At 50.0% G+C, this 267,020-nt stretch overlaps 10 protein-coding genes and 4 long non-coding RNA genes across 34 annotated transcripts; 6 read left to right on the top strand and 8 right to left on the bottom strand.

Annotated features, from left to right (window-relative positions):
* Window positions 1-4,186: 4,186 nt before the first annotated feature.
* SPINK8 (serine peptidase inhibitor Kazal type 8 (putative)) lies at window positions 4,187-7,963 on the bottom strand. Its single transcript, XM_070456148.1, has 3 exons — window positions 7,897-7,963; window positions 5,080-5,126; window positions 4,187-4,322 (listed from the first exon to the last, which is right to left on the bottom strand). The coding sequence occupies exons 1-3, from the start codon at window positions 7,961-7,963 to the stop codon at window positions 4,197-4,199; spliced, it is 240 nt and encodes a 79-aa protein (XP_070312249.1). The 3' UTR covers window positions 4,187-4,196.
* Window positions 7,964-32,945: 24,982 nt separating this feature from the next.
* LOC110152368 (uncharacterized) lies at window positions 32,946-36,652 on the top strand. Its single transcript, XR_002318372.2, has 2 exons — window positions 32,946-33,096; window positions 35,294-36,652. It is a non-coding gene; the product is annotated as an uncharacterized lncRNA (long non-coding RNA).
* A 47,810-nt stretch (window positions 36,653-84,462) lies between these two features.
* PLXNB1 (plexin B1) lies at window positions 84,463-114,364 on the bottom strand. Of its 6 annotated transcripts, none has more exons than XM_020915947.2 (38): window positions 114,318-114,364; window positions 109,843-109,899; window positions 108,079-109,191; window positions 106,932-107,114; window positions 106,482-106,610; window positions 106,255-106,355; window positions 105,846-105,978; window positions 105,522-105,678; window positions 105,142-105,250; window positions 104,945-105,053; window positions 103,841-104,527; window positions 103,526-103,648; window positions 102,563-102,685; window positions 102,172-102,265; window positions 101,913-102,085; window positions 101,614-101,765; window positions 99,603-99,708; window positions 99,286-99,422; window positions 98,802-98,978; window positions 98,240-98,411; window positions 97,829-98,071; window positions 94,670-94,846; window positions 94,443-94,591; window positions 93,830-93,930; window positions 93,507-93,724; window positions 93,184-93,362; window positions 92,960-93,026; window positions 92,640-92,786; window positions 91,669-91,837; window positions 91,279-91,382; window positions 91,114-91,198; window positions 90,719-90,903; window positions 90,413-90,573; window positions 90,150-90,297; window positions 87,952-88,016; window positions 87,737-87,812; window positions 86,666-86,740; window positions 84,463-85,210 (listed from the first exon to the last, which is right to left on the bottom strand). In XM_020915947.2, the coding sequence occupies exons 3-38, from the start codon at window positions 109,183-109,185 to the stop codon at window positions 85,106-85,108; spliced, it is 6,426 nt and encodes a 2,141-aa protein (XP_020771606.2). In that variant the 5' UTR covers window positions 109,186-109,191; window positions 109,843-109,899; window positions 114,318-114,364; the 3' UTR covers window positions 84,463-85,105. The 6 variants fall into 6 exon arrangements, with proteins under 6 accessions (XP_020771606.2, XP_070312231.1, XP_070312229.1 ...); XM_070456130.1 differs by lacking the exon at window positions 114,318-114,364 and adding an exon at window positions 113,607-113,663; XM_070456128.1 differs by lacking the exon at window positions 114,318-114,364 and adding an exon at window positions 113,445-113,550.
* Window positions 88,014-90,835, top strand: LOC139031282 (uncharacterized). The gene is made up of 2 exons (XR_011483766.1): window positions 88,014-89,612; window positions 89,686-90,835. It is a non-coding gene; the product is annotated as an uncharacterized lncRNA (long non-coding RNA).
* Window positions 114,365-116,505: 2,141 nt separating the features above from the next.
* On the bottom strand, window positions 116,506-125,672 carry CCDC51 (coiled-coil domain containing 51). Of its 10 annotated transcripts, none has more exons than XM_020915999.2 (5): window positions 125,588-125,610; window positions 122,089-122,209; window positions 119,188-119,492; window positions 118,013-118,177; window positions 116,506-117,483 (listed from the first exon to the last, which is right to left on the bottom strand). In XM_020915999.2, exons 3-5 carry the CDS (start codon window positions 119,482-119,484, stop codon window positions 116,728-116,730), a joined length of 1,218 nt encoding a protein of 405 aa, XP_020771658.2. In that variant the 5' UTR covers window positions 119,485-119,492; window positions 122,089-122,209; window positions 125,588-125,610; the 3' UTR covers window positions 116,506-116,727. The 10 variants fall into 10 exon arrangements, with proteins under 10 accessions (XP_020771658.2, XP_070312226.1, XP_020771654.2 ...); XM_070456125.1 differs by lacking the exon at window positions 122,089-122,209 and adding an exon at window positions 122,719-123,225 and having other exon boundaries at window positions 125,588-125,606; XM_020915995.2 differs by lacking the exons at window positions 122,089-122,209; window positions 125,588-125,610 and adding exons at window positions 122,719-123,225; window positions 125,392-125,573.
* Window positions 125,673-125,716: 44 nt separating this feature from the next.
* Window positions 125,717-127,790, top strand: LOC139031281 (uncharacterized). Its single transcript, XR_011483765.1, has 4 exons — window positions 125,717-125,818; window positions 125,908-125,963; window positions 126,047-126,134; window positions 127,590-127,790. It is a non-coding gene; the product is annotated as an uncharacterized lncRNA (long non-coding RNA).
* Window positions 127,791-130,380: 2,590 nt separating this feature from the next.
* Window positions 130,381-148,718, top strand: ATRIP (ATR interacting protein). 3 transcript variants are annotated; one of them, XM_020915985.2, is made up of 13 exons: window positions 130,381-130,709; window positions 132,624-132,754; window positions 133,371-133,541; window positions 135,420-135,538; window positions 137,914-138,071; window positions 139,487-139,588; window positions 139,883-140,012; window positions 140,201-140,893; window positions 146,415-146,551; window positions 146,721-146,809; window positions 147,596-147,676; window positions 147,900-148,152; window positions 148,563-148,718. In XM_020915985.2, the coding sequence occupies exons 1-13, from the start codon at window positions 130,469-130,471 to the stop codon at window positions 148,628-148,630; spliced, it is 2,373 nt and encodes a 790-aa protein (XP_020771644.2). In that variant the 5' UTR covers window positions 130,381-130,468; the 3' UTR covers window positions 148,631-148,718. The 3 variants fall into 3 exon arrangements, with proteins under 3 accessions (XP_020771644.2, XP_020771642.2, XP_070312224.1); XM_020915983.2 differs by having other exon boundaries at window positions 146,718-146,809; XM_070456123.1 differs by lacking the exons at window positions 146,721-146,809; window positions 148,563-148,718 and having other exon boundaries at window positions 147,900-148,063.
* Window positions 148,719-148,824: 106 nt separating this feature from the next.
* TREX1 (three prime repair exonuclease 1) lies at window positions 148,825-150,642 on the top strand. The gene is made up of 2 exons (XM_070456124.1): window positions 148,825-149,342; window positions 149,633-150,642. Exons 1-2 carry the CDS (start codon window positions 149,223-149,225, stop codon window positions 150,599-150,601), a joined length of 1,089 nt encoding a protein of 362 aa, XP_070312225.1. The 5' UTR covers window positions 148,825-149,222; the 3' UTR covers window positions 150,602-150,642.
* A 241-nt stretch (window positions 150,643-150,883) lies between these two features.
* On the bottom strand, window positions 150,884-175,286 carry SHISA5 (shisa family member 5). 2 transcript variants are annotated; one of them, XM_020916009.2, is made up of 6 exons: window positions 175,125-175,286; window positions 171,646-171,802; window positions 158,549-158,599; window positions 152,468-152,583; window positions 152,143-152,319; window positions 150,884-152,061 (listed from the first exon to the last, which is right to left on the bottom strand). In XM_020916009.2, exons 1-6 carry the CDS (start codon window positions 175,192-175,194, stop codon window positions 151,982-151,984), a joined length of 651 nt encoding a protein of 216 aa, XP_020771668.1. In that variant the 5' UTR covers window positions 175,195-175,286; the 3' UTR covers window positions 150,884-151,981. The 2 variants fall into 2 exon arrangements, with proteins under 2 accessions (XP_020771668.1, XP_020771669.1); XM_020916010.2 differs by lacking the exon at window positions 158,549-158,599.
* A 7,115-nt stretch (window positions 175,287-182,401) lies between these two features.
* Window positions 182,402-222,152, bottom strand: PFKFB4 (6-phosphofructo-2-kinase/fructose-2,6-biphosphatase 4). Of its 4 annotated transcripts, none has more exons than XM_020915881.2 (14): window positions 222,078-222,152; window positions 212,758-212,874; window positions 212,507-212,603; window positions 206,462-206,528; window positions 203,903-203,977; window positions 203,479-203,535; window positions 202,692-202,813; window positions 200,702-200,909; window positions 200,013-200,159; window positions 188,354-188,458; window positions 186,730-186,859; window positions 186,564-186,626; window positions 185,385-185,449; window positions 182,402-184,742 (listed from the first exon to the last, which is right to left on the bottom strand). In XM_020915881.2, exons 1-14 carry the CDS (start codon window positions 222,085-222,087, stop codon window positions 184,683-184,685), a joined length of 1,323 nt encoding a protein of 440 aa, XP_020771540.1. In that variant the 5' UTR covers window positions 222,088-222,152; the 3' UTR covers window positions 182,402-184,682. The 4 variants fall into 4 exon arrangements, with proteins under 4 accessions (XP_020771540.1, XP_020771539.1, XP_020771538.1 ...); XM_020915880.2 differs by having other exon boundaries at window positions 222,024-222,103; XM_020915879.2 differs by lacking the exon at window positions 222,078-222,152 and adding an exon at window positions 218,267-218,434.
* Window positions 222,153-223,514: 1,362 nt separating this feature from the next.
* On the bottom strand, window positions 223,515-224,338 carry UCN2 (urocortin 2). Its single transcript, XM_020916116.2, has one exon. The coding sequence runs from the start codon at window positions 224,223-224,225 to the stop codon at window positions 223,515-223,517; it is 711 nt and encodes a 236-aa protein (XP_020771775.2). The 5' UTR covers window positions 224,226-224,338.
* Window positions 224,339-224,738: 400 nt separating this feature from the next.
* COL7A1 (collagen type VII alpha 1 chain) lies at window positions 224,739-254,894 on the bottom strand. Its single transcript, XM_020916119.2, has 118 exons — window positions 254,810-254,894; window positions 254,156-254,336; window positions 253,337-253,496; window positions 253,157-253,250; window positions 252,904-253,065; window positions 252,568-252,731; window positions 252,356-252,485; window positions 252,137-252,253; window positions 251,885-252,031; window positions 251,682-251,798; window positions 251,457-251,606; window positions 251,240-251,362; window positions 250,454-250,597; window positions 250,235-250,360; window positions 249,984-250,127; window positions 249,276-249,395; window positions 248,970-249,113; window positions 248,491-248,616; window positions 248,244-248,390; window positions 247,901-248,023; window positions 247,393-247,539; window positions 247,039-247,173; window positions 246,807-246,953; window positions 246,589-246,725; window positions 246,213-246,339; window positions 245,981-246,127; window positions 245,727-245,899; window positions 245,593-245,628; window positions 245,482-245,508; window positions 245,344-245,388; window positions 245,208-245,270; window positions 244,695-244,766; window positions 244,564-244,599; window positions 244,384-244,419; window positions 244,130-244,201; window positions 243,955-244,032; window positions 243,679-243,705; window positions 243,544-243,597; window positions 243,338-243,400; window positions 243,183-243,242; window positions 243,030-243,065; window positions 242,597-242,641; window positions 242,482-242,517; window positions 242,096-242,140; window positions 241,978-242,013; window positions 241,825-241,857; window positions 241,482-241,514; window positions 241,263-241,316; window positions 241,129-241,188; window positions 240,997-241,032; window positions 240,821-240,901; window positions 240,686-240,721; window positions 240,452-240,496; window positions 240,200-240,271; window positions 239,961-240,005; window positions 239,686-239,712; window positions 239,481-239,510; window positions 239,270-239,350; window positions 239,159-239,194; window positions 239,040-239,075; window positions 238,865-238,945; window positions 238,574-238,609; window positions 238,106-238,168; window positions 237,976-238,020; window positions 237,334-237,369; window positions 237,225-237,260; window positions 237,018-237,113; window positions 236,876-236,911; window positions 236,751-236,786; window positions 236,595-236,642; window positions 236,238-236,273; window positions 235,987-236,109; window positions 235,702-235,902; window positions 235,569-235,604; window positions 235,431-235,484; window positions 235,195-235,263; window positions 235,076-235,120; window positions 234,898-234,960; window positions 234,705-234,749; window positions 234,339-234,374; window positions 234,176-234,211; window positions 234,005-234,049; window positions 233,762-233,794; window positions 233,622-233,684; window positions 233,495-233,530; window positions 233,335-233,415; window positions 233,133-233,201; window positions 232,955-232,990; window positions 232,836-232,877; window positions 232,640-232,684; window positions 232,501-232,545; window positions 231,928-231,963; window positions 231,782-231,841; window positions 231,532-231,639; window positions 231,281-231,352; window positions 231,146-231,181; window positions 230,934-230,993; window positions 230,779-230,823; window positions 230,516-230,551; window positions 230,369-230,404; window positions 230,238-230,294; window positions 230,040-230,111; window positions 229,466-229,537; window positions 229,201-229,236; window positions 228,856-228,936; window positions 228,535-228,588; window positions 228,396-228,449; window positions 228,259-228,321; window positions 227,748-227,810; window positions 227,545-227,661; window positions 227,298-227,375; window positions 227,157-227,210; window positions 226,945-226,993; window positions 226,216-226,248; window positions 225,981-226,067; window positions 225,686-225,775; window positions 225,396-225,593; window positions 224,739-225,073 (listed from the first exon to the last, which is right to left on the bottom strand). Exons 1-118 carry the CDS (start codon window positions 254,892-254,894, stop codon window positions 225,057-225,059), a joined length of 8,805 nt encoding a protein of 2,934 aa, XP_020771778.2. The 3' UTR covers window positions 224,739-225,056.
* Window positions 248,309-258,356, top strand: LOC139031279 (uncharacterized). The gene is made up of 4 exons (XR_011483764.1): window positions 248,309-248,398; window positions 250,252-250,609; window positions 252,911-256,493; window positions 258,176-258,356. It is a non-coding gene; the product is annotated as an uncharacterized lncRNA (long non-coding RNA).
* A 44-nt stretch (window positions 258,357-258,400) lies between these two features.
* Window positions 258,401-266,730, bottom strand: UQCRC1 (ubiquinol-cytochrome c reductase core protein 1). The gene is made up of 13 exons (XM_020916115.2): window positions 266,614-266,730; window positions 266,222-266,362; window positions 264,658-264,744; window positions 263,432-263,561; window positions 263,053-263,251; window positions 262,439-262,518; window positions 260,639-260,754; window positions 260,282-260,425; window positions 259,990-260,150; window positions 259,810-259,895; window positions 259,419-259,507; window positions 259,040-259,115; window positions 258,401-258,596 (listed from the first exon to the last, which is right to left on the bottom strand). Exons 1-13 carry the CDS (start codon window positions 266,680-266,682, stop codon window positions 258,532-258,534), a joined length of 1,443 nt encoding a protein of 480 aa, XP_020771774.1. The 5' UTR covers window positions 266,683-266,730; the 3' UTR covers window positions 258,401-258,531.
* Between the last annotated feature and the right edge of the window lie 290 nt (window positions 266,731-267,020).

Here is a 267,020-nt window from a genome sequence, read left to right as displayed (position 1 = left end):
CTCTGCATACTGGACCGTCTGAGTCAGTGTTCTAACTAATCCCTGGTGGTCTCTGAGCTACTGTTATACCAGACTCAGTAGTTATGTGCTTCAGGAATTTTTCAGTAGAATTTGTCCTATTAGGAGACTCTTGGTGTCACCTTTGTTATCTTAAAAGCTGGTCCCTTCACTGAGGCTCTTAATTTTTTGAAAACTTGATGCTATTTCAGCTGAAAAAAATTTGCAAGGCTATTTAAAAAATTGAGGGAAGCCATTTAAGAAACTGAAAAGTAATCGCAAACAACATTAGGTAGTTGTGACTTTCAGTTCTGTATCAGTTGAATTTTTGTGCTATTTTCTCTGTGTACATGGTGGTTCTATTTTTCTCCAATAAAACTTTTTATTTAAAAAAATTTAAAAAAATGAAGAAAGCTGAGTACTAAAGAATTGATGCTTTTGAGTTATGGTGTTGGAAAAGACTCTTGAGAGTCCCTTGGACTGCAAGGAGATCCAACCAGTCCATCCTAAAGGAAATCAGTCCTGAATATTCGTTGGAAGAACTGAAGCTGAAACTCCAACAATCTGGCCACCTGATGTGAGGGACTGACTCATTAGAAAAGACCCTGATGCTGGGAAATATTGAAGGCAAGAGGAGAAGGGGACGACAGAGGATGAAATGGTTGGGTGGCATCACCGACTTGATGGACATGAGTTTCAGTAAGCTCCGGGAGTTGGTGATGGAGAGGGAAGCCTGGCGTGCTGCAGTCCTTGGGGTCACAGAGTCGGACATGACTGAGCAACTGAACTGAAATACTGGCAAACTGAATATAATAGCATATTAAAAGGTCTATACATCATGACCAAGTTGGGTTTATCCCACAAATGCAGAGTGGTTCAACCTAAAAATAGAAGCCAGTGTACTAAACATCATATTAAAAGAATGAAGCCAAAGAGTCACATGCTCATCACATTCATGTTAAAAACACACACACACACACACACACACATCATTTCAGCATCAGCAATTAACATAGATATGCAGTTCAAAACCACGCTAAGATATCACCTGACATCTGTCAGAATGGCTATCATCAAAAAGAATCCAAATAACAGATAGTGACAGGATGGGGAGAAAAAGGAACCCTTGGGCACTGTTGGTGGGAATGTAGATTGGTGCAGCCACTGTTTAAAATAGTATCAGTTCAGTTCAGTCACTCAGTTGTGTCCGACTCTTTGTGACCCCATGAATCGCAGCACGCCAAGCCTCCCTGTCCATCACCAACTCCCAGAGTCCACCCAAACTCATGTCCATCGAGTCAGTGATGCCATCCAGCCATCTCATCCTCTGTCGTCCCCTTCTCCTCTTGCCCCCAATCCCTCCCAGCATCAGGGTCTTTTCCAATGAGTCAACACTTCGCATGAGGTGGCCAAAGTATTGGAGTTCCAGCTTCAACATCAGTCCTTCCAATGAACACCTAGGACTGATCTCCTTTAGGATGGACTTGTTGGATCTCCTTGCAGTCCAAGGGACTCTCAAGAGTCTCCTCCATCTAAAATAGTATGGGGGTCTCTTAAAAAAATTTTAAAATAGAACCATATGACCCAGCATTTCCACTCCTCAGTGTAATTAAAAGAAAACCAAAACGATAATTTGAAAGGATACATGTACCCCAGTGTTCATAGCAGGATTATCTACAATTGCTGAGACATGGAAGCAACCTAAGAGTTCTATCAACAGATGAATGGGTAAAGAAGCTGTGATATACATATACAATGAAATGCTAATCAGCTACACACACAAAAAAAAAGAATGAAATTTTGTCATTTGCAACAACATAGATGGACTTGGAGGGCATTATGCCAAGTGAAATAGGTCAGAGAGAGAAAGACAAATACTGTATGATATCACTTATATGTGGAATCTAAAAAATTGCAACAAACTAGTGAATGAAACAACAAAAAAACCTGTCACCGATACAAAGAATAAACTAGTGGTTATCAGTGGGGAGAGGGATGGGGTGAAGGACAATGTAGCGGTAAGGGGAATAAAAAGAACTATTATGGGAGGATATGAAATCATATGTGTGAAACTTAAAACCTGTTATGCACTATAGAATTTGAAGACTCATTCAATGAAAATTATGTTTAATTAAAAAACCAAAAATCTGAAAAAACCCACGACCTCCGACAAAATCCAACACCCTTTCATAATAAAATTACTCAGAAAACTAGAAATTGAAGAGAAACTCCTCAATATAACAACATTTATGAAAATCCCACATCTGACATTGTACTCAATAGTGAAAGTTTGAACCAGAGCATTAGAAAAGAAAAAAAATGAGAAATCCAAAATTTTATATTATTTTCAATTATATTTCAATAAAGCTGGGGGGAAAAGCCATCCAAACTCTAAAGGAAGAAGTAAAATTTTATATTTGAAGATGACATTGTTCTCTGTATAGAAAATCTCAAAGAATTCTTATAAAAATTATTAAAGGTAATAAATTGAGCAGTATTTCAGAATATAAGAACACAGGAAAATCAACTGTGTTTCTATAAATCAACAAAGAACAATCTGAAAATAAAATTAATTTAAATGTTGCTTTTAAAATATCATTCAAAAAATTAGAGACCTGAAAATAAATTTAACCCAGAAGGTTAAAGACTGTACACTGGAAGCTACAAAACATGGCTGAAAGAAATGAAAGAAGGCCTAAATAAATGGAAAGCTCTCCCATTCTCATAGATTAGAAAACTTAATATTGTTAAAATGTTTATACTACCCAAAGCAAATGACAGATTCAATGTAATCCTTATCAAAATCCCAGTGGCATCTTTTTTTTTTTCAGAAGTGGAAAAGACTACCTTAAATTTGTATGGAATTGCAAAAAACCTGAGTAACCAGAACCATTTTGAGGGGGAAAAAAAGTTGGGAGGACCCCACATTCCTGATCTCAAAACTGACTACAAAGATAATCAGTGTTGTGGTACCAGCATTAGGTTAGACATAGAATAATGGAATAGAAATGAGAATCCAGAAATAAACCCAACATCTATGGCCAACTGATTTTTAGCAAGAGTGCCAAGACTATTCAATGGGAAAAGAATAGTCTCTTCAAAAAATGGTGCTGGGGCAAACTAGGTAATTGTATACAAAACAATGAAGTGAACCCCTATCTCACACATAAAGTTTTTGCTGGCAGAGACTGGAAGAAGGCTTCCCTGGTGGCTCAGTGTCAGAGAATCCGCCTGTCAATGTAGGAGACACAGGTTTGATCCCTGGTCGGGGAAGATCTTATATGTCACAGAGTAACTAAGCCTGTGTGCCACAACTAATAATCCTGTGCTCTAGAGCCCAGGAATTGCAACTGTTGAAGCTTTTGCACACTAGAACCTGTGCTCTGCATCTAGAGAAGCCACCAAAATGAAAAGCCTGCACACCACCACTAGAGACAAGCCTGCACGGCAATGAAGACCCAGCACAGCCAAAAAGAAATAAAAAATAATTTTTAGAAAGAAAAAAGACCAGTAGATTTATCGGTTTTAGCCATTTAAGACAATTTCTGTTCAATCTTTAGGAGACCCCTAAGACAATTAAATGGGACCTGTGCAGTGACTATACATGACCAAAACATGCAAGCTTCACAGAATTACTCCAGAAGTCATTAAACTAACAAAGAGCAGCAGTAACAAACCTTGGAGAGCAGAGAGAATCTGATTTCCAGTGTTTCCTCCAGTTTTCAACAACAACAAAAAATTATGACACAAAGAACCAAGGAAGCACAGCACATACACAGTACTAAAAAGCAGTCAAGGACTCAGGAAGGTCATATGTTGGACTTAGAAGACAGGTACTTTGCCCAGCTACCTCCTCTTCTTCATCAGGCTTTTATTCTTTGGCCTGAGGAAGCTTAAAGATAACCTTCGTCTGTGGTCACAAGACCTGAATGCTGTGGCTACTTGCGCTGCTGAGTTTGTTCCACTTGATCTTTGTCCAGGCCAGACACAGCACAGCCACTTCAGTGGGATTTTGTTTCTGTCAGAATGGGATCACACTGGGGAGCTTAGGGAGGGAGAGAAGAAATGGAGGAGCAATAGTGCAGCAGTCTCTGGAAGGAAGATCTGATCAGTTGGAAGTGTTCCAAGGAGGCCATTCTGGTCCTGGCCACTTTTAGCCTCTTGACTTGAGAGAAAGGAGAGTAAAAAAAAATGAAGACTTACAGAATTCTATAGCAGAGATGGCATTCCCCACTGTAGGTAATGTGGTCACTGCCACATATGGAGTCTGTTGGCCTGAGGTAGGCTAAAATCCAGCACTTATTTATATTCTTAGTGCATTCAGCCTGAAGGTGAGACACAGACATTGCATCAGAGCCCTTTCTCTGGCTCCTCTAGCCTTGGTTGCTGGGAGCAGGGGAGAAGGATGGAATAAGGAGCAATAGACCAGGAGTTGGGAGAGCAGGCTTCAAAAATCTCAGTATTTGACCCCTGGTGCTCACCACCAACAGTATGTATATAACATAACATAACACATGTAATCTGTAGACTCCCCAGTCTGGGCTGTAAATTCCTTTTAAGGATGAAATTTCTTGCCTCACTAATTACAAAATGTGATTGTTAGGTTTCAGAGATTAGAATATGCTTATGAACATTTCTGGTTGACTTGTATATGGTGCTTCAGATAGCAGTAGGCTCAGACTTATTACCGGAGAGTTATGATTTTGAAAGAAGGGGATGGAGAGAATGAGAACCTCACTTGATCTGTGGGAGGCAAGATGTATGTCTTAGCATATCTCAGTTGAAAGAATGTCCACCTCAGCATAGGACAGACCTGAATTTGAGCCATAATTTCCTCATTTATTAAATGGTGCAAAATACTTGCCTTCTATCCCACAAGAGAGTAGTATGAACTGATTGGGGTTTATGCCCAGGAACATATAAAAGGCACTACATATAGTTAGTGACTCAGCTGTTGTTGTGGGGTTATCCCCACACGCGTTTTCTCTGGCCGCTGCCTCCCAGAGAAAAGAGCCAAGACCATCAGGGAAGCTGTTTTTCCTCTCCATTCCTGAGCTCGGGAAGCAAGGAAGCAGAGCTTACCGTTGTCTTTTCTAGGTTAGTCTCTCTGCCCATAGGAAGAGGAAAGTCTGGAAGACAAAAGCATATTCAAAAGAGTTGCTGCTCTGTCTTCTGCCCTTAAGGGTAAAAGTGAGGATGAAGGAGACCTGGTTGACACCCAGGAAGCACCAGATCCCATCAGGAGAGGCAGAGGTTCCTTTTTGATGCATGCTGCCCTCCAAAGGGGGCTTCAGAGGAGCGAAGAATCAGGAAACTTCTGTCCCCTCCACTTTGTAAAGAAGAGATCTTAACTCTGACCCTTCCCCTTCACAGGTAAATAACAACCTCTACAATCATTCTCTGTTCTTTTTAGAAAACATACTCTAAGTTATATGAAGTAGTTATATTGAGATACCTTAAAAGATGCTGGGTTACATATTCTTGATCCAAAACAGTCTTTGCAATCACACACACACACACACACACACACACACACACACACAATACTTATATAGTTTCATATAACTATATTAATTTTATGTAGTTATATAATTATAATGATCTTATAATATAAAATATGTATAACATATTGTCAACTCTCTCTATAATATATGTATCTTTATTAGATATCATTCATATACCATAGAATTCACCTATTTAAAGTGTATAGTTGGGGACTTCCCTGCTGGTCCAGTGGTTAACAATCTGCCTGCCAAAGAAGGGGACATGGGTTCCATCCCAGGTCTGTGAAGATTCCACATGCCACAGAGGAACAAAACCCATGTGCCCCAACTACTGAGCCCATGAGTTGCAACTACTGAAGGTGGTGTACCTGGAGGCTGTGCTCTGTAACAAGAGAAGCCACCACGTTGAGAAGCCTGCACACTGGCTCTCTGCAACTAGAGAAAGCTTGCATGCAGCAACAAAGACCTAGCACAATAAAAAATAAATAAAAATTTAAAGTATACAATTCAGTGGTTTTTAGTATATTCACAGAGGTGTGCAACCATCAATACAGTCACTTTTAGAACATTTTCTTTTTTTTTTCATTTATTTTTATTAGTTTGAGGTGAATTACTTTACAATATTGTAGTGGTTTTTGTCATACATTGACATGAATCAGCCCCCTCAAAAGAAACCCTGTACCCATCAGCAGGCTCTTCGCATTCCTCCCTTCCCCCAACCCAGACAACTCTAATCTACTTTCTGTGTGTTCTGGACACTTCATACAAATAGAATCATACAGTATGTAGTCTTTCCTGTCTATCTCTTTCACTTAGTGTTTTAAAGGTGTATCCATGTTATTACATATATCAATACTTCATTCCTTTTTATAATTAAATAATATTATGTTGTATGTATATACCATATTTTGTTTATCCATTAGTCGATTAATGGACATTTGAATTGTCTTCACTCTTTGGCGATTATGAATAAGGCTGCAGTGAGGCGAATGTGATAATCACAACAGTATGGAAACTTGATACGCTGCTGTGAATATTCTTTTTTTTCCCCCTGTACCACATGAGATCTTAGTTCCCTGACTAGGAATCAAACCCAAGCCCCTGGCAGTGGAAGCTCAGAGTCCTCACCTAACTGGACTGCCAGGGAATTCCTATGTGCCTGTTTTTGTGTGGTCATGTGTTTTTATTTCCCTTAGATGTATGCCTAAGAGTGGAGTTACTGGGTTATATGGCGACCTTTGGAGGAACTTCTGGATTATTTTCCAAGGTAGCCACACCATTTTACATTCCCTCCAGCATTATATGAGAGTTCCATTTTCTTCACATCTTTGTTAATGTTTGTTATTATCTCTCTTTTTGATATATGCTTTACAAATAACTTCTCCCATTCTCTAGACAGTCTTTCATTTTGTTGACATCTTTTTTGGTATCCTTTACATCACTAAAATGTTTAATTTGATGAAATCCAACTGATTTTATTTTTTGCCACCCTGTGCAGCATTCAGGGTCTTAGTTCCCTGACCAGGGATTGAACCTGTGCCCCCTGCATTGGGAATGTGGAGTCTTAACTGCTGGACCACCAGAGAAACCCCTGATCTATTCTTTTGTTCCTTGTTTATTTATAATGCAGTCTTTTTAAAAAATTAACAAATGTTTACTTATTTTTGGCTGTACCAGGTCTTACTTGTGGCATGGAGGATCTTCAATCTTTGTTGCAGCATGTACAATCTTTAGTTGTGTAGCGATATATGGGATCTAGTTCCCTGACCAAAGATTAAAACCAGTTTCCCTACATTGGGACTGTGGAGACTTAGCCACTGGACTACCAAGGAAATCCCTGAGTTTTCTTTTTTTAGTAGTTACACTGTGGCTTACTGTATTTATCGTAGATTATTGGAATATACTTCAGATTTATACTATTTTAATTCAAGTGATATATAGAAATGTTATTCCTATATAGCTCTGTCCTTCCTTTTATTACATTGTTGTTATACACATTACATTTATATTAGTCAGAAACCCAACAGTAAATTGCTATAATTATTATACAATTTCATGTCTTTTAAAGAAGCTTAGAGAAGAAAGAACAGTGGTTATATATTTAGTGAATTTGTAATATTAATGTTTTATTCACCATTTCTGGTTCTCTTCCTTTGTTTCTGTGGATTTACTGTCTAGTGCCATTTCCTTATACCAATACAGCTTTGTTTTCAACCATCAGTTTTGATACCAATAGCACTGTGTGAATCCTTTCTTTCTGGGGGTTCGGTGTCTGCGTGACTCTGAAGAGTTAGACTTAAATAAAACAGGACAGCATTTCTACTTTACTTCTAACTTTTCCATGATCTTGAATATACAGCAGAAAATGTGGGCAAAGTAAGGACATGGAACTCACCAATTGCGAAGGCAGCCCACCTGGAAATAACCAGAACAAGAATGGCGCTAGAGAAGACCCCTTTCATGATGGCAGAAGAACTGTGGAAATATGAAGAGTTTGACAGTAAGACAGAAAAAATTCCACACAATGTACAAATTCTCAGAGATCCATCATTAACCAGGAAATGAAGTCTAAATATTTAATGTTTTTTTCTTTCCTTGGGTTATTTGGAATGAATTGTGCCTGATGAAATTACATTGCCTAGTTCATTTCCCTAGAGTAATTGGTCATGAGAAAAAAAAAAAGATATCAAAAATAGAATTTTAGAAGGGAATATATATATGTATGGGTCTATTCCTGGACTCTCTTTTCTGTTCCATTTACCTATTTGTCTATACAAGAGCTCAAGCCATAGTATTTTAATTATTATGGCTCTAGGATAATGTCAACTGAAATGAAAACACACAACATAAAAGCTGTGAGTTTCAGTTTTATTTGCTGGCTTACTGAGGACTATAATCTGGGAGAGAGCCTCTCTGATAACTCTGAAGAACTGCTCTGAAGTGGTGGGGGGTAAATCAGCATATATGTGATTTTGGCAAATGAGTATGTGCAATCCAGCACACATCTTGGTAGAAGTTGGTGCTAGCCATGAGGAGATGTCTCAGTTAATGATTTTAGTGCTTTTCTAAGTATGGGAAGGTGCAAGACATCGGGTTCATAAAATTTTCTCCTGAAAATATCTACCTATTCTGTTCTGCCAGTTTCCCCAGAACACAGAGTGCCTTGTTTCTGATCTTCACCCTAAACTCCTTTCAGGGTGTGTGAACATCAGTGACTGCAGTGGCTAATGAGTCAATCCTTGTAGATCAAGCAGATGGCAGACAACATTCTTTTGTGTATAAGTCCTCCAACTTTGTACTTCTTTATTTTTACCTTTTCACCTAAAACAATAATGTATTCGATTTATCTGTACAACGGTTTGGATTTGAAGATTCAGGAAATGTGTCACCTGGCTACCTTAAAAAATAGAATTTTAGAATATGTCAGGACTTTCTTGGTGGCACAGTGCATGAGAGTCCACCTTGCAATGCTAGGGACACTGGTTAGATCCCTGGTCTGGGAAGATTACACCTGCCACAGAGCAACTAAAGCCCATGCGCCACAACTACCGAGTCCGAGATCTAGAGCCTGTGAGCTGCAACTGCTGAAGCCTGTGCATCTAGATAGAGCCTGTGCTTCACAACAAGAGAGGCCACCACAATGAGAAGCCTGTGCACTGCAATGAAGAGGAGCCCCCGCTGTCCACAACTAGAGAAAGCCCATGCACAGCAACAAAGATCCTGTGCAACCAAAAACAAACAAACAAACCTGGGAAAAAATCTTAAAAAAAAAGAAGATGCCAGAAAAATAGGTAGTAAAGAATATCTGCAGGGGATCCTTTGGTAAAGCACAAGCACTAAGACTTTTTCAATGATCTGTTCTAAAGCTGAGATTTATTTCTGAGGGAAGAACGGCAGTCACTAGAAAGTGCAGTGACACGTGTGAGTCAACAGACAATAAGAAATGGGAAGGTTCAAAACACTGAATGCTCACTCCCATATCCTTAATCTTCTGTTATATGATGACTTTTGTGTTAATACTTAGTAACCTATAACATTATTGAAGTGAAAACCATAGCATATTTATCAGCAGCTTACTGGAATTATTGAAAATACTACAGTACAAGTCAATTGGCTTTATCTATAGGTTTTTATACATTTTCCAGGGAAATTATATATCTAGGTAGCTTCTGCCTAAGACCTTCCCTGAATAAAAGCAAATAATAAATATTGTAACTCTTTTCCTACTCAAAAGTTTGCAAATTATTAAGACCACCTTACCTGCTGTACTTCCACAGTTGCTCAAAGAAACTTACTGGACAAAATGTTCATTTCCAGCCTGTTGATAATGAAATAAGGATGAGTGTGTGTGTGTGTGTGTGTGTGTGTGTGTGTGGTGGCTGGAGGGGTATAACTGTCTTTTTAAGGTTGCAGTGCCTGGCAGCAGAACAGAGTGAACTGTGAAACAATGAATGTTGTTCACCATCCAGTTCTACAAGTATGAAGTTAGCCACTGCTGTTGCTGACCAATGGTGCACTCGGATGAATTCAGGATGAAAAAGGATGAGGAACTCTGTGCTTTGGACAAACAGACCCCTTAGATAGTTAGATATAGATCTTAAGAAGAATTTTAATGAACCCACAGTCTTACATCTTTCCATACACTAAAAGCACTAAAAAAAGAATTAGCTTGAGTTATTTATTCTTTGTGAATAGAAGTAATCTATAACCAAGATGTATGCTGGACTGCATATATTTTCTAGCCAAAATTCATATGTAGGGACTTCCCTGGTGGTTCAGTGGTAAAGAATCCACCTGCCAATGCAGGGGACATGGGTTCAATCCCTGTTCCGGGAAGGTCCCACATGCTGTGGTGCAACTAAATCCGTGCACCAGTTATTGAGCCTGTGCTCTAGAGTCTGGGAGCCACAACTACTGAGCCCACCTGCCTAAACTGCTAAAGCCCACATGCCCTAGAGCCTGTGCTCTGCAACAAGAGAAGTCATCACAAAGAGAAGCCTGTGCACCACAACTAGAAAGTAGCAGCAGCTCTCCACAAGTAGAGAAAGCCCATGCAACAATAAAGACCCAGCAAAGCCACAAAAAAATACATAAATAAATAATTGCTTAAAAATCATATATAAGTTAACTTCTTTCTCTATTTCTTCAGAGCAGTCCCCTCAGAGCTACTGAGAGGCTGTCTCCCAGGCTCTAGTCCTCAGTAAGGTCCATGAATAAAACGTAAACTCATAGCTCTTATGTTGTGCATTTTTCCTTAGGTTGACAAAACTTTAAAGTTAGGAAGTGAGACACAATTCAAATCTATTTCTTCCAGCTCCAAATTCTATATGCCTAAATCTCTTGAGTTGCTGTCTCAGTTTCCTGAGGGTGGTGTGTACTATCCACTGCACTCTAAAATATAACTGTTTTTGCCAAACTGTTTTAGAGGTATGTCAAATCCAATTTTTGAATTCTTACATTTTTATCTGTATTGCAGTTATATTCAGGACAGCTTCAGATATTTGCACAATACTATAAATTGCTACATCTGCAGATGCTGTTAATTATTTTATCAATAGTCAAATCCATGTATTCACTTTATCAAAACATTTAGTTTAGAATGTTTTAGTTTTATGCTGGAATCTTACTGAGGACTAAGCCTGGGAGACAGTCTCTCAGATAGCTCAGAAGAACTCGCCTGAATTGACAGAAGAGGGGCCAGTTGTATGTATGAATTTCGGGTCTGAAAAATGCATGCGGTCAGTCATAAAAAGTTTACTGCTTATCACATAATATATCTCAAGTTAATGATTTCAGTACTTTTCTAGAATCTAAGGTCATTGAAATTCTTCCTTAGATATGCATCTTAACTATTTCAGTTCAGTTCAGCCGCTCAGTCATGTCCAACTCTGTGACCCCAGGGGCTGCAGCCCACCAGGCTTCCTTCTCCATCACCAACTCCTGGAACTTGCTCAAACTCATGTCCATTGAGGCAGTGATGCCATCCAAGCATCTCATCCTCTGTCATCCCCTTTTCCTCCTGACTTCAATCTTTCCCATCATCAGGGTTTTTCCAATGAATCATTTCTTTGCATCAGGTGGCCAAAGTATTGGAGTTTCAGCTTCAGCATCAGTCCTTCCAATGAATATTCAGGACTGATTTCCTTTAGGATGGACTTGTTGGATCTCCTTGCAGTCCAAGGGACTCTCAAGAGTCTTCTCCAACATCGCAGTTCAAAAGCATCAATTATTCGATGCTCACCTTTCTTTATGGTCCAAACCTCACATCCATACATGACTACTGGAAAAACCATAGCTTTGACTAGATGGACCTTTGTTGGCAAAGTAGTGTCTCTGCTTTTTAATATGCTTAACTATTTCAGTTCAGTTCAGTTCAGTCGCTCAGTCATGTCTGACTATTTGCGACCCCATGAATCGCAGCACACCAGGCCTCCCTGTCCATCACCAGCTCCCAGAGTTTATTCAAACTCATGCCCATCGAGTCGGTGATGCCATCCAGCCATCTCATCCTTTGTTGTCCCCTTCCCCTCCTGCCCCCAATCCCTCCCAGCATCAGGGTCTTTTCCAATGAGTCAACTCTTTGCATGAGGTGGCCAAAGTATTGGAGTTTCAGCTTCAACATCAGTCCTTCCAATGAACACCCAGGACTGATCTCCTTTAGGATGGACTGACTGGATCTCCTTGCAGTCCAAGGGACTCTCAAGAGTCTTCTGCAACACCACAGCTCAAAAGCATCAATTCTTCTGTGCTCAGCTTTCTTCACAGTCCAACTCTCACATCCATACATGATCACTGGAAAAACCATAGCCTTGACCAGACGGACCTTTGTTGGCAAAGTAATGTCTCTACGTTTTAACATGCTATCTAGGTTGGTCATAACTTTCCTTCCAAGGAGTAAGCGTCTTTTAATTTCATGGCTGCAGTCACCATCTGCAGTGATTATGGAGCCCAAAAATATAAAGTCTGACACTGTTTTCATTGTCTCCCCATCTATTTCCCATGAGGTGATGGGACCAGATGCCATGATCTTAGTTTTCTGAATGTTAAGCTTTAAGCCAACTTTTTCACTCTCCTCTTTCACTTTCATCAAGAGGCTTTTCAGTTCCTCTTCACTCTCCGCCATAAGGGTGGTGTCATCTGTATATCTAAAATTATTGATATTTCTCTCAGCAATCTTGATTCCAGCTTGTGCTTCCTCCAGCCCAGCATTTCTCATGATGTACTCTGCATATAAGTTAAATAAGCAGGGTGACAATATACAGCCTTGATGTACTCCTTTTCCTATTTGGAACCAGTCTGTTGTTTCATGTCTAGTTCTAACTGTTGCTTCCTGACCTGCATACAGGTTTCTCAAGAGGCGGGTCAGGTGGTCTGGTATTCCCATCTCTAAACTATTTAGGGGCCCATATATCTAAAACACAGAATGCTTCATCCTGAATTCCTTTCAGGATATACTGTAGGTTAGCAACTGCCCTGGCTAATGACTTAATCCTTGTAAAACTACAATAGTGGGCAGCATTTTGTTTTGTTTTGTTTTACAGTTCCCTCTGAGTCTGAGATAAGTGAATGAAGGATGGCAGTCAGATATTGCTAGAAATCTGGATTCAAAGTCCACTTCCCAATAGGTTAGAAGAAGTGGAGGGAAGAGAAAAGATTGCTTCTTCAAGTCTAGGAGGTGCACAGTGAGGAAATCAGCCTTGACAGCCAGAAGGGTCCTCACAAAAGCTCTCTGCTCCTATATCTACACTATCACCTTAGGAAATAAGAAGTCCTTTCTGCTGAGATAACCTCTTTGGTGCAACACTTCCTGCCTTATAACATGATATCTTCCATTATTTCAGTCCCTTGTCTTGCTTTATTTATCTTTATTTCAATGGCATCCACTGAAAATTTGATTGGAACTGCATTCATTGGTTTGTTTAGTGTTTATTCCCACCACTGGATCAGATGGTAAGCTCCTTAAAGGAGTTCATACTATTTCGTTACTACCATTCTAGGCATCTTTTCTGAGGTTTGAAATTGGAACACCAGAATTTTAGTGACCTATAGGCAAATCATGATAATACTGGATGAGATATGTCTTAGTTCTTATCCTTCTGGAACATGTTTAAATTTTCCTCAAGACTTACCCTAATCTCCACATATTTTACTTATGCTAATTGAATACTTGTGTATTCTTTAAAACCAAGCTTTTAAAATGGGTTCTAATCACAGATTCCCTGTATTTCCCACCCAATTAAGCAAGCAAGTAGGTAGAAGCCAATAAAGATGGACAGTACTTGCCTGGGGCTCAGTTTTCAGACAGTTTAGTCAGTGCTGCATGGCTGGTTTTTCATATGAATGGTGAGTCAATAACTACTTAGCTTATTAAATTGCAAAAAAAAAAATAAGGTAAAAAGGATAGAGTAAAGAGAGCTGAAGGAAACTTTTTTTTAAATTATTTATTTTTAATTGAAGGATAATTGCTTTACAATATTGTGTGGGTTTCTGCCATACATCAACATGTATCGGGCATATATATATATATATATATATATATGCCCTCCCTCCTGAGCCTCCCTCCCACCTCCCACACATTTTATTCTTGAATGCTTACTGTAGTATGAGCATGTTATAAAAAATGCTTGTATGTATATAAATACAAAATATTGTTTTAAATAAAATTTCACATGACACATGAAATTATTACCAAAATTTAATGTTTTAATTAAACAACCACATGAAATTCCCTAATATTGATCACTGTGAATCAAGAATGTCAGACCCTTAAGAAGTGCTGAAATGTTACCTAATCCAAGCCATTCATTTGACACACGAGAAAACTGAGACTCCAATGAGAAAAACACAGGTCATGAGATATGAAAACTCATTTTCCCTCCCAGGTGTCCAGGTTTCAGTGAATCATAGTAAACATTCCTTTTGTTATTGTTGTTTCTAATCAATGAATATAGTAAAGTTGCAAGATATAACATCAACACACAGAAATCCCTTGCATTCCTATATACTAACAATGAGAAAACAGAGAAATTAAGGAAACAATTCCATTCAACATTGCAATGAAAAGAATAAAATACTTAGGAATAAATCTACCTAAAGAAACAAAAGAGCTATATATAGAAAACTATAAAACACTGATGAAAGAAGTCAAAGATGACACAAATAAATGGAGAAATATACCATGTTCATGGGTTGGAAGAAGCAATATAGTGAAAATGAGTATACTACCCAAAGCAATCTATAGATTCAATGCAATACCTATCAGCTACCAAGGGTATTCTTCACAGAACTAGAACAAATAATTTCAAAACTTGTATGGAAATACAAAAAACCTCGAATAGCCAAAGCAATCTTGAGAAAGAAAAATGGAACTGGAGGAATCAACCTGCCTGACTTCAGGCTATACTACGAAGCTATAGTCATCAAGATAGTATGGTACTGGCACAAAGACAGAAATATAGATCAATGGAACAAAATAGAAAGCCCAGAGATAAATCCACACACCTATGTACACCTTATCTTTGACAAAGGAGGCAAGAATATACAGTGAAGAAAAGACAATCTCATTAACAAGTGGTGCTGGGAAAACTGGTCAACCACTTGTAAAAGAATGAAACTATAACACTTTTGAACACCATACACAAAAATAAACTCAAAATGGATTAAAGATCTGAATGTAAGACCAGAAACTATAAAACTCCTAGAGGAAAACATAGGCAAATATTCTCTGATGTAAATCACTGAAGGATCCTCTATGACCCACCTACCAGAGTAATGGAAATAAAAGCAAAAATTAACAAATGGGACCTAATGAAACTTAAAAGCTTTTGCACAACAAAGGAAACTATAAGCAAGGTGAAAAGACAGCCTTCAGAATGGGAAAAAATAATAGCAAATGAGGCAACGGACAAAGGATTAATCTCAAAAATATACAAGCAGCTCCTGTAGCTCAATTTCAGAAAAATAAAGCACCCAATCAAAAAATGGGCCAAAGAACTAAACAGACATTTCTCCAAAGAAGACATACAGATGGCTAACAAACACATGAAAAGATGCTCAATATCACTCATTATCAGAAAGATGCAAATCAATAAATTAATTTATTTTTTACTGAAGGATAATTGCTTTATAGAATTTTGTTTTTTTCTGTCAAACCTTAACATGAATCAGCCATAGGTATACATATATCCCCTCTCTTTTGAACCTCCCTCCCATCTCCTTCCCCATCCCACCCCTCTAGGTTGATACAGAGCCCCTGTTTGAGTTTCTTGAGCTATACGACAAATTCCCGTTGGCTATCTATTTTACATATGGTGATATAAGTTTCCATGTTACTCTTTCTGTACATCTCACCCTCTCCTCCCATTTCCCCATGTCCATAAGTCTATTCTCTATGTCTGTTTCTCCACCACTGCCCTGTAAATAAATTCTTCAGTACCATTTTTCTAGATTCTGTATATGTGCATTAGAATATGATATTTATCTTTCTTTTTCTGACTCACTTCACTCTGTATAATAGGTTCTAGGTTCATCCCACCTCATCAGAACTGACTCAGATGTGTTCCTTTATATGGCTGAGTAATATTCCATTGTGTATATGTACCACAACTTCTTTATCCATTCATCTGTCAATAGACATCTAGGTTGCTTCCATGTTCTAGCTACTGTAAATAGTGCTGCAATGGACAATGGGATACATGTGTCTTTTTCAGTTTTGGTTTCCTCAGGGTATATGCCTAGGAGTGGGATTGCTGGGTCATATGGTGGTTTTATTCCTATCTTTTAAAGGTATCTCCATACCATTTGCATAGTAGTTGTGTCAATCTACATTTCCACCAACAGTTCAAGACCATTCCCTTTTATCCATAGCTTCTCCAGCATTTAATGTTTGTAGACTTTTTGTTTTTGTTTTTGTTTTTTCTTTTTTTGTTCTTTTTTTCTTTTTTTTCTCCTGAAACATCCCACCCTCGCCTTCTCCCAGAGTCCACAAGTCTGTTCCATACATCTGAGTCTCTTTTTCTGTTTTGCATATAGGGTTTTCGTTACCATCTTTCTAAAGTCCATATATATGTGTTAGTATACTGTAATGGTCTTTATCTTTCTGGCTTCGCTCTGTATAATGGGCTCCAGTTTCATCCATCTCATTAGAACTGATTCAAATGAATTCTTTTTAATGGCTGAGTAATATTCCATGGTGTATATGTACCACAGCTTCCTCATCCATTCGTCTGCTGATGGGCATCTGGGTTGCTTCCATGTCCTGGCTATTATAAACATTGCTGCGATGAACATTGGGGTGCATGTGTCTCTTTCAGATCTGGTTTCCTTGGTGTGTATGCCCAGAAGTGGGATTGCTGGGTCATACGGCAGTTCTATTTCCAGCTTTTTAAGAAATCTCCACACTGTTTTCCATAGTGGCTGTACTAATTTGCATTCCCACCAACAGTGTAAGAGGGTTCCCTTTTCTCCACACCCTCTCCAGCATTTATTGCTTGTAGACTTTTGGATAGCAGCCATCCTGACTGGCGTGTAATGGTACCTCATTGTGGTTTTGATTTGCATTTCTCTGATAATGAGTGATGTTGAGCATCTTTTCATGTGTTTGTTAGCCATCTGTATGTCTTCCTTGGAGAAATGTCTGTTGAGTTCTTTGGCCCATTTTTTGATTGGGTCATTTATTTTTCTGGAGTTGAGCTGGAGGAGTTGCTTGTATATTTTTGAGATTAATCCTTTGTCTGTTGCTTCGTTTGCTATTATTTTCTCCCAATCTGAGGGCTGTCTTTTCACCTTGCTTATAGTTTCCTTTGTTGTGCAAAAGCTTTTAAGTTTCATTAGGTCCCATTTGTTTATTTTTGCTTTTATTTCTGAAATTCTGGGATGTGGGTCATAGAGGATCCTGCTGTGATTTATGTCAGAGAGTGTTTTGCCTATGTTCTCCTCTAGGAGTTTGATAGTTTCTGGTCTTACATTTAGATCTTTAATCCATTTTGAGTTTATTTTTGTGTATGGTGTTAGAAAGTGTTCTAGTTTCATTCTTTTACAGGTGGTTGACCAGTTTTCCCAGCACCACTTGTTAAAGAGGTTATCTTTTTTCCATTGTATATCCTTGCCTCCTTTGTCGAAGATAAGGTGACCATAGGTTCGTGGACTTATCTCTGGGCTTTCTATTCTGTTCCATTGATCTATATTTCTGTCTTTGTGCCAGTACCATACTGTCTTGATGACTGTGGCTTTGTAGTAGAGTCTGAAGTCAGGCAGATTGATTCCTCCAGTTCCATTCTTCTTTCTCAGGATTACTTTGGCTATTCGAGGTTTTTTGTATTTCCATACAAATTGTGAAATTATTTGTTCTAGTTCTGTGAAAAATACTGTTGGTAGTTTGATAGGGATTGCATTGAATCTATAGATTACTTTGGGTAGTATAGCCATTTTGACAATATTGATTCTTCCAATCCATGAACACGGTATATTTCTCCATCTGCTTGTGTCCTCTTTGATTTCTTTCATCAGTGTTTTATAGTTTTCTATGTATAGGTCTTTTGTTTCTTTAGGTAGATATACTCCTAAGTATTTTATTCTTTTTGTTGCAATGGTGAATGGTATTGTTTCCTTAATTTCTCTTTCTGTTTTCTCATTGTTAGTGTATAGGAATGCAAGAGATTTCTGTGTGTTAATTTTATATCCTGCAACTTGACTGTATTCGTTGATTAGCTCTAGTAATTTTCTGGTAGAGTCTTTAGGGTTTTCTATGTAGAGGATCATGTCATCTGCAAACAGCGAGAGTTTCACTTCTTCTTTTCCTATCTGGATTCCTTTTACTTCTTTTTCTGCCCTGATTGCTGTGGCCAAAACTTCCAAAACTATGTTGAATAGTAGTGGTGAGAGTGGGCACCCTTGTCTTGTTCCTGATTTCAGGGGAAATGCTTTCAATTTTTCACCATTGAGGGTGATGCTTGCTGTGGGTTTGTCATATATAGCTTTTATTATGTTGAGGTATGTTCCTTCTATTCCTGCTTTCTGGAGAGTTTTAATCATAAATGGATGTTGAATTTTGTCAAAGGCTTTTTCTGCATCTATTGAGATAATCATATGGTTTTTATCTTTCAATTTGTTAATGTGGTGTATTACATTGATTGATTTGCGGATATTAAAGAATCCTTGCATTCCTGGGATAAAGCCCACTTGGTCATGATGAATGATTTTTTTAATATGTTGTTGGATTCTGTTTGCTAGAATTTTGTTAAGGATTTTTGCATCTATGTTCATCAGTGATATTGGCCTGTAGTTTTCTTTTTTTGTGGCATCTTTGTCTGGTTTTGGAATTAGGGTGATGGTGGCCTCATAGAATGAGTTTGGAAGTTTACCTTCTTCTGCAATTTTCTGGAAGAGTTTGAGTAAGATAGGTGTTAGCTCTTCTCTAAATTTTTGGTAGAATTCAGCTGTGAAGCCATCTGGTCCTGGGCTTTTGTTTGCTGGAAGATTTCTGATTACAGTTTCGATTTCCTTGCTTGTGATCGTTTTGTTAAGATCTTCTATTGTAGACTTTTTGTTGATGACCATTCTGACTGGTGTGAGGTGATATCTCATTGTGGATTTTGATTTGCATTTCTCTAATGAGTGATGTCAAGGCTATGGTTTTCCAGTGGTAATGTATGGATGTGAGAATTGGACTGTGAAGAAAGCTGAGCACAGAAGAATTGATGCTTTTGAACTGTGGTGTTGGAGAAGACTCTTGAGAGTCCCTTGGACTGCAAGGAGATCCAACCAGTCCATCCTAAAGGAGATCAGTCCTGGGTGTTCATTGGAAGGACTGATGCTGAAGCTGAAACTCCAATACTTTGGCCACCTCATGCAAAGAGTTGACTCACTGGAAAAGACCCTGATGCTGGGAGGGATTGGGGGCAGGAGGAGAAGGGGACGACAGAGGATGAGATGGCTGGATGGCATCACTGACTCGATGGACATGAGTTTGAGTAAACTCTGGGAGCTGGTGATGGACAGGGAGGCCTGGCGTGCTGTGATTCATGGGGTTGCAACGAGTCAGACACGACTGAGCAACTGAACTGAACTGAATGAGTGATGTTGAGCATCTTTTCATGTGTTTGTCAGCCATATGTATGTCTTCTTTGGAGAAATGTCTGTTTAGGTCTTTTCCCCACTTTTTGATTGGATTGTTTTTCTGGCATTGAGTTGTATGAGCTACTTGTATATTTTGTAATTAATCCTTTGTCAGTTGTTTCATTTGCTATTATTTTCTCCCCTTCTGAAGGTTGCCTTTTCAGCTTGCTTATAGTTTCCTTTACTGTGCAAAAGCTTCTAAGTTCAATCAGGTACCACTTGTTTATTTTTGTTTTTATTTCTGTTACTCTCAGAGGTGGGTCATAGAGGATCTTGCTTTGATTTACATCATCGAGTGTTCTGCCTATGTTTTCCTCTAAAAGTTTTATAGTTTCTGGTCTTACATTTAAGTCTTTTTTTTCCATTTATTTTTATTAGTTGGAGGCTAATTACTTTACAATATTGTAGTGGTTTTTGTCATACATTGACGTGAATCAGCCATGGATTGACATGTGTTCCCCATCCCGATCCACCCTCCCGCCTCCCTCTCCATCCCATCCCTCTGGGTCTTCCCAGTGCACCAGCCCTGAGCACTTGTCTCATGCATCCAACCTGGGCTGGTGATCTTTTTCACCCTTGATAGTATACTTGTTTCAGTGCTGTTCTCTCAGAACATCCCACCCTCGCCTTCTCCCACAGAGTCCAAAAGTCTGTTCTGTACATCTGTGTCTCTTTTTCTGTTTTGCATATATGGTTATCATTACCATCTTTTTAAATTCCATATATATGCGTTAGTATACTGTATTGGTCTTTATCTTTCTGGCTTACTTCACTCTGTATTATGGGCTCCAGTTTCATCCATCTCATTAGAACTGATTCAAATGAATTCTTTTTAATGGCTGAGTAATATTCCACGGTGTATATGTACCACAGCTTCCTTATCCATTCGTCTGCTGATGGGCATCTAGGTTGCTTCCATATCCTGGCTATTATAAACAGTGCTGTGATGAACATTGGGGTACACGTGTCTCTCAGATCTGGTTTCCTTGGTGTGTATGCCCAGGAGTGGGATTGCTGGGTCATATGGCAGTTCTATTTCCAGTTTTTAAAGAAATCTCCACACTGTTCTCCATAGTGGCTGTACTACTGTGCATTCCCACCAACAGAGTAAGAGGGTTCCCTTTTCTCCACACCCTCTCCAGTATTTATTGCTTGTAGACTTTTGGATAGTAGACTTTTGGATAGTACCATTACACTGGTGTGTAATGGTACCTCATTGAGGTTTTGATTTGCATTTCTCTGATAAAGAGTGATATACCATGTTCATGGATTGGAAGAATCAATATTTTGAAAATGAGTATACTACCCCAAAGCAATCTATAGATTCAATGCAATCCCTATCAAGCTACCAAGGATATTCTTCACAGAACTAGAACAAATAATTTCACAATTTGTATGGAAATACAAAAAACCTCAAATAACCAAAGCAATCTTGAGAAAGAAAAATGGAACTGGAGGAATCAACCTGCCTGACTTCAGGCTATACTACGAAGCTATAGTCATCAAGATAGTATGGTACTGGCACAAAGACAGAAATATAGATCAGTGGAACAAAATAGAAAGCCCAGAGATAAATCCACACACCTATGTACACCTTATCTTTGACAAAGGAGGCAAGAATATACAATGGAAAAAAGACAACCTCTTTAACAAGTGGTGCTTGGAAAACTGGTCAACCAATTGTAAAAGAATGAAACTAGAACACTTTCTAACACCATACACAAAAATAAACTCAAAATGGATTAAAGATCTGAATGTAAGACCAGAAACTATAAAACTCCTAGAAGAGATCATAGGCAAAACACTCTCCAACATAAACCAGAGCAAGATCCTCTATGAGCCACCTCCCAGAATATTGGAAATAAAAGCAAAAATGAACAAATGGGACCTAATTAAACTTAAAAGCTTTTGCACACAAAGGAAACTATAAGCAATGTGAAAAGACAGCCTTCAGAATGGGAGAACATAATAGCAAATGAAGAAACAGACAAAGGATTAATCTCAAAAATATACAAGCAACTCCTGCCACTCAATTCCAGAAAAAGAAATGACCCAATCAAAAAATGGGCCAAAGATCTAAACAGACACTTCTCCAAAGAAGACATACAGATGGCTAACAAACACATGAAAAGGTGCTCAACATTTAAGTCTTTAATCCACTTTGAGTTTATCTTTGTGTATGGTGTTAGGAAGTGTTCTAACTTCATTCTTTTACATGTAGCTGTCCAATTTTCCCAGCACCATTTATTGAAGAGGCTGTCTTTGCCCCATTGTATATGCTTGCCTCCTTTGTCAAAAATAAGTTACCCTTAGGTGCATGGGTTTATTTCTGGGCTTTCTGTCTTGTTCCATTGGTCTATATTTCTGGTTTTGTGCCAGTACTATACTGTCTTGATAACTGTAGCTTTGTAGTATAATTTGAAGTTAGGAAGGTTGATTCCTCCAGCTCCATTCTTCTTTCTCAAGATTGCTTTGGCTACTTGGGGCCTTTTGTGTGTCCATATGAATTGTGAAATTTTTTGCTCTAGTTCTGTGAAAAATGCCATTGGTAATTTGATAGGGATAGCATTGAATCTGTAGACTGCATTTGGTAGTATAGTCATTTTTACAATATTGATTCTTCCTACCCAGGAACATGGCATATCTCTCCATCTGTTTATGTCATCTTTGATTTCTTTAATTTGTGTCTTATAATTTTCTGTGTACAGTTCTTTTGTCTCCTTAGGTAGGTTTATTCCTAGATATTTAATTCTTTTTGTTTCAATGGTGAATAGGATTGATTCCTTAATTTCTCTAATTTTTCATTGTTAGTATATAGAAATGCAAGTGATTTCTGTGTATTTGATTTTGTATCCTGCAACTGTGCTTAATTCATTGATTAGCTCTAGTAACTTTATGATACTATCTTTAGGGTTTTCTATGTACAGTATCATGTCATCTGCAAACAGTGAGAGCTTAATTTTTCTTGTCCGACCTGGATTCCTTTTATTTCTTTTTCTTCTCTGATTGCTGTAGCTTGGACTCCCAGAAATATGTTGAATAATAGTGGTGAAAGTGGACACCCTTGTCTTGTTCCTGATCTTAGGGGGAATGCTTTCAGTTTTTCACCATTGAGAATAATGTTTGCTGTTGGCTTATCATATATGGCCTTTGCTGTGTTGAACTAGGTTCCTTCTGTATGCATTTTTTTATCATTTTGAATCATAAATGGGTGCTGAATTTTGTCAAAAGCTTTTTCTGCATCTATTGAGATTATCATATGGTTTTTACCTTTCAATTTGTTAATATGGTGTATCACATTGATTGATTTGCATATATTGAAGAATCCTTGCATCCCTGGAATAAACCCAACTTGATCAGGGTGTATGAGCTTTTTGATATGTTGCTGAATTCTGTTTGCTAAATTTTTGTTGAGGATTTTTGCATCAATGTTCATCAGTGATATTGGCCTGTAGTTTTCTTTTGTGTTGTCTTTGTCTGGTTTTGGTATCAGGGTCATAGTGGCCTTGTAGAATGAGTTTGGAAGTGTTTCTTCCTCTGCAATGTTTTGAAAGAATTTTAGAAGGATAGGCATTAGCTCTTCTCTAAAAGTTTGGTAGAATATTTCTGTGAAGCCATTTGGTTTTGGGCTTTTGTTTTTTTGGGAGATTTTTTTTTTTATCACAGCTTCAATTCTAGTGCTTGTAGTTGGGTTGTTCATAATTTCTATTTCTTCCTGGTTCAGTCTTGGAAGATTGAACTTTTCTAAGACTCTTTCCATTTCTTCCATGTTGTTTATTTTATTGCCATATAGTTGTTCATAGTCGTCTTATAATCCTTTGTATTTCTGCATTGTCTGTTGTAACCTCTCCTTTTTCATCTCTAATTTTGTTGGTTTGATTCTTCTCTCTTTTTTTCTTGATGAGTCTGGCCAAAGGTTTGTCAATTTTGCTTATCTTCTCAAAGAACCAGCTTTCAGTTTAATTAATCTTACTATTGTTTCTTTCATTTCTTTTTCATTTATTTCTGCTCAGATCTTTATCATTTCTTTCCTTCAATTAATTTTGGGGTGTTTTTTTGTTCTTTTTCCCATTGTTTTAGGTGTAAAGTTAGGTTGTGTATTTTATGTTTTCCCTGTTTCTTAGGGTAGGATTGTATTGGTATAAAGTTAAGTGAAGTAAAGTGAAGTGAAGTTGCTCAGTCGTGTCTGACTCTTTGTGACCCCACGCACTGTAGTCACAAAGCTCCTCTGTCCATGGAATTTTCCAGGCAAGAGTACTGGAGTGGTTTGCCATTTCCTTCTCCAGGGGATCTTCCCAGTCCAGGGATTGAACCTGGGTCTCCCACATTGCAGGCAGATGCTTTACTGTCTGAGCCACGAGGACTTCCCTCTTAGAACTGCTTTTGCTGCATCCCATAGGTTTTGAGTTGTCGTGTTTTCATTGTCATTTGTTTCTCGAAATTTTTTGATTTCCCTTTTGATTTCTTTGGTAACCTGTTGGTTGTTTAGAAACATGTTGTATAATCTCCATGTGTTTGTGTCTCTTACAGTTTTTTTCTTATAATTGATTATCTAGTCTCATAGCGTTGTGGTTGGAGAAGATGACTGATATTGGTTTCAATTTTCTTAAATTTACTGAGGTTTGATTTGTGACCCAAAATGTGGTCTATCCTGGAGAATGTTCCATGTGCACTTGAGAAGAAGGTGTATTCTTCTGCATTTGGATGGAATGTCTTGAAGATATCAATGAGATCCATCTCATCTAATGTATCATTTAAGACTTGTGTTTCTTTGTTAATTTTCTGTTTTGATGATCTGTCCATTTGTGTGAGTGGGGAGTTAAAGTCTCCTACTATTATTGTGTTACTGTCAGTTTCTCCTTTTATGTCTGTTAGTGTTTGTTTTATGTATTGAGGTGCTCCTATGTTGAGTGCATAGATATTTCCAGTTATTATGTCTTCCTCTTGGATTGATCCCTTGATCATTTTGTAGTGTCCTTATCTCTAGTAATTTTTATTTTAAGGTCTATTTTGTTTGATATGAGAATTGCTACTCCAGCTTTCTTTTGCATCCCATTTGCATGGAATATGTTTTTCCATCCTCTCACTTTCAGTCTATTATGTGTCTTTAGGTCTGAAGTGGGTTTCTTGCAGACAGCATATATATGGGTCTTGTTTTTGTATCCATTCAGTCAGTCTGTGTCTTTTGGTTGGAGCATTTAATCCATTTACATTTAAAGTAATTATTGACATATTTGTTCCTATTGATATTTTCTTAATTGTTTGGGGTTGATTTTGTAGATCTTTTTTCTTCTGCTGTATTTCTTGACTATATAAGTGCCTTTAACATTTGTTGTAAAGCTGGTTTAGTGGTACTGAATTCTCTTAACTTTTGCTTGTCTGAAAAACTTTTTATTTCTCCATCAATTTTGAATGAGATCCTTGCCGGGTACAGTAATCTTGGCTGTAGAGTTTTACCTTTCAGTATTTTAAACATATCCTGCCATTCCCTTCTGGCCTGCAGAGTTTCTGCTTAAAGATCAGCTGTTAAGCAAATGGGGTTTCCCTTGTATGTTAGTTGTTGCTTCTCCCTTGCTGCCTTTAATATTCTTTCTTTGTGTTTAGTCTTTGTTAGTTTGATTAGTATATTTCTTGGTGTATTTCTCCTTGGGTTTATCCTGTATGGGACTCTTTGTGACTCTTGGACTTGATTGACTGTTTCCTCTTCCATGTTGGGGAAATTTTCAACTATAATCTCTTCAAAAATTTTCTGACACATTTTCTTTTTCTCTTCTTCTTCTGTGACCCCTATAATTCGAATGTTGGTGCATTTGATATTGTCCCAGAGGTCTCTGAGACTGTCCTCAGTTCTTTTCATTCTTTTTACTTTATTCTGCTCTTCAGAAGTTATTTCTACCATTTTATAATCCAGCTCACTGATTCGTTCTTCTGCTTCAGATATTCTGCTATTGATTCCTTCTAGAGTATTTTTAATTTCAGTAATTCTGTTGTTTGTCTCTGCATGTTTATTCTTTAATTCTTCTAGGTCTTTGTTAATTGATTCTTGCATTTTCTCCATTTTGTTTTCAAGGTTTTTGATCATCTTTACTGTAACTATTCTGAATTCTTTTTCAGGTAGTTTGCCTATTTCCTCTTCATGTGTTTGGGCTTCTGTGTTTCTAGTTTGTTCCTTCATTTATGTAGTATTTCTCTGCCTTTTCATTATTCTTTTTAACTTATTGTGTTTGAGGTCTCCTTTTCTCAGGCTTCAAGGAAAGTTTAATTCTTTACTTGAAAAAAGTTGAATTCTTTCTTCCTTTTGGTTTCTGCCCTCCCAAAGTTGATCCAGTGGTTTGTGTAAGTTTTGTATAGGGTGAGATTTGTGCGGAGTTTTTGATTGTTTGTTTGTTTTTCCTCTGATGGGCAAGGCTGAGTGAGGTGTTAACCCTGTCTGCTGATGATTCGGTCTGTACTTTTGTTTTGTTTGTTGTTTAGATGAGGCGTCCTGCACAGGGTGCTACTGGTGGTTGGGTGATGCCGGGTCTTGTATTCAGGTGGTTTCCTTTGTGTGAGTTCTCACTGTTTGATACTCCCTAGGGTTAGTTCTCTGGTAGTCTAGGGTCTTGGAGTCAGTGCTCCCACCCCAAAGGCTCAGGGCTTGATCTTGAGTTTTGCGTGGTTGTATATATTCCTTCCCACCGGCCAGGCACTCCTGTCTGCTCTCAGCTGGTGTTCTGCATGCACGTCTGTGTCTGAAGCTGTATTCTTGCCATATCCGTGGAGAGAGGGGTACTCCACCTCCACCTACTCCTCCGCCATCTGTTTCTCCCCATATAAATATTCTTATTTACTTCTTTTCCTGTGGTGTGGTCTTCCAGGTAAGGACTCAGGGCCGTGGTGGCCACACTTCAGAGTCTCACATACATAAGCAATTAAGAAGTATCTATTCTTGTACATCCATGTACTAATGCTTAGAATCCATAGGAAAAACTCTAAATTGATCCCTTAGAAGCAAGACGTTGTCTACCAATGCCACTGTGTACTACGTAGCTGGATATTCAAACTGCACCTCAATATTTGATGTTCTCATGCATGCTAAGTTGCTTCAGTCCTGTCTGACTCTGTGCAACCCTATGGACTATAATCTGCCAGGCTCCTCTGTCCAGATTTTCCAGGCAAGAGTTCGGGAGTAGGTTATTATGCCCTCCTCCAGGGGATCTTCCCGACCCAGGGATCGAACCCACATCTCTTATGTCACCTGCATTGGCAGGTGGATTCTTTTTCAGTAGTGCCACCTGAGAACTGCTCCTCAATATTTGATGTTCTCAGTCACATTCATTTTAGCCATTTTTGTAGGTGAATAGTGATATCTCATTGTGATTATTTACTATTTTTAATTCCAATTTTAGAGCAATTTGAGTACTGTAGAACACTCAGAACTGTGAGGCTCTGTTAGGTGCAAACACATTAGGGGTTGTTATGTCTTCCTGGTGAATTGACCCTTTTTATCATCATATTCCTCTTTATCCCTGATAACTTGCTCTGAAGTCTGCTCTGTCTGAAATTAATATAGTGCCTCTTGCTGTCTTTCGATTACTGTTAATATGGCACATCTTTCTCTATCCATTTATTTTTAACCTATATGTGTCTTTATATTTAAAGTGATTTCTTATAAACAACATCTAGTTAACCTTGTTTTTGACCCACTCTGACAATCTCTGTCTTTAATTAGTACATTTAGATTGATTTTTAAAAACTTTATTTTATATTGGAGTATAGTTAATTAACAATGTTTGTTAGTTTTACATATACAGCAAAGAGACTCAGTTATACATATACATGTATCCATTCTTTTTAAAATTCTTTTCCTATTTACATTGTTACATAATATTGACCAGAGTTCCCTGTGCTATATATATCCATTTATTTATTTTTCAAACTTTAAACTTTTTATTTTGTGTTGTGGTATAGCAGGTTAACAATGTTGTGGTAGTTTCAGGTGAACAGCAAAGGGACTCAGTTCTAAACAGACACGTATCCATTCTCTCCCAAACCCCTCTCCCATCCAGGCTGGCACATAACATTGAGTAGAGTTCCATGTGCTATACAATAGGTCCTTGCTGTTTATCCGTTTTAAACATAGCAGTGTTTGGGATTGACATAGCATGTCAGCCCCAAACTCCCTAACTATCCTTCCCCCCACATTTTGCCCTGGTAACCATAAATTCATTCCCTAAGTCTGTAAGTCTGTTTCTACTTTGTAAATAAGTTCATTTGTATCATTTTTTAGATTCTACATATAAGTGATATCACACAATATTTGTCCTTGTCTCACTGACTTCACTCAGTGTGACAATCTCTAGGTCCATCCATGTTGCTGCAAATGGAAGTATTTCATTCTTTTTAATGACTGAATAAAATCCCATGGTATATATGTACCACATCTTCTTTATTCATTCCTCTGTCAATGGACACTTAGGTTGCTTCCATGCCATGGCTACTGTAAACAGATCTGCTGTAAACATTGGCGGGCATATATCCTTCTGGACCATGTTTTTCTCTGGATATATGCCCCAGAGTGGGATTGTAAGATCGTATAATAGCTCTATTTTTAGTTTAAGAAACATCCATACTGTTCTCCACAGTGGCTGTACCAATTTACATTCCCACCAATAGGGTAGGAAGGTCTGCTTCTCCCCACACCCTCTCCACCATTTATTGTCTGTGGATTTTTTGATGATGGCTATTCTGACTGGAGTGAGGTGTTATCTCACTGTAGTTTGATTTGTATTTCTCTAATAATTAGTGATATCAGACATCTTTTCATGTGCCTTTTGGCCATTTGTATGTCTTTTTTTAAAAAAATAAATGTCTATTTAGGTCTTCTGCCCATTTTTTTATTGGGTTTTTTGTTTTGATGGTATTAGTTCACATGAGCTGGTTGTAAATTTGGAGACTAATCCCTTGTTGGTCTCATCATTTGCAAATATTTTCTCTGATTCTTCAGGTTGTCTTTTTGTTTTGTTTGTGGTTTCCTTTTTTGTGCAAAAGCTTTTGAGTTTAATTAGGTCCAATTTATTTACCTTTGTTTTTATTTCCATTACTCTGAGAGATGAATTGAAAAAGATCTTGCTGTGATTTATGTCAGAGAGGGTTCTGCCTATGTTTTCCTCTAAACGTAAGAATTTTATAATATCAAGTTTTACTTTTACCTCTTTAATCTATTTTGAGTTTATTTTGGGTATGGTGTTAAAGATGCCCTAATATAATTTCTTAACACATAGCTGTCCATTTTTGCCAACACTTTTTACTGAAGAGGTTGTCTTTCTTCCATTGTATAGTCTTGCCTCCTTCATCATAGATTAATTGACCATAGGTTTATGGGGTTTATTTATGGGCTTTCTAGCCTGTTCCATTTATCTATACTTCTGTTTTTGTGCCAGTACCATACTGTTTTGATGATCATACCTTTGTAGTATAGTTTGAAGTCAGGGAGTCTGATTCTTCTAACTCCTTTTTTCTTTCTCAAGACTGCTTTGGCTATATGGGGTCTTTTGTGTCTCCACACAAATTTTAAGATTTTTCATTCTAGTTCTGTGAAAAATGCCATTGAGAATTTGATAGGAATTGCATTGAATCTGTTGATTGCCTTGGGTATCATAGTCATTTTGATGATACTGATTCTTCCAATCCAAGAACATGGTATAGCTTTCCATCTGTTGGTGTCATCTTTTATTTCTCTTAGCAATGTCTTATACTTTTTTTCTGAAGTACAGTAGTTGGTTGATGTTTAAAGTGATTGTTGAATAGTTAGATTAATATCTCCCGTATTTTTTACTTAGTGTTTGTTGCTCTTGTTTATTCTTATTTTTGTCTCTTACTCTTTTTCTGCCTTTTGTGGTTTTAAGTGGGCACTTTATATAATTCTGTTTTCTTTCTTACCTTCAGTTCAGTTCAGTTCAGTGGCTCAGTCGTGTTCGATTTTTGCAACTCCGTGGACTGCAGCACACCAGGCTTCCCTCTCTATCACCAACTCCCGGAGTTTACTCAAACTCATGTCCATCGAATGGGTAATGCCATCCAACCATCTCATCCTCTGTCGTCCCCATCTCCTCCTGCCTTCAATCTTTCCCAACATCAGGGTCTTTGCAAATGAGTCAGTTCCTCGCATCAGGTGGCCAAAGTATTGGAGTTTCAGCTTCAGCATCAGTCCTTCCAATGAATATTCAGGACTGATTTTCTTTAGGATGGACAGGTTGGATCTCCTTTCAGTCCAAGGGACTGTCAAGAGTCTTCAACACCACAGTTCAAAAGCATCAATTCTTCAGTGCTCATCTTTCTTTATGGTCTAACTCTTACATCCATACATGACTACTGGAAAAACCATAGCTTTGACTTGATGGACCTTTGTTGGCAAAGTAATGTCTCTGCTTTTTAATATGCTGTCTAGGTTGGTCATAGCTTTTCTTCCAAGGTGCAAGCGTCTTTTAATTTCATGGCTGCAGTCACCATCTGCAGTGATTTTGGAGCCCCCCAAAAATAAAGTCTCTCACTGTTTCCATTGTTTCCCCATCTATTTGCAATGAAGTGATGGGACCAGGTGCTATGATCTTAATTTTCTGAATGTTGAGTTTTAAGCCAACTTTTTCACTCTCCTCTTTCACTTTCATCAAGAGGTTCTTTAGTTCTTCTTTGCTTTCTGCCATAAGGGCAGTGTCATCTGCATATCTGAGGTTATTGATATTTCTCCCAGCAATCTTGATCCAGCTTGTGCTTCATCCAGCCCAGCATTTTGCATAATGTAATCTGCATATAAGTTAAGTGAGCAGGGTGACAATATACAGTCTTGATGTACTCCTTTCCTGATTTGGAACTAATCTGTTGTTTCATGTCCAGTTCTGTTTCTTCTTGACCTGCATACAGATTTATCAGGAAGCAGGTAAGGTGGTCTGGTATTCCCATCTCTTTAAGAATTTTCCACAGTTTGTTGTGATCCACACAGTCAAAGGCTTGGTATTGTCAATAAAGCAGAAGTAAATGTTTTTCTGGAACTATCTTGCTTTTCAATGATCCAACAGATGTTGGCAATTTGATCTCTGGTTCCTCGGCCTTTCCTAAATCCAGTTTAAACATCTGGAAGTTCACAGTTCATTTACTGTTGAAGCCTTGTTTGGAGAATTTTGAGCATTACTTTGGAAGTGTGTGAGATGAATGCAATTGTGTGGTAGTTTGAACATTATTTGGCATTGCCTTTCTTTGGGATTGGAATGAAAACTGACCTTTTCCAGTCCTATGGCCACTGCTGAGTTTTCCAAATGTGCTGGTATATTGAGTGCAGCACTTTCATAACATCATCTTTTAGAATTTGAAATAGCTCAACTGGAATTCCATTAGCTCCAATAGCTTTGTTCGTAGTGATGCTTCCTAAGGCCCACTTGACTTCACATTCTAAGATGTCTGGCTCTAAGTGGGTGATCACACCATCCTGGTTATCTGGGTCATAAAGATCTTTTTTATATAGTACTTCTGTGTATTCTTGCCACCTCTTCTTAAATCTTCTGCTTCTGTTAGGTCCATACCATTTCTGTCCTTTATTGTACCTGTCTTTGCATGAAATGTTCCCTTTGTATCTCTAATTTTCTTGAACAGATCTCTAGTCTTTCCCATTCTATTATTTCCCTCTATTTCTTTCCATTGATCACTGAGGAAGGCTTTCTTATCTCTCCTTGCTATTCTTTGGAACTCTGCTTTCAGATGGGTATATCTTTCCTTTTCTTCCTTGCCTTTAGCTTCTCTTCTTTTCTCAGCTATTTGTAGGGCCTCCTCAGGCAACCATTTTGCCTTTTTGTATTTCTTTTTCTTGGGGATGGTCTTGATCACTGCCTCCTATACAATGTCACAAACCTCCATCCATAGTTCTTCAGGCACTCTGTCTCTCAGATCTAATGCTTTGAATGTATTTGTCACTTCCACTGTATAATCGTAAGGGATTTGATTTAGGTCATACCTGTATGGTCTAGTAGTTTTCCCTACTTTCTTCAATTTAAGTTTGAATTTGGCAATAAGGAGTTCATGATCTGAGTCACAGTCAGTTCCCTGTCTTGTTTTTGCTGACTGTATAAGAACTTCTCCATCTTTGGATGCAAAGAATATAATCAACCTGATTTTGGTGTTGACCATATGGTGATGTCCATGTGTAGAGTCTTCTCTTGTGTTGTTGGAAGAGGGTGTTTGCTATGACCAGTGCATTCTCTTAGCAAAACTCTGTTGGCCTTTGCCCTGCTTTCTTTTGTACTCCAAGGCCAAACTGGCCTGTTACTCCAGGTATCTCTTGACTTCCTACTTTTGCATTCCAGTCCCCTATAATGAAAAGGGCATCTTTTTTGGGTGTTAGTTCTAGAAGTTCTTGTATGTCTTCATAGAACCGTTCAATTTCAGCATCTTCAGCATTACTGGTTGGGGCATAGACTTGGATTACTGTGATATTGAATGGTTTAACTTGGAAACGACCAGAGATCATTCTGTCGTTTTTGAGAATGCATCCAAGTACTGCATTTTGTACTCTTTTGTTGACTATGAGGGCTAATCCATTTCTTCTAAGGGATTCTTGCCCACAGTAGTAGATATAATTGTCATCTGAGTTAAATTCATGCATTCCAGTCCATTTTATTTAGCTGATTCCTAAAAAGTTGATGTTCACTCTTGCCATCTCCTGTTTGACCACTTCCAATTTGCCTTGATTCATGGACCTAACATTCCAGGTTCCTATGCAATATTGCTCTTTACAGCATCGGACCTTGCTTCTATCACCAGTCCCATCCACAACTGGGTGTTGTTTTTGCTTTGGCTCTGTCTCTTCATTCTTTCTGGAGTTATTTCTCCACTGATCTCCAGTAGCATATTGGGCACCTACCAACCTGGGGAGTTCATCTTTCAGTGTCCTATCTTTTTGCCTTTTCATACTGTTCATGGTGTTCTCAAGACGAGAATACTGAAGTGGTTTGCCATTCCCTTCTCCACTGGGCCACATTTTGTCAGAGCTCTCCACCATTATATTTTTCTTTTACTCATCATCCTAGTGTTTGCAATATAAATTTACAACTACTTTCAAATAACAGTATACTACTTCATGGGTACTACAAGTACATGTAGTAACCTAATGTTCCTAATTCCTCCCTCTTCCTAGTATCATTGCTGTCATTCATTTCACTTATACATAAGTTATAATAATTAGATGCATTATTGCTATTATGAGTTTGGACAGGCTGTTATCTGTTACATGAATTAAGAATAAGGAAAATAAAATTTCACTTATTCCTTCTCTGATTTCTTCCTTTATGTAGATTCTGACTTGTATCATTTTCCTTCTCCCTGAAGAACTTATTTTGACATTTCTGGCAAGACAAGTCTGCTGGCAACAAATTCCCCTCATTTTTGCCTAAAAAAATGTGTATTTCTCCTTCATTTTTGAAGAACAATTTTGGAGGATGCAAAATTCCAGGTTAGTGGGTTTTTTTTTTTTTCTCTCTCAACATTTAAAATGTTTCACTCCGTTTTCTTTTTATTTGTGTTGTTTCTGAGAAACTGGATATAATTCTTATCATTGCTCTGCAGTAGGTAGGCTTTTTTTCCTTGCTTCTTCAGGATATTTTTTAATCTTTGATTTTTCTGTAGCTTAAAATGATATGCATACATTTAGTTTTTTTTCTGCTTCTTCTTTTTTGTCATTCATCCTGGTTGGTGTTCTCTGAGTTTCCTGGATCTGTGATTTGGTGTCTGGTATTAACTTGGAAGAAATTCTCAATCATTATTGCTTCAAATATTTCTTCTGTTTCTTTCTTTTTCTCCTTCTGTTATTCACGTTGCACATATAACACACCCTTTGTAGTTGTCCCACAGTTCTTAGATATTCTATTCTTTTTCTTTTCTCCCCTAATCTCTTTTCTGACTGCTTTTCAGTCTTGGAGGTTTCTACTGAGATATCTTCAAGCTCAGAGAGTCTTTCCTCAGCCTGGTCAAATATACTGAGGTAGTCCTCATTTATGTTACAGTATTTTTGATCTCTAACATTTATCTTCATTTCTTTCTTGGAGTATCCACCTCTTTGCTTACATTGCCTATGTGTTCTTGCATGTAATCTACTTTGCCTGTTGGTGCCATTAGCATATCAATCATAGTTGTATAGAATTCCTGGTCTGATAATTCCAACATCCCTGCCATATCTGACAGTGGTTCTGATGCCTTCTCTCTCTCTTCAAATTGTGGAGGTTTGCATTTTGCTATGTCTTGTAATTTTTTCCTTAATAGCTGGACATGATCTACTGGGTAAAGGGACTGCTATAAATAGGCCTTTAGTAAATGGAATTGTTTTATTTCCTTTTCAAATTGTTCATTATTCATGCAAAAAATACAACTGATTTTTGTTTATTGGTCTTATACCCAACACCTTGATTTAAGATGTCGAGCCTCCAGAACTCTGAGGCAAATTTCTGTTGTTTAAGCTATGCAACTTGTGGTAATTTGTTACAACAGCCCAAGAAACTAATACAAGGGCCCATCTGCATGATCCAGTATACTACACTTATCTCAAAATTCTTAATTAATCACATGTACAAAGATCCTTTTTTCCAAATAAGGCAAGACTAGAGGTTCTAGGGATTAGGACACGGCTGTCTTCGTGGGGGGTGGGGGAGTATCAGCCTACCACAGATATATTCATTTTCATTCGGTTTTTAAAAAATATTTATTTTTGGCTGTGCTGGATCTTAGTTGCTGCGCAGCTCTTCTCTAGTTGCAGTCAGCGGGGGCTACTCTTCATTGCAGTGTGTGGACTTCTCATTGTGGTGGCTTCTCTTGTTGCAGAGCACAGCTCTAGGCATTGGGGCTTCAGTAGTTGTAGCTCAATAGTTGTGGTGCATGGGCTTAGTTGCTCTGTGGCATGTGCGGTCCTCCTGGATCAAGGATCAAAACTGTGTCTCCTGCATGGGCAGTCAGCTTCTTAACAACTGAGCCACCAGGGAAGCCCCATTCAGTTTAATTTAACTTCTAATTTCCTTTTTAATCTCTTCTTCAACTCATCAGTTTTCAAATTCTTCTTTAATCCATGTTCTTTTGGCTTGCAAATATATTTCTCTTATTGATTTCTGGTTTAAATCTAGTGTGGTCAGAAAACATGCTTTGTATGACTTTCATACTTTTGAGTTTCTTGGAAATTGTTTTATATACCAGTGGATGGCCCATATTGCTAAATGTTTTATGTTTCCTTGAAAATAATGTATATACTCTATTTCTGATGGGTGGAGTGTTTTATAAATGTCAGTTAGCTCAAGTATGTTGATAGTATTGTAACAATTGCCTAAACTCAGCTGATGCCTGAGACTCAGCAGAGCAGGTAAACCATGCAAGCAACAGGTAACTTCCATTCCCATTGCTTCCAAAACGTGTCCTTTCCCCTCTGCCTCCAGAATCACCTCCCGAAAGCCCAGGTCTAAAGTTCTGTAATGGTGAGTGCTTTTTATTTGTGCACTAGTGCTCGCAGCATGAGTATTTGCATTTAATAGTGGTCAAAATATTTATTTGTGAATATATATAGATATCCATGCATCTTTATATAAAGAATAAATAAATTCATATTACATGTAAGTCAAGAGATTCATATTATTATGTGAAATTTATGGAATATTTAATTTCTCTCACAGAAGACAAAGCAAAGTTTGGAAATATGGATATGACCACTAACGAACATAAAAGGGCAAAATGTTGGGAAACATGCATCTAGAAATATGTTTGCATTCATCAGCCACCAACTTGGAATGTCAAACAGAGTCAAATAGATCGAGGAGATAGAAGTAAGTGTGAAAAACAAGACAAAGGTGCACACAAGAATCAGAATATTCTGGGTAGCCTTTTTCTCTGGAGAGAGCCTGGAGATGTACCTAGAGCTGTGAATATATTTGACTTGCTGTCTGTGGGTATAGAGATAAAGCATCATGGAACTACTGGTCCAGACCAAGAGCCCCACACACATCATGTCAATGAAGGCATGAATGAGAGCATAGAGTGAGGAGTTGATGGGATGACGAGGAGAACTAGAACAGTATCCAAAATAGCTCAGAGTGATGTTTCTTATCCTCTTTGGGCCAGTCACTTTCAGAGGAACCAGACTGTTTCCCAGAAAAAGCACCACCCAGCAAAGGAAACACAAAGACCCAATATACTGTGGGACTCTGGCTTTGACTTTAGCCCACCTGGATTTACTGGGGATGATTGTGATGGCCTGGAAGATACTCAGGAGGCAAGTGGAAGAGAGACAAACTTCCCGGGCCACTCTGTGAATATAAAACAAAAATTTACATCCATCATCTTCCAGAAAATTGTTCCACCCAAAAGATACCATTGTCTGGGGGATCCCCCTAGAGAGAAGGACTAAAGTGTTGGCTAAGAATATATGTTTGAGTATGTGGTCTGAAGGTCTCACCCTGTCTCCAGCATGAGAAGTGAAAATAGAAAGAAAAAAGAATAAAAAATTCCCCAAAAGTCCAATGCCAGTCTGAGACAAGAAGAAAATCCCCAATATCAAGTCAATATAACCCATTCCGTCAGTGACTGGGAATGGCAATTCTATGCATACTCAGAGTTATCTTTAGAGAAAACAAAAGATTGCCGCCAGTTACATTGCAAATGAAATCCAATGCTTATCCCAACTCCAAAATCTTTAAGAATAATACACTATTTAATATCTGCATATTCTACCCATGCCAACTCTTCCCGATAGAGGAATATATCATAAATCATATTTACAACGCAGTGCCTGCATGCTAAGTTGCTTCACTCGTGTCTGACTCTTTGTGACCCTTGGACTGTAGTCCACCAGGCTCCTCTGTCCATGGAATTCTCCAGGCAAGAATACTGCCATGCCTTCCTTCAGAGGATCTTCCTGACCCAGAGATCGAACTCGCGTCTCTTATGTCTCCTGCATTGGCAGGAGGGTTCTTTACTACCAGCGCCACCTGGTAAGGCCTTACAGCACAGTACATACACAGAAAAATTGCAAATTATTTTCTTGTCTATTTGTATATTTTATATACATGCATACATATAATCACACACATATGTATTCATATCCCTAAGTATAAAAATACATATATACTAGGAATTTTTACAGTGTTTTAAAATAAAATGGTCATTTATGTATATTTTAGGGTCACATTTACTATGAAAATCCTACTAACTCATCTGGTATAGTTCTAAGTCATTTTTTAGTGGCTACATATTTCATGGCACACATATTCCCCTTTTGATGTTTACTCACAAAGTTTCCAATCATTCTGTCAATGCAGAAAATGATGACAATAATGGACACATATTTTGATTGCTATTTCCTAGGTACTATTTTTTTTTTTTTTTTTGCCACACCATGCAGTTTGCAGGATCTTAGTTTCCAGACCATGGAAGGGACCTGTGCTTCCTGCGATTGGAAGCATAAAGTCTTAACCTCTGGACCACCAGTGAAGTCCCAGCTAAGTACTGTTTTAAATGCTTTATGCATATAATCTGATTTAATTATAAAAACAGATCTATGAATTAGGTATCATGTTATCCTGTTTCACTGATAAGGCAAATGAAATAGTATCAGATTAAATAATTGCCAGTATTCACATATCTGATGAGGAGCAGAGCTGAGATTTTTATTGGCTCTTGGTCTTTCACTTTTACACCCACAGCCTCTAATATAATCAGCTTCATTATATTTTTACTGAACATATAAGAACCTAGATGTTGCAGCTGTGTGGTAAACTCCTTTTATTCTTACAGCATAAATCGACCAGAGTGAATGCTGCTCTAGAGGAGGGAAAGAGGGAGAGAATGAAGAGGGAGAAAAAGGAAAGGGGTGATGATACTGATTTTCCAAGTAGATGGAAACAAGTTAGAATTCCATCAGCAAGGTAGGAGCATACCAGTCTCCTTAATTTCCACCAATATTAGTAATTTCATTTCCCCCTGTTTGATGAGTAGAAAGTAATACTGCATCGTTGTTTTAATTTGAATTTCTTTGCTCAAGTGAATTTGAATATTTTTCTTTAAGCTTGTGTCTTTGGGGATATTTTTTGTGCACTGACTATTCACATCCATTCCTCATTTTCCTGTTAGCCTTTTCTCAAAATTTCTTAAGTTATTCTAACTATCTACCTAATCAAATTTTGTAATCTGCAGAGTACATTCTTACTAAATTGATTATTTATGTATTAATTGTGTTTATAGAATGTATTATCATACATGCATTTACTTTTATTAAATCAAATAATTCCATTTATTATTACATAGTTTCTGCTTTCCTGTCTTGTTTGATGTAGTTATCCCGCCCCTAAATTTTAGATGTAGTTGTGTAGATATTTTTTTCCAAATTATATTGCTTTATTTTTTTAATTTAAATATTTAAGCTATCTGGATATTTCTACTTCACATACCTTTTATTTAAATATTTAAGCTCAGTTTTAAGTATGGTGTAAGAAGAGTATTTTTTAGTATTTACATACACAGAAAGTTATGATCAAGCTATCAAATTAACATATTTTATTCTAAATGAAATACCTCATTTTTTATATGTCAGTTTTTTATAAATATAAGGAAATACTTTTTTTTTAAGGAAATACTTCTTAATTCTTTATTTTGTTAACTATTCTATTTCTTCTATTACCATTGTTTTTTATTTATCTTGTATATTCAAGGTTTATAATATAACCCATTTCAGTATTAAATGAGTGAATTTACTTTAAATTTCACTATTAAATAATCATAAGAGATCAAAACAGATGTTAGGAAATTATATTCAATTGAATATTAAAAGCATAATAGCCCAGAGATAAACAGCATTTATTCACAAACTACATGGATCTTGTGATAATAGAAATAATAATAGAAATATTATCTTGTGATATAGATAATAGAAATGATAATTTACCTTTTAGGCAGAAACAAATCTTAAATGGCAATTATCACTGCACTTTTAAAAATTATTTTTCTGATCTAGCCTATGTGAGGAAAGAAAAAATGAGGAATGAACAATAAAAGAAACCAAGTAAAGCATTTACTTATGAGTGATAAGGAAATGTCATTGTCTTTTAAAACAAAATTATATAAAAATGCTTAGAATTAATAGAGTCTAATCAGAGTATGCATACAAAGTAAATATAAAGAAATGAGTAGATTTTTATAAACCAACACTCCAAGAATTTTGAAAATGAATTATAAGTTTCTAGCCATCAGGGCAGCATGTTTTTGTTTCAGGAATAAGAAAACAAACGAATAAAGCAAAGGTGAAAGTCCAATAATGGGTGTTTTCTAAGAAAATAAAGAGAGCAGATGGCTTTGGGCGGGAGCCGACTTGTTTGGTATCCCACAGGGGATGGTGTGTCAGACAGAAACCAGTGGTACAAGATGCACAGGGGGCTGTTTGGACCAGACAGCAGCTGAGGAAGCTCTGGACCACAGCCAAGAGGACCGGAAAACTGAGTCACAGCAGAGTTCAAACACTTCCATGAAGTTGGGAGACGTGGGTGATGCCCAAGCAAAGCACAGAAAACACACTTTACATATCCGGAAGTATACAGATATGTATCTATGGGATATTTGAATAAACCAAGCATTAGAAATAGACCAGTTCTCAGGTCAGTCACAAAACAGCCTCTGCTAGGAGTTCCCTGGCAGTCCAATTGTTAGGACTTCGTGCTCTCACTGCCAAGGGCTGGGGTTCAATCCCTAATTGGGGAACTTTACAAGATCCCAAGGTGATGGCATGGTCCAGAGGGGAAAAAAAGCCTTCTTTCAGGTTTCATTCCATGATAAGTGGTTGTCATTCTAACTTGGTAGCTGGTGGGTGGGTGATTCAGGGAAATAATCAACAATCAACCTGTGAAAACCATCTGTAGCCTGAAGGAATTGATGAAGAATAGAAATGTAAGGATAACAAAAATAAAAAGGGTAGAAAAATATATGTATAGGAAGAAATAACAATAAAAAACTATTAAAAGGGATCATTTAAATCTCTGAAGTTTCCAGACTTACATGGTTAAATGTTTTCAATATGTACTAAAGAAAGAAAAATGGGCAGCTTCTATAGCTCAGTTGGTAAAGAATCCACCTACAATGGAGGAGACACCAGTTTGATTTCTGAGTCAGGAAGATCCTCTGGAGAAGGGATAGGCTACCCTCTCCAGTATTCTTCGGCTTCTCTGTGGCTCAGCTAATAAAGAATCTGCCTGCAATGCACAAGACCTGGGTTCGATCCCTGGGTTGGGGAGATCCCCTGAAGAAGGGAACAGCTACCCACTCCAGTATTGTGGCTGGAGAATTCCATGGTCTGTATAGTCCATGGGGTTGCAAAGAGTCGGACACAACTGAGTGACTTTCACTCTAACTATATCAGGCTGTGAAACATAGAGAAACAAGCAAAATTCTCCCAGCAAGTGCCATAAGAATATGGGAACTCAAAGATTTTATTCCTTTCAATGAAAACAGAAAAATTATAATATTGCTCATAATATTTGTGTGTAAAAAGAAACATTTTATAGAAGATAGCACAGGAAAATTTAGAGCTCTAAAATATTTTAAAATTCAACTTTAATTAGAGTTAGTGTTGAAGAGCAAACACACATCCTTAGAAGATTAGCTTAACAAAATCCAAGTAGTTAAGGACAAAAGTGCGAAGTCTAACCTATCCTGCAGAATAGTCTGTTCTTTCTAAGTTCTCATCAAGAGTTCAGATACAGAAAGCCCAAATGTGTGTGCTTGTTGAAATACATGATCTCATTCCCAAAACATTAATGAAATATTTAACATGATGAGAAAATCTGAATTAGAAAAATCACTGAAGTTTGGGAGGTAGAGTGCAGAGGCATGGAAGTCTAGATTTTGCCATATGATAGAAAGGTAGTATATTTCACTATATTTGAAGACAAGTAGATGAGAGGGTTGGAGAAGAGAGAAAGGGAAAAGTAAGCAAATGGATAGTTGGAGCTGCTTGAGAGGCTCATGATAGAGCTAGAATCAGAGTATTAAGAAGTCTCGTTTTTTTTTTTTTAAGAGGTTTTCAATATATGTTTATATTGAAGAATTTTTCTCCCTTGTGGAATCAATGCTTGAGTAACACTAGATGAAAGACTAGTGAATAATGACAAATGAAAATAATAATATCTAAAAAGTGCAAGAGGGATCTATAGAAGGATCTGTATTGGAAAGAGAAACCAGGGTAGCAGTCCTTGAATGAGAGAAAAGGAGTTGAAGAAAAATATACAAGCAGTAAAGGTGTAGACCAGAATCTGAAACAGAAAAATTGAAAGTTTAACAAAATCAAGGAGTGATCATTAAATGAGAGATAATGACTCACCGTATAAACTGTCTAAAACAGAAAGTCACTGAGCACAGATGTTGAGAGCTGAGTTGTTAGTAGGTTAAGAGAGGAAGCATGGAGCAGTATAAATACCAGCCCAGATGAGGCCGGGATGAGTTTATTGCTTTCCATGCAGCCTCTAAATTTGATTACAAATCTAGAAGACCGTCTCCCCAAAATCTGCCTATGTTATTTATCAGTCTCTAAAACTTGACAAATTTCTTGTGCAATCAGCGCACGCTGGTCACTTTGCTATGGCACTTTTTATGTTGCAATATCTTAGAAAGTTCCCTTAGGACTCAGAGAGGATGACAAGATCACATTTTGGGGGTGTAAAGGGATAGTTAAGTTTAATGTTTATTCTCTCAGTCACATCCGCTTCTTTGCCACCCCATGGACTGCAGCCCGCCAGGCTCCTCTGTCCTTGGGATTCTCTGGGCAAGAATATTGGAGTAGGTAGCCATTTCCTTCTCCAGGGGATCTTCCAGACCCAGGGATTGAACCTGCATTTCCTGCATTGGCAGGTGGATTCTTTACCACTGTGCCACTGGGGAAGCTCATGATGGCATAAGGAGTCACAAAAAAGGCCAGTTATGAGTGGGAAACCCCTCAGCTTTATACACTTTATGAAAACAATGTCAACAGCTCTGACACTATCAGCAAGTGTTCAGTTTGCTTTCTTCTCTAAGCAGTACCCTCGCAGCATTTCGTGGTGTTCAACATGCTCTCACTTAACAGCGACTGATCCTTTCTCAAGCCAACAAATACTTAATGGAAGAGGACACAAATAGTGTTGTAAGCCTATTACAACAGGGACCCAAACGAATCCTGTTCTCGTTTTTAAAAACACATTGCAGCTCATCCAGCCAGAGCCCAGAGGGAAGGTAGGTACAAACATACATGAAAAACATAAAAAGTAAATAAAATAAGAGACTTCTTCCCTGGTGGTCCACTGGTTAAATCTCTGCACTTCCACTGCAGGGGGTGTGGATTTGACCCCTGGTCAGGATGCATGCCCTGTGGCTTGGCCAAAAAATATTTATATATATATATATGAAATATAATCCTTGTGATAATCATTTTGATTGTCTCATCTGAACTATTTAAATATCTTGAGATGTGTGTGTTACAATTTTTACTTTGCAGATGGAAGTAAATACTTTCATCAGACAGAAGACAGAAGAGGTAGATAAATTCAGCCCACACTCTTGCTAGAAGACAAAATAAGTGGTGTCTTAGGCTGACTGAGGAGAAGAGGGTAGACCAGGTCTTTGAAAGTCTCAGAAAACAACTGTTACCCACCCCCTGCCCATTGGATAGGCTGGTTTGCAGCTCTTTTCTAAGAGTCCCTTTCAGCTGAGATATGTGAATACTCACCTAAGGCACGGCTGATGCTAGAACAGTGGCTCAGGATGACAGTCTCTATGTATGTGGCAAGGAGCACCACGCTCGGGGTTATAACTCTGGGAACCTCTGATCTCATCTCCTTCCATTTCCTGTGACTATCATGTCATCTGCAGTAGGAATGACAGTGGCGGCAAGGGGATAGCATGTTAATTGACAGAAAAAAATATTTGTTCATCGTCTTAATTATTATAAACAATTACTGGTGGTTAATGAAAATGCCCAAAGAGACTGTCACAATTAATTAGAAGAGAAACACTCTGGAGATTTCTAGTGATGGGAAGCAGATATTCTCAGATGTAATAAATAAGTATGGAGAATGTAATTCCACTTTCCAGATAGATTAATGGTTCTCTTGAGAGATTAATTTCCCTGAATGGTAGTTCCATATACTTCATCACAAATCTCAGATACCTAGGCAAATATGATATTAAGGGTGAAATAGAAACACACACACAGTGTATATGGGGGCTACCAAGGATATAGAAGTAAACAAGGACCATTTTTTTCACCAATTTCATTCTAACAAAGAGGTAATGTCAGAGGATGAGATGGTTGGATGGCATCACCAACTCAATGGACATGAGTTTGAGTAAACTCCAGGAGGTGATGAAAGACAGGGAAGCCTGGCATGCTGTAGTCCACAGGGTTGCAAATAGTTAGACATGACTTAGTGACTGAACAATGATGTTTGTGTCCAAATTTTTTGCAAGAAAATTAACATAATTACATAGAAGTAGCTCTTGAATTAAGCGTGAAGGAAGTTTTGGGGAGCAGATGGCTACAGCAGCCTCAGTGCAACTGTGGTTTTGAAGAATCTAAGCATAGAGGCATACAATTCTGTGTTGGCAACCCTGTTAAATATTTCAGAAGTGAAAAAAGGGAGGACTTAAGTGTTTATCCTACCCTCTGGTATACATGTATCTTACCAGATCTTCCAGAGAACTTCCTAAAGGCTATTCATGAGATCCAGTTAGCATGATGTCATCAGTGTATTGGGACGTCAAAATGATCAAAATCCCTTCAGATTATATTGTGACATACATAAGAAAAGTTGTCTTCGCCCTGCGGAAAGAGAGCGAATGTGAACCGCTTTCTATTCCAGGTAATTGAAGGTTGTTTTTGGCCTTTTTTCCTGATAGAAATTCAATATACAAATGTTTATCAATTGTCTATAATTAATCATTTTCCTAATTTGTGTTTCTCCCCCCAAAACAGCAAAAGTCTATTTAATTTGTAAAGTTGTTTGGTATCTGTCAGTGGTCCCTTGAGAAGGTCCCATGGAGACCTCATCTTGAACTCCATGGGCTCATCAATATTTATCTGAAAAATGTAGATTTGTTCTGAAGAAGGCAAGGAAAAGAGAATACATGAACAAAATTATAATGCCTTGCTTACTTTCAATGTTGATTTAATTCATGTTTGTTGTGTAAACATAAGAACCCATAGGCTGGAGACTGAGAGAGTGAAAAACCTTAAGAAATTCAGCAATGCTAGTCAGAGAGAGAGAGAGGAACCATGAGAGGGATTCCAAAGCACAGTTGGTTTGAAATCATCATTCCTACATTATAGAGGGTAAGAACATGAAGCAACCTGAAAATCAGTTCTAACATTCAATGTCCTGGACCATTAGAGCTGGAGGGAAGCTTATCATCAGGTTTCCCTCCCATCGGTTATTTGTCCATATGTGAATATACTGGAAGACAAGTTCAGGATATCTATGAGACTAACAAATTCTAACATGAACTTTTTGTTCATATGAAAGGTAGCAATTAGTCAAGTTCTTGTTCATTCACTTGAATTAGATAAACCAAAAACCAGAGATTTTCATTTTATAATTAGTAAAATGGCATAATTCAGGGAAACCGAAAGACTTACAAGAGACTATTATTGATACAAAAGACACCATGAGACTCTTTTTATCTCACTTTAAGCCAGAATTCCCCCCCCCCCCCCATGATAGTTTCTTTTTAAACCACATTCTCTTCAAACCAGTTTCCTATGAACCTAATTCAGCGGGATGAAAAATGAGGTCTTCCTGTAGGTGTCAGGTTTGTATTTTTTTATTTTTAAGATTTTTCTGATGTGGACCATTTTTAAAGTCTTTGTTGAATTTGCTACAATTTTACTTCTGTGGTTTAAGATGTTTTTTTTTTCCCCCCTGTGAGGCATGTGGCATGTGGGACCTTAGCTCTTGGACCACCTCCTGCAATGGAAGGCGAGTCTTAACCACTGGACCGCCAGGGAGTTCCTGGGTTTGTATTTCACGAGCCTGTCAATATGAAAAGTTTTTCACTCCAAACTCTAAAGAAGAGACACCTAATTATCCCTGAAATGTTCTATATTGTTTTGGAGGATGGAGGCGATAACGTAGAAAAAAAATACTACTTCTGAGAACCACTACTGTGGGTCAAGCTCAGTTTAGGGAAAGGATCATCCCCATTGAGTCTCACAGAGGGACTCTGGTAGGAAATACTGGAATCAGGTGTCAAGTTCTTGGGAGACAGTGTCTGGTCAGGGAAAGACACTCACTATGAGAGCCTTCTTAGATGAGGCCTTCACACTTTGCATGGGCCTCCTCTATGGTGGAGTATGTTTGGCCTGTACTTTCTCTTTCTGCCAAAAAAGTTAATGCACAAAGATGAAAACCAGGGGCTGCACTGGTGCTGGGGGATAGTCCCTGTTGGCCAGAGTCAGTGTCAGTGTCCCAAAGTAGATATCTAAATGTGGCAAGCAGATTCCCTGCCCTGGTGATTTGGATTTTAAAGAGTGTCACATGAAGACTGGGCTTCCCAGGTGGTTCAGTGATAAAGAATCTTCCTGCCAATGCAGGAGACTCAAGTGACTCGGGTTCAGTCCCTGGGTTGGGAAGATCTCTTGGAGGAGGAAATGGCAATCCACTCCAGTATCCTTGCCTGGGAGATCCCATGGACAGAGGAGCCTGGTGGGCTACAGTCCAGGGGTCCCAAAGAGTTGGTTACCATTGAGGGAAAGAGCATGCATGCGTGCATGAACATAGAGACTGAATTTGATGAATGTAAGTGTGTTAGCTGAAATTTCCAAGAGAGTCCTGACAAGTTCATCACCACTTACAGCAGCCCCAGGTCCTGCACTTTCAGCTCATGGTGTAAAAAAAAAAGATTTGTTGAACACACTGAATCAATGGACACTAACAGGTCAGTGTAGGAAGGAAGGTCCTCACATTTGTGGATCAGGCCCCAGGAGAGATGCTGAAGCAGAGGGCAGGCTCTGAATTTACACCCCTGCAGCCTGTTTTTTTATCAGAGTCAGGTGGGCTGCAGACTTGGGCCAAGCCTTTAAATTCAAAGCAAGCTGGAGGGGGTGGGTTGGAGGCTTGGCGTGGCCTCAGGCTGTGTAAGAGCCGGCCTGTTGCCAGCCATGCAGAGGTTGAGAGTTGTCTCATTCCTGGACACGATCAGCTTGCTACAGGTCTCTGAAGTGATCAAGGTAAATGCTCGTCTGAATTGATCGGCCCCTCCTGACACCTTTCCACCTTGGCAGTCTTATGCAAGACCCCTTTCACCTCTCTCTCAGCCTTGAATCTTGTCTACTCCAGCATGACACAGCCTTTCTTGGTTCCTTAAATTTACCTTATTCGGACCTGACCATTCAAGTCTGATATGCCTGTGCCCCTTAGAGCACCCATTTGTAGAGTAACAGAGTGAGGTATTGAGTGCTTTGGGTTTAGCGTCCTTCACTCTGAGGACCTCAATGTTGCTAAATGAAAATGACAAATGGATCCCGGGGAGTTGTGCTGTCTAAAGTGTCCTGGAGGTTCCCATTTCAAGCTCCAGGAAACCCACATGTCTCCCTCTGAACTCTGGTGGGAATCCCAAGGGCGCATATTAGCAGTGGTGGCCCCTGCTGCTATCCTGTCCCCTTTCCCCAGACTAGGGGGGCTTTGAGAGCTGGGGTTAACCACGTGGGCCTTGCTTCCGGAACAAACGAGAGCAGAGGAGGAGCCAGTGTTCAGGTACTGACTGCCTGCTTCTCTCTTGCCTTCTCTCCCTTCGTGCTGGAACGAGGTTGCTGAGCGTGGTCAGCTGCGGAGCTGAGCGCAGGGTGGGGGGAGGCGGGAAGGCAGGTGTGTCTCCAGGGTGAGGAGAATGTCAGGTTGCAGCTTAGGCAGCCTTAGGTGGGCAACTTGCCTTTGCAATCCAAGCGAGAGTTGGAAGAGTATTCCAGACAGAGCATTTCAGATGGGAGTGTGTTCATTAAGAACAGAGAGCAGAGACAGTGTGGGCACCGTGAGCACAGCGGGTCGACCTCCTGTCAGACCAGGGAAAGCCGATGCTTTTGGTGGGTTAGTAGCCAGTGTTTATAGCCTCAAGATGAAGCAAATTCCTGCTGGAATGTTGGCATTAGGCGATCGGTTAGGGCACTATAGCGTGACTACCAGGGTAGACATCTTTGCCTATTATGGGGTCAGGAAGCCTACTGCTGGTATTGGGGGGCTTCTGGCCCCAGTTACAAAGGGGCTTAGTCAGCTTCAGAGGTCACCTTGGTTCTGGGCTCTGCTTCAGCGGCCTTGGTGCAAGGCCTCCCACTCTGTGACCTTGGGAAGGACTCCACAGGGGCTGTTACGAGAGGCACGGGTGAAGGTTACAGTATATAAAAGGGTTCAAGGGTCCCGGTGGTGACCCTGCTTCCAGAGGCCTGTGTCTGAGGAAATGCAGCTCCTGCATCTTCTCACAGGGGCACACAGGCACGGAAGCCATACTCACCTGAACAAACGAAGCGGAAGCATCGGATGGCGTTGGCACAGCCTGGGAACTTTTCCTACAAAGAAGCAACTGGGAACCTCGGTGTGGCAGAGGGTACCCTAGAGGAGCTCGATGTGAGAAATCCACTCTCTATATTTTCTGTGTTCTCATGCAGTAAAGACAAAAGGAATTAAAAGTTAATGGGATGGGTTGCTCTCCGGGTATCACAGGTCTCCCTGCTTCCTCCCTGTCCTCTGTGATCCAAGCTGCCTGGAGGAACTTGTGGTTTTTCACAACATAAATTCAGGCCCTGTTATCCCCCTTTTTAAAAGCCTCTCAGACCTCCTAGAATAAAAATTCTGAGTAAAAAGGGAACATTTAAATAACAGAGGTTCTACAGCTTGCTTTATTCCTGGTACCTCTTTTAAAACTCAGAATAGTTCCCTGATGGAAAGATTTTTTATCACTGGTTTATATCTGTATGCACTGAGGTTTAAAAAAAAATTTTTTTTTTTTTAAAAAAGCAAGTTGACCAGTATCTCCCAAACAGCCCATCTGCCATGGAAACCCATGTTTGCATGATTCTGAAGCCCAGTTTCTATCGTCTTCTCTGTTGAGTATTAATAGTAACCAAACCCTCCAAAGACAATGGAGGAAAACTTAACATCTTACTGGAATTATCTTTATTCAACTGGATAATCATCCCTCAACCATCTGGTGACCAAGTATTGCCTGCGGCTGTTTTTTTCAAGGAATCTTAGGACCTGTGGCCTATCTTTCAGGAAGTGACCACACTGGTGGAGAGAAGGTTGTCATTTGTACAGTGTCCTCAGAACACAAGCTTTATGCCTGGGATGTGCACAAGGTGAATCTGGCCAATGAGCTGCACAGTTAATGCTAGTCTGCATGCGTCCTGTTAAATCACAAGTAACAAGTGCTGGGAGGAAAATGATACTTAGAATTGGTAACAGAAACAAGGTTTCAAGTCAGGTGTTCTAACTGGTAGCCTGTGACTTTTTCATTTAGACTCTAGAAGCTGGATTCAATTTGTAAAACCTTTTTGTTTTATGTTAGATTATAACCGATTAACAATGTTGTGTTCAAGTAGACAGCAAAGGGACTCAGCCATCCATATGCATGTATCGATTCTCCCCCACACTGCCCTCCCATCCAGGCTGCCAGGTAATATGGAACAGAGTTCCCTGTGCTATACAGTAGGTCCTTCCTGGTTGTCTATTTTATTTATTTTTTAAAAATAATTTTATTTATTTATTTGTTTTTGGCTCTGCTGGGTCTCTGTGTGGATTTTTCTCGAGCTGCGGCGAGTGGGTCCAGCTGAACCGGGCTTATCCTTGCGTGGGTTCTCTTGCTGCATAGCACAGGCTCCAAGGTGCAGGCTTCAGAAACTGCAGCACCCACCATGGGCTCAGTAGTTGGGCCTCGCAGGCTATAGCGCAGAGACTCAATAGTTGTGGTGCATGGGCTTTGTTGCTCCACAGCATGTGGGATCTTCCTGGATCAGGGATTGAACCCATGTCTCCTGCATTGGCAGGTGGATTCTTTACCACTGAGCCACCAGGGAAGCCCAGTTATCTACTTTAAATATAGCAGTATGCACATGTCGATCTCAAACTCACTAACTTTCACTTCCCCTCATCCTTTCCCCAGCAACCCGAAGTTCATCTCTAAGTCTGTGAGCCTGTTTTTCTTTTGTGAATAAGTTCCTTTGTATCATTTCTTTTTACATTCTGCATATAAGGGATGTCATAGGATATTTCTTCTTCTCTGTCTGACTTACTTCACTCAGTGTGGCAGTCTCTAGTTCCATCCATGTTGCTGTGAATGGCATTATTTCATTCTTTTTTAATGGCTGAGTAATATTCCATTGTATATATGCACCACATCCTCCTTTTTCATTCCTCTATTGATGAACATTTAGGTTGCTTCTATGTCTTGGGCTATTATAAACAGTGCTGCAATGAACACTGGGGTGCATGTATCCTTTTGGACCATGTTTTTCTCTGGATATATGCCCAGGAGTGGGATTACATGGTCATATGGTAGTTCTATTTTTAGTTTTTTAAGAAACCTCCATACTGTTCCCCATAGTGCCTGTACCAATTTACACTCCCATCAACAGTGTAGGAGAGTTCTTATCTCACCACGTAAGAATTCACTTTTTAATGTATATTTCTATATATAAGCTTATACATGCTATTGGTAGCATGAAATGATTTTGTAAAATAAACACTCTTTAGTCATCGAGCATCTGTGTTATCTATTCTACTGCTTCTCTGTCAGCATGGCATTGTTATATTGGCTTTTTCAGAAAGTTGTCTCTAATTCAGCTTACTTCCAAGGACCACAAAGGTCTTAGATCTGGAGGAGCAAACGTGGTGCAAGAAGCACTGAATATGCGGCTGGAAGAATGCAAAGTAGTTCCCGAACTGTTCTATTTTATTTGCTTTCCCTGTTTGTATTTCTCTCTTCCCCTTAAAAACTTAAGACAATGATCTTCAAATACAGGGTCTTCTGAACTACGACAAATAGTCTTTTATGAAAATAAGCGTCAGCAGGGAAATGATTAAATTAAAGTGTATTAGAATTCTCATACACTGTTGTATGTCAATTACATCTCAATAAAGCTGGGGAAAGAAGAAACTAGAAGGGTACTCTCTTAAATAACTTTTTCTAAAGGAAGTTAGTCACCACATCCAATGGATGTTGGCAATTTGATCTCTGGTTCCTCTGCCTTTTCTAAAACCAGCTTGAACATCTGGAAGTTCACGGTTCACATGCTGTTGAAGCCTGGCTTGGAGAATTTTGAGGATTACTTTACTAGCGTGTGAGATGAGTGCAGTTGTGCGGTAGTTTGAACATTCTTTGGCACTGCCTTTCTTTGGGATTGGAATGAAATTGACCTTTCCAGTTCTGTGACCACTGCTGAGTTTTCCAAATTTGCTGGTATGTTGAGTGAAGCACTTTACCAGCATCATCTTTTAAGATTTGAAATAGCTGAGCTGGAATTCCACCACTTCCGTTAGCTTTGTTTGCAGTAATGCTTCCTAAGGCCCACTTGACTTCACACTCCAGAATGTCTGGCTCTAGGTGGGAGATCACACTATCATGGTTATCTGGGTCATTAAGATCTTTTTTGTATAGTTCTTCTGTGTATTGTTGCCATCTCATCTTAATTTCTTAGCTTCTGGTATGTACTTGCTCTTTCTGTCCTTTATTGTGCCCATCTTTTAATGAAGTGTTCATTTGATACCTCTTATTTTCTTGAAGAGATCTCTCGTCTTTCCCATTCTAATGTTTTCCTCTATTTCTTTGCATTGTTCACCAAAGAAGGCTTTCTTATCTCTCCTTGCTGTTCTCTGGAACTCTGCATTCATTCGGGTATATCTTTCCCTTTCTCCTTTGCCTTCACTTCTCTCCTTTCTCAGCTATTTTAAAGCCTCCTCAGACAACCACTTTGCCTTCTTGTGTTTCTTTTTCTTGGGATGGTTTTGGTCACCAACTCCTGTACAATGTTATGAACCTCTGTCTAGTTCTTCAGACACTCTCTCTACCAAACTTAATCCCTTGAATCTATTCATCATCTCCACTGTATAATGATATGGGATTCGATTTAGGTCACACCTGAATAGCCTAGGAGTTTTCCCTACTTTTTTCAATTTCAGTATGAATTTTGCAATAAGTAGGTCATGATCTGAGCCACAGTCAGCTTTGGGTCTTGTTTTTGCTGACCGTATAGAGCTTCTCCACCTTTGGCAGTAGACAATATAATCAATCTGATTTCAGTATTGACCATCTGGGGATGTCCATGTGTATAATCACCTCTGTGTTGTTGGAAGAGGGTGTTTTCTATGACCAGTGCATTCTCTTGGCAAAACTCTGTTAGCCTTTGCCCTACCTCATTTTGTACTCCAAGCCCAAGCGTGCCTGTTACTCCAGGTATCTCTTGACTTCCTACCTCCATTCCAATCCCCTGTCTTCTTGAGGTCATTCCTATCACATATGCTGAGAGTCACAACATAACAGTAAATGTTGGCCACACAAACCTCTATACCATCTTGGACTTTGACCTACTTCAGGTACATTGCCCCAGGCATTCCTTTTTATGTAAGATGTTTATTTATTTGTTCTTTTTGGCTGTGCTGGGTGTTCTTGCTTCACAGGCTATCCTCTAGTTGTGGGAGGTAGGGGCTGCTGACTAGTTGCGATGTGGTGGTTTCTCTTATTGCTGAGCAGACTCTAGGGGGCACATGGGCTTCAGTAGTTGTGGCACATGGGCTTAGTTGCTCTGCAGCATGTGGGATCTTCCCAGACCAGGGATCGAACCCATGTTTCCTGCATTGGCAAGCAGAGTCTTTACCACTGATCCACCAGGGAAGCCGCCAGCCATTCTTCTAAAAAATATTTTTCTGAATTATTTCATACCTATGTCTCTTCTTTCAAGTGTGCAGTATTTTATAGTACATGGGCTTGGACAAGGACTATGTGGGGACAAGGAGATATGGTTTTAGGGAGACATTGAGATAATAGAATAGAGTTGATGTACTAGTGAGTAATTATCTTTGAGAAAGGACTTCGGTGCTTACAAAGTGTTACTTCTTGGGATTATCCCCCAAACTTTGCGAGGTAGACTAAGCAGAGGTTTTACTTTCCCTTTTGCTTTCTAAATATTTTATTTATTCATTTGTTTTGGCTATGCTGCATCTTCACTGCTGCATGCAAGCTTCTCTAGTTGCAGTGCTCAGGCTTCGCATTGCAGTGGCTTCTCTTACGGCAGAGCATGTGCTCCAGGCATGCAGGCACCTTAGTTTCAATGCATGGACTTAGTTGCACTGCATGTGGAATCTTCCTGGACCAGGGATTGAACCTGTGCCCCTGCATTGGCAGGCGGATTCTTAACCACTGGACCACCAGGGGAGTCCTGGTCAGAAGTGTTAACCTCCATTATGTGATTAAAGAAATGGTGGCATATCTTGCAGCCGACAGTACTGTTTCCTGTACTTGAGGATTTCGTGTTTCTTTCCATGGTCGTGATAGTGATGCTTTGGTTTCATCTTTGCTTTGGCAGTTGTGAAGGTGACATCTACACGTTGACAGGGCCTGAGTTAAGGAACGTTTCTGAAGTGAATGCATTTCAATGCAGTGTTGGTTTGCTACGCAGCTCTCCTGGCAAGAAATGGATCTCTGCATCTGAGACACATGAACATATCTTGCCAAAGACAGGTGCTACTCTGCTAACTTCAGGAGGAGAGGGACAAGCTTTAGGAAGGTGAGGTTAAGCAGTATTAGAAAAACTTGGTGAAACTTCCACAGAACTTAGTAAGGATCAGACATACTGCTCTCCAAGACTGTATCACATTTTGAATCCATTCCTATAGCCAAGAAACAACGTTTTCCAAATCAATAATATCCAATTGCAAAGACAAACATTTCTTAATAAAAATTTGCTCATTAAGCCTTAATCAGCCAGAGAGATGGAGGAGGGTAAAAGATATCAAGACATAAGGATCTTCAGGAATCTTATTCACTTTTGCTTTCCTTTTTATTTTTTAGTTACTTTGGCTGGGAATTACAGAGGTAGTGAAAGTCGCTTAGTCGTGTCTGACTCTTTGTGACTTCATGGATTATAGCCCACCAGGCTCCTCTGTCCTTGGAATTCTCCAGGCAAAAATGCTAGAGAAGGTTGCCACTTCCTTCTCCAGGGGATCTCCCTGGCCCAGGGCCTGAACCCTGGTCTCCTGCATTGCAAGCAAATTCTTTACCATCTGAGCCACGAGGGAAGCCCACAAAGAAGTGCAGAAGTGAACAAAAAAGTATCAGCTCTGAATGTCACTCTGAGAAGATCTCTAGCCTGTAAGCAGGCCGTTTTTAGCATGGCTCATGTGGATGGGGTGCCAAAGAATAAGGAGCTAAGAGAGAAGACAGCAAAAGCAAAATAGAACTTGACTAGTTCTCCAAGATCTTCCCTTCTGTTCAACCAACCTTGTGATCAGGGGTTCACCTTGACAAGAAGAGAAACTTCAGGAACACTGCTCTATATTTGTCTATGACAGGCAGGGTTGGCAAACAGTTACCAAGTGACAAGCAGGGTGCTTCCACTCAGCTCTTCCTGAGATTCAGAATAAAGCTTTGCTACAAACGAGCCTTTTGAAGGAGGCTGTTCTGGAGTCACTCCTGTCCTGAGATGCTACAACTTCCCCCTTCATCTGATGACATGGGCAGTCACCTCTCCATAGCTATTTTTCACGGAGTGCTTACTGAGAAGTCAGAAGATAAAGCTCCCCTGTCTCCCTCCCATTTTCATCATGCGGCAGAGCCTGCTGGATCCCAAGGAGGACACACAGGGTAACACTGATATTCCAGAAAGACGGAATTTGCTACTTTTGATCTAACACCTGAGAGGACTAGGGGCTGGATGGTCGTCCGAGGTAGGCTACGCCACACGAGAAGTGCTGACTTTCTCCCCCGATGCACACGTGCCTTCTTCTTTTTTTTTTGTCTATAAATTTATGTCAATAGGTCTATCTGTGTTAAGGGTGCCAAAGATTTCTTCATCTGGTGGCTGACCCCTGCCAACTTGACCCTAACGCCCATGCTTCTGACCTCTATGTAGAGTCCTATCCCAATGGATGCAGAGCCCCACACCAGGGTCATCTCTGGAACTGACTGAGCCCCATAGCATCCTTTGCCATGAGCCCCCCAGATCTAAACTGGCCAACTCCCTGACCCCATATTTTAGGTAAAATACCCACCCTACTACTCACCACATAGTAACCCTAGCCAATCACCAAATGCCACCCTTCCAGCAGGAAGGTCTTATTATATCTGTTGCAAATTTGTCAGCAAGGAAAGTAACTCAATGTGAAGAAACTTTTAAGAAAAAAATGCAAGTAAGAGCTTTGGGTGATTAACACTTACCAGTCTACAGAGGGCTGATATAAAGGACACTTCATGGTTGCTTAAGAAATGTAGGATGCATAGTTCAAGTTTTCTGAAGACATTGAACTGCCTTTGAAATTTTTTATTGTGACTGTAGCTAAGTGAAAAACTATTGTTTCACAGTGACTACAAGCTGGTACCAGACTGGAATTTGGTTTTCTCTCTCTGTTAAGAGAACAAAGTTTTCTATGAATGTTAACTTTTGATAGCAAAATATATGAATTTATTTGCTTTTAAGTGATTTATATTTGTTTTTAAAATCTTGTTACTTTGGTAAAGTTCGGTTCAGTTCAGTCGCTCAGTCGTGTCCGACTCTTTGCAACCCCATGGACTGCAGTGCGCCAGACTTCCCTGTCCATCACCAACCCCCAGAGCTTACTCAAACTCATGTCCATTGAGTCGGTGATGCCATCCAACCATCTCATCCTCTGTCATCCCCTTCTCCTCCTGAGAAATCTGTATGCAGGTCAAGAAGCAACAGTTAGAACTGGACATGGAACAACAGATTAGTTTCAAATCGGGAAAGGAGTGCATCAAGGCTGTATATGGTCACCCTGATTATTTAACTTATGTGCAGAGTACATCATGAGAAATGCTAGGCTGGATGAAGCACAAGTTAGAATCAAGATTGTTGGGAGAAAGATCAATAACCTCAGATATGCAGATGACACCACACTTATGGCAGAAAGTGAAGAAGAACTAAAGAGCCTCTTGATGAAAGTGAAAAAGGAGAGTGAAAAAGTTAAAACTCAACATTTAGAAAACTAAGATCATGGAATCTGGTCCCATCACTTCATTGAAAATAGATGGGGGAACAGTGGAAACAGTGACAGACTTTATTTTGGGGGGCTTCAAAATCACTGCAGATGGTGACTGCAGCCATGAAATTAAAAGACGCTGGCTCCTTGGAAGAAAAGTTATGATCAACCTAGACAGCATATTAAAAAGCAGAGACAATACTTTGCCAACAAAGGTCCATCTAGTCAAAGCTATGGTTTTTCCAGTAGTCATGTATGGATGTGAGAGTTGGACTATAAAGAAAGCTGAGCGCTGTAGAATTGATGCTTTTGAAGATTGATGCTAAAGAAAGCATGATGCCAAAGATCATGCTTTCACAAAGATCTATGAAGATTATGGCACAGGCAGATAAAGCTCATTCTACTTCTACAAGAATTAACCCCTCATTGTCAGATTTCTGCTATCCTAATGTCCTTAAAACATGTCAACAGCCTACTCCTAAATTAGGGAATTTGAAATGGATGAACAATAACTGTAAATCAAATGGTCAGAAGTTATGGGAATTCCAAGATGGGTGCTTGGCTTTTCCTGGGTCCTTGGTAAATCTCGTTTTTTATTTGATGGGTTACACCTTGGCCTGGCTGTAGGGTTAATGCCCTTACAATGGAAAAAATAAGTTTCGCTAAATATTAAATTCTAGTTTTGTTCATTAAGGTCTGTGTTCACCTAGACTCACTTCTGAGATAGTTCCTTGATATTATGTTATATTGTTTGTTACTAAATTTAATTAAGTTATTAAAAGGGACATTCTAAGCTTGTTTCTGAATCCTAACTTCACAATCAATCTTTGGATAAAGATCAGATGCTCCATGATCTACAGCCAGGAGATTAACACTAGGTTATAATAATTCAACAGACTAAGTCGGATAACCTAGGTATATTCTGGAGTACATCTCATGGAAGTTCTTGATTTTAATTATTATTACTTGCTAACACTGTTAGCTATTATTTACTTTATCTGTTTTACAAAATTGTCTCCTAATGTGTGACTGAGTCTTTGATAAAATGATGATATATACTTCCATATGAGATCAATGATTATAACAGTGTAACTCTAGATATGGGAAGAAGGATCAAGAGGGAATATTTTCCTGAACCATAAGAGACTACTAGTAAGGCAATATGGTGTAGAACTTCTGCTACTCACAGGTATAGTTCAGTAATGGCACATTGAGTAGCCAATTAGAAAAATCTTTGAATATCTGGGAATGCTAGGAGCATTCCTAGCATGATGGGAATCCAAACCTGTCTGCTCAGAGAGCTGGGTGGAATGTAGTGTCAAGGTCTGAGTGTGGGTGGGAAATGAATGTCCAGAGTATTTCAGAAAGGAGTGAGTTTATTAAGAACAAAGAGCAGACATAGCGAGGGTGCTGTAAGCACCCCTGACAGACTAAGGAGAGCCAAACTCTTTCATGGATCAGTAGCCAATTTTGGGGGTCTTGAGACAAAGTAAAGTCCTGTTGGAAGGGTGGCATTAGGTAATTGGTTAGCTTGCTACAGGATGAGTACTAGGGTGCGTATTTTTACCTAGTATAGGGTCAGGGGTCCCCTGGAGAAGGGATGGCCTGCCCAGTCCAGTATTCTAGCCTGGAGAATTCCATGGACTGTATAGTCCATGAGTCTCAAAGAACTGGACACAACTGAGTAACTTTCACTTTCACGGGGTCAGGGATTTGGGGGTTTAGATCGGGGGGTTCACGGCAATAGTTGCTAGGGGGCTTAGTTCCAAAGATGACCTCAGTGTGGGGCTCTGCATCTGTGGCCTTGGTATAGGGCTCCACATTCTCCCCTCTTTTTATCTATGGGCCAAATCTTTGATCCCTTAACACCCTGCACATGATCAACTGATTACCTATCCTTGTCTTGGGTCATGGGGACCCAGGTCATTGGGGAACGGGGTGAAGACTGCTCCTGGATTCCTCATGCTGGACAGGGAGAGCATGTCCTAGCTCCCAGTGTCTACTCTCTGTTGGGGTGCATTTACGGTCATCGGCAATGTATGCGAGGTACGTGCGATCCTTCTTCCACTTCTCGTTGCTCTGCCTTTGACTCTGGCCCGCTCACCCCCTGGTATCCTTTGAAGGGTTCTCTCCATGTCCTTACTGCATCCATGGATGTGTTCACTCTGCACGTGTTCACGCGGGGAGAGGGAAACTGTTATCCATACCTCAAGAACTGCTGTCACCTGGAATGCACAAAGATTGATCAGACAGCAAGCTGGTAAGCCCTGCTTTGTGACTTTAAGATTTCCCTAAAGATTTAAAATTTCTACATAGGAAATTAACGAAGGGATAAAAGCTGTTTTCAAAGCATTATTTGAGGAGATATATACATATTAATATATATTGTTGTTGTTTAGCTTTTAAATTGTGTCCAACTCTTTGTGACCCCATGGACCATAGCCCACCAGGTTTCCCCTGTCCTTGGGAGTTCCCCAGGCAAGAATACTAGAATGTGGTTTTTTTTCCTTCTCCAGGGCATCCTCCAAACCCAGGGATCAAACCCACATCTCCTGCATTGGCAGGCAGATTCTTTACCACTGAGCCACCGGGAAGCATAAATATATAGAAGAATTGCTAGATTTGGGAGTATGTCCATAGTCCTTATAGTAGATTCCAAATGTCTTTCCAAAACAGCTCTCAATTTGTATTCCCAGAAGCAGTATATGGAAGATGTACATCCTCAATATTCTCTTTGCTTGCAAAGTTTATACCTTTTTGGAGTTCATTAGTCATTTGGGTTGCATCTTCAGGGAGCTGCCTTTTATTTTTGCAAATTGCTTGCCCTAATCTAAACTGCTTTTCTTGAGATTTTTACATACTGTGTATACTGGTCTTATTTTTTACATACTTTAAAAATATTTTCTTCCAGATTTTTGCCTGCCCTTCTCAAGTTTGGGCTTCCCTTGTGACTCAGCTGGTAAAGAATCCGCCTGCAATGCGGGAGACCTGGGTTCGATCCTTGGGTTGGGAAGACCCCCTGGAGAAAGGGAAAGGCTACCTACTCCAGTATTCTGGCCTGGAGAATTCCATGGACTGTATAGTCCTTGGGGTCACAAAGAGTCGGACACGACTGAGCGGCTTTCACTTGTCTCATGTTTATCTTTGGCAATATCTAACAAATTGTATATACTTAGGTCCTCTGAGCTACCAGTGCCACAAGGGAATTTATTGACAGTGCAGCTTCAATGATTAAAAATAAACTGGTTGTTTTTGCAGCTTTGTAAAAACAGGTTGTAATTGCCACATATTAGGAACCACCTCACTGCCCTGATCTAAGAGACTGTTTAAGTTACTATGGTAGAGCCACGTAATAGACTACTGTGCAACCTTAATTTTTCTTAACATGGGAGCATTCTGTTTAGATAAGAAGTTATTTCCAGTGTTTTTGAGGTAAACTATAGTTTGAAATAGAAAGAGCTAATATATAAGTAAGCTTAGCAGATTTCCTTTCAAATCTTTTTTATCATTTCATAATTAATTGATTTGTTTTAGACCTATTTTATTTTAACGAATTGATTTGTTTTTGACCGCACTGGGTCTCCGCTGCTGGGCCACAGGCTTTCTCTCATCGCGGCGAGCAGGGGCTACAGTTCCTTGTGCGGAGCAGCCTCTCATCGCAGTGATTTCTCTTGTAGAGCACAGGCTCCCGGCGCACAGGTTTTAATGGTTGCAGTTCGGGTGCTCTCGAGCACAGGCTCAGTAGTTGTGGCTCCCAAGCTTCGTTGCCCTGCGACACGTGGACTCTTCCCAGATCAGGGATCGAACCCCTGTCCCCTGCATTGGCAGGCAGATTCTCAGCCACTGGATCACCAGGGAAGTCTACTTTTCAAATCTTTTGCTCTCTGTATCATACATAAGAAATCTCAGCCTACTCTAAATCATAGATTTATTTCCTTGCAATAATTTTATTTCATATTTTTCAATTCATAGAAAATCTTTTAATCAATTTTTAAATTGAAGTACAGTTGATTTACAATGGTGTGTTAAAAACAACAAAGTGATTCAGTTGCAAATATATATATAATTTTTTTTTAAAATAATCTTTTAAAATTACTCTTCCCCATTATAGTTTTTCATAGTATACTGATACAGTTCCCTGTGCCATGTAGTGGGAACTTTTTGTTTATCCATTCTACATATAATTGCTTTAATGTCCTAAACCCAGTATCCCAATCTATCCCTCCCCCAATCTCCTCCTGCTTGCAACCACCAGTCTCTTCTCTATGAACTTGATCCTGTATCTATTTCAAATATAAGTTCATTTAGCTCATATTTAATATTCCACACATAAGTGATAACTTATGGTGTTTGTCTTTCTGACAATTCATTTAGTATGATAATCTCTACTTACACCCACATTGCTGAAAATGGCATTATTTCCTTCTTTTTAATGGGAAGAGTAGTATTCCATTGTGTATATGTACCACATCTTCAGCATTTTGCTCTGTTGATGGGCATTTACACAGTTTCCACGTCTTGGCTATTGTGAACACTACTGCTATGAACACAAGGGATGCATATAACTATTGGAATTAGAGTTTTGTCTGAACATATGCCAAGGGCTTGCTAAGTCACTTGGCATTTCTGTTTTTGGTTTTGTGACAAATATTCATCAGGTTTCCATACTAATTTCCAACATAGTGGCTGCACCAGCTTACATTCCCAATAATATTGTAGGAGTGTCCCATTTTCTCCATACCCTCTAGAGCAGTTGTTAGCTATAGACCGTTTAATGATGGCCCTTCTGACCAGTATGGACTAGTACCTCGTGGCAGCTGTGATTTGCATTTCTTGGCTGGGCTGGGTCTTCCTTGCTGGGTGGGCTTTTCTCTGGTTTCAGTGAGTGAGGGCTACTCTCTAGTTGCAGTGCGCGGGCTCCTCCTTGCAGCGGCCTCGCGTGTTATGAAGCACAGGCTCTAGGGCTCATGGGCTTCAGTATTTGTGGCCAGGGGCTCAGTTGTTGTCTTCCCCGGGCTCTAGAGCTCTGCCGAAAGGATGGGGCACACAACTCAGTCGCTCTGCAGATGTGGGATGCTCCTGGAGCAGGAATCGAACCCAAGTCTCCTGCACTGGCAGGTGGACCCCTTAACTTGAGTCACAAGGGAAGCCCTGATTTGCATTTCTATACAAATCTCAGGTATGGGCTAATCAGGGTCATAAACCAGCTCTCCTTTTAATGCTTTTAAAGGAACCCGCCTTATTGTCCTCCATACTGTCTGGTACCAATTTCCATTGCCAGCAACATAGGAGGAGTGTTCCCTTTATCTACGCTCTCTCCTGCGTTTATTGATTATCGCCTTTTTAATGGTGGCTATTCTGGCTGAAGGGAGATGATTCTTTGCTATTGTTTTCATCTGAGTTTCTCTGCTTATTAACATGTGCAGCTGCTGTTCGTAGGCTTTTGTTTGAAACAGTGACCACTAAAATTTACCTGTTGAAATTGGCATCTAAAAGGTTGGTATTGTTTTGAATTCATTTCTGATACCTACCCCAGGACATTTCTTCAGGGCAAGTATCATCGACAGCCCCACAGTCTGGTGAGTAGTGAGTCCTGGCGAGTGCCCAGAAGCACCATTTTTCGTTTTGTTTTTACAAAAAACCACCACAAGGTGGCAGCAATTCTAAATTGGCAACTATGGTTACCATGGCAACCGGAGCCATAGGGAGAGTCCTCTTTCTGGGTTGTCCGAGTGGAATGGATGTGCCAGTAGAAACACCCAAGGACTTGCGTCTTTTGACTTATTCCCACTTACCCTTCAACCTCCAGTCAGTCCTAACCTCTGATATACAGGTGCCCTGAGGGTGCTAACATCCATAGCTGTGGTCCCTCTAAGACAAATGGCTGGAGGTAGGAAACCCAGCACCAGGAGACCAGAAGGCTGTTTCCCAAACCCTGAAAATCCATGACATTTTGAGTGCACCTGCCTTCATTTGGCTGTTGGAGGGCCCACATGGGTCTGGAGATTGTGGTCCCACCCGGAGAAGGCAGGCACTCCAGGTCTGGGGGGGTGAGGTTCATTTACTCTCATATTTTTTAAATTCTACCATCCCCCTGGCTGTCTTTCCATGGAACCCAAGGCTGCACAGGCTCCATGCTCATGACTCCACTCCAGGTCACTGAGGCCTGAAAGGAATATAGTAAGCATTTATTTTCCCCCCCTTTTAAAAAAGTATATTTTAATCTTTTGTTTGCATTGAGGGGATTCTCTATATTCTGTGTCTTTTCATTGTGCAGAAGCTTGATTCACTTATGCCTGTGACTTTATCTAGTTTGTGTGTGTGTGTGTTTTGAGATGGGGTTTCCTAGAAGTAAATTCAGAGTGCTGGATACGTTGTCCTGTACTAATGACAGGTCCATCTTACTTACCTATTTTAGGTATTTTAATGTGTCTCCATGAACGGTCCATAGGCTCGCAAAGACTCAGACATGACTGAAGCGACTTAGAATGCACACACACGCGCATGTGAAAATCAGCCTTGTGGTTGCTCTCTCCACCCCAGCCCCCCACTCTTTCCATCTGGGAACCCTGAGTTTGTTTTCTAGGTCTGTGAGGTCTCTTTCTGTTTTGTAAATGAATTCAATTCTGTCCAGTTGAAAATGCCTCCTCTTAAGAGTGTGACAAATCAGTACCTATTGTGTTAGAATTCTAAAGATCCCAAACTTGTTCTGCTGTGTATCTCCACAGCTGTTATGATGGAACATTAATTACCTTCCCTTTTGTCCTATAGAATAATGATTACATTTGTGTCCTTGGGTCAAGATTACTTTGGGGAAGTAACTTTCCCACAGTTATTGTTTTCGGGCACCTAACACTTAAAATTCTGGGTTTCCTTTGCATATCATTTTGTACCATCCTGCATTAGCAAAATTGGATGTTTGCCAATTAACTCACTTGCCTTTTTGAATCAATGTTGTTTTAATGCACTAATCTGAATACTACAAAGAAGATCATCTTTATAGTTTGTATTTTATAATGTTCTTACATAGCGATTTGATAGTGAAGGCAATGTTTTACATGGCAACCTATGAGACTTCAGTTGGGAACAAATAAAATATTAAGTAACTAAGTAAATTGTATCTTCGCAAGCAAAATAAAGATGATTTTAAAAGTGAAAAAAAAAAAAAAAGAAAATGCCTCCTCTTGTGGGTATCATGTGAAACATGTCTTTCCGCATCTGTAGAACTTGAGTTAGTGTGATTGTGTCTCGGTCCATCCATGTTGCCGCTAATGTCCTGATTTCATTCTTTTATATGAAAACTTCATACTCTATTGTATACACAGACCAGATAGTCTTCATTTCCCCACCCATCCCTGGATATTTTGGTTGCTCCCCAATCTTGGCTACTGACAGTAGTGATTCAGTGATTGATGGGGTGCATGGGTGCTCTCAAGCGATGGTGTTGTCCAGATATCCTCCCCGGTGTTGACTGGTGAGCCAAGCACTACATCTCTTTATAGTGCTTTCAGGAATGTACTTTCTGTTCTCCATGGTGCTTTGTACTAATTTCCATTCCAAGCAACACCGGAGGATTGTCCCTTTTATCTACACCCTCTCTCACATTTATTGCTTGTAGCCTTTCTAATGATGTCTACTCTGACCTGGGTGAATGATACCTCCTTGTTTTTATCTGCATTGCTCTGCCTGGTAGAATGTCCACGATTTGTTCCTAGGCTTTTGTGTCAAACAGTTCCGGTAAAAGTTACTCATGGAAAGTTTCTTGGAAGGTCGGCCCCGCTGTAAATTCGTTTTCGATTACCTGCCACAGGACATTTCATAATAACTTCTGCCATTTACAGCCCGGCACCTGGTGAATGAATACTGAGTGCCCAGAACAGATTTTCATGTTGTTGTTACAAGAAATGGCCGCAAGGGGGCAGCATTTCCTCGCTCCAAACTCGGTTTATGAGGGCAACAGGAGCCACAGGGACAGTCCTGTGCCTGGGTTGTGAATTAGAGTGGGATGTGCCAGAAAAAACACCCGAGGACTTGTGTCTCTTGACTTCCTCCAGCTAAACCTTCACCCTTCAGACCAATCTGAAACTCGGGAATACTGGAGCCCTGAGGTAGCTCATGTCTGGAGCTGTGGTCTAGCAAATAAAAAGGCTGGACGTGGGAGACAGCCATCTGGAGACCGGAAGAGCAGAAGGCACTTTTCCAAACCCAGAGGATCCACAACACTTTGGGTGCAACTGCCTTCATTTAGCTGTTGGAGAGCCCGTCAGGATCTGGAGGTTGTGGTCCCATCTAGAGGAGACAGAGATTCCAGGTCAAAAAGGACCCATTTACTCTCATATCTTTTTGAAATTCTGCCATCCCCTGCTGTCTTTCCTTGGAACCCAAGCCTGGGCGGGATCCATGCTTATGACACCACTCCAGGTCACCGAGTCCTGAGGGGAATATAGTAGGCATTTCTCTTTTGTTTTTTAATTATATTTTGATCTGATACTCAAATAGAGAGTATTCACTGTATTGTATTTTATATTCGCATAGAGGGGATTTACTATAATGTGTTTCATTTCATTGTGCAGAAGCTGAATTCACATATGCCCATAATTGTGTTGTGTGTGTGTGGTGTTGGTCTTTTTTCCTAGAAATAATTAAGTGCTGAATATGTACCGTTTGCTATAAACTAGCTCCTTCCTTATGTATTTTATCTATTTGGCTGTGTCTATGTTAAAATTAACATCACCATTGTTCTCTCCACCCTGCCCACTATTCCTTCCACTGGGAATTATCAGTCTGTTTTCTAGGTCTGTGAGTCTTTCTGTTTGGTAAATGAAGTCATTTATATCAAATTATGAGTTCAGTCTCTTGTGGATATCATGTGACATATGTCTTTCTCTGCCTGCGTAAGTTCAGATGGTACGATTATATCTGGTCCATCCAAGTTGCTGCTAATATCCTGATTTCATTCTTTCATGTGAAAAACTAATATTCTATTGAACATTTGTACCAGATACTCTTTATCCCCTCACCCGTCCCCGGACACTTTGGTTGCTCCCCAGTCTTGGCTATTGTCAGTAGAGGTGTGGTGGCCAGTGGGGTGCAAGGATGTTTTCAAGGGATGGTGTTCTCCAGATATACTCCCAGGTGTGTGATGGCCGGGCCAGACACTAGGTCTCTTTGTAGTTCTTTCAGGAACCTACTTACTGTTCTCCATAGTGCCTGCTACCAATTTCCATTCCCAGCAACATCGGAGGTGTGTCTCCTTTTATCTAAGTCCTCTCCTGCATTTATTGCTTGTAGTCTTTCTGATGATGGCTATTCTGACTGGGAAAAGGTAATAATTCCTTGTTGTTGTTTTGTCTGAGTGTTTCTGCATAGTAGCATGTCAAGCATCTGTTCCTAGAATTTAGATGCAAACAGTGCCAGTAAAATTTACTCATGGAAAAAGGCTTCTGGAAGGTCAGCTGCGTTTTGAATTCTCTTTCAATTACCCAGCCCCAGACAGCTCTTGAGGGCAGGTGTCACGTACAGCCCCGCAGGCCTTGTGACTTAATACCAAGTACCCGGAAGCACTCGTTTTCATATGTTGTTCTCAGAAGCAGCCACAAGGGGAAGCGTTTCTTCGTTACAAACTCAGTTTGCTCGGGCAGCTAGGGCCATAGGGACAGTCCTGTTTCTGGGTGGTTAAGTAGAGTGGGATGTGCCAGAAGAAACACCCAAGAACTTGTTCTCTTGACTTCCTACCGCTTACCCTTCACCTTCCAGACTGATCCTAACCTCAGCAATACTGGTGCCCTTAGGGTGATCTGGCCGGAGCTGTGGTCACTCTTGGCAAAAAGGCTGGAGGTGGGAGACAACAGCGGCACAGCTGAAGAATGGAAGACGCTTTTCCAAACCCAGAAGATCCAACACATTTTGGGTGCACTTGGCTTCATGTTGGAGTGCCAGCCTGGGTCTGGAGATTAAGGTTCCATCCACAGGAGCCACGCCTTCCAGAGGGTCATACCTGTATGGTCTAGTGGTTTTTCCCCACTCTCTTCAATTTAAGTCTGAATTTGGCAATAAGGTTTCCTATTAAGCACATGTTAAATTTTAAGAAATAAAAGTCATTTTAAACCCTTTTTAAAAAGCCAGTTTTAAGAGGAAAATTTGGCACATTCTTAAGAAGTCAAAAAGTGCACATGACAAGACCTTCACCATTCCTAATTCTTAGAAAATGCAAATCGAACCAACAACCAGGTATCACCTGACAGTAGTCAGCCCAAGGTTTACAAACAATAAATCCTGGAGAAACCGTGCAGAAAAGAGAACCGTCCTACACTCCTACTCAGAATGTAAGTTTCTAACAGCCTATATACAGAATGCTACAGAGGTGGCTTGAAGAACTAAAACAAGAGTCACGGTACCATCCTGCAATCCCACTCCTAGGTGTACTTATGGAGGAACCCATCGTTCCAAGGACACATGCACCCCAATGTCCCCCTGGCACTATCTACAGCAGTCAAGGCATGCAAGCATCCAAAATGTCCATCCACTCATCAGCAGATCCTGCAAATCTGCTACATACATACAGTGGATGGTTACGTGGCCATAAAAGAGAATGAAACCATGCCCTCGGCAGCGACCTGAATGGGTGTGGGGATGATCACACTAAGTCAGATGGAGAAAGACAAACGATCCCATGGTATCACCTATAGGTGAAGTGGGGTAATGGACACAAATGAACTAATTTACCGAAGAGAAACAGACTCCCCAACTTTAGATGTTTTATAGACTCACCAAAGGGCAAGTTTATTTTTTAGGCTCCAAAATCACTGCAGATGGTGACTGCAGCCATAAAATGAGAAGACACTTGCTCCTTGGAAGAAAAGCTATGACCAACCTAGACAGCATATTAAAAAGCAGAGACATTACTCTGCCAACAAAGGTCCATCTAGTCAAAGCTATCATTTTTCCAGTGGTCATATATGGATGTGAGAGTTGGAGTATAAAGAAAGCTGAGTGTCAAAGAATTGATGCTTTTGAACTGTGGTGTTGGAGAAGACTCTTGAGAGTCCCTTAGACTGCAAAGAGATCCAACCAGTCCATCCTAAAGGAAATGAGTCCTAAATATTCATTGGAAGGACTGATGTTGAAGCTGAAACTCCAATACTTTGACCACCTCATGCGAACAGCTGACTCATTGGAAAGACCCTGATGCTGGGAAAAATTGAGGGCAGGAGGAGAAGGGGACGACAGAGGATGAGATGGTTGGTTGGCATCACTGACTCAATGGACATGAGTTTGAGTGGGCTCTGGGAGTTGGTGATGGACAGGGAGGCCTGGCATGCTGCAATCCATGGGGTCACAAAGAGTCGGACACGACTGAGTGACTGAACTGAACTGAACTGACAAGGCAAGTTTGGGCAGGGGGAGATATAAATGAAAAGGCTGGGATTAAAACATACACTGTAATATATCATATATACATATATATCCACATATTTTATCTATATAAACATTCTATATGTATAAATATGTATAATATCTATGCATAAAAGATAAGCGACAGAGACTGACTGGATAACTCAACATGCTTTAACAAGCTATATGAAAACAGCATCCGAAAAATAATAGATACGTGTTTATATATACCTGGATCATGTTGCTGTATATCTCAAACACACACAACATTGTAAAGTACTCTATTATAATGGAAAATAGAATTTTGTTTAAAAGAAAGAAATGGAAACAAATGCCTACTTTATTCCCCTCAGGCCTCGGTGACGTGGGCTGCTGTCACATCCTCACAGCCTGAGCAGGCTTGGGTCCCAAGGCTGGACTGTCCCGGGGCTAAGGGAGCTGGGGAGTCGGGGCAGCCAATGAGCCTTCCTTGGATCTGCAGCTCCTGGTCCCCCCTCCACGGGACCCCAAACTCCAGATCCAGGCCGGCCCTCCCATAGCTACTGCAAGCCTACAGCACCCCAAAACTGATGGATGCCCTGGGCTTGAAGAGCTATGAAAAGTCACTCTTGTTTGATGTCTCCTGGTGGTGGAGTTTCCACTTCCAGCCTCCCTCCTTGGAGTCCTTCCACCAAGCTATGGCATCACCCCCAGCAAAGCACTGTCCTGGGGTTAAGATTTGACTGGAAAGTGAAGGGGAAGGAAGACGAAGTAGTGAGCCCTTGGCTGTTTCTCAGGCACTTTTCACTCCCATTTACAATCCAGGAACCCATCTTTCTTTCACCAAGGCTCTGATTACCCAGAGCTGGGTTTGAAGAAAGTGTCCCTCTTGTGGCCATTGCTAGTAACAACGACCTGAAAAGCAACCAGTCAATCCTAGGAGATCAACCCTGAATGTTCATTGAAAGAACTGATGCTGAAGCTGAAACTCTGATATTCTGGCCACCTGACGCGAAGAACTGACTAATTGTAAAAGACTCTAATGCTGGGAAAGATTGAAGGCAGGAGGAGAAGGGGGCGACTGAGGACAAGATGGCTGGATGACATCACTGACTCTATGGACATGAGTTTCAACAAACTCCGGAAATGGTGAAAGATGGAAAATCCTAGAGTGAGTCCATGGGCTCACAAAGAGTTGGACACAAGGGAGCAACTGAAGAGCAACAACGAAAGATATTTAATGTTCACAAGGCCTGGGGGGTTCCAAACGACCCCTGTGCTGGAGAAATAGCTTGTGGTAGGTAATAGTAAAATTATTCAAATCAGCGATGACTTTCAAAAGTCAGTTTCAAAAGGTAAATTTTATACATCCAAACTGAAGACACAAATTTCTGATTCTTAATTTCCCATTCCTAAATCTTAGAGAAATGCAAATCAAAGCAACGACAGGGTATTATCTGACAGTAGTCAGTACAAAGTCCACGAAGAATAAATGCTGGAGAAGCCTAGGCGAGAAGGGAAGCATCCTACACAACTGCTAAGAGCTGCTATAAAGAGGGCAACAGAGGAGGCTTCAAAAACTAAAACAAGAGCGACCATACCATCCAGCAATCCCACTCCTCGGTGTACATGTGGAAAAACCATCTTTCAAAAACACACAGGCACCCCAATTTTTACTGCAAAACTATTGATAACAGCCAAGGCACGCAAGCATCCAAATTGTCCATCCACACACCAATGAATACAGAAGGTACGCTACATTCCTACAAGGGACTATTACTCAGCCATTAAAAAAAAAATAATGAGGCTCTCTGACCCCGTACCACTGCGTTGGACGCGCGGCGGGAGCCCTGACTCGAGTCAGCAATAAACTTCCTTTTTTTGCGAGTTGCATTGTCTTGGAAGCCTTCTCTCTTCCCGCTCGGGGATTCGGACATCAGGCATAACATTTGGGGGCTGGTCCGGGATCCCTTGACCGGGGAAAGAGAACACTTCCAGGACAGAGGGGAAGGATAGATATAGCACCGGTGCTCAGACAGGACAGGAAAATCCAGTGTAAATCCGAGGCCCTGCTGAGAAGCAGGAAGGTATCTGGCACAGGAGAAAGCTTTCTATAAAGGGGGAACGGATTGGACGTTCCAGCCGGCGCAAGACTGAGGCCAGCGAGCGCGCTGGAAGGCTGCCGGCTCTGCGGGAAGGGGAGTTCCTCTCCTGATCCCGAGTCTGGTGAACAGTGGATGCCATTCGGTAAGATAAACCTGCTACCGGAAGGCAAGAGAATTCAGGGGGCCCGAAAACCCAGCACTGTGTTATCGGCCGACGTTTGTCTGTCTGTGTGTTTGCCTTCGGCTCTCCGTGTTTGTGTATGCTGGCATTGTCTCTGGTCCTCCTCCTTTTGAAGTCTTTGAAGACATCTGAAGTTTTGTGTCTCTACAGAAGGTTTTCTGAGAGACTGTATTCTTGTATTTAAGGGAGTGTCTGATGAGGACTGCCAGGTTTATATGTGTGTTTTAACTCTGTTCTGTGTTGTGATTTGTGACGGCCATTTTGCTTTGTCTGGCCACCATTTAGACCTGCCGCCATTTTGTTAGAACTTGATTTCCTTTTCCTGTGCCGTGAGACCACGGCTCTCAGGAACACTTATCTAGACCATCTCTAACTCCTGAGACTGAGAGAAGAAGGAAAAAAGCCTTTAAAAATGTTAGTTATTTCAACTTTTTAATAAACTAGTAAATTTTATATTGTAATATCTAATTCATGACCAAACTTAGAAAATGAAGCTAGATCTTGCACTGTGTCTGTCTAAATATGTTTTGGTATGTCTTTGTCTCTGGAAAATATTTTTTAGGTTAATTTGTAAATGAGCTCTATTTAATTGGCTTAAAAAAAGGGGTAAGTGCTTACAAATCAAATAATTCTAAATTAAACAATAAATTCCAGGTTTAGGTGAACTGGGAAATATTCAGTATTAAATACCTGATATTAATGTTTGTTTGTTGACCTATCTAATATAGACATGTCTTAGAGTAATTAACATCAAGTGAAATGTTTTCATTGTGCCTAGGTTTAATATAAGTTAAATATTATGCCTGTTACAGGTTTGTCGACAAGTAAATTACCTCGAGTAAAAAAAAAAACTTCTAAAAAATGTAAATGAGGTATAAGTTTGTATATAAACTCTATTAAGAATAATTATTCTTTAAGAATATCTGTTTAAAATAGTCTCTCCAGATTGGTGTAACCTGAATTCCTAAGGGTTGTGCTAAACTAAGTATTGGAAGTCTATTAAATAATTAGGTCATTTCCAAATGAAATAAGATTTTGAAACATTTACTACTAAACACTGATTTCCTTTTACAGAAAAACTAAAGAGATTTGGGACTATATATGAATAATGTTTGATGCCAGTAAGGGTTTTAGAAATTATCACTGGTATTTATGCTCACCAATCTATAAAATGCTAATATAAAAGTTAGCTCTTGGTTGCTAGAGGAAAGCAAGAAGTGTGCTTTCAGTAAAAAAAAAAATGTGTAAAAAAAATACTAAAAAGAGTTATGCATGATCAGGATTTTCTAAAATTGGATTACAATTAGTTAGATAAATGGATTTTGTTAGGAATGACACGTCATAAGAAAACTGGTTAGAGCCAGTTAGGTCTGAGATGGCGGAGCTGACTTTCACTCGACCTTGAGCCTTGGTGTTTGCGCCCATTGTGATATATCAACAAGCTAAATGATACACCCACCAACATTGACTGAATCTGACCAAATGTTCTAAAGCTTTTAATTGATCTTTTTGATAAAACTTCCTAAATCGAATTCTTTTGAAGTTCCTTTGACATCTAGCTAACTTTGGGATGTTTCAGAGGGCCCCTGAAACATCCCAAAGAGAGATATTAAACTATTTGGTTGGTTAAATTACATAAAAAAGATTATCAAATGAGTAATAAATCCGCTCATGTTATAATGTATGAAAAATTACTAATACAGATATCCTAGAAATTATATGGAGTTCTTAACATTTTGATATGTCTTGGTATTCTAATGAAAAACCTGATGACTTCACAAAAGTTAACAAAGGACTGAATGAACCAGCGAATATGCTTATAACTTTTATGGTTTCTATCTGAGAAATTACAGGTTTAAATCGTGTGTTTTCCGGGAATAGAGAAAACCTTCCTCTTAAACTAATTATAAAATAAGTTGGTAAAATTACACGTTATAAACAAAACAATTATATTTTCTCTCTATCTGACTCCTCCAGAAATTTGAAACTCTTAAGTTTCCAGTAAGTTTATCAAATGAGCTAAGAAGTTTATCTCACTAACAGGTACAAAAATCTCAAGGAATTTTTGAGACCTTAAAAAGAAAAGAGTTCACCTAGATTTGTTAGGCAAAATCTGTGATAAGCCTTTGGTGTGAGTTTCCCAGCCCTGTTTTATATTAAAAGTTCAGTCTGAGATCCAATAAGTGTTTCAGCAAAATAAAAAGTCTATGATCAATTATGGTTATATAAATCATCAGACCAAAATTAGTGAAAACAGACCTATTTTGCAAGCAAACTAGCCTTAATTTGGTTGTATTTGATAAAAATGAGGGTAACTTTAGGGAGAAAAAGATATTTCAAAAAAATGTTAAATCCCAGTTTGTTAATGGAGCTCTGCATGTAGTAAGACTCATTTCTCAGATAGTTCTTTGCTGTTATGTGATATTAATGTGAAAGTTTGTTTCTGAAGCTTATCTCAGTAATCTATCTTTGGATGAAGATTAGATGCCTCATGACCTGCAACCAGGACTGGAAAAAGACATAATTTAAGGGACTGTCTCCAACCTGGATGGAAAGACTTTGTATCAGGAGAAACTACACTACACCAGGAAGAGAGGACAGCGACATCAGAGGCAGACAGCTTGTCTAAGATGCTAGACCTGATTCGTATGATCATTTATAATGTTTTCTTGACTTCTTAGACCTTTGCATATAAATCAAATGCTTTTCTATCATAGGCCTGATTCTATGTTAGTTTTAAAAATCAATCCAATTGTTGGGTTTGTGGCCAATTACCTGTATCTAGTTCTGGGTTACCTTGGTAAATTTCTCTACTACAAGATTCTAACTGGTTGGCTCTGAGGAAATTTACTTAAAAAAATATGTATAGTCATATTCAGGTCACTGTGATACTACCAGATGGGATCCCCTCACTGGGCCAATTAATAATGCCTACTCTGACTCTGGCTATAAATTTGAGCCTTTTTCTATTCCTCAAGCTCAATCAGAGCAACAAGAAAAGTTTTAGCAAAAGAAAAAGAAATCTCCCACAATTATGAGATAGATTTATATAGATAACACCAGGCTATGGTAATTTAGGTTTAAAGTCTCCTCTGTGTTGAAAACAATTGTATCACGCTAAGGATGATCAGTCTAGTAACACTAGAAAACTGGGCTACGTGCCTTATAGATGGTGGTGCCAATGTATACTTTCCCTGAAAGATAAAGATTCGTACAGAGTAGACTAAGTCAGATGACCTGGAATATACTGGGCTACATCTAATGGAAGCTCTTAAGTCTTACTTGTGACTTTACTAGTACTGCTGGCTATGTTATTTGTATTTCACCTGTTTTACAAAATTGCTATTTCTTACAGTGCCAAATATGTGACTGAGGCCTCTGATAAAATAGTATGTAGTTCTCTATGAGATCGATGATGATGGCAGTGTAACTCTAGATATGAGAAAAAGCAAGAAGAGGGAATGTTTTCCTGGACCAAGAGGCTAGTAAGACAGGTGGTCCAGAGAATTCTGGATACTGTTTTATGGCCTAGTCTGGTAACAGCACATTGAGTGGCCTGTCAACAAAATTTTTGCCAAACCTGAGAATGGACATTCTCAGCACCGTGGGATAAAATGGTCCTGAAATGCCCCCCTCAAAGTCGTGGTCAAGTTTGTGAGCAGAAAGGGGCTCTGCCAACTGAAGATTGACACTTGCCACCTACATATACGGAGATTATATCATGGCCACTGCAGCTGCTGACTTTCAACGGCCCTGAAAGGCGTTCAGGGTGAAGATCAAGAATGAGGCGTTCCGTGCTCTGGGAAAAACTGGCAAAACAGGCCTTCAAATAGTTAGATCTTTTCAAGAGATTTTATGATCCCAATTCTTGCATCTTCTCATACCTAGAGAAACACTGACATCATTAATGGTGCCATCTGCTTTGGCTATTAAAAAAATTTTACAGTTAAAAGTCAAAATAGAGTACTCAGCTATGGTTCAGACATCCTGAAAAATAAACAGATGTTACTATGGGTGTAATTTCAGATTAGACATTGTATTGCTAAACACTTGAGTTTTCTGAGTCGTGTCAGGCTTAGATGCCACCATTCTCAAAACAATGTCTGCTGAAAGCTAGTAACTTATACCTTGCTTTTTATAAACCTAGGTAACTGGCCACCTGGCTAAAAGTCTCCCCGAAGTGCCAGTTCCAGACTGGGTTTCAGGCCTATTCTTCTAAAAAGAAAGAGATTTATTTTGTCTATTAAAATTCCAGTTATCCCTCCTCCAGCTACTACTAACTGGGTATGTTACAACAAAATGGCCGACCAAGGGGTTGAGATTTTAATCATACAAGGCTCAGATCTGGGACTTGGGACTCAGGGAAGGTCAAAGAGGCTGAATAAAGCCTATATATGTAGATCTCTACTCCAGAGTCGCCACCCCACAGAGTCCTGCTCAGTTTTAATTTAGAGAATAGGGCAACTATGACTGTGATAACTTTCTGTCAAAATGGGGCATAGGACTGCCTCAGCTTGGAGAAGAGACACTGAATTGGAAGTATTCCTGAGTTCCAAGGGGTGGATTCAAACAATTGCTAATCAGAGAAGGGAAGAAATACAAAAACAGAGGGGAAACAATCAAATGGTGGTGCAGCCTTGAGATGGGTCCTGGTTCCTACTCAAAGAAATATGCATAACAATGTCTTTTGAGTTCTTCTACAGAACTGGAGCCCCCACCCAGTGGAAGATGGTAACTTCAGACTAAACACAAGATTCCTAGAACACAGCTCTGTTGCTTGACCACCAGCCAATCACCCCAAATGTTGCCTCCTGTTTCTGGGGACCAGTGATGACCATCCTGTTAGGTCTCCTGTTTGGCCCCTGTCTATTTTATCTCTGAGAGGCGCCAACAGTTTCAAACTAACTTGCTGTAATTACAAGAGTAAATGCTGGTTTCAGATATAAAACACCCCAACTTAGGTCAGGTATACAGACACCTCTGCTCTGCTAGGCAGGCCTACGCCCAGGCACAGCAGGAAGAAGTTACAGAAGAAAGAGACCTCCGCCCCAAATCCCAAAAAGCATCTTGAGTATGAAGTCTCTCAAGGGGGAGTTGTTAGGAAAAACACACTGCCTGTCCGTCCACCTAATGTTACTCAGATCTCAATATTCGACTGTCCCCACAGATGATATAAAAGACCCATGATTGGGCCTTCCATAGAAACAAAGACAGGGGGGAATGTGGGGCTGCTGGGGCTGGCAGGCGGCCCGGACCTGGGTTTCGGTTTCCCCTGAAATGGTGGGATTCCCCGCCCCCATCAGGTAACCTGGAGCCAGCCAATCAACATGCACCTAGCAAGAAAAAAGGAACCTATCAGGGGAAAGCTGAAAAGCCCGCGAACCCCCAAGTTTGAAAAAAGCCCATGAAGGTTTGGGCCAATAAGATTACTTTGCAAACATGTAACCAATCGGCTTAAGCCAGCTACCAACTGCTTATGCACACCTTATAAATTGGGTAACAGCTTGAGCTCAGGGCTCTCTGACCCCGTACCACTGCGTTGGACGCGTGGCGGGAGCCCTGACTCGAGTCAGCAATAAACTTCCCTTTTTTTGCGGGAAAAAAAAAATAATAATGAAATCATATCACCTGCAGTAACCTGGATGGATGATCACACTAAGTAAGTCAGACAGAGAGAGACAAATATCCTATGATATCACATAGGCAATATAAAAAAATGGATACAACTGAAATAATATAACAAACAGAAACAGACTCCCTTACACTAGAAGCAAATTTGTGCTTAATCGCTCAGTTATGCCCCTCTCTTTGAGACCCCATGGACTGTTGCACGCCAGATTCCTCTGTCCCTGGGGATTCTCCAGGCAAGAATACTGGAGTGGGTTGCCATGCCCTCCTCCAGGGGATCTTCCCCACCCAGGGATTGAACCCAGGTCTCTGACATTGCAGGTGGATTCTTTACCGTCTGAGCTACCAGGGAAGCCCATACACTCACCAAATGGAAAGCTTGGGCAGGAGGAGATATAAATTATAAGGTTGGGATTAAAACACACAATAAAATATCATATATACATATATATATACACATAATGTATCTATATAATGTACACATATATATAATATATATGTATAGATATACACAATGTATATATTATATACCTATATAATGTATATATATCATATATATAAAGAACATAACATATTCTTTATATATATGATATATATATAATATCTACATATAAAAGATATCTGAATGGATATCACATGGAAATCACAGCACTCGGTAAAGTCCTACATGGAAATAGAATTGGAAAAAGAATAGGAATATGTATATCCTGGATCATGTTGCTGTATACATCTGAAACTCATACAATATCATAAACCCACTCTGCATGCATGTGCATGCTAAGTTGTGTCTGGCTCTTTGTTACCCCATGGACGGTAGCCTGCCAGGCTCCGCAAATCTAAGGAAAATAGAAATTCCATTAAAAGAAACTAAATGGAAACACATGCCAGCTCCATTTCCCTCAGGCCACGTGGCTCTCACATCACATCCACCTGAGTAGGCTTGGGTCTTAAGGCTTGAGTGTCACGGGGCTGAGGGAGCTGGGGTGTATGTGGCAACCAATAAGCCCCTCATGATATTCAAGTGCCTGGTCTGGTCCCCAGGGACCTCAAACTCCAGAACCAGGCCAGCCTTCCCACAGCTACTGCAAGTCTGTGTGTGTGTGTGGTCTGCAAGTCTACAGCACCCCAAAACTGCGGGACGTTCTGGGCTTGAAGAGCTGTGAGAAGTCACCCTTATTTTGATATGTCCGGGTGGTGGTGTTCCTGCTTTCAGCTTCCTTTCTTGAAGTCCCTCCACCAACCTATGGCAGCACCCCCAGCAAAGCACCTTTCTGGAGTTAAGGTCTGGCTGGCGGGTGAAGGATAAGGAAGAAGCAGTAGTTAGACATAGGGCCTTGGATGTTTCTTCGGGCAGTTTACTTCTAATTTACAGCCCAGGAACCCAACTTTCTTTCACCAAGGCGCTGATTGCCCCAGGGACCAGAGCTGGACCTGAAGAAATACTGCCATCTTGTGGTCATGTCTGGTAATGACAACTTGAAATCAGTGCTTAAAAATACTTAATACTCTCAAGGCCTGTGGGGCTTAAAATGACCCCTAAGCTTGAGAAATAGCCTGTGGTAGGTAATAATGACAGAATTTCAACCAGTGATGACTTTCAAAAGGCCATTTCAAGAATTAAATTCTAGAATTCTTAAAAAGTAAAAAAACGAACATGAGAAGTCGTCACCATACCTAATATGTAAAGAAATGCAAATCAAAATGATGATGAGGTATCACCCGACAGCAGTCACCACAAAGTACAAGCGGAATGCTGCAGAGTCCGTGGAGAAAACCTCCTATGGTGTTTCTGGGAATATAAACTACTAACATTCACTCTACAGAAGGCAACGAGGTGGCATCAAGAACTAAAACAAGAGTCGCCATACGATCTGGCAATCCCACTCTCGGGCAACCTCCAGAGAAAACTATCCATCAAAGGCATGTGCACCCCAGCGTCCCCTGCAGCACTGTTTACAAGAGTCCAGGCATGCAAGCACCCAAAGTGCCCAGGCACTTAGCAACAGATACAGAAGGTATGATGCATACACACAATGGACCATTACTCAGCCATAAAAACAATAAAATCATGCCATCTGTGGCAAACTGGGTGGATCTGAAGATCACATTAAGTTAGACAAAGGAAGATTGAAAAATGGGTACAAATGAACTAGTTCCCAAATAGAGATAGACTCACCGACTCAGGAAACAAATTTAGACTCACCAAAGGGAAGGAGGGCAAAGGGTGATACAAATGAAAAAGTTTTGATTAAAACATACTCAGAAATACATCTTGTGTGTGTGTGTGTGTGTGTGTGTGTGTGTGTACACATAGTCTATATAAGATATATAGACATAGTATAAAAGATATAGTATAAAAGATAAGTGACAACCAGATCAATACCACATGGAAATCTCTTCAACACTCTGTAATAACCTATATGAAAGCGTAATATGAAAAACAATGGATGTATGTGTAGTTTTAACTATCACATTGCTGTAGATCTCACATACATATAACATTGTAAACCAACTCTAATAGAAAACAGAAATTCCTTTAAAGAAAATAAATCGAATCACGTGCCCACTCTATTCCCCCAGGCCTCGGTGACCTGGGCTGCTCTCACATCCCTGCAGCCTGAGCAGCCTTGGGAACCAGGGCTGGACTGTCCTGGGGCTGAGGGAGCCGGGGTGTATGTGGCAGCCAGTGAGCCCCCCATGATACTCAAGTGCCTGGTCCTGTCTTCATGGGACCCCAAACTCCAGATCCAATCTGGCACTCCACAGCTACTGCACCAAACTGGGTGAACAAAGTGGGCTTGAAGAGCTGTGAAAAGTCACCCTTTTATCCGTCCCTGGACGGGGGGTTCCCAGTCTCAGTCTCCTTCCTTGTAGCCCCTTCACCCAGCTATGGCAGCACCCCCAGCAAAGCACCTTTCTGGGGTTAAGATTTGCCTGGTGGATCAAGGGTAAGGACAGGAAATAGTGAGACACAAATCCATGGTTGTTTCTTTGAGCAATCTGCACTCTGATTTACAACCCAGGAACCCAATTTCTTTCACTAAGGCTCTGATTGCCCCAGGGACTTTTGCAGGGTCTGGAGAAATGCTGCCATCTTGTGGCCATTTCTGGTAACGACATCTTGATAACTGGTCCTTAAAAAACAATGCTCTCAAGGCCTGAGGAGCTCAAAATGACCTGCACGCTTGAGAAATACCTGCGATGGTAATAGTGAGAGAATTCCAGAACAGTGATGACTTTCAAAGCCAATTTCAAGAAGTACATTTTAGCATCCTTAAAAAATAAAAACGAACACAAGAATTCTTCTTCACCATTTCTAATATTTAAAGAATTGCAAATCAATGAGGGGGTATCATCTGACAGCAGTCAGCATAAAGTCTGCAATCAATAAATGCTGGGGAGTCCCTGGAGGAAAGGGAACCTTACCACATTGCTGCTGGGAAAGTAAAGTGCTAACAGCCACTATAAAAAGGCAACAACGACAACAAAAAGGCAACAGATGTGGCTTCAAGGACTAAAACAAGAGTGACGATATGATCTGGCAATCCGAATCCTAGGCGACCATCCAGGGAAAATCATCCTTCAGAAGACAGGTGCACCCCACTTTTCACCGGGGCATTGTTTACATCAGCCAAGGCATGCAAATATCCAAAATGTCCATCCACACACCAACGGATACAGAAGGTGTGCTATGTACATACAATGTATGTAGCAATACATACATAGAAAAGAATGAATCTGTGACAACCTATTTGCGTCGGGAGATGATCACACTGAGTAAGTCAGACTGAGAAATGCAAATATCCTGTGATAGTGCATAGAGGTGAAACGGAATAATGGATACAAATGAACTAATTTACCAAACAGAAACTGAATCCCTGACTTAGGAAACAAATTTAGACCCACCAACGGGAAAGTTGAGGCAGGAGGAGATATAAATGTGCAGGTTGAGATTAAAACATACACAGTAACATATCGTGTATCTGTATATATGTACATATTATATCTATATAAACATAATTTTATATATAAGATATGCATACTGAGGGCTTCCCAGGTGGCACTAGTGGTAAAGAACCTGCCTGCCAATGCAGGAGACATAAGAGGTGCAGGTTTGATCTTGGGTTGGGAAGATCACCTGGAGGAGGGCATAGCAGCCCACTCCAGCATTCTTGCCTGGAGAATCCCATGGACAGAGGAGTCTAGCAGGCTACCGTCCATAGGGTGGCGGAGTTGGACACAACTGAAGGGACTTAGCATGCACACATATGTGTACTACCTATGTATAAAAGATAAGCCACAAGGACCGACTGGTGAGCACATGGAAATCTCAACACTGTGTAATGACCTATGTGAAAACAGGTGAAAAAGAATCTATATATGTATATGTGAATAGCTGGATCATGTTGCTGTAAATCTCAAACACACACAACTTTGTTAAGCATTTTTACTCTAACAGAAAATGGAAATTCCTTTAAAAGAAAATAAGTAGAAACACGTGCCTACTCTATTCCCCTCAGGCCTCAGTGACCTGGGCTGCTCTCACATCCTTGCAGCCTGAGTAGGTTTGGGTCCTAGGGCTGGAGGGTCGTGGGGCTGAGGGAGCTGGGGTGTATGTGGCAGCCAGTGAGCCCCCCATGATACTGCAGTGCCTGGGCCTGTTCCCATGGCACCCCAGACTGCAGATGCAATCCAACCCTCCCACAGCCACTGCAAGCCCACAGCACCCCAAAACTGATGGACACTCTGGGCATGAAGAGCTGTGAAAAGTCACCTCTTTTGGACATCTCCTGGTGGTGGGATTCCAGCCTTCAGCCTCCTTTTTGGAGTCCCTCCACCAAGTTATGGCAGTACCCCTAGCAAAGCACCTTCCTGGAGTTAAGGTTTGGCTGGTGGGTGAAGCTTAAAAGAGAAGTAGGAAAAAAAAAAAGAGAGAGAAGTAGTGAGACACAAGCCTTTGGGTGTTTCTTCCAGCAATTTGCACCCTAAATTACAACCCAGGAACCCGCCTTTCATTCACTAAGGCTCTGATTGCCCCAAGGACCAGAGGTGGGCCTGAAGAAATGCTGCCGTCTTGTGGCCATTTCTGGTAATGACAACTTGAAAATCAGCACTTCCAGAAATTAACACAACATTGTAAAGCAACTATATTCTGATAAAAATTCATAATAAAATAATAAAGCAAAAAAAAACTAAAAAAAATTTTAAAATTCATAATAAAATAATAAAGCAAAAAAAATATGTATGGCTGATCCTATTTTCTGCAAAGCAGAAATTAACATTGTAAAGCAACTATATTCTGATAAAAACTCATAATAAAATAATAAAGCAAAAAAAAAAAAAAAAAGAAAATCAGCGCTTCGGGTGTTATGTCCCTCAGTCTATACTCTGTGACCCCGTGGACTGTAACTCACCAGGCTCCTCTGTCCATGGAACCTCCCCGTCAAGAATACTGGAGTAGGTAGCCATTCCCTCCTCCCAGGGATCTTCCCTACCCAGGGATCGAACCCGGCTCTCTTGCATTGCAGGCAGATTCTTTACCATTTGAGCCAAAGACAACTTGAAAACCAGTGCTGAAGGACAGTTAGTATTCACATGGCCTTGGGAGCGCTCAGTGAGCCCCATGCTTGAGAAATAGTCTGATGGAGGTAAGAGTCAGAGAATTCCAGTCAGAAATGACTTTCAAAAGCCAATTTCAAGTTAATTTTAGCATAAGTAATAACACACATGAGAAGGTCTTCACCATTCCTAATCCTTAAATAAACACAAAGCAAAATGACAATCAGGTTATCATCTGACAGCAGTCAGCACAAAGCCTACAAATAATAAATGCTGGTGAGGCCATGGGGGAAAGGGAAGCCTTCCTATGCTGCCGATGGAATGTAGATTGCTAACAGCCACTATAAAAAATGCTACAGAGGTGGCATCAAGAACTAAAACATCAACGACCATACCATCCAGTAATCCCACTCTTAAGCATACATTCAGAGAAACCCATCTTTCAAAAAGATATGTGCACCCTAACATCCACTGTGACACTATTTACAACAGTCAAGGCATGCAAGCATCCAAAATGTTCATCCATTCACCATTGGATAAAGAAGGTGGACTACATACATACAGATGGACGATTACTCAGCGACAAAGAAGAACGATACCATGCCACCTGTGGCAACCTGGATGGATCTGGAGATGATCACTCTAAGTAAGTCAGACTGAAAAAGGCAAATATCCCATGATATCATGTCAAAGTGAAATGGAATAAGGGATACAAATGGACTAGTTTACCAAATAGAAACAGACACTCTACTTAAGAGACTTAAGGTTACCAAAGGGGAAAGCTTGGGTGGAGGGATAAAATAGCCTGGGGTTAACATACACACACTACTATATACAAAGCAGATAACAATAACCTTCTGTATATTACAGGAACCTCTACTCAATATTCTGTGATAAGCTATAAGTGAAAAAAATCTGAAATAGAATGCATCTACCTATATATGTAATCAATCCTTTACCATATACCTGAAACTAGCAGAAAATTGTATATCAACTATACTGCAATAAAAATTTAACATTAGTATGTAAGTAAGCTTACTCCTTGGAAGGAAAGTTATGACCAACCTAGACAGCATACTGAAAAGCATAGACATTACTTTGTCAACAAAGGTCTGTCTAGTCAAGGCTATGGTTTTTCCAGTAGTCATGTATGGATGTGAGAGTTGGACTATAAAGAAAGCTGAGCGCTGAAGAATTGATGCTTTTGAACTGTGGTGTTGGAGAAGACTCTTGAGAGTCCCTTGGACTGCAAGGAGATCCAACCAGTCCATCCTAAAGGAGATCAGTCCTGGGTGTTCATTGGAAGGACTGATGCTGAAGCTGAAACTCCAATACTCTGGCCACCTGATGCAAAGAGCTGACTCATTTGAAAAGACCCTGATGCTGGGAAAGATTGAAGGTGGGAGAAGGGGACGACAGAGGATAAGATGGTTGGATGGCATCACCGACTCAATGGACATGGGTTTGGGTGAACTCTGGGGGTTGGTGATGGACAGGGAGGCCTGGCGTGCTGCGGTTTGTGGGGTCACAAAGAGTCGGAAATGACTGAGCGACTGAACTGAACTGATGTAAGTAAATAAATAAGTCAGCTTGCAAACAAACTTCTTTGCACAGCAAAGGAATCCATAAATACACTATAGACAATCTATGAGGAAAGTATTTGCAAAAGCTGTAACCTACAAAGCATTAATTTCCAAATTATACACAGATCTCATACAGCTCAACATCAGAAAAAGAATGCAATCAAAAAGTGGGCAGAAGACCTAAATAGATATTTCACCAAGGAAGACGTCCAGATTACCAACAGGCACATGAAAAGATGACCAATATTGCTAATTATTAGAGATATGCAAATCAAAACAACTGACGTTATCACTTCACATTGGTCAGAATGACCAACATCAAAAAGTCTATCAACAATAAAGACACATATATCCCATTGTTCATTGCAGCACTATTTACAATGGCTAGAACATGGAAGCAACCTAGATGTCCATCGACAGATGAATGGATAAAGAAGTTGTGGTACATATACACAATGGAATATTACTCAGCCATTAAAAGGAATAGATTTGAGTCAGTTCTGATGAGGTAGATGAACCTAGAACCTATTGTACAGAGTGAAGTGAGTCAGAAAGAGAAGAGATAAATATTGTATTCTAACACATATATATGGAATCTAGAAAAATGGTACTGAAGAATTTATTTACAGGACAGCAGTGGAGAAACAGACATAGAGAATAGACTTATGGACATGGGGAGAGGGGAGGAGAGGGTGAGATGTATGGGAAGAGTAACATGAAACTTACATTACCATATGTAAAATAGAGAACCAACGGGAATTTGCTGTGTGGCTCAGGAAACTCAAACAGGAGCTCTGTATCAACCTAGAGGGGTGGGATGGGGAGGGAAGTGGGAGGGCGGTTCAAAGGGGGATATATGAATACCTATGGCTGATTCATGTTCAGGTTTGACAGAAAACAGCAAAATTCTGTAAAGCAATTATGCTTCAATTAAAAATAAATAATATTTTAAAAGTCTATCAACCAAAAAAAAAAAAAAAGTCTATCAACAATAAATGCTGGAGAGGTAATGAGGAAATGGGAACATACCCATATCATGGGTGGAAACAGAAACTGGCACAGTCACTACAGAGAATGTTATGGAAGTCGATCAAAAAATGAAAAACAGAGTTATCATATGGTCCATCAATCACACTCCTGGGCACTGATCCAGAAAAAATGAAAAATCTAATTCTAAAAGATACACTCACCCCAATGTTCATATGTTCATAACAGCACAATTTACAATAACCAGCAATGTAAATGTTCCCGAATGTATGGATGAATGTATACAGAAAATGGGGTGTGTGCACGTGTGTGTGTATATACATATACACATGTATATATACACATACATACGTACACACAGGCTTCCCTGATAGTGCAGTTGGTAAAGAATCCTGCCTGCAATGCAGAAGACCCCGGTTCAATTCCTGGGTCAGGAAGATCCGCTGGAGAAGGAATAGGCTACCCACTCTAGTATTCTTGGGCTTCCCTTGTGGCTCAGCTGGTAAAGAATCTGCCTGCAATGAGGGAGACCTGGATTTGAATCCTGGGTTGAGAAGATCCCCTGGAGAAGGAAAAGGCTACCCACTCCAGTGTTCTGGCCTGGAGAATTCCATGGACTGTATAGTCCATGGAGTGGCAAAGAGTTTGACATGACTGAGTGACTTTCACTTTCATATATGCACACACACACTGGAGTATTACTCAGCCATGAAGAATAAAATAATGCCATTTCTAGCAACATGGATGGACCTTGAGATTATCATCCTGAGAGGAGTCAAAGACAAATATCATATGATATCACTTATATGAGAAATTTTTAAGTCATGGAAATGATCCTACTTATAAAATCAAAACAGACTTATAGACATAGAAAACAAAGTTATGGTCACCCAAAGCGAAAGGAGGAAGGGATAAATTAAGACTTGGGGATTAAAAGATACATATTCCTATATATAAAATAAAAAAGACTTACTATATAGCATGGGGAACTATATTCTGTATCTCATGAAAACCTATAATGAAAAGAATCTGAATATATATATACATATATATGTATCACCTTGCTGTACATATGAAACATTACAAATCAACTATACTTCAACAAAAGAAATACAGTGCTCCTGGGCCTTCTAACTGAACAATTACTCCAATATTTAAGTTGGGGCAAGTTCTTTTAATAAAGTCAGTCACTCCCTAGACTGGTTAAGGTGTCCCCAGTGATGAGAAACGAAGGTCTCTTGCATGCTAACATGTTTGTGGGAAATGTAATATGTGAGGGTAAATGTGTTATCATCCTGTCGTAATTTACAAAATAAAAAATACTTAAATGTAATATGTGAGCGCACTTTTGTGATCTTGATCAGAAAACAATTAGGGAAAGACTGATCAACCTGAATGACAAGTGTCTTACACTGACACGGTGGCCAAGACTCAAGTGGAAATCCTTAAGCTGTGTCAGGTTTAGACTGTCCACTTGCAGCCGTGGTGTTTGAATGAAGACTTAGAAGTTCCTGTCCTACTGCATAGGTTTTGTGTCCTCTGGATCCTTTACTAGAACATTCCGTGAGGGCTGAGACATCGAAGCATTCCGTGTGCAGGACGTGTTCCTACTTACGGGCTTCCGGGTGTGCAGTTAATGGTTTTCTCCTCCCCACAGCCTTCACCTACCTCGTTGCAGGCCTCCTGGAACCTGCAGAGGTCGGAGCCCCTGACAGAGACACGAGTCTATCGAGGCACCCAAGACGCCTTGACTCAGAAGACAATCCAGTGACCAGGAGCCCCAGAGAATATCGTAGGCTACAGGGGTTCAGGGAGTCTAGAAACTACCAAGGAAAGGAACCCTAAGACCCACTCCACCTGGAGTTCATGACACTGATGCCATCCTCTCCCAGTTCCTTTCAAAACAAACCAACAGGCAAGGAGAAGTGTGAACACGCAGACTGCAGACGAGGCAGGTCTGCGTCAAGAGCCCACAGACCCCTCCACCTGGGGCTTCAGGCCCCCCCAGGCCCATCCTGGGTGGGATCTCACTTCTTTCACAGCAGCTTTGACCCCAGCCAGCCCAACCCAGGAGTCAAGGAAAGCCCAGCCCGCCCTGCAGTCCAGAGCCTTCCACGGGGCCGGAGGCTGCAGACCCCACCTCCCCCTGGCTCCTGCCAGGCACGGGCGCCACCGTCCAACAAAGGGAGGCTGGACCGAGCCCACATCTCAGACACCAGACAGTGTGTTATCCTTTAATGAAGAACCGGGTGAGTGGGGCCCCCATTCTCCTGCAGGCCCCCCCTGCAGCAGACAACGCTCACTCCTGGCGGCCTCGGTGGCAGGGTGGCCCTGAGGCAGCCAGCCCTGCTGAGGGGTGAGTCGGCGTGGGCTCGAAAGGCTTTCGTCTCTCGGACCCAGGAACGTGGCAGCAGCAAGGCCAGAGGCGGCTGACGAGGTCAGGGCTGATGGAGCGGGAGGGCGGGACGGGAAGTGGGGCCTCTCCTCCTCTCTCTCTGGATCTCCCTGGGACGGAGGCCAGCGCTCTCAACAGTCCAGTCTCTCCAGGGGCTGGAGGCCCTTCCGGCCCGGCCCTGGAAGCCCTGAGTCCCCGACTCCCTGCAGACTGACGTCACACAGGCCACAGCCCACAGGGTCGCCGGGCGCGGGCGGCCGAGCGGGCACCACGCTGCCAGCCTCAAGGCCCCCAGCCTGCGAGGTGAGTCCAGCGGGGCCCGGGCCAGAGCCACCAGGAGCCCGGGAGGCACCTTCCACTAACTCTGCTGCTCAGGCACTACGGGATCTAAGAAGGCGGTCTCTCCCGCGCGGTCCCGGGGCTGTCCAGGCGGGGCTGGGGCGCTGCTGGTCCGCGCTCTCGCAGAGCCTACAGATCCGTGACCTTGTTTTCCACGGCCGCCGCGATCTGCTGGAGCCGATAGCCCAGCTGCATCTTCTGGGCCGTGCCGTCCTCCTCCAGGGCAGTGATGATCTGAAATGCAGAGACCAGCTCGACAGGGGGAGGCGGCCTCCTCAGCTGCTGCTGCAGTTGAGGGCAGGGACCTGAGAAACCCTGGGCGCTGCCTCACTCACTTCCTCGGGGCCCGACTGGAGGGAGGGAAGGGAAAATGACAGAAGCATGGCTGCAGGGTTTTAAGGATTCCCGAGGTGGGCAATGCAGTGCCTGACTCAGGGCTGAGCACTCAGGGCTGAGGCGCATCACCTCCCCTGGTAAAATCGTGCTCAGTGGAGGCCAGCCTCGCCCACCATGCTGGTCTTCTCCCCAACAAGGCCCCTGGAAGCCCAGCTCCACCCATCCTGGCTCCCCATCCACCAGCCAACAAGCAAATCTGAGTTCCCACGTGCCAGGTGTAGGGCAAGGAGCAGAGACGCGGTGGTGACAACAGATACGATCCCTGGTGTCGTGGGGCTCGTTGGAGGGGAGACAGCTACTGACCAAACACAGATGGGGTGGGGTGGGGGGTGCAGGGACAGGAGGGCTTGCTGGCCACGCCTCCATGGAGGGGGAGTTGTGACACAGGCCCGTCTCCCCCCACAAGGCCGCAGCCCTGGAAGTCACACTTGCACACCACACCTTTGCTCACTGCCTGTCTCCACTCCAGGCCTGGGCCAGAAGGCAGGATCCTCATCTCTCAATAGCAGCGAGGCCTAGCCCAGAATCCCCCCTAAAGCCCCCTCACTGGCTCCATCGTGCCCTCACCTGCCCCAGACCCTACGTCTGGACCCTCTTCTCTGCCTGCACCTGCAGCCCAGCCAGGCCCACGCCCACAGAGGTGGCCTACACAGCACATGTCCACGTGAGGCCTCACGTAGGGGTCTGAGTGGGTACAAGTCAATCAGTTTTAGTCTCTCTGTTGTGTCCCACACTTTCCGACCCCATGGACTGTAGCCCGCCATGCTCCTCTGTCCGTGGGATTCTGCAGGCAAGAATGCTGGAGCAGATAGCCATCCCCTTCTCCAAGTGATCTTCCCCACCCAGGGATCAAACCCAGGTCTCCTGCATTGCAGGCAGATTCTTTACTGTCTGAGTCAGCAGGGAATCGTGAACTGAGTGAGTGGTCCATCAGTTGGATTTTTCAATCCTGCAGGGTATGTGAATTCCCTTTATATTCATGGGGGAGTCGGGGAGAGGGACTGAGCCAGTGCAGGGTTGGGGCTGACGTGGCTGCAGTGTGTCCCACCCCAGCACGTCCTGCACACCATCTCCAGGCCCTGGTAGACCCCCAGCCACCCCCGCCACCAGGCCCAGGAGCCCTGCCAAGGGGCCTGGATGCGGAGGGTGGTAGCAGGTAAGAGTCAGGCCAATACCAGGAAGCACATGGGAAGAACAAACACTGCCCGAGCCCACTGCTCTGTGCCTGGGGGAGACACGGAGGCCCCACACGTGAGCCACAGAGCCAGTCACCCACGCCCAGGTTCTGCTCACCTGGTCATAGTATTTGTTGATATACTTGTACAGCTCATGCAGGGCCACTCGAGCCCCCAGGTCTCCGGAGTAGTTCTAGGAGGAGGAGAGACAAGAGGTTTTAGGGCTCAGCAGTGCTGCCGGCCCCTGGAGGAGGCGCAGAACCTCAGGGACAGGGAGTGGGGAAAAGGGGGTCAGGAGGTAGAGGAAGGAACAGAGCCTGGTATCGGGGAAGCAGAGCCCCTCTCTTGATGAGGGGATGCCAGGGTCAGCTGGGCACAGGATAGAACCAAAAAAGGCCTCCTTGGTGGAAAGACCCCGGCTCTGCAGTTCCACCAGGCCCAGGGGTCTCCACTGGGGCCCTGCGTCTCTTTCCCTCCAGGCTCCAGCTGGGACCCTCTGCACCCAGGGGACCGCAGAGCCCAGCAGGATGGACGCTGCTCACAGCTGTGACCCAGCCCCGCTCTGCTCCGACCCCACTCGAGTCTGTCCTGAGGTCACACCCGGGGCCCTCCCTGGGGACCTCGCAGAGCCTCAGCCTCCTCTTCAGGACGATGGAGTCGATGTCTCCTAACTTGCAGAGCTCTTCTATGAGTACAGTGAGAGGGAATCGAAGCACCCCACCCACAGCAACACCCCCAACTGTAGTTACTGTGGTTGTGATCTTCATCATCTTGGTTTCAGATTTCACATCCTTTATAAATTCCCCAGAGTACATGTTTGGGGGCTCTTTTAGGAGTAGGTGGGGGCACATCTACGCTGCCCAGGAAGCAGAGCAGTAGGATGTGGACAGGCTGGGCCAGACGGTCCTGAGGTTCGATCCCCGCCTCCTCACTGCCTGGGAACCGTGGTCCACAGACCCTGAGGGCTGCAGACATCTTAACACCCAGCTGGGTCCAGTCAGGTGGTAGCTGCTGGGACAAGACCCTGCCGCTCTCTGATGAGATGCTGGGAGCCCTGGTATTTTACAGAGGCAGCGGGAACACTCTTTGGAGGCCCCAGGACTTCCCTGCAAGGGAGCAGTGTGAAGCAGGCAGGCCCCTTGGGGTAGAAGGCCTGTACTCAACCCAAGAAGCAGAAGGAGGGCCGTACCCGAGACAGCTCAGCCAGGATGGAGTTCATTTCTTGATCACTGGCGGGGATGGTCTGTCTGATGTCTGCGTAGTACCTACCAGAGATTACCGGTCCAGAAGTCACTAGGGAAACAAACCCTTCCTCACCCGACCAGGCCCACCCAGGGGGCCTCCGCTGTAAACACCCACCCATCCACTCACTGGTTATCTTCCAGACCCAACTCTCCCCTGTACCTTTCCACCATCCGTTTGTACCGGGGAATATCGCGAGCATACAGAAGTTTGTTGATGGGGGAGTCCTGGGTGCCAGCAGGCGAGCAGCGAAAGCAAAGGATGAGAGCCCTGTTAGGGTGACCAGCTGTCCCACTGTTCCCAGCACTGCTTCAGTTTTAAAATTAAGTTCCCCGCCTTAATTAAGGGAACTTAATTAAGTTCAGTGGTAAGGACTCTGCCTGCTAATGCAGGAGACACGGGTTCCATCCCTGACCTGGGAAGATCCCACGTGCCTCCGAGCAACTAAGCCCGTGCTCCACAACAAGAGAAGCCATGGCAACGAAGACCCAGCACAGCCGAAAATAAATAAATAAAATGAACACAAATTAAACGAAAACTAAGTCCTGAATCACAGGAAACCTCCTCCAGCCCAGGCAAGCTGGACAGTTGGTCACCCCAGCTCCTTCCTTCCGTCACCCCTCCCCTGATGTCCCACCTCTGCCATCATCACCTTGAGCTTCTCCCCCTCTCTCTCCAAGGTCATCTCAGCTCCACGTGCCCCCACCCAGACCCGGCGGAACCGGCAAGTCGCGTGGAGCCCTAACACTGCTTCTCCATGTGCTGTCCATTCTCCACGGACTCATTTTAAAACTCAGGAAACTAACCCGGAAATTTAATTATATTGCCCCAGACCATCTCACTCATGCATGGCTGAGCTGGGATTTGAAGCAGGTCTCTCTCTGACCAGGGCTCACAATCTAACAAGACCAGACACATCCTCTACCACTGCACTGGGCTCCAGTCCCAGTTCTGTCCCGGGGGCTGCGGACAGCACACTTCCGTTCTCGGGACCTGCTGCCTCATCCTACAGCTGCAGGGAGGGCGGGTCAAGACTGCACTGCCCGCTGAGAGCCAGGGCCTGAGACCAGACGCCTGCATCTCAGCCGCTCTCCGCGGGGGGCCACTTGGCATACTGGTTTGCACTATTCCTGACTCACCCAGGAAGCGCCTGCAGTACTGCCAGGAAGCGGGGGCTGTGTGAAGATCAGACATCAGAACCCGGACACCAGAGAGGACACCTCCTGGAGGGGACCCCTGGGTCCCGGTGTGGCCCTGTAGGTCTCAGCTCATCGTGGTCAGAGTGATGAGAGCTCACAGACCAAAAAATGGCTCCCAACAGCCAGCTCTACGGATTGGAGCCTTCCATCTCATTTCTTCATTCAGGGCTAGAGACAGATCTCTCAAGAGGTCCCAGGCCAACTGCGGCCCAGGGGACCAGGCTAAGCAGAGTCCAATCACAGGCTGAGGAGCCACGAGGGTCCTCCCCGCTGGGTACCTGTGCAGTCCCAGTGGGGACCCTGTATCAGTCATGGACTCTTTGGGTTCTGACAACTGTGACAACTTGCCTGCACCCTTTGTGGCCCCAGGCAGCCGTGGTCACCTCCCACTCCGTGCTTCCCGGCTCCCCTATCCGCACACCCCTGCTCGCCTGGCCCTCCCCGGACTCTCCCCCTTGTACTGCCCTGGCTGGTGGAAACCTCCTCCGCTGCCCTTGGAATCCAGCACCCCAGGCAGCCTGGAGATGCTCGCGATTACACAATCCACGTCTCCGCCTAGAAACCGCCTGGTGGCCCCTCCTCCAAGTCTGAGCTCACGACAGCCAGAGGCCCAGGGGTCAGAAGGTACCCCTCCTTCTTCCTCATCCCCCACATTCAACCCACAGCTCCTGCCCACCCCGTAACCCTCTCGTTCCAGTTTGAACGCAGCCACTGCTCGTCCCAGGGACAGCACAGCTTCTGCTGGACGCCAGCTCCAGTCCGTCCACTGGCGACTACCAGGAGGCTCCGCCTAACTCTCAGGTCTGACCCCCCACCCCTGTCCCCAGGCCCTCAGTGGCTCCCCCTCACCCTCAGGGTGACCCTCGCCAAGTGGCCCCGGCTTCCTGCCACACTCACCAGCACCTGCTGCCTTGTCTTGACCTTGTGAATCGGCACACGTGGCCCCGGCCCTCACTACATCACAAGGCTGAGGAATGGCCACCTCCCAGGGAGCCCAGGGACAAAGCCTGGCCTGGAGCCGGGGTCAAAGGCCTCCCATATCCTCCTCCCTGACATCCTCCAGAAAGCCCAGAATCTGCGAGCGCGTACAGCATGGTCCATCCCCGGCCAGGCCGCCCCACCCCACCCCCACGCCCTCCCAGTCCACCCCGACCGGCTCACCCGGCCCAGCTTGTGGTCAGCCAGGGTGCAGGCGTCCATGAAGGTCTGGGCGATGACCAGGAGCACTGCGTCCATGTTGTCGGATGTCTGCACGTCGAAGACAAACTGCGGGTTTTTGATTATGTTGATCCAGAACCTCAGGGGCAAGCTGCAAGGGGTGGGGCGGGGGGGAATGGGAGGGTGGCCGATGAGCAGCATGCCGGGAGGCAGGGGGGGACCCCACCCTGAGCAGGCCCACCCGGCCCGGCCCGCCCCGCCCCCACCTGTTGGTCTTCCAGATGTGGACGGTGTCCTGGTCCAAGATGCCGTGCTGCTGGGCCTGCTCGTCCAGCAGGTCAAAGAAGTACTTTATGGCGAGCGGTACCGGGCGGCTGGTGCTGAGAATCACCTGGAACAGGTCATCCACGAACTTCTGCAGGGTCCCCTATGGGGCGGGTGGGGGGACCACAGGAGGTGCAGTCAGCAGGGACCTCGGCCCGGCCCGGCCTCAGCCGCCCGGTGACACCACGTGAGCCCCGCACAGTCCACCCCCATCCCACTGCCGGTCCCGTCCGCGCCCTGAGTGCCACCTTCATGGACAGCAGGCGTGTCAGGTAGATCTCCGGGATGGCCTTGGCCCGCTCCCGCTCCCCGCCCCGGAGGCTGCCCCTCCGAGGCCTGGGCGGCTCCGGCTCCTCGCTGGGCTTCACCAGGTGCCAGGGCCGGATGCCCCCCTCGTCCACATCCTCCAGCATTGGGGTCCCTGTGCCAAGACCTTACAGCTTGTCACCCCTTGTCTGTGCCCCCTGCCCTAGGCCCCCGGGGTCCTGCCAACACCCAGCAGTCTGGGGGCACCAGCCCCCCATCGGGTGGAAGGGAAGCCCACCCTGAGACCCAGAGGACCTCCTCCCATTACTGGACACCGGACAAACCAAGGGCAGAGGACTGTGATGCGGGGAGGCGGGGCAGGGGGATGGGTACTCACTCTCTCCTGGCACGTAATCCTGGCTTTCCCGGAGGACGTGCTTGGTGAGACAGGGTACCAGGGCCACAGTTGCTCCGTCAGGGACCTGCTGACCACAGTTGGTGACCCCGCCGCCAGCCCGCCCCTCTGCGCCCCCCACCCCCACTCAGCTCCCGCCCCTCCCACCTTGTAATGCTGCAAAGTGTTCAGGCGCCTCCACAGACCCTGGATCTCAGAGGTCACGTCCTCGTCGGAAAGAATGAGATGCCCGGCCACCCCAGACCGCCACTCTGCAGGGACAAGGCAGGCTCGGTCCAGGGCTTTCACAACACCCTCCCTGTAGCAGACGCTGTCCCCTCTTCTGAGAGGCACTGGCCCCTCTGTGAGGAGCAACCTCACCCAGCTTCTCGGCAGAGCAGAAACAGGGGCCCCTCACCAGGCAATAGGTCATCCCTGCAGAGATGCTGCAGAGCCACCCTCCCACCCCTGCCCCGGCAATAAAATGACCCTGCAGAGCAGACCTAGGGCCAGCCCTAGCCGGGGGGTACCCAGACCACCCTTCCCCTCCACCCTCACCGACATCCAGGGTGCGGGGATCTGGCCGCTGGGCAAGGGGCACTCCTTTATAAAGCTGATCCAGCATTTTCTCCTTGGCCTGGGAGATGGTGTCACAGTCCAGGACCTTCACGGGCACGCCCTGGGCTTCTCCTGCTCCATGCCCCACAGCCAACAGCGCATTCAAGGTCTGTGCATGACATGTGGGAGCAGTCAGGGCTCACGGCACACAGGACGACCAAGATGTCAAGGCCAAGGACGGGGACAATCCGTGAGGAAGCCACTGCCTCTGACCGCCAGGCACCACACAGTCACCCACTCGTGTCTCTTCACCTGCCTGCCTCCCCACAGACAGCAGCACCCTCCACCCTGCACCCAGTACATTAGTGTCTGTTGCGTGAATGGCAGAAAAAAAATGGGACAGCACCAGTCCCTCTGCACTCGGATCCCCAGGCTCCTCGGCTCAGCCGGTCAGGCCGAGGAACCTAAGAAAACCTAGGAAAACCTGCGTAAGAAGTGGAGTCCCTGCCAGCTGGCCAGAGGAGCAGGTAGGAGGTGGAGTCTGAACGGGATTTTCCCCAAAGCAACTCCACACAGGGCACGGAGGGGAAAGCAAACCCAGAGGGAAAGGATGGGCAGGGCTGCCAGGGTGACTCCCAGCCTGATGGGCTCAACCGCACCCCTGCCTGAGACATGGGCCGGGCAGACACTCAGGCCCCGACACAGCAAGGACCTGGGCTGGCGGCTCCCGAGACCCTGGCTGTGGGTACCCTGACTCCGTTCCAACCCTGGGGAACCTCTGAGCCCCGAATCTTCAAGGTCTGGCCCTCAAGCCTCTATCCTGTAGCCAGCCGGAAGTTAGGCTGGCTCCAATCAGATGCAGACAATCACATGTGGTCGCCCTGCTCACCCTCACGGGAGACTGACTCACCAGCAGGCACGCATGCGTACGCGCGTGCATGTACACACACACCCCCCCCACACTCTCTCACCAGGGGCCGGTACTCCACATCCTCTCGGAGCAGGCGGTTGTCATTTAGGGTGTATTTGGCTTTGCCGGTCACACTGTCTACTGGCCCTTTGTCCACTTGATGCTTAATTCCACGGAAAAGCATGTACAAAGGCTCCCCTACTGCGTCCTGGGGAAGCAGCAGGCAGTTAGGGCTCCCGGGGCGGATGACAAGCACTGGGGAGGGACAGGATGCAGGCCACAGAAGGCTAAAGGTGACTTGGGATGGGCTGGGCAGGGGCATGAGGGTCAGAGTCCTGACCCTCCCTGGAGGGGACTCCCGTCCGCCTCTGCCTTGCTCACCCTCACGAAAGTATAGAGGCAGATGGACATCCAATTGGTGAGCAGCTTCTCCACTACAGTCTCTGTCCTGGGATGACAAGGAGGAGGGGAAGGCAGTCAGCAGGTGGGAGAGGAGGCCCAGGGTTGTCTATTGGGCAGACCCCAGACCCAGAGGGCCTGACTCAGGTCGTGGCTCCCGCTGTCCCCAGCCACCCGGCCCCTTGGCTGCTGGTGGACACACGGACCTGCGCAGCATCAGCTTGGGGTTCTTGGCCACATACTGGGCCACCAGGTCACTGAGCAGGGTGCGCAGGATGTCGGTGAAATACTCCAGCTTTCCATGCAGCGCCACAGTGAGCAGAGACGCCACGTAGGCGCGGTCCCGGGCCGAGAAAGTGCGCTGGCTCTCCAGGGTATGGATGAACTGGCACCAGGGAGAGGGGACAATGGGTGGGCAGGGAGGGCAGATTCAGAAACGGAGGGACTGAGAAGGGGCGGGACCGGAGGGCTTGGGGGCTCCCTCCCCACCCCTGGAGGGTCAGGACGGAGGGGCCAGAGGGGCTGGCACCTTGGTCAAGAAGAGCTTGCTGTTGAGCAGGTTGGACAGCTGCCCCAGCCCCTGCTCCACGGTGGGGCGCCTGCTCTCAGGCACGCCCAGGTCCCGATGCAAGGGCGACTCCTGGTGCCCAGGGAAGAAGACCCTCTCGGCATACACCTTGTAGTCGAGGAAGGGGATGCCGCTGCCCAGAAGGTCACTGGTGAGGTCGGTCATCTCGGTCATCAGGTCTGTGGAGCAGAAGAGGCAGGTGTGGGCGCAGATCCCAGGAGACGGGAGGAGACGGGAGCAGGCGGGGCGCGGAGCCCTGGGGCGCGGGGCCCCGGCAGCCTCACCTGTGAACTCCTTCTTGCAGCGGTCCCGCACGCTGCTCTCCAGGTTCTCCAGTTGGATCTGCACTTTCTTATAGTCCCTTAGGGCCTGCTTGCTCTTCCTCCTGCTCGGCGCCAAGGTCAAGGCAGGGAAGGCCAGCGGCGGCCCGAGCCCTTGCAGGGCCCCACCAGGCCCGGGCCCACCCCAGTCTAACCCAGCCATGCCCAGCAAGCCAGGGTCTAGTTGGAATGATTCAGCCTGTCCCATCCCAGGCAAGTCACTCCCACCCATGACCCAGCCGAACCCAGGGACCAGTAAACTGTAACAGGGCCAAATCTGGCCCCCTGGCCGGCTTTTGTAAATAAAGATGTGTTGGAACACAGCCACGCTCGTGTGTTTGTAGACTGTCTGTAGCTGCTGCCAGGCTGGAATGGCAGAGCTGAGCCACTGCTGCTGAGACCGCCTGGCCCACAAAGCCCAGAATAGTCTCCTGCCCTTTCTAGGAGGCGTTTGCCACCTCCTAGACCCCTAGGAGGGGTCTAGAAAGGGGTTTGCCTAGAAAGGGGTCTAGTGTGCCCCTTCCCAATCCAACCACCCTGCTACCTGCCCAGCCCAGCCACACCTGGCTATACTCACCTGTACATAAGGACAATGATGATGACACCCAGAGCCAGGAGAGAGGTGCCCACCCCCAAGCCCACCTGGGCTGCCATGGGAAAAGCCACGGGGCTCTCGCCATCATACTGCACGTGGCCCAGGGAGAAACGAAGGTTCCCCATCTGCACCTGCAAGGGGAGCGCCCTGTGAGCACGAGTTCAGCGCATGCCCAGGGCCCGCCCCAGCCCAGCGCTTTGCCCACTGACCGTGAACTCGGGCAAGGCGTCAGGCGCCTCCCAGAGGGCATGGTGCCGGGGGAGGGGCTGCTCCATGGGGGGTTCGCAGTACAGGTGGTGCCGGGTCAGCGTCTTCACCACGCACAGGCCGTCCCCAATCATGGCCACCACCTCCTCCTTGGACATCGCGAGGTCCAGATTCTCCCCCTGGAACAAGGGGTCACCGATCGATCACTCAGAACTCTTCCCTAAAGGGAGGAGCTGATGGTCACTCAGATCCTATCTCCCCGAACGCGGGAAGGACGGTCCCGAGACCCACCCGTAGGAGCAGGGTTCACGGTGTCTTGGCGCTTCTTGCCCTGCACATGGGGTGATAACCCCATGATGTTTTCTAAGCTGCCTCCTGACCTTTTCTGCCCCTCCCTAGCCTTCCTCTTCCTGGAAAAGTCTTAAACTTTTCCAGAGCTAAAATCTGGAGAATAGGACTTCCCTGGTGATCCAGAGGATGGGAACCTGCCTGCTAATGCAGAAGACATGGATTTAATTCCTGGTCCAGGAAGATTCCACATGCAGCAGAGCAACTAAAGCCCATGGACCACAACTACCGAAACCCTGGGGCCCACGTGCCATCAACAGGGACCCATGTGCTATGCAACAGGCATGGGGGGAGCTTGTGATGAGAGGCCTGAGCCCCGCAACCACAAAGAGTGGCCCCCACTATCTGCAACTGGGGGGAGCCTGCGCAAAATAAAGACCCAGCACAGAAAACTGGTAAACCACTTGTAAAAGAATGAAACTAGAACACTTTCTAACACCATACACAAAAATAAACTCAAAATGGATTAAAGATCTAAATGTAAGACCAGAAACTATAAAACTCCTAGAGGAAAACATAGGCAAAACACTCTCTAACATAAATCACAGCAAGATTTTCTATGACCCACCTCCCAGAATATTGGAAATAAAAGCAAAAATAAAACAAATGGGACCTAATGAAACTTAAAAGCTTTTGCACAACAAAGGAAACTATAAGCAAGGTGAAAAGATAGCCCTCAGATTGGGAGAAAATAATAGCAAACGAAGCAACAGACAAAGGATTAATCTCAAAAATATACAAGCAACTCCTGCAGCTCAATTCCAGAAAAATAAACGACCCAATCAAAAAATGGGCCAAAGAACTAAACAGACATTTCTCCAAAGACATACAGATGGCTAACAAACACATGAAAAGATGCTCAACATCACTCATTATTAGAGAAATGCAAATCAAAACCACAATGAGGTACCATTACACGCCAGTCAGGATGGCTGCTATCCAAAAGTCTACAAGCAATAAATGCTGGAGAGGGTGTGGAGAAAAGGGAACCCTCTTACACTGCTGGTGGGAATGCAAACTAGTACAGCCGCTATGGAGAACAGTGTGGAGATTCCTTTAAAAACTGGAAATAGAACTGCCATATGACCCAGCAACCCCACTCCTGGGCATACACACCAGGAAACCAGAACTGAAAGAGACACGTGCACCCCAATATTCATTGCAGCACTGTTTACAATGGCCAGGACATGGAAGCAACCTAGATGCCCATCAGCAGATGAACAGACAAAAAAGCTATGGTACATATACACAATAGAATATTACTCAGCCATTAAAAAGAATACATTTGAATCAGTTCTAATGAGGTGGATGAAACTGGAGCCCATAATACAGAGTGAAGTAAGCCAGAAAGAAAACACCAATACAGTATACTAATGCATATATATGGAATTTAGAAAGATGGTAACGATAACCCTATATGCAAGACAGAAAAAGAGACACAGATGTATAGAACAGACTTTTGGACTCTGTGGGAGAAGGCAAGGGTGGGATGATCTGAGAGAACAGCATTGGAACATGTATATTATCAACTGTGAAACAGATCACCAGTCCAGTTTGATGCATGAGACAAGTGCTCAGGGTTGGTGCACTGGGAAGACCCAGAGGGATGGGATGGGGAGGGAGGTGGGAGGGGGGTTCAGGATGGGGAACACATGTAAATCCATGACTGATTCACATCAGTGTATGGCAAAAACCACTACAATATTGTAAAGTAATTAGCCTCCTCTAATATAAATAAATTAAAATAAAATATCATTCATGGGATGCCTTAAAAAAAAAAAAGAAGACCCAGCACAATCAAAAATAAATATAGGGACTTCCTTGATGGTCCAGTGACTGAGATTTCGTGCTCCCAATGCCAGGGGCCCGGGTTTTATCCCTGATCAGGGAACTAGATCCCACATGCCACAACTAAGATTCACATGTCACAACTAAAGAATCTGAATGCTACAACAAAGACTGAAGATCCTGCCATGCTGCAACTAAGACCAGGTGCAGTCAAATAAATTCATAAATATTTTTGAAAAATAAATAAATATAAATAATGTTTTTAAAAAGGATGCAATGATCTGTGGGGGGAAAAAAAAAAGAGGAATCCACCTGTCAATGCAGGGGACATGAGTTCAATCCCTGGTCTGGAAAGATTCCACATGCCGTGGAGCAACTAAGCCCATGTGCCACAACTTCTGAGCCCATGAGACCCAGAGTCCGTGCTCTGCAACAAGAGAAGCTACCTCAATGAGAAGCCCACGCACTCCAACTAGAGTTGCTGCAACTAGAGAAATCCCAGGAAGCAACGAAGACCCAGCACAACCGAAAAAAAAAAAACACACACATTTAAACAGTCTGGAGAACATAAAGTTGGGCCCAAATCTTGCCCAGGGACCTAAAGAAGCAGAGCCCCTGCTGGCTCACTGGGTGGGCAGTGATGGGCTGTCGACCTATGGCCTTTCAGGGTCCCCACCTACTGCATGTGTCAGAGCACGCACCAAGTATCTGTCCGCTCGAGACAGGCTGCCAAATGGCAATCAGCCCAGGCACCTGCTATGTACCTGGCCGCCACAGCGTGTGCCAAGCCATTTACATACTGTCATTCAGACACCTGCCACCGAGCATGTCGGGACCCAGGCCACGGGACCCAAGCCCCGGCCAGGTGTGTCAATCCAGGCACCCCACCTCCAGCCCCCTCAGCGGCCGCCGGGTCCGCGCCCCGGCCCCTGCTCTGCGGTTGTGCCGTCTCGGCCACACACAGCAGTACCGCCCAGCAAAATGAAGGGTCTCGGGGCCCCACCCAGTCCCATCTGAAGCAGTACCTCCACAGACAGCACACTCCCAGGCTTGTGCCGGAACGGTGCGCTGGGGTCCTCGGGGTTGAGGGGCTGCAGGGTGGGGTCGGCCTCATAGGAGAAGGGCGTGGGGTTCAGGGTCGCAAAGTCAAAGACCAGGTTGTCAAGGATAAATTCCACACGGACCCAGGGCTCGTCGGGCAGGCCTGGGAGGGCCGGCGTGCGGCATGTGATGAGCTGGGAGGAGTTCACGTGGCAAGGCTCCTCAAACTAGGGCAGAGGGAGGAAGGATGGGGAGAGATGGCTGAGGGCACACGCGAGGGGGGCCAGCAAAGGGGGACCACAGCCTCCACTGGTGCCCGCCCCCCACGGCCATCCAGGACTGAGCTGGGTGATGGCGAGTCCGGTGCAGGTGGGAGACGCCCATGGGGGTCTTACATGAAGGCCGCCACAGGAGACGCTGGGGGAGCACGCTGTCTCTGGGACCACTCGGCGCCTCCGCTCAAGCCCCGGGCCCAGCCCTGATGCTCTTGTGGCCACGGTCACGCGGATTCTTGGTGTCTGTACCACATCTAAATTCTGGCCACAGACCCGGATCTCACGGCCTCCGCTGAAAACACAGCCCAGGAACCACTCGTGGCTCATGTGAACCTCGGGAGCAGCCCAGGCCCCAATGTTAGGTCAGCCCCAACCCAAACCCAAAGAAGGGGCTGACCAAGGACCAGATGGTTGGATGGCACCACCAACTCAGGGGACATGAGTTCGAGCAAGCTCTGAGAGATGGCGAAGGACAGGGAAGCCTGGTGTGCTGCAGTCCATAGGGTCACAGAGAGTCCGACACAGCTGAGCGACTGAAGAACACACCCAAAGCCCCATGACCCCTCTCCCCACCAGCACCAGGGGAGATGAAGCCCCTACTAGAGCCCTGCAAAGCCCCGAGGACGGGAGCTGCAACGACCTCGCTGCCACAGGCTACGCAGCTGTGCCCTTGGCCCAGCACCTGAGGAAGCTCTTGGTGGGACTGGCAGACGTGACATTGGGGTCCGACGTGTATTCGAACTGGCTGTGCTGCAGCCTCCGCTCGGCGGCCCCAAACCACACAGCCACGGGGAGCGTGGCAGGCATGGGGTGTGGGCTGGTCTCGCATCGCAGCTGCTCGGGCTGCTGCTCCAGCAGCCTGGGGAAGGGAGGGAGCAGGGGTAAGCAGGCTGGGCCAAAGCGGGCACCGGAGTGGGGCGGGGGATTGCAGGACAGACCCGCTTGGGCCTCAGCTCACTCCCCTTCGGAGCTGACTGCCGTCTCCATGGGTGACTCTGGAGACGGCACACCACCACCCCCTGCCCCCCCAGCAAGCCCGCATCAGGAGGGGCTGGCTGCCTCCTGACTCAGCCCCCGTCCCCCTTTCTCCTCTCCCCAGCAGGCCACCCCCTCCATCTTCTCCCCGGGGCACAAGGACGGCTGCAGGATGAGGAACCGGCCCTCACAGGTGACAAGGCTGGTCGCCCACCACCACTCGGATGTCCTCCAGCCGCCCGGTCAGAAGCTTGGAGCCGTGCAGGGTGAGGCTGGTGCCCCCAGCTCTGGGCCCTCGGGCCGGGAAGACGGATTGCACCTTGGGGTCCTGTGGGAAGGGGAAAGGGAGAGACAGTCAGGCTGAGACCAGAAACAGGGAGGCAGAGGGAGCCGGACCAGAAGGCCCTGGGGTGGGGCGCCCCAGGAAGGTGAACCAGGCGGCAGGGAGGAGCCACATGAGGGGGTGGCCTGTCAGCAGCGAGTGGGTGGGGACTGGGCAGCCGGGCACCTGGTAGGCAAAGTCGTGCTCTGAGACGCCGCGTCCTCTTCCTGATACCTCCACCGTCACGGCGCCTGCCACCTCCTCCCTGCTGGCCCCGGTGATACACACGAGGCTGTGGGCACAGGGCAAGCTGAGGTGCTGGGCCACACTGAGGACCCCTCAAACCGACCCGGCCGCCCTCTCCCTGCACCACTACATCAGGTGGTCCCCCTGCTCCCGATACTGACAGATTCTTCTCCTGCTTTGGAACAAATTCCTGAACAGCTTGCCAGGAGAATCTGCCATCTGAGAATTAATATTCGTGGTTTGATCCTTCAAGTCCAACCCCAGGCCCCCCTGAGGAGAATTTCTCTCTCCGTGGGGCACAGATTTACCAAGGGACCCTGTAATGCTGGGGGCAGGGGTGAGCTGAGAGTTGAGCGGGCCTGACTGGCGACCTTCACCGTGGGGCACAGCATCAGTTACAAGGTGGTGATACCTTGGGACTTTGCTGGTGGTCGAGTGGTAAAGAATCTGCCTTGCAACAGAGGGGATGCCGGTTCACTTCCTGGTTGGGGAAATGAGATCTCACAGGTCTCAGAGCAACTAAACTCGGGCAATGCAACTTCTGAGCCTGCACACCACAACTAGAGAGTCCACGAGTCCATGAACCACAATGGAAGATTCCCAACACAGCTAAATAAGTGTGTGTGTGTGGGAGTGTTAGCCACTCAGTCATGTCCAACTCTTTGCAACCCCATGGACGGTAGCCCACCAGGCTCCTCTGACCATGGAATTCTCTAGGCAAGAACACTGGAGTGGGTTGCCATGATCCTCCTCCAGGGGATCGTCCCAACCCAGGGATCGAACCCACAGTTCCAGCATTGCAGGCAGATTCTTTACCATTTGAGCCACTAGGGAAGTCTGTAATATGTGTGTATATATATATATACATATATTAAAAAAAAAAAAAAAAAACACCAAGGTGATATAAACTTGACTCTCCCCTAAAAAACTTCCGAATGCCTCTAGTCAGGTCTGGGGTTGGACATGAAGGGAAAGTGAACAATCTAAGAAATGTAAGTTCTCAGCCAGGAAACAGAAGTAATTGGGCCCAATTACTCTCCAGAATGTGAAGCCTGCAGTGGCTGGACTCTGACATCATCACGGTCACTGCAAACACCCCCAGGGAACAGAACAACTGAAGTGTGAACTCCCCAGGAGAGGCTGGAATGCATTTTGATCACTTTGTACAACAGTTCAGAAACGACTTTAGTCTCGTGGTTCTAGGATCATTAACAGTCACCCCAAGCTGTTAGTCATGGTACATTTAGTACGTTCCGGTGGCAAGGACAGGCTTTAGGAAAGTCTTGTTGAAAATTAGACCACGGGGCCTACAGATGCAGACCTCTGCAGGAAGTGGGGGAGGTGGTCTGAGGATGCGCCCTGGGGGTTTTGGACCCACTCGCTAGGAAACCCTGACATCCGGCGGGTTGGGGACCTGCGGCTTAGAGAGGTCTCCTTGGCCTTGTTCTGGGTACCTCTGGGACCCTGTAACTACCAGCCTGTAAGCCACAAGCTCCGGGAAGGTGGCAGGAGTCCTGGAGCCTGGCACTCAGCAGATGTGTCACAAGTCAACCTTCCCACTGAGGAGCCCGCCCGGGGCAGTGCTTGGGGAAGAAGAGCCAGAGGGCGGGACGGTCAGCCCCGGAGCACAGCTGTCTGGGATCTGAGGTGCCTGCTGCCACAGCTATGTCCATAGTCACTTGGAAAGCCAGCTAAGAACACCGAGGCTGAGCCGGGAAGCAGAGCCGCCTGTCAGCTCTGGGCAGGGACTGGGCTGCAGGCCAGGAGGCTGCAGGTTTGTGCGCCAAGCCAAGGCCTCCACAGCAACCCCAGCCCCGAGACGCTGTGAGCACAGCCAAGGGAAGTGGGGAGCGGGGAGGGCAGACGCGCTGCAGGCAGACGGCGCTCAGCCAGAAAGCCAGCCGTGGCGCCCATGGGGTGCCCCCTGCACCTCTTGGTGCAGCCCGCTCACCTGCTCGACACCTCGTACTCCTGGGCGTCCACAGCACAGGGCACTCCAGCCACTCTGACCGTGTCCTGCACGTCCAGCACGTGCTGGCCCAGGTTGGAGCCCCTGATGGTGACCCGGGTGCCGCCGTCTACAGGCCCAGTCAGTGGCTCCACCTGTTCCAGGACAGGGACTGGTCACCTCCACGCACCTGGTGACCCCTGGCAGCCTGGAGAGATAGTCCCAGCCTCTCCCACCTTTCTGCCCCCTGGACCCACTGCAGCCCCACCCCCTCAAAGGGATGCGCCGGCATTTCAACTCACCGAGTGGATGACGGGTGCTGGGCACTGGGTGACCACAGCCTCGGCCTTGCCACAGGCCTCCCGGGCCATGCACTGGGGACGCTCCCCCTTGCACCACACACAGCCGTACTGGGGCAGGGCGGTTTGGCAGCGGCTGCAGTCCTCGTGGCCCACGGCACAGTCATAAAGCACCACTGCAGGGTGGAGAGACGAGAGTGACAGGCTGGCCGGGAACAGCCCTGCTGCCTCCAGCCGGTCCCCGCAGCCCCAGGTGCCTCACCGTGCAGCCCGTCCAAGCTGTCCACGCGCAGACGGCCGGCCCGGCGCAGGAACAGCCCCACGCGGAGCTCTGGCTGCAAAGCCTCGTAGCTGAACTGCAGAAATGGGAGTGGGGTCAGAGCCCGGGGTTAGGGGAGCCGCCGGGCCGGAGGGGAGGGTGGCCAGAGAAAGGACCAAAGTGTGTGTTCCTTTTGTGGGAACACGAAGGCGGACGTCAGAGGCGGGGTACAGGATCCCCTGGGGCACAGGGTCAGAGGGCAGAGCTGGGGTACCAGGACTCCCTTGGGGTCACGTGGTCAGAGTGGGCTGGGGTGAGCGCGGCGCAGCCAGTGAGCTCAGCGGCCGGCCTCTGGCCGGCGTGCCCTTGCCCACCCAGGACTCGGGGTGTGCACCTGGCGCGGCTGGCACGTGACGTGGCAGCGGGTGTCTGGAGGCGGCTCACACTCAACCCGGGCCTCCACCACCACCTCCCGGCCCTCCAGCTCCATCACACACTCGTGGTCTCCTGGGCTGTCCTGGGGGCAGAGGACACGGTGGCGGGGGCAGCCTCAGGAGCTGGGCCTGGTGAGCCCCGCAGGGCCCCCAGCACAGTCCCTGGGCTGGGATCGAGACTTGAGGTCACGCCTCCCCCTCCTCCCTGGGACTGGTGTTCAGCTCGCCGACAGCCAAGGCGGCCACTGCTTCCTTCTCTGGCGGCTCAGACGGTAAAGAATCTGCCTGCACTCCCGCCACGGCAGCCAATGAAGGACAACAGCCATGGCTCTGCGCTACCCCGTGGTCGTGGGCCTCAGCAAGGGCCACAGGCGGCCAAGGACATGAGCAAGCCAAGGCACGCTGCTGCCGCCGCACGCGCCTCAACAAACACACCCAGTTCACGCAGGACACAGCCCGGGAGGTGTGCGGCTTCGCCCCCTATGAGCGGCGGGCCAGGGAGCTGCTCACAGTCTCCAAGGACAAGCGGGCCCTCAAGTTGATCAAGAAAAGGGTGGGGACATGCATCCGTGCTTCGATGAAGAGAGGGGCTGAGCAATGTCCAGCCACCATGAGGAAAGCGGCAGCCAGGAAGGACTGAGCCCTGCCTCTCTGCGCAGTAAACCGTTCCAAAATAAAAAAGGGATCTGAATGCAACAGCGTAGGCCTGGGTTCGATCCCTGGGTGGGGAAGATCCCCTGGAGGATGAAATGACAACCCACTCCCGTATTCTTGCCTGGGAAATTCCACGGACAGAGGGTGGAGGGATGTAGTCCACAGGGTTGCAAAGAGTCGGACACGACGGAGCAACACACACACACACACACACACACACACACACACAGAGGAGGCCAGGGCGACACCCGCACACGGGCCACACGCACCTGGAAGAGGCGGAGGTTCCGGCCCAGCAGTCGCACTTCTCGCTGCACGTGGACCGGCAGCAGGCTGGAGCCCTGCACGCTCTCCACACAAGGGCAGGAGGCTGCCCCCCAGGTCGCTTCCTCCTGCGGCCCCAGGAGCAAGGCGGTCTATGGCGCCCACCCGCCGTCACAGCGCCCCCTCCCCAGGCAGAACCCCGGGGAGCCCGGGCCAGCGCGAGGCGGCGGACCCCACCCTCCGCCCCATCCCTTGCGGGCAGAATCACAAGGTGGGCCCCATGCTCTCCCCTGAGGCCTCCTTCCCGGGCCAGGTCTCACCAGCTCCCAGAGCCCAGGGGAGTCGTACTGGTAGTCAAGGCTGGACGGGAGGATGAGGGGGGCGGGAGGGCCCTCGTGCTCAGCAGAGTCTCCATCACCTGAGAGGAGGCTGGAAGTGGAGAAGGCGGGCGTATCACCCCCCATCCACTCGTCCGCCTCGGGCACCTCGCCGCCTTCTCTCATGAGCCAGTCCAGAGCGGGCTTCGTGGAGCCAGCGGCCCCTGGGAAAGTGGTGGCGGGGGCAGAGCCGGGGAGGTGGTCCCGGGGGCCCGTCGACGGGAGGGCCTTGGGGCCAGGCTCCGCGAGGGCGGGGGGCAGGGCCGCTGCCTCGGAGGGTGGTGGGTGCGAGGCCGGTAGGTCCTCGGGGGTGGCCAGGGGTCCTAAGGCTGAGGGAGCGGGCACGGTGGGTCCAGGCGTGCTCTGGGGGCTTGGGGGGGCAGGAGGAGGGTCCCCGGGGAGAGGCGACTCCGTGGGAGCCGAGGCAGGGGTGGGGCCGGTTCCTGCCCATGGCCCCCAGGGGCTGAGTGGGAAAGGCCTGGCCCCGGGGAGGACATCGGAGGCTACAGAAGGAGTGTCCACAGGCAAGGTGTCAGGGGCAGGGGTGACCATGGCCTGGGGGGCTGTGGGTGGGAAGGAGAAGGAGGTGGGTGCATCTCGGGCAGGAGGGGCCGGGGAGAGAAGTGGGCTCTGGAGGGGGAGGCAGAGTGGGACAGGAAGGGACAGGAAGGGCCACTCAGCAGGCAGGCATGGAAGCAGGCGGCAGGCAGGCAAAGGGTGTGTTAAGAGGAAAGGAGACCAAGGAGAAGAGAGACAAAAACAGCCCATTAATTCTCCAGAGGGGATGGGAGGGGGCGGGGGCAGGCTCTGGGGGTGTCTGTGCCGAGGTGGGGCGCAAGGCCCAGACCTCTCCTGCCTCTCAGCCGCTAACGGCCTCTCCCGAAACGGGTGGGATGCTGACAGCCATCCTCTGGGGAGCACCACACAGCCGCTCAGGTGCTCGTAACGGAGCACCTGGGGCAGGCAGACACACAGAAACCCTCACGACGGGGACCCCCATGCCCCGCCCCACCCCCACCCCCGCACCCAGCAAGGCGATGGGCTCACCTGTCTGCCGACCACCATGGGCCCGGCATCACATGAGGCCTTGTGCGTGCAGAGGTGCTGCCAGACACACCAGTTACACCCCCAGTGGCTGCTCACGCAGGCCTGGCACCTGAACAGAGCACAGCCATGGGGGTGCGGGGGCGCCACAGGGCGGCCTGGGGTTGGGGGGAGGCTGGGGGTCGGGGTGAGGGACTCACGGTGCCGACGGGCGGAGCAAGGTGATGGCCACGCAGTCGTAGAAGGAGAGGGCAGCCTCGGCGATCACGACGGCGCCAAACCTGAGCTCCATGCTCACAGACACGTGGTCTGCGGAGAGGGGAACGGCTGGGCTGAGGGCGGGCGAGGGGTACCCAGACCCCGAGACCACACCAGGTTTGGGATCAGCACTCCAAAGGGGCACCCAGGATCGGGAACACAGTCCACAGGGTAGGAAAGAGGGACTTGAGGGGACCCAGGAGCAGACGGAGGACGCAGAGAAAGGCATCGCCTCAGGGTGTTTTGCCTGCATTCACACCTCATCCCCATCACACCCCTTGGAGCAAGATGGGAAGACAGCGGGGCTCCTTCTCTCACCCACCGGCTCCTCTTGGCAGCTCTGGGGCCTCGCTCGGGTCCGGGGAGGGGCACATCACCCCAGAATTGGTCAGCAGGGCAGGACTCTGGGATTCCCCGAAGTGGCAGGAATAAGACTCCCCCGGCCACAGAGGGGGCAGGTCAGGTACCGACAAGAAAACCTGCCAAGAGAGGCCGGGACACCGTTGGAGCCCCCAGGCAGCAGATCAGGCTCCATGTACAGGCGCCCGGTGTGGGCAGGCACCTGCGGCCACCAGCCCCCAGGGGTCACAAGCACCCATCCCCCAGCCCGGGTTAGTAACAGGGCCCCGCCTGCTCTGGTCTTCACCTCCCTCCTCTCCTCACGGCTGATGTTGGCAGGACTCAAGGCTACCACGCGCAGACATCCCAGCTCAGGCTGGAAACTCCACAGCCACCGCTCTGACCCCCGGCCCCGAGAGCACTCGGAACGGCGACTGCACCTGGATGAGAAGGACCAGTGTCCACCTGTGACCCTCATGGGGCCACTGGCAGTTCACGGGGCAGGGACACCTACAATCCTAGGGACATGGGCAAGACCCTAAAAGGGGCCATGACATGCCTGGCAAGTCAGGGTGGAAGATGGGATTGGCACATCCAAGGGTCAAAGGTGGAGAGTCAAGGGCCAAGGACAGGGAACCCTGGAGACAGGGCAAGAGACTAGGAGCATTGCGGGCGGGAGGCTGGGGGTGGGGTGGGGATGGTGGGGGGGCACTGACCTCCCAAGGAGCACACACCATCCACAGTATGGGTCCCTGTGAGCTAGGCAGGATGCACAGTCCAGGTGCTGAGCACAGGAGGCCACAGGAACCTTGAGAAGCTACAGCAGCAAAGAAGACTTGAGGCCAGCAATCCAAGTGCCGGCGGCTCCCCCACATCAGGGCCCCGGTTCCCTGAAGGGCCCTCCCAGCAGCCACACCCCCCCTGGCTGGCTCCAGGCACTCACCGTGCTCTGGGTCATGACATACAGGTGCTCGAAGGCCCCATCAAAGATGAGGTCTCTGCTCACCGCAGACCCCTGCTGGACGATCTGTGTGGAGTACGGTTGGCCATCGCTCCCTGGGCCCAAGTAGACCTGAGATCAGAGACCACAGGGTCTGAGGCCCAAGACCCGCCCTGCTCTCCCCAGTAAAGTAATTTACAGGTAGAATTTCCTCCTAGGCAGTACAGGTCATTACCACCCAAACCCGGGTGGGAGTTGGGGTATCTCGGGTAAATGCCATCCGGCCCCAGAAAGAGGAACACAGGTCATCTCCCCCCGCCTGGGGCCAGAGGTACACAACAGATCTCACGTTGTAGCCCCAGGGGTCCCAGGCATAGCTCTGCCCAGGCTGGGTCCCCAGCAGCCCATCCCTTCCAGATCTGAGGCGGGGCCCGGTACCTCCTGCGGACTCACCCTGTGTAGCTGCCCTTGACTGTCACCCAGGAAAGCAATGGTGTGTCCATCTTCTACGGTGATCGCCACGGCTGTTAGCTGGACCCCCGGCCACTCCAGAACCGGCGTGGCTTCCAGGGGGACACGACTGGCCATGGGGCTGGGCGTGTGGTCTGAGCCACAGGGATATGCATCCAGAGTGTCCTGCAGGCAGCCAGAAGCCCAAGTGAGGCCCTCCCCAGACCCCCTCCATCATCCCTAAACAACCCCATCCCCTCTCCCAGAATCTCTGCCAGTTCTGGGCTCTCCCACAGCTGCCTCCTTGGTCCTGCCTCAGGGGCTTCCCTCCACAGTCTGCAGCAGCTCCATCACCTCTTGTGATCCCCACATGTCTGGGGGCCCCACTTTCTCCCATCCCTGGCCTGGGAGCTGCTTCCTCCAGTTCATTCACAAGCCTTCCCCTGGACCATTCTTCCAAAACTTCTTCCAGCCTGCATCCTTCTCTCCACGTCCACTAACCTGGGTCCCCTCCCACCTCTCACTGAGTCAGTCTCCCTATATGCAGTTTCTACCCTTTCCATCCAACCTGCATGCGTGCTAAGTCGTTTCGGTCAGGTCTGTCTCTTTGCGACCCCATGGACTGTAGTCCACCAGACGCCTCTGCCCATGGGACTTCCCGGGCAAGAACACTGGAGTGGGCTGCCATATCTCCTCTAGGACATCTTCCCCACCCAAGGATTGGACCTGCATCACTTATGTCTCCTGCATTGGCAGACAGATTCTTTACCACTAACACCACCGGGGAAGTGTTCACCCATCCTGAGACGAGAGTCAAACAAGTCTCAACAAGTCTGAACCTCACTTGCCTCTCTCTCTCAAGCAACTTTAAACAATAGAGTCCAACCTCGCCACATTCTGGGTCCCTGCCCCATACCCTAGACCCTCAAACACCTTTTAGTCCACCTACACAAATGCCATCCCTTCGGTGCCAGGTCCAAGCACAGCCCTGCTCAGCTGGTCTCTGTCCCCCCTGAATGCCACTCTTACTGTAAGGTACCCCTCCATCACCCAGACACAAAGGAATCACTTAACACCCACTGACCTGACCAGAACATGCCTGACCAGTGGCCTCAGAGACAGGGAAGGGCTGGCCAGCGCCAGGACTTACCACGGGCAGCTGAGCACAGTCGGAGTTGACGTCATACTCGATGTAGGCCACCTCAGCCCCATCCTCCGCACGGCCCTCCCGGGTGTAGCAGGCGTCACGGGTGCGATTAGCAAGGTGATCCACATCATCCAGGGGGAAGGCGCAGAGTGCCGATGCGCCAGTCGTCCCAGCAGCTGCCGACGGGGGTCGGCCCACGGTCGGGGGAGCGGCCGAGGAGAAGGCCACGAAGAGCACCTCGCCCTGGGCCACCTCCGCGGACGCGGCCACGGCCGCAGCCTGGATGAGCCCGTAGCGGCCCCCCTGACAGGCCAGGGGCAGCTCCACATAGGAGTAGTAGTGCTGATCCCGGAGGCACACGCGGGACACGTAGGCGCGGAAGGCTCGCGACTGAGCCTGCAGGTCCCGCCGAAGGAACAGGAAGTAGGCGCTGGCCCCGCGCGCGAAGGCGCTCACGAAGTGATGGCTGTACTCCGAGAGGCGGCCCACAGCGAGCTTGGCCGTCTCCTCATAAGAGAAGGCGGCCTGGGGGTCCGGGGGCTGTAAGGCCCGGGTGGTGATGGGCGGGATGCCGCCCCCCACGCCTCGGCTGGTGTAGCCTCGCCCCACAAACAGGAGGGGCTCCCCAGACGGGCCCTGGGCTACCAGTCCCACCGTGCTGACGGTGGGGTCGTTGGCGGCCACATACTGGGTGTCCCCTGGCCGCTCTGGCCGCAGCAGCAGCTGCCCGAGCTGCCCCAGGCGCCGCTGCTCACACACCCCCTGGTGCACGCTGCCGCACACCACCAGGGCGCCCGGGCTCACCAGGAGCAGCTGGTTCAGGTTGCTGGTGGGCTGCGCCTGGGGGCACTCATCCGGCATCACAGGGGGCAGACAGTCCCTACTGTCCAGCACCGGGCCAGTGGACACGTTGGCCTCCAGCTGCAGTTCGGGGCTCAGCTGGAACAAGAAGTTGGTGGCTCCGAGGTAGAGGGTGCCTGAGGTGGGGTCTCGAGCCAGGTGCTGCAGACGCGTACCGTTGGGGGTGAAAGCCGTCGGTGGTGGGGGCTGGAGGGCAAGGACCCACCCGGCCCAGAGCGCCTGGAGGAGAGCTAGGCCGAGGGCAGGCATGGTCACCTGGCAGAGAGACAGAGAGCTTGAGCAGGGCTCGGGCCGCCGCCTGAGCGCCGTGGGACCACTGGTGAGAAAGACGGCTGTGCCACTGCCAAAATGCCCCTCCCAACCCAGCGAGGACCAGGCTGAGACGGCACCGCGGTTACGAGGACCGCAGGACCACACGCTAGCAAAGGCTCAGCAGACGCTGTCCTGGAAACGTCAACATTGCCCGTTCTCTGTATCACTCTCTCAGGAGACCGGCAACCCCCACCCCTCACCTAGCCTGCCCATTGTCAACACAGGGTCCAAGGATGAGGAGCTAGAGAGGCAGAGATGCGGGAAACATCCTGCTCCCGGGGACCGGGGCCTGGAAGGGGCAGGAGAGCCAGGGAATGGGAAGAAGGGACCCAGAAAGCCCCTCTGCATGGATGTCAGTTTCCTGGGAAGGAAACAAGAGGGCGAGATCCCATGGGCCACCTGCATGATAGAGCAGGGCAAGAATTGGGTGAAGGGCCTTTCAGGAATCCAGAAGGGTGATAAGCAGAGAACCTACAGACCAGAGAGATGAGGGGGTCAAGGCTGTCATGGACAGGGCCTAAACGGCTGGACCCCAGCTTGGAGAGCCCCCAGTAGAGGTGGGAGTCCCACACCTGGGTGAGAGGCCAGGCTCACCTGGCAGGGCCGGCTGGATCAGGAGACAACGGCATGCCCCAAGCGCGAGTCACTTAGCTGGGGAGAGAGCAGAGCATGGAGCTGGGTGGCAGGCACGTGGGCCCCCCACCACGGAGGCAGCACAAAGGTACCCCTCCCCGCTGCCCAGTCTGCAAGTGGAGCTGGGCCCAGTCTGGCCCTCGGCCACCAAACACATTCCACAGGGGACGCCTCCTCGGAGCCCATGGGAGGGGGAGGGCAGCTGAACCAGGCATCCTCGGGGCCTGGGAAAGGGCAGCTAAGGAGAAGCTGCGTGGCTGGCAGGGCCCAGTCCGGCCCCCACTTTTGTCCTGTCCCCCCCTACAGCCCGCCCTCAGCATCTCCCATCCTTGCCCTCTGCCCAAACTCTGCCCTCTCAGGGCGCCCAGGTACATGCCCTGACCACAGGCCCGGGCCGAGCCTCGCCCCAGGCTGCCACCTGGGCACATAAGCACACTCATGCTCCCATACACCAAGAAGCATACACACCACCCACCCTGCATGCCCTCACCGACACCCAAAGACATGGGCGCAAGCACACACCTAGATGCATGCACAAAGTGCCTGTACATACGAGCCAGAGACACATACCCGGAAGCACACCCCACAAAGACACACTTACCCACCCACCCAAGACATACACACCACCACCCACATCCAGACCCCACACAGACAGATTCACACACACTTCCCTGGTTCGAGCCCTAAGTCCTCAAGGGCTCTGGAAGCCAGGCCATCATCTCTTGCTATTTCCTCTCCTGCAGGTCACAGCAGAGTGGGAGGTGGAGGGGGCAGGGGGGTGGTCCTAGAGGAAGTCACCAGACATGTACCCCACATCCCCTGAACCTTCCCAGGCCTTAATGGCCTGCTCTCCTCACAATCCCCCTCCCTGCAGGCTCCACCTGAAGCCTGGGGAGACCAGGAAACCATGACACCACCTTGCTAAAACCTGGCTGGTCTCCAGCCTGGAGCACCAGGGTGGGTAAAGCGCTGGGGACCAGCAAGCTGTCTGAGACTCTATTCCTGCTTGTTTGTGTCCAGGCCACATGGCCCGGCCCCTCCTGCCACCCGGCTGCCAGTCTGCTGGTGCTCCTCTGAGAGCTTCCCAGGGTCCAGGTTGGCTCCTCCCAGCCGAGGCCCCCCCCAGCGGGGTGCTCCTGAAGCTGGCCCAGAGGGAGCAGGGCTGGGCGAAAGGCTTGGAGGAAGGTCCAGCGAGGAGCTGTGGCCACAGCCCGGCTGGGCACTGCTCCCAAAATAGCTTGGGGGTTTCCATTTTTAGTGTGCAGAGAACAGGGCAGCTCTATGGGACCGGGAACAAGGCAGCCACTGTTTGCCACCGAGGGGGCAGGCGGAGGGGGGCGGCAGGGAGAGTCGTGAACCCGGTGAGAAGCCCAGGACTATGGCAAGGCCAGGCTTCCCAGGCGCCCCCCACCTTGTTTCCAAGGCATGGAGGGGAAAGTTTCTTCCCCCGGGAAGATGGGGTCTGCCTGAGGATGGGCAAAGGCCGGCCGCTACACTCAGCTACTGCTCAGTTCCTCCCATCGCCTCCCGCCCAGGGACGCGCCTTGGGCAGAGGGTCTGCCCCACCATTCGCTTACAAACATTTGCTCAGCGCCGACTTCGTGCCAGAGCTCTCCAGCCCTCAAGGGGCAGCCACCAAGGCACTCCCTACATGTAAAATCACAACTGGGTCGAGTGGCCCACAGGAAGCCGATGGGCAGGACCCAAACAGCTTCTGACAAAGTCACAACGCAGGCTGGAGGCTGACCCTCACTGGGAAACGTGTCAGCCTTCTTCAATCACTGCCACGGGGCCGAGCCACCCTCGCCCTTCCCCACATACCACGGGTGGGAAGAAAAGAAGGGCGGTGACATTTTTCTCCTTATCGGCCACATATTTCACTTCACCTCAGCCACAGAGCAGCCTCCGGCCCCTCGGGTGCACCTCTCCCCATCTCAGGGGGACTTCAAGCAGAATCTGAGGCTGTCCCTCTCTCCAGTGTCTTTGGAGGCACCCCCCAGGGCCCAGAGGATAAAGGTCAAGCCCTCCCGTCCACACGCTCTCCTGTGCGATCCTTGCCAGGGCTCCCCCACACATGCTCTTCGTTCCTGCCAGGCAGAACTGCTCATCACACTCCTCCACGCTCACTCCCTATTACATGAGGTGCCCAACCATCACCTCCCAGAGAAGCCCACCACGTGTGGTCGGCGGGCATCCCCAGCCACCACCCTGGTGTACATTGCAGCTCTGCCTTGGGCTCTCTGAGCCTCAGATTTCCCATCTGGAGAATGGGAGGCAGGACTGCTCTGATCATTCAACATGATACGGTGTGTGCCTGGCACACAAGGCACCAACCAAGGCCACTCTTCTCCCTGTTTCACTCTCCTACTCCTGCAATTCCTTAAAGGCAGAGAATGTGACTTCTAATTCAGAGGCCCCAGTAAGCAGGACAGACAGCCCTGAGTAGGTGCTCCTTGAATGTTGAAAAGAACCGTCATTTTACAGCCAAGAAAACTCAGCCAGCAGGGGAGATGCGGAGCCCACAACCCACTCCAAGCCACCCGGCTTCTCGAAGGACACAGTTGTCAGCCCCACTTTTATTAATGACTAGGCCAGAGCAGACTGAAAAGGCTGCTTTGGAGCTCGGCCTCCAGTCCCCAACTTATACAACTAAGATCTCCCCCCCCCCCCCCCCCCCCCCCACATCTCAAGCTCCAGCTAGAGTCAAAGCCTAGCTCTTCTGGGCCCCCATCTCTGGACCGATTCAGCAGGGCCCAAGGCTGCCTAACTTCTGCCTGCAAAGAACAAGCACAGCCTCCTGGACCTGGGGCTGTCCTCGCCAACCAAAAGGGCATATAAACTCTGCCCTTGAAACTGGGAGAGTGTTCACATCCCAGCCTTTTTCACCGGCGTCGCCGGGATTGGTGCAAAACCGGCCTTTCCTTTCGGCCCTCTCACTGGGCTCCCAGGGTGCTCCCAGAAGTTACTCATTGACAGCATCAGAGTGCAGAGTGCCTGCCGTGTTGTCCGTGTTGAGCCGGGGTAGGGGCGCGGTGGGGGGCACCATTTACCAGTGAGGACTCAGCGAGCGCTCATCAATCACCCACCGCCTGGGTGCGGAGTGGGGGGCTCCCCCTCAGGGGGTGCGTGGCAGGGGGAATCCCAGTCTGCCTTTTGTCAGTCGCGCCGAGTACCGCCTGGAAGGGTTGTTACTGCGGAGGGGAAGCCTGGACCTCCCCGTTGCTCTTCCCCGACCCTCCTCCCTCCTCCCTGACCAGGGCAAGGACCCCCCCAGTGGTCCTGGGAGGGCGGGGAAGAGGCCGGCCGGTCCCCAGCTGAGGCGGCGGCGGCGAGGAGGGGGCGCGGAGGAGCGGCTCCACCTCCTCTGTCTCCCAATCGCGTTACAGGCGGAGCCGCCAGAGTTTCCCTTCGCGCGGAGAAGTGTGGTCCCAACTCTCCGGATCGAAGCCGCCCACCACTCACCCCAGGCCTCGTCGGCCCGGCGGCATCGCGGCTCCAGGCCCGTCCACCCCGGGAACGCGTCGCCCCGGCCCCACCGCCCCGGCCCCGGGCCCCGCACTCACCACCCGGCCGGGCCCCGCGGGACGAGCGCGCCGAGGCGGGCGCCGGCCGCTCCGGGTTCGGGATCTGCGCGCGCGGCGGCCTCCCCGCGTCCCCGGCTGCACCCCCCGCCCCCCCGCCCCGCCACCCCCCGGAGGTGGGTCTGGCGGAGCCGCAGCTGTTACCCGGAGACCGAGGGGCGGAAAACTGCGCCCGCCGCCCGCCCCGCCCGCCGCGGCGCTGCCACCGCCGGGAACAAAGGAGACAAAGCTGCGTCGGCCGGGCCCGGCTCCGCTCCTTCCCCACCCCCCCCGCGCCCGCCGGGCCGCCCTCCCCCCGCCCGCCGCCCAGGCCAGGCCGGAAGCAGCCGGGAGAGCCGGGCGCGCGGCCCCGAGCCGCCCGGGACCCCGCATTCCAGCCCTCCCGGCTCTGCACTTGTCGAGGGCGGGGGACTCGACCCCTCGCTCGCTAGGGGGGCGGACGGTGGGGGGAGGGGAGGGAGAAGGCGGGCTGCACCCCGGCGGTTGCCAAGGCAACGCGGATGGCGGCGGGAGGAGCGCGCAAAGCCGAGCCGCGGGACCGGCTGCCCCACCCCGCCCAGTCCCCGCCGGGCCTCACCTGCGCGCCGCGCTGGAGCCGAATTGGGAGCCCTCCGGCACGGGAGGGGCCTGACGGCGGGGGCTGGGGGGTGGGGGTCGCGCTCTGCACCCCGACGTGTGGCGGTGCTTCGCCCGGACCTCCGCCTGCCTGCATGCCAGCGCCCAGTGGTCCCCACGCCCGTCACCTGCCCCACCAACCACCGCCAACCACCACCCCCGCTCTCCGGGGCCCCCGAGCTCCCTCTTAACCTGTCCAGTACCTGGCTCCTGTGGTCATCCTCCTCCAACTTTCTTTACCTGAACTCCGGGGCGCCTGGTTTCTGCCCACCGGTCCTACTCCCGGGACTCAAACGGCCAAGCTCTCCTTCCGGCCCCCACCTCTGGCTGTGCGGGAAGAGCGCCGGCTATGGGGTTGGGCCTGGGTTTGAGCCATCACTGAGCCAAGAAACCTGACCCCTGACCCTCAAACACACATGCTTGTTTGCTCACCGCCAAGTGGAGGTGATGCCACACCTAGCCGGGCTGGGAGAGGAGGGCCCACCGCTGCAAACGTGCACAAGCTAGGGCGCATTTCCTCCCTTTCCTCCCAAACCTGTACCTGGACCCGCCCCAAGCTGAGAAGCCCTGGGCAAGTCTAGACTCCCTCACCTGTAAATACGTCACCCTTCCAAAGGCACACCTGGGTTCTCTCCTGAGGCCCAGGTGTGCCCTCTGCAGGGCCCTTCAGGCTTGGCTTCCTGCAAACTCAGGAGCCAGCACTTAGTCCATCCTATTAGGACTTCCGGGGAGGGGGGGGGGGGTTGGCTCTCAGCCACTGGGACAGCCGCCTGGGAGGCAAAATTTGTCACACACCCTGAAAGCTCCCAGGGCCTCTTGCAGGCTTGGCGGGAGCCTCAATCAGGTTTACATCATCCACACTGGCTGCTGTGGAAAGAGCTAAACGTCAGGTACCCTCTCCCCACCTGCCGCCCATGAGCATGCCTTCACTCTCACATACCTGGCTCTGCCTTCCGAGTTGTCCCTCCCCAGCTCCTCGGCTTGCTCCCCGGACCTCCAACCTCTCTTCCAACATCTGGGTCCAGGATTCAGCACCCTGTCTGCACCAGGATGACACCCTTTCCCCAGTTCCCTCGTCTCTAGACATCACAGACCCCAGGTGCTATCTGGCCTTTTGGGTCGCCCACTCCATTCTCTAACGTTATGCTACACACCCATGACCACCTCAGTCAAACTGGTGTGCCCCAAGGCCCTCAGCCACCTTGCCTCGCCTTCCTGTGCAGCTTGTGCGGGTATTGGGTGGCCCTTCCATGTGCCTGGAATCCTCCCCTCCCCAGACCCATTCACTCAAGTGCACACCCCTCAGGACCCACCTCACCTACCTAGGTTTAGGACCTAGGATTTCCAAACCCCACAACACCCCTCATCTATAGACAGATAGGGTGTCTCCTACCCCACGAGGAGGATGAACATCACAAGTGCAGAGGTCATTTTATCCCACGCCCTCCGAAGGAATCATTACAAAAAGAAAACAAGGCCGCGGATGGAGTGACCAGACGATCAGAGGTTCACTGCACCCAGGGGGCCACTGGCCAGGGCTGAGCACAGGCTCCCAAGAAGGGCAGGATCTCATGGAAGCACTTCTGCTTCCACAGGCCTCTGCCGTGCGTCAGCTCTGCTCAACCTGCTGACCCACCTCGTTGCGTCCTGAAAGGAGGGCGGGTTCTTCAGACCCACCGTGCAAGCAGAGCGCCTCCTCACTGCTCCTGTTTACTCAAGGACACACAAGGCCATCCATGGCCATTCGACCCAGGAGGTCAAAGGCTGCTGTTCCCCACTGAGAAGGAAGAGGTCAAGGGTTCTGGGTTCAGTAAGCCTCTGTGCCCCCCGAGCCGCACCTCCCACCTCTGGGAGGTCCCTCCCCATCACTGCCTCGCCGCTCACACTGCCGATGGGCTGAGCTCTGCCCAGGGGCGGAGAGGCCATCCCTAGGCTATGTGTGAGATGACACCCTGCCCAAGTGGCGCTCTAGCAGGGAACCAGATTGGTCACCAAATCCCTGTAACTCTGTCCCCAGCAGTATTTACCAACCATTCCCCCAATCCCTGTTCCCTGCTCTCCTCTGATCAATCCTCCAGTGTTAGAACCAGGAAGTACTCTCCAACATGGCAGAGAAAGTGATTCAAAAGACAGGCCGTGACCATGGTCACCAGTGAGTGGCAGCAAGCCAAGTTTTATTCACTGGAAATCATGGGCCATCTGACACAGGTGGGCTGGACAAGTGGAGGACAGGCCAGGAAATGCGAAATGAAAATCAAGGCCTGGGGGGTGGGGAGGCAATGTATCCAAAATGGTTTCAAACCAAGGGCCAGATCAAGAGATGAGAGAGGAACTATAAGGGGGGTGATTATTATCTTACTTTCAGGCCCAACCCTCGAGTTCCAAATCTGAATGTTCAATGGACAAAACTCAGTCTCACATACATTACTTTAAATAAGACAAAATGAAAGACTTTTAATAAGACAAAATTGAAAGACATGAGCACAAATATTTGCTAGTTAACGTCAATTAGTGTTGCCTAAAAATCAAAGGATGTCTGCCGGTGAGGTCAGACTCAGGCTGAGTACACCCCCGGAAGTTCACTTCATTGCTTCATTCTCTAACTAAATCCACATCCATACCCCCTCCCTCTGGAGGAGGGTCCAGGAGGCTAGCTGGCCCTGAACAGCATATAAAGTACAGGCAGGATGGCCACAAACGTCGCGCAGGTGACCAGTGTGCCACAGACGGTGTTCCTATTGACCTGGGCTTCCAGCCTCTGCTCCGTGTCCGACAGCGCCATGATCACACTCCCCTGTTCCAGCAGGGAAGCAGGCAGAGCCCCGTCTGCAGACTCCACCAGGCCCGGGTGTGCTGCAGCCTTTGCGAGCTGAACCACCCCAGCCACTTGGCTCATGGTCTTTTCCAGGCCATCAAGCTGCTCTCGTAAACCCTCTAGACGTGAACGGACCTGCCTAGAATGGCTGAGCTGCTCTCTCATGGCAGCTGAAAGGACATCTGTGTCTCTGTCTCGGGTTGGGGAAGAACCTGCCTGGGAAAAAGAGCTCTGCGAGGTCCCAGCTTGCACCAGGCCCTTCAGGTCTGCCACGAGGTCACGGAGGTCCCTCTGCTGGAGCGAGTAGCTGGATGCCTGTTCACGGATGGCTTCCTGGAGGCTCACAGGCCCCTTCTGGGCCTCCAGGAGCAAAGCCTTCAACTCCTGGAGCCGCACACGGTTCACATAGGTGGATCCAGCCACACCGATCAAGGCCCCCAGGACTGACCCAATGAGTGACCAGTTCTTGGTCCTCTCCGCCCGAGTGCGCTCCTTCTCATGGCTTTCCCGCACAGCTGCAGAGAAGAGGGAGAACTTCTCTCGCTCAGAGTCTTCCGCGCGCAGGTAGGTTATACGAAGCCGCTTCTCCTCCTGCGGAAGCAAAGCTGTCATGTAGCAGCGACCTGGCCCAGCAGCCTCCAGCGGAAGTCCCACAACCACGTCCCTGGAGCTTAGCTTCAGGCCTGGCATGGATTACATGCTCCATAAACACGCTGGGTGAGTGAGGATAGCGTTAAGTCGGACGGGTGGGGGGAGCCAAGGAACCGGGGATGGTCCAGGTGAGCGGTGCTATCCTCCCCGGGCAGTCGTGGGTCTGACCGGACATGCACGGGGGTCTCCAGACTGTCGATCAGAAGGGAAGTGTCTGGCGCTGTCCGGGAGGCCCTCTCCATGGTGCTCCCTCCCAATAATCCGGGGCCCAGAGTATACTAGACCGCTGGTCCCAGTTCTCTAGGAGTGGAGAGGGTGGAAGGCACTGAAGCCCTGGAGCCCAGTCTCTCCCCAAGGTCTTCTGGTTTACCTCCTCACCAGGTCTCTGACCCCCAGACCCATCAGAGCGCCCACCTCGCCCCTCCACACCCTGCAGCCCAGGGTCCCCGTCCAGGCGAGGAAGGACTACCTGCAGCATCCTGTGCTCCAGAGTGGCCAGCTCCAGGTACTGGTTATCGTCTCTGGAGATGCGGTCCAGGCGGTCCCTCACCTCCTTCAGCTTGGTCTGCTGACCTTCCAAGTCCTCGCGAGCCTCCCGGACAAGCCCTCGAGCCACCATGAACACTTTTTCTGCCTGCAGTGAGAACAACAGAAGTCACCCACCCCTTTCTCCACGCCCACAACAGGGTCCTCTCCACTCCCAACCAGACGCGGCTGAGAAGAGGTCAGGAGGGGATGTCAGTGCAAAGGCCGGAAAGAGAGTCTCTCGGACACACAATCCTGGCTCACCCAGTGGCCCTCGGGGTGCAGCCCCGGGCCTTTAATTGGCTTCCTGGGTGTTACCTTAGCTACACCTCCCAACATCACTGAACGCCGTGACAGGCATCGCCAGGCCTCCAGTCAACAGGCTGAGAAACCCTGGCTCAGCCAAAGTCACGGCCTCCGAGGGGAGAGACAGCACTGCACCTCAATACCTCTGGGTGAACCCCGGGTTCTTCCCACCCCACTACAGTGGTCTGTGCCAGGGTAGGAAACAAGATTGTTGTTCAGTCGCTCAGTCATGTCTGACTTCTTGCGACCCCATGGACTGCAGCACGCCAGGCTTCCCTGTCCTTCACTATCTTCTAGAGTTTGCTCAAACTCATGGCCATTGAGTCGATGATGACAGAGGTGGCGGAACGCGTTTCCCCTGCCACAGAGGACTGGACAACCAGAGGCGGTTCTCCCCACCTCACAGTCTTGATTAATTCCCAGGGCCTCCACCTTCACGAGGGATGCTTTAATCACAGTCGGGACTCTGAGGACCTTGTAACCCTCCAGGCAACTCTCACCACCAACCCCCAAAACAGTCAATGAAGGAAGTGTTTGCTGGCCCAAGATGTTAATGGCCCAAAAACCCCTGGTACACAGCATACACGGCAATTTGTTTCAATGGGGAACAGGGGGCCCTTCACCCTGGTAGTATCAAACCCGGCCGTCATGTGAGAAACAACTCAGCTCCCCCTCCTAGTGGTATGTGTTCAAAGACAGACCAATCTGGACGTGGCTTCCCAGCACCTGTGGCTGGTCATTTATTTGGCAGGAGCCTCCAGACCACACTGCCCAGGTCAGAGGGCAGGGCCAAACCCCAGCTCCCATCCTCACCTCGGTGACATTTCCCTGGGCCTCTCGAACCTCATTGAGTCCCACAAACTCTTCATATCTGTCCCACCAAGTCTTGGCCGTGGAGGACGCCCGCTGCCGAATGCTGTGGCCCAGGGCTGCTCCTAGTGCGGTGAGACGGTGGTACAGCCCCAGGGCTACCTCCTCGGGCCTCTTCTCTCTGGGCTGGCTGGGGCCGTGGCTGCAGAGAGTCCTGGTCAGAAAGAGGTCCCTCTGCACCAGTATGGGAGACACACCCCCGATGTGCCGCATGGCCAACACACGGCTGCGCCCTGTCATCCGGAGATCTGTGGGGAGAGGCCAGACAAAGGCAGGGCTCAAGTCAGGTCTGATGCCCGAGGGACAGTTCTGAACTGAAGACTCTCCATTAAAAAGTCCAAACTGGGGACTTCCTGGGTGGTGGCGCGGTGGCTAAGAATCCAACTGCCAATGCAGAAGACATGGGTTTGATCCCTGATTCGGGAAGATTCCACGTGCCATGGAGCAACTAAGCCCGTGTGCCACACAAGTACATGTGACGTGTGCAGCAAATACTGAAGCCCGTGAGCCTAGAGCCTGTGCTCTGCAACAAGAGGAGCCACTGCAATGAGAAGCCCCCAAACTGCAGCAAAGAGTAGCCCTGGTTCTCTGCAACTAGAAAAAGCCTGCGCAAAGCAACAGAGACCCAGGGTGGCCAAAATAAATAAATATATATATATATATTTTTAAAGTCCAAACTGTTGGGCCCGGAGAGGGCAGCCACTAGGGTCAGGCTTTGCCAGGTGCTCTCCTGGACAATGGAGCACGTCAGGGAAGAACATAGTTAGGAACCCAAGCCTCCCATCTCCTTCCAGGATGCCAGGAGCCAGACTCTCCAATCCACCCACCTGCCTGCATCCCCAGGTCTGCAGGAGAAGACTGGTGGCCAGTTTTCGGATAACCTCAAAGATTCTTTTTTTTTTTTTCCTGATGTGGGCCATTTTAAAGTCTTTATTGAATTTGTTACAATATTCCTTATGCTTTGGTTTTTTGGCCTACTGAATTTGTTACAATATTGCTTCTGTTTTCTGTTTTGCTTTTTTGGCCATGAGGTATGTGGCATCTCAGCTCTGGACCAGGGATCCAACCTGCACCCTGTGCATTGGAAAGCGAGGTCTCAGCCACTGGACCACCAGGGAAGTCCCTCACAGAAAATTCTGAAACTTGTGTTGTGTCCATGCTGACAGAGCCCCAAAGGATTCACAAAGACTGCCAGGGAAACTGTGAAATCAACTGAGGGGATTTGGGGAAAGATTTCTGTAAATGACTATCAAAACCAGCTTCCCGAACTCCCTGAGGGCTGTCTCCAAACAGGGAAGCAGTTTCATTTCTGTTCTAGGGCACAGGTCATTCATGTCCCAGGGCAGAAAACTCCCCCCTCAAGAGACAATTCCAGGGTAAAAACAAAGCAAAACCAAACCGCTTGGATTGCTTCATAGAGGACCGCTCTTCTGAGGTTCCCAGCAAACCCTCCTTCTCCCTCCAAACCCAGACATTCCAGGTGACCAACTCCCAGTCTCACATGTCTCACTTTTCATAAGCTTTCTTCCTCCTCCCCAACCCCGGGAACTGCCTAACAGGTTAGTTTCTTTAATCTTTCCCTTTTCAGCCTTGCTCTGATGTTTGGTCCCCCACAACGCCTACTCGTCTGGTACCTGAACGGCACAAGGAGTCTCCCATCAGCCAGGCAGGCCTGGCCTGGGCCCTAGTGCAGGAATGATGCTAAGGACCCAGAAGAGAGAGCCAGGGACCCTTGCCTTCAGCAATCCCTGCCCCCAGAGCACCCTGCCCCCAAGTACTGACTGTGGCTGTCCGAGTGACACCTGGGAGCCAAAGGACAGGACCAGAGAGAGGAGAGCAGAGGGAGCAGGGGACAGGAAGACAGACTAGGAGAGCTCCGATTACAGAGAAAAGTGCTTCTGGATGTAAGGTGATCTCAGCCTCCCACCCCGGGGCCCCCTCCCCACGGTGCCACAGAGAAGCTCAGAGCCTCTCGGAAACACAGTTGGTTGGGTCGGGGCCCGAGCTGAGAGCCACAGAAAGGGAACATCCCAAGACAGTGGCTCCAAGCTGGTGCTGCACCCGAACCCCAAATGCCCAAGGGAGCACAGGCCATCCATGCCCCAGGGGTCAGGCAAGCCTCCAGGGCCTCAAGGCCAGTGCTCACTGCTCACAAACTGTGGCCCACAACATTCCTGCAGATGCGCCCCCGTCAAAACAAAGCGTGCAGCCTTGTGGACCTGCCCACTGCCGCACTGGCTGTTGCTACTTCCTAGCCCTCTTCTCTCTTGATCCCGCCTGACCAACAAGCCTGCTCCCCTGAAAGCCTGCAGAACCTCCCCCTTGCTGCATCCAGCAGCTGCTGCTCGGATTTCTCCTCCAGCACCTCTGCGGCTTTCAGCACCTTCTCAATCTGAAATCACCACCCCACCTCCTCAGATCCCTCCAATCTCAACCTCCCCTCCTGGCTCCTCTTCTATCAGCAGCGCATTCCTGGATCCCAGGAAGGTCACTCATCCCGGGCAGAGAAGACCGCTCCAGCCTCCTACGCGGTCTTGGCTTCCTCCCCTGCCCCTCACAGCTGACTTCACAGGAGAGGCTCTGTTAACTTGTAAGTCAGATCACACCCCTCGGGTGAAAACTCTGAGAGTTCCCCAGCCAGCTGGCGTGAATGCCAGTCTTGCCAATGGCCAACAAGGCCCGGTCCTCTCAGCCCGATCCCCTTTCTTCTCTCCACCACTGTAAGAACCCCACCACACTGAACGTGATCCCGCCCCAGGGTCTGTTCTCCGCTGCTTCCTCTGCCTGGACCACTTCTCCTCCACTAGCCCAGCCCCTTCACGCCTACATCTGCTCAAACATCACCTCTTGATAAGGCCTTTCCTGACAACTCCCTCCTTCGCCACCATCAGACTCCTTCGTTTTCTCCATCAGACACACACGTTGCCTTCTTCCTGTGTGCCTCGCCCCTCACCAGAACAGAACCCTGGAGAGAGCAGGGACGCGGCTTCAGGAGGGGACGCACCAATGACTCCCAAGTGGCTCCCCGACGCCAGGCCTCCTCTCAGCCTCCCACCACCACCCCCACCCCTGTCTCCCAGCTCCTCCCCACTGAGATGTGTCATAGGCCCCCCAACCAACAAAGGGAAGACATTCCTGGCAGAGAGAAAAAGTGGAACAGGGCTTGACATCGTCTAAAATCTGCAGGGCTATCTGTGCAGCCGGAAAGCAGTAGAGAAGAGGAGAGTGGGGAAAGCTGGACAGGCAGACAGAGGCCAAAGCAAGCAGGGTCTGGGGCAGGTTCAGAACCTTGCCTCTCCAAATCCATTCTCCTGCTCCATCCAGACGAGTGTCTCCTACCAACTGCCCTCTCCTCAAACCTCCATCACCAGCACCTCATGCTCACCTGCAGCTGATGATTGGTTTCATTTCTCACCCAGAAAATGTTTTAAAATTGGAAGAGAACGCCCATAAACTCCTACCGCATCTTCGCACCTGCCCGTGTCTGTCTCATCCCCACCTTCTCTTACTCTTCAGGATGAAAACGTCCGGCTTAGGGAAGGCCATGCCGTGCTCCAGGTCCCATATCCTCTCCCCTCCTCAGACACGGCTCGGCTCGGGAATTGATGCGACCACCCCACCCCACCCCAGCAACTGCCCCGCTTCTCTGCTCCTCTTTACTCCCTGACAGAGCGCCTGCACCAGCTCTCTGCAGGTCCTCTTCTCTTGTTCTCACTTAACCCCCTCTCTGATCTGGCCTGCACTCCCACCGGGCCAGTGCAACTGCTCTTGTTCCGGTCATTCCCACGTGCCTAAAAACAATGATCAGTTTCCTCCTCATCTCACTTGCCCTGTGCCTTATGATAGCTTCCTCCTTCTTAAACCACCTTCTTCTCTTCTTGGCTTCCAGTCCCCACTCATTTCCACAACCTCTCCACATGGTGCCCCAGGGCTCTGTCCTCAGTCTCCTCTTTCATCCAGTCTTGTGACTTGAAAAACCAGCTACAAAAATATTCTATGATTGTAGGGATGGTTGCGCAAGACTGTAAATACACTAAAACCACTGAACTGTACTCATTAGGTAGGTGAATTGTACGGCTGCATGCCTGCTGAGTCACTTTGGTCCTGTCCGACTCTTTGTGACCCCCAAGGACTGTAGCCCGCCAGGCTCCTCTGTCCATGAGATTCTCTAGTCAAGAAAACTGGAGTGGGTTGCCATGCCCTTCTCCAGGAGATCTTCCAACCTCAGGATCAAGCCTGCGGCTCCTGCACTGCATGCAGGTTCCTTACACCAGGGAAGCCGGAAGTATAGGGTTATGTAAATCATATCTCAATAAAGCTGTCACTGGAAAACAAACAGGGCTTTCCTGGTGGCTCAGTAGTGAGGAATCTGCCTATCGATGCAGGAGACACAAGTTCAATCCTTAGTCCGGGAAGATCCCAAGGCGCAAGTAGGCCTACACACCACAACTACTAAGCCAGTGCTCTAGAGCCCCGGAGCCACAACTACTGAAACCCACAAACCTGCTGGCACTAGAGCCCGCACACCGCAACTAGAGAGTAGCCCCCACTTGCCTCAACTAGACAAAAGCCCATGCAGCAAGGAAGCTCCAGCACAGCCAAAAAAAAACACAGAACTCCCTGTTAGACCAGTGCTTAGGACTTGGAAGCTTTCACTGTCAGGGCCTGTGTTCAATCCCTGGCTGGGGAACCTCAATCCAAAAAGCTACATGGTGTGGCCAAAAATAAATTTAAAAAACATACAAGCAAACTGTATTTAGGCCTCTCCAGTCCACATCTCTCTTCTGAATCCCAGGCTCATTTACCAAACTGCCCAATCCAGGTCTCTGCTAGGGAAGGCTGATGGGACTCTTCCTCTCCCAAAGCTGCCTTTACCACAGCTCAGCGATGGAAACTCCAAGTCCCATTCAGGCTCAAACTCTCACGTCATCGCTCACTTTGCTTTCTCTCCCTCCTCACAGCCAGTCCCTTAGCAAATGTCACCTCCACCTCTGAAACTAAATTCAGATTCCCTCTTCCTCCTGCCCCTGCCCCCCCCCCCAAGTGCCCAAGTGAAAGTTGCTCAGTCCTGCCCAACTCTTTGCGACCCCATGGACTATACAGTCCATGGAATTCTCCAGGCCAGAATACTGGAGTGGGTAGCCTTTCCCTTCTCCAGGGGATCTTCCCAACCAGGGATCGAACCCAGGTCTCCCGCATTGCAGGTGGATTCTTTACCAGCTGAGCCACAAGGGAAGCCCTAGTCCCAAAGGCCAAAGTCTTCTGCCTGGGTTATCCTAAGAGCCTCTGACAGATGTCTGTGCTTACACTCTAGCCCCTACTGTCAGAGCAGGCAGCAGTCCTTTCAAAACACAGGTCAGACCATCTCTCTCTCTGCTCAAGTCCTGCAGTGGTTTCCCCATTTCTCTCAAGGTAAAAGCCAAAATCCTTTCCAAGGCCTACATGGCATCCACCTCCTGGCCCTCATCATTCTGTCCTCTCACCTCATTTCCCATCAGTCTCCCTTTCCCCACTCTATTCCAGTCACGTGGACCTTTTCTCCCAGTTTTTGTGAGATAAAATTGACATACACCATCACATAAATTTAAGATGTACAATGTGATGACGTGACAAATGTACAGATAGCCCGATGTTTACCACGATAAGCTTAGCTGACACATCTTTCATTTCACAAAGTTCCCATATAATTCCAGGCTTCCTGACGCTGCTCCTACACACTAAGCTATTCCCACCTCAGGACCCTGAGGCCTCCTGGTCGCTATCTGTGCGCTTGCTCTCTTTTCTTTTTTCAAGTCTTGCTCAAATGTCACAGCCGTGCACTCCCACTCCAGGACGCCTTACCCACTCTGTTTTATTTTTCCCCAGACAACTATCACAGGATCCGTGCTTTGCATTTCTCGTATTCACCGATAGTCTATCTTACTCAACAGAATGGCCGCTCTGCCAGGGCAAGCACTGTTTTGTTCATTGCTGCAGCCTAAGTGCCTAAAGTACTACCTGAGTGTGCTACACGCCCAACAAAAAAGTACTGGATGAATAAACAGAATTTGCAAAATGTCGCACTCCGAGCTATATTATAAAACTCCTTCTGGGAGCCTCCAAAGCTCTAGAACCGGTGATCCAGCCGCCCCCCGCTCCCGCACCTACTTCCCTCACATCTCCTTCCAGTCACACTGTGCTTTACTAGGTTCCAGCGATGCACCGAGCTTCAAGGCCTTTGCACAAGCCCATCCTTCTACCTGCAGTGCTTTCCCTGTGCTTTTCCAGGCTTAGCGCTTGCAACTTAAGCATCCCTCGCGGCTTCCGGACTCTCCCCGGGAAGGACATCCCCCAGCCCCAGTACCTGACGCGCTTTGCGCCGCAACCCCCAAGGAGCGCCCGCCACTCAGTTGATCGCCGACCCTTTACGGCCCGCCTTCCGGAGGACCGCTTCCGGCAGGAGCTCAACTTCCGCGTCAGGAGCCAATCAGCGAGCCCGCGTAGAAGTATAGGCGCAGGCTGCTGGAACGGGGAGCTCCGCTTCCGGTGGCAGGGTCTGGGGAAGGGGCGGCAGGCGCCATGTCGGGCCGCGAAGGTAAGTATGCAGGGACGATGGAGTGGGTCAGGGCGCAGAGGGTCGAGAGCCGGCGGGGGACAGGCTGAGCGGGTTCTTGTCTCACGCAGGTGGCAAGAAGAAGCCCCTGAAGCAGCCCAAGAAGCAAGCCAAGGAGATGGACGAGGTGAGGGCGGGCGCAGAGGCGTGGGCGGGCGCGGAGGGACTGGGTAATCCGCTTGCAGTGAACCCGCTTTGCTCTCTCCCTAGGAAGATAAGGCATTCAAGCAGAAGCAGAAGGAGGAGCAGAAGAAACTCGAGGAGCTAAAAGCAAAGGCCGCGGGGAAAGGCCCCCTGGGTAAGTGAGGGCAGGGTAGAGATCAAACCGGACAAACGCGTGAGCATCAGTCTGGATACGGTCCCGAGCAGAGCAGGTCAGTGTTCTGCCTCGTGGATAAGCTGCAAGGTCTCTGCTCCTGTCCACTGCGGTGGATGGTCCTAGCCAGGCTTGGATTCGCAGCAGCGGGACGGGCTGAGAGCCAGACCCAGTATGGGCTTTTCTTGCTTAGGGAAGTGGCAGAAATGGAAATACAGAAATATATCTCACACAAGTTAGTGTAGTTGAGTTTCCAGATATTCTCTACAGTTTCTTGCTCCAAATCCGTACTTCATTACTACTTTGTTGCTTATAACATTTCTTGATTACTCATATAATTAAAAGTCTAGCAAATACTTTTGCACCCTGAGTTTTCACTGCTGGATGCGCCTAGGCTAATGGATAAAGTCCAGGCTTCTTGGCGTGCTGTTGGTGTGTTTTTAAACTTAATTCTCTACCATTATGTCTCTTCTCCCTTTGTGTAAGGGGAGTTGATTACATATAAAAATATTTTTCAAAACTCATCAGTCATTGTATTTTGTGCTTCTTAAATCCTGTTTACACTCGTCAAAATAGGGATTGTTTTCTCAGCAGTTGTCTATACCCTACAGGATCATTGGGGTTCCCTAGATGGTCCAGTGGTAAAGAATCCTCTTACCAATACAGGAGATGAAAGAGAAGAGAATTCAATCCTTGGGCCAGGAATATCCCCTGGAGTAGGAAATGGCAACCCACTCCAGTATTCTTGCCTGGAAAATCCCATGGACAGAGGAAACTGTCGGGCTACAGTCCATGGGGTCGCAGAGTATGACAGGACTAAACACAAGCAGCATGCACATTTAAAGTATATTTTGGAAAAAAAATAATAAAGTTTATTTTGTCACAGCCCATTGGACTTTCATTCCTATATTAGGTATGCTTAATTCTATAACTGTTTAAATTACCTACCGTGTGTTACTTGTAAATTGGGTAAAATAAAGGTATTGAGTAAATCACATCCCAGCATCATAATATATATGGTAGTGTGGTATATGACAGGTAACAGTATGGACTTAGGAAATCACGCTTCCTAGGTTGGAATCTAGGCTTTGTTGAATACCAATTTATAACTTTGAACAGTATCTAACACTGAGACTTTGTTATCTGTAAAATGGGTTGAGGGGATGCGGATTAAGTGAGCCAGTCTGAAATACCCAACACAGTTGAGATTCAGATCAGTGCACAGCCATTACTTGTGCCTTGTCTTTATTCTTATTCACCACCTTACTCATTTTTGCCCAGAAATAACTGGTAAAGCCCTGTGCATGCTTGTGTCACAAAAATGCCCAGTACAAGAGTTGGTCCTTATTATTTAACAGGATCTATGGTAGGCCCCTGAGGCTTCAACCGTAGAGATTGTGTTTTTCATTGGTTGAGACTTTTTTTTTCCTTTTGCAGCCACTGGTGGAATTAAGAAATCTGGCAAAAAGTAAGCTGTTCCCTTGTGCCTGAGGCAGTGATGACCCTTAGTTCCATTCCTGTTTAAACACCTGGATTCCCTGCCATGAATATCTGTTGCCGCCTATAGCTAGAATGAAGTGTTGTCTTGGAACCTATTGTACATTTAAGAATAAACTTTTGTAAAAAAACAAAACAAAACACTTGGCTCATCTTGTCTTTAGATCTTCTCAGCCATTTCTACCTTAGCTATGAGATCTATATAAACCCAGTCCAGAATCCTGCCAAAGTGTGTTCTTAAGTCTGTTCTATCCTGATTTCTGTACCACCTTAATAAGGTTGTGCATCAGTTCATGTAAGGAACCTGCTCTGTGCAAGCTGGACATCCACCAGTGAACAGTTCCTCTTGTCAAGGCACTTCTCTGTTGTTAGAGGGGAGTGAGTCTGTAAGGACTAAGCTTACTCTGAAGCACCCAGGTCTGCATTTCCACTAGGGCTTTAAAAGATCCTTGTTAGATTCCCATCTCTTATCCCCGCCACCCCTAACTCAATCCATCAGCAAAATTAAATCTGGACTCTTCATACTTAATACTAATGCCACCAGATCTTCATTTTAACCCTAAAATCCCTCACCTGAATATTATAGTCACATCAAAATTTGTCTTTCTCTCCCTACCCTTGCTTCCCAACAGCTAGTGCTTACTCAGGACCTAGAGTAATCTCTGAACTGTAAAGTTATACTTTGTTTCTCCTTGACAGAGAATTCCTCAGTAGCTTCTTAGAGCAAAAAAAAAAGTCCCCACAATGACCAGTGAGGCATTAAGGGGTCTGGATGCTGCTCTCTACCCTCTAGTATCTACTAGATTCATCCCCCTGATCCATCTTGAGCCATGGAGACCTACATTCCAAGCAAGTTTTGTCTTCACTGTTTTCACCTACTAGAAACTCTTCCTTAGTCCTGTCTCTCAACCCTGTTTCCTTTTTTTCTCCTGACACTTGTTGATTATCTACCACTTTTGACTCCAAGAAGGGTAAATTCCTGGAGGACAGAGACCATAATGTGCTAAATGCATATGTATTGAAACAGTTGAGATGCACAAGTCTAGACTTCATTTCTAGGATCTAGACACAACTATGGGAATAATGCTAAGATCACTAAGCTTTCTCTTGAGAATGTGTTTTCCAGAAGGGCCCTGAGATTTTGCTGAGTCAAAACTGGGAAAGATTTTCATAGATTGAAACCTGTATTACAACTCTGATGTACTTGATACTAGTTGTAAAAGAGAAATGTCCCCCTTTGGTTGTCTCCCGGAAAGGTACATGGCCAGCAGCGTCCTCTTTGGACTTTAGGGATTCCCTGTGGGACTTGCCAGCTGGTACCCATCCCTGTGCTGCTGCGAATAACGCTTCGGAGACCAGAACTAGGACACTACCGCTGAGATGAAGCTACTGCTCTTTTATTTGGTGGAACTCAGTCTGCACTTAATGAAGTATAATCTTGTGTTTTTATGAGACCAGAGACTTGGAGCAATTAAGATAAGCATCCAATATTTGGGTGACTATCTGAGGGAACCTACCAGTTACCTCAAAAAATTGAAGCCAGGTACTGAAGACCCTCTAGGCCCTGACAACTATCTCCCTTTCATTTACTGCCCTCCCAAACATTCATAGGATACTCATAGGTTAAGTTAGAATTCCATGGACAGAGGAGCCTAACGGGCTACAGTCCATGGGACTGCAAAGTGTCGGACACAATTGAGCGACACACACAGATGAAAAATTTTGCCCCTGTTACTTTCCAACACCTTGTTCCTGCTAAATGTCCTGCACGTCACAGTGCCATCCTTAGTCGTCCAGTCGTGTCCGGCACTTTGTGACCCCATGGACTGCAGCCTGCCAGTAAAATCCTGTCAGCCACTCAAGCCCAGCATGAATCCCTGCTCCTCTCTAAAACCTTACCTTCCTGTTTTGCCATTGATAACGCCTACCTGGCAATTGTGTGGCCTCCATTTCAGTATTCTTGTCTGAGTAATCTTGATGCCATCCTCCTTAGCACTTCTTGATAACTCCCACTTAACCTGTAGGACAGCCCAGTTGCTACTTCCATGGGGACCTTCCTTGACTTCTTGAGTTTCATTCATTTCCATATGACCAGCGCTTGGAACAAAAACATTAAGAGCTCCCAGAGAAATGAACGAATAAATATTAACAGCCTGAGCAGTTCCTAAGCTCTTCAACACAAGCACACCCGTCTCAGACTCACCGAATGTACACATTCAAAACATTTACTGTACTCAAAGATGTGTGCTCATAACAGTTCTATTCCTAACTCCTAGCCCAACCCCATTCTTCCACACTCCTCCTCAAGAGCCTGGGGGTATTTCAGAAGTGGGTCTGGCTGGACAGCGAGGTCACAAACACCAAGAGTCTGAATGCTGCTGTCTACCCTAGATTCACACTGCACGGGTGAATATCTATCTGGGCAAACGCCAGCAAGCGCTGCCCCAGGGCATGTCAGGAAGCAGGCACACTACTTGCGTGGTGGGGCTGGTGAGTTTGCCTAGGTAACTCAGTTCGCTGCGCTTAGACCACCGCAGTGGCCTACCGAGTCCTAACAGTCGGTACCAAAGCGCCAGGTGAAGTTGGGCCCAAGAAGGGCGGGAAGCAACAGGTCTCAGCGGGCACTCAGTGGAGCACAGCGGCGCGCTCTGATGATGTCATTCCTCCGCGCCCGCCAACTGGCAGGTGATTGGCTCGTTGGTTAGGGGGCGTGTCCCAGCGGCTGAGGCGAGCAGCGGCGCGCGGGCGGTTGGTCCATTCCTCCTTCCTCGCGGGTTTAGGCCGGGCTCAGTGTCTTTAGAGATCATCCGGCGGCAGGCATGGCTGGAATCTCCGCGTCAGGCAGCAGGAGGCGGAGCGGGCCCCCGGCACCTAGTTCTGGCCCTCCGCCCAACACCGGGCACCCTCCGAGCAAGCGGGCCCGAGGCATCCCCACCGCCCCGGACCCCGAAGACCCATTCGGCCTGCATGAGGATTTCACCGCCGACGACCTGGAGGAGCTCGACACGCTTGCGTCCCAGGCCCTGAGCCAGTGCCCGACCACGGCTCGGGACGTGTCCAGTGAGTTCGCCTTTTCCCCTTAAGAGTGGTGCAGACTTCCCTCGACCCCTTAGATGGCTCTGCCTTCGGAACCCCGCGGCGACCGATCCTGTGTCTTGCACCCACACAGCCCCTTCATAGGAACAGTTTGGTTTAAGCAGCGATTGTATCCCAAGAGGTCCTTTGATTTGAGGGGAGAAATGTATCAGAAATGTCAAACAGCCGTTTTGGAATATAGAAAGCTAGGTTAACATTTTACTTGGGTTTCTATACTTTGGACCACTGGGTTCTTAGTTCTCAGCAGAGATCCTTGCAACACAACTACCACAGCCATAAGAACCATCATTACCTACACATGGGGACCCATCCTTATGACATATTTGGGAGGCTTTAGATCGAATGAAGACCACCTTTTCCTTTGAACCGCCTGAGCACAAGAGGGATCTGGCAGAGGCAAGAGATAAGATAGACTTATTGTTTTTATGCAGCCAATAAATTGTACTAGGTGCCCAAACTTTAGAAGCTGCAGACACTTAGCAACAAACAAAAGCCCCCCCACCCCTCTTGGAGTTTACACTCATTCTAGTGACGTCTTATGGGGCTCCCTGGAAGAGAAAGGTTTTGAGGGTACCTTGAATCTCTACTTGGATGTCTTATAGACATGTTAAATTCCACACAGTCATTTCCTGGAAATCCAGTCATCTTCCAGCATCTCCAGCATGGTGCTTGGCAAAGCAGACATTCAGAAAAGACACGTTGATGAACACGTTTTGCATGGCAGAGATTAGCACCACTCTCCATCACGTAGCACAAGCCAACATCCCCCTTGCTCCTTTGCAAATCCTGTACCTTTACCTTTTTCTTCCATCTCAAGAATCCATCCTCTCTGCATCATCTCTGCCATCTCCCTGATCTGTGTTACCATCACCCCTCCCCTGGACAAAAGTCCACTAAATTGTGTCCACATTTCCAGTTATGACTCCTACAAGTCAGGCTTCACACCACAGCCAGAGTGATCATTTTAAAACTAAAATCTGTCACACACAGATGCACAATGAACATCCCTGCTGAAAGCCTTTAATGACTTCACACTTCTAGTATAAGGATTCATTCCTTGAATTCTCCCTGCTTCCCTACAATACAGAAAATGCACATCACTGTGTCTTTTTTTTTTTTTTTTGGCTGCACTGCATGTGGGATTTTAGTTCCCAAGGATCAAACCCACACTCCCTGCAGTGCAAGTGTGAAGTTTTAACCACTGGACCACCAGGGAAGTCCATATTGCTGTTTCTTACACATTGAGTGTTCTTTCCATCCATTCCCCATCGCCACTCCTCTGGTTAATTCCTGCTTGTTCTTCAGCTCTCCATTCAGTTATCACTTATCTGGGGAAGGCTTCCAGTCATCCGTGTGGATTAAATCCCCTGTTACAGGCATTCCTCTATTTGTTCTTCTCTGCAGCTCTTATAACAGTTATAATTTTATGTTTATTCTTATATTTTTGATTGCCATGTAAGCTCCATGAGTGTAAGGACTGTATCCATTTTGCTCACCACTGTAGCTTTCTTTAGAGGCTAAATTGTGCCTGACATATTATAGGTGCTGAGTAAATATTATTAAATAATGGATCACTGAGATTTGAACAGTGAGATTCCCACAGCACCTTTCAGCCTTTAGCTGAGACCCTTAAAACTGGGTGCAGGGGGGAAAAAAAACAAGAAACTGAGTGCAGAATGGGGAGAGGGAGGCAGAATTTGTTATTTCATAAGGATTGAATCGTGTTCTTATGTTGGAAAATACCTATTCTACTTAGTAGATCTTTCTTAATTTGCTTTCAAAAGTGATTGTTTTCAGCACTGGCTGGTGAAAGTGGGAAAATACTGAGTCCTAAAAAGTATATGGGAACTGGTTTTTTTTGGTTGTTGTGTTTTACAGATTTTCATAAGGTCACCATATTAGATGGGATGTCAAAATATCCTGCAGGGAAAAACAGAGAAAGTGTTCCAGTTAAAGATAATTTTGAATTAGAGGTACTTCAGGCACAATACAAAGAACTTAAAGAAAAGGTAAGGGATTTAACTTGTGGGTTTTGTAGTTAATTCATTCACTTATGCATGTGTTTAGAAAGCATTATACAATAAAACATAGAAAAGTTTTAAGACAAGAGTCCAGATTCATCCCCATGAATTGGGAGAAAGCTGGAGAAAGAAAGCCAGAAAATTTTGGTTGCAACTAAATCCTGAGATTCCTAACAGTCAAGGCAAGAAAAGAGACACTTTGTAAACCCTATACAAAAAGAGATACAAACTTTCTGTTATAGTACTGAGATAAATTTATAGCATATGTCTTATAGAAGAAACACATCATAATGGTTGCTATTTTCATTAACAGTTTTGCAAAAAAGCAGACATCTTTCATATGACTATCTATAGGTCCCTAGCACCTTTGGAATGTGCATGCAGAAGTGACAAGTATGTCTTTAAGCTATTTGCTGAAAACCTGCTGTCCCAGGAATGGACCTAGCAGGTCATGATCTGGTTGGCATGGATGTATTCTGAGCACTTACTGATCCTCTGGACATGTTTTAAATGTGTTTCTTCATCTGCCCAGCTACATGTTGAAATAAGCGCATATATAATTTTCCCTTACAAACTTTTCACAAGATCAATTTGGAATTTCCAGATGAAGGCAATGGAAGAAGAAGTGCTCATTAAAAATGGAGAAATTAAAATTTTGCGGGACTCACTGCATCAGACAGAATCCATTCTAGAGGAACAAAGAAGATCTCATTTCCTTCTTGAACAAGAGAAAACTCAAGCACTCAGTGAAAAAGAAAAGGAATTCTCCAAAAAGGTGACCCAGAGATATGTTTTGCTTGTATGGACATCAGCTTTGCCTGCTTACTGAGTTCCTTTAGAAGCAATGCCTAAAGTTGCTTATAAATCTCCCAGGAAGATTTCAGCAGTTGTTTGTTGGAAATATTTTTGCTACCAACTAATTACATGTACTTTTCTTTGAGGCTCTGTGGTTTGGAAAAGGACGTAGATGAAATTCTGCTTTGCTGTGGTTGCCTAAGTCACTGGCTAACACTTTGCAGAAACAGGCTTAAATTATGCTTGTTTGTTTTTTTTTTTTTTTTTTTTTGGCAGATCAGAAACTCAACTGGTCTAGCTTAGGCCAAACAAAAAAAGGTATTGCCTTCTGTAACTAAGTCTGGGGAAAACAGATGTACTGCGGTCTCAAATGACTCGAGATTTGCCAGGACTCATCTTTATTCTCTGTACTGTTGATAAGTTCCATCCTTATGGCTGAGGACATTTTCTCCAGGGCTCATATTTCACAGCTCCAGAACAGACTGAAGTCTTAGGGGTCCTCATCTCAAGTTTTAAAATTCTGGGGAAGGCTCTAATTGGTCTAACCTGAGTCAGGTGCCTGCCCCGGAACTAGTCACTGGAACCAAAGAGATAATAGCTCCCATTCAAATCATATATTCAGAGGCAGGAAAATGATGTTTCTTAGGGGAGGGAGACACTGTTGTGGGGAGAAAAACTGGGTGCCAGGTATATGTTACTTTCCTTTACTTCCCAAATAAGGACATGGGTTTTACCCTGCCATTACTTCATTCAGCAAACTTGGCAGTCTTTGAAGAAGTGCTGACCTGCGCCTAACACTAACAGCAGTAGTTGCTTTTCCATATGCATAGTGAGGACCAGGGGATGTACCAACAAGCCAGAGATTGAAGCCAGGCTTTATCACATTCAAGCAGTGACCTCAGGGCGATCAGTCATGCTCTATGACTCAACTCCTTTATCTGTTCCGGAAAATAACCAGAAGGGTTGTTGTGAGACTTAAATGGTCCCACACTTGTGTCGGGTGCTATGCCTGGCATGGACTGTGCTTAGGGAATGGCAGCAGTTACTGTTGGCCAGAGCAGCAGGTCTCTCCACACTGCTCAGGGTTTTGGTAAAACTATTCCAGATCCTCAGCCCAGACCTTCAGGAAGACCTGGACTGTTCACCACTGTGTTCCCTGGTGACTCAGGGGTAAAGAACCCACCTGCCAATGCAGGAGCCGTGAGTTCGATCCCTGGATCGGGAAGATCCCCTGGAGGAGGAAATGGCAACCCATTTCAGTATTCTTGCCTGGGAAATCCCATGGACAGAGGAGCCTGGGGGGCTACAGTCCATGGGGTTGCAAAGAGTCAGACACAACCGAGTGACTGAACAACAACATGTTCACTACAAGGTCTACATGTTACTGTGAGATATTGCACCTTGTCAAGCTTTGTGCTGGGCATTTTACATTTAATCCCCCCAATCATGAAGACAGGTATTTATCTTACACATAAGCTGAAGTTCAGAGAGGCCGAGTAAATAGTGTTTGAATCCTCACAAACTACTTAGCAATAAGCAGGTCAAACTATCTTTCTAGAATACCATGCCATCTTTCAGTAAGAAAGCTAAAACTTGATATTTTAGGACAATTATGTCACAGCAGACTTTTATACTATTTCTCATTGTTTGTTTTTCTTTTACTAGCTTGAGATTTTTGAAGCCCAGAACTATTTTTTATTGTTGGTGGTGGGATCCCTGTTCCCAGACCAGGGATCAAACCTGGACTGCTTGCATTGGAAACATGGAATCTTAACCACTGGGCTACCAGGGTAATCCCCCAGAGCTGTTTCTGCATATGTGATGAGACCTTTATAAGTATATTTCTTTTGCCTTCCAGCTCCAGTCCTTGCAGTCTGAGCTCCAGTTTAAAGATGCAGAGATGAATGAATTAAGAACGAAGCTTCAGAACAGTGAACGAGCTAATAAACTAGCTGTACCCACCGTTTCCCATGTCAGGTAATGATGGCGCTAGAGGGAGGGAACAGTTTTGTTATCGTTTCATAAAAAGTCTGAATGACAGTGTCAGACTAGTTGTGAACGAAGGTCTTTTAGACTCTGCCACTGGGGCACAGATCCTCTTTTCCGGAGGCTCAAAGGTGGTTCAGATGAGGCTGCAATGGTTTGGGGGATCATAGCATAAAGGCCCCACACTCTCTGAAAGTGCCTTCTTCCTGTAGGACTTTATAAACACAACTCCTCAGGATGAGAAAAGGCTGGAAAGATGATCTCTAGAGTTTTAGAGTTGACCAGTCTTCATTTTTATGTAATTTTTTTCAAATAAGTGATTTTGTCCCAACCGTATGTCAGTCCCAACTGCTTAGAACATTTTTTCTCATTTGCTGCCCAGCGGCCCCCACCTTTGCTGCAGACGTAATCAGTTTGTTAATGGTCTGTCCTGTGAGAAGTCTGTCAGTATCAGCCTTGAAACTTGAACAATGTGGGTCAGGTCATCTTTTTCTGGTATTGAGCATTCTGCTGCCTTTGCTTATAATGGACAGGGTATGAAACTGAACTCTTCAGGCCTTGCATAGTCCAGGTAAGACAGAGGACAGCAGAAAGAATCCATCCTTTCCTCTTCACACTACTCACAGGACGGCCTCAAAATTGTGTAATCTAATCAGAAGGTTAAGACTGCTTCTCTAACATAAAAACTCTGACACCAAGGAACTGGCCATTTCCTAGTTGCAAGAAACAACATACCTCTTACTAGATGCTCTTTCTACTGAAAATCTTTTAATTCAGCCCCTGGCTATTAAAATAGAGGTTGTTGTAAACTAGTAGTTGTCAGTGGCGAGAGGGGAAGGGAGAGGGACAATATAAGGATAGGGGAGTAAGAGATAAAAACTATTAGGTATAAAATAAGCTACAAGTATATACTGCAAAACAAGGGGGTGTAGCCAATATTTTATACTAACTATAAATGGAGTATAACTTTTAAAAATTATGAATCACTATATCATATGCTTATAACTTAGATAATATTGTATAGAACTATATTTCAATTTAAAAAAAGAGGTTGCTGCAAATCAAAACTACAATGAGGTATCACCTAACACCAGTCAGAATGGCCATCATCAAAAAAATCTACAAATAATAAACGCTGGAGAGGGTGTGGAGAAAAGGGAACCCTCTCGCACTGTTGGTGGGAATATAAACTGATACAGCCACTATGGAGAACAGTGTGGCGAGTCCTTAAAAAACTAGGAATAAAACCACCACATGACCCAGCAATGCCATTACGAGGCATATACCCTCAGAAAACCATAATTGAAGCAGACACATGAACCCCAGTGTTCACTGCAGCACTATTTACAATAGCCAAGATATGGAAGTAACCTAGATGTCCATCCACCGGTGAATGGATAAAGAAGTTGTGGTCCATATATACAATGGAATATTACTCAGCCATAAAAAGGGATGAATTTGAGTCAGTTCTAGTGAGGTGGATGAACTAGAGCCTGTTTTTTTTTTTTTTTGAAGGGTTTTATTTTATTATTTTTTTTTTATAGGCTAATTACTTTACATCATTACAGTAGTTTTTGTCATACATTGAAATGAATCAGCCATGGATTTACATGTATTCCCCATCCCAGTCCCCCCTCCCACCTCCCTCTCCACCCGAGAGCCTGTTATAGAGTGAAGTAATTCAGGGAAAAAAAGTATCGTTGTGTGTGTGTATATATATATATATATATATATATATATATATATATGGAATTTTGAAAAATAGTACTGATGAACCTATTTGCAGGGCAGCAGTAGAGACATGGACTTGGAGAACAGATTTGTGGACACAGGGAAGGAGAGCGTGGGGCAAATTGAGAGGGGCACTGAGACATACATTACCAGTGCTACATAACACAGGGAGCTCAACCCGGGGCTCTGTGACAACCTAGAAGGGTGGGATGGGGCAGGCGGTGGGAGGCAGGTTCAAGAGGGAGGGGGCATATGTATACTTATGGCTGATTTGCATTGTATGGCAGAAACCAATACAACATTGTAAAGCAATTATTCTCCAATTAAAAATAAATTTTCTTAAAAAGGTTGCAAATTGAAAATATGTTTTGGTGGAATTGGAAATAGTACTTGAATTCTGCCCAATACTTTTGAAGGTGGAAACAAATGAAAGATTTTTTTCCTACCATTTGGATGAAAATGCCTTGAATTTTACACGCTGTCCTGACAAAGACTAACAAATGTGGAGTTGATGAATCTTTTGGTCAAATCACCTAGACATGAAAAGTTTAAAGCCTGTTAGAAGTTTTATAACCAGGTATTTTACATGGGGTTAGCAGAATCATTACTCTGTTTTCATAGTTAACTTTTTCCAGTCCTAGGAAAAGCCCTTCTGTGGTTATAAAGCCAGAAGCATGTTCTCCACAATTTGGAAAACCGTCTTTCCCTACAAAGGAGTCTTTTAGTGCTAACAAGTCCCTTCCCCAGCCCTGCCAGACAGAGCCAGCATACAAGTCCCCGATGGGCAGGGAGGGTAAGTCCATCTCTCTATCGTCTGCAACTCAGTATCAGACCACTTGACCTTGAGCCTTGAAACAGTTGAGTGTTTATTTTCTCCTCCTTTCTGTGGGTCCACAGTTCTGACAGCATAGTGGGGATGGTTTGTCTCTAAGGGCACTGGAATCACTGAAGTCTTGTCAGGGACTGGAGGATCTATTTCAAGGTGGTGCGTTCACATGTCTAACTGGAATTTCTTTTCACATGTGGGCCTCTCCTCAGGGCTGCTTGGCTGACCTCCTCACCCCATACATGGCTTCCTAAAGAGCTAGCAAACCCAGAGAGCCTGGTGGAAGCAGAATCTATCCTTTCTGTGTCTGAACCTTAAAGTCACATGGCATCAGTTCTGTCACTCAGCCTAAGTTCTGTTCATTAGAACTGAGTCCCCGAGTCTGGGCTGTGTTCAAGGGGAGGGAAACTAGGCTGCACCCTTTGAATGCAAGTGTGTCAAAGAACTTGCAGACGTATTTTAAAACCTCCACAGTCAGCATCCATCGACAGGCCAGAAGCACAACTAGGATGCAGGAATATGTGCTCCTTTCGTAGCCAGGCTGAGTCCAGACTGAGGCAGTGCTACTGCTTTCTAGAGAGAAGCAATCTAGCATTAGGTTTTCACTGTGAGACTGTGCTGTGCCAGTTTATCCTGCCATTCAGATACCCTGCCTCTGTCCTACCACCATCAGCTCTTTCAAATCATTAGCATCACGGCACCCCTGAGAACTGCAGCTACTCACATTTTTGGAGCAAATTCAGAAGTGGTTATAGTTGGGAAGATTTCCCTGGAGAAGGAAATGGCAACCTGCTCCAGTATCCTTACCTGGAAAATTCCATGGACAGAGGAGCCTCGTGCGGGCTACAGTCCATGGGGTCGCAAAGAGTCAGACATGACTGAGCGACTAAGCACGCACACACACACACACACATACTGAACACACACACACACTGAACACACACACACACTGAACACACACTGAACACACACATACACACACATCCCCCAAACCTCTGTGCTTCAGTTTTCCCATATATAGAACAAAGCCAATGATAACACCTCCTAGGAGGGCTGGTGTGAAGAACAAGAGAGTTGACAGGTGTAAAGCTCTTAGAACAGTGTCTGGCATGTAATAAGAATCACATAAATGTTAAGGTTACAGCTTTTATGTTATTGCCTGACTTTGGAGTGAGGCACACAATTTAATTTTCTTTTCTTTATGCAAGTTACTATTTTATATGAGGAAGGCAAAGATGCAAAAGTTCTTGAGTTGCTTTGGCTCTTGTTTTGATCCAGAGTTGAAAAAAATAGAACAATGTATGTTTGAAACTCATCACGTTTAAAGAGTTTCTGATACATGCGTGCTTTCATGTTCTAATTTTGATTAACATTTTATCTAGTTGCAGAGAATAAGGCTCACAGTCTGGGAGGTGGCCCCATAAAGCAGGCAGAGCCCCAGAAAAGTCTTGTTGACAGCTGGATGCAGAGATCAAACAATCAAGGTACCAGAACGCGTGCTTCTTCTGCCAGATGCCTGCCTGGGTCTGATGGTGCTCTGTGATGCTGCACTGGAATTGCCTAACTGTCTTGGACTGTGGGAACCAGGCAGTGCTTTGGAGGGTCAGTGGGAATAGGAGTCTGTGATTGAAGTATGTGACTATAAACTGGGAGAGGCCAAGAGCAAGTATGCCCCCAAGCCTTCAGTACCCACAGGTGTCTCAGGGGGCCTCAGTGGCCGTTGAGAGGAGAGTTGGCATCGTAGAAAAGCACTCTCATGTCAGCTTGTCTTTCCACAGGCTCCATTTTGATAAACCTTCTCCTGAAGCAGCCTTTGATCCCCGGGTCGCCCCTGGGTCTGTGCCACCTCCTGAGCAGTTGTCCTGAGGCTCCTGCCGGCACCCAGTTCCAGCTACCAGGGCTTGGCAGGTAAGCACAAGACTCCTAAAAAGCTTGTCTGGAAGGAGTTTTCAGGAAGCAAGTCCCCATCTGGTCCTGACCAGCCTCAGACATCTGCTCTGGGCAGGGAGATGAGAGAATTTGCCGGCAGGTTTTCTGGCTTCCTTGACCATATCTGCCTCTCACACTTGTGTCTTTTCTTTTGTGTTCGTTGCTAGTACCTTGACTGGGATTTCAAGCCTGAGGACCACAGGTCCTCGTGATGGGTCATGTCCCCTCTCGGCGCTGAGAGAAGCACAGCACATGGCACTCACTGGACTGAACCTGGTGGCCAGGAATGAAGAAGGCTCCAGTGACAGAGACCCAGCAGAGGGAGGCAGAAGGGCCTTTCCGCTCCGCAGGCTCCCTGGGGCTGTGCATCTCCTCCCCCTGGTACAGTTCTTCATCGGCTTACACTGCCAGGCTCTGCAGGATTTGGCGGCAGCCAAGAGAAGCGGTGCGCCTGCGGACTCACCGACACACCCCTCCCGTGTGAGCCCCGGGGCAGAGGCCAGCCCCGAGGACCCCCTCTGTAACCTGGAAGGCTTCTCGGTGGCGGCACTCAGCGTCCTCCAGCACCTGGTGTGCCACAGCGGAGCGGTCGTCTGCCTGTTACTGTCAGGAGCGGGCGCTGAGTCTGCTGCAGGGGACGGAGGCCAGAGCCAGGTTCACGGACATTGTCATGGGGATGCGACCTCAGCCCCAGAGGGGCTTGCCGAGGACCAAGGCCAGCATCCACTCTTGAAGATGCTCCTTCACCTTCTGGCTTCCTCTTCTGCAGCAACAGGTCACCTTCAAGCCAATGTCCTCAGCCAGTGCCTTAAGGTTTTGGTGAAATTAGCTGAAAATGCTTCCTTTGATTTCCTGCCCAGGTATCCTGCAGCATGGGAGTCATGATTCCTTGTGGGTCTTACCTGACCTCTTGAGGTCTGTCCTGTGGCCGCTGAACTTGCTCCCATCTTGACACGTTCATACTGCTCAGCTCTAAGCCTTGGTTTAGCTCAGGGAGTTCTGAAGTCATGGGAAATGGGGCCAGGTGTTAGAAGAACCAAGAAAGTGGTTTATTTGGCTTAGTTCTGCCTCTAGGCAGTAGGTAAGCAAAACACACATGTTAAAAGAAGGCTGCTAGTCACTATGGAAGAGCGTCCTGACCCCAAGACAGAGACCAAACCCAGAGGCCTTTGGACCTGGGACATGCATCAGGTGAAGACTGCACATCACAGGCATGTTGAAGTTGAGTTTGCTGGGGTTCCCTGAGGAAGCAGAAGGTGTGCAGGTACAAGCTGATTGCTGGGAATCTGCCCATCTTCAAGGTGCCCACCACTGGCATGAGCCACAGGTTACTTGTTCCTCTTACAGTTTGTTGCGAAACACCATTGTCAGAAATTCCTAGCTTGGGATTCCAGACCTTGAACACTTGGGAAGGTAAACCTCACCCAGCCAGTCCTCTAGTTAGTCCTAGAATCTCATCACCCCCTCAGCACTCCACCCAGAGGCCAGTTTCTGTGTCGGAATGACTCCACTGGCTGCACAGATCTTAAGTCTTTTGTCTCTGAGCCCAGAATACCTGTTTACTAAACACATTTCTGGATCCTGCTTGCCATATGAATATATTCCCGCCTGTCTGGTCCATCCTAAGGTGGTGCTCAGAGCTCGACACGGTGAAGTGCAGAGTAGTGTGGACAGCAAGGTAGGCTCAGCACCACTGCCAAGGTCACAGTTGCTGGTTGCTTGGATTTTTTTTTTCTTTTGAGTCTTCTCTTTCCTTTTCTTCCTTTAAAATTCCATAGTGCTTTACAATTTTCAGAAGTTTCACACACATGATTTCATATAATCCCATAACAACGCTTCTTTTTTTTTTATTTATTTTTATTAGTTCGAGTCTAATTACAAACAACGCTTCTTTAATCTTCTACTCCTATTTTGCCCCTCCCTCCTTCCTTCTCTGTCCCCAGAGGTAACCACTAGTTTGTTGTGTCTGAGTCTTTATCTTTTTTAATTCATTAGTTTCCTGTAATACTTAGATTCTAAGTATACATGATATCATACAGTTTTTGCCTTTCTCTGTCTTATTTCATTTATCATAATGCCCTCCAAGGCCATCCATGTTGTTGCAGATGGCAAAATTTTGTTCTTTTTATAGCTGAGTAGTATTGCATTGAAGATTGAAGGCAAAAGGAGAAGGGGGTGGCATTGGATGAGATGGTTATTAGATAGCATCACCGACTCAATGGACATGAATTTGAGCAAACTCCAGGAGATAGTGAAGGATAGGGAAGCCTGGCATGCTGCAGTCCACAGGGTTGCAAAGAGTCAGACATGACTTAGCGACTGAACAACAACAGTATTCCATTGTGTGTGTGTATGCACCACAACTTCTTTATCCATTCATCTGTTGATGGACAGTTGCTTCAGTACCTTGGCAATTGTAGATAATAATGCTTCTTTGAACATCAGGGTGCATGTTTCCAAATTAGTGTTTTGGGTTTTTATTCTTCCCAGATATAACCCAGAAGTAGAATTGCTGGATCATATGGTACTCCCATTTTAGTTTTTGGAGAAACTCCCATACTGTTTTCCACAGTGGCTGCACTAATTTACATTCCCACTGATAGCATAGGAGGATTCCCTTTTCTTCACATCCTTGCCAACATTTGTTGTTGGTGTTCTTGATGGTGGTAGCCATTCGACCAGTTAGAGGTGATATCTCATTGTGGTTTTGATTTGCGTTTCCGTGGTGATGAGTGATAACTGGGCATTTCTTCATGTGTCTGTTGGCCATCTGGCTATCCTCTTTAGAAAAATGTCTATTCAGTTCTGCTCATCTTTTGATTGGGTTGTTTGTTTGACATTGAGTTGTATGAGCTGTTTATATATGCTGAATATATGACCCCCTTATAGGTCATATCACTTGCAGTTATCTTCTCCCACAATAATGGGTTCTCTTTTCATTCTGCCCACCATTTCCTTTGTTGTGCAAAAGCTTTTAAATTATATTAGGTAGATCCCATTGGCATTTTTTTTTCCACTTTTGTTTACTTTTGCTTTAAGAAATGGATCCAAAAAACAGTTGCCGTAATTTTATGTCAAAGAGTGTTCTGCCTGTTTAAATTTTTTTCTTCTAGTTCTGTGGAAAATGCCACTGGTAATTTGATAATGACTGCGCTGAATCTGTAGATTGCCTTGGGTAGTCACTTGGACAATATCGATTCTTCCAAGAACAGGGTCTATCATTTCATCTGTTTGTGTCATGTTATTTCATCAGCATCTTACAGTTATTGGAATATAGGCCTTTTTGCCTGCTTAGGTAGGCATATTCTTAGGTGTTTTATTCTTTTTGATGCAATGGTAAGTGGGATTGTTTCCTTAATTTCTCTGATAGCTCATTGTTAGTGTATAGAAATCCAACAGACGTCCGTGTATTAATTTTGTATCCTGCAACTTTACCAAATTCATTGATGGGTTCTAGTCATTTTCTGGTGGCATCTTAGATTTTCTGTGTACAGTATGTCATCTGCAAACAGTGAAATTTTTCTCTTCCTCCTTGCCAGTTTGCATTCCTTTTTATTTTTTTCTTCTCTGATTGCTGTGGTTAGGACTTCCAAAACTATCTGAATAAAAAATGGTGAGAGTGGGCATCCTTGTCTTGTTCCTGATCTTAGAGAAAATGCTTTCAGCTTTTCATCAATGCATCTGATGTCAGCTGTGGGTTTTTCATATGTGGCCTTTATTATTAATATGTTTTATTATTAATATGTTTAATATTAATATTATTAATATGTTGACCTAAGTTTCCTCTATGCCTACTTTCTGAAGTTTTTATCATAAATGGATGCTGAACTTTAGCAGAAGTTCTGCATCTGTTGAGATGATCATATGGTTTTTAGTCACTTTGTTCATGCAGCTTGTCACATTGATCTGTGGATAACTGAAAAATCCTTGCATCTTGGTTTCTTATTTTTCAAATGAATGAACTCCAGGAAGCACATTTTTACCAGTTATCTTGGTAGACAGATCACCATTCTATTCCTGTTGACCTTATCTGTGACATGAAAAAACAGCCGTTTCATGGGTGCTTACTGCAGGCCAGACAAGTGCCTTCTGTTCACAAGCCCAGGTGGCACCCTCAGAGCCCTGCGTCCTCCCGCCCAGCACAGAGCCTGGCTCACTGTGAGCCCTCGGTGTTTGCGGAGTGAATACAGTCCGTGTTGAGTTAGGGAGTCTTGTCCGAAACGATTAGATGGTTTCAAGCCAGCGAGGCTCCCGAGTGACTTTTTTTTTCTTTCAAACATTTATTTAGTATCAGGCAAGAGGAGACTTTGCTTAACACTACAGAACATTTCAAGACTTGAGTCACAAAAGAATACCACATTATTTGCACTTGTAATTGACTTCCCTTTTTACACATGTTGGCAAGAGGAAAAAAAAACAGCACATGGCTGAAAGATAAAATAACTAAATTTCTATGGAAACCTTTAAAATGAAAGGTGAGGCTTATGTTAAAGGGATAGATTAACATATTTAGTAAACCTATCTTTTTTGTTTAACACTAGTTAATCAAAGTTATTTTTTTTCCTTTAGATGACCTATTTTTCATATACAGACTGGAAATAACAAAATTTTACATGTCTTTTTTTTTTTTTCCTGCCCAGGTTGCTGTTTCAACAAAGTACTTTTAAATTCCATCCATTCAGATTTTAAGCATTTTGATTTATTTAAAAAGGGATTGTTCATAGAAAAAAATTACTTCGAACAGTATGCAGGACTGGTGGAGACTGGCTATGTCACAACAGCAGACAGTACAATCAGTATGTGCCATATGGCTGGTCTCTGTAGACGCCCTTTGCTGATGCCACTTCCCCGCAGTACTTCCCTTCCGAATTCCTTCATGCTGACAAGCTGAACTCCGTTACCACACAGCTTCCTGTTCATCTTGGAGTAAAAGCAAAAGCCAGGGACAGGTGCTGTGCTGTACTTAGCCGCTCAGTCCGACTCTTTGTGACGCCAGGGACTGTAGCCTGCCAGGCTCCTCTGTTCATGGGGATTCTCCAGGCAAGAATACTGGAGTGGATTGCCATGCCCACGCCAACCCAGGGATCAGACCACACTGCAGGTGGATTCTTTACCATCTGAGCCACGAGGGAGGCCTAGGACAGGTGATACCAAGCCTCTAAAGCATATGTTGTACAGGCAGGCTGTGGTCTCTTATGAAGCGTACCACTGCCCACCTAGGCTTGAGAGCACGTCATCCCCCGAGTTTTATCTTTCTACCCCATCTGGTGTAGCAGTTAGGTCGTCCAGGGTTGCTCTCCACCTACTGGCATGGCAGGGGCTTTTTTCTTTTTTTTTTCTGGCAGGTGCTTTTGAACAAAAAAGACTCATCCCCAACTCAAGCAGAGTAGCACGACTGTTATTGTGCATTTGGGGGGCTCTGGAGAAAAAAAAAAAAAAACATTTAAAATAAGTAGGCTCTGATGCTATCAAAAACTAATTTGGAAATAACTGTGTTGTATATATAGACAAGTTTTTTTGTTTTAGTTTCAGTGGGCCACTTCTAGCCTAATAATGAAATTAGGTGACTCGTTAGTGGATACTTGGGAATTCCAGTTTTCCACCAAGTTCCATACTCCCTGGTGACTAGAAACATTCAGCCTGCCTATCGTACAGGATTTGCTCTCACATGAGTTTGCCCCAAATGGACCTTGCTCCCTAATGGTACACAGGGAATATTCTTAACCTCCTTGTATGAAAGGGGACACACTCATAGAACTCCCCCGCCACCTAGGAGGTTGTGTGGGTTGAGCCAACAGTAGTGCTTATCTTGGGACTTGGTTCCCTGGTAATGACTGGGCCAGCTCTTTGCCCCGAGACTGGGGGAAGAGTGCCCGAGCCTCTCACCATGCACACCTCAAGTGAGTACCTTCACATACGTGGGTGCAGAGGAGCTAGTGTTTCCTGACAAGCGGAGAAAATGAAGTCTGCCTTGCTTGGCAAGTGATGTCATGAGATCGGACCAGAGTCTAGCCAGTCCTTTGGTGGTGGGTTCAGGACTCTCCTCTCATGCTCAGCTCAAGACCTGGCTCCCTATTTGGGAGCAAAGGCAGGAAGGAGCTGGGAGCAGTGTGGAGGCTGGCTTGCCAGGCCCAGGGAGGCATCTCGTATTTTCGAGGTGGCACTAGGCCAGGCAAGGACCTGTCCTCTTTCAGCTACAGCAGCCCCGCAGTGAAGGGTAACCCACTTGTTCTCAGGCTAGCATTTGAAGCCAGGTCTATCTGAATCCAGTCTCCTCTTCCCTGGCCTCTTCAATTTCCTTTTACTGACAGTGAAAAAGAAGAGGGTGAGTTACAGAGTTGGGTTGGAGGCATCACGTCTTTCTGGGCCCCTGTGTTTCAGGTTCCAGTGCGTGTTCAGGGTGCTGCCGCAATGCCTGCGCCCAGAGACGCCCCTGCCCAGCGTGCTGCTGACGATTGAGCTCCTGTCCCTCCTGGTGGACCACGAGAAGCTCGCACCTCAGCTCTGCTCCCACTCAGGTAGAGCAGGCCGGGGAGCGGGGGCACGCACCCGGACAGCTCCGGCTGGTTGAGGGGACGGGGGTGGCAGGGACGGGCCAGGCACCTCCTGAGGGCTCCCCCAGCTTGTACCTCAGGCGGTGGGTGGGAGGGCAGAGCCTGAGTGTGAGTGGGGCCTCCCTTCCAGAAGGCTGCCTCCTGCTGCTGCTGTACATGTACATCACGTCAAGACCTGACGGAGCCGCCTCCGAGGCGCAGTGGCTGCAGCTGGAGCAAGAGGTGGAAGCACCAGAGCCCCTTGTGGACAGCTCGCCTCCCCGCCCCACCCCGCCCCGCCGGAGGGGCGCCTTTCCTCCTTCTCAGGGGACAAAAGGGGCTTTCATTCACATCGGTGACGCATTTAGAGACTAACAAGGAAGACTCGTTTTGGGGGGCCCCCTACTATACAGATACAACACACATGGACCCAGGGTATCCTGGGACTTGACAGGGTAGCCTGGCAGCTGGAGGTGGGCCTGGAGGCAGGGGTCATTGGTGAGACACAGGTCTTGGTCCTGAGCATCTCCTGGGAAGGCCCAGGATACCATCACCTGTTGGATCCCATCAGTGCAGACAGTTCAGTTTAGTTGCTCAGTTGTGTCCGACTCTCTGCGACCCCATGGTCTGTAGCATGCCAGGCTTCCCTGTCCATCACCAACTCCCAGAGTTTACTCAAACTCATGTCCATCGAGTCAGTGATGCCATCCAACTATCTCATCCCCTGTCATCCCCTTCTCCTCCTGCCTCCAATCTTTCCCAGCATCAGGGTTTTTTAAGGAGTCAGGTCTTCGAATCAGTGACCAAAGTATTGGAGTTTCAGCTTCAGCATCAGTCCTTCCAGTGAATATCCAGGACTGATTTCCTTTAGGATGGACTGGTTGGATCTCCTTGCAGTCCAAGGGCCTCTCCAGACAGGCAGTTGCTTAGGCAACTGGAGCTCTGCAAGAAGCCTGAGAAAGCCCTCGCTGTGACCGGAACTTGGGTGGCGTTCTGGCGTGGATGGAACCGAGTCTGTTCTTGTTCTAGGCCGTGTGGCTCCTGGCCAAGCTGAGTGTGCAGAGCCCCTCCTCCCCAGTCACTGGCTCCAGCTGCCAGTGCAACGTGGAGGTGAGTGCCGGGCACGGAAGGGGGCTGGCGGCGGGCAGCCCTGCTGGTGGCTGACGGGGCCGTCTGAGAGCATCCCATGCTCCTTCATCAGGGCTGGACCCTGGTGCCACCGCTCAGAACCCTCCTCACCCTGGGGGAAGGCTAGGACTGGGGCCGCCCTGCCAAGCCAGTGGTCCAGGTGCAGAGACCACATGCCCTGACCTCCGCCCGTGCCCTCCCGCAGGTGGTCAGAGCACTCACAGTGATGCTGCACAGACAGTGGCTGACGGTGCGGCGGACAGGGGGGCCCCCGAGGACTGAGCGGCAGAGGCGCACAGTGCGGTGTCTGCGGGACACAGTGCTCCTGCTGCACGGCCTGTCCCAGAAGGACAAGCTCTTCACGGTGCACTGCGTGGAGGTCCTGCACCAGTACGACCAGGTCATGCCCGGCGTCAGCACGCTGATTCGAGGGCTTCCTGACGTAACCGACTGTGAAGGTGAGCCCGCGGGAGGGCCCCAACCCCCCACCCCAGCCCCCACGCGGGGTCGGCCCTGAAGTCCCTGGGCCAGTCAGACCCCCTGGCCTTAAGTCAGCGGCCCGCCATCCACACAGCCTTTGCCGGCACCGGGCCACCCTTTCCTTCCTGCTCTGGCTCCTCTCAGTATATCAGCCTGCCTTTGGCTCGTATCTACTGAGTCAGCCTGGCAGAGCCACGGCTTTTCCAGAAGCATCCCTGTCTGAACTGCCTTTGTGTCACTTTGCTTGCAGTAGCTGAGGGAGCGAGGTCTGGGCGTGGAAGGGACTGGTTAGTTCCTGTGGGCCTGGGGGGCGGGCGGAGTGGTGGGGCCACCCCCAGTCCCGGCGCCTTTGGGCCGTCACCACAGAACTTTCTGGTTTTTGCCTCAGAGGCGGCCCTGGAGGATCTCTGTGCTGTGGAGACCGATGTGGATGAGCCTGAGATGGACTGTAACTGAGGCCTGTGAGCACCGGCCACACGGTGGCACCAGAGCCACTCCCGCCCTTCCTTCCCTCCTCTGATTAAAACCACTGACTGGCTGAGAACGCGCCAGCCTTCTGTTTCCTGAGTTTGCTCAGCGTCGGCAGAGCGGGAACGCCAGAGGAGGGGGACCCGGGAAAGGCTGAGATCCCTGCTGGGCCTTGCCGCACCGCGGGGATGAATCTGCCCTGGGGAAGGAGCCCTGCCCGCTTGTGGATTTGCCCTGAGTCATCCCTCTCTCCTGAGGCCGCAGGAAGAAACCATTGTGCGCAGGGGTGGAGGCAGCCCTCAGCCCAGGCCTAAACCAGGGAGGCCTGGGAAAGTGGGGCCATGGACTGGGTGAAAAATGGCCACGGCAGGGGGTCTCCCGGCAGGCCGAGTCATGGAGCCAGCCTCCCCCAATAGCCTGGTCCTCCCACCATGAGCGTGCGAGAGCCCCGGTGCACCGTGCTAGCCAGTGGGCCTACAGCCAGAGATCTGAGGCCTTTGGGGCAGCCCTGCGGGTGCCTGGGGACGGACGGGTGCTGGTAGGAGGGATAGCCCAAGCCAGCTGACAAGCGGGGCGGGCCATGCTCACACCAGCCCTTGGGCGGGCTCAGACCAAGTTTCACTTCCCGCCACTGCTGCTGCCGGCAGCAAGAACCAGGCAGAGTGTGCACCCTGAGTCATTGCTGCCTGCCGGCTCCTCGGTAAGTGAGAACCCCCAAGGGAATGAGGCAGGGTGGGAGGGCCGTGGGTACCCCCCACACTAAGAGGCCACCAGGGGAGGAGCTGAGCCTGCACCTGAACAGCCGAGTGAGCGGGTCCCACTAAAGAAGCCATCCTACCTTCTCTGTCTTCCTGCCTGAAAGTGGGTGCTGGAGCTCAGCAACAGGCCCTAATGGGGCAGGGAAGGCCAGAGAGGTGTTCCCACCCCACCCGCCCTACTGCCCGTCAGCGGGCACTCACCCTCCCACCCCAACCCCCTGCTCCTCCGCAGGCTCAGCGGCGGACACCCACCATGGGCTCGCGGGCCCTGCCCCCAGGGCCTGTGCAGACCCTCATCTTCCTGGACCTGGAGGCCACCGGCCTGCCCTTCTCCCAGCCCAAGATCACTGAGCTGTGCCTGCTGGCCGTCCACAGATATGCCCTGGAGGGCCTTTCCGCCCCTCAGGGGCCTGCGCCAACAGCGCCTCCACCGCCCCGGGTGCTGGACAAGCTCTCCCTGTGCGTGGCTCCAGGGAAGGTGTGCAGCCCCGCGGCCAGCGAGATCACGGGCCTGAGCACCGCAGTGCTGGCTGCCCACGGGCGTCGGGCCTTTGACGCCGACCTGGTCAACCTGATCCGCGCCTTCCTGCAGCGCCAGCCACAGCCCTGGTGCCTCGTGGCCCACAATGGTGACCGCTACGACTTCCCCCTGCTCCGGGCTGAGCTGGCGCTGCTGGGCCTGGCCAGTGCTCTGGACGACGCCTTCTGTGTGGACAGCATCGCTGCCCTGAAGGCCCTGGAGCCGGCTGGCAGCTCCTCGGAGCACGGCCCAAGGAAGAGCTACAGCCTGGGCAACATCTACACACGCCTGTACGGGCAGGCCCCGCCAGACTCGCACACTGCCGAGGGAGACGTGCTCGCCCTGCTGAGCGTCTGTCAGTGGAGGCCGCGGGCCCTGCTACGGTGGGTGGATGCTCATGCCAAGCCCTTCAGTACCATCAAGCCAATGTACGTGGTCACAACCTCTACTCGAACCGACCCAAGGCCATCTGCTGTCACAGCCACAGTGCCCCTGGCCAGAGCCAGCGACACCGGCCCCAACCTTCGTGGAGACAGGAGCCCCAGGCCAACCTCTTCCCCAGTGAAGCACCCTGGAGCCCCACCCGGGGAGGGGCTGCTGGCCCCCCTGGGCCTGCTGGCCTTCCTGACTTTGGCGGTAGCCACGCTGTATGGGCTGTCACTGGCCATACCCGGGCAGTAGGCCAGGAAGGGAAGTCTGACTAATAAAAAACCCCCACAGCACTGAGTGATCACTCACCTCTACCCTCCGTGATGGCCTTACAGCCTCTTGCCCACACTCAGAGACCTGGGGCCAGGGGCACAGAAAATGGCAGTCTTTGTCCAGCACCCTTCCTACCAGGACGGTCAGACTTCTGAGTCCAAGAGAAGTAGGAGACCGTGAACTTCAAATACTGGAGGGAAATGATAGCTAGCCTCACCCCCAATCCCAGCAGCCAGGGCTACAATGAAAGGAGGCAACAGCTTGAAATATCTGCATTTATTACAAACAAGGGTGCAGACCCGAGACTCCAAAACACATTAAGAGGTCCCGACCTACGACGTGGTAAGACACGAACAGAGGGGTGGGGAACACCGAGGTATGTGTCTAGGTCACAGGAGCCCCCTCAGGGTCCCCTCCACCTTTGGTCCAGACGACACCTTGGCCCAGGTGTCCCCGCTGCCAGGACATACCTAGGCCTGGGGTCCAGCAGCCGGGTAGTATGTGAGGCTGGTGATGGGGAAGCAGGGACTCTTGAGTCCCTCTCCTCTCTGGGGAAGTCTCCCTCTAGGACCCAACGGTTTCAGCCTCACAGCAACCATTATACACATTTTGAAACACAAAACAAGGTAGAATATTTAGCTAAAAGTAAAAACACTGCAGGGAGGACACCTGAGTGGATAAGTGGTCAGAGGCTGCCCTGTTCACCTGTGAAAGGGGCCAGGGCCAACCGGGGCAACCAGAACCATGGGTAAGTGGGGGTCTCCAGGTGGTCCCAGGAAGGGTGCAAGAAGGATCCAGGAAGATAGTTTTCAGGAAGGGTGGGGCTCCACCTGAGGCGTTCAGATAATCAGGTGGCCACCCACCCTCCACAGGGCACAGCCCAGGCTGCAGGAGCCACGGGAAAGGTCGAGACCCACCTGCAGCCAGGTCCTCAGCCTCACCCACTAGCCCGCACCGTGGCTCTGGTGCTTCAAAGACAAACCTGGGGACAAGCCCTGGCCTCGTGCCACGGCTAGTCCTGCTACAGAAACCGGAGGACAGGTGCATCCTGCCCGCACAAAAGCTGTGCTGTCCTAGCACGACAAGCATCCCTGCTCCGGCCCCAGGTCTCGCTGGGGTGGCTGGAAAAGAACTGTTCTGTGGGGTTCCGGGCAGCATGATCTCAAGTGAGGAGGGGAGCACAGCATGGTCCCAGCAACTCTGACATGGACTGCTTCCCGCACCCGTCATCGCCATCACCAGAAGCCTCAGGTACAAACGGGACACACACACCACGTCCGGGGAGAAGAGGCCCGCACCCGCACACCCATTCACACACACAGGACAGATCAGCTGGTAGCCAGAGATGCCAGGGCGTGCTCAGGGGACTGCCTTCGGGGGCTCCATGTAGGCCGGATTATAAGGAGGCTGACTGGCAGGGTAGGGCAGGGCTGCACCTCCTGAAAACGGAGAGGACACCAGTTAGCTGTGGTCATGGCTGCAGGGGGTCAGGCACGGCGGGAGTCGGCAGGCATACTCACCAGCCATCGTCTCGTGGTAGGCGGGGGGGCCCATGGGCTGGGTCGGGTAGGGTGCTGTTGGCATCCCCGGCTGGGGGACCACGGAGTGGTAGCCCTGGTATGTTGGTCCAGGGTAGCTGGGCGGTTGCAAGTAAGGGGTGTGCACCACCGTGGTGGCCGTGGTGGTGGTCACAACCGCTGCAAAGAAAGCCCCAGTCAGGACCGCCAGGCTGGCCACCGCTCCCTCCAGCTCAGGCCAGTCAGGGCCCTGGTAAACCCACCACCACCACCCAGGGTCTGTACCTGACCCCAAGGGGTCACTGTGGGGCAGAGGGGAGATGCTTACGACTCGGTCGGCGGCACATCTTGTACAAACAGCAGCAGGAGCAGGTGCAGCAGACGATGACGGTGACCACGGCGATCACAAAGAGGGTCACCCCAATGGCGATCACTGTGCCAAACCTGACAGAAAGCCAGTCAATGCTCCAGTGGCTGAGACTCCACACTTCCGCTACCGGAGGCATGGATTCAATCCCTAGTCAGGGAACGAAGATCCCACATACCGCACACGGCCAAAAAAAAAGAACCTAAATAAAGCCAGTCAAAATCCAGGGCCTCTCGGCCCTACCCAGGACCAGCAACCCACACCACACCCACTCCCAGACAGCACCTCTCTAGCCGGAGGAGACTGGGCAACACAGATAAAGCCACTTCTGGGGTGTGGAGCTTGAACCTGTTTCACCCTCAAGTGTTTCCTCAAGTATATGGGGCTGACCGTGGCTGCGCCTGGGATTCCCCTCAGGAGCTTGGGAAAGGGCTCGTCAGGTCTCTTCCCCCATACACACGTCTCGTCCGCCTCCACCGAGCCAGCAGCACATGCACACCCCATACCCACCACCAGCCAGGCCTTGTGTGACTTGAATGCAAAACTCAGACGTGAGCGAGACAGACCAACTCATGGCTTCTGGGAGCCCACAGGCCATTACAGGAGGCAAGGGTTGAAGGGAAAATGACTCAGGAAGCACAGGTGATGAATCACAGGGAGAAGTTTCCAGAAGCAGGGAGGCCAGTATGGCCAGGACGGTGGGGAGTGGTACGGCTGCAGGCCCCCAGAGTGACGGTGAGCCTGCAGGATGCCAAGCACCGTGCCAGATGTCCTCATACACCCTCGCTCCAACCAGAGGGGCAGGCAGGTGGGTCAACCAAGAGCCAGGCGAGAGGAGGCCTCCCTGCCTACGCAAGGCCCAGGCCTGAGTGGAGAGTCTGCCACCTGAGAAGGCTGGCCCTGGGCAGGAAGTTCACTAGAGCCGACTCTCAAGAGCAGTCACAGCCCCCTGGTGTCCTCCCTTGTTCCCAGAGGCCAAGCAGTATTCCTTCCAGTAAAAGGGAACTGCACCAACCAGTTGTTCCATTAAAACATGGAAGGGGCTTGGTGAGCTGTGAGCTGTAGGCTCCCCTGAGGCCTGGGGGAAAGGCTGAGGGGAAGGTCCCCCCACTTCCCCGCCCTGGGTGGAGGGCCTTCCATCTCACAGGCCAGCTGACATCACAGCTTTAGGATGGACTAGGGACAGACCCTCCATGCCCCAGACTCAAAATACCCAACTGCATTCATAAAACAGGAGCCACTGACCACTGTGAGACCCAGACCAAGGCCCCAAGACAGGAACCGTGGGAGTCAGGAGGTGCCGCCTGCCTAAGCAGAGGGGCCTGTAACTGCCCTTCACCGCAAGCTCCTCCTAGGCCCTCTGCTGACCGAGGATGCAGACACAGACACAGACACACACGCAGGAGCGCGATCAATGGCACATGACTGCAGGGCCACCACCACCAATCTCTAATCTCTCTCTCTCCCACTCTCTTCCTCTCTTTTGTCTGTCTCTGATGCACAGCACAGCACCCAAGCTCACCCCATGTTAGTCTCCGCCTTCAATCAGGGGCCTCCTGCACCCCGGGGGTTTCCCCATTCCATCCTGAGGCCACTCAGTTTCAATCTCCTCCCCTTTCCAGGAAAAGTAAAGCGAATCTCCTCGGCACTCCCTGGCCCTGACGTCAGAGGCAGGAAGGACAGACGCAGAGCCTCTTAAAGACACAGTGCAGTGGATGCCCTAGCTGCTCTCCAAACTGGGGCCAGGACTGGGGAGGGAAGAGCTCAGCTGTCTCCTGGAGCGGCCTCCCCACCCCACTGTCCACGGGGTCCCCAACCACACTCTTGCTCCGCCTGGCTCAGCCCACCAGCCCCGTTCCAGCCATCCACTCAATGGGTACCTTCAGCCATCTGAGCCCATCAGCAGACCCAGAGCCTGCTGGCCGGTCCCCTCAGCTCCTCTTCTCCCACCAGTGCATGCTCCAGGCCTCAAATCTGCCAGAACCTGAACCTGCCTACCCAGGTTCCCTTGGCCAGCCTGTCACGTCTGATCTTGTCGCTCCTGCTCAAGAGACTAGTATGGCTCCTGGAGCTCCTGGGATCATGCAGCAATTTGCTTTATAATTTCTTTGTAAACTCTGTGTAATATGTGTGTATGTATACATACATATACATATATATATAATGGGCTTCCCTGGTGAATCAGACGGTAAAGAATCTGCCTGCAATGCAGGAGACCCGGGTTCGATGCCTGGGTCAGGAAGATCCCCTGGAGGAGGGTATGGCAACCCACTCCAGTATTCTTGCCTGGAGAACCCCGTGGACAGTAGGCTACAATCCACGGGGTCACAAAGAGTCAGACACGACTGAGAGAGCGACTCCGACTGAGTCAGAGCGACTAACCCTAATAACTAATATATGAAGTAGTGTGATAAGAGAGGGAAAAAAAATCTAGCATTTGTCTCATCAGAGAGTAACACAATAAAGCAAATGAGAATCTTTAACTAAAAGTCTAAATAAAGGGCTTTCCTCGTGGCTCAGTGGTAAAGAATCTGCCTGTCGATGCAGGAGACACAGGTTGGATCCCTGATCCAGGAAGACCCCACATGCCATGGAGCAACGAAGCCCATGCACCACAACTATTGAGCCTGTGCCCTAGAGCCCAGGAGCCACTACTGAAGCCCACGTGCCCCAGAGCCCGTGCTCCACAACAAGAGAAGCCACTGCGAAGAGAAGCCCATGCACCGCAACTAGAGAAAAGCCTGAGCAGCAACGAAGACCAGGCACAGCCAGAAATAAATAAATAAATAAAATTAATGTTTTTTAAAGCCTAAATAAAATGAAATTCCCTGTGTGGCCCGGGGGACTCCATCCTGTATGCTCCAGCCACATCAACCTCCTTTCAGCTTTTTCTTTTTGGCTGTGCAATGCAGCAGGTGGGATCTTAGTTCCCCGACGAGGGATTGAACCCGTGCCTCCTGCACTGGACACGCAGTCTTTACCACTAGGCTGCCAGGAAGTCCTCCTGTTAGCTTTTGGAAGCACTGTGGGCTCTGTTCTCCCTCAGGGCCTTCATACAGGCAATTCCTCCTACAAAACCACCCCATCTGCTCTTCTCTTCCTCCCACCCCTATACAATTCATTCTTGGCCACTTTTCACATCTCAGATCAAAACATCACTGCCTCTGACACGCACCTCAGGACACCGCCCCTGACCATGCAGAAAAGGTCAGACTCCTTGATAAATGCTCTTACAGAATTGCCTGTCTACTTCAGTTTATCAACACACACTTCTTTGTGTGAGCACTGGATTACCGTGCAACTTGTCTCCAGCCTATGGATTCATGGAGGCACAGACTGCACCAGCCCTGGACCATCACTGTCTCCAATGCCTGACCGAGACAGCAGGTGCTCAGAAAGTATCTGACAAGTGAATCGACTCACTCAGGGATCACGTGGGCAGCACCGGGTAGGACAGCAGGCCAGATGCCGAGAGGAACAGCAATATATGAGGGGTGGCTGCACAGTGGGGCACGGATCTGTGGCCCCAACAGGCCACCATTCGAACAGAATCACACCTCCAAAAGGCTGAGGCTACCCCCCCCCCAGGTCAAGGAGTCCAAAGGTCAAGTTCAGAAGGCAAGAGTCGGCCTAGGCAGGAGGGACAGAAGGTCAGAGAAGCAACAGCCCAGGCAAGAAGCTTGCAGCAGGGCTGAACAGGACAGTCCCTAGGAGGCCAAAGACCCCCATTATCCCGGCAGCGAAAGGGCCGTCTCTGGAGCTGGACACCAGCATTCCCACCACTGCACTGGCCAGGCAGCACATGGCCGTGACCCGGTGGGTGGAAGAACTGCAGGGACGGTGCGGTGAGGGCCAAGAACTGACACAGGCTGGCCATGCCCACGCCTCAGTGACCAGACCTCCCTGCCTTCCCGCTGCATTGTCACAGCAGAGCCGGCATGGAGGGTCAGCAGTGAGCCAGGCCTGGGGTCCGCAGCCAGAGTTTCCACCACTCCAGTGCTTCAAAACACACCATTCCTGCCGGATGATCCTGTGAGTGAAAGGAGCTGGGAAGTGACAATGACATCGGGACCCAAAAGGACTGTGGCAGGGAACCAAGAAAGCTCAGGGGTCGGGGGGCCATAGGGACCAGCCACCGAGCATCAGCAGGGCAGGATGGGAGTCACCTGCTAAAGTGGCAGGAAGACCCGCAGATAACGCCCGCTCTGTGGGGAACACCGAGAGAACCCAGGTTCTGAAGGCAGATGGAGTCCCAGCTGCGCTGCTCTGCTCTGACCTGCTGCTTTGTTCTTGGGGAACCCAGGGAGTCGCCCAGAGGAAGAGCCGGGGTGGGGACAGTCCAAGAATGAAGAAGGAGGGGGCAGAGGTGGGGACAGGGTGGAGTTGGCCCAGAACCCCTCAGCACATCGGGTCCTTCCACTGTGGGGCATTCGCGGAAGCTTCCAAACAGGGCTGGACCCCAGCAAGGAACCATCGCGCCAGTGGATGATCAACGGTGTCCCCAGCCGAGGAGGCAGCACACCAATGCTCACCCAAGAGGGTGGCCCCCTGGGGCCCTGATGGGTGGTCAAGGGGACACCCAAAGGAGACGTGACTCCATCCCTCCACCTCCCAGTACCCGCTCCTGGAGCCTCAACCCTATAAGGCAGGTGCTGGACACCACGCTGGGGCTCTGCTCAGAAGCAGAGGAGAGACAAGGCAGGATGGAAGAAGGCCCACAGAGGGGAGAAGGGTCCACACTCCCAGCGGACGGGCAAGATGGCCCAGTGGGGAGGCTGCAGGGCTCCGGCACCTCGAGGAGGGCAGGGAGGGTGCCCCCGAGCTGCCCCCAGGAACCCACATCTCCTCTGTCCCAGGGGACCTTGACTTGCAATGTGGAATCCACATTTCTCACACAGAGCCCAACGCTCACTCACCAACCAGGCCACCTTAGTCTCTACTGCCCTTCTCTGAACCCGATCTCTCAGCACCTCCTATAGCCATTCCTCAAATGTCACTGACCCTCAACACACTCGATCCCACCCAAACCGAGCCCTTCATGCAAACCCCATTCGTCCTCTGTGCTGGATCCCCGAGCAGGGCAGAGAGCACGGCACCCCACCTTGGCCCCTCCCCCAGCTGCTCCCCTCAGCAGGCAGCCCCACCCCACCCCGCCAGCCCAGCCTCCCTCTGGCCAGACCAGGAAACCGTGGCTGCCTCCCACACTGCCTGCCACACCCGCCCCACCCGTTCCTTCTGTCCTCCAGGAAGTGATGGTCTCCATCGTGAAACGCCATTCAGACCCCAGCACTGCCCAGAGCCCTCCCTGGTGCCCCCCCAGGAAGAGGCCCACACTGGCTGGATGTCAGACCGAGACATGACACGGTGCACTATCCGTTATTGCAGCATCTTTACCAAACTTTACCACCCCATCACCATACACCCTGCACCATCACTGCCCCTCACCATCACCACTGCCACCATGACACCAACACCTCCCTGCCACTGTCCCCCATCACCACCATCATGTCCTACTATCATACATCTGCCTGTCACCCCACTACACGCCACCATAGCACCCATTACCATCAACCTCTCCACCATCAACACGAACACGCACGCCTGCCCCAGTACCACATGGCCCATCGTTCATCATCACTCTATCCCCACCACCACAGTACCATTACCACACACTCAGCCTTGTAGCCCCCAACACCTCTTCCCTGCCGCCACCACCTGATCACTATCACCTTTTGCCACTATCGTCCCCATCACGGTCACCCCCTTCCCATCACTTACACCTACAGCCCAAACTATCACCAAGGTCAGTGTGAACCTCCACCCTCAGCATTTCAATTGTCAACCAGTCACCCCAATCCCCAACACAATGATGAAGACAACTTCCCGACACAAGGATCAAAGGTCCTGGAGCTCAGACATGGCAACAGCTTCTCCGGGGCCATAGCCCAATGACTCTGTGCCACCCCAGTCCCCGCAGCCCTCTTGAGCCCCCCACCCCGTCACCTCTGCCAGGAAGATGTACCGAGCCTGCAGGTTACGTACTTGGGCATGGGGTCGTTGTTGAAGCGGGAGTCGAACTCATCGGTGAGGACACTGCAAAGAGGAAATCTCACAATTAACCACCTGCACCCCACCCAGCACGCCAGGAACAAACACAACCTTAGCACACACACAGAACATGCATGAAAGCCAACCCCATAATGGGCCAGAAAGGTGGGGCCCTGGTGGCCTCCAGAGGACAGATACCACACATACCAGGATTTCAGGCTACAAAGCCACACATCCTTCTAAAGCACACATGGGACATTCTCTAGGAGAGACCACCCAGGTGGCCCAGACAGGAAAAACATCCGTCCTGCAATCCAGGAGACCTTGGGAAGAACCCCTGGAGAAGGAAATGCCAACCCACTCAAGTATTCTTGCCTGGAGAATCCCCATGGACAGAGGAGCCTGGTGGGCTACCGCCCAAGGGATCGCAAAGAGTTGGACATCACTGAGTGACTAAATACTAACACACACTAGGCCACAAAACCAGTCTCAAGAGATCTGAAAAGATAGCTATCATACAAATTATTTTCTCCAACTACAATGGGATGAAGTTATAAATCAGTAACAAAAGACCCACGTCATAAAGTTAAAAACAAAAAGCTAAAAATAAAACAAAAACTCTCATACCTTGAGAAACCAACACGTCACAACAACAGAAGAGCTGTAGCTTAAATAAGAAATTAGAGAATATTTAGAAATCTGTAAAACCAAATGAAAATAAAAACACCACTGATCAAAACTGGTGAAACACAGGTAAAGAATTCTTAGAAGGAAGTGTATAGCTTTGATAGTGATATGGTAGGAAACTAAAGATAGGGAAAATGTAATAGAACAAACTCCCAAAACAAGGAAGGAATTAATAAAGATAAGTGCGAAATCAAAGAGAATAGTAGCCACAGAAAGCAACAGAGAAGATGAACAGAACCAAAGCTGGCGGACCTCTGGCAAGACTAATGAAGAAAAGGAGAAAAGAGGCAAGAAGACAAAAGTACAAAATGAAAAGAGGTAAATAACAATAAGGACAACAGAGGTTTTAAAAAGTAGTAACTGGAAATTTCCTGGCAGTCCAGTGGTTAGGACTCGGCATTTCCACTGCTGTGGCTCGGGGTTCAATCCTTAGTAGAGGAACTAAGATCCATCCCCCCAAAAAATAATAGTAACTTTGAACTGAACAAACCATCTGCAAAAAAAGCATTTGGGAAACAAGTGGAGGCAACTGAAGACTAGTACTAAAAGCTACTAATGAACTGCTGGTAATTGTGCCAAGTGTATTCTAGATACACGATCATATTTCTTTTTAAAGGACTCATTTGGGACTTCCCTGGTGGCCCAGTGGTTAAGAATCTGCCTGGCAATGCAGAGGACATGGGTTTGATCCCTGGGCGGGGAACTAGGATCCCATATGCCGTGGTGGGCAACTAAGCCTGAGTACACACGACAACTACAGAGCCCACACACCACAACAAAAGATCATGCATGATGGAACTAAAACCCAATGCTATCAAATAAATAATTATTTTAAAAAACAATAGTAATAAAGGACTCACTTGTACTGATAAAAAAAACTAACATTTAAGGAGACGTTTTCATGTCTGGGATTGGTTTTAAAAGCACCCAGGAAACAAAAGTAGTAGGAGGTATGTGGAACATTAGCAGCAGAGATATATGGGGTTATTGTTCTCTCTGCTTTTGTATGTTTTTGAAAATTCTCAAAAAAAAAAAAAAAAAAAGTCAAGAAACAAACAGAAAAATTCAAGAGAATTAGGAACAACTATATACTACTAAATTTAAAGGACAAGTAAAGCTAAGGAAAAATATTTTCAAAAAAATCAGTGTGCAGGCTTTGGCCAGCAATAACAGAGTAAGGCACACCAAGGTTGGGGGGGGGGGGGGGGGCAGTGCAGAGTGGGAAGAGACTCCATGGAGGTGGGCCTGGCATCTAAAGCCCCCTTTCACCTAGGGGCACCAGACTATTTCAGAAGGGCAATTCTCTAGGCAAGAAGACTGGAGTGGGTTGCCATTTCCTACTTTTGGGGATCCTCCTGGGATTGCATTCTCATGTCCTGTAGGGGCAGGCAGATTCTCTTTTTTCTTTTTTTTTGTCTTTTAAAAAAACTATTTTATTGAGGTCTAACATACTTACAGTTTAAAGTTGTTTAATTACCAATTCAAATTTTATTTTAAATGCCTTTAAGATAATTTTATATTTTAGATCGTAAGTCAAGATTTTTCTCTGTTCCATATAAATTCTGTATCTGGCCCAAAGTTTCACATGCTTACTCATTCTATTCTGCCTTTCTTTTGTTTTTTTTTTTTCAGTTTATTTATTTTAATTGGAGGCTAACCATTTTATTTTATTTTATTTTATTTTATTTTTTTAAATATTTGTCTGTTTGCTTATTTTATTTTATTTTTATTTTTTTTTATTAGTTGGAGGCTAATTACTTTACATCATTGCAGTGGTTTTTGTCATACACTGAAATGAATTAGCCATGGATTTACATGTATTCCCCATCCCAGTCCCCCCTCCCACCTCCCTCTCCACCCGATCCCTCTGGGTCTTCCCAGTGCACCAGGCCCGAGCACTTGTCTCATGTACCCAACCTGAGCTGGAGGCTAACCATTTTATAACATTGCAGTGGTTTTGGCCATACGTTGACATGAATCAGTGGCTGGTGGATTCTTAACCACTGAGGTCCTGAACACCAAGGAGAAACTCAGCAAGGAGCTCAGCTTCTACTCATCTCAGTCTCTGCAATCAGGCCAAGATGACCTTAGAATGCTCGTGTCCCTGGCAAAAGCAGTTATCAGTCCTTGCTGGAGGAAGTCCTGAGCTCCAAATGGCTATAATTCATTCTCCAAATACAATGTCTGGCACACAACTGGTGATTTCCAGGAACACTAGAATACTAGACAACATGAAACAACAGAAACAACTGACAGCAGAAATATCCACAGGGGTTCCAAATATGGATGTTGTCAGACTCTGACCTTTGTTCAAGATCAAAGGAAAAAAAAATGCAGCAGTTTAGGAGAACTGGAAACAAAAATGAAACAAATAAAAACTCCAGAACTAAAAAATCATGCAAAAATCAGTAATTTATTAGACAGCTCAAAATATAATTAATCAACTAGAAGACAGGCCCAAACAAACATATATATATACACTAAATCTAGAGACACAAAAAGATGGTAAATCTATATACATGAAGACAGTAGGTGAAATATGGAAAACAGTGGTAGAAAAGGTCTTACATATGTGTAATTAAAGTCCCAGAGGGAGAAATGTGAAAATGGAGTAGAAGCAATCTTTAAAAAGAAGGATGCATGCTATTAAAATTATTTTTCTCCTAGCAAAAATGATACAACAAAAAAAGATAATGGCTGCAAATTTTCCAAAACTGGGGGAAAACAAACACAAAACCAAGCCAGATTTCAGAAATATCTTAAGCCCCAAGCAGGAAAAATTCAAAGAAAAACACACCTAGGTATAGCACAGTAAAACGTGAAAACCAAACATGAAGAGAAAAAACTTAAAAATTAAAGAAAAGACGCGCCACTGGCAAAGGAGCAGTAATAAAACCACTATCTGATTTCTCAACAGAAACAACAGACGTTAGAAGACAATGGAATGAAAGTTTCAAAATGCTGAACTTTGCTGAAAGTTTATACCTTCCAACGTAGTAATCCATACCAGGAAAAATATCCTTTAAAAAGAAATGTAAAACAAAGACATTTTCAAACAAACAAAAGCCAAGAAAATTTGACACCAGTCTACCTGTATGAAAGATAGAAGGAATATGTCTCAGATGAAACTTAAACATGAAGGAAGAGAAAATAAATATACTGATAAAGGCAAAAAAGACAATCAAAATACTGTCTTTGGGAGATGCAAATCAAAACCACAATGACATATTGCCTCATACCAGTCCAGACAGCTATCATCAAAAAGAACACAAATAAAAAATGTTGGCAAGGATACGGAGAAAAGGGAACTCTTTGGCCCTATTGCTGGGAATGTGAATTGGTGTAACCACTGTGGTAAACAGTATGGAGGTTTCTCACAAAATTAAAAATAGGGAATTCCCTGGCAGTCTAGACGTTACGACTCTAGGCTCTCACTGCTAAGGACTGGGGTTCTACCCCTGGTTGGGGAACTAAGATCTTGCATGCTACTTGGCATAGACAAAACAAACGAACAAAAACCCTGAAAACAGAACTAACATATGACTCAGCATTTCCACTCCTGGGTATACATTTAAAAAAAAAAAAGAAGGCAATGGCAACCCACTCCAGTATTCTTGCCTGGAGAATCCCATGGATGGAGGAACCTGGTAGGCTACAGTCCATGGCGTTGCTAAGAGTCGGACATGACTGAGCGACTTCACTTTCACTTTCATGGATTGGAGAAGGAAATGGCAACCCATTCCAGTATTCTTGCCTGGAGAATCCCATGGATGGAGGAGCCTGGTAGGCTACAGTCCATGGCGTTGCTAAGAGTCGGACATGACTGACATGACTTAGCAGCATCAAGGACAAATTACTGGGAATTCCCTGGTAGTCCAGTGGTTCAAACTCTGCACTTCTACTGCAGGGGACCTGGATTGGAACCCTGGTGAGGGAACTAAGATCTGCATGGCGTGGCCAAAAATAAATAATAAGAACTTTGTCCATTAAAAAAAAAAACCAAAACACTAATTTAAAAAGATACATGCACCCCAATGTTCATAGCAGCATTATTTACAATTGCTAAGGTATAGAAGCAACCAGTGTCCATCCACAGATGAATGGATGAAGATGTGGTGTGTGTATATATGTGTGTGCGCGTATGGGTATACATTCACACACACACACACATACATGTACACAGTGGAATACTACTCAGCCATAAAAGAATGAAATTTTGCCATTTACAGTACCATGGATGGACTTGGACAGCATTATGCTAAGTGAAATAAGTCAAAGAAAGTCAAATACTATAGGATATCACTTGTATGCAGAATCTAAAAAAATACAACAAACTAGTGGATACAGCCAAAGAGCAGCAGACTCACAGATACAAAGAACAAAGCAGGAGTTACCAGTGGGGAGAGGGATGAGGGGCACCTTAGGGGTGGAAGTGTGGGAGTACAAACTACTGGATATAAGATAGGCTCAAGGTTGTATTGTACAACATGGGGAATATAACCAACATTTTGTAATAACTATTAATGGAAAGTAACCTTTAAAAATTGTATAAAAAAAAATTTTTTTAAAGAAAATTTAAAAAAAAATTTTTTTTTTTATAACCATGAAAAAAATTCTACATTTCTCCAAAGAAGACATACAGATAGCCAAAAAGCACATGAAAAGATGCTCAACATCAAAGAGAAATGCAAATCAAAACTACAACAAGTTATCACCTCACACCAGTCAGAAGGGGCATCATCAAAAGGTCTAGGGACTTCCCTGGTATTCCAGTAGTTGACTGCAGGCTTCCACGGGAGAGGTCATAGGTTCTATCCCTGGGTAGGGAAGTTCCACATGCTGTGTAGTATGGCCAAAAACAACATGGAATTAATAATTTGGGGGACTTTCTTGACAGTCTAGGGTTGAGGGCTCTGCATTTCCACTGCAGGGGTACAGGTTCAATCTCTGGTGAGGAAACTAAGATCTCACATGCCCCATGGCCAAAAAAATAGTCTACCAACAATAAATGTTGGAGAGGGTGTGGCGAAAAGGGAACCCTCCTACACTATTGATGGGAATGTAAATTGGGACAACCACTATGGAGAACAGTATGGAGGTTCCTTAAAAAACTAAAAACAGAACTACTATATGATCCAGCAATCCCACTCGTGGGTATATATCTGGAAAAACCCATAATTGGAAAAAATACATGGACCCCAATGCTCATTGCAGCACTATTTATAATACCAAGACATGGAAACAACCTAAATGAACTTATATACAAAACAAACAGACTCACAGATTTCAAAAACAAACTTATGGTACCAAAGGGGAAATCAGGGTGGGAAGAACAAATTAGGAGCTCGAGATTAACACATACACATGACTACATATAAAACAGATAACCAACAAGGACCGACTGTTCAGCACATGCATCTCTACTCAATATTCTGTAATAACCCATATGGGTAAAGAATCTGGAAAAGAATGTACATATGTATAAGTATAACTGAATCACTTTGCTGAATACCTGAAGCTAACACAACATTGTAAATCAATTATAATAAAATTTAAAAAAGAAAGAAAGGGAATAAAATACTGTCTTTGAGGTTTATAGTATTCCAAGAGATAAAGGGAGTATCACACATAATAAAATGAACAATTCATCAGAAAGTGAAAACAATCCTAGATAAGTATGCACCTAATAACAAAGTCTTAGACCTTGAAGCAAATACTGATAGAACTAAAAGAATAAACATATCTGTAGTCTCTTGGTAATCAACAAAACAAGAATAACAAAACGCAGTAAGGATAAAAAAGATCTAAACACTATTATCAACAACTTGACCTAACTGACACTTATAAAGAGAACACTTAACAACTGCATAATATATCTGAAACACTCAGGATATCCTTAGCCATAAAATGAGTCTCAGTAAATTTCAAAAGGCTGAAATCTTTTTAAAAAGTTTTCATTTATATGGCCACGTCAGGTCCTAGTTGTAGCACACAGGCTTAGTCGCCCGCAACGTGGGGGATCTTAGTTCTCCAACCAGGGATCAAGGCCACACTCCCTGTATTGGAAGGTGGATTCTTAACCACTGGATCACCAGGGAAGTCCCAAAAAACCAAAATCTTAAAAGAAAACAACACAATGAAATATGACTACCCAGTCATCAAAACTACAGAAATTGAACCTTTCTAGGAATCAGCAATAATCTGTATCTTATTGCCTCGTGCCCTGGTGGCTCACTGGTAAAGAATCCACCTGCCAACACAGGAGACGCAGGTTCGATCCCTGGGTTGGGAAGATGTCCTGGAAAAGGAAATGGCAACCTATTCCAATATTCTTGCCTGGAGAATCCCACGGACAGAGGAGCCTGATGGGCTACTGTCCATGGGGTCGCAAAGAGTCAGATGCGACTTAGCAACTAAACAGTATCTTAACTAAAGTGTTAAATAGAAGAAGTGTACATTTATTAAAACTTAGTTCAAATGAAGCATTTATGTACTTATACCTCAATTTTTAAAGAAACATTTACAGTACCAAGATTGGAGAGGGTGTGGAGCAAATCTGACTGCTCTCATCTGGCTGGTAGGAGTGTAAATGGTAACAAGTGCTGGATGTTATCTGTCAAAACTGAACACATGCACCCAGTGCCTCAGGATTTCTACTCCTAGATATTTCCCCAGAAGAAAGAAATTCCCTTTAAAAGGCCCCAGAGATTTATAAAAGAGGGTTCTAAAAATAAATAAATAAAAACTAAAAGAGGGTTCTTAGCATCACTATCAAAACAGCAGAAACCAGGAATTCCCTGACATTCCAGTGGTTAGGACTCTGTGCTTTCAACTGCCAAGGACTTGGGTTCAATCCCTGGTTGGGAACTATGATCTCACAAGCCACACTGAGTTGCCAAACAAACAAACAAAAAATGAATAAACAAAAAAACCCCTAAATACATGGACAGATATGCTATGCTGATGGACTGGAAAACTCAATCAAGTAAAAAATCAATTCACAAAAACAGTCTGTAAATCAATGCAATCTAAGCTGGTTTTCTTGAGAAGCTGATTCTAAAATTTACATGGGAATACAGAAGACTAAAAATAACTAAGACAATATTGAAGAATATCAAAGCGTAATATAAAGACACAGTAATTATAAGTCTGCTTTAGCCCAAGGACAGTCAACATAATGTAATAGAGAGCCTAGAGACATCTACACATGTGGATACTCAATCTGTAGCAAACCCATCATTGTAGAGTGACAGAACTATCATTTTCTGAGACACTATAGTATATATGTTGCTCAGACAATCAGAGAAAGTATCTTTATAAAATTCACTGAAAAATTCTTCTTCACTGAAAATTTCGTGATGTGTCAGTTTTGAAAATTTCACAGTAATAATTTTGTGTTTACAATATACACTGGTTGGAACAAAAACAAAGTGAAATGTGAATGGTAACAACAGTCCTAAGTCATATAATAAACCCTTGATCAATTTTAAGCTCCAACAACTTCACATAGTGATTCTATCATTTTCTAAAAACATATTGATACGTCTCTAGTCAATAAGGTATTAGAAAATGAAACGATCTCTACTTACGAATACAACTACTACTATGCATACTTAAAGCATACAGGGGCTTCTGTGGTGGCTCAGTGGCAAAGAATTTACCTGCCAAATCGAAGCAGACACAGGTTCGATCCCTGGTCTAGGAAGATCGCACATGCCAAGGAGCAACTAAGCTGGTGTGCCCCAACTACTCAGGCTGTGCTCTGGAGCCCAGGAGCCACAATCACCAAGCCCATGTGCAGCAACTACTGAAACCCACATGCCTAGACCCTGGGCTCTGCAATGAGAAGCCACCACAATGAGAAGCCCTCACACTACCACCGAAGAATAGCCCCCACTCGCCACTGCAACTAGAGAAGAACTCCACACAGCAAGGAAGACCCAGCATAGCCAAAAAAATTAATGAATAAATAAAAATCATTTTAAAAATAACAGAAATGCATATATGTGCGCCAAAAGGTATGTACAAAGATGCTCACAGCTGCATTATTTGCAACACCCCTCCCCAAGAAAGAAACAATCCAGATGTCCACCAACATTACAATGGATCAACTGTGATATAAAAACTTCACATATACCAATGGAAATGAACAAACAACACAGTATGGATGAAACTCACATGGTGAAAGAAACTAGATAAGAAATAGATGTATGATGTCACGTGTATGTCTGTGTGTGTTGAGTAACAGAGCAGTTAAATGGTTAACCATTTAACTTGGGGATAACAGAGGGCATACTGATTAGGAAGTAACCTGAGGGGGTTTCCAAGATGCCATGATGTGTTATGCCCCAGACAGGTGGTGGTTTCGTGGAATTGAATGTGTTTAAATTTCAGTAATTCGTGCTCGCTTCAGCAGCACATATACTAAAATTGGGACGATACAGAGATGATTAGCATGGAAGAATGAAACTAGAACACTTCCTAACACCATACACAAAAATAAACTCAAAATGGATTAAAGATCTAAATGTAAGACCAGAAACTATAAAACTCCTAGAGGAGAACATAGGCAAAACACTCTCCGACATAAATCACAGCAGGATCCTCTATGACCCATCTCCCAGAATATTGGAAATAAAAGCAAAAATAAGCAAATGGGACCTAATGAAACTTAAAAGCTTTTGCACAACAAAGGAAACTATAAGCAAGGTGAAAAGACAGCCCTCAGATTGGGAGAAAATAATAGCAAATGAAGCAACAGACAAAGGATCAATCTCAAAAATATACAAGCAACTCCTGCAGCTCAATTCCAGAAAAATAAATGACCCAATCAAAAAATGGGCCAAAGAACTAAACAGACATTTCTCCAAAGAAGACATACAGATGGCTAACAAACACATGAAAAGATGCTCAACATAACTCATTATCAGAGAAATGCAAATCAAAACCACAATGAGGTACCATTACACGCCAGTCAGGATGGCTGCTATCCAAAAGTCTACAAGCAATAAATGCTGGAGAGGGTGTGGAGAAAAGGGAACCCTCTTACACTGTTGGTGGGAATGCAAACTAGTACAGCTGCTATGGAGAACAGTGTGGAGATTCCTTAAAAAACTGGAAATAGAACTGCCATATGACCCAGCAATCCCACTTCTGGGCATACACACCAAGGAAACCAGATCTGAAAGAGACACGTGCACCCCAATGTTCATCGCAGCACTGTTTATAATAGCCAGGACATGGAAGCAACCTAGATGTCCAACAGCAGACAAATGGATAAGGAAGCTGTGGTACATATACACCATGGAATTTACTCAGCCATTAAAAAGAATTCTTTTGAATCAGTTCTAATGAGATGGATGAAACTGGAGCCCATTATACAGAGTGAAGTAAGCCAGAAAGATAAAGACCATTACAGTATACTAACACATATATATGGAATTTAGAAAGATGGTAACGATAACCCTATATGCAAAACAGAAAAAGAGACACAGATGTACAGAACAGACTTTTGGACTCTGTGGGAGAAGGCGAGGGTGGGATGTTTCGAGAGAACAGCATCGAAACATGTATATTATCTAGGGTAAAACAGATCACCAGCCCAGGTTGGATGCATGAGACAAGTGCTCAGGCCTGGTGCACTGGGAAGACCCAGAGGGATCGGGTGGAGAGGGAGGTGGGAGGGGGGATCAGGATGGGGAATACATGTAACTCCATGGCTGACTCATGTCAATGTATGGCAAAAACCACTGCAATGATGTAAAGTAATTAGCCTCCAACTAATAAAAATAAATGGAAAAAAATTTTTTCAATAATTCACTGAGCTGTATGCTTTCTATTTGTGTACGTTTATGAATGTATGATATATACTGCCTCCAACCCCAATTAAAAAACTAAACTATAGGGACCTCCCTGGTGGTCCAGTAGCTAAGACTCCACGCTCCTAACGCAGGAAGCCTGGGTGTGATCCCTGGTCAGGGAACCAGATCCCACATGCCACAACTAAGAGTTTGCAAGTCTCATAAAAAGATCCCTCGTGGTGCAACTAAGATCCAGCCAACCAAGACCTGATGCAGACAAATAAATAAAATAAAAATAAACCTTAAAAAAAAAAAACTAACTAAGCTGTAGAACTTAGAGATGCATATTTGGGTATTATAACTCTAAAGAAAAGCAAGGCTATATAACAGTTAGAATCAACACTATCTTAGAGGGATGAGAGATAGTGATTGAGAGTGAGCTCAGGGGGACTTATGCTATCTTAACCTGAAGAGTGGTTATGCAGATATTTGCTTTATGATAAATCACTGAGCTATACGTTTATTTTAATGCACTTTTCTGCATGTGAATTTTATGTTACAACACAACAGAATAAAAAACAACCTCAAGGAATGAGTTTAATAGCAGATTAAACATATATGAAGCATTAACTAAAAGGTTAGAAGACATAATCTGGAACACAGCACAGAAACAAAAATATGGAAGAGACAGACTAGGCGATGTGAACACTCGAGTATAAAATGCAGCATGTTTAAATGGAGTTCCAGAAGGAAAGGAGAAGAAGGAAAGCTAATATTGAAGAGTAGCAGAGAATTTTCTAGAACTAATGAAAGACACTAAACCATAGATTTAAGAAGCTCACCAAATCCACAATAGCATAAATAAAAAGAAATCTAGGGACTTCCCTAGCAGTCCAGTGGTTAAGACTTCGCCTTCCAATGCAGAGGGAGCAGGTTAGATCCCTGGTTGGGAAGGCAAGATCTCATAATGGAAGCCAGAGAAAATAACCATCAACTTAAATCCAGCTCAGAGAAAATACTTGTTAAGAATGAGATGAATGTAATTTACCATATTAACAGAATAAAAATAGAAAACTCATCTAATTATCTCTAAAGATGCAGGAAAATATTTAATGAAATTCAAACTCACTTTATGATTAAAACTCCAAGGAAACTAGGAACAGAAAGGAACTTCCTCAACCTGACAAAGGGCAGGTATGGAAAGACTACAACTAACATACCTAATAGTGAATGCTTTCTCCCTGAAACTGAGAACAAGACAAGGATGTCTGTTATTACTTTTTTTTGTTGTTCTCACTTTTTTCATCACTGTACTGGAGATTCTGACCAGTGTGACAAGGCAAGGAAAAAACAATGAAAGCATACAAATTGAAAAATAAGTAAACAGTAGAAGAAAAAAGGGAATTAAAAAAAAAAGGCAATACAGTAAGTGAGAAAGAAAGAAATTTAGAACAGAGGAGACAAACATAAAGCACAAAATAAGATAGCAAATACTGAATACAATCCAAGAAATCCAATGATTACCTTAAACTTTAATGGAATAAATCTTCCTGTTTTTTAAAGCTATCAGAATAGATTTTGCAGTCCTCTTCCCTGGTGGTGCAGTGGATAAGAATTCACCTGCCAACGCAGGGGACACAGGTTCAATCCCTGGTCTGGGAAGATCCCCCATGCCTCAGGGCAACTAAGCCTGTGTTCCACAACTACTGGGTCTTCGCTCCAGAGCCCAGGAATCCCAACTACTGAAGCCTCCATGCCCTAGAGCCCACGCTCTGCAACAAGAGAAGCCACCAGACTGGGAAGCCTTCACACTGCAACTAGAGAGAAGCCCCCACTCACCGCAGCTAAAAAAAAGGCCCGTGCACAGCAACGAAAGCCCAGCACAGCCAAACATAAAAAAATAAAAATTTAGAATAAAAACTAAGGGGTTCATTTTGCCCACAGAATATAAACGTTACAACACACACACAAACGAAAGAACACAACAGACTGACTGGTTGCCTATGGAACAAGAAGGGAGTGCAATAGTCATGGATGATTAAAAGATGTGTAAGATGGTGGGGGTTTGGACTTGCCCAAACCAATGATGATCACTTGCCATGAGCTGAGGAGTGTGACCACCTCAACTCTCTGGGGCCAAACACAAGAAACACACAGAATGGCAAAGGAAGACACACATGGGACCCCTTGGTTCCAGCCTACAAAACAGTTTAAACCCCAGATGCTTAAACCCATGGGCCACGGCAAGTGGACACAGGTATGGCCCACAGTGGGATACACACCCGTGCACAGTGCCCTCCACGGTCCACAAGGGGAGACCTGCACAGATCACATACAACCCCCACCAGGTGCATGCACACACTGCGCCATACACTCACGCCAAGGGGCCCACCCTGAGGACATGGGGTAAGCCACAGGGCTGGCTGAGGCCACGGCCCCCTGAGAAACTGGCTCAGCACTCGAGGCTGGGGGGAGAGGCGCAAGGGATCACAGGAACAGAAGGTCCGGGGGAGTCCAGCGAGTGCTCCACCATCATCCCGAGAGGACTGAAAGGCTGGAGGGGCAGGCTCAGGCCGCCCACCTCGTGACCTCAGGTGCACTCACCTGGCCTCCGGAGAACGGCAATCTTCCCCCATCCACACAACCTGCTTCAGCACGTCCGAGCAACAGTACTGGTCATGACAGCTGCCGCAGCAGAAAACAGGACAGACCCAAGGGTCGACCTTGCGCCCACGAGAAGTCATACACAGCTGACTATGGGCTGGAACACATAAAAACACTGTTCACCCGTGGCCATGGGGCCAGCCTTCAGCCCTGTCCCAGCCCACACCGCCCCTTCCCCAGCAAGGCCAGCAGGCATGGGCAGCCGGGCCGCCTCCACAGCATCCTCTGGCCAATGCCCCAACCAGCCTCGCCCTCTCCCGTGGACCACAGCAGAGGTGTCCACCTGGGCCCCCTCCCTCTCCCATCAGTGCACTGGCCCTCCAGATGGGATGGTGAACTTTCTACATTTGGGTCTGACTCAGCCATTCCTCAGCCTCAAGCCAGGGGATCAAGCCCAGGCTCCACAAAGCAGCATCCAGACTGCAAAGGACCTTGAAGGTCACCCCATCCTCCCTCTTCAAATCAACTTACCCTTCGAGGTCTTCCTCTAGGGCCCCCTTCTATGGGAGCCACCCAAGCCCAGCAGTCCCTCCCATGTACTTGGGGACCAGGCACTAGACTGACCCATTTTCTTCTTCCTCTTCTTTTTGGCCATGCCACATGGCATGTGGGATCTTACTTCCCCGACCAGGGTTTGAACCCAGCCCCCTGCCCTGGAAGCACAGAGTGGGCTGAGCTGTTCTTAATCCTCACGTTCTGTCCCCACCTCTCAGCTGTGGCAAGCTGTGGCAGCCTCGGCCCCGGCTGGACACTCCGACTGCAAGGGCCAGCCCTCACAGACCATCGCCTTACAGCAGGCTGTCTCCCGACCAGTTTACCATCGGCGGCAGTCACTCCCACCACAGAAGTGTCCGGGTCGTGTCCCAGCACTGCTACTGGGCCTGCAGCAGGCAGCTAGGAAACGTCCATGCCCCAGCAGCCAGAGCTCTGAGGCGAGGGCACCATGTGGAGCCCCAGAACCATCACATGGCTCTTAGCTAGAGGTGGGATCTAAGTATACCTGGCTGACAGGTGTGGAAACAGATCACAAAGTTTGTAGACTTCCAGGAAGCTGCTACAGCCAAATGTTCCCACGCACCCTTAGGCTACATCAGCACAGACCTGGTATCCACTAGCAGGAGAGAACGGTCCTGGATGCTACCCTGACAGACCCTAAATGGAACACCCAGTCCAGCAAGGCCCAGACAACTATGGTAGACTGGGGATGGTCCTGATGATAAGCCCTGAGGTAGAAAGTGATGGAACTCTAAGAACCCTGTCTGACCACACCCCCAGGGCAGCGGGCAGCATCTGGAGACCCAGTCTGGTTGGTGTATTTGTCACTTCCAAACATTCCTCTTTGGGCTAAGGATGATTTTCCACAGTTTATTTTTAAGAAATTGTAGACAAAGGAGAAGCTCTGAAAACTGAGTAGGAGTTACCCTTTTGTAATAGATATTTGCAAGTATAAAGAAATCTCCATTTGTAAGGGAGATTACCCTGTGGCTCAGTGGTAAAGAATCCACCTGCAATTGCAGGAAAGATCCCCCGGAGAAGGAAATGGCACCCCACTCCAGTATTCTTGCCTGGGAAATCCCATGGACAGAGGGGCCTGGCGGGCCACAGTCCATGGGGGTCACAAAGAAACTAAGCAACAACTTCACTGCCATACTAGGAAGAGGGTACGGACCTTATCTTTAGAAACCTATCAAGGCTGCAGGCATAGATTTCAATCTGTGTAACAATTTTACCCTTCTTTATTGGGTTTTTTCTCATGACTCCCAGTATCCACTTTGGCCTTTAGTTCAAGACAGCATTCAAGGGCTTCTACCATTTGGGCAAGTTACTGTTTCCTCGGGTCTCCATGCATACTGGAGTACACTGGTAGTGTTAGTCACTCAGTCATGTCCGACCCTTTGTGACCCCATGGACTGTAGCCCGCCAGGTTCCCTCCTCTGTCCATTGGATTCTCCAGGCAAGAATACAGAGTGGATCACCATTCCCTTCTCCAGAGGATCTTCCCAACCAGGAATCGAACCTGGGTCTCCTGCATTCCAGGCAGACTCTACCATTTGAACTACAGGGAAGACCTATTCCACCATTTGAGCGAGTTACTCAGTTTCCTTGGGAATCAAACCTGGGTCTCCCGCATTGCAGGCAGACACTTAACCATTTGAGCGACAGGGAAGACCTATTCCACCATTTGAGCGAGTTACTCAGTTTCCTTGGGTCTCTCATGCATACCAGATGTATACGTGTAGTTCAACTTTTATTTTTCTCCTGTTCATCTGTCTTAACATCAATGTAATTATTAAACCAGCCAAAGAACCTACAGGGCAAGAAGAGGAATTCTTTCCATACCAACAGTATCAAGCACCCTGGGGCCACTGGTGGAGAAAGGTCCAAAGACAGAGGCATTGACTGACCTCCTTGAGAAGGCACAACTAGATAGCAGGTGGTGCTCTGGGCAAAGCTGCAGGGCAGAGGGTGGGACCACCAACAGGCCCAACCTAGCCGGCCTTCCACCTGGCAGCAGGTATGGCCAGCACAGCCCATCCTACTGGGTAGCTCAGGAGACCTACCTCCTTTTATAGACTTTACAGCCACAGCCAGCCCAAGCTTCTAAGCTGGGCCTGAAGACACAGACAGGTTGAGTGTTTGAGCCAAAAGTCCATGACACAAATGTTCTTCTGATCCCCAGACACTCTGAACCAGGGTCTCCAGTCCTCACTGGAACTTCTCACTCCAAGCCCTCCAGATTCATCCCCGTCCCCAGGAAATAAAGTCCTTCCCTGGGAGAACAACACCCACCCCAGAAGGATCTTAAGCCTCCTAGGAAGACGGGTGGGGCAGGGGGAGGGCACTCTTCTATTTCCCTATCCTTAAAAGTTCCCCAGCTGGGCCTCCACCGTCCAGGATTCATCAGTCTACAATCAACCTACAAGAGCTAAGTGTCTCATCCAACCTTGGGGGCCAGCCTGAGCGGTCTCCAGGACCGCCAGGCCAATGGAGGCAGAAGGTGGAGGCTCCCAGCCAATAAACTGAGGCCAGGGAAGGCCTCAGATGCAGGGGCCAGACCTCCCTGCAGCCACCAACCCTCGCTAAGACCGAGCAGGAAATCCCACCCCAGCCTCTGAGAACGCCAGCCCTTGGGACCCCAGAGGACAGGCCTCCCCCCCAGCCACCACCAGCACCACCACGCCAGGGCAGAACAATGACGGCAGATGCCCAGATGGCTGGGCAATGTCAGTGCAGACGGGAGGGAGGCTGGGGTGGGGGAGAGACCAGTCGTGGGGTCCGCACACTGCCTCGGGGTTATGAGGCTCCGTTGGGGTCACTGGGGGGACGGCGCCGCCTCGGCTTGCAACCAGGGACGGCGCGGACATGGCCGCCTCCCCTGCCAGCCCGGGACGAACTCCCCGCCACCCGCCAACACTCACCTCCCTCAGGCGCCGGGAGCAACAGCAGCAAGAGCAGCAGGATGCGGGGCGCGGGGGCCGGCGCGGCCATGGCTGGGAGCGCAGGGGGACGGACGGACGGACCAGCAGACGTCCCGGTGCAGCCGCGAACCTCAGCGACCCGCGCGGCCGCTGTCTTCCTCGCCCCGCCCCGGCCGTTCCGGGAACCCCGCCCGGGGGGGAGAGGAGGGACGGGCGGAGGGGAAGCGGACGCGCCTCCCAGCCTCGGGGCCGGGGACGCGTCCGGTGTCGGCCCCTCTGGGGACAGGCTCCCGGACGCAGGCGACCACCCAAGTTGCCTTCGATTCTCTCGGGGGGGCCCTGTGCGCTCCCACCCCGGCCCCCGCCCTCGGGTCCCGAGACGGGTCTTCGCGGGGATCAGCTTCCTAACACTTGAGCGCCCATTGGGTGCTGCCGGCTAAGCCGGGATGGAGCCCCTCCCCGCCCCTCACCTGCCCGGACATCCTCGGTCCTTGCGAGGTACCTGAGGACCGAGTGGGACCGCCACAGCGCCCGGAGCAGACCTCCGCACACAGTAGGCGCCTAACAGACACAGGTTCCCTTCTGAAAGCCTAGTTTGGAGGCTTCTGGGGGACCCCATCTCTGAGGATACTCCATCGCCCTGCCTCCTGGGGTGACACCCCTATCCCGCAGGTCTCCTTACCCTGCTGCCAGGCAGGCTCACCCCTGCCTCAGGGCAAGCCTGGCTGGCCTGAGGGAAAGGAACTAGCTGCTTCCAGACACGCTGTAGGCCACCACCTGGCTCAGGGTTGGGCCAGTTGGCCCAAATCCTTGGGGGCTGCCAGAGCAGCCCGGCTGACCGCCCTCTCATTGTGGGTTAGGATGGAAAGGAACACGACCCTAAGGGGGCTTCCCAGGACAGACGTCTTCCCCATGTCCTCTGCTGCGTGGCTGCTCTCAGAAGTTCCTAGATAATACTATCTGATCCACACTTCCTGAGTTGTTTTATAGTTGCTAAAACTACCACCAAATGGAAAAAAGTAACTACTTGATGATCAGGCCCAGGTAGCCCCAGGATGGTTAACACCTGTGATGCCACCCTGTTACCTCACCATCCATCAATCCGAACTGCACATGTGCTGATGACATATGCTGCGATCCTATCCTTCACCTGGCCTTTGAAAACACTTTGCCGAGGGCCTTCCCTGGTGGCTCGGCAGTAAAGAAGCCCCCCGCGGTGCAGGAGGCACCAGTGTGATCCCTGATCTGGGAAGATCTCACAGGCTGCGGAGCAACTAAGCCCGTGCCCTACAACTTCTGAGCCTGTGCTCTAGAGCCCAGGCTGCACAAGTGAAAAGTGTTAGTCGCTCAGTCGTCTCTGACTCTGTGACCCCACGAACTGTAGCCCGTTAGGCTATCCATGGGATTTCCCAGGATAGGATACTGGAGTGGGTTGCCATTTTATTCTCTAGGGGATCTTCCCAACCCAAGGATCGAACCCAGGTCTCCTGCATTGGCAGGTGGATTCTTTACCACTGAGCCACCTGGGAAGCCCACGGCTCCTAAGACAAAGTCCTGATTTCAGTTCCTGCACTGACTGGGGCTCCGTGTGCCTCCTTGCTCTCTGCATCCACCACGCACATTCCCCCACCCTCCCTGGCTCCCAGCTTAAACAGCTCCTCCTCTAAGAAGCCTCTGCAGATGCCAAGTCTGAGTTAGGACTCCCCTAGGTGTTCCCACTGCCCTTGTGACCCCCAGCCCAGCACCACACCTAGGGGTTATGTGGGTGTCTTCTGCTACTTTGGGGGCTAAGTGAGGCTGGGACTATGTCTTGTTATCCAGCACAGAGCCAGGCACACAGTGGGTGCTTCATAACAACTGAAAAAGGAAATAAAGGATCTCCTCTAGCCCATGGACCACTTTCCCCTGAGCACCAGCCCAGAAATCACTCCCCCCAGGGGGTGGACTGACAGCACCCACAGTCCTCTCTGTGGTTTGCGCTCACCCCGCCCTCACTGCCCCCCGCACTGACCATGCTGGACTACAGGGGCTGGTGCATCTATCTCTGCCAAGAGCATAGTCGATGGTGTTCCAGCCTGTCTTCTACTCTTCCCTGTATATCCTTCCTCTACCCTACCCTGTCCTGGGGCTCCCTCTTTCTCTCTCTCCCTTCCTCTAGAGTCAACAGAAGGCAGCTGCAGGAGGTCAGAAGGTGGGAGGAGAGTACATGGGTGGGGCTCTTCCTTCCCTAATCCTTCCGGAAACTTCCTGGGGGCAATCAGACACACACACCCCCACCCCACTCCCTCAGCTACTGCTCCCTGCCTCCTTCCATTCAGAGCCACGTGCTGAGAAACTGAGATTTTTATCTTGAGAGCCCCAGGGAGGGACTGATTGAAGAGACCCCTCTGTAACTCAGTTACAGCTCATAGCAACTGAATAGGTTGCTGCAACTGAGTTGCAGCTCACAGCAACTGAATAGGAGGTCAGGGGCCAGTGGGAAAGGGGGGTTCCCACCAGGTTCCAGTAACCCTTCCCCTCCTGAGCCTTGACCCTGCAGGCTGTAGACAGGAAACATTACCCAACACTCCTGTGAAGAATGTTGCCCACTATCTCAGTTCTCTTTCCTTCTTCCCTGGTGGCTCAGATGGTAAAGAACCCGCCTGTAATGCAGGAGACCAGGGTTTGATCCCTGGATCGGGAAGATCCCCTGGAGAAGGGAATGGCAACCCACTACAGTATGTTTGTCTGGAGAATCCCATGGACAAGGTGGGGCTAAGGTCCTGGGGGTCACAAAGAGTCGGACACAACCTGAGCAACTAACACTTTCACTTTCATCCCATTTCTACAAGAATCTAGCCATTAACTATCACAGCAGACCATGGACGGTGTACCTGAGGGGAATTCGGGATGAGAAAATCAGGAAGTCTTCTGTGCTCTGGACACTGACCCCAAACAGTGAAGATGCATATCTAAGGAATAATTCCAATGAACCCAGTCCTTGCATCTTCCCTTACATAGAAAAACCAGGGTTGGAATCATTCATTTGAGGTGTCGGTTCCTTGTGATAGTAATCTACGTTTTTGTTTTTGCTAGCAAAATATGCCTGTATATCCTGGCTCCTCCCTTACCTCTTCAGAGCAGCTCCTCAGCACTTTCTGAGATGCTGTCTTATGGGCTTTTGTCTTCATTAAGGTCCCTGAATAAAACTTGACTCACAACTTTCAGGTTGTGCATTTTTCTTCAGTCCACGAGGCCTAGGGATGAAAAGGGCTCCCAATGATGCTAGCCCTGGGTGCTGTCACCTAGATCCACCCACAGCTCTGTAAAGGGCCCTTTTAGCAAGCTCTCCTCTAATAAGCATTGTTAAGAATGACTATTTCCTGAGATCTTCCCTGGTGGTCCTACGGCTGGGACCCCATGCTCACAATCCAGGGGGGTAGGTTCGATCCCTGGTCAGGGAACTAGATCCCACGTGCTGCAACTCAGACCCAGCACAGCCTAAAATAAGTAAATAAGCATTTTAAAGAAAAAAAAGAATGACTATTTCCTGCTGGAACCTTTACACACAGAGTGTGGCAGCCACGCTATAGATGGGAACTCTGCCTGGGGCCAGGGCAATACCCAATGACTCCCAGAAAGCCCAGTGCCTGCCCGCCCCACCCCTACCCCCTCCCACCCCCACACCCCCCGCCCTCACCAGCTTCCTCCATATCAGAAGGCAGAAACGCTTGATGCACTTTTCAGCTTTCTTTGTCCAGCCAATCAGACGTACCCTCCTGGGTTCAGAGGTCCCTTCCCTGAGGCATGCTCAGGGGGCTGGTGACCAGTGGCAGGACAGCAGAGTCTCTGCTGTGGTGGGGATCCTGGCAGCTGGGCAGCAGCCTGCAGTGTTCGCCAGAAAAGAACTGTGATGCGGGCATGACCTCTCTGTCTTGTCCTCCTGTGCCCTCAGTGGTTCTGGGAGGAACATACGTTCCTTTTCATAAATCCCACTTCTGATTAGAGTCAGTTTCTTCCACCTGATAAAACTGTCAGCAGGTGACCAGGGAAATGGGGGTGCATCCGGACTGGACGTTTGCCTGGTTGGAGCCAGAGGCAGTGGAAATCCAGCCAAGATGAAGGGAGATGGCAGCCCTGGCAGGCTGAGACAAAACTAGAACAGCCATCACTGCCAGCATGGGACAGGTCTTCCCCAACTTACGATGGGGCTACGTCCTGATAAGCCCCCTGTAAGTTGAAAATGTCATAAGGCGAAAATGTACTTAACACATTCAGGACATTGACTGCCTTCTCAGTGAGACCTTCTTACATTCTGACAACCCTGTCCCAAGCCCTCTGCTCTGTCCCAGCACCCTCTACTACATCTTTTTCTTTTTTTAATCTTTTCGCTGCACCCTGTGTTATGTGGGATCCTAGTTCACGAACCCAGGATCAAATCCCCCACCCCTTGCATTGGCAGCTTGGATCCTTAACCACTGAACTGCCAGGGACCTCCTAATGCACTACATCGTTACTCATCTCTCTGCTGTGTCTCCCAACACCAGAAAGTCAGCATTGTGTGGCAGGGAGTTTGCCCTTGTGGGGCTTCCCTCGTGGCTCAGATGGTAAAAAATCTGTCTTCGATGCAGGAGACCCAGGTTGGGAAGATTCCCTGGAGAAGGAAATGGCAACCCACTCCAGTATTCTTGCCTGGAGAATCCCATGGACCGAGGAGCCTGGCGGGCTACAGTTCATGGGGTCGCAAAGAGTCGGACATGACTGATGACTAATACTTTCACTTACTGCTGTATTCCTACCGCTTAGCACACGGCATGCACTTTATGTGCCAAGTTGATAAATGAGATGAAGATGGGTATGAACGAATCAGAGGAATCAGATTGCCATCAACTTCCACCCCTTCTCCACGTCCCTTGCCCATCTAACCAAGGTGTCCTCCCCTCATAACTCATGAGGACGTTTCTTTGCAAGGGGAGTCAAGTCTTCTCAAGTCCCTCTCCCTGACTCCTTCTTAAATTAGAGATGGATTCCAGCATGTGTGGAGACCTTATTACAAAGTCAAACCCAGGGGATGGCTTATGTATCAAAGGAAACTTAAGACTTTGGTATTTTACATTAGCTAAAATATACAGACTTTATGTGGGCAGAGATTTCATGTAGCATCTTAGGGCAGAATTTATCAATATAGGCGATCTTACCTGGAACTTGGGATTCAATGTGCTAGCATTAAGCTACTGGGGGTTGTTCTGCAAGTCTGGTTGCCTGACTGAAATGAAAACTGGGTCTCACTAAATGCAGTTGAGATGTCAGTTGCTTCCTGGTATAACATAAAGAATCCAAAGCTTCAGAAAGATTCACATATTCATTCAAAATAAATGTTGGGCTAAATTGATCCAGGACAACTCACCTTTTCTCTGAGTCCCTGGAGAGGACCCAGGAGATATTCCCTTCTCCGAGGCTTTGGGAAGTCCATTGCTGAGAAGTTTCCATTTGCTAGGGCAGCTATAACAAAGTACCAGGCTCTGAGTGGCTCCAAACACAGAAACTTACTGTCTCATAATTGGGGAGGCTGGACATTTGAAGCCATGCTGTCTCTGAAGGTGCTAGGGAATTTTGGATTAGGGTCACACCCTACTCCAGTATGACTTCATCTTAATTTGTGACACCTGCCTTTGGCCAGGATCAACAGGCCCCTAGGACCAAAACTGATGGGGAGCCAGTAGAATCCTACCAGATGAGTACAACAAAAGAACCAGAAGTCTGATGACCAGAGACCTAACTGCAGAGGACAGGATCTCTCACTAATTTTCCAGATCAGATCAGTTCACAATCCCAGAGATCACTGAAGGGAGCAGGGTGGGTGCCCGTTAAGGTGGGCCCTGTGAAAACAGCCCAGCTTCATGCCAGCACTTTCCTCACAAGCCTTCCCAAAGGGACCTGTGGCCATTAGCCAGGGTTTGGCAGACACCACTTTTGGTCTACCACAAAGCCATTTTCCACTCTTAATGGAACAATTTTTGCTTAAACAACAATGTGCCCAGCCTCAGGGGATGAATAGTGACTGGTCTAAACCAAAGATGGCAACACTCACCTTAAAGGTGATAATTATATATTATTAATGTGTAATATACAAGCCGATTATAAAGATAATTCAAATGTTGTTGAAACCTGTCTTTGTAACATTTCTATTCAAATACCCTCTGATCCTATCTTAAAATTCTTCAGCATAACCATATATCATTGCTCTTTCTAGATTGGGTGTGTGTGTGTGTGTTAGAATAGTGGACCTGAATTAAAATTCTGGTAGTGTTGTATTTGATTTCTTCTGTGGTTGCTTTGCTGTTAAAAACTTCAAAACCTTCTTCAAAAAGTGCTAGGAAGGGGACTTCCCTGGTGGCCCAGTGGTTAAGACTTCGCCTTCCAACATAGGGGATGCAGGTTCGATCCCTGGTCTGGGAGCTAAGATCCCACATACCTTGTGGCCAAAAAACCAAAGCATAAAACAAAAGCAATATTGTAATAAATTCAATAAAAACTTGGGGAAAAAAAAAAAAAGAGTGCTAGGAACCCTTCAGGGAGGTCAGGTACCCACTCCAGGAACTCTATGCCCAGGGACAAGGTGGGGACAGTAACCTCACATATCAGGAAGATGGTCATAGCTGACATCACTCTGAGCCTAGTTCCCGTCATCCGCTGTAACACAGGCACCCTCTGCCCTGACACACCAGGAGAGGCACTGCGGGCACCCAGCCACGCCCAGCTTCATCACGTCCCTGGAGGAACCATGCTGTCAATACCCCAGCCCCGGGGCAGAAGGTGTGTAAATAAATAAAATGAAAGTCACTTAGTCATGTCTGGACCCCACTCATATAGTCCATGGAATTCTCCAGGCCAGAATACTGGAGTGGGTAGCCTTTCCCTTCTCTAGGGGATCTTCCCAACCCAGGGATAGAACTGGAGTCTCCTGCATTGCAGGCAGATTCTTTACCAACTGAGGTACCAGGGAAGCCCTATAAGGGAAGAAGGTATATGAAGTCCAACAAAATCCTAAGGCGTGGGAGGGAGGGATAAATTAGAAACTTGGGATTAACATGCACCATATATAAAATGGATAATGAGGACCTACTGTAGAACACAGGGAGCTGTTCTCAACACTGTGTAATAACCTACATAGGAAAAGATCAGGAGAAGAATGAATATATGCAGAAGTGAATCACTATGTTGTACACCTGAAACACATAAATCAACTATACCCCCATGAAAAAAATATTTTTCCCTACTCTGCCCAAAATCTTTAAAAAAAAAATTTTTTTTTATTGCACAAGGGAAAAAAATTCTGAGGCAGAGGAAAGGGTACCCCTTGTCACCATCTTCCCCAAGCCAGAAGCAACAACCACCAGAGAACCAGCCAACGTGCTCCACCCACAGCCTTGTGTACCCCCTCCATCCTCAACCCCTCCCAAAGGACGCCAGTATTAAGGACCCACATTTCTAGGGACACCAGATCCCCGCTATGTCTGTTTCTCACCCAGTGGTAAGGGCCCAGCAACCTGGGTTGGCCCAGAGAAAACTCGGGCCCTGCCCAGGGCTCACTCCAGGGCAGAACAGTTTCTGCTCCCAGGATGGGTAGGCATGGCAGTGGGAGCTGGACGAAGGGTCCCACCCAGACTTTCTGGGAGAGAGCGCAGCATGGGAGTCTGTAAGCTGCTAGAAAGAATACCTCACCAAGGGAGACCTAGCCATAAGACACAGCATTAGGGTGTTCTTTCTTTCTTTTTTTTTTTTTAAGTATTTATTGCAGAGAATGTTGGACACAGTGTGACGAGTGGCTGAGTTCCAACAACATCCATTCCAGGACGAGGAGGAAAAATGTCTGCAATAGGACCACATGGACCGTCCCGGCTGTAAGCGGGCAGCTGGCCAGGTGGATGCTGCCCAGAAAGAGAACCGGCTTGGGGTGAGCCCCTGCTGGGATCCCAGACCTCCCTCTGCCCCCTCCCAATCCTGTGACACATCTGGCCCTGGCAGCCCTCTGAACAGAGAGAAGAGGTCTCGCTGGTCTCACCTCAGTGAGCCTGAGGTCCCGGAGAGGTGGTGACATCTAGATGGACATGCCACTGAAAAGGGACCCACTATGGGCAACAAGTAAACTTGGCCGGAAGTCACCAAGACCAAGGCTGCCATAGAAACAAAGGCTGCAGTCCCCGAGTCCCAAAGACAGCAAGTGGCCCACTGGCCCCAGGTCTAAGGAACTCGGGGCTCCAATGGAGTGTCCCACCACAGCCCTGTCCTGGGCATCTCCCCACCCGGGGTTTGGCCAGAGCAGCACATCCAACTACAAATCCACACACTTTCTCACCCAGCCTCACAAGATGCTGGCCAGTCTGTTCTCCCAGCTACAAAATGGAGCTGGAATCAACTGCCCCAGCCCACCTCTCTGGGCTCCAGAGAACTCAGGGGCGTGATGGCAGGCTTCCCGAGATCATTTTCATCAGGCTCTTTTGTACAAGAATTAAAAGTGATGACGTGGCTGGGAAAATCATCCCAGACCAGGGGCTGACTCCGGCTCCCACCATTCCCAGGCTTCATCCCCCAGGTAGAAGTCAATGAATGCCAGGACAGGCTTTCCAAATCCTTCACAGCAAATGCAGGTGTGGCCACTGGTGTATACTCATGCGTGGATACCGGCAGCAGCACTCGAGGTAGCCGGTGGCACAGCTGGGAGCGAAAGAGGGCAGCCTCTCCCTCGAGCATTGGGAAGAGGGATGCGTACAACAGCTCTGTCCTTATGTCTTGATGTGTTGCACCATCTTACACGTTGCACCATGAGAGCAGTTGGGGCAGGGGTGGCCTTGGCCACCGGCTCCCACAAGTATTCCAGTGTAGGCATCATTGGGAAAGGGTAACCACCAATGCCCCCCTCCCTGTGTGTTTCTGGGCACCCCCATGTGCAGAAATGAACACACTGCTTTCCCAAGCGTCTGCCGATGCAGACGCACGGACCCCAGGGTCTAGCCCGTGGAGGGGGCTGCCTGCCGTGGTGGAGGCTCTTCAGCTCCTGGTGGGGTGGGCTGGAGAGGGTTTACTCCTGCTGACTGAGGCAGAAGCAGCTCAGGATTCCCTGAAGATCTTGCCTCTGGCTCCAGAAGTGACTGCAGAAAGGGCAGCAGAACCCAGGCAGAGTCCCCAGGTCCACCCAGGCAGCACAGCCTTGGTGGCTGAAAACATCACAGCAAGTGCTTTCCGTTTCACATTTTTGGGGTTTCATGCTTCACAAGCGCCCGCCCCGGCCGGTGAGAGAGAACAGGAGGAGCAGGTGTGGGAGCCCTCTCACCGGCCGGGGGGCAGACGCGTTCAGGCCAAGCGATGCTCAGCAGCAGGTCAGACACCACGTATACAGCCCTGTGGCTGCCAACAAGGAAACAGGTGGGCTGGGGCGGGGCTTCTGGGTGCCACCAGCCAATCATGGCTCTGAGGGCGTTTCCTGGGCGGTGACTGACACACAGACCAGTGGGCCTGGAATGACTGCCCTCCACAGGGATCGACGCCCGCCTGGGGGTCACAGTGGACAAGATGCGGTCACTGGTGAGCCGGGACCGTGACGAGGGCTTCCTCCGGAGGCCGAGAGATGTCTACATTCTGCACAAAAATAGACACATAGAACACTGACCCTGTGCCAAGAAGAGACAGACACTGCTGTCTGCTCTGCTCATCACTGCGGCTGCTGGACTCACATTCTCACCCTGAGGAGCCCCAGCTGCAGGACTTACAGCCCGGCCTTTCCTAAGAGCCGGGGGTCAAGAGTCGCTTGGCACGTGGTGGGTGGACAGACACCAGAATAAAGGTGGGAGGGGGAGGACCCCTCCAGTTACCGCTTGCTTCTTGCAGGCAGGTCAGGGGTTCCCCAGAGTGAGGCCATCCCCTCCTCCTGCCTCAGGTCTGGGTCAGGTGGGGAGACACACCTAGCTGGGGATTATATCCTCATTAGGGGGGCGGGAAGGGGACCAGCTCCTGGGAGTGCCCTCCTCCTGGCGGTGTCAGTGGGCAGGTGACAGATATGGTCCCAGCAGCCTGTGGGCATCTCTTGGTCTGCAGCTGGTCTGTCCCCTGAGGGCTGGGGCCCTGGGCCCCCGGCATGTCCTGAAACCATCACCGCCCCCGCCGAAACCAACAGAGAACTCCAGTTCACTCAGGAGGCCCCCAGCTGGGCCTGGCCGCGGCGCTGGCTGTGTCTGGACCCCCAGGAACATCCCACCACCCCAGCAGTAACCCCGCTGCTACCTGAGGCCTGTCTCGGTGTGTGTTCACGGCTGCCACATTCAGGAATATGGACTCCACTTTACAACCTGCCAAAGGGAAGACGCACATCCATTTCCCCTCCTGAAAGGCAGTTGCACCACAGGTAGAAGCTTCTCCCAGGAGACAGCCTGGGGTGCTGGGGACGGAGCATAGCCTCAGCCTTACCCCAGACCTCCCAGCTTAGGCATTTCTGGGGGCCCCCTGGGGAAGGATGAGGCACCTTGTCAGGCCCAAGCCTCCATGCCACTGCCCAGCGCAGACTCAGCAAGGAGTCCGGGCACCAGGCAGAGCCACGCTGAGGACAAGAGGCCTTCCTCGGGGTCTGAGGGTGTTCTGAGGAGCAACAAGCCGAGCTCAGTGAGGGGTCATTATGCACAGTTCTCAGGGCCCCCAAACCACCATACCCAGCCCTGTCGCACACACGAGGCCAAATCACCATGATACCAGGCGCTCAGTGCAAAGGAGGACAAGGAGATTAACATACATTATAATTACATCAGCTACACTGAGCTTTGCAATTATTGCCCCAAGGACCCAACCAGGTATGGGGGTGCCTCTCCCAGTGCTGAAGGGGAGGAATCAAGACCAAGGAGGTTAGGAAGCTGCCCGAGGCCTCCGCTGGCAGAGCCCAAGGCAGAAGTACAAATTCTAAGGTTCAGGTACTGGGTGCCATGGGGCTTTGTGGGGGATTCTAGAAAAACCAGTAGAAAAGCCCTTCCTGTGGTTGGGTGATGGTTAAGGAAATATCACCAGGGAGGCCTCCTGTGGCCACAGGAATTAAAAAAATTAAAAAGCAAACTGGGGTGTTATCCTTCCAAGAAAAAAAAAAAAGCACACTGGATCTTGCCTGGGAATTCCCATGGACAGCGGAGCCTGGTGGGCTACAGTCCATGGGATCACATGAGTCAGACAGCACTTAGCGACAAAACAAAAACATGGATTTGGCAGTTTCTGCTATGTCAGTGCTGTGAGAATTGAAATAATTAAAAGCATTATTTGTGATATATAGAAAACAAAAAGCAAACCAGGAAAAGGTGGTGGGGTGGCGGCAGGAGGAATGAGCTTCTAATAGAATTTTCAAGGGAGGGGTTTGCAGACAGTCAAGGAACCGTGCAGAGAGCCAGGCTGGCCACCAGGTCAGCGTGCGGGGAGCTCCCTTACCGTAAGCCACGGGGGTCAGCTTCAGGACCGTGTGCAGCGGACACTTGAGGTAGGGCAGCTGCTCTGCGGACACAGGCAAGGAGGGTTGGCATCACGGAGGAGCAGGTGACAGTCCCCCACGATCTCTCACACACCCCACCTCCCCCGGTGGGGGCCGTGTCCGCACCTGCCGCCTTGTCAAGGAAGTAGGCCAGGAGGCAGCGCATCACAGCCTGGTGGCAGATGACCAGCACGTTCTCTTGCCGCTCCAGCTCCATGATGACAGGCTCGAGTCGCTGGACTAGGTCCTCGTAGGACTGCATGGGCAAGTGGGAGGCATCTCTCAGCCCAGCCCCGGGCATAGGCATGGACACGACCTGGGGAGGGGGCTACCTTCTCCTGGAACGCCTCGCCCTTCTGGGAGGTCGGGGAGGACTAGCAGTCCGACAAAGGGATCACCTCCCCCATCCCAGGGCCCGGTCCCAGTAGGATCAAGAGGGCAGGACTGGGGTTCAGGCTGCATCCAAGGGACCACCTCCCTGCCTACTCTGGGCCGTTCGCTGAACCCTCAGCTGCTGGAATTCACATGCTGTCCATTGATGACTGGTGGAAAAGACACTGCTTCCTGGCTGCCCACAGTACATGAAGTGCGAAGAATGAGCCTTGGGGGGCGGGGAAAGACAGCCCCCAAACGTGCCACAATGCAACCTGTCAGAACACCTGAGTTCCCAGGAAAAACCCTCACAGTCCAGTACGCCTCCCAGGTGCTATGAAGGGGCCCATGGGCCAACCTTGGGGCCTAGCAAGTTCAGAGCTTTACACTAGGAGACCCAGCCCTGGGGGTTCACCCTTCTTTGCACAGAGTGAGCAGTCCTATCAGAGGGAAAAAAAATAAAGGCCTCAAGCTTGGAGCTGCACTGGGCTCGCACTTTGATTGGGAATAACACCAACCTGATGTGTGTGGGTGCCCGGGGGTTCTGGGGGAAATCCTAGATTGATTCTTTTGGCAACTAACTGTCCTACCAGTTCCTGCCACCCCCCCACCCCCACCCCCGCCTGGGACCCAGCCCTATCCTCTGAGCAGTCAGCTACTCTGTTTCTTTTCACTGTTATCTGGGCTGCTTCTAAATTTGGGCTCTGCCTCACAGTATGATGTGGGGAAATATTGATGCTACCCAGAGCTGTCCCGTCCCCAAGGATAGCACAGCCTGGCATTTGGGCCAGAGGCTCCTGCGTGGGTATGCAGATGTGTGTACACCCAGAGGCTCTTGTGTGGGTACATGGATGTGTGTACACCCGGGCGCTCCTACATGGGTACACAGATGCATGCACACACAGAAAGCTATGTCTGTGGGAGGTGCTTTTGTTTGCCCACTGCCCCAGGTCACCTCCGAGCAGCAGAAGACACACGAGTCCCAGGTGACGCCATCTCTACCCAGGACCTGGGCTGAGCAAGAGCCAGTCTGAGGGGAGGTGACAGGGCAGGTGACTTGTGGTGGCCACGACTCATCTGGGGAAGGGGAATCCCTAGGTCTGGATTCAGGGCTGGGGGTGGTGTCTGGAGCGGCAGGGAGGATGGAGTCAGCCCAAGAAGGAAGAGTAAAGACGGGGGCAGCACTGGCCATCCCCCACCCAAGGAGGGGCCTGCAGCCTGGGCCACAGCCGGGAAGTGACGGAGACCACACACAGCCAGGCGGCCGACCTCTGAGGCCCAGCCCCTCCTGCTGCCCATGCAGCTGCAGACCCCCTCAGGGCCCTCGGCCATAGATGGGCAGCAGGTGGCAGGGAGTAAGCCCCCAGATCCCACCTACCTCCCCCTTGGGGTACCGGTACCGGTACTTGTCTTGGTCTCGCAGGGCAAACTCCAGTGGATAATGGTCCTGAATCTCCTCGTAGGTCATTTCCTCACAGACGCCCTAGGGAGATACCACAGTCATCACAGCGCCCACTCCAGGCCCGGGGGTCGGGGAAGGGCGTTTCCTGGGCCACGGGGGCCTCCTGGCCGGGAGGTTAGAACCCAGCTGGGAAGAGTAGGCGCCCTGCGAACACTAAGCAGGGGGCAGTCTTGCACTTGGAAATAGCTGTCACGAGTCTTTTCTACTCACCCATCATCCATCCAGCCAGCCAGTTTATGACATAAAAATATACATAGAAATGTTAACTAGGTGTCTTTTCTAAAGTGTCTTTTGTTTTCTGTGCTCTAGAAATGCTACAGCAGCGCATGGACTACTGTACAAGTTATTAAGTAAGATTTCACTCGAGTCACTCAGGCTGCAGCATAGAGTCTCTTATACAAATGCCATTTTAAAACAGAGCCAAAGAGCCCAGGAAAATGTGTGGTCTGACTAGTGTCACTCCTTCCAAGGCTCGAGCCAAGATCCAGCACACAGGCCATGTCTAGAGAGGAAGCAATTAAACGCCCGTAATAAAAAGCAGGAGTTTTATGGTGTTTGTTTGTTTTCCCTAGACAAAGTCTTGGGCAAAGTTGTCTATCAAAAAGGAAATATAAAGGGGAAAATTTGTATCTGTAAATGTCTATATCAAAACAGAAAGATCTCATATCACTAATCTAAATCTTCTACCCTAAGATACTGGAAAAATAGCAAACTAAGCCCAAAGCAGGCAGGAAAAAACAGTACAAATTCAAACAGAAATTCATGAAATAGAAAACAGAGAATAGATAAAAGCAACAAAATCAAAAAAGATAAGAGAAAACTCTTACAAGGATGACAGGAAAAAAGATAGTGCAGATTATTAAACCAGGAATGAAACAGGCATATTATTAAAAAGCTTATAGAGACAAAAAAGATTATAAGGGAATGTTATGAACACTTCTGACTCAACAGACGTGAGTTTGAGCAAACTCTGGGACATAGTGGAGGACAGAGGGCCTGGCTTGCAAAGGGTTGGACATGACTTAGTGACTGAACAACAATAAAATGCCAAGAAATAAGAAAACTCAGATCAAATGGGAAAATTCTTACAAAGATACAAACTACCCATTTTGAGATGAATGTGTTCTCCCAAAAGACATGCTGAAGTCCTCGACCCTGGGAACTGTGAATGTGACCTTATTTGGAAATTGTCTTTGCAGATATAATCAAGTAGATGAGGTCCAGTGACTGGTGTCCTTTTAAGAAGACCATGTGAAGACACAGGGAGACACATACAGGGAAGAAGGCCACATGATGAGGGGGACAGGGACTAGAGTGATGCACCAATAAGGCAAGGAATGTCAAGGATTGCTGGCAGTTACTAGAAATTTGGTAAAAAGATGCGCATTATTAGGAGGAATTCCCTGGCGGTTTAGTGGTTAGGGCTCTGTGCTCTCATTGCTGAGGGCCTGGGATCAATTCCTGATCAGGGAACTAAGATCCTGCAAGTCAGATGCAGCCAAAAGAAATGATTAGGGTGATGGCTCAGAAAGAAATGAAGGACAGTAGAGAAGCCTCTATCATCCTAGGGAATACATATATCATCATGAACACAATGTTGCTAGAAATATGAATGTTTAGGCATTTCCTTGGAGGTTCGGTTGGTAGGGCTCTGCTTTAATTGCCACGGCCCCAAAGAGGAACTAAAGAGCCTCTTGATGAAGGTGAAAGAGGAGAGTGAAAAAGCTGACTTAACATTCAACAAGCAAAACAACAAAAATCATGGCATCTGGTCCCATCACTTCACGGCAAATAGATGGGGAAACAATGGAAACAGTGACAGACTTTTTTTCTTGGGCTCCAAAATCACTGCAAATGGTGACTGCAGCCATGAAATTGAAAGACACTTGCTCCTTGGAAAAAAAGCTATGGCACACCTAGACAGCGTATTAAAAAGCAGAGACATCACTTTGCCGACAAAGGTCAGTCCAGTCAAAGCTGTGGTTTTTCCAGTAGTCCTGTACGGGTCTGAGAGCTGGACCATAGAGAAGGCTGAACGTGGAAGTATTGATAATTTGTACTGTGGTGCTGGAGAAGACTCTTGAGAATCCCTTGGACTGCAAGGAGATCAAACCAGTCAATCCTAAAGGAAATCAATCCTGAATACTCATTAGAGGGACTGAAGCAGAAACTAAAGTTCCAATACTTTGGCCACCTGGTACGAACAGCCGACTCATTAGAAAAGACCCTGATGCTGGGAAAGATTGAAGGCAGGAGGAGAAGGGGACGACACAGGATGAGATGGTTGAATGGCATCAACCACTCAATGAACATGAGTTTGAGTAAGCTCTGGCAGATGAAGGAGGACAGGGAAGCCTGGCGTGCTGCAATCCATGGGGTCACAAAGAGTTGGACATGACTGAGTGACTGAACAACTGAACAACCATGAAAAGATGACTAACAGGTCATAGATATTATCAGTAGACTAGTTTCCAAACTACAGATAAAGAAGGGGATACACAGCATGTAAGAAAACAGTCAGATTAACTTCAAAGAAAAAAGAAAAATCAAGGGTTCTCTGCAATACCAAGTGTTACAGCCACATCCTTATCCCTGAAAGGTATATATCAGATCTCTCACCTGAGTCAGGGAGCTGTTATCTATCTGCATGAGAAAAAAGTCGGGGCTGGAAACCTCCCAAAACTTCCACCAACCACAACTGATGAAAGCCCACAGAATGGGTTAAAGGACCTATAAAATGGGTCCAAAAAATTGCTTACTCTTTTGAAAGAGTTCATCAACTTTAAAGAGCTAAAACATGGAGAAGGGAATGGCAACCCACTCCAGCATTCTTGCCTGAAGAATCCCACGGACAGAGGAGCCTGGAAGGCTGCAGTCCATAGGGTCACAAAGAGTCAGACATGACTGAAGCAACAGCATGCACACACATATGTATACTCTACATTTTAAAAACAATTTAAAAAAAGAAGAGCTAAAACAGATTAAAAAAATAAAACCATGATGCTATACTCTGCCCAATGACAGTAATGGAAAAAAAAATAAGCTGATGGAAACAAACAGAAATAATACGTCCTCATAATTCCCAATAGTGTCAAGAATTGTTTTCCTGTTACTAATTTTGATAAGTATATTTTAGTTATTCCTTTATTTACAAGAATTCTACTTAAGAATGTCTTTGAAAAACTGTAAGTAATGAACATTGGAATAATAAAAAACAATGCTTGCCTTCCAAATCACAGAAAAGATAATGTTTATACAGGGGAAAAAATGAAGAGAAATTTGCAAGCCATTGGGTAAAAAAAAGGACAAAGACAGCAACTGTAATAATAAATACAAATGGGTTTAAATCCCTAAATGAAAAAAGTTCTCAGGTCAAAAAATAAACCAAAGATGTGGTCCTTTCATCTAAAGAAATGACACAAAAGAGGTTAAAAATAAAAGAGAGTGGGGCTTCCCTGGTGGTTCAGTGGTAAAGAATCGCCTGCCAATGCAGGAGACACAAGTCCAATTTCTGATCTGAGACGATCACACATGCCGCAGAGCAACTAAGCTACCAGCAGCTAAGGCACCACAACTATTGATCCTGCGCTCCAGAGCCTGGGAACTGTAACTGCGGTCCATGTGCTGCACCTACTGAAGTCCGTGCACCCTAGAGCCTGTGCTCAGCAACAAGAGAAGCCACCCCAATGAGAAGCTCGAGAATTGCAACAAAGAGGAACCCCCACTCACTGCAACTAGAGAAAGCTGGCACCGCAACAAAGACACAGTGCAAACAAAAATAAATAGATTTTTTAAAAATAATAAAAGGGAGTAAGCATAGCCAAAAAATATGGACGAAAAGCAAGGATGGCAAATTAAAACCAAAATGAGATACCACCTCATACTCATCAGGTCTGACAAAAAAAAAAAAAAAACCAGAAAAATAACAAGTGTTGGCACAGATATGGAGAAATTAGAACCCTCATACACTGATGGTAGAAATTAATAAAGGTGGAGTTGCTGAGGAAAAAAATACAGCGGTTCCTCAACTAAATAAAAATAGAATTACCATATGATCCAGTAATTCCACTTTTACATATGTACCAAAAAGAAATGAAAGCAGTGTCTCAAAGGGATATTTATACACCCATGTTCTTAGCAGCCCTATTCACAATAGCTAAAAGGTGGAAACCACCCAAATGTTCATAGATAAAATGAGTGGATAAGCAAAATGTGGTAAGTACATACAGTGGAACCATAATCAAACTTTAAAATGTGATCCTGACATATGCTACAACATGGATGAACCTTGAGGACACTATGACAAAAGAAAGAAGCCAGTCACAAAAAGACAAATAATACATGATTCCACTTATGTGATAGATCACTCAGAGACAGAAAAATCATACAGACAGAATCGCAGAGACAGAAAAGGGAATGGTAGTTGTTAGAGGCTGAGTGGGGAGGAAAAATGGGGGTTATTGCTTAATGGGTACAGAGCTTCCATTTTTCAAGATGAAGAGTTCTGGAGGGGACTTTCCTGATGGTCCAGTGGCTGGGACGCTGTGCTCCCAATGCAGGAGACCCGGGTTCAAGCCCTGGTCAGAGAATTAAATCCCAAATGCCACAACTAAAGACTCCACATGCTGCAACTGAGAGCTGGTGCAACCAAATTAAATAAAAATAAAATAAATATATGTTTTTTAAATTCTGGAGATGGACAGTGGTGATGATTGAATATTATGAATGTACATAATACCACTGCACTGTGTGTTTAAAAATGGTGACTGGGACTTTCCAGGTTATCCAGTGGTTAAGACTTCCACTGCATGGGGCACAGGTTTGATCCCTGGTCAGGGAACTAAGATTTGGCATGCCACATGGCACAACCAAAATAAATTTTAAAAGGTGGTTAAGATGATAAATTTTATGTTATTTGTATTTTACAAAAAAAAAAAAAAAGGAAAAAAAAACATCAGAATGATAATATTCAAATTGGTCAAAGTATAAATCCATGTAAAAAGTATATTATAGTAGACAGTAACTATCCAAAATGAAGGCTGAGCCACAATGGAGTAACTGGTACCACATCTGCTCTGGGTCTAACATGAACAATTCAAAAAAATGAAAATGGACAAAATTATGCAACAATCATTTGTAGACTTGAGACAACAGGCAGAGCAGGGCTATGATCCTCCAAAAGGGCCACAAGGGGCCTACCACTCCTGCAACTTGCTGCACAGGCACTTCCTGGACTGCAGAGCAGAACATCACAAGGAAAGAAATAGAAGACACACAAAAGACAAAACTGAAGTCTAAAATGTAAAGCTCACTGGATGAGTTTAATAAAAACAGAAGTAAAGCTAAGTGAACCTGAAGACACAGCAATAGAAACCACCCAAATGGAAGTTCGGAAAGAACAAGAGACTGAGAAACAATGAACAGAAACTCGATGCCCTGTGCAACTATCCCAGAGGTTGTATATACTATACCAAGTGGTCTAACATACATGTAGTTGGAGTCCACAGTAGGAGACAGGGTGGCAGAAAATTTATTTGAAGACAAGATGGCTTAATTTTTTTTGTTCAAATTTCATATTTAGAAACCCAGAAATCCAAGAATCTCAATGGATTCCAGCAGGATAAACATGAAATAAAACATACCAAAGCATATCATAACCCAATTACTTAAAATCAATAATAAACAGAAAATAGAGTAAAAGAAGATACATTATATATAAAACAAGGATGAGAATGACAGCAAACTTCTTGCTAGAAACAACATGACCCAGAAGACAATGGAACAGCATTTTGAAATGCTCAAACAGAAGGAAGGCTCTGCTGGTTCCTCTCATTTGCCACTCCACATCTTTTGACTTTTCTACTTGCTCTCTGCTCCAGGAGACCTACCTCTGTGGGCACACTGACAAGGCTCCCATGGCCACTGGTTTCTCTTTGAGCTAGGCCGTGGGGAACATTGGTAAGAGGTCACAGGAGGGAGGAGGGTCAGGCTGAGATGTTTATTCTGACTCCCTCTTGCAGAAGTTGCTTTCAGCAGGCTGGGCCCTCACCCAAGGCCCATCCCACAAGGTTGCCCTTTACTCACTGCTCCCTGCCCCCAGGATCCTGTATCTTCTCTCTCCTCTGCCCAAGGGAAGCAATGGTCCCTGCTGTTTCAAGGCTTCTATATCCTGCCCATTATCTTTGCAAAACAGTACATATAAATCTTTTTATAAATAATAAATTCTTTTATAAATCTTCCCTGAATTAACCTAATTGGAGTGGCCATCTGCTTCTCTTTATGTCCTACAAATTCTTAAGTCATGAACTCTAAATTACTTTATATACAGAAAAAGGGTAAAATAAAATTGTTGAAAATGCAAGAAAAATCAGCAAAATTATAATGAGTATATTTAACAACTATTGATTTATGGTGATCAAATAGACCAAAAAACGACAGAAAATTTGAATGATATAATGAAAGAAGATGAAATGAATACACCCACGCATGCATCTCTTAGCCATAAATGTTAATACCAGAAAGCTAATCTTGTTTCAGCTAAACTTATACTTGTTTCCTTCTCTATAGCCAATTTTGAAGAAATGGCTTTGAAAGAAATTGCTTTCAAGAAAATGCCAGACATAATTTCATTTCTTCTGGAATACTTCAATTTAAGACGCTAAAAGAAAGTTTCATTATCTCTCTTTCACACACACACACACACACACACACACACACACACACCTGTTATTCTTCCATATAATTGGATAATGGACATTTAATGGATACTATATCCAACTAACAGGCAACAGACCTTCCTTTCGAATGAGATGTTTATAAAAATTTACCATATTCTAGGCAACAAAGAAAGCCTCTAAAAATTCCTGAAGGTTGAATTACAGGTCACCTCCTTGGATTGCAACATAGTAAAGTCAACCATGGCAATTCCTAAGTGGTCCACTAGTAAGGACCTCACACTTTCACTGCACAGGGCCGGGTTCAAACCCCCTGGTCAGAGAACTAACATCCTGCAAGCCAAGTGGCATGGCCCAATAAATAAATAACCAAAAAATCACTTTAAATGCTTTCATCATTGGAGAAGAAAGAATGACCATAAACGCCTCAGTCAATAAACTTTAAAACTTACTTGAAGGAAAGTAAGTAAAGGAAAATAACATAAAAGCAAGATATAAATGAACTAAAAAATAGAAAAAGGATAGAACTGATACAATCTGAGATCTGGTTCTTCGGAAATAAAAATTTCAATAAGTGACTAATCTCTGACACACCTAATTAAGAATAAAAACTGTGCAATATCAAAGGATGGGAACAGAGGTAATAACACCTGACACTGAGATGACTCTACCATTAGGTTCTAATATATAACTTACTCTGATGAAGAAATAAAGTTTGAATAAAATAAACTGTCCAGATGACTCAGGGATGGAGAGACAAATAGGAAGTGATAAAATAGCTACTACAGGTATACCTTGGAAATACTATGGGTGTGGTTCCAGATCACTGCAACAAAGTGAGTCACAAGAATTTTTTGGTTTCCCAATGTATATAAAAGTTACATTTACACTATACACTGTTAAGTGTGCAATAGCATTCTGTTTTAAACAATGTACATACCTTAACTAAAAATTAAATTATCTCTAAAAAAAAATGCTAAGCATCATCCAAGACTTCAGAAGTCATAGTACTAACATCAGAGATCACTGGTCACAGATCACCATAACAAATATAATAATGAAGAGCTTGAAATACTGCAAGAATTACCAAAATGTGACCCAGAGACACAAAGTGAACAAATGCTTTTGGAAAAATGGAGCTAATAGACTTGCTGGATAAAGGGTTGCCATCAACCTTCAACTTGTAAAAAACACAGTATCTGCAAAGTGCAATAAAGCAAAGTACAATATAACAAGGCCTGCCTGTACCCTAAAAGCTTGATGGTAGATACGAGGGAGTGGGCACACGACACACCCTAAGATGACTCCCAGTGAGTCAAGCTCTTATTTAATCCCCTTCCCTGGAGTAGAATACGGGCAGAATCAGTGACTGGCTTCTACATTTTTTTTTTGACCATGCTGTGCAGCTTGCAGGATCTTAGTTCCCTCACCAGGGACTGAACCCATGTCCCCTTGCAGTGAAAGTTGACAGTCGTACGCACTGGACCACCATGGAATTCTGGGAGCTGTCCTTGTTAACAGCCCAGCGTCAGCCTCCCTGGCCCGGCACCCCATAGGAATGCTGGGCCTATGGCCTCTCCCGTCTCACAATGCCATGGATGCCCCCATTCCCATCCCCCATCTTTCCCAGCAGGGAGGGATTCCATGGCATGTGGCTTCATCACCTTCCTCCCTCTCCTCACCTTCTCTGTCCCACTTGCTTCCATCTCAGCCACGAGGACACAATGGAACAAGCTCGCATGCTGAATGAACGTTCTGCCTTTTCCACAACTGCATCCACCTGCTGGGGGCTGGAGGACCACCTCCGGGACACAGACAACAGCACCAAAGAAACTCTCCAGACCAGCCACCTGGCCGCCTTGGCTAACTCCCCCGGGAAACTTCTCCTTCCTTTCACTCCTGAGTGAAACCTCCATGAGGTTCTGAGACAGGACTCTGACCACCTGCACCCCTCTCCCTTCCTGATATCCTAGAAACTGAGCCTCTGCTGATAGCTTACGGTGAACGATGCTGGATTCGTGATCTCTGAAGATTTAGCTTTGGGACCAGGCACCAAGCTTGATCCTTCAAAAGCTTTTGTGTAGCAGAGTTTTACTAAAGTAAGAAAAGGGACTGAGAAAGCTTCTGACTTGGACATCAGAAGGGGGATGGAGAATGCCCCCTCGCTAGTGTTAGCAAGGGAGTTATATACTTTTTAAATTAGTTATTACAGTAAAGCAAAAGAATGTCTCAAGGTTAAAAAATTTTACCAGACTCACTCCCACATTTTAGGATAAGGATTAGGATTTAACAATAGAAAGATCCTACCAGACCCACTCCCATAATATATATTTGAAAATATCAGGATTAGTCAGAAGGTTTTCAGGAAGGAGAAACTGTCCTCAAACAGGATACATTGTTGTCATATAATCCCTAGTAAAGAGTTTAAACTGAGTTGTATAATCATCAGTTTCCAGGCTTAAAGGAAGAAAAAAAAAGTTTTATGTGACTAAGACTAAGGAATGTAGAGAAAAAAAAAGTCTGTCCTTTCCTCCTCCTTGAGAACCCCAGACCCCTCTCTCCTCAGGGACCCCGGACTTCTTATCAACTGCATAGGCATGGACTCTCTCACTGCCATCTCTCAGGGTCTCCTGTCCTCATTCCCTCCTTTTCTACCAGCCTCTCACCATCAGCTTACACATGGCCAAGTGTCCCTTGACTCAGCCTCTTGCCTCCCACTCATTTCCCCATCTTGTCCCATTGGGCAACAGCCCACGAGGCTCATGCCAAGAGTCCCAGTGGTCTTGTTACAACATCCCAACGGTCAGCTTGGAGATTTGCCTCATTGCCCTTTCCTATGGCATCTCACCCCACTGACCATGGCCTCCTCCTCTCTGCCTTGAGTCCCATGACCCTCATCAGCCTGGTTTGCCTTCCACCTCATCAGACACCTATCCATAGCTTCCTCCACAGCCCCTTACACACCAAGGCTCCCTTGGGCTCTGTCCTGGGTCCCACTTCACTTCCCTCAGCCACCTGATCCATTCCACAGTCTCAAGCACCATGTCTGTGGTGGATAAACCCAAGCCCCACCTCTCCTTGGAGATCAGATTGCCTTCTGGGTATCTGCCGTGGAACATCTCCCAAGAACATAACATCTTCCACATCTTCCTCTATTTACCGAGGCCCCTACGAAGTGGTGAATAAAGTAGACATGGTTTGTGCCTTCAGGTGAGCTCACCTTCCCTGCCCTAGAACCCTTCCCAGTGGCTGGAAATCTGGAGCCATCCTGGATGCGTTTTTCCTTTTTACATCCCTTGTGGGGCATCATCAGCCTCCATCTCTTCACCCATATCTAGGTCCCCGGCATCTGGCCCAGTTCCTAGCATAGGGTACGTGTGTGTGCTAAGTCGCTTCAGTCATGTCTAACTCTTTGCAACCCCATAGACTGTAGCCCGCCAGGCTCCTCTGTCTACAGGATTCTCCAGGAAAGAATACTGGAGTGGATTGCCATGCCCTCCTCCAGGATATCTTCCCGACTCAAGGATTGAACTTGCGCCTCTTATTTCTCCTGCATTGGCAGGCAGGTTCTTTACCACTAGCGCCACCTGGAAAACCCTAGCATAGCACAGGCTCACATAAATATGTGATAAATAAATGAACAACAACACTCCCCAGTCCTCTCTTCCTCTTTCACTGCCACCACCCAAATTCCAGATTCATCACCTAATTAGGACACATCAAGCACCTCTAACTAGTCTCCCTCCTCCAGCTTTTCCTCCCACCTCATCCCAACAAAACAATTCTATCATGTGGGGTGATCTCTGTAAGATTCAAATTTGATCTTAGAGACTTCCACATCAGGCAATGGTAGACTAGCTTGTTTTAGACTAACCTTCCCCCTGAGAACTACTGGAAAAGCCAAACAGAAACAAATAGATACATCTGTTTGATATCATCACAGAGCCTTGAGGCAAAGAAGACCTGAGAGGGACTTCCCTGGTGGTCCAGTGGTTGAGAATCCACCGTGCAATGCAGGGGGACACCAGCTAGATCCCTGGTTCCGGAAAGATCCCACATGCTCCAGAGCAACCAAGCCTGTGAGCCACAGCTATTGAGCCCACGTGCCACAACTACTGAAGCCTGAGCGCCCTGGAGCCCATGATCGTCAAGAAGACAAGCAACTGCAATGAGGAGCCTGAGCCCTACAGCTGGGGAAGAGCCCCCGCTCTCCGCAAACAGAGAACACCCACAAGCCCAACGAAGACCCAGTGCAGACAAAAATACAAAATCAAAGAAAAAAGGAAATATCTCTTTTTTAAAAAAAAGGAAAGAAAATCACTTATCTAAAAAAAGACCTAAGGGGCCAAAATCCTGAAGTGAAGGGAAATCCGAAAAGATGAACCAGATATATGGCATCATTTTTCCCTTGGAGGTTTTGTTGATTTGAAAGTGAAGTTAAAGGGATGAGAAGCCAGCTGATAAGGCGAAGTGGGTGAAGGTGTAAACTTCCAGTTATAAGATAAATAAGTCCTGGGAATGTAATGTACAGCATGGTGACTATAGTTAACAATATGTACCATATATTTGAAAACTGCTAAGAGAGTATGTCTTGAAAGCTCTCATCACCAGAGAAAGAAAGTTTGTAACTATGTGGTGATGGATGTTAACTGAACTTACTGTGACAGTTATTTCACAACATATGCATACATCATATCTTCACCATGTACGTCTAGATAGTTACATGGAAAAGAAGGGAAGGAGGGAGGGAGGGATGAATCAAAACCATAGTCAATGATGACATGTTAAACAAAAAATTCTTTCTGACCCTCAACACCGTCATTCTGACCCTCAACATCGTCACCCGGGGTGAGCACAGCTGTGCCCAGACCTGGGCGGGGGAGGGAAGAGACATCAGTTACCGCATCAATCTCATTGAGAACTTTCCACTGCTCATAGGGCACACCCAGGGCCTCGGCCGTCTGGATTGTCCTCTTCATCTGGCTTGTCCAGACCTTTAGGTCCTTGATGTTCTGATCCCTGATGAACTGGGCCAGACTCTTGGCAAACTGAAACATAGCAGAAGCAAATTCAGATGGACCGGTCCTGGGCTGCCCGCAAAGAGTCCACGGGGCCCAGCCTCAGAGAAAACTGGTGTGGCAAAAAAAAAAAAAACCCCACGAAAACCACGAATTAATTCTCGATGACACCCACTCCCTTAAGTGCTGTCTCTGTGCATTCTTCCCAGACCCTGAATGTAGTTCCAGCTGCGGCTCATCCCGCCAGTGCTGCCCCCCAACCCCAACCACATGCCTAGGCCGGAGCATCTTCCCAGCAAGGCTTCGATTTCTTCCCTGGACTGTGGCAGAGGATCACCTACACTGCGGGCACTCAGCTCACTCCCACAGTGTCCCACTCCAGGGACAGGCGCTCAGCTGGCGACAGCTATTATGGAAGCCAGAGATCTGGGCATCTGCCTGGTGACCTTCGCTATGTAATAGGAACATTCCAGACTGGATTGCGCATTAGCTGGAGTCCCTCACCAACATGTGCACATGCACACGAGCATGCATGCATGTGCACACACACACACACAAGCATGTACACTGACCTCCCTGCCCCGGGGGGACAGCCCTGGGTCCCCGCCGATCCGGCCCTTGAGGTTGAGCTCACTCTCCCCATGCCGACAGAGGTAGATAGAGCGGGGGGTCACGTGGATGTTCATGAGGTAATACACGATGCGGCTCTGGATGTGGTCAGCCACGCGGTTCACGACGTAGCTCTGCCCCACGTCCATGATCTTAATGTAGGATAGATCCCTTTCCAGAGAAGGCAGGGAGAGGCGAGTGAGACCCGGGTCCTCCAGGGTCCGCTCTGCCCGCTCCAGAGCCCTTCCTCTCTGACCCCGCCAGGCTTGAGACCACAACACGTCGGACCGTCAGCTGGTGTGCGAGCGACAGGTGGGAGCAACATGACACGTGTGACATACAGACAAAGCCGGTGAGAGGTGCCCCACGCTCAGCATGCTCCCAAGAGGTGACAGCCAGAGAGAGGGGTCGGTCCTACCACATCCGGACTTTCATCGCTGCTCTACGTCCCCGGGGCCCCTCTTGCCTACCTCTGAGCTCTCAACGCACTGTCTGCAGGGTGAACAGGAGACAGTTTTTTCCATGATTGACCTGATGGCAGTAGCTGGCAAACACACTTCCCCTCCAGTCTTCCTGGTCAGCCATCCATGGGCCTGGCCTGGCCTTTCCTTCCCCCAGTGAACCCTCCCCCTAGAATCCAGCCCAGGTCATCTGTGTGTGCCCAGCGCCCATGCCATCCCATGCCAGGCAGCAGGTAGACAAGACAAGCAGCACAGGTGGATGGTACTAAAGGCAGCAGCTGGTAAGCCCAGCTCCGCCACATTCCCTGCTTTGGACCAGCGCAGCCCTGCAGCGTGGAGAGCAGGGCCACGAGGAACAACGCTGTGCTGGGGAGACCAGCAGAACCACAGAGGCGGGGCACAGCACTGAAACAGTGCCAGCCGCGCCAAAAGCCAGGCCAGGGACTGTCCCGCAAACACCCCAGATACCCTCTCTCCAACAGTCACTTGACTTCCTTGGTGTGTAATTAAAGATTCATACATAACCACAGTGACCCAAATACAAGTTCATATTCTGGCCTTTTGACTTAATGCTACATAATGTGTGGCAAAAGGAGGAGTGACAGAGGATGAGATGGTTGGATGGCATCAGTGACTCAGTGGACATGAACTTGAGCAAACTCTGGGAGATAGTGAAGGACAGGGAAGCCTGGTGTGCTGCAGTCCATGGGGTGGCAAAGAGTCAGAAAGGGCTTAGCGACTGAACAACAACAACATAACATACACTTTTCCATGTCTCTTTGGCATGACTTACAAGGACTGTGTAATACTTTATTCAGTTATTAACTTAATTACTTAGGTGTTAATTACTTAAGTGTTATTCACTTCAACACCCTCCCCCCCACTTCTGCTATAAGGAGTTGTTGCCAAGCTATGGCCAGTTAGTCAAACTCAGCCTAGTTTTGCAAATAGTTTTATTGGGACACAGTCATGTCCATTTCTTAATATGTTCCTTTAGTACTAGATGGCTAGTTAAGAGTTAAGAGACTGTATGCCCCCAAAGCCTAAAATATCTACCATCTGAGCCTGCCAATGGCTGGCTGCTATCCCTACTCAGAACTCACTCCTATGAAGCATTGGCCACTGTCAGCTCTTCATGGGTACGATCTGGGCACCCCGTCCCCCTTCTCAAAACACAGACCACCCACGGAAAGAAGAGCATGTACTGTTTGCAAATGGCTCATGGGAAGACCCTCTGTACAGAAAATAGGCTTGATTTTATGATGGTATAGTAGAAAATTCTGACTTTCAGAGCTTCAGATAAACCAACTGCAGTTCTATGAGTCACCTCTGGGCCATGACCTCCACCCCGAGGAAAGAAACACAAAAGGGAAGAGCATCTCTGCCTGCTGGGGTGGGCCCTCAGCCACCACCTTGGGGAGCCATGGGAGGCAGCCCAGCGGTCCAAACCCACCCCCACCACAGCCGAAGACACGGTGCTGCCCCGGCTCACCTGTCCAGGTCCTCATCCAGCGTCTCATACGAATTCTCATAGCACTCAATGCGCCTCATGAAGTCCTCTGTGGCCTCGTCACTATCGCGGTTGATATAGTCAGGGCTGCCCAGTTTCACTTGCTGCCGGAGCCAGGCACAGAGCAAGGACACATCAGCTCCAGAGGCCAGGCAGGGGGGAGACCGAGGACAACTCGAGCAGGGGGCTAGGGGAGGAGGCTGGAGGCCAGTCCCAGGGGGCTGGCTGGTCCCATTAGGAAGAGGCCAGCGGCTCCCTGGTCCAAGCTCCCACACCAGTGCTAAGAGAGTATTACTGGGCATCCTGAGATCACAGTCCCTCATTTTTGTGGTACTGGGGGAGGTGAGGCCAGAGGGATAAGGGGCCCTGAAGCCCCTCCCCACCTGAACTACCTCCCCAGACATTTCTCAGATAAAAAGGGAATATGGGTGAGGGGTCAAATCTCTTTACCCTTCAAAATACTAACACCCCTTCCCCACCCTGCCCCTCCCTCTAGGGGCTGAAGCTCGTCTCCTACCATCCAGGGGAGGAGGAAGGGGAAGGAGGGAGGGGAAGAGAAGGGAAGAAGAAGGAATGCACAGCCCTCCAGACGAGTGGTACCTGGGGATCCAGGACCATCCAGCCCAGAGATCTACTGCCTCCCCACCCACTACCAAGCAAGCTAAGGTTGGCGCAGGCCACAGCCCAACCTGCAGAAGGACCTCACTGTCACAGGCCGTCTCGGGTGTATTCCTGTCCCCAACAAGGTCAGACGCACCACACCACTCACCACAATGTTGGCAGCTATGACCTCAGGATCCACACAGATGGACTCGACAAAAAAGGTCTGCAGCAAAGACCACGGCAGGCAGGAGGGGAGGAACCAGAGACGCATTTAGGGCCCTGTGCCTGGCTCCCGGGAGCTCCCTACCCACTGAGGGCCCTACTGATCAGCAACCAGGGCCCTGAGGCCCTCCTTCTGGGGAGAGGGCCTGGACAAGGGGCACGGAACCCCAGCAGGTGCCTCCCCATTCAGGACTCTCCCACCAGGAACCCCACTTCCCCAGAAAGAAACCTCCAGGTGGAGAGAAAAGCATTATCGCAAACCCACTCAGGAGCCCACCTGCCCGCACACAGCAGGAGGCCAACAAAGGGGCCCCAGGGGGCCTGAAGGTGCCACAGCCCAACCGAGGAGGTAAGCCAGGGGGCCTCACCTTGTAGCCGTTCTGTTCCCCAAAGTTAAAGATGGTGGCTCTCCGTTCCCGGGTGGTATTTGTTGCATCAAAAACCTAGGATCAAATTGGGGTTAACTCAGCCTCTGGCCCTGGAAAAGGTGGGAGGCCACCCAAGAGCTGGCCACCCGCCTGGCCAGTATCCTTCAGACCTGCAAGGGCTGGGCTGGCCCTCCAGTTCCTTGGCAAGCGCCCCAAGGAAGCTAGAAGGAGCGGGTACCCATGCTCACAGCAGGACAGCGGGCACTCTGCTCATGTCTGACCAACAAGACTTCCAGTGAAATTAGCTAAACCTGGAGAACTAAACCCACATTTATTTCCACTCCGTCCTGAGACCCCAGGAAGATGGGAACAGGACAGGAGATGGGTGATGTCACCGTAGTTTTTTTCTTTATGACAGACACTTGGCTCAGAGAAAAGCAAACACAAGCCATGGCCAACCAGAGCACAGCCGTTTTGCAGACCTGGGAGAGTCAGGAACTGGGCACAGGCATCTCGGCAAAAAGGGGCAAGGGTGTAGAGGAAAGGGGAGGACTGGAAAGGGGAGGACCGGCCCCACTGGGAGTGCAAGTGGAGCCCCAGGACCCCTCCCTGCCTCCTCCAGACAGGTTGTGAACTGCCTGGTGCCTGCCCAGCATCCTCAGGTGCAGCCCACCCAAGCGGAGTTTGGAGCACTGCTTTTTACAAAGGGATACATCATTAGACCAGGGTCACTGAAACAGCAAAACCTCTAACATGGAAAATGAAGACCTGGGAATTCCCTGGTGGTCTACTGATTAGGACTCCATGCTTCCACTGAAGGGGGCACAAATTCAATCCCTGGTCAGGGAACTAAGACCCCATAAGCTGTATGGTCCAGGCAAAAAAAAAAGAAGAAGAAGACTAAATCAAACACAATAAAAGGAACTTTAAGAAATGACGACAGGGCATAGCACAGAAGGAAATGTCAAAAACTTACAATTATTGTCTAAAGAGACGCGAAATGCCATATAGTAAGCACAAAACAAGAACAGGGTTTGAAAAAATTGAAACACTCAGAAAATAAGACATTTTAAATTTGGAAATTGTACCATAAAAGTATAAAACTTCAGCCAAACACTTCTCAGATAATGTTAAGGAAGTCTCCCTGAAAGTGGAACCAAAAGAGACAAAGGGAAAGTAAGAGGGGAAAAATGACAAAGTTAGGGATTAGGTCTAACGTACAGTCACCAGGAGTTCAGAAACAGCATCTCAGAAAGTGGGAGAGGAGTGAGGACTTGATGGTGAGACAGTGGTGGGGGTGGTTTAACAAAGTAACATATATGACAATTTCTCTGACCTGCTGGAGAAGGGTTTCCTGATCAAAGTCCCCCAGCCCAAGGACCCAGGATGGTGGAGAAGGCCACTGTAAGGCACATCACTTTGAAGACCCTAAAAGCTTCTCCAGAGAAAAGGCCTGAGAAGCCCCCAGCTCCTCTAGGAGATAAAATCTATTTTTTTTTTAATCTTAACTTTTTTTTGGCTGCACTGCACAGTTTGTGGGATCTTAGTTCCCCGACCATGGATCAAACCAGAGTCTTAGCCAGAGAGTGAAGAGTCTTAACCACTGGATCGCCAGAGAATTCCCTAGGAAATACAACTTTCAAGGAGGACCAACAAATCAGAATGACAACAGACTTTCCCACAGCCATAAAACAATGGAGCAATGTCATGAAATTTTTAAAGGAAATGTTCTTTCCACCTAGAATTCTATACCCACCCAGCAAAGGCGAGGATTAAAAAATATATATATATATATATTTCTGGACATGCAAGGTCTCACAAAATTTACTTCCCAAATACCTTTCTGAGAAAGCTACTTGTTTGCGCTCCAACAAAACAAGTCAGTAAATCAAGTAAAAGGAAGACATGGAGTTTAAGGGCCAGGGATTCAACTCAGGAGGGAAGAGAAGGAAATTCCCAGGGTGACGGCTGTGCCACAGACCTAGGGGGCAGCTGATCTAGATGGAGCTGGGGACAGAGCTCCAGGCTGCATGCCTTCAAGAGGAGGAAGGAAGGAAAATTCAAGAGGAAGAAGGAAGGAAAAATGGCCACGATGTTTCACAGCAGAGGGTTGGGGTAGGGCCCTTTTCTGAAGACACCCTTGCTCAGCTTTGTGCATCTCACGGGAAGGGTCAACACATAGATGGAATTCCCTTACCCAGCATTTAGCTGATTTCGGAATGGTCACCCAAGGCTGGGCAGGATGCTCTCCACATTGGGAGAAATCACATTTGCTAAAGACTCAAGTAACATGACACGCCTAACTTGTGGAGCAGCCAACCATGTGAGTATTCAGAGGGAAGTCCTGCTCGGTCAAACACAACCACAAGCCCAGAGGGAAATTCTTGCCCCGCCTAGCCTCTGGCTTCCTACTGCAGAGCAGCTGCAGGCTTCCTCCCGGCGGCTGGCACCCAGGAGTGTCTAGGGCTGCACGTCCCCTACCTTCCCCTCCAGACGCCTGGTAAGTAAGGGGGTAGAAGTAGGTGTCACTCCCAGATGCTGCCAGCGTGTCATACTCACCGCCACATGTCCCCCCTCCTCACTAAGGAACCGCCGAACGTCTCGGAGGGCTGTCAGCGCACACTGCCTTCAGAAAAGAACACAGAGGTCAGCCGAGAACCTGACTGGCTGCTGCGGGGCAGTAGGCCAGGGAAACATGCTGTGCCGACCAGGAGAGGGGGCAGCCCCTGGGGCCCCTTCTCTCAAGACTTCTCTTTCCTTGGGAAGATTGCCAGTATTTGGTAACCCTGCTCCTGTAGGTAGAAGGCTATGCGCTCCTGGCCATCAGGAATACTTTTTAAAATATACATATTTATTTATTTTTGGCTGTGCTGGGCCTGTGTTACAGCTCAGGCTTTTCTCTAGTCGTGGTGATCAAAGGCTTCTCTCTTGTTGCGGAGCACAGGCTAAATAGTTGTGGTACACCAGCTTAATTTCTCCATGGCATGTGGAATCTTCTCAGACCAGGGATCAAACCTGGGTCCCCTGCATTGGAAGGTAGAGTCTTAACCACTGGGCCACCAGGGAAGTCCAGGAACACTTTTTGAGATATCATGTTTCTCTACTTTCTTCTTTCATCTCATCAGATACAAATCCAGGCTGCCATTTTGCCAACTTCAGAACTTCTAAGTGTCTTACATTTCCCTTGATTATCAACAAAGCACTTTGAAAACCAGATACTTCCTTGTGTGTGTGTTGGGCAAGGAAGCTAGCAGTGGGAGAACAGACAATATTGCTGGCCTCTAGCTTAAAAGGCAGGATTAAGCTTCAGGTTCAATTTTCTTTCCTAGAAGGGAAATGTGGACCAAGGAGGCCACCTGCCTTATCACCAAACAAAGGATGTTGCAGGCCTCAAGGCTCAGCTGTCATAGCAGCCCCCAAATGTATACCTTGAGGGGGACTCAAGAAAGGAAAACAGGAAACTGGCCACAGATAGCTGAAATGCATATCAAAAGGATGACTTCAATGAGCCCAGGCTCTTGCCTCTTTCCATTCAATCAAAAGCTCTAGGTTCCTTAACTTGAGATGTCTGTGTTCTTTAATTAACAGACTCTTTTGATGTTGCAGCCTACCTGGTTTTTGTCCCTAAAACTCCTATAAGTCCTGGAACCTTCCTTACTTCTGGGAGCAGTCCCTCAGAGCTATCTGAGAGGCTGTCTTCAGGGCTTAAGTCCTCAGTTTATTTGGCTATGCTGTGCAGCCTGTGAGATTTACTTCCCCGACCAGAGACTGAACCTGGGCCCTCAGCAGTGAGAGTGCAGGGTCCTAACCACTGGACTGCCAGGGAATTCCCAAGTCCTCAGTGTTGCTCACCGAATAAAACACAACTCTCAAATTTTAAGTTGTACATTTCCTTCAGTGGACCGAGAACTCCCCAAATGACCCCTTCTGGAGGAGGGTGCTGTGTCTCTGCCTCTTGGACCCATGCCCACAGATGCTCTGAAAAGCAAAACCCTCACCACGACTGACCACTGACTACACTCTCTGTCCTCAGAACACCTCAGCCGTTTTGTTCATTGCTCCAAAGTGGATTGCCACGTATAAGGATCTTTCTAACATTATCCATTTCTCCTACAAGGTCCAAAGATAGATAAATCACTTTGACCTTTTATCTATGCAGTGGAGCAGAATGTGCCGCCCCAAAATAAATCTTTGGCAGAAGGATTATTTCAGGCTGATTATTTTTAAGGAACTGCAGACGCAGCAGAAGCTCAGAAAACATGAGTCAGTTATCCTTTTTTTACATGTATATGTATGGCTGAGTCCCTTTGGTGTTCACCTGAAACTATCACAACATTGTATGTTAATTGTCTATATCCCAATACAAAATAAAAAGTTAAAAAGAACAGCTTACCCCCCCCACCCCTTTTTTTTCCTTTTTCTTTTTAGGGCTTCCATAGCGGCTCAGATGATAAAGAATCTGCCTAAAATGCAGGTGACATGGGCTCAATCCCCGGGTCAGGAAGATCCCTTTTTTAAGAGACATTTACAAATATAAAGGAAACCTCCATTTGTAAGGGAGTCTCCCTTGCTGAACCAGGAGGAAGGAGATGACCTTATCTCTCTGGAAACTCTTTATCAATGCTAAAGGCATACATTGATTGATTTATTTAGGCAGCTCCATGTAGCTTGTGGAATCTTAGTTCCCTGATGGATCAGGGATCAAATTGGCCCCGACAAGGGTCCCACAGTGGTCCTGTGGTCGGAAGCTTAACCACTGGACCACAAGGGAATTCCCTGAAGGCATAGATTTAAATCTGAGTAACAACCTTACCCTTGTTCAGTGAGCTGTTCTGGTAACTTCCCCTGACTCCTCACCCTCAATGTCTTCCCTTCTCTTTAGCCGAAGAAGGTTTTTAAGGTGAGGGCTTCCCTGAAGGCATAGATTCAAATCTGCATAAAAACTTTACCCTAATTCACTGAGCCTTTCCTGATAACGTCCTCTGACTCCTCACCCCCCAGCACCTTCTTTTTAGCTGAAGATGGTATTTAAGGTGTATTAAGGTACTAAGGTATCTTAGGCCTCTCCCATGTACGCAGGAGACATAGGTGCTATTAAACTTTTTTCTGCCTTGTTAATTCGTGTCATTGTCGATTTAACTACTAGACCAGCCAAAGAACCTAGAAGGCAAGAAGGAAAAATTTTTCCTCCCAAACACTATTACCTATACTTTTTTTTGATGTAAGTAAAATTAGGTCTCCTGTTTGTTTTTTGATGTAAGAGTAAAATTAGATCTCCTGTTTGTTCAGTCTTGGAATTTTGTATGTAAACCCCAAGTGCACCAATACACTGACTGTGCGGTGTGCCCAAGAGTGGCCACAGAGGCTGACCAGAATGCTGGGATCACGAGAAAAGTGGGGGCAGAACTGAGTCCAGCTCATTGGAAGAAGCTCTGCTCTCATGCTGCCTTCTGACCTTTCTGGGTCCTCGTGTATCCTTCACCCACTAAATTCTGGGAGCAGACCCTCCCGCCTACCTGCCCACCAAGCCTCACAAGTGTCCTATTCTAACGAATCACAGAATTCTTTCTGTGCTGAGACATAAAGAACCGGAGCTCCTTGAAGCCCTCTGAGACACATTTCTGCAGTCTCGGCATGGCTAGGGCCATTTCTGGCCACCCACATGCAGAGCCCCATGTCCAGGCTATGATCTCTGGGGGCTCCTCTGGCTGAGGCTACATCTAGTAGGAGGCATCAAGGGGTCCAGGTGGAGATTCGGGGGGGAACAGCCTGGGAGCCCCTGTGGGTATGAGTGTGGGTGGGCACACACGTGCATGTGGGTGGGTATGTGACAGGTGAGTCGTTAGTGAGCAGCTGTGAGCATTCCCTAGGGGTGCAGTTGTGCACACGCAGATGGGGTCTCTGCGGTATGATTAAATATATCTGGTCTCTGTCTAGGGTTCTTGGCAGAGCTCCTAAAACCCTTGGAATTCCCTAAGTGACAGAAGTGATTTTTGTCATTCACAAGGAGCCTCTTCCAATCACACCTGAGTTGATGCTAATGAAGTGATTCAGGGTGGGGCCCCTAGACAGCCTCAGCACTGGGCTGGTCACAGAAAGTGATGAGGAACCTTTAGTCCTAACCACCACCCTCCAGGAAAGGAGGTGGGTGCTGAAGATGAATGATGAGAATCAAAGCACTTCCAGGTTGAAAAGATGAGGTGCTGGTAGGGTGTGATGGTGCTGGGCCCTGAGACTTGTTACTGGTGTGTGAAGTGGGGTCAATTTTGAGGGACTGAGCCCTTAACTTGTGGGAACTGACTGATGCTAATGCCATTTAGAAAGGGTCAGAATTGAACTGAACTGGTGGACACGTCGGTGTCAGAGAGAACATCCTGGTGTCCCTAAGCCCATGTGACTGAAAAGGTAGAGTTAAAAAAAAAGAAAAGGTATAGTTATGATTAAACATATTCATGTGCACATGGGGTAGGTCTGTGCACACACTAGTGTGCACAATTATAGGTTTTTATATGTCCAAGCATGCACACAGAGGATATGCACGTGTGTGAACACCTACATGCATTGTACATAAGGTGTGTGCACACACCCTCCTGCAGTATGTGACTCTGTGCAGGTATACGAGTGCGCTTGGTGTGTATTTAAGCACATACCGACGTGTATATAAAGAGGGAGCACCTGCACACACACACATAGATATGCATGCCCTCTTCTAGACCTTCCACTGTGCCCAGCGTCAGGTTCAGACCTTCACATTGTGTAGTTCCAGGAACCTCAACAATGTGTACAAACCTGTGTCTCTGGGAAATGTAGGCTTCTCTTCCTAGGTTTCCCATTTTTAAAAAGTCTGATCCTTCTATTTTGCCAATTATCCATGGGACATCTGGGGCTGGTTAATGGGAAATGGGGCCCTGGTGCAGGGGCCAGACCCAGGCTTTGGAAACACAAGGGAGAGTTCCTAGAAACAGCCAGAGGCTGTGCCTACAGAGCGGCACACGTGAACCTGCCCCCAGCTTCTACTGCTAGGTCCTCTGTTCCCACTGGGTGATCTTGGACTAACTCCCTAACTTCTGAGTCCGGGTTTCACCATGAGAATTAAACCCAATTCCTACCTTCAATAGGCAGTCTGAGCAGAATGCCCAACAAGCTCTGGGAATGTGCTAGCTTCCTTATTCTGCCCACAAACACTCTGGATCAGACAGGCCTGGCTTCAAATCAAACCCTGAGTGATCCCAGACAATACCACCGCTTCTGACCTCAGTCTCAGCATCTGGGGGAGGGAGGCACCACAACCCACTGTAGGGAAGATCAAAGCAACTAATGAGTGCCCACAGCTTGAGACGAGTATAGAATTTGCACTTGATGCAACCTTTGATCTACAAACTGGGTAATGTGAATTGGGAATGATGGACAGGACAGTTTATAGTGAAACAGGGGCTTAGACCTAATTCTGGGCTCTGTGAAGTTACTTGGTATCTTGTATGAGACCCCCTGAGCCTCAATTTCCTCATCTGTAAAATCGGCAGGGGCGGGGCGGCCAATGGGTATCACACACCCAGCACACCATAGGTTCAAGCATCAGTCCCCTCCCTTTTGTCATTATCACCAGAGGGCCCACCCTCGAGTTTTGCTCCCAATTTGGCCCCAGAGGCCTGAGTGTCAGACTCCCCTTCCCTTCTTGATGCAGCAGCGGCCCGGCTCCATTGACCCAAGAGTAGAGAACCTGATTGGCCAAGCCCCATGATGGGGAACTCCTGCCCCCTGGTGGCCAGAGAAGGAGCAGGCAAACCGCAGCAACAGCCGGTGGCTTCGGGCCTGGCGTTCCATTGACCCACTAGAGCTAGGCCAGCCTCCGCTAAAAGCCCTCGCACAGTGGCTGAGCCCAGAGCAAGGGCAGGACACTTCCTGACCCCTCAGCTGACACCTGCCGAGAAGGGCACAGCACAGCAACTCAGACCACAGCTGGTGCTCAGTTAGCCTGCAGAAAGCCCTGAGTTCCCGGCTGAATGGAGGAGGGGAGTGGGTGTCATACACAACTTTCCATCCTGTCACCATCCTGTCACCCAGCAACACTGAGAGACAAGGGAAAGCCTCCCTCACATGCCAAGGAACATGTAGCAAACATCCTCCCTGGATCAGCAGGGGCTTACCCTGGGGCTAGGGAGGAAAGGTCCTGGGTCTGAACTTTCTGTCTGTAAAAGAAGGTGGCAGGAAGTGATGCCAGTCCCACTCTGCCCCACCTATGAGACTGGAATCTCTGCTTCACTTTGAGCTCCCCTCCCTACCAGAGCCCACCCTCGTGATCAGCCTGGGATAAGTGAATATAGCCTCTATGCAGACCTGCCCTGGCTAAGCCTCTACCACCTCCCCAAAGCCCTAGCTCCCCTCCCAGAGATAGCAAGGCAGGGCAGGGCAAGCCACCCTGTGGCCACATATCCTTTCCCTCTGTTCCCAAGCCCATCATATCCCCACCCCCACCACAGCCTGAGATGCCAAGAAACCAGCTCACGGGGCAGGGCAAGGCCCCGGGCTCAGGGAACAGCTTGGTCATCACCAGCAACTGGGCTCCGGGGCCTTCTCCATAAACACCCATAGACACACACTCACTTCCTGATTTTCAGGCCCTCTTCGTTGTCTGGAAGGAAAAACTCAAAAGATTTGTAGGTCTTGACCATGTCCCGGCGATACTGGCCCACGTTGAACTCTGGGGGAAAGGAGAGGCTCAGCTGTCACACAACAGCATCCCTTCCCAACACCCGACCTTGACCCACCCCTCTGGCTCCACTGCAGCCCAGCCTTCTCACTCCTCCCCCACTGAGACCCCAAGCCCCACTTGGGAAGCCGAGGCTGAGTCTCACCCCGAGTGGGTACGCCAATCCAGTTCAGGTAGCGAGTCAGCTTCTTGGAGATGTAGGTCTTGCCCCTGGCAGGCAGTCCCACCATGACAATGAGCGTTGGGCAGTTGGTCATGCAAACTGAAAGGCAAGAAACAGTGTCCCACGAGACCTGGACCCCTCCCAGGGCACCCCTGCCTCTCTGCCCAGGGTTCCTCTGCCTCAGGGTACAGGACTGGCCTCTGATGTGTCTTTCCAAGCTCCTGGCAGCAGAGAGCTTCCCGAGGACCCCCAGACTCTGGGGTGGGGGTCTCTAACCAAGGCTGGCATGCACCATTCCCCAGGCCTGTCAGAATCCATGGGATCTCACCAGACCTTACCTGCCGTGCACCACCAGATACAAAGCTGGAGCTGCCACAGGCCTGGAGAAACACCACGGGGGAATTCCCCTAGCAGGCAGGACAAAGCCGATGCCCGTCTGTCATCCAGGAACCCGCACCCCCACCCCAAGAGTCATTCAGCATTCCTGCTTGCACAGTATCACTGCTTCCGCATCCCAGGGTGGGTGGGGGGAGGGGTGGATTTCTCATCTACAAAGCCTGGAAGCTGCTTCTGCAGTGAGTCCTTCCTTCAAGGCACCCGCATGCCCACCCGGTGCGTGCTCTCCCTCAACCCAAACCAGTCTGCTCTCCACAGCCCATCACTCAGTGGGGAAGCAGCCTTGCAGTGTCTGAGTCATTTAGGAACCCAAGGTCTGGCAGAGTTGGGTGCTCAAACCTTGTGGGCAAGGAGGGACAGGGAGGCACCTCAAAATCCACCAGGGTGAGGGCCACAAGGGGTCTCTGAGACCAGAGACACAGGCCAATACCCACAAGGGTGGTCTGTCTGAGAGCCACCCACTGCCACTCCACGTGCCACCAGATCAGTGCACCAGAAAGAAGCTGCTGAGACTGGAGGCAGGGAAGAGTCTGGACCCAGCCTGCCAAGCCCTGGCCACTACGACGGACACCAAGGTGGCATAAGTGCCAACCTCGCGCGATCCAACTCAGTTTTCAGCGTGGTCTTGCCTCAGGAAGCCTCCCTTTCATCATCCTCAGGGCCTGGGCCAGGTGAAACCACAGCAGACAGACACATGGACAGATGTGGGGACTTGTCACTGCCCCTCCTTTGCCCACACGCTCTGCAAATGCCGGGCCCCACCCTTCAACTTGTCACCCTCACTGGAGCCAGAGTGCAGAGGCAGTGGTCAGAGTCAGTCAGGCCTGAGTTCCTAACTCTGACACTTACTGTCAACTCTGAGCCTGAGTGTGCATGCGTGTGTGCGTGTGTGAGTGAGTGCTTAGTCACTCAGTCGTATCTAACTCTTTGCAACCCTATGGACCATAGCCTACCAGGCTTCTCTGTCCATGGGATTCTCCAGGCAAGAATACTGGAGTGGGTTGCCATGCCCTCCTCCAGGGGATCTTCCCAATCCAGGGATCGAACCCATGTCTCCGATGTCTCTTGCATTGGCAGGTGAGTTCTTTAACACTAGCACCACTTGGGAAGCCCGAGCCTCAGTATCGTCATCTGTAAGACAGGATGATAATCCCTCCGCGAGGTCTAACATTCGCCCTATTTAAGAGCCAGAGCACTTCCAGGAAACTGTGTCCTGTGCCTGGCCTTGGCAGCCTGCCCGGCTAGGGAACAACATGCACCTCAAGACCGCCCTTGGGACTTGGGGTGAAGAGGCATCTGTTTGTCCCCAGGCAGGCCCTGAAGAGAAGTAAAGGGCCCTGCTTGCCAGTGGGAAGCTCTCAGCTGCTCCAATGCAATACCTTTGGGCAAATGGGACCCAAACTGTGAGTCCCAGGAGCGAGGGGGAGGGGACCCGCTGATGGTGAGCGAGAGTGAGGAAACTTGCAGAAAAACCTCAGCACTGGCTAAGGCGAGAGAAAAACTAGTTAGGCAAGGCCCTGCATCCTGAGGGCCAGCCCCATGCTGCTGGAACCTGGGCTGTTTGCACAATTCCTACCCGGCTGGCTCCCAAGCAACCGGAGGGCAATACCATCAGCTACTCACTACGGGGTGGGGGGAACCTGCACCCACCCTGGTGCCTCTGATGACCAAGGAGCCAGGAGGCTGAGGCAAGCGTGGTGCTGGCCAGTGACTACCATCTGGTGGTGTCTCCATGGGGGCAGCCTCAAGTCCCTGGAGGGGGTTCCAGAACTGAGTCCTGACCTGTATTTGCTCCCATTGCCTTGGACCAGGCTGGGGAAGGGAGAGTTCTTTAAAACAAAGCAAACTGGCATCACGGTCCTGTTCGGAGGGGACCGAAAGTTATCTGTCCCACCCCTTCCCATGGCTCCCTGAGGGGCTCTCCCATGACCTCAGGGCTAGGGTTCCGCATACCCTCTTCACAGCTTCCATCTCCCCAGGGACGTCCCTGGCCTCTTCACACACTTTTGGCGACAGCATTCCTCTCCTCTGCCCCCCGGCCACCTACACAGCCATGGTGGGCGGGCAGAACAGCAAGTCAGGGCTGGGCACAACACCAGAGCCATAAACTACCTATCACCTCTGTTCCTCAAGATAAGATCCCTAGCAAATACTCAAAAAGAAAAAGCAAAGTACAAGTGTGTTCACAAGAGCCCTGCTTGCAACAGCAGAACACCAGGGACGTCCAAGCAATAGAGAAATTGCAAACCGAGGCCCCCCACGGAGGAAACACACTTGAACCGAGGGCAAGGGCGGGCAGACCAGGAGAGCTGGTGCCTGCTGCTGGAGCTCAGGTCCAGGCCCTCAGGACCTTGATGTTGAGCAAGAGGACAGCAGAACACACAGTTTAGAACACAGGGCATGTGCGGAAGGAAATCTGAAAATATGCAAGTCAGCTTTTCTCGCAAGTTCCTGTAAATTATCTGTAAACGTACTCAAGGCCACCAGAGCCCAAGGAGCCAGGAGACTGAGACAAGCGTGGTGCTGGCCAGTGACTACCATCTGGTGGTGTCTCCACGGGGGCAGCCTCAAGTCCTTGGAGGAGGTTCCAGAACTGAGTCCTGACCTGTATCTGCTCCCACTGCCTTGAGCTGGGCTGAGGAAGGGAGAGTTCTCTAAAACAAAGCAAACTGGCATCACGGTCCTGTTCGGAGGGGATCGAAAGTCATCTGTCCTACTGGCCTGTGCACACATCAGTTGTGTCCTTAGCCAGGAAGTCTTGCCAACTTTTGGCTAAGAAAGGCTATCAAATACTGCCCTTTTTGCCGTGTTCCCCGAGGCACGTCCCCATCTCCTACCCCATCTGCCCCCAGAGCTCCTCCAGGTCAATGAACAGAAAGGTAACAGCTTTTAGGCCTTTCTGTGTAGCTTTGGATTTATGAAAAGGAGGCAGAATTGCTAGCAGAGAGTGGGAAGAGGCAGGGACATCCCCCCGCCAACCAGCCTCTGGTGTCCTGAGGAACTGGACTAGACCCCAAAGACAACCCACCACACAGCGAAGTCTAGTGGTGGACCCCTACATCCTCTTCTCTGTAAAGCCCTGTGATCAAGTCAGCGTCCACCCACCCCAACCTCAGGTTCCCACCTGTCCTTGTGGTCCTCCAACCTAGTTAGAAGCCCACCCAGCGAGGGTAAAATGCTGCATGAATGAGAACTTGAGACCTAAGATGCTGTCTCCATGCTCATTCACCGCTTGCTCCCTCCTTGCTATGAACTCTGGGACCCTAGCCTGGGGCCCAAACCGCCGTACCATCTGCAGGTCTCATCTTTGGCCTCTTGTGCCAGGTCAGCTCACAGTCCCACCCACTGCAACACCCTGAGGCAGTGTCAGGGCACAAGCCTCTGTGTTCAGGCCAGAGCCACATTTTAGTTGCATACCCAGAGCTGGAGAAATACAGGCCTGCCCCCAGGGGCCGTGAGACCTGGCAAGTTCCCTCCCATGGGGCCTCAGCTCCTTTGCTACCTGAAAGGGGGTTGGCACGGAGCTGTTCGCTGATGCTTCATTCCTTGAGGGTGAGGAATGGAGAAGCAAAAAAAGAAGGGTGGTGACAAAATACTAAAGTAACTGCTACCACTTATCAAACACTTATCAAGAGGCTCACAGTGCGAGGCTGTTGACTGTCTCCATCCAAGAGATAAGGAAGCTGAGACCTGCAGGGTCAGCTCTGTGCCCAAGGTCACCCAGCAGAGCCACGACACAGTCTGAGTGCTCTTGCCTCCAAAGTCCACCTTCTCACTCCTTTCCTTTATGTAACAGCAGAGGGCACCCACCAAGTCAGGGCAGCACAGCCCTAACACAGACTGACTTGAAGCACAAGAGAAAGGGGCCTTGGCCCTCCACACCTCCAGAAAAGTCTGGAAGGAGGGTTGGCTAGGGTGAAGCCATGGTCCCTTAGGACTGAATATTGACTGGAAAGCCATGGCCCCAGAGCTAAAGGCAGGATCACAGTTTCGGCAGGATCACTGACATAAAAATCAGAGCCCAGGACCCACCAGAATGTCTGATCAAAGCCCCAGCCATGGCCACCCCTACCAGGACCAATAGCGTACTAAGAGACACACACACTCCTCCTCCAGGTGGTGTCACATCCTGGTCAAGGCCAAGGCCCCCAGGCCAGCCTGAAAGCAAAACAAGCAACAGCACTCTCTCTTCTGTCGCTCCCAAGCAGAGGTCAGGAGGCAGGGATAGCCCAACATGTAACACCATCTCCTGACCTCCATTTCCCAATAGGTATCAGGACCTGGACTAGATGTTCTCTGAGGACCCTGCCAACTTGCAAATTCATTATAATGTTTCAGCAACTCTTAAAATAAATCTTTGTTTTTCCTGGTAATAAAAAAAGAAGTTGCAGACTCATTTAAGGACAAGCAGGCGATCAATGAAATGGAATAAACACCTAGGACCCAGGGGAACGTGAGCCCCTTAACAATTCTATGATTTTCCAGCATATCTTCTAGATGTTTCCACCCTCCAGTTTTACCACTCATCCACAACCCCACCTGGACGCTTGCACACCCACAGACACAAAGACAGGCCCATATAACAAAGTGGTCTCACTGTCTCTCTCCTGAACACATCGGCACTTTCCTGAAATTGCTCCAAAAACTCGTTTTCAGGCCCAGAGATGAGATTTCCTCCCACTCAGGCGGCTTTGAAAGTTCTGCGCTCAGAGAGACCAAGCGATTCTCCTAGTGCCAACACAGAGGCAGATCCCAGTCTGACCATTCGGCCCACACTCTCTGGCCCGCGGAGAGGGTAGGACCGAGGCTCCGAGTCCTCCCCGCGGCCTGAGACAGTGGGGACAGAGTGGTGTGCCAAGGGTCCCGCGCCCTTCCCTAGGTGATGGCGGCCAGACGCAGCCCCGCTGAGCGGAGACGCCACACACCTGTACCCACCTCCTGCTCTGCCACACCTGTCCGAGGCTTCACACCTGTTCCTGCTTCCCTGCCACCGGCCGCGGCAGCCTCACATGTCTCCGGTTCGCATCTGTGCATATGAGATCAATACCCATCCCCGTGCACTGCCTTCCCCCCTTGCCCGCGGACCCCGCCTCACCACCGCGCTGGCAGGCGTGCAGAGCGGGCCGTCCATTGCTGTACGGCATCCAGATCTTCTTCAGGGGGTTCTGGGTCAGTTCCCGTGGGGACGCCATCCTGGGGCTTGGATGAGTCCGACTGCGCTGCTGCCAACCCAGCTGCCTGGCCACCTCGGGCCACTCGAGGCCCCGCCCCTCAGCCCCGCCCCTCCCAGAGCTGCGTTGACGCCGGTCCCATTCCCCACAGGCCCCGCCCCAGGTCGAGTAGGCTCCACCCCAACCGAGGAGGGCCTGGCGTCCGACCACGCATGCCCAGCTCTCCCGAGTGCCCGTTTGGGACCCAGCGGGCCCGCCCTTAATGCCAGGATGGAGGACGCGCATGCCCAGCTCACCACAGGTTCCGGGCTCAGATGGTACAGGCCCCGCCCTGGATGCCAGAGCCCCGCACACCCGACGCTGATCTGCAAACGCCTCACCCACCGCCTCGCCCTGGACTCCCCAGCGTGCCCCTAGAACACGCGGTTCCCGTTCTCCGTGACCTCAGGACCCTCAGAAGAAGGGGTTTGCATGGGTTGGGGCAAGTCTGCGTGACCCCCAGAATTTGGTCAGGAACAACCTGGAGGCCCCTGCGTGACTGGTCACCAGCCCACTGGCACGGCTGTCAACTCTCCCTCTGGCCTTGCGCCCCGACCCTCCGGGGCCCGGGACTCTCCACTGCACACAGGAACAACCTGCTCAACCACGTTGAAAAAAGCCCCTTTATCTCATGGACAGGGAGACAGAACAAATCTCAAAACTGACCGTGTTTCTCTCTTTGCCTTAGCTGCTGGGGAGCTCGGGTTAAACCCCAGCCCACCTGGAGCAGGTGAGTAGGACCAAGCTCCCAGGGGACTCATCCAAGGACAGTATCTTCCTTTTCCTTCTAGGACGTCATTTTTACCAACTAAATTTTACATCATTAAGTTTATACATTTGTTCTTTAATGAGCCTCTGCCTCTTCATCAGGAAAATAGAGTATGTACTGTCATCAAGGACAAGATTCTGGTATGGATTAAATGTGTCAGTGTCAAAAAAAAAAAAGTGTCAGTGTCTGAGAAATCCGTTTTAAAGCCCAGTAATGCTATCATTTATTATGTTTCTTATCTCCCTCCTGTCTCTAAATATGCAGTGGAGGCAAGAGGCAGGGGAGAGACCCAGAGGTTCAGGAGCACCTGGCTTCTTCTCTCCAGCCCTAACTCCTCTGTCTCCTCAGCCCAGCCTCTTAAGCTTTGTACACTTTCTTCCAAGGCCTTAGCTGACAGGGCTCCAGGATGAGTCACACTGCCCTCTAGCGATGTCCTCCACCACACCCCCTGGCAGGACCACTGCATCCGCAAGGCCTCTCTGCTGACTGTGTGCCCGGCCGGGACCCAGGGGCCGGGGCATGGAGCAAAGACTCCACCCAGTGCACCACAGGGGCAGCGCGGCTTCCTCTGCCCAGCTTGCCACACTCCTGCCTTGAGTCAGTCCCCCGAGTCCCCACCCAGCCCTTCAGAGCCTGGCAAGGACCTTTGAGATGACTGATGCAGATGTCTCTCTTGTTTCACAGGGAGGGAAGGTTAAGGAAGTCCATGTGCTAGAAGCCCACACAGACCCTCCCTGGAAGCAGCTCAAGCTGCCTCCCCAGGGAATTCCCTGCCTCAGACCGACTCAACCACTTCCTCTCTTTTTCAGCCTCCCTCTTCAGTGTCCACCATCCACCTCCCTCCCCGCCTCATGCCCAGCAGCGGGCACACCCATGGGCAGGTCCTGATGAGTGGCATGCCCCTGGTGACCTCCCACCCACTTCCTACTTCTCCAAAGTCACTCATGCTGTTCCTGACACAGTCAGCCCTCCTGTTTGTCTCCTGGCCACTACCAAGGCCATCCTGGGGCCACACTAGCCTCAGAGACCTTGTCACCACACACTCACACTCTATCCAACCCGCAGCACTCATTGCAGAGTCTACCTCTAACATCCACAGACATCCCGCACCTTCTCAGACCTGCCATTCTCCTCCCTGGCCCTCTTGGAATGTTAGTCAAAGGTTGGGGATCGGGGACAGCCAGGGCCGAGCAGGAGACCAGGAGCAGGTCTGGGAAGCTAACTCCATTATCCAGAAGTCTGAGTCTGGCTTCTCAGGGAAGCAGTGATTCTGTACCTCCCACTCTTCCCCAAACAGTCCCACTCTGGGTTGACTCAGACACTCCCTCCCAAGTCCCCATATCCAGGGCGAGGCCACTTGTCAACAGCAGGAGGAGCCTGGAGCCCCTCCCCATGGCCAGGGTCAACATCTGCTCTGAGGATATTCCCCATCTCCCCTGCTGTGGCTCCACTTCTCACATAGGAAACTGAGGAAGGGGAGAAGGGCTGAGAGTCACAGAGTTGCCTGCCCACCATGCAGGATGGACTCAGCTCAACTGGCAGCCCTTACAAACCTCACCTCCCACACGCAGTGTACTATACCCACACGTCCCACCTCCATACCTACGCTCTTGCACGTCCCCTGCACGGAAATGCTCTCCTAGCTTTCTGCTCCCTCAGCATCAGCAGATGTCCAATAGAATAACTGGCCCCTGTGGCTTGCCCTCCTTGGGTCCATCCCAGAGTGAGCCAGCTCTCCTGGCCCAGGGGTGGGAGGTGTGCTGGGATGTTGCATGTGAACACATCCATCCTGCTCAGCCCCCACCCCGCCTGTGACCCTGCCTGGCCTGTGCCGGAGGGCTTCTGTGCACTGACCACTGGACCTCCTCCTGGTGTCCCAGGCTCCAAGCTGCGGGATGTCCTCAATCTTCAGTCCTCAAACTCTTCCCAGTCCCCATATCCGCTGGCCAGTCCTGGCCCAACCACCATGCCAACCTTTGCAGCAGAAAGGTCTAGGGACCTCAGTGCATCCTACACAGACCCACACACCAGTCCACAAATGCATGGTGTGCACACAGCCACGCGTGAACATGCACTACCAAGCCCTGCGCCCAGGCCGGCGGCAGTGAGACCTGCTGCTCTCTGCTGCCTCCCTCCCCCTTTATTCCCTCCTCCTCTCCTCTCTGCGGCCACTGGGAGGTTGGGGAGTTCCCAGGAGTCCCAATGGCTCTGGCCATTTCTAGCCAAGGATCATCCCGTGTCTCCCTGGGAGCCAAACTCACACAAGGTGTGAGGTTCCAACCAAGCAGCCCTGGTCTGCACTTGCTGATTCCCGCCTGGCACAGGGCACACAGTAGGTGCTCAGAGTGCCTCAGGGCCAGCCAGGGCACACAGTCCGAGGTGCTCAGAGAGGTTTGTGGTTGGGGCAGAGCACACAGTAGGTGCTTAGAGCAGCTCAGGACCCATACAAGGCACACAGTAGTTGCCCTAGAAATACTCGTTTAAAGGCTAAAGTCGCACCGTATGAGAAGCTTCCCAAATGAGCCTCTGAGCCTTCCCAAGCTGGTATGACCCCTGAGGGGGGACCTGGACAAGTATGACCCCTTGGAGGCCAGCAAAGGGCAGAGCGGGAGGCCCTGGGGCAGCTCCAGCGGGTTGTCCCTCCCCCTGGGCTGGAGGAAGCAGCTATTTATAGTTCCCCCCTTGGCCCAGCTCCCTCTCCCCGATGAGGCGCCAGTGCCCCCCCTTCCTGCCACTGACAGACCGATGCCCCCTCAGAGCACCCCTAATCCCAGAGAGACCCCAAAGCTCTCACACCCCCATCTAACACCACCTCCACTTCGCCCAGGTCTTTTCCCAGTCCGCCCACCCTCTCCACCCTGCCCGGCGCCTACCCCGTCTCCTGCTCCCTGACCCGGGTTCCGTCGGGGAGCTGCCTCCTTCCATACCTCTGTTCATCCTGCTCCCGAACTGGCCCGGGCCGCCGCCCCCTGCGGCCGGGATTGGGGCGGCCCCGCCCTCAAGGCTCCGGAGAGCGCCGCCCCCACCGTGGCTCCGCCTCTCCGCCCCGCCTTGGGCCCGCCCCCCAGGGCTGCTGACAACTGTGAGATCTCGGTCAGTGCCCCCCTCCACCCCCGTCCCCAGCACCCCCGGCGGCCACACTTCCGACAGTGCTAACTTTCTCTCCAGCTAGGACCCAGTGTCTGCTCTCATCTCCAGCCGGAGTCGTCTACACTACCCACAGTTCCTGCCCCATCTGCTGGCAAGCCTGACCACACGCTCCAGGAGGCTGGGTCTCATCTCCAAACCCGCCATGGAGATGAGGTTGGGAGATTAGGCCAAACCTGCAGCCTTCCACACCAAGGACAGGTCAGTGAATCGGGGCGGGGGAAGGGGGTTAGAGGAGCCGCTCACTGCCTGGGGGCACATGACTGTGTGATTCTTGTCTAGCCCATTCTCCAGTCACTATGTTTATTGAGCGCTTTTTTTGCCAGCGGGAACCTTCATGTACATTATTACATCACTCCGTGCTCAAAAGAAGCGCGGTGGCATCACTCGGCTCTAGGAAGGAGAAAACAGAGGCTTGGAAAACTGAGGCTCAGGACTGTTGAGTAAAGGAGCCAGAGGCCCCGTCAGCCTGAGCTCCCTTCTCCCCTGAGCCATGTGTGTGCAAGGGTAGAGCCTGGGTACGCAGGGGTGTGGGTAAGACAGTGCCTGGGTGTGTGCTGAGCATGCTTTATGCAGATTTGGGGGACAGGCTCCCATTCCTCCCAGCCCTCTCACAGGCCCACGCCTTGTTCACATGCACAGACAGCCATCAGATACACAGAGATGTGGCCACCCATGCGTGTACATCCCCCCCACACACACACACAATGCAAGGCTGCGACAGCCACAGACCTCCCACGTACAAGCGTCTGTCTGTGCCTGGAGATGCCCCAATCAGTCTGGGGTGGGTGCTGCCTGGGAACCTCCACCAGCACCTGTCTGTGTGGTGACCCGTGGGGGCAGGGCAGACCTCTGGGTCTGGCCTTAGATGGGCGGTTCTCTCTGATGCAGCAGTGGTGTCCTGTGTTGAGGTTCCTGTAAGTGGCATTACGGAGACCCTGTATGATGGTGTCCAGAGGCTCTTGACTGTGGGACCCAGACATGACCAGACATATACCGTAAGTCTGGGGGGCTCCTAGGAGTGGCTAGAGTCCATTGGCAACCTGGCGTGGCAACGTGCATGCTGTCCACACACACTGTGACTCTGTGAGGCACTTTGATATGACAGTGACTCCATGTGGTGGAGTCCAGATGCGCCATGTCCAGATGTAGTATGGTCCAGCTCCGCCGCTGCCCCATCCAGGGTGGCTCCATCCTTGTGACCGCCTCCCTCAGGCTCAGCGGCGGCCGACCTGGGCGAGGATGTGGGCATTGGCAGCAGCCTGCTCCCTTGCAGCCCTGGCCCGGGCCTGCTCCAGTAAGATCTGTAGAAGGCCAAGGGGGACGTCCAGCGAGAGGGCGATGCGGGGGCCAGGGTGGGGGTCGGGGCTGGGGTGGCCCCATGCAGCGGAGGGTGCCGTGGTGCTAGCTGAGGGGCTCTCCGAGGTCACGGGGCAGGCAGTGGCCTGGGGAAGTTTCTGAAGGAGGAGCTGGAAGCCTGGGGTGGGGGTTGCTGGGACAAGCAGGGTCCTGCCCAATGTCAGGACCATCAGCGTGAGCAGAGCCCACCTAGTCATCATGTAGTCAGGCTGAAAGGAGAAAACAGGTTCAAGGCAGGGGCTCTGGTTAGCTGTGGCCCACGGACAGACACAGATGGGGAAAGCAGAGAGACAGAGATGGACAAAGAGATGGAGGGACCCAGGGACAGAAAGCCACAGGTATATCTGCATATGGATGTATTTGAGAGAGAGAGATGGTGGGGGACAGGGAGGAAGAGCAAGAACAAGAAAGGTCAGGGAGAGGGAGAAAGAGATGGAGATGTATCCGAGGGGATGGAGCAGAATAGAGGGAGAACGGAAGAAAGGGGACAGTGTGATGGAAATAAGGATGCAAACAGAGAGAAACACAGAGGGACCGAAGGGCAGCCTGAGGTTTGAGCGAGAAAGCATGTCGCAGATCCAGGGCACAGAAAGGCAGGAATGGGGGTCCTTGAGACAAGGAAGTAGCCAGAGGTCTCAGGGTGCCTCAGGCCCAGAGACCTCCACTGACCCAAACCCCAGATCCACTCTACCCCAACGGTCCTGTCCATCCCCTGACCCCAGTCTCACCAGTAGCAGCCTCCTCTGGGGTGAGCTGTGCCAGGCAGTGCTCCTCTGTACTGGTCTGCTCTTCCACCCCCTTCAGGGCCCATTTATCTCCCTCAGCCCCTGGGCTGAGAGCTGGGGCCCGTCCTCTAGCTCGAGGCCGCCCCCCACCCATGATTCATCCTCTCCTGGGGGGCAGTGAAGGCACACCCTCAGCCCCTACCCTGGCTTCTTTCTGGGGACAAGTTGGGGACTGAGGGTCACAGGATAGTGGCAGGCTGGACAGAGGGACTCTGTACCCACTCAGGATAGCATGGGCCTCCCAGGGAAAACCTGCCCCCCTGACACCCACACCCCCCGCAAACAGTCACAACAGGGGCCTTTTAAAACAGCAGCTTTAATGACCCCCCAGAATCAGCACCATGTCATCACTAGCGTGGGGCAAGGGGCGGGGTTGGATTCAGTCACTTCCGCTCACTGCCCAAAGCCTCCCCAACACTGAGTCATCAGCCGGGGAGGCAGCAGCCACAATGGGGGTCTGTCCACTGGGGGGAAGGCGAGACCCGTGGAACAAGTCACTGAAATAACGGACACGCTCACGCACGCTCACGTGCAGACAGGCCTCTAGCACCAAGGGGGAGGGACGGCAGGGTCCAGCTGAGACACTGACTCCTCCAGGGGATGCAGAACTGGACCTCAGCTCCGGGCAGCACCTGGGCGGGGCAGGCGGAGTTCAGCCGTCTAACCGTACCCAACGCAAGGGCCGCAGAGGATGGGGGAGCCGGGGGCACAGTGGGTGTGGGGGCTCTGCCCACAGAAAGGGGTCCTTACTCAGGTCTTTAAGGGAGGGGGCACCGAGGGGTACCGTACTGGGGACTCCGCCCAGAGTTGGGCTTCTCTATCAGCTCTTTGGTCTGAGGTGGTGTCTGTCCCAGGTCCCCCAGTCTGGGGGGCGGGGGGCGGCTTCTGACCCCAGATCCTGACCCTGGACATAATCTGGGCAGGCCCCTACTGGAATGGGAGGAACGCTCGTACCTGTCCCCTGACTGTGGACCGCCTGGGGCAGGCAGCGGTGCTCACAGGCCTCCCGGGTGTCAAAACGGTTGGCGTTCCCTCCGCAGCCGCCGTAGACAAAGGGGTGACAGGCCTTCGTGCCCGCTGCCCCCGCCCGATGATACCAGCGCAGGGTGTAGGCACTGCAGGAACCCTCATCCAGTGGAAGCGAGCAGGGGTCTGGGGGTAACGGGGGCAGGGGTGGAGACGTCAGCTGGGGTGCGCTCGGCCTGCCCCCCCCACGCCCCTCTGGGCCCAGCCCCCTTCTTCACCATCGTCATCCCAGGGAGCTGCGGGATCCTGGTATTCCTCCACGGGATACTCAGAGTATTCATACTCATCGTCCTCGGGGGGCACCTGGCCTGCACACACAGTAAGGGGGTGCTGTGAGCAGGGCCACTGCGGGGCCAGGTTCGTGCAGCCCAACCCTGGCCTCCCAAGCGTGCTCCCTGCATGTGCCCCCTGCACACGCGGTGTGGGCCCTGCACACACGAGCAGCCCTGTGTGTGTGTGTGTGTGTGTCTGTGCTCCCGCCCCACACGCGCCCCAGGATGCAGCCATCCTCACCATCCTCCTCCGCATGGGACACGCGGAGCACGGGCACCGGGTGGAGCTGCGGGCCAGCGGTGTCTGCTGCGTAACTAGGGAGGGGTCCTGGAGCCGGGAGCAGGGGCAGGGGGCCCAGGGGTCAGCCTGGTGGCCGCCCTCGCCAAGCCCCTGCTGAGACGACCCAGGCAATGGGCACAGCAGGGCCTGGCGTGAGGCAAGTTCCGGGAGCAGAAAATACCAGAAAACTACTCACGTGATCCAGATGCGATATACTGGCCCTGACAGGCTGGAGGGGGCAGAGAAGGGGCCAGAGAGAGAGACGAGAACAGAGAACAGGAGACAGAGACAGAGGCGGAAAGAGGCAGGGAGAGAGGCTCACGGCGGGCAGAGACATACGGAGGGGACGGAGAAGAGAGTGACAGACAGCGGGGGAGAGGAGGGCAAGCAGACGGAGGGAGAGAAAGAAAGCAAGGGGGAGAAGCAGACCAAGGGCAAGAGGGAAGATGGGAACAGGCCAGCCAAAGGCGAGAGAGAGATGGAGAGGGGGAGAGAGAGAGAGAGAGAGAGGGAGAGGGAGAGGGTCAGGGGCCCGCAGGAATGGAGACAGGGAGAAGGCAGAGGCGGAAGGAGACGAGCTTCACTCTCTGACGCCCCCCAGGGCCATCAGAGCCCCCGCCCCTCACCCCGGCTCCACATCTGGCCCCGAGGAACCGGCTCTGCTCACACCTCCAGCCCCTCCACACACGGCCATCCTCGGCACCCAGGAGCACGTGTGCCTCCACCTCTACCCGAGTCTCCACTTGGGGGAGTCCTGTCAGCATGTCTGTCCTGAAACATCCGTACTTTGTGTATCCATCTGTCTCCACCCGCCTCCCTGACTGCTTGCCCCCTGGACGTTCTGGGGGTGCTGCCTGCCTCTGTCTAGGGGTGTGGGATGGAGTAGGGATGGGACCCAGGAGACTCCAGGCTGGACCCCACTCACCGCAATGCTGACTCATCTCCTGACGCACAAGGCCCCGAATGTCATCCTCCTAAGAGCCCAAGACCACAAGGGTAATGAAGGAACCCACGGGTCATGGAAGAACAAAGGGTACATGATGCAGGGATCATGGAGGGACAGTGCAGAGTCAAGACCCAGGGTCCAGGGGGTCGGGACCAGGAGGCAGGGCCCCCTCCGCCCCCCAACACACTTACTGTCAGCGCAGCTTCTCCCTTCTCACCGCGGGGCCCCGTGGGGCCTGGCCGCCCCTGCGTGTGATGGATAGGGCTGGGCTGTGACCTCTGACCTCACGGACATCCCAGCCTTTGACCCCAGGCCCAGGAATTCCCACTCACCTGCTCCCCTCTCTCTCCAGGAGTTCCAGGGGCCCCGGGGGCACCCACCACGCTCTCTCCAGGGGGACCTCGCTCACCCTGTCAGAGAAGTGGACTGAGTGAGCAGGGTGAGAGGCAATTTGGGACCATAGGTTCAGAGGTTGGGGCAAGGATATTGGGGGAATGGATTGTAGAGTCAGAGGTCAGGGAGGTTGGGGAAGGGTCAGTGAGGTTCAGGGGTCAGGGGTCAGGAGTCAGGGCCTCTCACCTTCTGACCCTGAAGCCCTTCAGGGCCTTTGGGACCAAGGCTGCCAGGTGGCCCGGGAGGACCGCTAGAGCCATCACTGCCCCTGGGACCTGGGAAGCCCCCCACTCCTGGGGGTCCCTGGGGAGAGAGAGATCAGGGGCAGCGATCAGAGCTTCCAGAGACCCCAGGCCCCTCAGTTCGCCATGACCTCAGCCTCCACTTACCCGCTCCCCTTTCTCGCCCTGGTCACCCTTGGGTCCTGGCTGCCCGTCAAAACCTCTGTCACCCTGGGAACAGAAAGAAGCATGAGAGTCCCTCTGCCTCGGCCTCCCTCAGCTCAGCCCCCATGAGTGGCCAGGTCCCATGGCCACCACCTCGACTTCCTGTGGCCTACCAGCCAAGAGCCTGAGTCCACCGTGATCCCCACGACCCCGCCCCACTGTGACGCCCCCTACCCTGACTCCACCCATTTCCCCTTCAGGGACCCTCCAACTTCCCCCTGACCTCAACCACCCTAACGCTCAGCCCTGAGGCATGTGTCACTCCACCTTCCACCCCTAACCCTCAATCCCCATTGTGATCCCAACCCACCCTGAAACCTCAGGACCAGCCCCACTCCACCTCGCAGTGTCCCAACCTTTCCCAACCTTCCTTGACCCAAAACCTTCACGACCTTATCGTGCCATCCCTGCCCAATCCTGAACCCCACTGTCCACTGTGGAAGGACCCCCTTACCTTGGGACCGATCAGGCCCTCCTTCCCAGGGGCCCCTGCCTGGCCTGGGACACCGGGCTCCCCCTGGAGGAGAGAAGACATTAGCCAATTCCTGGCCCACCCATCCACTCGTCACTCTAGGGGTGCCCCACACTCACCAGCTCTCCTTTGCGTCCTGCTAGCCCTGGGCGGCCCGGGGGACCAGCTTCCCCCTGCAGCGATCAGGTGGAGGGGTCAGCCTTAGTCCGCAGGCCCCATAGACCCCACATCCCCCCATATCCCTCATCACTCCTATACCTTATCTCCCTTCTCTCCATCGAGGCCACAGGCTCCCTTAATCCCCCGTTCACCCTGAAAGAAAAAAGAAGTGAGACAGTGACCTCCTAGATACCTCACCTATGACCCCTGACCCTTAAAACCCTCTCCGAACTGCCCTTAGGTATTCCACCTCTGACCTTCCCACCTCTGACCTTCCCACCTCTGACATAACACCTCACGTCAACCCTAGACACCACAGCATCTGACCGCAGATACGTGACCTCTGACCTCTGACCCCAGATACTTCACCCTCCAACATCAGGTCCTGATGAGGGGGAAAAAAACCAGCCCCCTTCCCACCTTGAGGCCCCGGGGACCCATGAAGCCAACATCTCCTTTGTCTCCTCGGACGCCAGGGATTCCATCTTTTCCTGGGGATCCCTGTGGGAAAGGTGTTAGTGAGGCCAGTGAGGGATCAAAGGGAATCACCCTAGATATCATGGACAGGGAACACTTCAGGGTGAAATCGTCATGGGGGCCAGAGCCACTGGAAGTGCAGGGTTTTCATGGGGACGTGAGTGGACCCACCACAGGGGTGACTGGGAAGGTGGGGTCCCCAGACCACGTTAGGGTGCTGGTTCACTATAAGGTCAAGGGTCCCCACATGGGGATGGGGTCCCTGGTGGGGTGGCAGGGGCACCTTACCGGCTCGCCAGGGATCCCTGCGGCACCAGGCTCGCCCTGTGGGGAACGCAGGTGGGGGAGGGCAGCCCTTCAGTGCCACTGTCCCCCGCGCTGGCCTATCTGCCACCCGCGGCGACTGCAGCCAGGGCCCGGTCTGTCACCGCGCCCGTGTGAGCACACATGGGGCCAACAGCAAGGGAGGCAGGAACCCTCCAGTGCTCAGGGGACACCCAGGACAGGCGGGCGTGACCCACGGCCCCGGGCCTGTGCCTGGGTTGGGACTTGCCTTGGGTCCCGTGAGTCCACGTGCTCCCAGCAGCCCGGCTGAGCCCTTGTCACCAGGCTCTCCCTTGGTGCCCTGCAGGCGGGACAGGAGAGGGCCACAGTCAAGACCAGGGCAGGCTGCAGGCTCCCAGCAAGCCCGGAACCTGCCAGTGCTGCCCGCTCTGGGCCCCCGAGGCCCCGTCCCTGCAGCCCACGCTCATGGGTGGGCAGAGACCCTGGCCGTGGGGTGGCGCATTTCTCACCCTGGGACCCCCGATTCCTGCTGCTCCTCTTACCACTGGGCCCCCAGCCCTACCTGGAGTACCCCTAACACCCAAGGAGCCCCCCTCCTGTTCCCACAGGCCTCCTACAGGGGCCACGGTCCACAGACTGCCCTCCAACCTCACATCCGGGCCCTAGAGCCCCTCCCACAGAGCCCCCATCCTCTCAGCCACCCCATAGTTGCTACAGCTGACAACCCGCAGAAATCCCCTTCCATCCTCTGCTTCTGTCCTCACAGATCCTCCCCGGGGCCCCCCAGCTTGCAGGACCCCCTTCCTCACCCTGTATAGAACAGCCCAACCTCGTCCCCATACCTTCTCTCCAGGTTCCCCGCTGTCTCCGCGAGGTCCTTTGTCACCATCTATGCCCCGAGGCCCTCGTTCACCCTGGGTCAGGGTGAGAAATTAGGGTCAGGGGCTACAAGTCCCTTACCCTCTGGGGGTTTGAGATCTCAGATCCCCTGGTCCAGCCTGCATAGGAGCACCCCCCCACCACGGACCAGACCCACTCACCGAGTCCCCCTTGGCACCCCGTGGCCCCGGAGGCCCCAAAATCACAGCTGAGTCGCCCTGAGTGGACAAGGGGAAGTCAGAGGAGTCAGGAGCACCCCGAGTCCCCCGCCCTCCCCCGTGCCCACACTCACCTTGTCACCCTTCAGCCCTGAGGCACCAATGTCACCCTGTCGGGCAGAAGAATGTGGGTCTCACTCCAGTATTGACGCCCCAGATCCTGAGTTATAAGACCCGTCCCCACCCACACTCACGCCAGGGGCCTCTGCCCACATCCTTACCTTCTCCCCACGTTCCCCTCGGCTGCCGGGGGGGCCCTGCATGAGAAAGGATGATAATGAGCTAAGGGAATCTGGGGGGACCAGTGGGCAGATGGCTCAGGGCGCAGGGGAGGACTGGAAGGCCCCAGGGAACGGGAGAGACAAGGGGCCAGAGAGGGACGTGGAGAAGCAGAGGACAGCAGAGGCTGTGGAGACACCCCAAGGGCACAGAGGGCCCAGGCAAGGGGCTGAGTCACACTGCTCCCCTCCCCCAGGGGACCCACCGCGAGTCCTCGGGGTCCCTCCAGGCCCGGGCGGCCATCTTCACCCTGGATGACATTAGTGACTCAGTAAGCTGGAGAGCGGGCGAGAGCCGCGAGGAAGGGAGGCCCGGTGTGGCTCCCTGCAAGAGCCACGGCCGCAGGCAGGACATACGCACCCGGACACCGGGCTCCCCACGCTCGCCTCGGGCCCCAGGCAGCCCCGCTCCAGCGTCCCCCTGGAGATCAATGGGACACCAGGGGTCAGTCTGGGGAACTGGTGGAGGGCAGAGGGTCACGGGAGGTGGGTGGGAGTCAGAGGGGATGAGGGGGATCAGTAGAGGCTGGAGGTGGTGGTGCAGGGGAGGGCCAACAGCATTGTCACATCTACCTTATCTCCTTTGAGTCCAGGGGCCCCAGGTGCTCCCTGTGGGCAGCGAGATGAAGTCAGTCTGTGGCTCAGCCCCCAGCTAAGTCTCCAACACACAGCACTCAGAGACATGGGGCATTGGGGCGTTCTACTCACCGCTGACCCGGGTGGTCCAGGCGGCCCCAAGGGACCTGGGGCTCCCTCTCTCCCTGGGGCGCCTGCCAGACCCTACGGTAAAAATGAGGTGAGAGAGGTGAAGGGAGAATGGGGAACCTTCCTCCCATGCTGTTCCCCCAAGACCAGGAGCCCCCTGGGCAGGGCTGGGCCCCCTCCTCCTCCTCACCCACAACCAGATCCAGAGGTCCTGGGGCCACCAAGCCCCCACACGCAGCCCTCAGCACCCTTACCCGCTCTCCACTGGGGCCCGGCTGACCCAGCTCTCCTCGAGGGCCCGTCTGACCAGGGAACCCCACAATGCCAGGAGGTCCAGGGGGTCCAGGGGGGCCTGAGTCTCCCTGGAACAGAGGTTAGCAAAGAGGGGAATGGCCCCAGCAGGACCCCTTCCCAGGACTAGCCCCTGAAGACCCCCTTCCTCCCACCTCCAGGCCCCCCGCCCCACCTTCTGCCCCCACCACCAGCCACGGGGCATCGTTTTACCTTTATACCTGGAGGACCAGCTGGCCCAGGGGGCCCCTGGACCCCAACTCCTGGGTCACCCTTCAAGGGAAAGAGGAGTCAGATCAGGCTCAGGGCGTATCGGGATCATGACCCCCCACATCGGGAATGCCTTAGGGCACATATACCTTGTGACCTTTGAGTCCCGGAGCCCCCTTCTGACCCTAAGAGAAGACAAAGTAAAGAGCACTTGAGAACCGGAACAAGAACCCAGAGCTCAGGTATGGTCCCAAAACATGCCCAGGGGAGCTCGGAGGTGACCACGGGCACTTGGGACCGAGGATGTGAGCACAGGTATGTGGGAATGCGGGCAGAGGCAGGATCTCAGATGTGTCCCAGTCCAGGGAGCTTAGCAATGACCACGACATGACCACAGACATGAGCTCAGATACGGGCGCAGAGACAGGGCAGGGGAAGGGGCAGCACCAATACATGACCAAGGAGAGGCCCACAGAACTCCCACAGGCCCTGAGACCAGGAGATGAGACAGGAGCACGCGTGCTCACAGGTGAGGACCAGAAGACCTAGGATGAGCACATGGAAGCCAGGAGATTCGACCCCCGTGTGCTCCGGGAGCAGGACCCTGAGTGCTGGAACGTTCAGCCAGGCTCAGGTTCAGAGGTGCCCAGGCCCAGGGCACCCTCACATCCACGACTACACTCCTCAACCTGGACTCCGACTCGCCCGGACCCTAGACTCACATCTTCACCGGGGTCTCCAGGCTCCCCCGCACGGCCGGCTTCACCCTGCATAGAAAGTGGGGTGAGGGTGAGGGTGTGTGGCCACCCAGCCTTACCCCTCCCTGCCCAACGCTAGACCCTGGGGCCAGCCCCATCTCACCTTCTCGCCCCGCAGCCCTGGCAGTCCTCGGTCACCTTTGGCTCCCTGTGGATACAGGGGTCAGGACACATGGGTGTCAGGGTCCCAGACAGCAGTGACTCAAAGAGGGAGCAGGAGGCCTGGGCCGGGTGGGGCGTTTTATGGAACATGAGGGTGACGGGGTGGGTGACCGATGCGCTGGGGGTTCCACACTCACCGGCTCTCCCACCAGGTCTCCAGCAAGGCCTCCAGGGGCGCCCTGATGAGAGAGAAGGGTCAGTGGGATTGCTCAGCCCTCACCCCTGCCCCCCACCTCAGGGCCTTCCCCACACTCACCTTCTCTCCCTTTGCTCCAGGGGGCCCGACCACAGCCTGCAGGGAACGCCTGGTGAGTCACCCCGCTTCCTGCCACCTCCCCACCCCTACCCCACAGTCCAGATGGGAGGGGCAGACTAGGCTTGGGGGCCGGGCAGAGGAGCTGATGTGGAAGCTGGGGGTCAGGAGCAAAGATCACCTGTCCAGGGGTCCCCATGGGTCCTGGCTCTCCTTTAGGTCCGACAGGGCCTGGCAGACCTGGTGACCCCTATGGCAGAACGGCAGGCAGAAGTCAGTGCCTCTCCCTCCGCTACCCCTGCCGCCCAGCCCTTCTCTCCCTGCGGGCACGTGGTTGCACAGCCTCCATCGCAGGCCCGCAGCGAGCTCCTCTGAACACACACCGGCACGCCGGGGGCTCCTCTGTCTCCGTCTTTCCCAGTGGCACCATCACGACCCGGCGCTCCCGGTTTCCCCGTCTCCCCCTGAGAGGGGAGAGCTCTGTCAGGGGCCTGCCCGCTGACTCCCGAGCCCCGGAGCCCGGCCCTGACCCCCAAGACTCACCACTTGTCCAGGCAAACCCGGTGCCCCTTGAGGACCCTGCGGGGAACAAGTCGGATGTGAGAGGGACATGGGGAGCAGGAGACCTAGGGGGGCAGGGAATTCGTGTCCCCGCAGGGGCCTCACTCACCACCAGGCCTGAAGGACCAGGGGGCCCGGGAAGTCCCACGGCTCCAGTAGGTCCAGGCAGGCCCTGGAGGAAGCAGGAGTTGAGGGCAGTGCCGACCCCCCCCAGCTCCCTGTGACTTCCCCATGGGCTGGGCCACTCACCCGTCCTGGTGGTCCTGTCTCTCCGGGCTCCCCCTGCCAAAAACACAGGCACTGAATGAGCCGACAGATGGACCAGAGGCCCCTAGGCCCCGGTCCACAAGCAGAGCCCACGTGCACGGGGCACCTTGGTGCTCAGCGGGGCAGTGATGTCTCCGGAGGCTGGCAGACATTCTCCTGGTGCAGACAGGCTGCTCTGAGCCCCTGCCTCTTTCCAGCCACACACCCACACATGCCTATACTCACCTTCAGGCCAGAAGGTCCCTGGGGTCCCGCAGGGCCAGCAAGACCCTAGAAAAAAATATCAAGGGCAGGAGTTGCGCCTGGACTTATGGACTAACACAAACAAGTTATTCACCCGATGTGGGGGTTGATGCCTGTCCCGTGCCCACCAGGCGGTGCTTCCCCATCACTCACCGGGGCCCCGGGTGCTCCAGGGTCTCCGTGGCCGCCCTGTGGGAGACAGACAGAACCAGATGGGGTGGGGGGAGCCGGTCCCACCCTACCAGGGAAACTGAGGCAGGACTGCCCATTCTAGGGGGTGCCCATTAGGAAGGGAGCAGGATTCTGGGGTACTCACCGCTGGGCCAGGGGTCCCCCGTGGACCTTGCAGACCCTGTATAGGGAAGGGGGCTGCTGAGCCTCAATCTGGCCTCCCGTGGGCCTGTTCCTGCCCTCTGGAGACCTTTGCCTGGAGGCCCCACCTCTGGACCCCCACTCCTCCCAGGTACAAGTCACCCCGTACCCACGAACTGCCCCTCATGGACAGTACACACGGGCCTGTGCGCACACACAGCCATCAGACATGTGCGCTTGGATGGACCTGGGCAACCAGGCACCACACACCGCTGCTGGACACGGGTGGCCCTGCACGCAGGGGCCAGTGCAGTGCAAAAGGGTGACTGTGCCCCAGGACTTGGCCCAGGCCGTTCCTGCTGCCACTCACCGGCTTCCCCTCCGGCCCAGCCACGCCACGCTCTCCTGGCAGACCCTAGGGAGAACGTGTTTATGGCCACGCTGTCTCGTCCCCCATCCCAGCTTCCCCTGGGACAGTCCCGGGCAGAGCAGACTCCAGCCCAGACAACACGAGTGAGAGACATGTGCTTGCACACACGTGGTGCTGTGGGGCAAGGACTCACCGGGATGCCATTCTGACCCCTCTGTCCAGGCTCTCCCCGGTCGCCCTTGCTGCCCGGTTCACCCTGCAAGCGGAGTGTCACCCCCTGAGCATCACTGCCACGTGCCCACGGACACACCACCCTAGAAGGCCCCCTGCGGAGGAGGGGAACGGCGTGGTGGGATGACGGGTGGTCTCACCCTGTCTCCTTTGGGGCCTCGGTCGCCATCACTGCCTGGATCCCCCTGTGGGAGTGACATGTCAAGCCAGGCCCTGGTGCCACGGCGGGGTGGCCCCCAGGTTGAGCCCGCACACGAACCTTAGCGCCCTTGAATCCAGGGGGTCCTTGTTCTCTAGAGAGCCCAGAACCTGGCTCGTCCACAGCCACCTACAAGCACAGGGTCACAGGGCAGAGCTGTGCTGGCACAGTGGCAGGGAGGGGGTGTCCCAAAGAGTTGTGGCTTCTGAGTCACCATATGGAGCTTCTGGGGCCCAAGCCACTGGTGGCCTCTTGGTGACAGCAGTCACAGGCTTGGGCAGAGCTGGGGTGATCACCTTGGGGCCTGGGGGTCCAGGGGGTCCAGGGAGGCCAGGAAGGCCATCTCTGCCCTGCAGAAAAGAAGGAAATGGGAGGCCATCCCAGCACAGCCTGCAGGCAGTCCCGCCCGGTGAAGCCCTCCCTGCCCAGCTCACCTGTTCTCCACGTTCTCCTTTCTCTCCCCGTTCTCCCTGAAAAGCAGATACCAAGACGGGGGGTATGCCCATGGGGAGTCCAGCTCCTCCTGACCCCATTTCCCCAGCCACTCCTGCCAGGCCCCATGCTCACCCTCTCTCCAGGTCTTCCGGCCTCCCCCACACTCCCAGCCGGGCCGGGGAGCCCAGGGATACCAGGCTTCCCAGGCTCCCCGGCAAGGCCAGGAGGTCCAGGAAGGCCCCTCTCCCCCAGGGCCAGGCCAGGTGGCCCCTGAGGGCCAGGGTCTCCGCGATCTCCCTTTGGTCCACGTTCTCCAGAAAAGCCGATGGGGCCCTGGAGGAGCAGAAGAGTACATGCTGGTGGTCACCCACACCCTCCACAGAACAACCCCTCCCCACCTGAGTACCCAGCACACACCTCCTTGCCTGGGGGGCCCCGCTCGCCCGGGTCCCCCTTGGGGCCACGACGCCGTTCAGGCGTGGGCAGGAAGCCGCCAGAGCTCTCCTCCCAGGTCTCCACGATCTCCCGCAGGGCAGATGTCTGGGTGACACGCAGGGTCAAAAGAGGGAGACCACGGCTGCAGCCACCCATGCCCTGGCCGGCCCTGGGGGCGTTACTTGTCCCATGGGGCTCCCCGCAGCCCCCATGCCCAGCCCCCATCAACCTACCTTGATGCCAATATTTTCCAGCAACCGCTCTGCATTCTGGGGGCACAAACTGGATGAGGGGGTGCCCACAGAAGAGAAGGCCCCACACTGCCCCCCAAAACAGCCTCTATACCCTCATCCCCTGGCTTCCTGCCTAGAGGACCTTTAGCACTTGGCTGGGGCTACTGGAGGCCACTGGAAGCCCCTCCCTGGCATGTCCCGTCACCCAGGTTCCCCTCCATGTAGCCCACAGGAATCCCAGCAGGGCAGGGGCCCGAGCATGCAGGACAGCACCTGTGGCAGCAAGGGGAAGGAGGCAGAGGCGGCCCTACAGGCATGTGCGGGACAGTCAAGGACCACGTCTCAGGCTTCACTCACCACCAGGCTCCCAGGCTCTCCTCTCAGGCCACGCTCTCCTGGGAGGCCCTGGAGACACCAAGAGGCAAGATGCTGGACCCAGCCTGGGGTGGGGCGTGTGCGTGCATGTGTGGGTGCTATGGCTACCGGGACAAGTGAAAAAGATGGGGGCCTTACCTGCTCCCCTCTGGGTCCAGTCTCCCCACGGTCACCCTGAGAAGAATAATGACTGGTGGGAAAATGCCCCCACTCTGGGCAGCCCCTCCCACACTGTACCCCTCACCCAGCATCTGCACACTCACCTTGGGGCCTGAACTCCCCGGGACGCCAGGAAAGCCCTGAGATATGACAGAACACAAAGGTCACAGGGGATCACAGCCTCCAGGGGTGGCAACCTCATGGGCCCTGCTGCTCCCAAGTGCTGGAACTACCCCAGACACTCACCTGCCCGGGAGGGCCGACCTGCCCCGGGAGGCCCGGGGGGCCCTGGAGCCCAGGGCTACCAGGAGCTCCACGCTCACCCTTGGGGCCGTCACGACCCTGTGGAGGATGCAGCCAGCATCAGGACCCTGAGACCCCAAAAAGGAGTGGGGTCATGTATCACAGGGTCAGGGTCAGGTGTCAGAGGCTGCAGAAGACGCCAACACTCACTTCTCTCCCAGGGGCGCCCGAATCTCCTTTCTCTCCCTAAGGAAGACAAGGCTGCTTTAGACCCGGCCCCAGTCTGAGCCAGAGCAGACTCCAAGCGAGGGCGACTCACCTTCCTTCCGTCTTCTCCGGGGTCCCCAGGTTCTCCCTGCAGGCAGAGGACTCACATCAGATCCAACAGAATTAAGGATTGTCTGTGTGTCTTGCTGTCTATCTGCAAGTCCTGTGTGTACCTCGCTCTGTGTGGCCATATGTATATGAGTGAGTGTGGATACAAATGCATATGTCAGGATGTCGTCACATGGATCACCCGTCAGAGCCTTGGCAGTGTGTCCCACATCTCCACAGGGGTCCACGTGCAGCCCTGGGGCCCCATCACAGCACATATCCGAGTGTGGGTGCAGGTGTCAGGGTCCTCAGTGTCCCTGAATGAGGGCTTCACACCTGTGTCTGCACCTCTCCATCTGGGTCTGTGCTCTTCGCCTGTGCCCATGGCCGTGGTTATTTTAGCCTGAGTTGGTCCATCCGGGCACAGGTTGGCATGTCCACCTAACTGCCCGTGTCTGTGAGGCTGCCTCTGTGTGTGCATGGACATGTGTTTCAGGACGTGTCTGTGTGTGTGGGTTAGGTACACAGGTGTCAGTGCGTGTCAGCCTGTGTCTGCGTGTGTGCCCCTTGTGTGTTGCATGTCTGGGCTGTGTCCAGGTGCTAGCATTTTTTTTGAGGTTTCCCTGGGTTTACTCTAGACACTCACGTTTTTCCCATTTAGGCCAGGCTTGCCATCCTCTCCTGGCTTTCCCTGTGGGAAGAGATCATTGGTCAGAAGTCAGGGTTGGGGTGACGGCAGTAAGGGGGCAAAAGGGTACCATGAAAGTGGGACTCACCGGTGCTCCGGGGGGACCAGCAGGGCCAGGGGGCCCCTGTTCTCCTCGAAGGCCCGGAAGTCCCTGGAAAAAGGCTTTGCTAGGATTGAGAGGATCGCCAAGATATCCCCTGGGGCACACCCATGGACTTGAAGGACGCCACTAAAAACCTCCTCCAGGGTGGAGACCCCCCAGAATTGTGAGGTCCCATTGAGGTCCCAAGGCTGACTCAATAGGGTAGGGTGTCCCCTGCTGAAACTCCCAAGGGAAGAAGCTTCAGGTTTTGGGGGTCCTACTATAGGCCCCAAGGCAGAGAAGACTGGAAAGCAGAACTCTGCTCAAACCTGCCTGCCAGGGGACCAGGACCCTACCAAGGACAGGGCTGGACCAATGCCCCTACTGCCAGTGATACTGTAACTATGACAACCAGGCTACAGTTTATGCTGGACCCCTGAGCTGCCCTCCATCCTAACATCCCCCCTTACTTACATCTCTTCCTGGGTCTCCGGCCTTGCCCATGGCACCCTGAAGAGAGACTCAAGTCAGGGAGTCCGCAGTGGTCATGGGGTCAGGGGCACTGCCCGCTGACAAGGCCACTAGTTCCTGTGAACCCAAGGCCTGCCAGGCAGTAACACACCCCAGCCAGGAGGAGTATTAGGAGAAGACACAGATAACCCAGCTGGCCCCAGAGCACATCAAGACCCACAAGGCTCTGGAGACTGGAGCCATACGAAGGGACAAAGGAAGAGGCACGACCACGCAGTGACCGCCACAACTCACATGCGGCCCAGGGGGACCAGAGGCTCCTGGTTTCCCATCCAGCCCATTGCGGCCATCCAGGCCAGGCGGGCCCCGGTCGCCCTGGGGAGAACAGAGTGAGTGGTAAGAGGCCTCGAAGGATAAGATGGATCTGAGAGCCCAGGCTCACAGTTGGAAAACCTCCATGCCCTCTCACCTTTTCTCCTGCTGGGCCTCGAACACCTGGGTCCCCCTGAAGGGAACAAGGTCATGAGGTCAGTGGGAGGTGAGGGAAAGATGGAGACTTAGGCTGATGGTACAAAGTGCATCACTCACCTGTGGGCCTGGAGGCCCCCGAAGTCCACTGATGCCCTGAGGATGGGAGAGGAAGAAATCAGAGCAGGGTTTCCCAGGCCCACATGGCCCCATGGAACCAGCCACACTCACCCTCTCCCCAGAAGCTCCGGGGGGGCCAGGGTCGCCCTTGGGTCCTCGTGGACCCTCCTGTCCTCGGTCCCCAGGCTCTCCCTGTGGCAGAGACGAGCGTGTTGAGGGAACAGCACTGGGGCCACAGGCGTGCCCAGGGGCAGAACTGGTCATGGGGGCACTGGAATGCTTCCCCATGCTCACAGCCTCAATCTATCCCAGAACCTGGTACCTTCTCTCCGGCTCCAAGTCCCGCATCCACCTGTGGGGGGAATGGCCAGTGAGAAGAACAGTCCAGCGAGGGGAAGAGGAGCATGTGAGGACCAGTGAAGACATCCAGGGGCAGTGGGGAAAGTGGGAGTCAGTGGAAGGGATGTGTGGGGCCAGTAGGGGCAGGTGGGGGAGATGACAGAGGACCAGACCCAGTCAGCTCTTACCAGCCGTCCAGGGGCTCCTGGGGGACCCTAGGGAAGGAAATAATTGTAGTCAACAGGAACTCTGCGGCCCCATGGGGTAGCTCAGGTTTGCCCCAAGCTCAGCTCTGCTCCCAAATTCCCTGCACCTTAATGCCAAGCCCCAGAAGCCAGATCAGGCCTGGGGATGACCACCAGGGCTCCTGACCTTGATCTCCAGGCCCTTCACAAAGGTGCTCACCAGACAGATCACCACAACCCTCCATCCCCTCTGTGCCCGAAACACCAGCACTACTCACTGGCTCCCCACGGTCACCCTTGGGTCCAGACGGTCCAGGGCTCCCCTGCAGAAGCAGAGGGTCAGGGTCAGTGAGGAGGGGTGGCAGTCTGCGGGGCTTTGGAAACACCCGAGGGGCTCACAGGGATCCTTGTGGCCCCAATCCTTGCAGGGTTGGGGTGGCAGGGTCAGAGGCTGGGGGCTGGATGGTTGGAGACTGAAGCTGAGGTTAGAGTTCAGGGGTCAGAGGTCATGACTCACATTTCGTCCATCCTCTCCAGGATCTCCCTGGTCTCCCTTCTCACCCACAGGCCCCCGAGCTCCAGGCGCCCCCTGAGAAGAGTACCTGGTGTGAGATGGACCCTCCCCCTCCCAGGATTTTGCAGGTCGCCCCATGACCTCCATACTGCCCCGAGTTCTCCATCACCCCGAAAACCATGTCAGAGTTTCCCATCACCTTTGTTCCCACCTCCTCTAATGCAGAACCCCCCTTACTTCCCTGCAAAGCCTCACCCGAAGGCCACGCTCGCCAGCTTTTCCAGGCAAACCTGGGTCACCCTGGTGGTGGAGAGAACACCATATCAAACAGGTGAGTTAGGCTCAAACTAACTCAGGGAGGGGAGGCCGAACAGGCCCGGGTACCGACTGGGAAGGAGGATGGACCGGATAACCTGGTGGAGCCCCCACCCCCCTGGGATTCCCATTCAAGGACAAAGGATCAGAAACCACAGTGGGAAGGAGTCTCACCGGGGGACCCTCGTCGCCCTTCTCTCCAACTTCACCCTGTGGGACATGAGGGTCAGCCCTGATCCCCATCTCCCAGGGATGCCAGCAATACCCTACTTCCCACCCCCCAGCACTCCCCCAGTCCAGTCCTCTTACGTCTCGTCCTCGGGGGCCGGCAGGTCCTGGGGAACCAGGCCGCCCAGGGTCTCCTTTCTCCCCAGGAAGTCCTGAGTCACCCTGCAGAGGAGGAAAGTGACGCTGCACATATAGCCAGTCCTTGAGGGGAGGGGGCCCCAGAAAACTTGATGGTACCCGAGGTCACAGCCACTCACCGGGGGTCCTGCTCTGCCAGTGAGACCGATGGGACCCTGCAGGGCATGGGGAGGGGGGACAGGACTTAGTTGGGGCTCCCAGGCACCACCTCATCTCTTTCTGTCACACTCCCCTTCCCCACATTTACGCACTCGGCCTCCAGGGTCTCCCTTGGGGCCAGGGTCTCCAGGAATAGCCAAGCCAGGTGAACCCTGTGGAAGGAAGGATCAGAGGTCAGGGGACACAACAGTCACCTGCCCGACCCCCTAACACTTCCCAAACTTACCTGTTCCCCTTTGAATCCGGTAGCTCCCTTGGGCCCGGGGGGCCCCATATCTCCCTGGAGGTGACAAAGACGATCAGCCTCAGCCCCAGGCTCCATGAGCCCCACCACCCAGCAATCACACCACAACTGTCGTGGCCTCCAAGGGCCCTGCTTGAGGCGCGCCCTGTGGCCTTGATCTCAACCCTGTTACAGCTGCGCTTCACTTCTCGCCAGACATACCTTCTCTCCTTTGGCTCCAGCACCCCCAGGTCCCTGAAAACAGGACAGACATGGTTTGGCCAAGGGATCATAGTACTACAGCCCTGATTGGGGTTGGGGTTATATGAAACCAGAAGTCTCTGCCCAGAGCTTACAGGGTCACCACAGGGAGCAGGGCAGGGGTTACACAGCGCTCACAGCCTGTACGACGGTCATGGGGTCACAGGATCACAGCCAGGAGTTGGAAGGTTTGTTACAGCATCAGAGTCACAGAGCTCTGAGCCCACAGTGCTGATTTCCAGGTGGGTTACAGTGCTCAAGGGGCTATGCTGTGATCAGAGATACCCACCCTCCCTTCACTCACCACTGCGGGGTCTCCAGGCCGACCAGGCTCCCCCTGTGGAGAGAGGATAGGGACAGGGGTGGGTTAGGGACCCGCATGGGGACTCAAAGGCCCAGGGTCCCACCTGCCACAATCCCAGGTATAGGGGGGACTGACTCCCAGGCCGTGACCCACCTTCTCTCCGCGGCGGCCGGCCAATCCTGGTGGCCCCTGCACGTGGAGAAAAAGTGTGAGCCCAGGATGGGGACGAACATGTAAAGCCCCACTCCTGGGCCCACAGTCACAGTCTTACTTCAGGACCCTCGGGTCCAGGTCGTCCAGCAGCTCCTGGCAGCCCCTGGGGAAGAGAAGCAGAAATGCTGACTCAGGTGGGGCAGGCGAGGGTGGAGGGATGATGGCAGAGAAGGGCTGGAGGTTCAGGATGGGCGTCCCAGGAGATCAGGATTGAGGTCAGCAGGAAGACAGAGGCCAGGTCAGTGGAAGTCAAGGTCAGTTCAGCGGGGTCAGAGACCTAAAAGCAGGTCCCTGAGGTTGAGGGTTAGAGCCTGCAGCAGCGGAGATTAGAAGTCATGTGAGGAGGGGTGGAGGGTCAGGGGCAGTGGAGGTCAAGGGCAAAAAGCCAGAACCAGGAGGGGTGGGGACCCAAAATCAGCTGGTACTGGGGGTCAGTAGGCTCACCTGTGGTCCCACTGGGCCAGGCGATCCACGTTCACCCTGATGGAACAGAATGGGTCAGAACCAAGTCTGCCCCAGACCCTCCAGGGCCCTGAGAGACCCCCCAGGGCGCACTGACCTTCTCTCCAGCCTCACCGGCGGCCCCTGTTAGCCCTCGGTCGCCCTGAGGGGAGAGACAGGAAAGCGGCCTTCACTGTTGAAGCCCAGAAAAGGTGTCTCAGACTCCAGTCACCCACCCCTGAAACCGCAACCTCTGACCTGGAGAGAACTCTTACCTCCGGTCCTCTGCCTCCCGTAATCCTACAGGTGTCCCTGTGTGTCACCCCTCACACCTGACCTCCCCAAATGGCACGTGTTTTGGTTTTCTTTTTCAGTTATTTTGGTCTTTATTTAATTTGTTACAATATTGCTTCTCTTGTTTTATGATCTCTTTTCTTGGGCATGGACCATGTGAGGTCTTGGCTCCCTGATCAGGGATCAAACCTGCACTCACTGTACTGGGAGCTCAGAGTTTTAACCACTGGGCCCCCCAGGGGAGTCCTGGCACTTACTTTGGGGCCAGCATCTCCAGGAAGTCCCCGAAGGCCCTGAAAGGGGTTCAGAGATTTGGGTTTGGGAATAAGGATGGAGTAGAGGGTTGATGGCTGAGGGTGAGGGCTGGGGCCTTGCCCACCACACTCAGAACCCCTGGCCCCCACACTCACCCGCTCACCCGGGATCCCAGGTTGTCCTGGGAGGCCCGGGGCTCCATCTTCACAGTCACCCTGAAAGAGGAACAGATGGTAAAAGACCCTGCTCCCTGTATCCAGATGCCTCCCTCTACCTGAGAACTGGGACACCAAGAGGTCAGGTCTCCCACCTTTTCTCCTTTTTCTCCAGGGGGGCCAACTGAGCCTTGGGGTCCAGGGCTTCCAGGAAGACCCTAGGAGGAAGTGAGCAAAAACTGAGAGCCACAAACTGAGGCCCAGCACCCCACCCCACTGCCCCAGCAGAGCCCCCAGCTCCTCTATCCACACTCGGAGCATGGCCCCCAGGGTCCCCAGCAGAGCCTCAAAGCTCCCTCACCGGCAGCCCAGGCTCGCCCAGAGCAGTAGTGCCGTCACCTGGTCCAGGGGGGCCCTGGGAAAGAACAGCAGGTCAGGGGATGGCCCGGGGAATCAGGTTCCACGCCACCCCCAGCCTAACTTGCCCCTTACTTACCCGCTCCCCACGATCGCCTTTCTCACCCTGGAAGAGAGATCATGACCCTTGACCCTGGACTATACCTCCACTTCCCAAGATCCCAGGAGGAATGGGGGTCTTGGGGTCAAATTGGATTACAAAGGTCATGGAGGAACTGAGGAGTCATGGGTGGGGGGTGGTCAAGAGGTCATATGGGCTCAGAGTGACCAGTAGGGGTAGTGTGGGTTCAAATGAGGTCACCAGGTCACTGGGTCACATGGAGGTGATGAGACCATTTGGTGGTCATACTGTCACCTTCACAGCTGTTCCAGGAAATCCTGGGGGACCCCGGGGTCCTGGGTCCCCCAAGGGCCCACGAGATCCAGGGGGACCCTGATAGAAGAGACAAAGTATAAAGTACAACCCCATAGACCCCCATTCTCTCCCACCCCCCATAGGTTCCCCCCCACCACCATACTCTAGAACTTACTGGAGGTCCAGGGTCCCCTTTCTGCCCAGGAAGCCCTGGGCCCTCGCCTCCAATGACTTGTCCAGGCTCTCCCTGTGGGACAGAGGACAGCAGGCAGGATTCAGGGTGTGGGAACCCTGAGGTGGGAGAAGCCCCTAGAGGTCCCCAGCTATGCCTCATGATGCCTTAGGCCCTGCACAGTGTCAGGCTGGGGGGCAACTCTGCTCCTCCTTGGGACATCCAGCTTGGTTCCCTGCCCTCCATCCTTCACCTACCGGCTCCCCTTTTGGGCCTCGAGGTCCTCGCTCTCCCTGAGGACAAAACAGAGCAAAGGGTGATGTCTGATCTCAGTGCGTTTCAGTTTGGGCCCCCACAGGCCAAACCTGCTCCACCACCCAAGGTCCCCACCCCGCAGAAAGAGCTCTGGGAAGACACTGAGAGGGAGAGCAACTTACTGGTTCTCCACGAGGGCCGGCCCACCCTGGGGAGCCCTGTAAATGGAAGCCAGAGTCAGAGCAGTCAGACCACCCCACCCACTCAAGCAAAGTGTCCCACCATGTAAACTGCGAGGGCAAGGCTTGCTCACCTTCGGACCAGGGGCTCCAGGAGTCCCAGGGCGGCCAGGGCTGCCGGGAGGCCCATCTGCCCCAGGGAAGCCCTAAGGAGGCAAAGAGGTCAGAGCAGGAAGGGACCCTCCCTCGGCGCCCCTGGTTCGCTGGAGGAGTGCCAACTGACTCTTCTTCACCTGGACCCCTCACCCCACAGGCCCAAGTGCTGTTGCGGGGGGAGCAACGGGGCCAAGATGCTGCCCCTGAGCTGAATGGAGCCAAAGCCCAGGCACAGGGCCAGTGATGAGGCCAGGGCCTTCCATGCCTCGAGGACTTAGAACTTCCGCCCAGTCTCTCCAGGGGACCTTGAAACCCCACCGGCCCCCTCCACTTCAGACCCTTCCCCAAAGTCTCTGCCGCGGTCTATCACATTCACTTAGGCTTCCAGAAATACTCTGTGTTTCTAACTCTGTTTTTTCACTCTCTCTTCTAAAAACCTGAGGAAGCTTCGAGGATTGTCTTAGGGGAACCTCAGTGGTCTCTACACTCACCCTCTCGCCCTTCGCAGAGGCACTTCCAGGAGGTCCCTGGGGGCCAGGAACACCAATCCTGCCCTGCGAGGAGAGAGCAGGTGAGGGGACACTTCGCTACTCGGGGTGCAGATGACAGGCGTGGGGAGGCACTCACCGGGAGGCCGGGGGGGCCAGGAGGCCCAGTTTGTCCTTTCAGGCCCTAGGAAAGGTGATTGTGAGTCCTCTGCTGCTGACCTCCCCCTGCCCCACTGAGCCCCCCAACCCATTCTCTACCCCCATCGGAGCCACTCACCATCTGTCCGGGTTCCCCCTTCTGGCCCTGGGGAAAGACAAGTCGGGTGAGGGTCAGAGCGGCTTGCCCCAAGAGTGGCCCTCACTCATACTCTGAACCCTGGACACTCACCTTTGGACAATACACTGAGCAAGGTTCTGGCTGTGGCTGTGGATACAGGGTCTCCTTGAGGTCAGGCAGTTCCACCAAGAGTCCCCAGACCCACTCTTCTCTACCACCTAGTCCCCCAGAGGCCCCTTCCAAACCTGCGTGGTCAAGGCTGTCTGACACAGGGCTGCTGCCAGACTACTGACGGCCCGCTCCAAGCTTGGACCATCATCCACAGCAAAGAAGGACTGGGAAGGGTCCATGCCAAGCACCAAGCGACGCAGCTGCTCTGGGTCAGCTCCCGCCAGCCCCAGCATCATCACTTTGAGCCCTAAGGAAAGGTCCAGCAGCCTGCATGACGCCAGGGCCAAGGCTGCTCCCAGGTCCCATTCCCACCAGCCTTGCTCCTCACCAGCAGCCTGGGCCTCACGGATAGAGTTGAAGATGTCACCTCTCAAGGGCTCATCCACCAGGAGAACCATCACTCCTGGCACATGCAGGCGGCGTCCAGGCGCATCTGGTGCCAGCAGGTATCTGTGGGCTGTAACCACGGCTGTGCCTGGGAGAAAGGACTTGTCAGAACCCAGGGGCACCGAGCTCCCCAAGAGAGAGCCCCAAGAGTCCATGTCCACTGGAGTCCTTACCCAGGTTGTTCCCACTTGGGTCCGTGTAGGGGATGTCACGGATCTTCTGCAGGATGACACCAAGGTCATGGGAGCTGTTCAGCGACAACAGTGGGGAGGGCCGGTGACTGTAGGACAAGAGGCCGACCTAGGGCGGGTAGAACACAGAGCCTGGAGAGGATGACCCAGCAGGAAGAGAGGACACAGAGCCTGGGGGGAGACAGTGCCCAACGTGTCAGCAGTGATGGCAGGACACGGAGCCAGCCAGCTAGTGAGGCGATCTGGAGCCTGCGGAAGGGCTGCGAGAAAACCTGGACTGCTGGCAGGGCAGGAAAATGGTGTAGGGGCCAGGGGTGGGCAGAGACAGGCCAGAGTCTGGCTGCCTCTGGGTCCAAACCTGGACGGCCTGTGGCCCGAGAGGCCCGAGTGCAGACACCAGGTGCTCCAGGGCTCGCTTCACAGCCTCCGAGCGATGAGCATTGTCTCGAGTGGCATGCACCAGGAATACCACATCCATCAGGCCACGGGGACACGCTGCAGGCAAGGGGGATGAGTTACCGAGGAACTCAGCCCCTCGAGCTACTCTTGTGGCCCCTCCTGCGGTGCCCACCCTACCTGGGCTCTGTGTGATGGAGGCCTCAGGACCCCGTACACCGTCCCGGACAGGAGTTAGGGAGAAGAGGTAGGAGGTGCCCAGCTCTAGGCCTGTCACCCGCTGGGAACTTGAGGTCCCCGGAAGTGTCTGTGAGGCCCCAGGCAGTTCTGCTGAGGACAGAGCTCCGTTAAACAGGACACCTTCCATGGAGCCCCCACTGCCAACCTGCCCCAACCCAGGCCTCCCCTTCACCTTGGCCAGGGCCTCTGAGAGGCCGCCAGGATAGGATGTAGCTGGATACCCCAGACACTGGGGTCCAGGCCAGAGTCACTGAGTTGACTGACGTGTCCACCACACGCAGCTGAGTGCTTGGGACACGAGGTGACTCTGGAGGAGGAATCAAAGACCAGGGATCAGAGCCTGTGTCCTGAGAAGCCAGAGAGATCTAAGGAGACCCTGGGGCAGATTCAGCGTAGTGAAGGAAGTGTCACCAGAAGTCATGCTGGGATCACCCCAGGTTAAGAATGGTGGAGGGGGCTACAGGAGGAGTCAGGGTCATGGGGTGCAGGAAGTCAGGGTAGGTCATCAGTAAAGGTGGGAGCACACCAGTGTATGCAGTCACTTCCGAGGGGGGCCCTTCTCCAGCTGTCCCCAAGACACTCAGCCATATGCGGTAGTGGGTCGCTGGCTCCAGCCCATCCAGGTCATAGCTGCTGACTTCCGGCCCCAGGACTCGGGACTGTTCCTGGCCACCTGGGGCAGGCGTGAGAATGGAGGTCGGGGGCATGTAGGAGGATGCTACAGGCTGGCATTAATGGGCACGTCCACCTCACTGACCCTCACCTACCTTACTGACCATGACCCCCGCCAGCCTCACAGACTGACTCTGCCAATGGGGTCTACCTCCTGACTGTGATCCTCATTCTCGCTGACTCTGCCTGAATGACCCTCCCTGATCCCACGCACCTAAGTGACTGATCCCAGGTACCTTCAGCAATCCCACAGACCCCACTGACAATCCGTGCCCATTCTCACGGATTTCACGGGACCCCACTCCCAGCCCCTCCCCTCCGATCCCTAACTCCCCCACCCCCCCACCGGGGGTACCTCTCACCCTCAGGTCGCCAACGCAGACGGAAGCCGCGTGCCCCAGGCACCGGCTGCCACTGCAGCCTCAGCGAGTGCTCCCCACGCTGCACCACACGAAGTGTCTCCAGGGCTGGAGGAGCCTCAGGAGCTATAGAAAAATAGCACGCCCATCACGGAGGCTCCGCCCCTCCCCATCTGTGCCAATCCCAGGCCAACCCTGGAAAGCGCACCACCCCCCCCCCCAAGACCCTGCCCCCACGGGTTCACGACGACCAATCCCTGGTCCCTTTTCCATTCCCGAGCACAAGCCCCGCCCCCAAGCCATGGAGGCACCAGCCAAGGCTCGCCCCAGCCCGAGCTCTGCCTACGGGTGGTGACGACTATGGAGACTGGCGCGCCCTCGCGGTCCCCTACGAGTGCGGTCACTCTCACTGAATAACTGACTCCGCCTTCGAGGCCCCGTATTTCTGCGGAGTCCGTGTTTCCTGGGAGAATCTGCTGTCTTGTGGGGCCACCTGGCCAGGTGAGCATAGGGTAGCAGTCAGAGTTAGAGGGGGCGGGCCAGAGGGGGCAATCCCAGCCAGGAAGGGCAAGGGCAGGGGCAGGGAACCATACCCTCGCTCCGGCCCCAGGCCAGTCTGTAGGCTGTGGCTCCAGTGACCCCCACCCAGGTGACCCGCAGAACGTCACTGGAAGCATTAAGGATCTGCAGCTTCGACACACTGCCCACGGGCTGAGGGTCTGGGGGCAGAGGCAGGGCAAGGGGTCACTGGAGAGCTGGCAGAGAAGAGGGTGGCAGAACAGGCATTGAGACCTTCCTCAAGGCAGGAAGGTCTATCTGAAGCTCAGTGTGAGGTGAGTGTGCAGGTCAGTGTAGGTAACTCCTGAGAGGGAGATCAGTGCCTCGGAGTGGGCAGTGTGGAGCAGCCAGGAGGTCACTATGCATGGACTCCTAGTCAGTGTGGGGTAGGTCAGTGTGGGGAGAGAAGTCACGGGAGGATCAGTGAAGGAGCGGGCAGCTGGAGCAGCCAGGAATACACAGAGAACGGGCCAGTCAGTGACATGTGGTCAGCAGCTGGCCAGGGGCCACTTACCAGTTCTCACAACCGCAGAGGCAGGCGTCCCGTCCACACCAGCCACACGGGCCCACACACGCACGGTGTACTCAGTATCTGGCTCCAGTCCATCCAGCTCGGCCACCGTGGCCTCCCCAGAAACCAACTGGGATTTCTCTGGGCCTAGGAGTGAGGATGAAGGTAGCTCTAGGACTATCCTGACTCTGACCCCCCATGTCTCACCTGGACCCCTTAAGAAACCCCCTGCTCCCATTCCACCCAGACCTGCCCCCCCACACACAACCTCCAAAACCTCTGGTCCTTTCCCAAATCCCTGGTCCCCACCTCGGCCTGAGCGCCAGGAGACCCTGTACCCTGTGGCACCAGGAACCCTGTTCCAGGTGATGGTGACAGATGAGCTGCTGACTCGAGTCACATGGACCGATCTCACTGGGCCCAGGGAATCTGGAGGGGAGAGGCAATGGGGGAGTCTGATGGAAGAGGCAGCGGAGGGTCTGATGGGGGAGGTGTTGGGTATCTGTCTACTAGAGGAAAGCCATGGGAGTCTAACCGGAGGCAGGGATTTGACAGCAGAAGGGAGTGGGTGGGTCAGATGGGGAAGAAGGGGGTTCGGACAGAAGGGACAGTGGAAATCTGAGGCAGCAGGGGACAGGAATCTGCGAGACCAGAGCGTCTGGCAGAGAAGGTAAGAGGGTTCTGGTGGAGGTATTAGGAGTAGAAAGTGTACAAGTTTAAGAGGAGGGTTAGGGCCGGCAGAAAACAGGCAATGGGGTCTGAGAGGTGAGGGGGTGGAAACCTGAGGGCAAGAAGAGTGGGGTGTTGGGGGAGAGGCAGAGGAATCTGAAGAAGGCAGGGACTTTGGGGGAGCCAAGGGAGACTGAAGGGGGCAGCAGGGCCTCTGGAGGAGGAGGCAGTGGGGATCTAAAGCGGGAGACTGGAGTTCTGTGGAGAAGCCAGGGTCTGAGAGGGAAGCCATGGGGGTCTGACAGAGCACTGGAGAGAGAGCGCCAAGGGGCTGGGTCGGGCCCTGACCGGTTCGAGCCACGATGACCACGGGAGGGCCCTCCTCTCTTCCTCGCAGCGCCGACACAGCCACCTGGTAGGAGGTCCCAGGCCTCAGCCCCACGATGTCGGTGGCGGTAGAGTCTGAGGGGACTGTCTGGCTGGACTCCAGACCTGGTGTCAGAGGGAAGTGCTGGCACATGGCTCCTGCCTGCCCTCGGGTCCCCCATAGCCTGATCGTCCCCCGCCCCCGACAGCCCTCCCACACACCCCCCACTGACCATTGTCCGTCCTCCAGCTAATCCGAAATCCACTGGCTCCGGGAACCGGTCCCCAGGCCACCCTCACTCGCGTTGCATCCGATGCCACGACCCGCAGCCCTGGGATGGCCAGTGGGGTTTCTGGCTCTGGGAGTTAAAGACAGAGGTCAGGGATCAAAACCAGGACCCCAGGGTGAGTCAGGCAGCTGTCCCCCCCCGGCCCTCGCGTGCCGCGCTCACCCCGGCGGACAGTGAGGACGCTGGCAGCGCCCTCCCGGCTGCCTACTCGCGCTGACACCCGCACCGTGTAGCTGAGCCCAGCCCGGACGTCATCCAAGTCAAAGGCCGTCTGACTCCCAGGAAGCACCAGGCTCCGCTCAACCCCTACGAGAGAAGGTAGGACGGGCAGGCAGGGGTCAGTGAGGGATGGGGGCGGGGGATGAAGGTGGTCAGTGATGGGCAGAGATACAGGACGAAAAGGGTCAGTGAGGGACGGCACGTGGGACAGAAAAGGGTGAGGCATAAGGGCAGGGGATAAAAGGAGTCATGATGGACAGCGTCACAGGAAAACGGGCCTGTGATGAATGGCGATAGTGATGGGAGTGAGCAGACAGGGACATAAGATGCAGGATGGCAGAAATTGGTGGATGGCGATGTGAGCTGACAGGTCATTAATAGTGATGTGGAGTCAATGCTGGACGGGGGCATTGGAGGACCGTGGTCCCAGCTAAGCTTACAGAAGGGCAGGGGTTGAGCTCGTGGTGGTGGAGAAGGTGAAAGCCATGGTCAGGGATGTGGGGCGGGGAGTGGAGACAGATCCAGGCGCAGAGATAGTCTGGGACAGGGCAGGGGACAGACAGGCCCCGTGACAGGTCTGGCTTCAGGGCCTTCTTGGGATATGGATGGGCAAGGAGACAGGAGGAGGCTGTAGAGACCCAGGAGAGGAAAGGGATGTGGTAAGGGTGCAGTCAGACCCCGAGGGCGGGAACTTCAGTGTCTGTACAGGTCAGGCGGCGTCTGCCTCACCCTGGGTGCTGCGCACGGTGATGCGATACTCGGTGGCGCTGGGAACTGGGGTCCAGGACACTCGCACGCGCTGCCCAGGCAGCTCGGTGGCCTGGAGGTCTGTGACGGGGCCCACGGGCAGCTCTGGACCAGTGAGAGAGCACAGCCTGAGAGGTGGCCTGGGACATCCCCCTCATCCCTTCCCCGCCCACCTGACCGGGCCCACGGGGGCCCTCACCGGTGGGGACCACAGTTGCCGGGGTGGCCACCTCGCGGCCCTCTAGCAATGTGTAGAGTGTGAGGCGGTACTCGGTGCCCGGCTGCAGCCCATCCAACTGGTAGCGGGTCACGTCAGAGGGCAGCAGCACCTTCTGTGGCACCTCTAAGCCTGCAGGAGGACGGGGTTAGGCCAGCCGAGGCCAGGCCTCTACCCCACCTGCCCACCCCGGCCTCCTGCACAGACCACTCTCACGCCGCCACTCCAGCCGGTAGCCACGGGCCTCAGGCACCAGATCCCAGGAGAGGAGGATGGACGTGGGGCCCAGGATGACAGGACGCAGGGTCTGCTCAACGGACGTGTCTGCCCAGGGCATGTGGGACGTCAGTGGTCCTCTGTGCCCAGCCAGCCTGCCCACCCAGCCTGAAGGAAGCACCCAACCCTCTCACCAGTGCGGGCAGTCAGGGAGGTGGCCGGCCCCACACTCCGGCCAAGCAGGGCGCTCACGGTCACCTCATAGTCGGTGCCAGGCTGCAGGTCCTGCAGCAACACTGACCCCTGCCCAGGGCTCAGCTCCTGCTGCTGCGTGGCCCCACCTGCCCGGGGGGCACAGAAGGGTCAGTGGGTCTTGCAGACTCAGGACCCCACCATCCCATCTGAGGCGCAGGGACTCCCTTCCGCCCACAGCACCTCTCACTCACCCCTGACGACCCGCCACGTCACCCGGTAGCCAGTGGCACCTGGCAGACCCCTCCAGGCCACCAGGAGGCTGTGGGCTGTGATGTTCTGGATGGTCACTTCCGGCCCCTCCAGAGCAGCTAGGGGAAGGTCCCATCAAGGATTAGTGGCTCCAGAGTGGAGAAGGGTTACAGGGATGGGTAGCTGGGCAAGTGAGATCAGAGGTTAGCAAAACTGCTCACTGGTCCTAGCAGTCCCGCTCACGGCCTCCCCAATGCTGTTGGCGTAGAGGGCGACCACCGTCACTTGGTACTCAGTCAGTGGCCGGAGACCCTGCAGCCGCACACTGGTCTCACCAGCTGGGACGCTCACCTGTGATGCCCAGGGTCAGAGGTCACTCCATCGTGCCCAGCTAAGCGCCCAGCCCTCCACCTGCCACTGCCGGCAAGCTTACCTCCCGCCGCTCGCTCGGCAGTGGCTGTCCCAGCCCCGTCAGGGGGGCGTACTGGACCTTGTAGCCAGTCACGGGGCCACTGGCCGCTGTCCACTGGACTCTCAAGGACTGACTGCCTGGCTCAGACAGCAGCAGGTCTCGTGGACCAGAGGTCGAGTCGTCGGCTGGGGAAGGGGGCAGTCAGGCAACCAGGCAAGAGAATCAGTGGTCAGCACGAAGGGTGCAGGGTCAGCACCAGGGTCAAAGGTTAGGAGCACAAGGGATGGAATTGGCACTGCCAAGTTGGGGTTTGGGCCGGGGTTCAGGTCAGGGCACCCAGGGTGAGCGGGAACTCACGGGGCAGGGTCACGGGCACACCACCAGCAGTTGTGCACACCCTCCGGGAAACCAGAGGCAGGAGCGTCCTCAAGATGCTGAAGTCGTTGACGAAGAAGAAGAAATCGCTGGTCGGCTGTGAGGCGATTCGCTTCAACTCCTCGGGGTCGGCATTCTTGATGCCTGAGGTGACGCCCAGTCAGGGCTCAGCTGCCCACATGCCCTCTGATTTGCCCCTGCCCCAGCTGACCCGTCACCCCAGCCTGGTGCTCACCCACAGCAAACAGCTTGACTCCCTGCCCCTTCAACCTCTGGGCAGCTGTGTCCACCATGTCCTGGGACTTCCCATCTGTGATGAGGATACAGACCTGGGGCAGGGGGAGGGTCACGTCAGGACTGCCTCAGACCCTTCACGTGGGGTCACCGTGGAAGGCAGGGTAGGGTGAGAGGTCACCTTGGGGACCCCGGGTCGGGCCAGCTGGGGCAGGAAGACACGGTCAGCCACGTGGAGAATTGCAGCCCCCGTGCGCGTGTTCCCCCCCTTGTAGCTGAGCTCTCGGATGGCACGGATCACATCACCTCCTGAGCCAAGCGCATCCAGGTCAAATTCTGTCCTGTGGGGGGGCGGGTGGCAGCAGGCTAGGGACAAGAACTTTTTCTGGCCTTGGCCTCTCAGAGGTCTCTAGGGTGAGGGTGGTGAGTTATCAGGGCCCCTTGAGGGTCCTCCCGGTTCTGTGCTTCTGTGATTCCGTCCATCTCTGAAGCTCCCAAGCTAACAAAAGCATTAGGTAACTCTCTATGTCCTGCCTGTGGCTGGGCTTGAGCAGGCCTGGCCCCCGTGGGGCTCCCAGGCTCAGGGGCCAGGATGTCTGTTTAATTAAATAATGGTAGGAGGAAGGGCCCAGTTGTAGGGAGGTGGACCCTGGCCAGACAGGGAGGCCCTCTGCTGAGCGAGAGGCTGCCAGGCATCAGGAGGCTAGAACATGGGAAGTCCAGCAGACCCAGGCTACCTCAAGCCCCTGGTGCCCCCCTCCCAGGCTCTCCATCTCCAGATCAGAAAACACAGCCCCTGACTTTGGCAGGATGCTGGTGGGGAGGGGGGTCTCAGGTGTCAGGGCTCCACCTGGGAGATCCCTGCTTCTTAAAAGGATGCCTTGGCAGGTGGAAGGAGGGGACCCTCTGGGTTCCCTAAAACCTGACCCAGGGACTTGGAGCTCTCTGCTTCTGACTGGGGGAGGGGTCCTGGTGGGTCCAGTTGTGGGGGTCCACTGACCGTGGGTCGTCGCTGTACTGCACGGCCGCGAAGCGCACACCCTGGGCCCCCGCTGCCCCGGAGAAGGGCAGCACCAGCCCCTCAAGGAAACCCCGCACTTCGCGGAAGTTGCTTCGGCCGATGGACGAGGAGCCGTCAAGGAGGAACACGATGTCAGCGGCGTAGAGGCGCGTGCAGCTCACTGTGGCCGGCAAGAGTCGTCAGGGTTTCCTCCCGGAGCCCACCTACGCCCTCCCTTCACAGTGGTCCCCTGGGGCTGGGGAGGGGGTGGGGTGGGCCTCATGCACTATGCAAACCGGCCCAGGCTGGCTTGGGCCTGGGAGCAGTGGAGGGAGCAGAGGTGGAGCCCGGGGCGGACTCTCCCGCGGAGGATTGGTGGGGAGGCAGAGTCTCCGGTGCGGGCGTGAATCAGGGACTGAGGTTGGCCTCCGGGGACCAGCGCAGACTGTCATAGGGGTAGGGGACCCCCGCACAACTGGATGCAGTTGGGGAGACGCAGCGTGGGTTGCGGAGGGTTTGGAGAGTCCAGGCGAGAGTTAGGAGAAATGCGCGCGGAGTTGCAGCGGGTGGGAGGCGGGATCTAGGATGAAGGCCGAGTGGAGCCGGGTGACAAGGTGCAGTGCCCTGGATGGGGTCCTTCCCTGCCGTACCCACCTCTCTCCCTGGCCTGGGCCCACACTCGGGGCGCCCCTGCCAGGATCCCGGCGCAGAGCGCAGCCACCAGGAGCCGCAGCCTCATCCTCGGTGAGGGAGATGGGCAGCCAGGACTCCCGCCTCTGTCCCTCGGCCTCAGCGGGTCTGAGCCCGGCGCTCTCCCACCCCAAGTCCCGGTTTTGCCTGCCGGTCCGAGGCTCCCGTCGTCAGACGCGCCGCAGCAGGGAAAAGTCCCTGATCCCAAGGGGGCGGAGCGGCGGGCGGGGATCCAGGCGGCCCGCCCCCACCCATCGTCCCAGAGGTCGCCGCCCCTGCTACCCCTCCCCGCGACAGACGGTCAGGCTCCATTTAAGTGTAAAGCCCCCCACCGCTGGCGGCTTCTGTGATTCCCCTGGGAGGTTCTCTACAAGAGGTTGAGGGAGACCCCGCCACCCCAAGTAGGGTCAGGGATCGTGACTGCTTTACGTCAAACAGACCAGAAGTGACTGCTGGAGACCAGACTCCAGAGAGGTTCTTGGGGACCAAAGACGCAGCAGGATGTTGGGGTGGGGTGGGGTGGGGGGGGGGAGCTGCAGCTGGAGATGACTCACCACCCCCCCACAGGGGCACCCAGACAGCCCTCGAGGCATGAGTCCCGCCGGCCTCTCCTCTGATTCAGCCATCCCTGTCTGGTGGGTCTCCTGTTCCCACCCCGATCCCCGCAACAGCACACGAGGGACTCAGGCTGGTCTTCGTCGTGTCCACCGCTGGACACGTCACATCCGCCCCCCCCTGTGGAGGGGGAAGCCAGGAGAGAATGTGTGTTGTGCTTGTGCATACGTGTCCATCCCAGTGTCCCGCTATGCTATGTCCTGCCTGCTATGCCCAGGCAGATGCCATCCAGCTGTGCGGCAGGGAGGGGCTATCCATGTGTGGAGGGCGGACCACCAACAGTGACAGCTCCTCTCTCAGGAATCTACCCCCTCCTGCCTCCACCCCCACTGGTGGGCCTGACCTGCTCCAGTCAGGCCCCCTACCACACATTCTGAGACTCCCCTCCACCCATCACCTCCGCCAGGCCCAGGGGTCATCTTGGGCCCTCCCCTCCCTTTCTTGCTCCACCTGCAGGGTCCACCTTCATGACTACCTTCACCCCGCTCCTCTCCCCTTAACCAGGCTGACTTCCCATCTGTCTCTGCAGGTTCTGTGATCATGGACAGTCCCCTAACACATTTGCAGGCCAGAGACCCTCTTTGTATATGCATTTGTGTTCATTATAGGGGGTGATGCCGAGGCAGGGAGCCACTCTCAAAAGCAGGCCCTGTTATTTTTTTCTGCTACTCATGAATGATTCTGGGAAGCCTGGAGACTATGTCTACTCACCCCTGCCATTCCACCCCTTCCAACACGCTGGCCCCCCCCAACCTCTCCTGGGGCTCCATAGGCTAATGGGGGAAGAGATGGGGACGGCATGTCTATTGAACTTGTCTGCTTTGATCTCCTCTAGGGCTTGAGGTCTCTGGTGTGGCCAGAGCTGGGCATGGTGACAACCATCCCCACTGCCGGTGTTTCTGTTGTCCCTGGAGCTACAGGGACAGCCCCAAATTATCATGGGTACAGCACTGTGATCCATAGGGCCCAGAACCTTTCCCCAAGATGGAAGTTTCTCAGCCACATCCAAGGATCACTGTCTTCCGTCCTATAGGTGAGGGCTGCAGAGAACGAGACACGCTCTCATTACAGAGGCAGCCCCACCTCAAGACCGTTACCCGTCTTGCACAGAAGGGTGGCTGTGTAGGGCAGAGCTGGTACATAGTGAAGACACACACACATTTGGGTCTAGCCTTTAGGGGAGACTGGAGGAACAGTTGAACGGGTGTTCACCCCATCAGAACCATGAGTGACCCCCCCAAAAGGAAGGGCAGCCTGCTGTGAGGGGGTCACTCAAAGGTAGGGAGGAGAGGTTGTTGGAGGTGGAAGCTAGGTTGAGGACGCATGCCTGTCTGGTGCTCCCGGGAGGCTCACGAGCCGGGATGTGCCCCTATGAGGCTCCTGGCTCCAACCTCCTGGCAGGCACACAGCCTAGGGCCCAGCCCCAGAAACCAGCTCCCTCCATCTGTGCAGTAGGGCCCTAGAGGTCTTTTTCTCCCTCCTACACTCCCCTGGACATTTCCTTCTCTACTTCAGTCTCTGCACATGTCTCCAACTGGGGCCTCTTTTGCAGGGGTTCCACCCCACACACCCGTCTGACACTTCCAAATTTCTCAGAACCACAGCCAAAGCTGGGCAGGTCATCCTCCTCCAACCCACCCCCCTCTGTGGTACCCCAGCCCTGCTGGGGATGCTGTCCAGCCTGTGCCCCCCCGAAGCCCACGCCCGCTCTTAGCAGAGCTGCCACAGTGCTGGCTCACCGGGACCACACCGAAATGCTCCTGAGTCCCCAGGCTGTCTGCTGACTAAGTCACTCCTCTTCCCAGTAACCCTCAATACATCTCCCTCAGTATGCCTCCGAAGGAGAGATCAAACCCCCTAGCTAGGTCTGGAAGGCCCATTAGGACCATGTCACCCCAAGGGGCTTGACTGCTGTGTCCAGCGCTCCTGTGGCCTTAGACGGCCAGGCCTGGGCTTAGCAAACGGAGGCCCATCCTCCTGGAGCTCGAACGTGGGACAGCAGGCACCCATGGCAACAGACAGGGTGAGGGAGAGGAATACTAGGGTTGGAGTGAACTGTGGGTGGTTTGGACACTTCTGAACAAACTTCGTCCCCAGAACCCTGTCCACAGCTGCCAGCACCACCTCCCTCAGGCAAATCGGGCCCTACACGTCCATGCACCCACAGTGGGCTCCCAGGAACCCTGACTGCAAGCGTGGGGGGGGCACAGGAGGAGGACCTACCTGCCCTCCTGCCTGGGGGACCAGAGCCCAAAGGTGGCAAGGGGACTAGACAGCTGTGCGCTCCAGCAGGTCCTCAGGAGACGGGGAGGGGACTGCCGGGCCAGCAGCTCAGGACTTGCCTGGGACAGAGCCCGTCGAGGGAGGGGGCTCAGGCCCCAGAGCTCAGGGATATTCTTGGAGCCTGAGTCAGCAGCAAATCGAGGCAAATGATTCTTGCCTTGCCTGTCCAGGCAGCAGTGAGAAGCCAAATGGGAACACTATGCCCCAGGCTATCCTCCTCCCAGAATCCAGAGTAAACACACGAAGGCGGCTTCCTCGAGGACATTTCTTGGCCTCTCCTGGTCTGGGGGTGGGGGACCAGGGTCCCCCAGAGGGCGACCCACAGGACCCACAGCAAGGGGCTTCCCACCTGAATCCCCAGGCTGGGAGCCCTGGCAGGGTAAAGGCTGGGTCTGCAGTTCCCACAGCCCCCCACCCCCTCTCCTGGGACAGACTGGCGAGGAGGATCCCCCATGTGGCTAACTGCAAACAGCTGGCGGCAGCTCCCCGCAGGCATCAAAGGCTTCCAGCCTCCGTGCTACAGCCCCCACGCTCGCCCCTGACTGAGGACACATCAGCCTGTGGGAAGGCAGAGCATCCAGGACACGCAGAACCGGGGGAAGTCTCCCCCCCCCCGCCCACAGCCGGGTGGACTCCACGCCAATGACAGAGGGACGATGCAGTTCTCAACGCAGGACTTTATTGGTTGGCAGGTCAGCAGCAGCACAGGTCTGAAGGACTGAGGTGATGTTTGTGGTGGGGGGACCTCGAACCCTGGCCCCGCCCTCTCGCCTGCACAGGCTTCCTGCCTAGAAGCGCAGCCAGAACATGCCGCTACGGATCCGGTTATAATCTGGAAGCTGTTCAATGGGGCCTGTGGGGAGAGGGTGGGGCGTCAGGGTGGGGTACCTGGGTGGTACAGGGCCACCTGGCCCCGCGCCGCGCCCCATTCAGAGCTGCCCAGAGCAGCACCAGGCAGGCTTTAGTGGAAAGAGGGTAGAGAACATTCCTCCAGGGGGTGCTGAGCCTGCCCCTTCACGCTCTGGCCTCTGGAGCCCCACCCACACGCGGAGGTATCCGTTACCTAGCGGGTGTGGGGGACTGATGGAGGCACCTTGGCAGGGAGTCAGGGAGCTGCCAGGACAGGTTTTCTAAGCAAGAACTCCCTGGCAGCCAGGCTGTTGGGCAGAGCCTCTTGGGGGCCCCAACTTGCTGCTCCCAGTGAGAGTTGGGGGGAGGGGGGAAGCAGAGGCAGAGGGGAGGCCCAGACAGCGGCCTGAGGCGGCGCCCAGAGAGTGGACCTTCCAGGCCACTCACCGAATCCAGCCACTGCCGGGCACTGGTCGTAGAAGTACTTGGAGCAGACCTCACGCAGCAGCCTGGCGTCCACCTCCTGCAGGACGACGCGGAGGGCACCCTGAGTGGCACGGCCCCTGGGGACCTTCCACACGTCTGAGGTGCTGACCCCGCTCCCAAAGGGGAAAGGCAGCAGGGCTCTCCTGGCTATAGGCTTCCATGGGCCCCAGGCACCGCCACAGCCACCCACGCCTCTGCCCTGCCCCCGGTTACACCACCGAGGCAGGCGATGCTGCGAGGACACCAGGGTGCCCACAGGAGCAGTCTGCCTCAATCCCCCACCCCCTGCGAGGCGGCCAGCTCAAGACTCCCGAAGCCCTCTCTCCCAGGGGCCTGTTACCGCAATCCGGCTTTCCCACTCGGCCAGGGGGATGCGGCGGCCGTATGTCAGGAGACTGCGACCGATGTCCTCACACACGGGAGTGGTGCCTGCAAGGGTGAGGGAAGCTCACAGGTCCACACCGAACCGCCAGGGTTCTGCACTGACCTGGCCCTCGGCCTGATCCTAGACCACAATCCTCACCTGTACAACCTGCCCCTGTATCCATGGGCTTCTCGGGCCCGCCCACAAGGGGTCCCTGAAACCCCAGGCTCCTGGGGAAGGGGTAGGAGTGGGACACAACATGACCGTCAACGTCCTCCTTGCCAGTCTCGGGCAGGAGCACTGGTCGTGCTGGGACTGTCACCGCCCGTACCCACCCCACCCCTTGCCGCAGGGCTGCAGGACTCACCATCCAGATGAGACACCAGAGCGTTTCGGAGGAGGTTTTTGCCCCGGACCACCTCGCTCTCTGTGGCGCTGGTGCACAAGCGCATCCTAGGGCAGGGGTGGGGTGGGGGTCATCCTGAGAGATGCTGCGGTCCCTGAGCCTCCCGCCCACCAGGGCCAGCGGCAGCAGGCCGCCACTCACCACTGGCCCTGCAGGACAAACATCATGTCGTCGATGCTCATGTGGTCGCAGACGAAGTGTGCGCCCAGCAGCCCGGTGTCTGCGTAGCAGATGTTGAAGGTCTGGAAACTCTGGCACAGCTTGCTGGTCGCAGCAGCGGAAGCCAGTGGACTGGACAGGTGCTGCCAGGGGCCAGGGTGGTCAGCACCCACCCTCCTGTCTGCCACCCACCCCCTGAACCCCACAGGCTGAGCGCCCACCGCCCAGCTGCGCCTCTTCCCTGAAGACGAAGTCCCCTCCCACGCCCACTTACCGGGCCACCACCGTAGGTGCAGTCGTAGTGGCCGATGATGGCGTTGGCCACCTGGAGGGCCACGTTGTCTGGGTTGGCCCAGCCAGGCCCCTCCACTGCAATGGCCACGTGGGCCAGAGGCAGGCCGTCCTCACGGTGGCGGATCTGAAACAGGACGTGGCAAAGCTGAGGGACAGCCAGACCTCCCCGGCGAAAGCAAAGGTGCCAAGTGTGGGTGGCAGTGTGTGCACACGAGTGTGACCACGTGTGCCTGAGAGGCAGCAGCCACGGGACCCCAGCCCAACTCCTGAGGCACCTCCGGAGTCATGAAAGAGCCAGGCACGCAGGAGCACCACCCCCGCCCACCCAGCAGCCCACCTCGCTGCCAGTGAAGCGGCATGGAGTAAGAGTGGGCACAGCGTCCTCGTCATAAGTCCCGGAGAGGCCGCTGAAGTGTTTCTGGGCGAGGTCAAGCAGCTGCCGGTGCTCCACCCCTGCCGAGATGGACAATGTGGTTACCGGTCAGCCGGGACCCAAGACGCAGGGTATGGGAAGTCACACAGAGGCGGAGGACCCCGTGTCCTGCCTCGATGGGAGACCCCCCCAAAACAGGACATCAGGACAAGGTGAGGGAAGAGGGCCCTCCACAGACTCACTCTAGCTCAGCGGCAGGTGGGGCAGGCCCCCAGGGCCCAGCAGCTCCCACCACCCTGGCCACAAGGACACAGCGCATGCCAGGCTGAAGGACGGGCCCTCACGTGACGCACTCATCAGCACCACAGACAAGGTGCCCCCTGGGCCTAAGGCCACCCGTCCTGCCTCGCCCCTCCAGCCCTTCCTCAAGCACGTTCCGCAGGGCTGGCAGGTGAGCAGGCACACAGAAGTGCCATGCAGGGCTGTGACTAGCTCTGGGGTCCTGTGCCAGGGACATGGAGCAGTAATGTCACAAACTCACGTCTCACGCCCCTGCCAGACCTCCCCTCCACCAGAGGCTTCCACTGCCCCAGCCCCTCGACCAGCGGCACCGTGGTAGGAAGCAGCGCCCCCAGGTACAGTCCGCCAGGTGCCTCTGCCTTTTATTCCTTCCTTCCATGAGCTCAGATCAGGCTGGACTCAAGCACGTCGGATGTATCAGGAGCTCAAGCTCTCTCGGTTCACTGGCCCCAAGGTCACCAGCCGAGCTCCTCCTATCCGTCTTTCCTGTCCAGCCAGCTGCCATAAGTTGGGGTGGCACCCCTGACCCGCTCCTGTCCCGTCCTGGCTCAGGTGTCCATCTACAAACCCATCTCGAGTTCATCCACTTCTCCCCCTTCCTCCTGCCGCCCCCACCAGGCACCTGCCACAAGCCCCGCCTGCATCCGCCTGCTTCCACTCTGGCCCCAACACGGCAGCAACTGCTGCTATTCAGTCGCTAAGTCGTGTCCAACTCTGCGACCCCACGGCCTGGAGCCCACCAGGCTTCTCTGTCCATGGGATTCTGCAGGCAAGGATACTGCGGTGGGTTGCCATTTCCTTCTCCAGGGGATCTTCTTGACCCAAGGATCAAACCCGCGTCTCGGGCATTAGCAGGTAGACTCATTACAGCGGAGCCAGCACGGAGGCCCCCACGGCAGCAGAGCGAGCCTCCAATCAGAGCAGCGCGTGACACTGCCCTGCCCCTCTGCGCAGAACCCCGCTCCCTCGTAACTAAATCCCACCTCTCTCCAGCCCTCTGTTCAAATGACAAGTGCCTCAGAAGCACCTCTCTAACCTCTGAGTGCCCCACAAAAATCCCCCGACCACTCTGTGCCTTCCTTTCAGGGCACTTTCTATCATCCGATGTCTGGTTTCCCACCGACAAGGCCAAGAGGAACCGCCTGGAGGCCTGAATCTCCCACCAGCCTCAACCTGGGTCTCCAAGGACCAGGTGAGGCTCACAAAGTCCCGAGGCCTAGGAGAGGCCAGCAGCCCAAGTGAGGCATGTACGAAATGTGAGCAGCAGCCCCAGGCAGCACAGCAGAATCCCACCTCAGCACAGAAGTCACTTCCCTCAAGGATGGGACAGGGCGGGAACAGGGTCCGCAGGAATGGAGGATCCCCCACAGTCAGAACCAGGAGACCTGGCCCTGGTAATCAAGGCCACAGCCCAGCACAGCCCACCCCCCATTACCACAGGGCTTCCACCAGCCCACTGCTCACCTCCAGCTGCTGCTAACACCATTCGGGGGGCCTTGTAATGCCGGCTGAGGTACTCGGTCAGGTCTGCCCGCGACAGCTTCCTGCAAGACACACCGCCAAGGGGTCAACACTGCCCCCAAACCACAGTGATGTGGGTCACACAAAATGGGGCTGAGGAGACAGACAAGGAGACTCAGCTTCACTGGATCCTTGCCCCATCTCTGGCACTTGCCACTAGGGCCAAGAGTGCAGCCCTCACTGGGCCCCGTCACATCCACCTCAGGACCAGCTCGGAGTCCCCTCCAAGGAGGGTGTGGGCTGATATGGTGGGGGCTTGAGGGGCAGCGGCAGGGCTCCTCCTACCAGAGGACAAGAAGCCATGTGGAGGGACCCCCAGAGCACCCTCCCTCAGGACATACACATGGAAACAAAGCCCGCAATTTGAGTGGGGACCACACAAACATTCAAAAAGATTCCCGGGGAACATGTGGCAACACAGAAAGTGTCTCCAGTTGTGTGAATTAGGAAAATAAACAGCACAGGCACTCGGCCAACTAAATACAAACTCCTGCGGATGTGGCCTTCCCAGGCCCTAATAAAGGGACGACCTGCCCCCTGGACTGGCCAGCCCGCACCTGACATTCTCACTGGGCCCCTCCACGGACTGGCCTAGAGGTGTGCCCTGGAAGGCCGTGGCGTGCAGGTAGTTGAAGACCACATCTCGCATGGACGTGTCATTCTCCTGCAGCTCCTGCAGGATCACATCCCGCTCCTTCTCAATCTGCGAGTCTTCGAGGCTGCAGTTCTGCACGATGTCGGCCAGGAGCTCTACAGCTGGATGCAAGCAGGACAGGTGTGGAGACCACAGCACAAAACCCTCGGGCCTGACACCCTTGGTGTCAAGGCCCTACTCCAAGGGTCACCGCATTCTTCAGTCAGGCCAGGGGCTCCCGAGTGCCTGTCCTCTGCACCCCTGGAGTCCTACCCCGTGCCAGCCCCACCCTCCAGGCTTACCTTTGGGCAGGTCCTTCGACAATGCCTTAATGTAGTAAGCGGTGTGCTCCCGGGTGCTGTAGGCATTAAGATGGGCCCCCATGCTCTCCACCTCCTTCTCCAAGGCATTGCCAGGCCGATTCTTCGTTCCCTGGAACCAGACAGGAGCCACATGGGAGCCCAAGATCCCCCATCCTCATAGGCTGAAGTCCAAGCAGGGCCACTGGTCCACAGGTAGCTCCCTCAGCAAAGACTCTGGGGTTGAAGGTCCCAGAGTCTGTGCTCACCAAGCGCTCAGCAGGCCTTAAGCTGATCAAGGCCACAGCATCGTGGACCCACAGAATGGAGACATCCAGGGACCAGGGAAGGGCATGCCCAAAGCAAGTGTCACCTGAAATGCAGCCCCCTACACCAAGAGCGGGGACAGCTTGTGGGGAGCACATGTGACCACAGAGTGTGCATACCAGCCTGACCTTACCAGCACTCGCTTACCAACAGTCATGGTCGGGTGAACGCACATGTGTGCTCAGGTGATGCTACTCCCCACTCTCCGTCACACCATTTATTACTCTATGTATGTGCCAGTGGCCTCTGTGGGATTCAGCCTTAGTCCTGTGTGTGTGTGTGTTGTGTGAGTGAGTACTGCTGTGCAATGACACACACCCGCATGCTGAGACTGACACGCACTTCTATGATGCTGGAGCTGGCTAGCTGCCCATTCCTGCTCCACAGCCTCACCAACCCTGTATCTTCTCTTTTTCTTTTTTTTTTTCCTCTATTTTTTTCATTCATTTAGAAACTCAGTGTCTACTCCATGCAAACACAGGGTGGCTAAGGGGTTGTTCTCATCCTCATGAAAGCTCCTGCTCGATTCTACAAACCAGAGATGCACAGCATTTTACAAAAACTAAGTTGCTGGACTTCTTACAATGCACGTGTACATCCACAATTCTACGTCCATGCAGGCAAACAACGCAGGCCTGGCTTCTGGGGAAGAGCAGGGCTCCCTTGCTCCTTGGGGTTTTTCTGGCTCTGGGGGCCTTGTGCAGGGGTTTACCAGCTAGGCACTCACTTAGGAGAGGCCTGGCCCACATGGCGTCTCCCAGGAAAGCCAGACAGAGATCGCTTCCCTGTGCCACCTTGCTAAAAGTCCTAAGTGAGGAGGCTAACTTTTCTGACCTGCATCCTCAGGAGGGACAGCAGGAAGCCCTCAGCACAGGGGAGATGCAGGACTTTAGCAGCCTCACCTTGAAAGCCAGATGCTCCACAAAGTAGCCTGCCCCGTTGTTCTTCTCAGTCTCGTAACGGCTGCCGGCATCAATCCATACCCCCACCTGGACAAGAAATCACCAACAAAGTAACAAACAAACAAACCCCAGCCCGCACTCACACCCAACCCTGTGGGGCCCAGAACAAGCCCCACACAGGGGCTCACGGTTCCAGGTGGGGGAAGACGTTCTCGGCAGGACCCCTGAGATTGGACGCTCGGGCACCAGCTGACTGACTAGTCACACTGCATCACCTCTACTCCCTGCTCTAATTTCCGACTGGTGAGGAGACTCCCAGGGAAGCTTCTAACTGCACATCCACCTGTCCCATCACTGCAAGAAATTCTTAAATTCAATCTCACTTTTCAGTTGATTCTTTGCTTCCTCCTGGCAAACTAATCACTTGCAAACAACTTTTTTTCTACTTCCTAAAAATTACACCCTGTCTTTCTGTTCTGGAGATTGCGTTCTTTCACCATTAAAGGAGGAGGTTCATTCATTCATACTTTAAAAATCTGTTTAATCAGACCTGGACACCTAACACTGCCAACACACCCTGACACCCAATGAAAGATTCTTATAGTTTTATTTATTTATTTTTGATTCTTATAGTTTTAATAGCCTCCTTGTGTGCTGTGAAATGCACATCACACTACTCACCCCCATGGTAACACAGATCTAATCTTTTCCTTTACTATTTGTATCACAGCTGATTTAAAATGCTCACATCTACTTTACTAAAAGATATTCCTGTATGTGCTATATACCATAAATTCTTACATGAACATCATCTACTACCCATCTAACATCTTCAACAGATGCATTTTATAATCCACAGTATTCCTTGATTACAACTGGCAGCATTCTTTCTCTGGCACTCGAGCACAGCGGTGCTCCTTACGATCAAGGGCATCTTCTGTTTCGTTTTTGCTCTCAGTCGCTAAGTCGCGTCCGACTCTTTGTGACCCCAGGCTCCTCTGCCCATGGGATTTCCCAGGCAAGAATACCACAGTGGGTTGCCATTTCCTTCTCCAAGGGATCTTCCCAACCCAGGGATCGAACCCATTTCTCTTGTGTCTCCTGCATTAGCAGGTGGGTTCTTTTGCCACTGAGCCCAGGGAAGCATTGGGCATCTTAGTGTCCATGAAATACAGCATTCTCGACTAAGTTTTCTTAACAGGCTGTGTGTCCCCTTATACAGGTGTCATGCATTAAGAAAGCTGCCCATCACCTTTTGCGGTCACCTAAGTCTCTGAATCCCATTTTCCTCATTGAAGGATGACTTCTCTTATATGGGCTGCTAAAGAAAAAGCTGAAAAGGGGATTGGCCTCCTGACTGACAGGCATCACATGCTAAATGTTGGTTTAGAGAGAACTGCCTCCATGAAAAGGCATGGTTAGAATCGCGATTGGAGTAGGAGGGTCAATCCTCAAAGTGACTGAGGAGAGTCTGACCCAAACCATAGAGCCCAAGGTCACACCCCGACCTGGGAAAAGAGACCGTGCCCAATATGGAGGCGCCCTCCCGACAGCACCCGCTCACCGTGCAGGTAGGCTGGGAAGACTGCTCCGAGGCCACTCGCAGCCCGTTGTCCAGCTGGCTGACCTGCGTCTCTGGCACGCTCTGGAGGGCCTGGGCGTAGGTGGCCGTGCCCCTCAAGTCAGGCGACCTCAGCAGGGCCGGCTGTTGGAAAAGGGCGACCGGACTGAGGACTAGAATAGGGGGTCGCTCCTCAGCTTGCAGGCCTGCAGTGTGGGATCCTCGTCCCCGCCCTCAGGCGGTCCGCGAGACTCCCATTCGCGCCCTCGGCCGTGACCTTCCCACGGCCCTTGACCCCGCGACCTCCCCATTCTCCACGGGCACTAACAGCCCGCTCCCGGTCCGCGTTCCGAAGCCCCGCTCCCCACAGCTCTGCGCTCTCGTTGCCACCTCACCGAGCGGCGGGTGCGCAGCAGCACTCGCGTCCCGGCGCTAGCTGCCCGGCAAACCGCGGAAGCCGCCATCTTCTAAGCTCCAGTGGACGCTGGGCCGCGCCACGCATGCGTAGGGGCGCGAGGCGCAGGCGCAGTACTGGGGTCTTGGCGCTCGGCCGCCCCCTGGCGGAGGAGATCGGAAATATTCATTTACTCCCTGCAGGTCGCAGCTTCTTGCTTTCGCGTCCCTGGGTACCAGCGCGCATCAGTGTCTCTGGCTAGTCATCGTCCTGCTCAGGTCTGTTCTGGATCCAGTTCATCTTCCCCCTTCACTCGTGGGAGAGTGCCCGACGTTTCACACGAACCGTGGGCGCCTCGACTGCGCTGAGTGCTCGGAGTGGCCGAGACGGCCGCGAGCGCAACCACAG

Source organism: Odocoileus virginianus, chromosome 26, assembly GCF_023699985.2.
Source record: "Odocoileus virginianus isolate 20LAN1187 ecotype Illinois chromosome 26, Ovbor_1.2, whole genome shotgun sequence".
NCBI lineage: Eukaryota > Metazoa > Chordata > Mammalia > Artiodactyla > Cervidae > Odocoileus > Odocoileus virginianus.
The sequence above is the reverse complement of the archived record's forward strand: the minus strand, read 5'-3'. Positions and strand labels throughout refer to the sequence as shown.

Excerpts from the sequence above, each read along its gene's own strand:
- SPINK8 (XM_070456148.1), bottom strand. The coding sequence starts at position 7,963 with ATGAAAGGGGTCTTCTCTAGCGCCATTCTTGTTCTGGTTATTTCCAGG. Across the intron at positions 5,127-7,896 it reads GTGGGCTGCCTTCGCAATTG|ACTTTCCTCTTCCTATGGGC; the intron begins GTGAGTTCCATG and ends TTTGTCTTCCAG. Across the intron at positions 4,323-5,079 it reads CTAACCTAGAAAAGACAACG|GCTGAATGCACTAAGAATAT; the intron begins GTAAGCTCTGCT and ends TCTCACCTTCAG.
- PLXNB1 (XM_020915947.2), bottom strand. The coding sequence starts at position 109,185 with ATGCCTGCCCTCGGCCTAGCTCTCCTCCAGGCGCTCTGGGCCGGGTGG. Across the intron at positions 93,363-93,506 it reads GCAAGCTCTTCTTGACCAAG|TTCATCCATACCCTGGAGAG; the intron begins GTGCCAGCCCCT and ends CCCTGGTGCCAG. Across the intron at positions 87,813-87,951 it reads TACAAACGGATGGTGGAAAG|GTACTACGCAGACATCAGAC; the intron begins GTACAGGGGAGA and ends AATCTCTGGTAG.
- CCDC51 (XM_020915992.2), bottom strand. The coding sequence starts at position 125,571 with ATGTCCTTCCCGGGGAGAGTCCGGAAGCCGCGAGGGATGCTTAAGTTG. Across the intron at positions 119,493-125,483 it reads GCACAGGGAAAGCACTGCAG|ATCTCCGGATGACAGGGCGC; the intron begins GTAGAAGGATGG and ends CTCTCCCCACAG. Across the intron at positions 117,484-118,012 it reads TGGAGCACAGGATGCTGCAG|GAGGAGAAGCGGCTTCGTAT; the intron begins GTAGTCCTTCCT and ends TTGCTTCCGCAG.
- ATRIP (XM_020915983.2), top strand. The coding sequence starts at position 130,469 with ATGGCTGGAATCTCCGCGTCAGGCAGCAGGAGGCGGAGCGGGCCCCCG. Across the intron at positions 147,677-147,899 it reads GCTGCCAGTGCAACGTGGAG|GTGGTCAGAGCACTCACAGT; the intron begins GTGAGTGCCGGG and ends GCCCTCCCGCAG. Across the intron at positions 148,153-148,562 it reads TGACGTAACCGACTGTGAAG|AGGCGGCCCTGGAGGATCTC; the intron begins GTGAGCCCGCGG and ends TTTTTGCCTCAG.
- TREX1 (XM_070456124.1), top strand. The coding sequence starts at position 149,223 with ATGCTCACACCAGCCCTTGGGCGGGCTCAGACCAAGTTTCACTTCCCG. Across the intron at positions 149,343-149,632 it reads TGCTGCCTGCCGGCTCCTCG|GCTCAGCGGCGGACACCCAC; the intron begins GTAAGTGAGAAC and ends GCTCCTCCGCAG.
- SHISA5 (XM_020916009.2), bottom strand. The coding sequence starts at position 175,194 with ATGGCCGCGCCGGCCCCCGCGCCCCGCATCCTGCTGCTCTTGCTGCTG. Across the intron at positions 158,600-171,645 it reads TGCCGTTCTCCGGAGGCCAG|TGTCCTCACCGATGAGTTCG; the intron begins GTGAGTGCACCT and ends TCCTCTTTGCAG. Across the intron at positions 152,062-152,142 it reads CTACCACGAGACGATGGCTG|GAGGTGCAGCCCTGCCCTAC; the intron begins GTGAGTATGCCT and ends CTCCGTTTTCAG.
- PFKFB4 (XM_020915879.2), bottom strand. The coding sequence starts at position 218,363 with ATGGCGTCCCCACGGGAACTGACCCAGAACCCCCTGAAGAAGATCTGG. Across the intron at positions 212,875-218,266 it reads GCACGCCTGCCAGCGCGGTG|TTTGCATGACCAACTGCCCA; the intron begins GTGAGGCGGGGT and ends CTTGCCTTTCAG. Across the intron at positions 212,604-212,757 it reads GATTGGCGTACCCACTCGGG|AGTTCAACGTGGGCCAGTAT; the intron begins GTGAGACTCAGC and ends CCTTTCCCCCAG.
- UCN2 (XM_020916116.2), bottom strand. The coding sequence starts at position 224,225 with ATGCTTTCTCGCTCAAACCTCAGGCTGCCCTTCGGTCCCTCTGTGTTT.
- COL7A1 (XM_020916119.2), bottom strand. The coding sequence starts at position 254,894 with ATGAGGCTGCGGCTCCTGGTGGCTGCGCTCTGCGCCGGGATCCTGGCA. Across the intron at positions 243,401-243,543 it reads TGGGCGAGCCTGGGCTGCCG|GGTCTTCCTGGAAGCCCTGG; the intron begins GTGAGGGAGCTT and ends ACTTCCTCCTAG. Across the intron at positions 234,212-234,338 it reads GGGGGACCCCTGGCCCAGCG|GGCGGCCACGGAGACCCTGG; the intron begins GTGAGTACCCCA and ends TGTCTCCCACAG.
- UQCRC1 (XM_020916115.2), bottom strand. The coding sequence starts at position 266,682 with ATGGCGGCTTCCGCGGTTTGCCGGGCAGCTAGCGCCGGGACGCGAGTG. Across the intron at positions 262,519-263,052 it reads GGGCCCAGTGAGAATGTCAG|GAAGCTGTCGCGGGCAGACC; the intron begins GTGCGGGCTGGC and ends TGTGTCTTGCAG. Across the intron at positions 259,896-259,989 it reads TTTGTCCTGCAGGGCCAGTG|GATGCGCTTGTGCACCAGCG; the intron begins GTGAGTGGCGGC and ends CCCCTGCCCTAG.